This window comes from Fusarium sambucinum, chromosome II (assembly GCF_050947815.1).
Source record: "Fusarium sambucinum isolate potato_lamoka chromosome II, whole genome shotgun sequence".
Taxonomy (NCBI): domain Eukaryota; kingdom Fungi; phylum Ascomycota; class Sordariomycetes; order Hypocreales; family Nectriaceae; genus Fusarium; species Fusarium sambucinum.
In genome coordinates, this window is record NC_139293.1 from 8,422,498 (window position 1) to 8,647,155 (window position 224,658).

At 46.1% G+C, this 224,658-nt stretch overlaps 87 protein-coding genes across 87 annotated transcripts; 52 read left to right on the forward strand and 35 right to left on the reverse strand.

The window, feature by feature from the left end:
- Positions 1-2,083: 2,083 nt before the first annotated feature.
- On the forward strand, positions 2,084-4,253 carry FSST1_009680 (ferric reductase family protein; the record flags this gene model as incomplete). The annotated part of the gene is made up of 4 exons (XM_083226675.1): positions 2,084-2,268; positions 2,324-3,940; positions 3,984-4,003; positions 4,054-4,253. The coding sequence occupies 4 exons, from the start codon at positions 2,084-2,086 to the stop codon at positions 4,251-4,253; spliced, it is 2,022 nt and encodes a 673-aa protein (XP_083085641.1).
- Positions 4,254-4,633: 380 nt separating this feature from the next.
- Positions 4,634-6,049, forward strand: FSST1_009681 (uncharacterized protein; the record flags this gene model as incomplete). Its single annotated transcript, XM_083226677.1, has 1 exon — positions 4,634-6,049. The coding sequence occupies one exon, from the start codon at positions 4,634-4,636 to the stop codon at positions 6,047-6,049; it is 1,416 nt and encodes a 471-aa protein (XP_083085642.1).
- Positions 6,050-6,287: 238 nt separating this feature from the next.
- FSST1_009682 (hint-domain-containing protein) lies at positions 6,288-8,589 on the reverse strand (the record flags this gene model as incomplete). The annotated part of the gene is made up of 3 exons (XM_083226678.1): positions 6,288-7,902; positions 7,954-8,537; positions 8,584-8,589. 3 exons carry the CDS (start codon positions 8,587-8,589, stop codon positions 6,288-6,290), a joined length of 2,205 nt encoding a protein of 734 aa, XP_083085643.1.
- Positions 8,590-9,958: 1,369 nt separating this feature from the next.
- FSST1_009683 (oxidoreductase-like protein) lies at positions 9,959-10,654 on the forward strand (the record flags this gene model as incomplete). The annotated part of the gene is made up of 1 exon (XM_083226679.1): positions 9,959-10,654. The coding sequence occupies one exon, from the start codon at positions 9,959-9,961 to the stop codon at positions 10,652-10,654; it is 696 nt and encodes a 231-aa protein (XP_083085644.1).
- Positions 10,655-11,234: 580 nt separating this feature from the next.
- Positions 11,235-11,483, forward strand: FSST1_009684 (uncharacterized protein; the record flags this gene model as incomplete). Its single annotated transcript, XM_083226680.1, has 1 exon — positions 11,235-11,483. The coding sequence occupies one exon, from the start codon at positions 11,235-11,237 to the stop codon at positions 11,481-11,483; it is 249 nt and encodes an 82-aa protein (XP_083085645.1).
- A 1,843-nt stretch (positions 11,484-13,326) lies between these two features.
- On the forward strand, positions 13,327-14,280 carry FSST1_009685 (uncharacterized protein; the record flags this gene model as incomplete). The annotated part of the gene is made up of 1 exon (XM_083226681.1): positions 13,327-14,280. One exon carries the CDS (start codon positions 13,327-13,329, stop codon positions 14,278-14,280), a length of 954 nt encoding a protein of 317 aa, XP_083085646.1.
- Positions 14,281-14,542: 262 nt separating this feature from the next.
- On the reverse strand, positions 14,543-15,626 carry FSST1_009686 (phosphoribosyltransferase-like protein; the record flags this gene model as incomplete). The annotated part of the gene is made up of 4 exons (XM_083226682.1): positions 14,543-14,704; positions 14,753-15,172; positions 15,383-15,444; positions 15,581-15,626. 4 exons carry the CDS (start codon positions 15,624-15,626, stop codon positions 14,543-14,545), a joined length of 690 nt encoding a protein of 229 aa, XP_083085647.1.
- Positions 15,627-16,140: 514 nt separating this feature from the next.
- Positions 16,141-18,228, reverse strand: FSST1_009687 (uncharacterized protein; the record flags this gene model as incomplete). Its single annotated transcript, XM_083226683.1, has 2 exons — positions 16,141-17,216; positions 17,274-18,228. 2 exons carry the CDS (start codon positions 18,226-18,228, stop codon positions 16,141-16,143), a joined length of 2,031 nt encoding a protein of 676 aa, XP_083085648.1.
- A 1,949-nt stretch (positions 18,229-20,177) lies between these two features.
- On the forward strand, positions 20,178-22,570 carry FSST1_009688 (uncharacterized protein; the record flags this gene model as incomplete). The annotated part of the gene is made up of 2 exons (XM_083226684.1): positions 20,178-22,389; positions 22,440-22,570. 2 exons carry the CDS (start codon positions 20,178-20,180, stop codon positions 22,568-22,570), a joined length of 2,343 nt encoding a protein of 780 aa, XP_083085649.1.
- Positions 22,571-22,777: 207 nt separating this feature from the next.
- On the reverse strand, positions 22,778-23,182 carry FSST1_009689 (dolichol-phosphate mannosyltransferase subunit 3; the record flags this gene model as incomplete). Its single annotated transcript, XM_083226685.1, has 3 exons — positions 22,778-22,939; positions 23,016-23,084; positions 23,135-23,182. 3 exons carry the CDS (start codon positions 23,180-23,182, stop codon positions 22,778-22,780), a joined length of 279 nt encoding a protein of 92 aa, XP_083085650.1.
- A 907-nt stretch (positions 23,183-24,089) lies between these two features.
- Positions 24,090-25,437, forward strand: FSST1_009690 (glycoside hydrolase superfamily; the record flags this gene model as incomplete). Its single annotated transcript, XM_083226686.1, has 2 exons — positions 24,090-24,264; positions 24,311-25,437. The coding sequence occupies 2 exons, from the start codon at positions 24,090-24,092 to the stop codon at positions 25,435-25,437; spliced, it is 1,302 nt and encodes a 433-aa protein (XP_083085651.1).
- A 319-nt stretch (positions 25,438-25,756) lies between these two features.
- On the forward strand, positions 25,757-26,112 carry FSST1_009691 (uncharacterized protein; the record flags this gene model as incomplete). Its single annotated transcript, XM_083226688.1, has 2 exons — positions 25,757-25,927; positions 25,978-26,112. The coding sequence occupies 2 exons, from the start codon at positions 25,757-25,759 to the stop codon at positions 26,110-26,112; spliced, it is 306 nt and encodes a 101-aa protein (XP_083085652.1).
- A 217-nt stretch (positions 26,113-26,329) lies between these two features.
- Positions 26,330-29,771, reverse strand: FSST1_009692 (uncharacterized protein; the record flags this gene model as incomplete). The annotated part of the gene is made up of 6 exons (XM_083226689.1): positions 26,330-27,150; positions 27,237-27,673; positions 27,723-27,951; positions 28,039-28,167; positions 28,263-29,332; positions 29,383-29,771. The coding sequence occupies 6 exons, from the start codon at positions 29,769-29,771 to the stop codon at positions 26,330-26,332; spliced, it is 3,075 nt and encodes a 1,024-aa protein (XP_083085653.1).
- A 749-nt stretch (positions 29,772-30,520) lies between these two features.
- Positions 30,521-32,136, reverse strand: FSST1_009693 (major facilitator superfamily domain-containing protein; the record flags this gene model as incomplete). The annotated part of the gene is made up of 3 exons (XM_083226690.1): positions 30,521-31,556; positions 31,609-31,922; positions 31,972-32,136. 3 exons carry the CDS (start codon positions 32,134-32,136, stop codon positions 30,521-30,523), a joined length of 1,515 nt encoding a protein of 504 aa, XP_083085654.1.
- Positions 32,137-32,737: 601 nt separating this feature from the next.
- On the forward strand, positions 32,738-33,830 carry FSST1_009694 (TauD/TfdA dioxygenase family protein; the record flags this gene model as incomplete). The annotated part of the gene is made up of 3 exons (XM_083226691.1): positions 32,738-33,001; positions 33,049-33,191; positions 33,242-33,830. 3 exons carry the CDS (start codon positions 32,738-32,740, stop codon positions 33,828-33,830), a joined length of 996 nt encoding a protein of 331 aa, XP_083085655.1.
- A 172-nt stretch (positions 33,831-34,002) lies between these two features.
- On the reverse strand, positions 34,003-34,261 carry FSST1_009695 (uncharacterized protein; the record flags this gene model as incomplete). The annotated part of the gene is made up of 2 exons (XM_083226692.1): positions 34,003-34,201; positions 34,251-34,261. The coding sequence occupies 2 exons, from the start codon at positions 34,259-34,261 to the stop codon at positions 34,003-34,005; spliced, it is 210 nt and encodes a 69-aa protein (XP_083085656.1).
- A 733-nt stretch (positions 34,262-34,994) lies between these two features.
- FSST1_009696 (Alpha/Beta hydrolase protein) lies at positions 34,995-35,906 on the reverse strand (the record flags this gene model as incomplete). Its single annotated transcript, XM_083226693.1, has 1 exon — positions 34,995-35,906. One exon carries the CDS (start codon positions 35,904-35,906, stop codon positions 34,995-34,997), a length of 912 nt encoding a protein of 303 aa, XP_083085657.1.
- A 1,581-nt stretch (positions 35,907-37,487) lies between these two features.
- On the forward strand, positions 37,488-38,840 carry FSST1_009697 (endoglucanase I complexed with Epoxybutyl cellobiose; the record flags this gene model as incomplete). Its single annotated transcript, XM_083226694.1, has 2 exons — positions 37,488-38,096; positions 38,148-38,840. 2 exons carry the CDS (start codon positions 37,488-37,490, stop codon positions 38,838-38,840), a joined length of 1,302 nt encoding a protein of 433 aa, XP_083085658.1.
- A 249-nt stretch (positions 38,841-39,089) lies between these two features.
- Positions 39,090-40,360, forward strand: FSST1_009698 (HNH endonuclease signature motif containing protein; the record flags this gene model as incomplete). Its single annotated transcript, XM_083226695.1, has 3 exons — positions 39,090-39,127; positions 39,182-39,588; positions 39,639-40,360. 3 exons carry the CDS (start codon positions 39,090-39,092, stop codon positions 40,358-40,360), a joined length of 1,167 nt encoding a protein of 388 aa, XP_083085659.1.
- Positions 40,361-40,874: 514 nt separating this feature from the next.
- FSST1_009699 (pyridoxal phosphate-dependent transferase) lies at positions 40,875-44,185 on the reverse strand (the record flags this gene model as incomplete). Its single annotated transcript, XM_083226696.1, has 7 exons — positions 40,875-41,463; positions 41,515-42,383; positions 42,434-42,538; positions 42,588-43,135; positions 43,188-43,541; positions 43,593-43,962; positions 44,012-44,185. The coding sequence occupies 7 exons, from the start codon at positions 44,183-44,185 to the stop codon at positions 40,875-40,877; spliced, it is 3,009 nt and encodes a 1,002-aa protein (XP_083085660.1).
- Positions 44,186-45,133: 948 nt separating this feature from the next.
- Positions 45,134-48,607, reverse strand: FSST1_009700 (uncharacterized protein; the record flags this gene model as incomplete). Its single annotated transcript, XM_083223899.1, has 2 exons — positions 45,134-48,086; positions 48,180-48,607. The coding sequence occupies 2 exons, from the start codon at positions 48,605-48,607 to the stop codon at positions 45,134-45,136; spliced, it is 3,381 nt and encodes a 1,126-aa protein (XP_083085661.1).
- A 1,017-nt stretch (positions 48,608-49,624) lies between these two features.
- Positions 49,625-50,629, reverse strand: FSST1_009701 (uncharacterized protein; the record flags this gene model as incomplete). Its single annotated transcript, XM_083226698.1, has 3 exons — positions 49,625-49,928; positions 49,988-50,152; positions 50,202-50,629. 3 exons carry the CDS (start codon positions 50,627-50,629, stop codon positions 49,625-49,627), a joined length of 897 nt encoding a protein of 298 aa, XP_083085662.1.
- A 5,256-nt stretch (positions 50,630-55,885) lies between these two features.
- FSST1_009702 (uncharacterized protein) lies at positions 55,886-57,210 on the forward strand (the record flags this gene model as incomplete). Its single annotated transcript, XM_083226699.1, has 2 exons — positions 55,886-55,950; positions 56,004-57,210. The coding sequence occupies 2 exons, from the start codon at positions 55,886-55,888 to the stop codon at positions 57,208-57,210; spliced, it is 1,272 nt and encodes a 423-aa protein (XP_083085663.1).
- Positions 57,211-58,147: 937 nt separating this feature from the next.
- FSST1_009703 (uncharacterized protein) lies at positions 58,148-58,410 on the forward strand (the record flags this gene model as incomplete). Its single annotated transcript, XM_083226700.1, has 2 exons — positions 58,148-58,182; positions 58,233-58,410. The coding sequence occupies 2 exons, from the start codon at positions 58,148-58,150 to the stop codon at positions 58,408-58,410; spliced, it is 213 nt and encodes a 70-aa protein (XP_083085664.1).
- A 295-nt stretch (positions 58,411-58,705) lies between these two features.
- On the reverse strand, positions 58,706-60,001 carry FSST1_009704 (uncharacterized protein; the record flags this gene model as incomplete). The annotated part of the gene is made up of 2 exons (XM_083226701.1): positions 58,706-59,069; positions 59,127-60,001. 2 exons carry the CDS (start codon positions 59,999-60,001, stop codon positions 58,706-58,708), a joined length of 1,239 nt encoding a protein of 412 aa, XP_083085665.1.
- A 1,139-nt stretch (positions 60,002-61,140) lies between these two features.
- On the forward strand, positions 61,141-62,295 carry FSST1_009705 (uncharacterized protein; the record flags this gene model as incomplete). Its single annotated transcript, XM_083226702.1, has 2 exons — positions 61,141-61,547; positions 61,611-62,295. The coding sequence occupies 2 exons, from the start codon at positions 61,141-61,143 to the stop codon at positions 62,293-62,295; spliced, it is 1,092 nt and encodes a 363-aa protein (XP_083085666.1).
- Positions 62,296-63,089: 794 nt separating this feature from the next.
- FSST1_009706 (uncharacterized protein) lies at positions 63,090-65,676 on the reverse strand (the record flags this gene model as incomplete). The annotated part of the gene is made up of 2 exons (XM_083226703.1): positions 63,090-64,092; positions 64,151-65,676. The coding sequence occupies 2 exons, from the start codon at positions 65,674-65,676 to the stop codon at positions 63,090-63,092; spliced, it is 2,529 nt and encodes an 842-aa protein (XP_083085667.1).
- Positions 65,677-67,015: 1,339 nt separating this feature from the next.
- FSST1_009707 (uncharacterized protein) lies at positions 67,016-68,192 on the forward strand (the record flags this gene model as incomplete). The annotated part of the gene is made up of 2 exons (XM_083226704.1): positions 67,016-67,443; positions 67,493-68,192. The coding sequence occupies 2 exons, from the start codon at positions 67,016-67,018 to the stop codon at positions 68,190-68,192; spliced, it is 1,128 nt and encodes a 375-aa protein (XP_083085668.1).
- A 662-nt stretch (positions 68,193-68,854) lies between these two features.
- FSST1_009708 (uncharacterized protein) lies at positions 68,855-69,424 on the reverse strand (the record flags this gene model as incomplete). The annotated part of the gene is made up of 1 exon (XM_083226705.1): positions 68,855-69,424. The coding sequence occupies one exon, from the start codon at positions 69,422-69,424 to the stop codon at positions 68,855-68,857; it is 570 nt and encodes a 189-aa protein (XP_083085669.1).
- A 997-nt stretch (positions 69,425-70,421) lies between these two features.
- On the reverse strand, positions 70,422-72,053 carry FSST1_009709 (amidohydrolase; the record flags this gene model as incomplete). The annotated part of the gene is made up of 1 exon (XM_083226706.1): positions 70,422-72,053. One exon carries the CDS (start codon positions 72,051-72,053, stop codon positions 70,422-70,424), a length of 1,632 nt encoding a protein of 543 aa, XP_083085670.1.
- A 500-nt stretch (positions 72,054-72,553) lies between these two features.
- Positions 72,554-74,310, forward strand: FSST1_009710 (transcription factor domain-containing protein; the record flags this gene model as incomplete). The annotated part of the gene is made up of 3 exons (XM_083226707.1): positions 72,554-73,342; positions 73,403-73,858; positions 73,918-74,310. The coding sequence occupies 3 exons, from the start codon at positions 72,554-72,556 to the stop codon at positions 74,308-74,310; spliced, it is 1,638 nt and encodes a 545-aa protein (XP_083085671.1).
- Positions 74,311-74,706: 396 nt separating this feature from the next.
- FSST1_009711 (pyridoxal phosphate-dependent transferase) lies at positions 74,707-75,822 on the forward strand (the record flags this gene model as incomplete). The annotated part of the gene is made up of 1 exon (XM_083226709.1): positions 74,707-75,822. The coding sequence occupies one exon, from the start codon at positions 74,707-74,709 to the stop codon at positions 75,820-75,822; it is 1,116 nt and encodes a 371-aa protein (XP_083085672.1).
- Positions 75,823-78,935: 3,113 nt separating this feature from the next.
- Positions 78,936-80,648, forward strand: FSST1_009712 (uncharacterized protein; the record flags this gene model as incomplete). Its single annotated transcript, XM_083226710.1, has 1 exon — positions 78,936-80,648. One exon carries the CDS (start codon positions 78,936-78,938, stop codon positions 80,646-80,648), a length of 1,713 nt encoding a protein of 570 aa, XP_083085673.1.
- A 219-nt stretch (positions 80,649-80,867) lies between these two features.
- FSST1_009713 (heterokaryon incompatibility protein-domain-containing protein) lies at positions 80,868-83,051 on the forward strand (the record flags this gene model as incomplete). Its single annotated transcript, XM_083226711.1, has 2 exons — positions 80,868-81,321; positions 81,391-83,051. The coding sequence occupies 2 exons, from the start codon at positions 80,868-80,870 to the stop codon at positions 83,049-83,051; spliced, it is 2,115 nt and encodes a 704-aa protein (XP_083085674.1).
- Positions 83,052-83,141: 90 nt separating this feature from the next.
- On the reverse strand, positions 83,142-85,223 carry FSST1_009714 (Pyoverdine/dityrosine biosynthesis protein-domain-containing protein; the record flags this gene model as incomplete). Its single annotated transcript, XM_083226712.1, has 4 exons — positions 83,142-83,610; positions 83,661-84,316; positions 84,367-84,749; positions 84,797-85,223. 4 exons carry the CDS (start codon positions 85,221-85,223, stop codon positions 83,142-83,144), a joined length of 1,935 nt encoding a protein of 644 aa, XP_083085675.1.
- An 823-nt stretch (positions 85,224-86,046) lies between these two features.
- Positions 86,047-87,761, forward strand: FSST1_009715 (FAD binding domain-containing protein; the record flags this gene model as incomplete). The annotated part of the gene is made up of 5 exons (XM_083226713.1): positions 86,047-86,143; positions 86,196-86,315; positions 86,362-86,916; positions 86,964-87,299; positions 87,346-87,761. The coding sequence occupies 5 exons, from the start codon at positions 86,047-86,049 to the stop codon at positions 87,759-87,761; spliced, it is 1,524 nt and encodes a 507-aa protein (XP_083085676.1).
- Positions 87,762-88,808: 1,047 nt separating this feature from the next.
- Positions 88,809-90,141, forward strand: FSST1_009716 (uncharacterized protein; the record flags this gene model as incomplete). Its single annotated transcript, XM_083223900.1, has 2 exons — positions 88,809-88,959; positions 89,015-90,141. 2 exons carry the CDS (start codon positions 88,809-88,811, stop codon positions 90,139-90,141), a joined length of 1,278 nt encoding a protein of 425 aa, XP_083085677.1.
- Positions 90,142-90,664: 523 nt separating this feature from the next.
- FSST1_009717 (major facilitator superfamily domain-containing protein) lies at positions 90,665-92,401 on the forward strand (the record flags this gene model as incomplete). The annotated part of the gene is made up of 4 exons (XM_083226714.1): positions 90,665-90,958; positions 91,009-91,329; positions 91,385-92,001; positions 92,047-92,401. The coding sequence occupies 4 exons, from the start codon at positions 90,665-90,667 to the stop codon at positions 92,399-92,401; spliced, it is 1,587 nt and encodes a 528-aa protein (XP_083085678.1).
- A 1,666-nt stretch (positions 92,402-94,067) lies between these two features.
- Positions 94,068-95,273, forward strand: FSST1_009718 (phosphotransferase family protein; the record flags this gene model as incomplete). The annotated part of the gene is made up of 1 exon (XM_083226715.1): positions 94,068-95,273. One exon carries the CDS (start codon positions 94,068-94,070, stop codon positions 95,271-95,273), a length of 1,206 nt encoding a protein of 401 aa, XP_083085679.1.
- A 332-nt stretch (positions 95,274-95,605) lies between these two features.
- On the forward strand, positions 95,606-96,466 carry FSST1_009719 (uncharacterized protein; the record flags this gene model as incomplete). The annotated part of the gene is made up of 1 exon (XM_083226716.1): positions 95,606-96,466. One exon carries the CDS (start codon positions 95,606-95,608, stop codon positions 96,464-96,466), a length of 861 nt encoding a protein of 286 aa, XP_083085680.1.
- Positions 96,467-96,592: 126 nt separating this feature from the next.
- Positions 96,593-96,967, reverse strand: FSST1_009720 (RmlC-like cupin domain-containing protein; the record flags this gene model as incomplete). The annotated part of the gene is made up of 1 exon (XM_083226717.1): positions 96,593-96,967. One exon carries the CDS (start codon positions 96,965-96,967, stop codon positions 96,593-96,595), a length of 375 nt encoding a protein of 124 aa, XP_083085681.1.
- A 462-nt stretch (positions 96,968-97,429) lies between these two features.
- On the reverse strand, positions 97,430-98,221 carry FSST1_009721 (uncharacterized protein; the record flags this gene model as incomplete). Its single annotated transcript, XM_083226719.1, has 2 exons — positions 97,430-97,839; positions 97,897-98,221. The coding sequence occupies 2 exons, from the start codon at positions 98,219-98,221 to the stop codon at positions 97,430-97,432; spliced, it is 735 nt and encodes a 244-aa protein (XP_083085682.1).
- A 4,102-nt stretch (positions 98,222-102,323) lies between these two features.
- Positions 102,324-103,181, forward strand: FSST1_009722 (uncharacterized protein; the record flags this gene model as incomplete). The annotated part of the gene is made up of 2 exons (XM_083226720.1): positions 102,324-102,757; positions 102,815-103,181. 2 exons carry the CDS (start codon positions 102,324-102,326, stop codon positions 103,179-103,181), a joined length of 801 nt encoding a protein of 266 aa, XP_083085683.1.
- Positions 103,182-105,413: 2,232 nt separating this feature from the next.
- Positions 105,414-106,028, forward strand: FSST1_009723 (uncharacterized protein; the record flags this gene model as incomplete). The annotated part of the gene is made up of 2 exons (XM_083226721.1): positions 105,414-105,768; positions 105,820-106,028. 2 exons carry the CDS (start codon positions 105,414-105,416, stop codon positions 106,026-106,028), a joined length of 564 nt encoding a protein of 187 aa, XP_083085684.1.
- Positions 106,029-106,585: 557 nt separating this feature from the next.
- Positions 106,586-109,051, reverse strand: FSST1_009724 (heterokaryon incompatibility protein-domain-containing protein; the record flags this gene model as incomplete). Its single annotated transcript, XM_083226722.1, has 1 exon — positions 106,586-109,051. One exon carries the CDS (start codon positions 109,049-109,051, stop codon positions 106,586-106,588), a length of 2,466 nt encoding a protein of 821 aa, XP_083085685.1.
- Positions 109,052-110,592: 1,541 nt separating this feature from the next.
- Positions 110,593-112,017, forward strand: FSST1_009725 (Carboxylesterase; the record flags this gene model as incomplete). The annotated part of the gene is made up of 1 exon (XM_083226723.1): positions 110,593-112,017. One exon carries the CDS (start codon positions 110,593-110,595, stop codon positions 112,015-112,017), a length of 1,425 nt encoding a protein of 474 aa, XP_083085686.1.
- A 444-nt stretch (positions 112,018-112,461) lies between these two features.
- Positions 112,462-112,954, reverse strand: FSST1_009726 (uncharacterized protein; the record flags this gene model as incomplete). The annotated part of the gene is made up of 2 exons (XM_083226724.1): positions 112,462-112,744; positions 112,809-112,954. The coding sequence occupies 2 exons, from the start codon at positions 112,952-112,954 to the stop codon at positions 112,462-112,464; spliced, it is 429 nt and encodes a 142-aa protein (XP_083085687.1).
- Positions 112,955-113,311: 357 nt separating this feature from the next.
- On the forward strand, positions 113,312-114,697 carry FSST1_009727 (Zn(II)2Cys6 transcription factor domain-containing protein; the record flags this gene model as incomplete). The annotated part of the gene is made up of 1 exon (XM_083226725.1): positions 113,312-114,697. One exon carries the CDS (start codon positions 113,312-113,314, stop codon positions 114,695-114,697), a length of 1,386 nt encoding a protein of 461 aa, XP_083085688.1.
- Positions 114,698-117,044: 2,347 nt separating this feature from the next.
- On the forward strand, positions 117,045-117,854 carry FSST1_009728 (uncharacterized protein; the record flags this gene model as incomplete). The annotated part of the gene is made up of 2 exons (XM_083226726.1): positions 117,045-117,285; positions 117,334-117,854. 2 exons carry the CDS (start codon positions 117,045-117,047, stop codon positions 117,852-117,854), a joined length of 762 nt encoding a protein of 253 aa, XP_083085689.1.
- A 3,146-nt stretch (positions 117,855-121,000) lies between these two features.
- Positions 121,001-121,258, forward strand: FSST1_009729 (uncharacterized protein; the record flags this gene model as incomplete). The annotated part of the gene is made up of 1 exon (XM_083226727.1): positions 121,001-121,258. One exon carries the CDS (start codon positions 121,001-121,003, stop codon positions 121,256-121,258), a length of 258 nt encoding a protein of 85 aa, XP_083085690.1.
- Positions 121,259-121,655: 397 nt separating this feature from the next.
- Positions 121,656-123,863, forward strand: FSST1_009730 (uncharacterized protein; the record flags this gene model as incomplete). The annotated part of the gene is made up of 3 exons (XM_083226728.1): positions 121,656-121,719; positions 121,773-123,729; positions 123,779-123,863. The coding sequence occupies 3 exons, from the start codon at positions 121,656-121,658 to the stop codon at positions 123,861-123,863; spliced, it is 2,106 nt and encodes a 701-aa protein (XP_083085691.1).
- A 519-nt stretch (positions 123,864-124,382) lies between these two features.
- On the reverse strand, positions 124,383-125,881 carry FSST1_009731 (uncharacterized protein; the record flags this gene model as incomplete). Its single annotated transcript, XM_083226730.1, has 2 exons — positions 124,383-125,059; positions 125,110-125,881. The coding sequence occupies 2 exons, from the start codon at positions 125,879-125,881 to the stop codon at positions 124,383-124,385; spliced, it is 1,449 nt and encodes a 482-aa protein (XP_083085692.1).
- Positions 125,882-126,353: 472 nt separating this feature from the next.
- On the forward strand, positions 126,354-128,574 carry FSST1_009732 (uncharacterized protein; the record flags this gene model as incomplete). Its single annotated transcript, XM_083226731.1, has 2 exons — positions 126,354-127,153; positions 127,290-128,574. The coding sequence occupies 2 exons, from the start codon at positions 126,354-126,356 to the stop codon at positions 128,572-128,574; spliced, it is 2,085 nt and encodes a 694-aa protein (XP_083085693.1).
- A 246-nt stretch (positions 128,575-128,820) lies between these two features.
- On the reverse strand, positions 128,821-129,261 carry FSST1_009733 (uncharacterized protein; the record flags this gene model as incomplete). The annotated part of the gene is made up of 1 exon (XM_083226732.1): positions 128,821-129,261. The coding sequence occupies one exon, from the start codon at positions 129,259-129,261 to the stop codon at positions 128,821-128,823; it is 441 nt and encodes a 146-aa protein (XP_083085694.1).
- A 1,268-nt stretch (positions 129,262-130,529) lies between these two features.
- On the reverse strand, positions 130,530-131,742 carry FSST1_009734 (uncharacterized protein; the record flags this gene model as incomplete). Its single annotated transcript, XM_083226733.1, has 3 exons — positions 130,530-130,952; positions 131,004-131,362; positions 131,412-131,742. The coding sequence occupies 3 exons, from the start codon at positions 131,740-131,742 to the stop codon at positions 130,530-130,532; spliced, it is 1,113 nt and encodes a 370-aa protein (XP_083085695.1).
- Positions 131,743-132,382: 640 nt separating this feature from the next.
- Positions 132,383-133,565, reverse strand: FSST1_009735 (uncharacterized protein; the record flags this gene model as incomplete). The annotated part of the gene is made up of 3 exons (XM_083226734.1): positions 132,383-132,426; positions 132,494-132,848; positions 132,894-133,565. The coding sequence occupies 3 exons, from the start codon at positions 133,563-133,565 to the stop codon at positions 132,383-132,385; spliced, it is 1,071 nt and encodes a 356-aa protein (XP_083085696.1).
- A 337-nt stretch (positions 133,566-133,902) lies between these two features.
- On the reverse strand, positions 133,903-138,118 carry FSST1_009736 (uncharacterized protein; the record flags this gene model as incomplete). The annotated part of the gene is made up of 8 exons (XM_083226735.1): positions 133,903-136,090; positions 136,151-136,438; positions 136,482-136,593; positions 136,659-137,255; positions 137,309-137,340; positions 137,575-137,737; positions 137,785-138,001; positions 138,053-138,118. 8 exons carry the CDS (start codon positions 138,116-138,118, stop codon positions 133,903-133,905), a joined length of 3,663 nt encoding a protein of 1,220 aa, XP_083085697.1.
- A 541-nt stretch (positions 138,119-138,659) lies between these two features.
- Positions 138,660-142,015, forward strand: FSST1_009737 (SNF2 family N-terminal domain-containing protein; the record flags this gene model as incomplete). The annotated part of the gene is made up of 11 exons (XM_083226736.1): positions 138,660-139,037; positions 139,093-139,706; positions 139,761-139,856; positions 139,910-140,100; positions 140,149-140,182; positions 140,239-140,417; positions 140,468-141,335; positions 141,383-141,568; positions 141,625-141,775; positions 141,828-141,917; positions 141,968-142,015. The coding sequence occupies 11 exons, from the start codon at positions 138,660-138,662 to the stop codon at positions 142,013-142,015; spliced, it is 2,835 nt and encodes a 944-aa protein (XP_083085698.1).
- A 2,614-nt stretch (positions 142,016-144,629) lies between these two features.
- FSST1_009738 (uncharacterized protein) lies at positions 144,630-145,944 on the forward strand (the record flags this gene model as incomplete). The annotated part of the gene is made up of 4 exons (XM_083226737.1): positions 144,630-144,800; positions 144,845-144,949; positions 145,007-145,374; positions 145,428-145,944. 4 exons carry the CDS (start codon positions 144,630-144,632, stop codon positions 145,942-145,944), a joined length of 1,161 nt encoding a protein of 386 aa, XP_083085699.1.
- A 1,275-nt stretch (positions 145,945-147,219) lies between these two features.
- On the forward strand, positions 147,220-149,025 carry FSST1_009739 (amino acid/polyamine transporter I; the record flags this gene model as incomplete). Its single annotated transcript, XM_083226738.1, has 4 exons — positions 147,220-147,390; positions 147,440-147,654; positions 147,706-148,156; positions 148,207-149,025. The coding sequence occupies 4 exons, from the start codon at positions 147,220-147,222 to the stop codon at positions 149,023-149,025; spliced, it is 1,656 nt and encodes a 551-aa protein (XP_083085700.1).
- A 1,385-nt stretch (positions 149,026-150,410) lies between these two features.
- Positions 150,411-158,398, reverse strand: FSST1_009740 (ankyrin repeat-containing domain protein; the record flags this gene model as incomplete). Its single annotated transcript, XM_083226739.1, has 3 exons — positions 150,411-156,471; positions 156,521-158,300; positions 158,353-158,398. The coding sequence occupies 3 exons, from the start codon at positions 158,396-158,398 to the stop codon at positions 150,411-150,413; spliced, it is 7,887 nt and encodes a 2,628-aa protein (XP_083085701.1).
- A 766-nt stretch (positions 158,399-159,164) lies between these two features.
- FSST1_009741 (uncharacterized protein) lies at positions 159,165-160,679 on the forward strand (the record flags this gene model as incomplete). Its single annotated transcript, XM_083226741.1, has 1 exon — positions 159,165-160,679. One exon carries the CDS (start codon positions 159,165-159,167, stop codon positions 160,677-160,679), a length of 1,515 nt encoding a protein of 504 aa, XP_083085702.1.
- Positions 160,680-160,769: 90 nt separating this feature from the next.
- FSST1_009742 (Hsp70 family protein) lies at positions 160,770-163,106 on the reverse strand (the record flags this gene model as incomplete). Its single annotated transcript, XM_083226742.1, has 8 exons — positions 160,770-161,126; positions 161,176-161,470; positions 161,524-161,633; positions 161,681-161,780; positions 161,845-162,121; positions 162,177-162,243; positions 162,298-162,904; positions 162,961-163,106. The coding sequence occupies 8 exons, from the start codon at positions 163,104-163,106 to the stop codon at positions 160,770-160,772; spliced, it is 1,959 nt and encodes a 652-aa protein (XP_083085703.1).
- A 996-nt stretch (positions 163,107-164,102) lies between these two features.
- FSST1_009743 (uncharacterized protein) lies at positions 164,103-165,521 on the forward strand (the record flags this gene model as incomplete). The annotated part of the gene is made up of 3 exons (XM_083226743.1): positions 164,103-164,171; positions 164,225-164,711; positions 164,923-165,521. The coding sequence occupies 3 exons, from the start codon at positions 164,103-164,105 to the stop codon at positions 165,519-165,521; spliced, it is 1,155 nt and encodes a 384-aa protein (XP_083085704.1).
- Positions 165,522-167,518: 1,997 nt separating this feature from the next.
- On the forward strand, positions 167,519-168,361 carry FSST1_009744 (uncharacterized protein; the record flags this gene model as incomplete). Its single annotated transcript, XM_083223901.1, has 1 exon — positions 167,519-168,361. The coding sequence occupies one exon, from the start codon at positions 167,519-167,521 to the stop codon at positions 168,359-168,361; it is 843 nt and encodes a 280-aa protein (XP_083085705.1).
- Positions 168,362-168,529: 168 nt separating this feature from the next.
- Positions 168,530-169,579, reverse strand: FSST1_009745 (carbon-nitrogen hydrolase; the record flags this gene model as incomplete). Its single annotated transcript, XM_083226744.1, has 1 exon — positions 168,530-169,579. One exon carries the CDS (start codon positions 169,577-169,579, stop codon positions 168,530-168,532), a length of 1,050 nt encoding a protein of 349 aa, XP_083085706.1.
- Positions 169,580-170,414: 835 nt separating this feature from the next.
- Positions 170,415-171,659, forward strand: FSST1_009746 (uncharacterized protein; the record flags this gene model as incomplete). The annotated part of the gene is made up of 1 exon (XM_083226745.1): positions 170,415-171,659. The coding sequence occupies one exon, from the start codon at positions 170,415-170,417 to the stop codon at positions 171,657-171,659; it is 1,245 nt and encodes a 414-aa protein (XP_083085707.1).
- A 60-nt stretch (positions 171,660-171,719) lies between these two features.
- Positions 171,720-172,325, reverse strand: FSST1_009747 (EthD domain-containing protein; the record flags this gene model as incomplete). The annotated part of the gene is made up of 2 exons (XM_083226746.1): positions 171,720-171,980; positions 172,035-172,325. The coding sequence occupies 2 exons, from the start codon at positions 172,323-172,325 to the stop codon at positions 171,720-171,722; spliced, it is 552 nt and encodes a 183-aa protein (XP_083085708.1).
- Positions 172,326-173,250: 925 nt separating this feature from the next.
- FSST1_009748 (uncharacterized protein) lies at positions 173,251-175,476 on the reverse strand (the record flags this gene model as incomplete). Its single annotated transcript, XM_083226747.1, has 3 exons — positions 173,251-174,256; positions 174,307-175,303; positions 175,356-175,476. The coding sequence occupies 3 exons, from the start codon at positions 175,474-175,476 to the stop codon at positions 173,251-173,253; spliced, it is 2,124 nt and encodes a 707-aa protein (XP_083085709.1).
- Positions 175,477-176,017: 541 nt separating this feature from the next.
- FSST1_009749 (GTPase domain-containing protein) lies at positions 176,018-177,473 on the forward strand (the record flags this gene model as incomplete). The annotated part of the gene is made up of 2 exons (XM_083226748.1): positions 176,018-176,070; positions 176,123-177,473. 2 exons carry the CDS (start codon positions 176,018-176,020, stop codon positions 177,471-177,473), a joined length of 1,404 nt encoding a protein of 467 aa, XP_083085710.1.
- A 2,156-nt stretch (positions 177,474-179,629) lies between these two features.
- Positions 179,630-186,319, forward strand: FSST1_009750 (uncharacterized protein; the record flags this gene model as incomplete). Its single annotated transcript, XM_083226749.1, has 4 exons — positions 179,630-180,939; positions 180,994-183,947; positions 184,248-185,052; positions 185,110-186,319. The coding sequence occupies 4 exons, from the start codon at positions 179,630-179,632 to the stop codon at positions 186,317-186,319; spliced, it is 6,279 nt and encodes a 2,092-aa protein (XP_083085711.1).
- A 317-nt stretch (positions 186,320-186,636) lies between these two features.
- On the forward strand, positions 186,637-187,285 carry FSST1_009751 (uncharacterized protein; the record flags this gene model as incomplete). Its single annotated transcript, XM_083226751.1, has 2 exons — positions 186,637-187,086; positions 187,157-187,285. 2 exons carry the CDS (start codon positions 186,637-186,639, stop codon positions 187,283-187,285), a joined length of 579 nt encoding a protein of 192 aa, XP_083085712.1.
- A 2,089-nt stretch (positions 187,286-189,374) lies between these two features.
- Positions 189,375-190,922, forward strand: FSST1_009752 (uncharacterized protein; the record flags this gene model as incomplete). Its single annotated transcript, XM_083226752.1, has 1 exon — positions 189,375-190,922. The coding sequence occupies one exon, from the start codon at positions 189,375-189,377 to the stop codon at positions 190,920-190,922; it is 1,548 nt and encodes a 515-aa protein (XP_083085713.1).
- A 1,525-nt stretch (positions 190,923-192,447) lies between these two features.
- On the forward strand, positions 192,448-192,742 carry FSST1_009753 (uncharacterized protein; the record flags this gene model as incomplete). Its single annotated transcript, XM_083226753.1, has 2 exons — positions 192,448-192,493; positions 192,534-192,742. 2 exons carry the CDS (start codon positions 192,448-192,450, stop codon positions 192,740-192,742), a joined length of 255 nt encoding a protein of 84 aa, XP_083085714.1.
- An 882-nt stretch (positions 192,743-193,624) lies between these two features.
- FSST1_009754 (uncharacterized protein) lies at positions 193,625-196,000 on the forward strand (the record flags this gene model as incomplete). The annotated part of the gene is made up of 2 exons (XM_083226754.1): positions 193,625-195,098; positions 195,171-196,000. The coding sequence occupies 2 exons, from the start codon at positions 193,625-193,627 to the stop codon at positions 195,998-196,000; spliced, it is 2,304 nt and encodes a 767-aa protein (XP_083085715.1).
- Positions 196,001-196,360: 360 nt separating this feature from the next.
- FSST1_009755 (uncharacterized protein) lies at positions 196,361-197,002 on the forward strand (the record flags this gene model as incomplete). The annotated part of the gene is made up of 2 exons (XM_083226755.1): positions 196,361-196,736; positions 196,986-197,002. 2 exons carry the CDS (start codon positions 196,361-196,363, stop codon positions 197,000-197,002), a joined length of 393 nt encoding a protein of 130 aa, XP_083085716.1.
- A 413-nt stretch (positions 197,003-197,415) lies between these two features.
- FSST1_009756 (uncharacterized protein) lies at positions 197,416-198,635 on the forward strand (the record flags this gene model as incomplete). The annotated part of the gene is made up of 3 exons (XM_083226756.1): positions 197,416-197,713; positions 197,767-198,210; positions 198,259-198,635. 3 exons carry the CDS (start codon positions 197,416-197,418, stop codon positions 198,633-198,635), a joined length of 1,119 nt encoding a protein of 372 aa, XP_083085717.1.
- Positions 198,636-199,784: 1,149 nt separating this feature from the next.
- FSST1_009757 (uncharacterized protein) lies at positions 199,785-200,891 on the reverse strand (the record flags this gene model as incomplete). Its single annotated transcript, XM_083226757.1, has 1 exon — positions 199,785-200,891. The coding sequence occupies one exon, from the start codon at positions 200,889-200,891 to the stop codon at positions 199,785-199,787; it is 1,107 nt and encodes a 368-aa protein (XP_083085718.1).
- A 1,704-nt stretch (positions 200,892-202,595) lies between these two features.
- Positions 202,596-204,296, forward strand: FSST1_009758 (alpha-keto acid decarboxylase family protein; the record flags this gene model as incomplete). The annotated part of the gene is made up of 1 exon (XM_083226758.1): positions 202,596-204,296. One exon carries the CDS (start codon positions 202,596-202,598, stop codon positions 204,294-204,296), a length of 1,701 nt encoding a protein of 566 aa, XP_083085719.1.
- Positions 204,297-205,277: 981 nt separating this feature from the next.
- Positions 205,278-206,588, reverse strand: FSST1_009759 (uncharacterized protein; the record flags this gene model as incomplete). Its single annotated transcript, XM_083226759.1, has 5 exons — positions 205,278-205,566; positions 205,622-205,732; positions 205,787-206,004; positions 206,064-206,330; positions 206,400-206,588. The coding sequence occupies 5 exons, from the start codon at positions 206,586-206,588 to the stop codon at positions 205,278-205,280; spliced, it is 1,074 nt and encodes a 357-aa protein (XP_083085720.1).
- A 495-nt stretch (positions 206,589-207,083) lies between these two features.
- Positions 207,084-207,933, forward strand: FSST1_009760 (Alpha/beta hydrolase fold-1; the record flags this gene model as incomplete). The annotated part of the gene is made up of 2 exons (XM_083226760.1): positions 207,084-207,503; positions 207,592-207,933. The coding sequence occupies 2 exons, from the start codon at positions 207,084-207,086 to the stop codon at positions 207,931-207,933; spliced, it is 762 nt and encodes a 253-aa protein (XP_083085721.1).
- A 2,045-nt stretch (positions 207,934-209,978) lies between these two features.
- On the reverse strand, positions 209,979-211,184 carry FSST1_009761 (uncharacterized protein; the record flags this gene model as incomplete). Its single annotated transcript, XM_083226763.1, has 1 exon — positions 209,979-211,184. The coding sequence occupies one exon, from the start codon at positions 211,182-211,184 to the stop codon at positions 209,979-209,981; it is 1,206 nt and encodes a 401-aa protein (XP_083085722.1).
- Positions 211,185-213,320: 2,136 nt separating this feature from the next.
- On the reverse strand, positions 213,321-214,310 carry FSST1_009762 (Alpha/Beta hydrolase protein; the record flags this gene model as incomplete). The annotated part of the gene is made up of 1 exon (XM_083226764.1): positions 213,321-214,310. The coding sequence occupies one exon, from the start codon at positions 214,308-214,310 to the stop codon at positions 213,321-213,323; it is 990 nt and encodes a 329-aa protein (XP_083085723.1).
- A 341-nt stretch (positions 214,311-214,651) lies between these two features.
- FSST1_009763 (DUF2461 domain-containing protein) lies at positions 214,652-215,998 on the reverse strand (the record flags this gene model as incomplete). Its single annotated transcript, XM_083226765.1, has 5 exons — positions 214,652-214,720; positions 214,782-214,922; positions 214,974-215,273; positions 215,324-215,496; positions 215,539-215,998. The coding sequence occupies 5 exons, from the start codon at positions 215,996-215,998 to the stop codon at positions 214,652-214,654; spliced, it is 1,143 nt and encodes a 380-aa protein (XP_083085724.1).
- A 1,629-nt stretch (positions 215,999-217,627) lies between these two features.
- Positions 217,628-218,750, forward strand: FSST1_009764 (NmrA-like family protein; the record flags this gene model as incomplete). The annotated part of the gene is made up of 4 exons (XM_083226766.1): positions 217,628-217,839; positions 217,898-218,131; positions 218,191-218,265; positions 218,342-218,750. 4 exons carry the CDS (start codon positions 217,628-217,630, stop codon positions 218,748-218,750), a joined length of 930 nt encoding a protein of 309 aa, XP_083085725.1.
- Positions 218,751-219,832: 1,082 nt separating this feature from the next.
- FSST1_009765 (uncharacterized protein) lies at positions 219,833-220,802 on the forward strand (the record flags this gene model as incomplete). The annotated part of the gene is made up of 2 exons (XM_083226767.1): positions 219,833-220,289; positions 220,360-220,802. The coding sequence occupies 2 exons, from the start codon at positions 219,833-219,835 to the stop codon at positions 220,800-220,802; spliced, it is 900 nt and encodes a 299-aa protein (XP_083085726.1).
- A 1,658-nt stretch (positions 220,803-222,460) lies between these two features.
- Positions 222,461-223,216, forward strand: FSST1_009766 (uncharacterized protein; the record flags this gene model as incomplete). The annotated part of the gene is made up of 2 exons (XM_083226768.1): positions 222,461-222,902; positions 222,963-223,216. The coding sequence occupies 2 exons, from the start codon at positions 222,461-222,463 to the stop codon at positions 223,214-223,216; spliced, it is 696 nt and encodes a 231-aa protein (XP_083085727.1).
- Between the last annotated feature and the right edge of the window lie 1,442 nt (positions 223,217-224,658).

Below are 224,658 nucleotides of genomic sequence, written 5' to 3' on the forward strand. Positions count from 1 at the left end.
ATCTGTGTTGATGAAGGATTGAGTCTGACAATAGCCGGACATGTCTACCGGTCTACCGATGAATGTGTGTATCAACAGTCAATTCAAGGCTTGATCACAGCTTGTATCCCACGTGTCAAATGTCAAGTGGGAACACAAAATATGTACAAGTACTCCTCCATGCTGCATAGTCCCGCCCGTCAATAACAAGGCCATAATATGCAAATCATGCCCAGGTCATAGCTGACTTGTACATAACACTGACCTTTTCCAGCTCCTCAGGCGGGGTTTCTCTCATGATGTCCATTCTCGTGACTCGAGCCAAGTCAAGTTAAGCGCTTGTCCTTTAATCGCGGGGATGATCCCAGCGTCTTGAGACACTAAACCCCCTCCATTCACAAACGCTCAGTCATTATTTTAGTGGCAGACACTCAGTGGACAGACTCTGTAATAAATTTAGTAGCGCTCTGGAATGAACCGGCTCTTCCCGTCGGACCGGCTTCTTGCTCTTCATGACCGCTGATATGACGCGTTTTGCAGATATCGCCATCATCAGAGGATTTACTATATTTAAAATAAAGAAAAGATATTTTTAAAAAAAGACTCGTCATCTCTTGGCGACAAACTGGGGACGGCAGTGATAAGGTTCCCCAGATAATAATACAGGAGGGGTCTTTAATTGACGGTACCTGTCAACATCGCATTATCGTATTCCATCACAAGATTCATCGTAAAACATGTGAAATCGGTGATAGAAATACCAGCCGAGGGAGACAGCCTAATGCATGACTTGATGTGGCAGCCGTCTTGTTCACCTGATACCACCATCTAAAACTAAGCTTGTATTGGAGGTGTGCCACGCCCAGGAACGGAATTGAAGCCACCTACGGAACTGTGCCTCATTCTACTGCAAGGTTATCTATATCTGCTTTTCTTTTTCCTTCGAGACTTTGTCTGTCTGGATTGCAGTATACTCTGTAAAGCCAGTGAAGTTTTGTTCCTTGAGACATCATGATAATTACATCGCGATAGACGATAAACCCGACATCGGAGTCGATTAGCGTCGTATTGGATTGCGAAAATTCTACTGTCAATTCGATTCACATGCCGGACTATGTAACGCTACTTTATGCATCTCGACGATCATTCGGTCAGGTGCTGGGACAGTGATAGGATAGTGAGCGTTGAAGCGTAAATGGAAGAATGCCAGAGTTGCAGGTTGTGAATATCCGTGGGGGGAGACAAGGGATCTGAGACATACTGCTGTAGGGTGAGTTGTCGACGTCGCTCATTGCCTTGGCTGGACCAATATTGATGCAATATGTCGGTAGAATTGCCAAGTCTAGAATTGAGGCTCTGGATTTGACGGTCGGGAAGTGTCAATGCGTATCAATGTACATGAGATAATCCACTAAAGATACATTGTTATGACGCCTTTGTTTACGATGGCAGTGATGCGATGATACGTGATCGTAGCTTTGCACTTAAGATTATAGACATGCCTGATCATAATGGAACAATTCAAGTCTCTTGTCTTGGGCTATGTATTCTTTGCATCCAAATGTCAACTTTTGTTGGCTGCGAGCTGACATGGTGGTGAACAACTATCCCGATTGCTACTTGTGTTAATTTAACTGCTGAAGGTATCACCACAGAGATACAGACATGGGATTGCTCTCTTGTCGCCCATATCAAATAGTGCCAACAATGAATAAGTAGGTAGTTTAAAACTGAATGCGACAAGATAAAAGTCATCATCTAGATACTCGTGCGAGATGGCCACAACTCATTTTGCATCAATCCATCTTCTGGTATAGGGTAAACTCCACCCAAAAATAGCATCATTCTCTTCATCCCCAGAGCTGAACAAAACAAAGTTTAGATGAGGCTGGGGTAATCTCTATCAGGAAAGTGATCTAGCCCAGTTCATCAAGAAAGTCTCTACTTTTTGATGGATGCGTCCATTTGAGCAAGATTCAACCAATTAACAATTCGGATGACCCGGAAATGTCATATAACGTAATCACAAACTTGACCCTCTTCATTCCAACACGAACAGATCAAATCTCACTCTCTTAATCTTTTAATCTTCTTCAACGATGTTATGGACTTGTTAAAGAGACACGGAGATCATGGACACGGCCACGAAGAAAAGCATGGCCATGGTCATCAGAGCGAAGATGGATTGAGACAGCACTTCCTCGCATGCCTTTACTGGTACGTCCTTGCGACGCTGCTGATAATAGGTTCTGTCTCACATCTGGTCTCAGTCTTTGTTGCTAAACAAAGGTAGGTGTGGGAACACAATCACATGCTAAAGATAAACAAACACTGACCCCGACAGATTAAAGAGAAGGGAATTGGGGGTCAGTTCAGATACGGCAATTGAGAAATGGATCGATACACCAAAGAATCTCGCATCGAGAGTAATTGGGCCGCTGCGCAAGACCATTGTTGTTGTGGCATATGCTGCTTTTATCACCATTCTCATTACTTACAAGTCAATTAAGCATGACGGCAATTTTCACGAGCGCATCGCTTTTCGCGCAGCATGGATCACAGCGACACAGACTTCTTTTCCGTTTCTTCTCGCTGTGCGCGTCAATCCAATTGGTCTTTTACTAGGAACTTCATACGAAAGGATCAACTGGTTTCACCGATGGGCATCAAGAATCTTCTTCGCCAGCGCCACCATCCATGGAGGCTTCTTCACCTACGAATGGCTCGTAGCCGATTTCTTCTGGACCGAGATAAAAACCGTCAAGATGGTTCTCCCTGGTATCGCAGCATGGTTCATACTCTGCTGGACCATCATCTCAACACTCCCATTCTTCCGTCGCATAAAATATGAGCTCTTTGTCATGCAACACATCATTTCTGTCGTGTTGCTCTTAGTGTTCCTGGTCCTTCACGTTCCAGACCACCACCTTTTTAGCATCTGGTGCGCCGTGGGCGTTTTCGCGTATGATGTTGTGACACGCTCGGCAAACCCCATCTGGCGGAACTTGAGAGTACGAGTCTCGGGGAACCCCTCTGTACGATACGCGTACGATGCTCAAGTCGATGCCGTCGACTCGGAGTTGACTGTCATGACGATTCGAAATGTTGGGTTCAAGTGGACTCCTGGACAGCATGTTTTGATATGGTCGCCTACTTTTCGATGGGAGACGCCGCATCCGTTTACTATTGCGAATATTCCTGATCCACAGACGAGGACGCAGGATGTTCAATTGACGATCAAGACAAAGACGGGTTTGACAAGAGATTTGAACGATTGGGCGAGAAGAACGGGATTGAGGGGGGATATTGGGAATTTGCGCGTGTTGCTTACGGGGCCTTTTGGGGCAGAGGCGAATTGGAGGCAGTATGAGAATATAGTTCTCGTCGCAGCATCGACTGGAGGATCGTTTACGACGCCAATTCTTGAGGATCTACTCTCGTCTCAATCCCCTGGTTGTATCCGTACCATCAGCGCTTTGTACATCGTCCGTCGCAAAGCCCACGCTAAAGTCTACCTCGAACGAATAACCCGTCTACTCTCACGCGCCAAAGAGATGGGTATCGCAACAAAGATCCAAGTCGCAGTAACAAGAGGTCCAGGCACTGTATCCGAAGCAGTTCTCCAAGACGAAAGCCGCGAGAGATTAATTGAGCCAGAGACCACAAGGGGACCTAGTGTTGAACTGGAACGCTTCTCGATAGACTCTACGCGATCGTCAGAGAGTGCGAGGGAAGACCAGTTGTTGAAAGAGGAAGTGGACATGGACCTGGATGGGGCGTATGCCTCAGCTATTGAACATACCGAGGGACGACCTGAGATTGCGACATTCATGAGGGATGCTGTTTGGGATGCACCCGGGAGTATCGCTGTTGCTGTTTGTGGAGGGGAGGCTATTGAGAGGGTCGTTAAGATGAGCGTTGCGACGTTGAAAAGACGGGGAGGGATGAATGTTGGCGATGTGTATCTACATGTTGAAAGGTCTGATATATGATAATGTTAATAGTAAATTGAAGCATACAAACAGTCTGAGCTGGTAGTAATTGAGTTGTCCCGTCTAAAACAGCATTTCACAGCAAAACAACAATCACCGCTTCTTCTTTACTGTCAAGCGTACCAACCAGGAGATCTATCTCTCTATTTCTTCCCTCATCTTCCCATTCGATACCATAACCCCATCTCCATATTTTCCCTTCGTTGCATTGTTGAGCTTCTGGTACTCCAACGTTGGAATATCGTCATCGTGGCAACCTTTGACTTGAGGGTTTCAGAGTGAACAACGTTTTTTCTTTGGCAGATCGCCTGAAACGTCAATTCTCTCTTTGACCCAGCAGTATTCTCTCACAACTACAAGAAAGAGGAGGAGAGAATGTATCCTTTAAGGTCGTTGTTCACTATTTGCAAAACTCATGTTCAGACACCTTCAAAGGACTTACAATGAACAACGCCTTTGACACCTCAACACCCGGCTTTGTCTATATCTCCAGAACAATAATGCCTTTACCGCACCGCCTCATTTCAGAATGCGATATATATCCTCCAAGCAATCCTTTCCATCACGTTATTCACTAAAAGCTTCAATCAAAAGTCTCTGGTTAGACAATCTTTACAAAATCTCATCAAGCACACACAACTCAAACATAACGAACGCCCAACATGTGTTATGCCAATGTTTTCCATTTTACGCACTGCGACACGCAGCGTCGTGCCATCATCAATCCCGCCAATGGAGCGACAGCCTTCCACCCCTTCGAACTACCACAGCAATGCATCCACGGCATTGTCAAACTTCCTACCCCTGCAGACCCTGAAGCCGCAGCTCCATGTCCTTCACACGGAACTTGCTGCCAAGCCGGCGTAGTTTATGTCTGCGACAAAAAAGACGACCCCGAGACTGAGTGTCATGTATGGCAGTTTAACCATCGGACTATGGAGCCCAAGTTACTGGAAATATACCGATCACAGCTGCTTCCTATGACTGCCGATGATTGGAAGAAGGCGCCGCGCATGTCTGATAAATTCGCGTATGAGGAGGACATTCGGATTGAATTCTTCGACGCTGGTGTCGAAATGATCAGGCTTGCGTCAATGGGGAGGCACATTGTTGAAAACTTTTCCCAGAACGAGGTCTTGGTTGATGGCGCGGAGCTAGAAGAGAGAGACTTCCTCCTTCATGGCGAGAAGTATTGGGACTGGCTGGTTGCGCGAAAGGAATTAATTCAGCTGACAGAAGCCTGGGAGAAACTCGCCAGCGTGGGATGCATGGAAGTTTGTCCTGCGAAACTCCACGCAGTACATCCTTGGATGAAGTACGCCTTTGCCGGGTGGGATAAACGGCAACCTGTCGATTTCCCTCAATTTCCTGGTATCCCTTTTGCTTTCCTCGACAACATTGATCATCAAGACGATCTCCTTCGATGGCATCCTTACTACGCTCGTCGAGACATGCCTTCTACACCCACTGTCGTCGACTGCTTCTGGACTTCTCCCTCCATTCCCCTACGCCACAACCCTGAGCTTGCTCTTCTTCTTCAGATGACGGATAACGACACGGATTGGCCTGGTGAATGGTGTGGTATCATGAGGAAGGCGAAAAACCCAACAATGGCCATTCGATATTTCGATGAGGAAGGCCCTTGTCACACCACGCATGGAGACTGGGGTGGTGATTCACCTCTATCCGTACCCTCTTCAAGACCAAGGACTCTATCCACGCACTCTTCAGGACCAAGAACACCTCCTTGGGCGATTCCCTATGGCCAAGAGCCTCCTTTTGACTGGAAGGAGATTCATTGGGATCGACCGGCTACACTTGTTGAGTCGCCGGCTGTGGGTCCTAAGACTATTCCTGCGAGGGCTGAACAGATTTCTTCTGTGCCGTATGATGACCGAATGGAGGCGAATATGTTTTTGTTTGAACAATTTGTCGGAGTCGAGGAACCTGCCAACAGGGAGTTTCTTAGTGTCTCGGTCACAGACGATGAGGAGACGTTGAAGAGGCGAAGGAGCGGGAATGACCTGGATGATGAAGAGGCAGAGATGCAGACGGCTAAGAGACCCCGCACTGCCTAGAGTGTTTTCTATGTATGATATAGAGGAGTTTGGGAAAAGGTACGGCATTTTTAGAGGCGTTTCGTGGGAAAAGTTATGATGCATTTACAGGAGTTTGGGAAAAGTTGACCAAGGCTGGTATTTGGCGATTTGGGATAGACGGTTTTACAATTGGAATAGAGAAAATTGGACTTTAAAAAATGTTACCTCGATGCAAGTGACTTAATTATTCTGATAAAACTACTACAGTGTTATGATATCACTTACTTGGTTGGCAAAAGCCCATCACTAACCCACTCTCATCCCTCTCAACACCATTCCCAACCACAACCCCATTACCCCGTCGCTCAAGACATAAAAGACTTTTCCCAACAACATTATAATCCCCAAAAAACTCATGCGCACGAACATCATTCCCACAAGTTAATCCATGACCAAGAGTAACACCCCACATATCCCCAACACGAATAGCATGCGCAGCAACACTCGCATCGCGTTCCAGAAGAATAGAGTAAATACAACCAGTGTACATGATGACAGCAGTAGCTTCATTGGCTGGGAAATCCCAGCGCTTGCTGTCGGAGGAAATAGGATGCCATGGCGTCACGAGGACTTCTCCTACGCGACAGAGAACTTCTTGTTCGACGGGTGTTTTGAGAACCATTGCTACGCGGCGTGAACCACGTGGTGTGCGGACTTTCATGCCGCGACGAAGTTTGCGCATTTGCACGATGCGACCGGATGCGAGGGTTACTTCTGTAGATGCTGCGAAGCAGACACCTGAGCTATTACGGTAAGCGCTCATGCTCACAGGGACACTGCTAGTAGAAAATCTTCCACCGCTTGATCGTCGAACGCATGAAGGTTCAGGCGGAGGTAGATTGTCAAAGATTTGATCCAAAGAATCGCGACAAGAAATAAAGAGGGGACTTTCAGTACTGTACTGAAGTGGTCCAGGATCTTTGAACGAGTTGCAGACTTGGCGTGTGTGTGCGTTGAGTAAAGAAGGAAGGAAATGACATCCCCATTTCTCGAAGTAGTCTTTGCTTTCAATGGCCATGGCGACTTGACCTTTGGGTTCTTCCATTGAGATGTCCTGCATCAGAGACTTGTTCTTGTCGTCGTTGAAGTCTTTTGCTGGAACATTCTCGATTAGAGCTTTGAGTTCGTTGGGTTTGTGCTGCGTGTTTCGGATAACTGAACGTTCGCCATCAGGTTGGATGGGAAATGCCGTCGAGATAAAATTGCAGATGAGGGACCTGGATTCATGATATGCGACTTCTGAAGAAGGGATGTCGGTGTACTCTAGAACACTGCGTTGCGCAGTAGCCATGGGAATAAAAGCAGCATCCTTTGACATCATTGCCTCAAGGACCTTGCGACTCTTAAGACAGTTTCCAGGCTTGACGTATGTCAAGTAAGCTTCTACAACAGAACGGGTAGGATCCTGTTCACTTAGAAACTCGAGCTGCTTGATGTTATTGACGCGAAGAAAGATATCGCGCGACTGGCCGAATTGCAAGTTTCCGAGGTTCAATGTCAACTCTGCAACGCTGTCTTCAGAATCATCCGCAAACTCGACAGGTTTATGCTCCACAGACGGACCGGTGGTTTCTAGCAACTCGAGAGGCTTGGAGTAGGCGAGTTTGAGAATAGCGCGTGTCGCAAATGTACTTTGGAGGTTGGCGACAGCGTGAACAAAGACTGTTCCGATCATACCGGCATCGGGAATGAAAGCGTAGTTACCGCCGCCAACTTCAGCGATGGATTTGAGAAGACCTGATCGGAGACTGTACCCGAAACCGAATGTGTGGATTGATGCTGGGAGGGGACTCATGTTGCGAATCTTGGGGACGAAGCCAGCTGCTGGGTTCCTGGTTGATGTGAGCATGGGGATGAGGGACGGGGAGATGGAATGGACTTACATGTGGTTCGGCATACCATCTGTGAGGATCATGATGGCAGGAACATTGTGAGACGCTTCATCAGTCTTGAACTGCTTAACAGCCTCAAGCATACCCTGCCAAAGATTAGTCGCATCACGAGGCCCCATGCTCTTAACATTCTTGAGTGCTCGAGCTTTGTTATCCTTATTCATAGGCAGAAGAGGCTGCAAGACTTTAGCCTTTGATGCAAAAGTAACGATACTAAGACGATCGTTATCATTCATAGTCTCGATAATGGTGCGCGCAGCATGCTTGGTAAGATCAAGAACAGATAATCCAGCACTCTCTTGATCTTCTCCCGGCACGGGCGCTGGCTGGCCCATACTGCCCGAGATATCGATGACTAGAACGATGTCGCAAGGAACATGTGGGATGTTGACGGATGGTTCCTTGGGCGTGTCTATTTTGATGAGGAGGCCGTTTCTGTTTGGGACTGGCTCGAGACGAATAGTTGCGTCTCTGTCAGAGAAGCCGGTATTGGGTTTTTGTTCATTTTCGGGCTTGATTGGCTCGTCTTTTGTGGATTTTGAACCACTGACGAGACTACGAAAAAGAGGTACTGTCTGTGATGTGTTAGTTGGGATGGAGATGGTAGATGACGAAGCTTACCACCATGATGGACTATTAATTCCGTGTCAAACGGATGTCTGTAAAAGAGTAAGATTTAAAGATACAAGTAAGATGATTCTCACATGAAAAAACAGCGAAAAGGATGAGCTTTAAATTGTATATATAAATGCCACAAGTCCTACCAGATGGATCAATTTGTTGTTTTCTGACTGTTGTCAGACTGACTGAAGTGAAGGCTAATCATCCATGTCACGATGGATTGCTAGTCAGTCATACCGGGCTGTGGCGCCACGAATGGCAATCCCCATAGAGTAAGCACAGCTAAAGCCGCTAAAAGCTCCAGTTTGGACCAAGGCTCAATTTAAGGCTGATTCTTGGTGTGGGTGATTTCGCCGCATCTCAACGGAACCAGCCAATCTGCCTAGACTCTGCCTTGAAGCGGGGAAGAGAATTAGTTCCGATTGTTTGGTAACGACACGTGAAGGGTGATCAGATATGTAACTGATCTGTGTTTGTTTCACCTATTTCTTTGTTAGAGGTAGAATTGGGTGGGCGAGGCAGACACGGTAATAACATGGAGAAAGTAACCGAGTTTATATCCGAGATGGAATCGAAGTATAATCTCCTGATGGTAAAAGTCATTTAATTAAGGCAAATAAAATGGATACAAGTCTGCTGTTGCCTGCTTGGGATGACTGAATGAACTGAGCTCTGGATTGTAATGGTTTGGTATGAGTGAGTGATGTTGTAGGCCTGGGATCTCAGGTGACAGAAATGGCGATAGAGTCTCTTTGTTCTTTCGAGGTGTTGGGTCGCATCGCAACAACAAACAACTTCAATATGGCCACGTATGTAAAAAACTAAGTTGATACCTGTTAATTTGGTGTACATAAGACAGCTGTTTCTTCCTCCTTCCTCCTTCGTCCTTCATTCCTCATCCTCATCCTCAACCAACCCAGCAGGCAGAGTAATACAGTCGACACCATGTCCAACGCTCAGCTCTAACTACATATTATTTAATGCAGTCAGTAGTCAACCGCTGCATCGAGACGCAATATCACAAGCCAAAAAGGCCAAAGATTTATTATCCTTTATATCGAACTCAGCTTGTTATATTGCGATTTCGATTCAGCGGATGATTGCTGATTGAATTAGGTGACGAGTAGCTGTAGTTCAGCGCTGGACGTCTGGAGTCGGCTGTATTATTTTGTCTGCTGGGTGAACTGTCCCCTGTTTTTAGGCCCACTGATGACGTCGGACTTCCGAACCCTCAACACCAACTTTCTCGGCTCCGGCGCTGTGCATTACCAACACAACTTCTTCACTTTTTCAACTGTCGCTCTCTTTGTCTCTTACCTGCGCAAACCCTACATACACTACCTCTCCCATAATCGCAAGCGCATAACCTCACACCATGTCACTCCCAATACCGACAAGATTACTACCGAGGTTACGACCCTTACTCTCCTCCACATCAAGAACCATCGTCAGCGCCGCACCAAGAACAACACCAGAACAATGGCCACAACGCCATCCCTTGGGACCATACTACGAAACAATCCTGCAAAGTCCCTCCACACAACCTGCCGATAAACCAGAAGTACCACCCAAGTCCGCAGACTCGAGCGTCCAAGATAAATTCCCCACGAAACAAGCTACACAAACACCAGAAGAGAAAGCTCGCTTGGTTTTCGGATCGCGCGTGCTCGGACAAGCAGAAAAAGACGAAAGATTAGCTACGCGAAAGGCAAAAGCTACATACATCGCCGGCGTACTCGTACCGCCCAAACCAACCGAGCCGGATAATTGTTGTATGAGCGGGTGCGTCAATTGCGTGTATGATCAATACCGTGATGAATTGGAAGAGTGGCAGCTCAAGAACTCAGAAGCTCAGGCTGCGCTGCGCAAGGTGGAAGGATCCATGGATTCGGATGGTGGTGGCTCAGAGGCTAATTGGGCTGCTGCGCCTTCGGTTGGAGAAGCTAAGATTGCCAAGGACTTTTGGGATGAGGAGTTGTACGCGAATTTACCAGTGGGGATTAGAGAGTTTATGAAGACGGAGAAACAATTGAAGAAAAAACATGAGAGTGAAGGTTCTAAGGAGAGCTGAGCGAACTGGGCTGTTTGGGTACATTGTTGGGTTGCATTAGAAGTTTATATATACCCCTGCATTTTTTGGGGACGAATGAATAGATGATAGAGTTACATCCCAGATGATTCGTGACATATGTCAGTTCTCGCCAATTGTGACAAAGAATGCTGTGATGTGAATTACATGAGTATGCATTACGAGATAATAACTCCGCTGTTTTGCCATGTTGTCAGCCCATACATACCCCATGGAAATGGCCCTACTGGATGATGTTAACAGAACATGGCCTCGAACTGATACCTCTAAGCTTTCCACGTAAAGATCGGGAATATTGGAGTTTGATCTTTAAAGATAAGTCTGAGTGGCACCGTCCGTAAGAACTCACTGCAACTGGATTGATGTGCATCCGTCCTTTGATGGTGGCCATCTGTCAGCCCTGTCTACAGACTACCGACCAACTGGATCTTTGAGCATGTAACCCAAGCCTGTGCTTCAGTGACTGTTTGTGGATGGAAGTTTGGTGTTTTGTCTTGTATATGTTGGGTTTCTGCCTCAATTCGTTCATGTTGTACCTGGGTCTTGATATGATCGCAATACAATGTTTGCCGCCAGAGTCGCTTGTCAGAGCCACGACCGTGTAGCTCTTGATGAATGGCAGTTCGCGGTGATTGTCCAAGCCCGTGCGTATGATGTCGCTGATCTGATTCCAGGTGCTGCATTGGAGCTGGTATCTCTCGCCTTCTTCGCTTTCGTACCCGTAGAACAATTAGTCATGGCTTTCAGCAACAACGATCCCTACGGGACACTCCGTGCAAGTGCAACGCCTTCGCGGTTGGGCCCTCATTGAACTACATCAGAGCAAGCATGAAACACCCAGGCGTTTGTGGCACATCCTGGCGATGTAGATGAGCGGGTGCAAATGTCGTAGGACCGGGCGCGATAGAATAATAATGAAAGCTGAGTTCTGCAACCTCGGCCTTGAGGTTTTCGAGTTCTATCCGCTTGCGGCACTCCGACCACACGGGTACCTGTCGCTTTCTCCTACGCGTCGGGGGAACCTTATCTGATAGGCGATGCAGTTTGAAAGCCTTCTGTTTTTTGATGTGGTGCGGCCCTCACCGTGGGTGTATTGCCAGGTCACTGACCATAGTGGACCGACTTTGGAACATCATCATCGAGGTCGTGTTATCTCTCGACATCGGTATGGGATCCCCAAAACGCCCTGTCGGGTGTTCTCATAAAACACAATATCCCACACGCTTTCATGATTGAGGTCGGCTGTCGAGAATGCGAAGCCTTGAACATCGATTTGGCCTGTTGCTGTGGTCTCACGAAGAGACGGGTTGCAAGTTGTGCCTGTCGGTTACTTTGGGATCTGAGACGATGTGACAGGAGCTGCATCGACTGTTTCTGATGCTTCCCTGTGAAGCTTGGAGCTTTTGGAAGTGATATAGGGGTGGTGACAGGTGGATGGATGGTGACCACCCGGCTGGCCGTGCACTAGAGATGTCCTGCCAGTACCAGGATCTCCATGAAGGTGCTCGTGGCAATGCGACGGGTTTCAAGAGGCACCATGTGCTCAAAATCTTGATCGTCAAGAAAGGTCGGAAGGTCATGCTCCAAACGACTCTTCCGACGCGAAGGATAAGCAGCAAAAGCAACATTACCTCTTGCGGAAATGTCATCGCGTTCGTGCGATTGCAGACGCTGGATATAAGCCTGGTTGAGGTCATCTTACCTGCATACCTGGGGCCGTCGACCGCCACGACGGTACGTTTCAGGCGACTAAACGTCGAAATTTTAGATAATGGATATCCAAACACCTCGAACATTTTTATTATGCGTCAATGATGAGAGAATTTCCGAGTTTGACGTCTCGAAATCGCAAACATGAATGCAGGCAGCGAGCAACGCGCCCCTATGTATTTTGCCAACCTTTGTCTCGCTGGCAAACAAGGAACCGAGAGCCCGCGTGGCAAGGCGTTTGGAGATGACGGCTAATAAGTTGCTTAACCAATCGACACAAGATGGTATATTCACTTGGACTCTTGTTCTATAATGGGCCTTGCAACGGGGGCTTAGAGAATCCCATTTCAGGTTCGGGGTAGGACAGAGACAAAGACGAAGAGGCCTTTGAATCCGCCATGAACCGGGCTGTCGCTATTAATATCCATGCAACAAAAAATACAAAAAATGGAACGTTTGTTGAAGTGTACGCCGATGGACGATGATAGAACTTAAAACGGGTCAAAGATTAACACTAAAAGACGGGTGACCAGTGCCGCAACAAGGACAGCAGTTCGAGAATGGTTGATCAGTCAGTGCCAGATATTCTTTGAACCTTGAAATGCTTTGAAAGAAAGTTGAAGTTTGTTCCTTTGTTGCTATGTGCCAAAACCTTGTTCACTGTGATCAAAGGTGTTGTTCCAGTTAGAGTTCAGTCATTATACCATGTGTAAGTGTTCACCATTGAACAAGAAACTCTCAATCCTAACACAAAGTTCAGGTAATTGAACAAGAAAATCTTGATACAAAGTCTATCTTTGCTATTGAGATTACAAAAGACGCCATGACCCAACCAAGATTCGCCATTTCCAAAATCCAACGTTAACTTCTTTCCAGATATCTGATCAACACAAAGCAGCATTCACTACCACAACACTCTATCGACATCAAAAGAAACCGACGAAATGAGCAGAGCTTGGATAACCTTGGACCCCGCCCAAAAGGAGGGACAAGAGTGGTTCAAACGAATGGGTCCAGCATTTGATGCCCATGCTGCAATAAACACGAGCTTGAAACGTTCTTGGGACTTTGCAACAAGGCCTACTACCTGGGAGGATTGGAAAGGAATGGAGGATCGTTTAGCCCAGGGAAAGAGGCGAAAACGGGTGCCATGTGTGCAAACCCAACAGCCGTATCGCTTCTCACGGAATCCTGGGAGACCTCTCCTACCAGATCATATCCGCGCTCTCATAAATACCTTTTGCCACCCAAGTATCAGAGAGTCCATGCTCAACAACCCGGCCTTGTACGAAAGCTTGAGACTCTATGTACGCTTTGGCGAAGTATCACCCCCAGGCGAATCCAAGAGTACAGAGCTGAGCCGACATGTCTACTTCGACCAACTTTCCAAAGGCCTACGATCCGAAATGAGGACTAGAGCCATACAAATGGGAGTCGCACTTGCAATCATCCACTGCAATTGCAAATACGATGCAGCTGGTGTCAAGTTCCAGCTTGCCCTCCACCCCAAAAGACGAAAGGTGATGCTGTGGCCGACCAACTTTGAACACTGCAAAACCTTTAAGAGCCGCTCAGAAAACATCGAGCTCAAGTTGGCACTGGCTATTGCAAAGAACCCCACGTGGCCGAGACCGCCCGGCATGTTTGGGTTTATGAACAGGGACAGTCGACTGGCGCCAGAAGCTTGGGAAACGTGGTATGCTTTCAGGGATGCCTACGTGTCTACATGTTACAAGCTGAAGAAACCCAAGTTTTCCCCGAATGAAGTAATGGATCGTGTATTTGGGATTTACAACCCCAATAGCACATGCTACGATAACCTCCCTGAGGAAGAGAGGGTAAGTCAAATCGTCCCCCGACTTTGGACTTGGATGAACGATTTGGAGGTTTACAAATAGAAGAGGATCTCATTATGTGAACAGGTTCAGAGGGGATGCATTACGGGGCAGGTACCCGGTAGAAGAAGGTCCATATCTTGAGTGCTTGGGGATGTTTGTTTAAACGGTCAGTGTGGTATAGTATGCCCATTTCGGGGCATGCGACAAAATAAATTGGTCTTTCGAGCTCACAGCCCTGGTATTCTCATTCGTGATGTATGTTTATGATATCTCGCATTAAATCTGTGCGCCATTTTCCCAACTCCAAATTCTCATAAAACATTTAGTTGCTCTTGGTCTGCAGGCTAGCGTTCCTGTCGTGCTCGTCGATATCGAGAGCCTCCCAGGGGTAGTTGATCCAGGCATCACCGACGGTCTCAGCAGCGTAGTAACGGGTGGCGAGCATCTCATCGGGAAGCTTTCCCTTCTTGGGCTTGTCCTTGTTCTACAAATTGTTAGCGTGCATTCTGCAAACGATTGCTGTGTGACATACGTGGAGGACAAAGATGCTGAACTCAGTCTTGGGGGCAGTACCACCCATCTTCTGGCGGGCAATCTCAACATCCTTCTCAAGCTCCTTGACGGCATACTCGAGAGTTGTGCGGGTGTCGTCAACCTCGTCAACAATAAGAATCTTCTTTCCGACAAGGTTCTGCATCTCGCCGAGAGCGCTCATGTCGAGCCACTGTGTTCGGGTGACCTTGGTACCGGGGGCCTCGACTTCATCGTTGCCGAGAGACTCGTAGAGGGAGAGACCGATGGCCTGGATGGGGATGTTGGGAGCGCCACCCTTCTTGAGGAAAGATCGGAGAATTCGAGCAGGGACGTAACCACCACCGCCGATGGCGATCAAGAGTGTGGGCTGGAAGTCGAGGAGAAGCTTCTCAGCTGACTTTTGGCACATCTTGTGCACCTGGAGGCATGTTAGCGGCAGATTTGGGTGTGATTTGTGTCATGACAAAGTAGTGATTGCGCAAAAAAGACTCGAGCGACAAACGAGATCTGCTTCCTCGTATCTAAAAGTATTGTCGCATCGAGTCGGACACTTTTTTTATGATGCGCATCACGTCCCTCATCATCAAGGCGGGGTGGCGGGGTAATGTGAGTCAATCCTTAAACTTACATCGTTGTAGGTGACGTAGAGCTTCTCGACCATTTTGACGGTATTGAAGAAATTTGAAGTTTCTAGGAATATATAGAGAGTCGCGAAAGAGGAGAGAGAGAAAGAAAGAGTATATAAAAGTGCGACGGGGACAGATGGAGGAGTATTAATGCCCAAGAGGAAAAAAAAAGACGGAAGAAAAAATAAAATAGGGCCGACGCAACCGCGGGGATGGAGATGGATCTTCAGGCAATTTTTTTTCCATGGCAGGAAGGTAAGCCAGGCAGTCCCCACACTCGAGGATCCACCAAAACATCGGAAGTCGCCGATGGTAAATTAAATCCGACTTCATGAGATAAATCACGACTGTGACAGGATAAGAACACAACTCAATATTCCACAGTAGAGCCCAATAAAATGTATTCGCCAACTAACAATCACATCATTTCCTCTCGCCGAGTTTATTAACACATGCTCACATGCAGGTGCACTTCCATACAGTAATCTTCCTTATTATATATGGCGTTCAAGCTCGTCAGTAAACAACCCCATAGTCCCATGTGATTAGTATGCGCCAAAGATCGTCGACGAGACTAGACATATTAATTATCATGAATGAACGATAAAGAGCGAATGCTATGAAACTCCGGCTAGACAAGTGCTGAATTTTGAAAGCATCATCGAGGATCAACGGATTTATAAGGAACGAAAAAGGGGGCAGATATCGAAAGAGGCTGGTTTGCCCCGAGATCAGTCTACTTCCTTCTAGCCTTCTTAAGTCATGAATCGTCTTTTATAAATGACCGCCTCTTAACCCAACCTTGTGCTACCGTGTGTACAAGGCTGTGCATGTCGAACACATCGTTTTCCTTCCTACGGGTCAGAAACGAGTAGCTGCAAAGCGTGCCAATGGCCCATTCCAACTTATCCGGCTTTACTTCCGGCAATGTTGGCTGCGGAATGGCCTTCGGTTCTATGAATGCCATGAATGACAACAGATCAGCAGCAAGTTCGTTAGACTTCTGAAGCTGACGGAAAGACGCAATCAATGTTGTTCCTATAGCATTTTGAGAGCCCCTATATCGGGTGTTATCTCCGAACTCTCTCTCAAGAACTTCCAGACCGTTGTCCTCGGCGTTTCTTAAGAGGCTCAGGTATTTCCATATAGGTGCTTTGGTTTGATTGAGGTACGAGGCGGCCTGCTTGATAGCAAGCGGGAGAAAGGTCAGGTATGTGAGTAGCTCAACGACTGCTACTTCGTCCTGGAGCAGCTGCTGTTGGATCAGAGACTTCTCTAAAAGTATCTTCGCTTCTTCCATATCCATCTGCTTAATTTCGATGATGTCGGATTGCGCAAAATCCCCAGCAACATGCCCAGACCTTGTCGTCATCAAGATAATACCATTCTCGCTGTGAGGCAAGTACCTTTCCAGGCCTGACCTCTTGTCAGTTCCAATGATAAGTCCCTGGTCATCGGCGTTGTCCACGATCAAGAGCCACTTGCCAGCTTCGTCTGAGCTGAGATACTGACAAACAAGGTCCTTCACATCCTCGTTCTCGCTGCTCTTCCGCAACCGAAGCTTCTTTGCGATATCAGAATAAGCACGTTCTATAGTCTCATCACTCAGGACTGGCACCCAGAGAATCGAATATTCTGGTCGCTTTTCCTTCATTTGGTAGGCAAAACATAGGGCGACTTGAGTCTTACCAATCCCACCAAGACCTGCTAGTGCCACCTTATGACTTCGATCTGGGCCGAAGAACTTGTCTTCTAGCGCATTGAGAATGGTTGCTCGACCAATGAAGCGCGTATTTCTGACAAAAGGAATATAGTAGCATGGTTTATGAACCTCCTCTAGCACATCGTTAGCGATGATAATCATCCTCTGAGCTTCTTTTTATGCTAACTCACTAGTTATGTCTGCAGTCCTGTCATCTGGGGGTATCTCATCAAGCAACGCTCTAGCATATGAAGCCGCCATCGCTGCTGCATACGGCTGCCAATTTTTGTTCTTGTGTCGGTCACCGTAAGTGCAAACCCCTCGTATGACGCCAACTGGAATTCGGTTCATAATTCCTGCCGCTTCCATTTCCAAGCCAATGATACCATATCTATCCCTCAATTCATTTCGCTTTTCCGCGTTTCTCATCAGCTTATCTCCTGATCCAATTGAGCCATACCAAACTCGAACGCGTTTATAGTCTGATTTTGATCGTCGACGACGCTCAACGATTTCCTCTTCTCCATCGTCGTTGGCCGAGAACAAAATGTCGTTGTCTTGCCCTGGATCAGCGAACGTGCCAGTTTCATGTTCGCAATTGCGTATCTTCTCATAGTATGGCAAGAATATTTCGTTGTCGTAGGGCGCCCCTAGTTTGATGCTACCTATAGCCGATCGAACAATTGTTTCAGTCATGGCGAGGCTATAACCACGTCGGAGCAGTTGGAATCCGTCCTCCGTTTCTTTGCCTAGGTCATACGGGATCAGTCCAGGATTCTCGCCAACGGGAAGAGCGACAAGCACGTCGCCCAGTCGGATATCACGAGATGGAATGCAAGAAAGGTTTGGAAGCCCTGCTGCCACGCCGACGAGGAGGCCAAACCAGAGGTTGGGGAACGACTTTTTCACTTGACTTGCAAGTGCAGCCGCAGAGGCTATACCGTACTCCTGGCCTGCCGGCAGAGTTACAATAACGATGTTATGGCCGCCCATAGCGCCCGCTTGATATACATAGTCATTGCCATGGCTGACGGGAAACCGGCCGTTGTGCTGTTCGTCCAGTAAATACATAGCAGCCTTGGCTTCGATCTTGAGTGGAGCGATCCAGACAACCTTGTAATCTTTGGGGTCGAGTATTATCGACATTTTGCCGTAATCTGTTACCGTAATTATGAATTGATATGTAAACACCAGAGGTGGCTAAGAGTATAGTATGTAGTCAAAAATTTCACAAGTTAAATCTTTGGAGAAATATGCAAGTTCAATGAGCGAAAGATGCAGTCAGCAAAAAACCCCGCACAGGAGGACTGGACGTCCAACCAACAGTCTGTATTTTGGTGACAAGGATCTTATGGAAGAGACCTTAGCAGCCTGGTTCTCATTTGCCTGCTGGAAGCTGTCGAGGCCAATGACAATTAGAAAGTCTCCGACCAGGATATAACTCAGTTGAGAGGATCTGCAAATCATGTTGAACAAGTAAGATAAATAACTATTCTGTGTAGCTCTTTGGGATATGCAAGCACTGTTGATAGACAGGCATTGTGTTGTTGTTGGTTGATGTCATTATTTAAAGAAAATATAGAATAGTCTTTAACGGGATAGACAGATATCAAATACAGGATGAGCGACACCAGGACACTGGACCTGTGCATTGTTTGGAAGATCGATAAGGTCGAAATAAGGGTCTTTCTGCTGGATACTCATACCCATTTAATTTCCTCAAAACGGCACTATTGACCGAACTAGCACCACCCAAGTTAATAGTTTATTTACAAGCTTGGTGTATAAGCCAATGGGCAGTGGTAGCGCCGTTAGCCAAGCCTTATTACATTCAATAATAAACAAGAAGATGCAGTATAAGGGGAAGACAAAGTCGTTCGTTTGCATAGCATAATATTTTCCTATCATAATTCTCGCGCGTCCATAACCGTCGAGATGCCTCGTCCCATCAACTTTGTGATTCTCGCCGGCTTGAGCTACTTGGTCGGTCAAACCGCGGCCGGCCAGTGCAAACCTCAAACAACTACCGAGACAATACAAATCGCAACCACATCAGATCTACACCAGATAAGCATCATCCACACGTTTGTTGAAACTTTGTCTAAAAGCCGCCACGGTAATCGAACAGACAACACAGTCCGATGATGTTATAGCCACTACAAGCGGCTTAACCTTTACCTCGACAACGGTTGTACATGATCCCGAACCTACTTCACTTCTGGAAAATGGTGGTTTTGATGTTCTACCTGCCATAATGGAGCCCTGGAAGAAACTTCCTGGCCCAAAAGATCTGGCCGATGTTTCAATAACCAATGAAATCTTTCAAAACGGGAGGGCTTCACTCCATATCAAATACACCAGTGAGCGGCGTCAAGACCTCAGCGCTCAGTACATCGCCCAAAAACTCGATACTGCTAAGATTTCGTCTGGCATCACTTATCGGTTCACTGTGTGGTTTCGTTCGAACGTGGGTAATTACCCCGGCACACTGGCATGTCCCATCGCCTTCCTACAGGGTGTCTACAATACCAACAAATACGTGGCTACAAAAGCATTTAGCCTCAACAAACAAACACCCAATCAGTGGGAAAGTTTTTCTATCCAGTTTAGTTACTCTGATGAATAATTAGACAAAGGCGAGTTATATGTCTGGATCGGCATAATGTGCGGGATTGGTGGTGAAGGGTACATAGATTCGGCTTCAATTGAAGTTGTCCAATAGATGATGCGCCCAACGACATCCATTTCCTAGAATCAGTAGCTTTGTTTTCATCTTTTGAATATACTTTGTAAACTAAATACTTTCGGGAAGCATCATTAGCGTTGCATTTCCATATTTGTTCATTGAACTCTGAGTAAATGTCCCGACGGCTACTTAATTATTCTGCCACCCATTACAGCCAGTGCCAAATTAACTTCCCTATTTCGGCAAGCGGTGAGGCCCACTTTGAGACGCGACCGGGTCTGTTCAAGTAAACAAGTACCAATGCGACAAAGACAAACCTCAATTAAACGACAAATGACTGAAAACGGCATTCAAAAATACAAGAAATGAAGAAACCACAATAAACCACACTCGTTAGTAATTTAAGAATATGGAGGAATCAGCGCCAAAAAGACAGCGCACGGAGGGTAGCGCGTCACCTCGAAAAAGACGCCCATCTTATGCATCACCGACTAAAGCTAGCATGTCAAGACATCACCCAGAAGCATTTGAGAGAAGAATGTCCAGGTCGCCTCAGAAATTACCGAGCACTCGACAATCAGCGCAATTCACTTTTGATAGTCCCTCGGAAGCTCTCGCTGCGCGCTTGGCGACAAGTCGGATCGTTAGTGATGCTCCTACGCCAACGCGCCCGGGTGAGGCGACACCAGTCCAAGAAGACATTAATCCATTTCGTGGCGGAGGTTTGAGGAGATCACCACCAGCTGGAGTACAGATGGATGTTGATACGCCACCTATTGACCCTTTTCGACGTGGAGGATTGAGAAGATCGCCGCCGGTGAGAACGCAGGGGAATGATGCGCCGCCTGCTTCTATGCCTGAACCAGAATTACCACCAGCAGTGCAGGCTTCCTCACCTCCTCCTCCGCCAGCTTCTATGCCAAAACCCAATATTGGACGGCCTGCAGACGAACCTGTGCTGGAATCGGAGAGCGACGCATCTGTTCCTTTAGAGGAATCCCCTCCAGAGGAACTATCCATAGCAAGGTCTACCTCGCCCGTTGCAAGTCCATCGCCGGCTCGATCGTTCTCTTCGCTCAACATTCAGCTTCCACCCCGGTCGTCTTCCGAGGTTAGGTCACCCTCACCTGCTCTATCTTCGCCCGCTCAGGCCCCAGTCCAACAAACTGAATCAGAACCAGAGGCCCAGCAGGAGCCTCAATCAGATGCGGCGGCTGAATCAGATGTCACGGTGGAAGCAGCTCCCGAATCAGATCAAGGCTCTCCAAGCCCGCCGCCTCCCCTTCCAGAGTTTTCTCCTTCGCCCCCTCCGGCTTCCATGCCGCCGAGTAGAATCCCGCGTTTGGCCCAGGAAAGTTCTCGAAATAAACCAGCAGCAGCATCGCAGCCCATTCCGAAATTACCACCGCCAGATAATGGGCCACGGAAGAGCTTTCAGAATAGCCCGGCCAGGTTCCGCGAGGCATCGCAACAGAATGTTTCACCCCTCACGAAACCACCATCGCGACATTTCGAAAAGCCAAGAAAGGGCCAAGTCACTGATGCTTCTCAAGAGAGAAAGCCAGCACCGACAACCGTATCTGTCGAAAGACAGACACGCCCATTTGATCCAAATGCAGATAAGAAGAAGGAACGCGAGAGGATCCAGAAAGAGATTGAAGCTTTACAGAAGGATCTCGAAGTCGCTCGAAGAGAGAATGAGCGGATTCGCGCGATGCAAGAGTTTGGTCGCGTTCTTGCGCCCGTGGACCAAGATGAAGTTATTGACCTCATCCAACGTCACCTCATGGATGCGGATGCAGAGCCAAGCCAAACATCGACACAGCAATTATTACAATTAGCGTTAAAGCCTACAGCTCTCCTCCCATTCGGAAAGGCTTTCGCTCCAGCGCCCTTAGCGCCCGTGGACGATAAGTTGACCTACGTCAAGTCGCATTACCCAGTTCCAATGACGGCAGACGAGGAATTGCCTTATCTTCAACTATTTACACCATTCACAGCAGCATCTACAATATCAATTCTGCCGGCAACCGACGACCAACCTCTCAGACAACTTCACTCCATCCTTCTTCGATCGCGCGAAATCCCCGGACTCTTTACAGCCAAGGTGGATATGACTGTCAATCCGCTCGAACTTTCGGTACTCGATCTAGACGTCGTAGACCTAGAGCCTGCTGCGAAGCCCGAGCTTGGTTTGTTTATTCAGAAGATTTGCACAGGCGACTGCAATCGTTCTATGCAGCGCAATGTGGGTATCTTGTCATGGGCGATGGGCGAATGGCTCCGCATTGCTGTTGAGAGGGCAGGCTTTTGGTGCCAATTGGATCAAAGCCTGGGTACTAAGGATGGTATATCGGAGACAGCAACACAGATGCGAACAAGGAAGAGAAGGAGAAAAGACGACGATGGGGACGAGGATATGAACGAGTCAACAGGAGTAGACTCTGTCAAAAAGACCGACCTCATTCGCTACATGGGTCAGCAACATTACGACATCTCAATACCGTACAACGATGCAGAGGAATCGGGCGCCAATGTACGATTCAATTGGAAGGTGGAGTTTGACTGGACGGGAGAAGCACAAACGAAACTTTCCGTCCTGGTTGGCGCCCCAGGCAAATGTGAGTACTTCTACCCCCATTAATTGGCCCTTGCTAACGAGACATCACAGGGCACCAAACAGACGACCGAGGAATACTTGGCAAGATCCCCAAGCTTTTTGACGAACTTGTACATGGCCATCAGAACACAGAAACAGCTGTAAAAACAATTGTAGCGCTCATCGCGGGAGAGCAATCATGATAGAGTCGGTCGGGATATATGGCAAAGTTTACGAATGCATTGGTGCGTGGTGTCGAGAGAAATCTTTTTTGCGCAGGCCGCACCGGCAAGATACCAGATTATCGTAGATTAAAGTTGATTAGGCCCCAAGAGCCAAAAATGCATCCCATCCATCCAACCCCCCTTTTTGCCCTCCATCTAGATCATCGTAGTTCGTTCGGTAGTCGTTTAGTCGACGGTAACGCCGAGCTTGCGAAGCTCAACCTTGGCCTGCTCGATCTCAGTTGTGAGCTCCTTGTGCGCGTCGGGAACGTCGTTGAAGGTGAGGATGCCGAATCCGAGTCGGAAGAGGAGGTATGCGCCAAAGGACACGAGAGCCCAGAAGGGAAGCTATTGCAGGACATGTCAGAACATCAATTCAATCCATAACACCCTTATTGTAAGAGCTATCGGATGTTGAACATACCACGGGGACGATTTGCTCCTGGATCAGGGGAGGAAGAGGGATGAGCTCAAGGAAGAGAGCAAGGTAGAGCTATACACTGTCGTTAGTCGAGAAGTAGAGACAAGAGTCGAAGAGCGTACGGAGGAGACGAGGAGGGCGAGAGAGATGGTCTGCTGAGCGCGGGTCATTTTGGCGGTTTGGGTAAGGAACGTGAGCTTGAACGAGCGCGGGGGAAGTCTGCGATTGCGATTGATGATGTCGGTTCTTGAGGAGACGTGTATAAAGTTGTCAGGGGTCGCGTGGGAAATCGGATGACTAAGGTGGGTAAGCGGGTGTTAGGTAAGCATGCAAGGGTCACATGCTGTGATCGGTGGCATTTGAAGGTTGAGCATGGCAAGATTAAAAGACAGGGAAGAATATTATGTGGTTTGAGAAAGGCCACCTTTGGTGGAAGAAGACTCAATTCGATATATATTTTTCTAAAAACACAGAATATTTAGTTTTTCCCGTCACTACCTTCCTCATCTATACCACCTCAAATTTTAGAGCTGAACAGAGGTATCACGAGAGCCAGGAAGGAACCTAATTAATGATAACCTGATGATGAGATGCTCGACGTGTAATAAATCTCGAATGCTTAAGGTCTCTTGAGATCGGATAGTGAAATTGTAGCAGGACTTAGACATAGTAGACATACTAAATAAGAAAGGCGATGGTCTGGTTAGCTTAACCTAGAGTCAACAAGGTTAAATTGACCATGTTTCAGCAGATCCTTCCAATCCTTAATTCATGAGGTCGGCAATAGCGGCATTTCTTAGTAAACGAAGGATTTTCAGCTGAGTCCGTGCAGACCCTTGTGTGCATCAAATGCCGATCTTTCAGATGATTATGACGGCTCGATAAACGAAAGAGGAAGCTCGTCTGTGTCAGGTAGAGACATATGCAGCTTACTCCTATGGTGCAGCGCAAGCGCAAGGCTGTGAAATTGAGGGGTGAATGGGCATGTTTTCCCAGCTACTTAAGCAGAGTATTTGGCATTCTCCTGAGTTTGGTTCGTTTTCATCATCGTTGCCTGATTGATCAGTTTGTCTGACCATGTATTATTCACCACTTGTGTCTCTTCTACTGTTCGGCTCGGTCACAGCATGGCTTCCCCATGAACGTGACCTAGCATCGTTCAATCAGACTGCTCGATTTGAACAACTCGGAAAGCGATTCAAACCAAACTTGGCCGATGGCATTACCAAGATTCGTGGTGTCAACTTCGGCGGTTCGTAGAAGTTGTTCCCTCGACCAACATTCGCTAACATAACCAGGCTGGCTTGTCTGTGAAAAATGGCTCCAAACAAATACCTGGGAAAACGTCCTCAGATGCGGCAACTCTGAATCTGAATTCGATTGTATGAACGATCACTACAAAGGCGACAATCGTGAAACAGGAAACAAACGCTTCGAAGAACATTGGAAGACGTGGATTGACCCAGCTACAGTTCAGTCTGTTCACGATGTTGGCCTGAACACCATCCGAATCCCGATAGGATACTGGTCCTACACGGATATCGTAGACAAAGGGTCTGAGCCCTTTGCTGATGGAGATCGAATGCTGCCTTATCTCGATGCTGTCGTCAAGAAAGCTGCCGAACTTGGTATCTATGTCATTATGGACCTTCATGGCGCTCCTGGTGGTCAGCAGGAAGACGTTTTTACCGGCCAGAACAACAAACCAGCTGGATTCTTTAATGACTACAACTTTGGACGCGCGGAAAAGTGGCTTGCTTGGATGACGGATCGTATTCACACGAACCCTGATTATTCAACCGTCGGCATGATCGAGGTTCTCAACGAGCCTGTTTCTCGCCATGACGGAGGCAACCGATACCCTGCTCCTGGCCAAGATCCAGGTCTTATCGAAAAGTACTACCCCGCTGCCCTCAAGGCCGTTCGCGATAAGGAAGCCAGCCTTAAAGTATCCAATGACAAGAAACTCCACGTTCAGTTTATGTCAAGCAAATGGGACTCTGGCGATGCTCGTACACAATCATCCATAGCCAACGACGCACTCACAGCGTTCGACGACCACAACTACATCGGCTTTGCCCTCAACGACAATCAGCACAGCAACGCGGACCCGTACAAGCTTATGCACAGCGCCTGCACCGACTCGCGTGTTGTCAACGGTCAAGAATTTACGTTTACTGGAGAATGGAGCATGACGTCGGGCTATGAAGTGAAGGATAAGGAATTCTTCAACAATTTCTTTACCGCGCAGCAGCAGTTGTATGAGGAGCCTGGTATGTCTGGATGGGTGTACTGGACTTGGAAGACGGAGACGAATGACCCTAGATGGACGTATTCGCATGCCACATATTTGGGATATATTCCTACTGATGCGGCAGGATTGCAGAATAATGTTTATCGGGATGTTTGCGCTGGTTATAGATAGGGTGCTGCTGTAAGTGGTGACGAGGTGGTTGGGTTTGTGAGATATTACAGTTACTACACCACAGACATATATCCAATAAACAGAAGGAGCAGTGCATTCTACTCATATGCATTGTCACTGTAAGTATCAATGCATCATCGTTCTTAACGGGAAAACAGTCCGATGTACTTGTTCTGAATGGGCCAGTTGGGTTTTGTTTGTGACATCTGATATGCATTTATGCCAAACGACATCTCACCCCTGAGTGGGTTACACCATGATTGACCACACTACCGATTGTTTTTGCTTGGTGTATCTTTTCTTTACCAACAAAATCCACATGGATCGATTAGTCTGGATGATGAAAACAGGGATGAAGCGATATTGGGTATACCAGTGGGTTGGCTACTCAGCGGATGAGGGGACCGCTGATCCGAAGTACATTGCCGTTCACAAGCCCGGCGCCGGTGTGGCTATTGTCAACTGGCGACGAGCCATGTCGCCGATACAGGTATCTTCAATGACGTTTCTTCTGTCTGATAGATGTACTGACTTGGATAGCTGGCTGCTGTAGAGCATTTGTCTATCGGGTTCGAACAAGACAGAAGTTGGCCAGCCTGGTCCCGTGATTTGCCCGAGGTTGACTGGGATAACATTGACGAAGAAGAACTTGCAAACTACGACTTTACATACTAAACTCTTAGGCTTTAGGATTTCAGGCAACGTTCTCATATCATTTTGGGCCAACTTGGACGGCTACTTGTCTCCACAATTGGGAGCTCAGGCAGGCAGTGACAATTGTGTCACTCGGAGGAAATGGTAGTGCTAGTAGAAGAATAGAAATACATTCGATGTTGAACATGCTCGGTCTTTATCTTGCAGTTTTTAGCATCGTAGACAAATCTTTCCATCATTACAAAAGGAAAACAAGTCCAGCTAGAAAGAACATCGTCAACAGCATCCCTTCCATCGTTTTCGCTACGGCTGTTGAGACCACCACGATAGGAGCATTCGGCGCTGCCGGTGTAAATGCTGGACCCGGCCTGCGGTGGAATGTTGGTTCCTGGGGCTTGGTGTGGTCATTTTCTCCTACCGTGTTAGGCTTTGGTTCAGTCTTAGTCACACTAGCTGGCTCGCCATTAGGCTTTGGTTCTGTTTTGATCACTCCAGCTGGCTCGCCATCAGGCTTTGGTTCAGTCTCCGTCACACCAGCTGGTTTGCCATCAGGCGTTGGTTTTGGTTTGATCACTCCAGCTGGTTTACCATCAGGCCTTGGTTCTGTTTTGATCACTTCAGCCGGTCTGTTTCCATCGTAGTCCCCGGCGCCGCTTGGACGATCATGATAAGTTTGAGGTTGATCAAACTTATACCTTCCATCGCCCTCATGTGGTCTGTCTCCAGTGGCGGGCAGATCGTTTTGTGGTTGGGGCTTTTTCCAATTATGAGAGCCTCCCTCAACAGGATGAGGTCTCTGTTCATATGGTCTGGGATCGTGATATTGTACCCGATGAGTTTGATAAGCAGCGTGCTGTCTTGTCTGAGCTGCCACAGCTGCACCCGCTGGAACTTCAAGAATAATAGTGTTCTCGCCCGAGTGACCACAAGCGTTGCAGTCGACTTTGATGGTTGTCATCTCCACCGTTGGTCGTGGCTGGTATTGGCACTGACGACAGGGAGAAGGCCTCAGGGTGCTGCAAAACTCGGTCACAGTCAACTGTGATGGGTCACAGTCAACTGTGATGGGTTATTGGGGTCAACAACCGTATATGTTATGGTAGTGACTATTGTTGCCGCTGCAACTCTAGTCCTTGTAAAGTTACCCGCATTGAAGGGGGCGGTTGTTGGGAATGGGGGGATGATGGGTCTGCCGCCTTTTGATCGAGTGATAGGGACGGAAGGTTCAACGGTGATAGCTGAATCAATGAAAGATTGTGTGCTTGAGAATAGAGGTAAGGGAACGGTAGAGTCTCTAGTAGGTAAAAGAGAGTTGCTTGTCATCGCGCCAACAGTGCTGAAAGTATCTGAAGATGTCAGAGTACCAGAAATGGCTTCAATCTGAGCATACAAGGTGAGAAGAATGCCTGGAGGAGCATCTCGACGGCTCAGACGTCCACGGGACTTGAATCGTGATTCAGGATCTGAGCTCGTGTCGACTACTCCACCACAAAAGAGACCTGGATCGCCAGGGCATGGTAAATCACAACGGCCATTTAAAACTGTGTCGGCAGAGTCTAATGAATCTGCTGCATAGCAGGATCTGAGCGAGGTGAGCTTTGTATCCTTGAACTTCACGGCTAGGATGTTACCTCAGGTAGATACCGATATATGCACGTCCGGCTCCGAGTCTTACACATTCCGCGGTGGTCATCTCGGGAGCTTCACCGATCAATTCAAAGCTGGGATAGCCCTCTGGAGATCCTAGACATCCGAAGAACCTGAAGTTTCCGATCACTGCCAGGTTGGACGGCATGGCAGATGAGGTAGCAACGGTCGATGTTGCCGGTGTTAGCACTTCGTCAGCTGTTGAAGTAATGACTAGTGAGGATTAGATGTTAGCTAGTGTATGTAAAGAAGCAATGGAAAGTATCTTGTATTTGTGTCTCTACGGCTGGAGATACTTACCGTCACTGGAGCTCGTTTCCTCCTCTGGTATAACGGAGGAGGGAGTGACAATGTTGGTTGAAGGCTCGATCTGTTGGACCGTAGTTGTTTCCAGAGACTCTGTTGTCGTTGTAGTGCCAGGATCAGGAACTGAATATGACATTAGTACACAGTTTGGAAAGATGAATATCTCCGGTTGGGCACATGACAGTGGAGGGAATATTGCTTCTGGGCCTTTCACATACCGGTAGAGTCGACTGAGATTTCAATACTCGTACTCTCAAAAGGTTCATCGGTAAAGACCGAGACTGTTGAGCTTATGGAGGTTGTTTCAACATCAACGGCGGTCGTAGTAGTACCAATTACGGGGGCATCAGAAATATTGGTCGTCTCTGTACCCGTCGTACTGTCAGTAGAAGAGTCTTGGGCTGTTGTAGTGACGACATTGGACTCAGTCACAATGGTTGAAGACTCTGTCGTTGTATCACTTGTGGTAAGAGCTGTTGTGGCAGTATCTGGCAGCTCTGTTGAAGATATGATTGTACTGCTGGCCTTGGTTGATGTCTCAGTGGTTCCACTAGTAGTAGTCTCTTGAGTGGTGGTAGTTGCAGGGTCATCACTAGCTGAGTCCGTGGAGGATGCCTCGGTAGTAGTGCTGGTTGTTTCATCAGCAGTAGTGGTTGTTGTTTCATCAGTAGTAGTGGTTGTTGTTCCTTCAGCAGTTGTAGTTATGGTTTCATCGGCAGTAGTAGTTGTTGTTTCGGCAGCGGTAGTAGTAGTGATTTCATCGATCGTAGTAGTTGTTGTTTCGTCAGCGGTAGTAGTGGTGATCTCGCCGGCCGTAGTAGTAGTTGTTCCGAAGTCAGCAGTTGTTGTAGTTTCGTCGGCAGTGGTAGTTGTTGGCTCTTCACTAGTGGTGGCGAGTACTCCGATCCTGATTGTACCAGGCACAGTCCCTGAAGCGGTAGTAGTTGAGGTAAAAGGATCCTCGCCCGCCGGGATTGTAGTCGTGGTCGTCACATAGGCGAGGCGGAGATCAGTATCGCAATCAACGCAACCCTCAGCCTTGACCAAGAGGCCCGAGTCCCACTCTGTATCGCCCTGATCACAAATCGCAAAGACCAAGGTTTGAGCACCAGAGGTTAAGATATCAAACCAGAGAGGTGGTGACGAGCCAGGATATGAGGTGACACTATTGGGCGGGGTGATGACAAGGGGCGAAGCAAGGTAGCGATTGACTGCGGTTATTCTGTTACCGGAATCTAAAGCATATTGCGTGCCGCCCAGAAAGACACCAATGGGGTCAGCAGAGCCGCTAGATATGGTCATTAGCTTAGCCTTTTCTCAGTCCAGAATGCTACTTACCCTTCTTCTTCTGACGCAAGAATAATCTCAACTCTGATACCGTTATAGGTCGGGTCGAGAAAAATATCGACGGTCAACAAGGCAGCGTTGAAAGTGTTGGAACCGCAATAGGTGTCTGAACCAGGTGCTCCATTGTTGACATAGTGGTCACCGCCAGGTAAAGCTCCAATAGCAGAACCAGAAGTGAGTATCGCACCACTCCCGATACCGAAAGGTCCATCGACAAACGTTCCAGAACTAACTGATGCACCTGAGAAAGATGCTTGGAGAATAGTTATGCCCTGGCCGAGTATTGCAGCCGCCAGAGTGTTTGCATCGTTGGTCGTTGTGACACTGAATGCGTTGGAGCTTGGCAACAGTGTCGCCAAGGCGAGAAGCTGAAACCACATCATGGAAAATTTAATATTCCCGTAAAGAAAAGAGCATCATCTCGTTCTTCCTTAGTATTTCAGCGGAGGAGCTGAATAAAAGAGTTACAACATATTGTTGAACTCATCTCACGTTTACGCAAGGGAGGCACAGCATGGACTTAAATGAGTGGCTGATGAAAGATTCCCTCAAACGTTCGATCAGCAAGCCTAAATGTCTGTCCGAGATAACCAGTGACTAGTGCACGGGCATGTTATTTTTCTTATTCCTCCAGATGTTCATATTTCTCAGAGGTTTACAGAGTACTTGGCAGCGATTTTGCCCTGTTGTCTCTCAATAATTTTAAAAGTTCCAGTTCAGGAAAGCTTATCACAGTAGCTCTCCCTTAGTGTCTTGGCTTGCAATTCTACGCTGCAAATAGTAACTACCCCTGAAACAAGTGTTATTCTAGACTAGATGTCACTCAAGCCCTGATAAAACTATACGCATTTTCAAACACTGTCAGATCATATTACGCAACTAAAATGACAGCTAAACATCCAAACCTTCACCGTGTGGGTTCAAACCCGAAACCTGAGACATGTGAGACGCATAACATTGACCCAGTGTATGCCGATTGCCGGAAAGTATGTGAAAGGTTGGAAACAACATAGCTATGTATCTTGCCGAAATGCGTATACCGGCAGCGCTATGTAAGAATTGTCTCGTTCAGCTGAGGCTAGACTTGTGACAAATGCCAATGGCATAAAAGAGAAACTGCGCCTTGCAATCAAACCTGAATACTTCGTTCGTCGGGCTGCTTTCGATCATTCGTCCCAGAAGTTCCTTCTTCCTCCACCGCAGCTTCATTAGCGGGATCCAGTCCCCAACTCACAACCTGGGGATATCTTCGCACATAGAACAGAATCCCCAGAATGGCAAGGATACTTCCAGCACTAAACGCAGCCGCTAGAGGAAATCCAACTGGATACCTAGGGGAGTCACTCACACGCCAAGCCCGTAAAGGAATCGTCGCGTGCCCAACATAAACCAATGTTATAGCAATCGCTACCAAAATAGACCGCACTTCGGGCTCCTTTCTCAGAATTTCACCCACCCAAGCAAGCAATGCATATCCCCAAGCTGCAGTAGCAAATGTAAGAAAGTAAAAGCCCATGATTGTCCTCCATGAATCGGGCCAGCCTGATAGAACAGATGTCGCAATAAGTTGAACTGTGGCGGCGCCAACGCTAACCTGCCAACGCCACGATTTCCAATCGCTGAGGGCGTTGAGGCCAATATTGCAGACTATACTGATGGCATATCCGCCGAGTGGAATAAGGTTGACTGTGTATACCGAATAACGTGGTGTTCCGTCTGCATTGTTTAGCCCTTTGAGGAAGAGCAAGAAGTAGGAGTTCGCGCGCTGACTCCATGCAAATTGAAGATATGCTGCGAGAAACAAATACGACAATGGACTCATGACGAGAAGTTTGAGTTTGTGAACGAGAGTCTTGAGAGGGATAATTCCAGATGTTTTGACACCACAGTCGTTCATGCGAAGACGAGCAAGCTTCTTTTCGGCGTCAGTGAGCCAGAGAGCTCTGGTAATGGCTGGTGAGTCAGGAATGACAAGTAGACCAATGAAACCCCAGAATATCGTCATTATACCGCCAATGATGAACAGCCATTGCCAGCCAGCATGACCCGAGACTCCATCGAGGTTCCTGTAGAGTGCAGCTTGGAGGATGCCGAGAAACATGTTTCCTGCTACACCGCTGACACCGAAAATGGCCAGCCGCTTTCCAAGTTCTTCAGGACGATACCTGTTCATATATTAGTCAGAGGACGTGTAATCAACTGATTTGAGTGCCATACCAATTAAAGATCAAGTTGACAATACCAGGCCACGATGTAGACTCAAATACACCAAGAAGAAACCTCAGCGCATAGATGATTTTGGCATTTGGGGCTTTGTAAGTGAATAGAGTGAAAAGACCCCATATAATCTCACAAACTGGTAGGAAGATAGATGGTCGGACTCGAGTTTGAATGAGTTGCGATGGAACAATAAAGATCGCATAACCAATGGAGAAATATGTCGTAAACTCTACCAGTTCATTGCCGTAGAGGTTGAGATCTTCCTTCATTCCTGAGACAAATGCAGCCGTCGTAGCAGATTGATCCATGTCCTATTTCTAACGTCAATTTGTTTCTATGCTCGATTATGGTGACACTTACTTTGAACAGACCAGCTATAAATGCCCACACGAGCAACAAACAATCCAATTTGAACACCAGAACATGTGAAGGATTCTTGAAATACGGATGAACCTTGGCCAGCCATGATGTCGATTCTGTCACGTCTTCATCGCGACGCTCCGATAAACTCGACGGCGGAGACATAGTCACTCTGTCTTTTCGCCTGAGCGCCCAAAGATGAAAGACAAGAAATTGAGGAGTTTTAAAAAGTGATCGACATGAGGTGAGAAGGCGATTTAACTAGTCTAGATTTCCAGCCACACTACCGCTACTCCGTTAGCACTACGACGTAGCGGGTGCTACATCAGTCTAGCCTGTACGCCCGACGTTCTAGAGCTTCCAGGAAGAGGGGAACGGCAAGTTCCTCGGAGTTTATACTTTCTTAATCGAGATTAGACAAGCTTCCGTTGACGATTAAACTTGAAAAGACGACGGCAGAGTGAACTACCGGGACTGAAGATTCCCGAAGATAACGTCAAAATTGCTCGTCGGCGCAGTCCCCATCAGCATTGATTGGTCATTGAAAGCCATCGGGTATCGTTAGCCCAAGTTCGTTTATCAGCCCTGTAAATGACGAGCTTTTGTCTCTGATGCACTTTTATTACCGTATCTGGTTAAATCCATCGGGGAGAACCCGACCATCGACCGGATGTCTCCATCCGAAGACGGCCTACTTATGTATCACGACATTTAGACTACCGTGACCAAACCAAAAGCTTGATTCAACAACAGACATAAACCAACTATGGCTTCGGAACCGCTGTATCCCGCTTATTTGCCCACCCGCTCTGATGGGTACATGGCGCCCGTGTCCGTTCCCCTCTTTGACGGGGACGAGCCGGGTCTTCGGGCTGACGCCGCTAAGACGAATTTGTTCAAGGGTGGGCGCGTGGAGAATATCACCCCTCGTGTTGGGACCGAGATTCGAGGTGTGCAAATTAGTCAGTTAGATGGCAAAGGGTTAGATGAGTTGGCTTTGTTAGCTGCAGAAAGGGGAGTTGTGGTTTTTGTAAGTCTTTATGGGCATTTGAGAGAATCTAGACTAATTGTGAACAGAGAGACCAAGACTTCAAAGACGTTGGGTTCGACAGGCAGAAAGAGACTGTGAGGCATTATGGACCACTTCATCAACATCCAACTATGGGATATCCGAAAGGCACAGGGCCTGAATTCCATGTTGTCTATGCTGACGAGAAGTCGTGAGTGATCCATACTTCTATTTAGCTGACCTTTCACTAACAAAGTGCAGGGGAAATCTAAGAAAGTTGCTTGGTGCACGAACAACATATGACCTCTGGCACGTTGACCAAACTTTCACGCCAAACGTCCCTTCGACTAGTTTCTTCTGGGTTCTCGAGATTCCCTCATCTGGTGGTGGTGATACAGCATTCACCTCTCTCACAGCAGCTTACGAAGCCCTGTCGCCAGCATTTAGACAAACACTATCCAGCCTCAAACTTCACCACACATCCGCTTCAGAAGGCGAAGTCAAACGTGTAGGCCAAGAACGTGCGTTGGCTGAAGCAATCAACACGACGCATCCGCTTGTGATCAAACACCCTGTTACAGGCAAACCTTCGCTCTTTGTAAACCCCACTATTGCGCGACAGGTAGAAGGCTTTCTACCTGAGGAGTCGGACCATTTGCTTTCGTTCCTCAAGAACCATATTCGCAGCTTGGACTTTAGTTGTAGGGTCAAGTGGGAGACGGGGACAGTTGTGGTCTGGGATCAGAGGTCGGTGGCGCATTCGGCAGTGCCGGATTTTCAGGATAATGAGAGGAGGCATATGGTTAGGATCATTCCCTATGGATCTCAGCCACAGCCTGCTTTTCAGTAGTCCGACGTGAGGTTGCCGAGTACGATGAAAGTACTTCGAGCATGTGTCGGGAATCAAGAGGCACGTGTGTAGTACTGGCAACAGCAGATGAAAAATACATTCATAAGCAGGCTAATAACAGTTCCACTCTTGGTATAATCGCTAATAATCATATGATACAATTTTTCTTCTTTTAATTGCGATTCGCAGTGGTCCAGCGATACGCAGGATCAATGAGATAGTTCTCAACCTCGACGACTGGCATTCCACCTAGTGTCGAGCGACTAGCTGTACTATCAACAGATCGACGATTGTCTGAGCGCTCATTCATAACTTTGTTGTATCTCCTGTTCGCGGGGGAGAGGGCGCTGAGAGAAAAGCGACGCTCGCAGCTGAATACTTGTGAGTAGTTGGCCTGAAGATGATAATTTGAAGACATACTTGGGAGCCATTTTAGGTCACGAATAGTAGTTGTTCAAGTTGATAGTCTTTGTAAGATTGTTTGAGTTTGTTTCAAGTTGTTTGTCTTGATCCCTCATCATCGGTGCCACAGCATGAGTTTATATAGACCTGTCTACGATGATTGGTATCAAGCCAAGACGCCATCTTCTCAATGATCAACATCGCCAACGAGCGATGGACAGTTCCATTACTTCATAATGTCTATCGATACCTTAATTCATCGTCACGCCACTGATACTTGAAGGGATATTCACGTCAGTAACATCAGCTTAGTCCAGTAGAAGATACACGCATGAACCGCGCCGCAGAAATGACGATCGCTAGGTTGTACCTGGATTTATCCATGCATATAACCATCCAATTACAGCCATACGTCTGACCAAGCTCTAGCTTAGGGGTCCTCGGGATGCAGATCATTGCATCTTTATCGCTTTGGCCTTCTGATAAGCTCTTGTAGATTGGAACCCTGAAAATCACAAATGCCATCCGTGTCGTCATGAGTGTCACGCTGTTTTAGATCGCGGGTATCTATGGGGAAAAGAAGTGACAGATACTTCTGCTGTGCCTATTGTGGCTGTTGCAATGTTCACTTAAAGCGTTTGCATAACGTCAAGTGGCGACATGGCTTTTCTTCATCCGTGAAATCGGTCGCGCATCTCATGTTCATATTGACAGTATGAACCATTAGGATATCCCATTGCCTTCTTCCGTGGGCTGTACACGTCACCTCTCTAGCATCTCTTTCATCGAAATAACAAATTCCTCCACCTTGGTCACCAAGCTCAAATGACTATCCCCTTTCATAACCCTTAACTCCGCATTCGGCATGAACTCGACAGCTTTTTCACTCACCCTCAATGGAACATTAACATCCAGATCACCATGCCACATTATCATCTGACCTTTTTCCACTTTGACATCTTCCAGCTTGAAACCCCAGTCACTTCCATACAGATTCGCTTCCCATGCTGCTGGATAACCACCTTGTTTCAGAGATTCTCTGGTAGATCGTAAAAGAGATTGTCTCAAAACAGGACTATTCTTCCAAATTTCTCCATCACTGGCTGATCTCGCGGTCACATCTTTATCCATCATGTCTTCTAGTTTTTCCGGATGTTCCGTGTCGCGTGCTGTGCTTCCTAGTACTTTGTCTATCAACCATCCGAGGGGTGCTGTAGCATACGGCGCAACGTTGAACATGATACGCGTTATGGCAAGCATGCCTTGGGTGGAGAATGACAGGGGCATGCATCCAGCTACCGTGCCAATGCCGACGAGTCTCTCTCGAGGTATGTCCTTCAGACAAGCAATTGCGTAAGGACCACCGCCAGAGACGCCGAGGATGGTAAAGCGTTGTATCGAGAGAAGATCTGCTATCTCGAGGATATCTTTGGGGTAATCCAGAATTGATCTGTTATCTTGGAATGTTGAGTCGCTGGATCCTGGTCGTGAAAGCGCGATGATGCGTAGTCCGTGCTTCAAAGCTGCGCTGTGCGTCGAGGCGCCTTCGTGATGAGACCCTGGCCAACCGTGGAAGTAGAAGGTCGTAGGTGCATTGGCATCATCTGTGCCGTAAATCGCGTACGACACCTTCCTCCCATCTGCCAAAGTGGCGATCTTGTCTTGATGTTCCATTTTGGCCTCAATGATTCACAGTTGAAGTAAGTAGTACGATAGAATGAGGAAACATTGAATTGATTCTCACGTCAGCATGAAGTCACGTGTAGAAACCCAGTAAAGACTATTTAGTCACAGTTCATGTGTCAGGTTCCACCGTTTTACACCCCTAGTCTACGTCGCATGGTTTTGTGAGCGACAGTACAGGGTAACCAATTTTGAGATGGTGTTGTTGTTGAATTAAACACGGGATGAACTCATCAATGCGAGAAAGAGCCGCTAGTTTCTAGAGTTGATCAATAATTCAATCCTCGGCACGATATAACGAATCTGCTAAGTTTCAACATACCTCCGAACCGGAATTATGGAATCCTCTCCGCTAGCAAAACACTTTCGTTGAAACACGTTGTTATGCCTAGCATTTCGACAGCGCATACTGCAACCAAAATGGGAAACGCATTAATTAATATTTCGGCCCGTTTCATGTGTCCATTTCGTCATATTTTCTTCTTGGAGGGTCATGCGACGATGGAACTTTCACAGTCGGAAGCAAGTCGATGCATCCCGGGAGTCCCGGCGAGAGCTATCCTCAATTCCAAACCAATGATGAACGCATGATGTTCCATCCGATCTTCTGTGGCGAGCTTAAACCCATGCAAAAGAGAGGCCCAGCCGGCTATTCTACTCCACGGTAGAAGAAACTTCCCCGCAAGGAATAACCTTGTTGTTGTCAGGCACAGCTGCAAATGTAAGCCATCTATCTAAGACAGAAGATCCTGTAGGTACAAAACTTTAAAACTAGTCTAGTACCTGCACCTGCAAAATCTTGACTAGTGAAAGTCCATCTTTCTCTGTTGGAATATACTTCCTTCTTTCCGTCCACATAATTCTCCGACACCAAGACCGAAGAAAAATATTAATCGCAATGCCATTTACATAGTTTTTCTCCGGACCCCGAATCATACGTCGGTCCGGATGGCCGGGTGCCACTAGGACAGAGCCGTACATATTATCCGCTCCTCTTTGGATGGTTGATCACACTCTCGCCAAGGACCCTTAATAAATCTATGGTAGGTGGGAAAATGTGGATAAAACGATAATGACAAGGGTTTATGAAACTCGCTCTGATATTAAAGTCCAGGGTTGCCGGCCCGGACTCCGCAGTTCTTGTTCAAAAAACTCTAGAGTCTTCATCTCCACATTGATTTGTCGCTGCAGGGGTTTCTACCCGCAAATTGCTACTCCGGAACTCGGTAGATGTTCCCTTTGAGATGGGACCTGAATGTGACCTTGTCTCAAATCGGGATGTCGGAAGATACGGAGGTCTGGGGTTCTTGATTGGCTATAGGCGTATAATATTCATGTTAATGGGTGAAACAACTTCATCTTGGGCCTAATCAATCCAAAACTGTCTTTGAGCGTGGATCTTGACCTTGAAGTCTTCGGATGTAGGCCTGAAATGGATGACCCCTTGTAGACAACGTGTGATTGTAAACTGTCAGAAAAATAGATATAAATGAAGTCGACGATGCATCGAAATATCTTCTTCACCACCCAGTCACTCTCTACACATACTCTCACTCACAGCTCCTGCCCAACATGAAGTTCTCTCCTCTTCTCCTCACAACTCTGCTCGCCCAGACGGTCGTGGGCCAGACTCCTAACAAAACCAAGGAGAAGCACCCCAAGATCGAGACATACCGTTGCACAAAGGCAAAGGGCTGCAAGAAGGCGACAAACTACATCGTCGCCGACGCTGAGCTTCACGGTATCAGCCAGGCCAACGGCCAGAACTGTGGTAACTGGGGTGAAGCCGCCGACCCCAAGGCTTGCCCCGACGAGGCAACATGCGCCAAGAACTGCATCCTCTCCGGTATGGACGAGGCTGCGTACAAGGCCAATGGTATCACCACCTCTGGCAACGCTCTCCGCCTTGAGATGCTCCGCAATGGCAAGTCTGTTTCTCCTCGCGTCTACCTTCTTGGAGAGGACAAGAAGAAGTATGAGATGCTCAAGCTTACCGGTGCTGAGTTCTCTTTCGATGTTGAGACTCAGAAGCTTCCCTGTGGTATGAACGGTGCTCTGTACCTTTCTGAGATGCCTGCCGATGGTGGAAAGAGCACGAGCCGAAACAGCAAGATCGGTGCTACTCAGGGTGGTGGATATTGTGATGCTCAGTGCTATGTTACACCTTTCATCAACGGAGTGGTAAGTTCACCCTGATTAATGTTATTAGACTTTACTGATTAACTTTGGTAGGGTAACATCAAGGGCAAGGGTGTCTGCTGTAACGAGATGGATATCTGGGAGGCAAACTCTCGCGCCACCCACATTGCTCCTCACCCCTGCAGCGTCCCCGGCCTGTACGGATGCACAGGTACAGAGTGCCAGAAGGAGGGCGTCTGCGACAAGTCTGGCTGCGGCTGGAACCACAACCGCATCGGTGTTCCTGAGTTTTACGGACGCGGCAAGAACTTCAAGGTCGACACAACCCGAAAGTTCACAGTCGTTTCCCAGTTCCCTGCCGACAATAACGGCAAGCTCAAGGAGATGCACCGCCACTACATCCAAGACGGCAAGGTCATCAAGAGCGCCGTCGTTACTATTCCTGGACCCCCAGAGGTCACTGGCAACATCATCGAGGACCAGTACTGCAAGGCCTCTCACGCAGACGACTACATTCGTCTCGGTGGCACAGAAGAGATGGGCGATGCAATGACCCGCGGAATGGTTCTCGCCATGAGTGTTTGGTGGAGCGAAGGCGATTCCATGGAGTGGCTCGATGGAAAGGGAGCTGGGGCTGGACCTTGTACCAAGGAAGAGGGACTTCCTAGCAACATTGTCAAGGTCGAGCCCAACCCTGAGGTCACCTTCAGTAACATCCGCATTGGCGAGATCGGGTCGACACACGCGGTGAAGACATCTCGAGCTTATGGCGCTCACCGCCTGTAAAGTCCCACTTGTGGAGGATCCATCGATTGGAGCCAGAGGTTTTGGGGGAATATGCAAAACAGTTGTCACTAGCCACTGACACGTGTTTGTCGGGGCGAAAAAAAAAACTCTTGTTACAGGGGTAGTTGATTCATGTATATATATTATTCTTCAAGATATCAGTTACACATATCGAAACTCAAATTTATTCTTCATCGTGACTAATCCACCTCCAACTTTAAGTGGCGTACACTAGTCTCATCTTCCCCAATGTACGGATTCTGGGCTCTAGAGCCCTCCAATATCAAGTAAGTCTTTTACTCTACGTCATTCTCGCTTGTGTCTGACCCTCCATCTTGCAGCAAGAATAAAAGACAAAACGTCATGGGTCTTTTATCCTCCGAAGATCAAGAAATTCCTCGTTCTCTCCAACTCAGCGGTTTAGAGCATCGAATTCCAATGCCTCGTTCACTTTCCGCCATTTCAAATCTCGAGATTCGCGATCTTAATCGCGATCAGGTTCGCTTTTATCATCCTGGTTATCTCAAGCCTTTGAACCTGCTCTTTTGTCTGCCGCGCGTCGACTATGAACCCCTCCGAGGCGCATGGGGAGTTCATTACCGTACTGCAATTACGGCTTGCCAAATCCTTGCCAATAATGCTTTCGGTAGTGGTAGGCTGGCTAGGGATGAGCGGGGAAAGGATATAGTCGCAGATGATGACCAGATTTTGCTGAACAGGGATTATTGGTTCTTTGTCGATGGCGAAGGTATATCACTCATTTTTCTGACAAACAAAACAATACTGACCAACTCTCAGAACGATATCCTATTGTCCCCAGCTTCAGAGATTGGCAATTCCCTCATGACAGAATCCCCAACTGGTGGGCTGCACCCGAATGCGAAACCACTCTTCACAGCAAGCGATGCGCTGTCACAAATACCAGCTACGCATTCACATGGGCTCATTTGATCCCCCGCGACGAGCAGCAATGGTTCAACAAGAACGGAATGGGCCTTTACGGCGGTGGATCACACACCATCGATGACCCTCACAACATCCTCCCTCTCAAGGCCGATCTCTACGTCTGCTTTGACCAGAGTGTTTTCGCACTCATCCCCAAAGTCGCCAGGTCATCAAACGGCACCGAACACAACCAGTACGTGCTCCATGTTCTTGACGGACGTGAAGCAGAATTCGCAGCTTTGTATCAAAACCGCAACGTCGAAACACTCGCAGAAGGAAGTAAAGAGTATCTCTTTGCCCGCTTCGCATGGTCCATCTTTTCATTCCTCAAACCTTTCCTCACATCGGGTGTTGGCCGTCGCGTCATACGATATCGTGTTCACGCAGCAGATGAAGGCGAAGAGGATGAGCATTTGGTATCTGAAATGCAAAACGTCTTTCTAGATTCCAGAAAGTTGGATCAGTTGTATGGTGGTGTCAGAGGAAGACGTGCGCCTTCGCTTGAGGGTTCGTATGTGGATGTTGAGGATGAGTGGGAGGATGAGAACCCTGGACGGAATGAGATGGAAGCATGACGGAATTATGAGATGATTTATGCATGGAAATTATGGAACAGTTTGGGTTGGAATTATTGAGCGTTGCATTTGAAGAAACGGATGGGAATTTGACAACAGATATTGTTTTGCTATCTTAAATGAGTTATGGTTTAAATGAACACATATGATTTGCTTCATTTTATTCGTTTTGAATCTCGATTCTCTACGTATTGCTAGAGACTTATTGCCACCTAGCTGAGTTTGTGGATTGTGGATTCTGTGGCGACTCACTGACAATCTCATATGAGTTTAACAGTAATACCCTGGAACTGTAACGGTAGGTGAGATAATAGCAGTCAAGGTCTGAGTAGCGTAGGAAGTTGTTAGGCTGCGTTGATGGCCTCATCTCTTGTTCACCCAGTCGACAACTCTTCAGGCACCAAAGACAACGCATACAAGCTTTGACGTGTTCAAATAATGTGTTTGGCAGAAAAAGGTCCCATGAGTTGGCACAAATCGTGCAGAAATAGTGGAGTTCAATTATGCAGATCATCTAATCCTTGCAAGTATGTGTTCCATCCAGAACGCTACCAATCTCATCCAACTTTCTTTGCCAAGCGTCTGACTCAACCTTGATATCCCTCAACTTATCCTCATTCGGTCCCTCAGCATCAACAAAAACATTCTCACCAAGAGTCATCACGCCCTCATACAGCTCATCGTCGAGGTCTTTGAACAACTCCGGACCGGCTTGATTATAAGACTTTTGATCCTCCCAAACAGCAACCTTGAACTTCTTACCACTAGAAAAGAAAAAGTTCTCTTCAAGATCCTTGTTATTCTCAGCAAATGGCTGCACGGATGCTTCTGGGATCTCAACGAGACCGAGGATCAATCCATCAGAGAGAAGGTTGCTGGTAACGGAGGATGGAATGGGAGGTTCAAAGGTGACATTGCTGGCCGACAGTGAAATGTTGGGGGACTTCAACAGGGCATGGGTAATGTGAAGCTCATCATCTGAGCCGTAGAGATAGAAAGGCATGAACTTGTCAGGATACTCGATGTCGCGGTTGATCGAGTTGAGTGGGCGACTCTTGATCGCCGACTTGAGAGTGATGACACCCTGCGCCTTTTGATACTCCCTGCTAACAGTTAAAACCGGTTCAAATGGGTTGAAGGGGAGTAAAACATACTGTAATCCATTCTCAAACAAGGAAACCGGCAACTCCATTCCTTCCGAGATACGTTCGATGACCTTGGCAATGTACAATTCGTCACACGTCTCCAGCATGACGACAGTATCCTGACTATCCTTCAAGATGTCCTTGTAGAACTCCTTCAGGTCTTCGTCAAGCTCGGCAGATAAAATGACCTGCTGTCGTCGGGTCACACCGTGGAACGAAGCCTGGAACACAAAAAACACCTCAGATGCATCTGGTGAACCTTGTACAAGAAACTTGAGTTTCTTGGCTCCGGGATCGTTTCTCCCTCTGACCTTCTTCACCTCATCAATAACAACGTCCTCCAAGTCCTTCATGATGGTGGAGATGAAGTCTTTCTTTGTGGGGAAAGGACTCATGACCACGTTTCGGATGACAAAGAGACTCTGGTCAGATTTCTCGACACCCATCCTCTCCATGAACTTGTGTGCACAAGTACCGTAGTCCTCAGGCAAGAACTGAGTTGACGTGAGATAAATGGGAATGGTAGAAGGGTCAGTGTTGGGAGAAGTGATGGAAAGTCTGTCAACGACTCTCTTCATGAGATAGTTCGCTTCTTCCAGATCAGTGTTCAAATCCTTGTTCTCGTTGTCGTATTTCCAATTGAAGGTGAAACAGTTGATGTTGGTATCAGACCCCAAGTCACGAATGATCTTCATGGCTTCTTTGGACTTGAAGATCTCAGTATCGGTCTTGCCGACGATGAGGTCGCGGATCTTTTTTCGCTCGTTCATGACAGAGGTAGAAAGAAACTTCTTGTTGCCTTGGTTCTCAGATGGAAGCATGTTGAAGGGAATGCACATGAAATAGTCGTTGTCCATGGTGGCATAGTGAGCTGAGATCTACCTGGTGTCAGAGAGGATATTGCCATGAGGAATGATGGTTGACTTACTCTTGCGCTTGTGAAAGTTGCTTCACCGAGAAGTTTGCCGTAGCCTTGGTGGTTGAGGCCGATGGTCTGGTTGGAGAACCATGCTGACATGGCTGAAGCACCAGGCTTAGTGAAAGAAAGGTTAGTGAATGATCATCCAAATGTCCGGGAATACTTGCCTGCCCTCAACACCATAAACACCAATGTTCTCTGCAGAACCTTGTGAAAGGTACGGTCCAGACCAAGTAACAAGATGTCTCATCCTTCCGTCACGGTATACCAAACTTCCCGCGGGATACGGGATGTAACCTGCTTTGTGCGGATCGACAGTGATCGAGTCCGCTTCAGCCATGGCCTTGATATCCTCGACTGTCTTGGGATCCAAGTACCACTCCGGCTCAGGCTTTGTGTCAGTCTGCTCCTCGACGCTGTAACGTCTGTCGGGGTTCAACATTGTGGCGAAGTAACCACCCCAAGCGGCGTCGGCATGTACGAGGAACGACAGGCCGTGTTCCTCTTGGAACTTCTTTCGCAGACGGAGAATCTCGGTGAGTCTGTCGACGGCGCCTTCTTCGGTGGAGCCAATGATGGCGACGACTGCGAAAACGGCGGTTTTGGTCTCGACACACTTGTGAAGGTGCTCTTCCAAGAGTTTGATGTTCATTTGAGCGGCGTTGTTGACGTCTACCCCAACAACGTTGTCCGAGCCGAGGCCGGCAATTGCTTTTGACAAGTTAGCGTACATAAAGCAGTACTTGTGGTCTGTCAAACGTACCAACACCCTTGGGCCATGAGTAATGTCGAGTCTTGCTGACAAAGTACTTTATTGGCTCCTTGACCTTGAACTCTCTCTCAAGCACCTCGCGGCCGATTGACTGGATGTTAAATTCATGAAGAGCACTCTCGAGAAACTTGCTGGTGATGCCGAACTGCTTGTTGAGCTGATCTGGCAGATCGAGGATCACCTCGGAGCGAAGGTTGAGGAGATCCCATCCTTGGAGATCCTTGAAGAGGGTCTTGGTTGTGGAGTGGAAGCATGAAGTGGCATAAAATCTTTCCGCGATGAATTGGAGTTTTCCGCGTCGAAGTGCAAGACAAAGACTGAGAGGGTAGAACTTGATGTTTCGAGCTTATTGTGTTAGTATGGAATAACTTGTAGAGAGTAGGGAACACCACGTACCGACCCAGATGGACTCTAAATTGGCAATCGTCCCATCACAGGTAATGTGTCCCCACGAAAGAGGATGTTTCTGAGCATCAATGTTGTACCCAAACAATTTGCAAAGCTGCTGTCCAACCCTCAACTCCACAAGTGTCGTCATAGGACTAGCCTCGAGAGCGACATTGTTGGGGTTGTACAGCATAGTCATGAAGTACCCGAGCAGGGACGACATGGTCAAGTCGGTGCACATGTGCGCCTCATAGCGGGGGGACCAGAACGGCGCCGAGTGCTCGCCGAGAAGTTGTGCTACTTTTTCAGTTGCGAGACGAAGATCAGAGCGGGCTTTGAGGAATACTGGGGAGCGGCGGTATTCTTTGGATATGAAAGCCTGAAATATGTTAGGTTTGGGGGTTGGATGGAAGTGATGGGGGATGTACCTGATCCTGAGGATAGTAGCTCTGGCGAGCGGCGAGAAGTTCATCAAGAATGGTGTTGATGTTGGCTCGGAAGTCCGGTAGGTTGGAGCCCTTGGGTCCGATGAAGTAGGCATGAACCGCATCGAACTCTTCTTGTCGTACCTCTTTTGGGGCTTCTTTTTGGACTTCAGTCATGATGGGCAATTATCTCTTGCAAAAGTGAGTATAGTATCTTTGGTGTTGAAACCAAATCTTTGATGACGGACTGGAGATGACTGTCTGCCAAGAGGTTATATACCAGATAAATCTCCCTTTTTGTTCCGACACGATGAAGAGCTACTGACTCTCGTGACGTACGAGATATCTCCCTTCGTGCATCTCCCCACACGGAAATCGTCTGTACGCACGACATGTCATAAATCATGGCACGGAATGCTGTAAAACCAAGGACTGGTACAATTCCTGTGGGTTTGTCAAGGATCGGAATTCACGTCACGCCGCTTGTTCAAGGGACGTGAGACAAGATTTGACGGAAGTCGAAAAGATCTACCGGCGCGGTCCGGCTGATGCAAGGGCGATCCAAGACAACAAGGGATTTGTGCAACAATTGAGGTCATTTCCAAGGAGAAATTTCCTTGAAGTGATGGATCTTCCATGTAATTCAGCCACTACTTCGATAGTTCGCGGGCCGTGTCTTGGAATTGACCAATCGGAAGAAAGTATGAAGAACTTCAGCTGTCAACTAGCAATAAGATGTGAGACAGAGATTTGAGGCCCTCCACATAGCGTCATTCATTCAGAGTGGCTCAAAGGTGCTGTCATATTCCGAATGCTGGTCTCTAGAACCAGATCTGTAAACTTTTGAATTAGAGTGATTTTGCTAGTGCTATCTTGTAGCAGACGTAGAACTTCAATTGAGAAACCTTTTAGCGTATTTGATCATTGTACAGAAACGAAGATGAAGATTGCTTTGCCTAGTTTCTTTTGTTATAGCGAAGCCTCCTATCTAATGGCTATGCATAGAAGTCACAAACACGTACAGAAACATGTGGTAACTTTGAGTACTAGTAAAGGGATTCTCCGACCTCAAAGTTTTACATCAGTTTTCCAGCCATTGCAATTTATGCCTAGTTTCTCTATCTATCACCAATCAGTGTTAACTTCCCGACTGTTTATTCTGTAAAACCCAAGGCCTTCAGAAGCTATCTCATCTATCTCGTCGTCGACCGACACTCGCTCGTAGCTTCTTACCAGAAAGTCACACTCGGGGTCTTGAAAACCCTCCACCAGTTGTGGAACATTCAACTCCATATAGTCTATTGGCCCGAACGCGTTATCACAAATGCTTTTCCATGGCTCTTGATCGATGACACGATAGCAAAACGGGTTCCCTTGTTCCTGTGGCTGAATTTTCTTAAAATTCCGAATTCGCGAGTACGGTTCGGCGGTAGAGTTCGCGATCTCGTGAGCTTTATAATCCCGGATAGGTGTCTCGCAGGTTGCTACAGCAGCTAGTAGCCTCTTGAGTAGATACTGCATATTCACCTCGAACGTTGCCCAGCCATCGAATAAAGAGAGATATTCCCAGCTACGCAGCTGGGAATAGTGAATCGCGTGCTCATCAAGATCCTGGCAGATATGAACTATGATTTTTCGACGCCAGTAGTCTGGACAAGACGGTAGTATACTGTCTATAATTTCGAGATTCTCCGGTAAAACGTCACGGTCACCACGGGTGAACCGATTCAGGGTACCTCTTAAGAGCAACTCAAGCGCAGATGTTTCTTGAGTAAAACACGCCTCCTGATAAAAACAATCCATCATCGGCGGCGATGTCATGCCGACAGCATGTGGGTTCGCGCCCAGCGCAATGAGTCGTTGGATGATGCGTGTTGGAGGACCTGTCATTTCTTCAACATTCCACTCAAGACATACATCGCGAAGAGCAACAGTAGGATCCTGGGATGATCTTGATTGCAGCATCCAAGAAAGAAAGAATTCTTCCATATGCGTAAGCTCACATGCAAGGCGAGCTGGGAGTGAACGGAATGAGTGCGGGCCCGCACTGAACCTTTTCACAAAAACACCTTGATTCCAAAGATTTCGAATGACTTGAAGCAGTTGCAACATGACATTGTCATTGATGCCTTGACTTTGGAGTTTAGCGCATAGCTCAACAACATGATCTGCATTTGCCATTACCCCAAGAGTGCGATAAATCGTCGAGAGATACAGGTTAGACTTGAACATTTTAAGCCGGAAATCAATCATTGTCTTCATGCCACTATAGTAGCTGAGAATGTCTTGCCCGGGCTTCGTATCAACCAAGAAATCATGAGCTGTACGATGAATGAACCGAACCGAACGAGTAAATGGATGGATTTCAGTTGTCAAGTCGTGGCTGCTGTCACCCGTATCGCAAATCGACCTTTCGGAAACCTGGAGCATACCGGCGCAACGTATACCAAGGTCCCTTTCTGTAGCGTCGCATAACTGCTTTAGGTCATGCAAAGACTTATCGTTGATTCTGGGGGGGGACATCTGGTCATCCTCAACTTTCACCACCACCGATAGTTGGGCTAAAGTCGGAACTTGATGGGGAAGCTCTTCTCTTCTATCCAAATCCTCACCCTCGAAATACCATCCATCGGCTATAACACAATGGAAATACATTGCAGCAGTTTCGCGATAGACCTTGTTGTTGGCATTCAGTCTAGACCACATGGCCTCGTAAAGTGCTTCAAGCTCACTAGGCAGTTCGTCTAGTCTTTTCATGAGAATTTCCACATCGTCTCCATTCATAAAGCCAGTGATGAGACTTTTCGTTGCTAGAAAGAGCCAGAGAAAAACTCCCTCGGCCTTGTCAAGCAGTCGGCTGATGATGTCCTTAAGCAAGGACGCAGAGATTAGTCCTTCTGAAAACCCTGCGAGCTGTTTTTGGATGTAGACGGCCATCTCGGGTCTGGTGAGATCATGTAGACGTAATTTCGGTGCCCCCGTCTCTTCAAATCTGGTTATAAGTCCTGTCTCAAGCCTGCTTGAGACACAAACCTTTACCCCAGGGATCTCCCATATCCTCCGCAGGACACGAATCAGCAAATCAAATCCATCTTTGTCAGAGATCTCATCAAGACCATCTATGAAGACGCACGCGGAACACGATGCGCTGTGTAAAAGGAAGGAAAGGACTTCTTCAGCTTCTTCACCCGACCACTCTTGATAGAAGTCTTTCGCCTTCGAAAATGAAAATCGTTCCAACACTTGGTTTTGCCTGTCACAATCATCGACAAGAAGGTCGTGTAGTAGGCAGCACAACAAACCCTTGACACTGTTCTGCGATTGTTGTCCTATTTTCCATAGAAAGTAGGATAAGATCCTCATGTCCGGACTCCATGATCTCAAGAGACATTCTGTGTTGTCGTTTTCAATAATGAACTTCAATAACGTGCTTTTACCAGATCCTGGCTTCCCTTGAATCCAGAATAGACGATCGTCTGATTGGAGCCATGTGCTGAAGCATTCCCAGATGCAGTCGATATTGTCAACATCCACATCGTCGGACTCGTTGGAATCATAGGATTCGTAATACTCGCCTTGTTCGTAAGACTCATCGTGCTTGTCAGACTCAACGCGTTCGTCGGACTCATCGTATTCATCGGTATTGTGGGAGTCGTCAGAGTCGTCGACATAATCCTCTATTCCTCCTTGCATTCCAATCAAAAAACTCCTCTTGATCTTTTTCCAGTCTTTATAATCAGAATCCTTACGACAAACTCGCTCGTATGAGGCAAAAACCCTCTCAAAAGAAGCATCTGACGGAGACATCACGTCGTTGTATCTCGTTCGTATCTCTGCTGGTTTGAGACTCTTCAATAGACGCTCTCGTTGAGCGTCTGTAATCACCTTTGCTTCGGAAGCTTTGATTAGGGTGGCAATGTTTGTGGTAAGCACTTCTCGCGTTTTCTGGGCTTCTTCTGCAACAAGGTTCTCGATCTTCATCTGGCCATTTGCGATATTGTGGATAAGATCTTGGACATCGTGTTCGACTTGAGAAAATGCCTGGCTTTGTTGCTTCTCTATAGCAGTACTCTGGTCACTGGGTAGTTCACATGGTTAGTATAATTGACAACGTGTATCTTTAGGCCTAAGGTGATAATCAGAGTACACTACTAATCAGTAAATTACTTACCATATTTTGAATAGCAACTCTGTCTCCATGACCTTCCTGCACCTTTCTAGAGACTGTTCCAATTCCTTCATCGTTGCTTTGTGCGCGTTTGCGCGAAGTGCCATAGAGACGGCTCGGCGGAACTTGCCCTTTTGATATCGTCTAGTGATACTTTGACTCTCTTTTTGTAGTTCACTGGCTAGCTGGACGCATTTCTCAGCGATTTCAGATAGTTTTGCTTCTGCCGGCGTGGCCTGGTTTAGCTGTTGATTTCTGGATCGAACACGTTCGGACGCGTCCAGCATTCGTCCAGCATAATCCTCAAGCTCATCCTCATCTGTAGGCGTACCCTCATAGACCTTGTAGCTGATGGCTACAATTTTGCTGGCAAAGGTTATGAATGACAAGATACCACTAGCGGCGCCAACAGCCTCCAATCCCGTAGCCATAACTACACTAATTTTCTAGTTGCAATTAATGTCTCCCAATGTGGAGATGAACTCGGAAAAGACAATCCGTAGAGGGCTGAACTGGCAAGTTAGGGCTGGGTTTTGCGATTTGACGGTGCGAAGTATTATTTGCGAAAGATCAGCTGTCCGAGATTTGAGAAATCACGAAGGAAGTTGGGGGAGAAAATATTGGTCCGAGATCTCCTCACCCAACAGACAGAAATTGGGGGACAAATCTGCCTCGTCAGGCTTGTCGCTAACCCAGCTCGAGACTTGTGCACCTCGCATGACTAAAATTACAGGGTCAATGCCACATCTTGCAATTGTGACCTATCATTTACCGCCGAATCTACACCATCATACCTGAAAGACTGTTCTGGTTAATACAGCACTCAGCCACCCGAATCTGACGTGGCAAAGCCTTCTGTGCCCTGACTACGTAGGAAGAATTGCTTCACTGGTTTTAACCACCGAGGTTTGTGATGGTCTACTCACCTAGAAGTGCAGAAATCTTGTAGGTAGAGTTCTAACCAAGAAATGTCCGTATTTAAATATGAGAATGATTAGATGAACGAATGACTGAAGATACGAGTAGAAAGACTGCCGTGAAGAGAGTAAACGGGGATCACGTGTAGAAGCGCATGATATTCTCCAAGCTCAACTACGACCGGCTTATGAGTGGTTCACCATATATCGTGCCATAACTTTAGAGATTTTGGGAGTTTCTAAGACAATTGAAGTAGAGGAATAAGAACAAAAACTAATGATTCTCAACTAGCATTTCCTTGAATCTCAAAATTATAATTTGCGTCTCGACACATTTTTGTGGTCATGTTATTTTTCGCACAGTCCTGACCGATCGCCGTGTTGCTTGCAATGACAAATTCAGTAACTCAAAATGAAATCTTGCAGCGACAGATAGCCACTGATAGCTTTCCAGTCTCGATTGAAAAGTATGCAAGATTGTATATATCATCTAAGCCTGGAAGCAAGAATGGCACGAAAGCACACCGTCGTTCAGCGTGATACTGGGGTTTTGGAGAAAGCTGTGTCACCCAGAGCTTCGCAGAGGACGGTATCAGCAGGAGCTTCGTAGTATACTGGAGGTGAAGGTTTTCTTGGCTGTGGTTCCTGCTGGTCAACAGGTGCTTTGCGCTGCCTTTTTCGACGAAGTAAAATGACGCCAAAAATGAGCAAGGCAACCACAACAAGACCTCCAATCGTGCCGCCAGCGATAGCTCCCACATTGGGCGTGGTAGCAGGTTCGTTTGTAGGCATGGATGAATCTGAAGTTGCTGTAGAACGGATAACCGTGGTTGATCTGAGGGTAGCCGAATGCGTTGCGTCGGATCTAATTCAGATTGTGATTCGGTTTCAGACTCGTATTCGGCCAAGTCAAGATATCTTGTTTCGAAAGTTCGACCCCTTTGTTCATCGTAAGAGAAGCTTACGTTCTGAACCTCCATCGTCGATTCCACGCATCGATATTGTACGATGCCAGATTCGTAGGAATATGTTGCGCAATGAGGATGAGCCGTCCTGGTACTGTTGTATGTCTATTAGCCGAGAACAATTAATGGAATATGCCTCTTACCATAGAAGGTTGTATTTGTTACTCTGGCAGTATTCTCCACAGGAAGCAGTGTTGACTGCGTCGCTACTGTCAAAGCATTGTAAATGCGCAACTGTGCCGCAGAAGATAGCTTTGAGTTCACCTATTTCCCAGCTGCATTTCGTGTCCCCGTAGCACACAACACCAGTTCCTGCCGAGCCTGAGACGTATCCGCATGTTGAATCGGGACTGATAACTAATGAGAACGTGGTCGGGTCATCGGGCAGTGAGGGTCGTTGTCGTTTTCCTAACTCGAGATGCCGGAAGTGGGAGAATTCGATGTCAGGGGTCGGATCAGGCTGTGACAGGTAGCCAACGTCACGTCGTCTCGTGGCTTCAGGGAATGCAAGCACATTCATAGGGGTACAGAGCCAGGCCATAGCCAACGTAAAGATCGCAAGATGTCTCATATTGATGTTGAAAGAGACAAAAATGTAGTGAAGACGCGAAGTAAAAAGATTGCAAAGCTGACAGCAACATATCATTAATTGTTATTATTGTTACGGCGGCTCAGGGACGAACTAGCCTTGCACACGATTACATTCCGTGTTTGTGTCACATCATATTTACGAGTGATTGGTGCCAGTAAACAATTTGTTTCTGCAACGTAATCTTCAGACTGAAGTATTGAGGCTATACCCCTGCTCAGGCTTGCCAAGCTTCAACTGGATTCGTTCCATAAAGCCACGATTTTCAGCTGGCTGTAAAATCTCTTTGGCTGCGGAACACAGTGTGTAAGACGTACACATGGATTAAGGGGATAATGGGAATGAAAAAATGCAACGACGAAGGTGAGGTGAATTGTGATAGTGAAGTGTGGTTTTAGTAGCTAAATATTTTTATGTCTTTGAGTTAACACAGATCTAAAGGCAGACAAAGACAATGAAGATGAACCCTTTCGAAAGGCTGGATTGATGTTACAGGGAGATAACGCATGTACGGTAGAGATAAATAGACGCTGATGGATGAAGGAGCCTTGACCATATCTTCATGGTAGGACAAAGATCCAAGCAAGTGGTTCTTGGCACACAAAGAGGGCTGCTTCGTGTCTGCAGCGTTTCTGTTCTATATTTGTCTACTGGTGTTGCTCAATATTGTCTTGCAAGGCTTCCGTAACCGATTACGCGTTCCAGTGTCATGTGGAGTATGTCGTGGGGAGTTTGTGAAGCCGTCGTTAGAGTTCATTGAAGGGTTTTACGATTGTTATTAAAATCAGCCTTTCTATTGAGATGTGTTAAGCAGGAAACTACAAGTTCTCTTTTTGAGAAAGCTCTTTGGGCCTCCTTACCCTGTTTAATAAGCAGAGGGTCCCCGTCTGCTATGTGATCCATCTCTCCACAGCCGCATCCAAAGGTTAATTGTTGGCTGATGTATCACACCTCACGGCATTTTACGTTTGATCATAGCTAGATTCATTCAACATCTGTTACATAAACCATATGAGTAGGAGAGAGTAAGATCAAGATTCCGAAATGAAACTTCTTGCTTTTAACTAGAACAGTCATTGAACACTCAAGTCCACGACACATCAGGACGATAAATCGTAATGTATATCTCTGTGGTTGTCTTTTAAATGACTCCACATTGCTTCATCGGAGTTAAAGCTGCGATGATCCTTAAACCCAGCGGTACAATCAAAGCAGTACCAGTAATGCCCATGGGTATCCATCTGTCCGGGTCTCCCAGGACGCCGGATAAAGCTAACGTGTTTGTCCCTTAGATGTTCGATCGCCCAACCCTTGGTATAGCATTCTTCATGATGCTCATAGCACATCAATGTAGGCCGCTGCCTGTATATAATCAGTACTGATGGCTCTTTTATCATGTTCTGATACGGAGCTGATACATTCTTAACGCAAAGGAGCTTTTGCTTGTTCAGGTTGTGATGGCGAGAAACAAGAAGAAATTTGTAAACGACGTTCAACTTTCAGTATCGGGTCGAGTAGCCTGAGGGGGAATACTAAGTATGAGATATATTGAACGGGATTTGAAGACTATTGTGCGAGGGGGGACAGGATCCTACATATATACATTTGATACTGTTGCAAACTTCCCTAGCTCGAACTATAAATTTCGGGCGTTGTTCGACTTCCACAGCCACTCTACTGGGAGGCCTACCATATGTAATCAGGATTAATAAACATTGATATAACTAATCATTGACTTGCTCCAGGGTAAAAGTTGTTGATTCGTTCTGGAAGTTCTACTGATGTTGCGTCAGCATGAGCATGTGAACCATCTCTGTCACGATGATATAACTTCCAACACAGAACTCTAATGCCGATGGCAGTGGTAACTGCGACCATGCCTTCCTAGCCTTAGCGCTGATCGTTCAGCTTCGTGGTCGAAAATTGTTAAGCCAGTGTGTGGAAAATTGATCTGTATTGTGACTGTGTTGTGTCTAGATTGCCTTCTGGCTGCGCAATTTCCCCTCTTTTTGGGTGGATGCCCTGCGCTAGTTCTAATTGATCTCATTCTGAGTTATGCGAATTTGAATCTACTAAAATGCAGTTCCTTCTGCTGAAATAGGCTGCTAACTGCCTTGTACGGGGTAGCTACGGTTTAACAAAAATGTAGTGTTATGTATGACCTGTTAAACCGGCTATATAAGACCTAAAAAGGCCACTGTAAAATAACGCTTAGCGCGCAATTGAGCAACGCCGAATCAACGTCTTTTTCCAATTGGTCCAGAAGACTCCTTCACCCCAGAGCTGGATGCTCAGCCCCCAGAGCCTGCTTTAAGGGAGGTAGCAAGGCGGCAAAGACTCCTTTAGCCTAAATTTGGTTGCCGTTGAGGAATTTTGAATCATCTGGTATAAATGATCACGTCTGCGTGAGGGCCTTGAAGGGTTGGGATGCCTTTTCAACTAGTTACCCCTTCACGCGTTTGGCCTTCAATCGGTTTGTCGCAGACAAGGCAGAACAGGAGGTATAGATAACCGAACTGAACATTCCTACAAGCAATATTACCCTTCTTTCGACATGTGAGAGGCAACACCCATCCCTGCTCCAGCCACAGACTGCCAAAGGCAAGCAAAGACAAGAATAAGCGCCTGGGCCGAAACAGGCATAACCCCTCGCATGTCAGTCCCTCTGTCCTCGCCCCAGCCAAGACGGTCGTAGTCTACATTTTGAGCCTCAAAGGCAGACGTGACGCCCTTCTTGATGCCATACCGATTTCCTGCTTTCACAAGGCGACCGAGCCACATCATACGAACCCCGGCTATGTCACCTAGAAAACCGTCCTATGTGACAGCAACGACGTTAGCCAAAATTCCATGTAGGACATGATAAGCTGGCGATATTCCAATCATATTATGGCCCTTAATAGAGCCGCATCCTACTTAAAAAACCCCGTCAAAAGACGACGGCGTCTACTTAGCTAATATCGTAGAACGAGCTGCAAGATGTACTCTTCCGCCTATCATATCAGGTGGAAGCCTCCTGCGTATCTGCAGAATATGATTCCTTCCTTCCTGTTTCTGTACAGCACATTTAGATTGGCTATCGCCATCGCTATATTGAGCAGCAGTGAAGCCTGTAGCAGCAAGGATGAAAGCACCCTTCATTCTATTGTGTTGAAATAACTGGATTGGAGATGACTTCGTTGCCTACACAAAATATAGCGTCAGAGTGATGCTTAGACACAACAACTTGATGAGGTATGAGTATGCAAGAGCGTCGAACGTTACGATTGAGACTGGAAGAACATAGATATAATCGCTTAAATGAATACTCCAGGTACCCCTCGGAACTCATTGGAGATAATATCCACTGTCTCAAAAAGGCATTGCCATGATCACGATGATGGGGACAGAAGTACACCCTGTGCCTTTCCAAAACTGAACCGACGTAAAAAGTGAAAGCAAATAATAAATAATTATAAATGTAGGGCAGTTTTATTTTCATTCTCCTTAACCTTACAACAAAACCCAACAATTCTTACAATACTTGTTACTTTCAAATATGAAAAATGTTCGAATGTGTTAACCGTACACACAAAAATTTGGATTATGTATACGGCTGCTTATTGTGGAGTAAGACACCCTAGATTACTTCATGCTGCTACGGACGACATTATTCTTTATTACTTACTGCCTGGTCCCCAATGGATTGTGTGACAAACACAGATCTTATATCAATTTTTACAGCAGGCAAGCCACGATACAAGGCAGAAATGAGAATTCATAAAACCCATTCCATCTAGCCGACTCTGATGAGTCTCATAGGTGGCTGGGAAGTCATAAGCGTCATCGATTTGAACAGGCTTGGAATAATGCTCGGTTTGCCTGGTCAGAGTACGCGTAACACACTCCTTTCTCCAGATGGCTTTCACCGACTATTTCCAAATGTACGATGACACAACAACACTTGGCCTTCCCATTCAGAGAATCTCTTCACAGTCCACAGTCCTACTCAACAATCGGTCTCCGGTTCATATCAAACCTTGCAACGTCCAGATATCTATGTAATGGAAACAAGGGGGAAAGGCTACCCCCAAAGGTCATAAGCAGACTGACAAATCCGCTTTCTGTCTTTCAAAAGTCGTACTCACAGATAAGCAGGCTGCGGTGTCAAGAATGCCTTGAATACACCCCTCAAGATGCACTGTTTGTTGAGATGGCAAAATTGTTGAGAGACCCTCACCTCTGAGACAGGCGTTTTGTGACACACCTGAAAGATTTTCAGTCACCGATCGGCTGACAAGACTCTAGATTCACAGACAGTGTCGTAGAGCTCAGCTTCCGGTCCCACAGCCTAATTTCAGTGAGACATGCCTGACACAGAAAGCACTCGTGATTGCTAATGACGATTCTGGCACGAAATCGAAGATCTGTAGTCATATTATATGACCTTTCCCCACGCTGCGAGCTTTCTGAAGACTTGAAACCGATTTCCTAGCTATTTACCCCTTTATGTCAGAGCCACATAACAACGTCTGCAGTTAAGAAAACAACGGTCTTCTTCCAGAAGCAGGTACGCCGAACATTTCCACTGCGTCAGGTTAACAAAGCTAGCCACAGACATCGCTAGGCAACGCCTCCCAACCTCCCGCAACGTGCCTGTCGGTTGTTGCTTTACTTCCGCCAGAGGTTGGGCCAAATGCCCTCAGACGTCATGACCGGCTTAAAAGGCGCTCACGCGACCTGAGTACTATCTAGAATCAAATCTCGGCACTTTGGAAATAACCTCACCGATACAGCGGTACCGGCCAGCTATACATGGAGAAGTCAATACCCGATAGCGGGTTGAACTTAAAGAAGCCGTGTTTCATGTTAACGCTAGTACGCTTGTACCTTACGCAAACGTTCTATGTAAACTTCTGGTACATTGTCGATTATCCTTCACCAAGCTCTCCCGGCAAGGTACCTGAGCACAGATTATAATGGTGATTCTTTCACATGTTGTCAGGAAGTCTGACGCCTCTCGACTTGGCCCGAGCTTTCCACGGCAATCAACAACGTGCATGCGATAACACAATGTCCAGACGAACGGATGAAAACTTTGTCGCACAGTTAATTGACTTGCTACTGTGTGTATTAAGTGACGGAACCCCCGCTGTAATTAGTCTTGGTCAAATACCGAAGACGACTGGTTCTGTCCTTTGGGCTCGTTACTTTGAGGACATCTCTTTATCTTCCTTTATTCTGTGCCCTAATCCTCCAATGTCAGACACTAGTTTACCTCTCAAACCACATGGGGACATTCCCCGTCAACGAGCCCAGTGCAAGTATGTTTTCTATCAAAGTATGGAGTCAATGGACACCCTACTAACACCGTTAGTATCGGAACTATCTCTGCTCTCGTTGATAGTCTGGCCAGAGCAAGGATAATTGCTGTCATTGCACTGAAGATACTCCATGATGACCCGCTCAATGCTCATCGCGAGAGTTGGATTTGTCCCTTCTCCAGATGCAAGGAATTATTTGCGAACCACAAAGACATGTTGTTCCATGCCGCAAGGTGCACTCATGTTTCCGCCAACGACGCCTACTGTAACTGCTGCGGCTCGCATTACAACTTTTCTGGCCAAGGCCCGGCCTCTTTGACTAGAGACAACAAGAACGCGCCGGAGATCTTAAGTGATCCAGATGCGGCAAAAGGCACGCAAAATATTGTTGGTTTCTCGCCTATTTGCTCTGGAGAGGCTGCAGATGTTGGCTCTGATCACGGAATCGTCGAAAGCAATACCTCCATCATCGCGTATCCGAACTGTTCTGTCCCCACAACAATCATGGGATCCCATATTCAACAACATCTCACTCAGTCAACACTCCCTACCATGCCATTGGAAGACCGTTCGGGGCCTATTAACTCGGATCGTGGCGATATCTGGATGTCACTGATGTCACCTATCCTTTCAGGCGATTACCAGGACAACACACCGCAAGCATACAATGGTAGCGCTTCATATATCCACAGAGAGAGTCCAGGTCATCCTTTACATCACTCTGAAGTAGCCTATCAGGTATCATCTCCATTGGACGTGGACACTCGACAAACCGAGGCCGAATGGAACACACTTGGCCAGCTTGCCATGCATCAACAAGCACCAAAAGCGCCCATAGCCAATGTGCCAAACCTTTCGTTTCCACTCCGCAGTTCTCAATTCGAGTCAGGTGGTGAGGCTTGTAGCTCTGGCATCCACCATTTGCATCCGCAAAGCGATGTTCTACCCAACGTTGCACCATTTCCACGACATAATAGTGGAGAATATGCCAGCTGGTTGCACTTCTCACCGACATATACCAACCAGCCCGATGTGGAAATGACATGCAATCATATCCTGGAGTTCGGGGCAATGGGAGGCTGTTTAGCGACAGCCTCCCCATCAGCGACAGCCTCACCAGGATTTACTAGCTTCGGTGACGTTGATAAGACGGAGTTCCGCTGCCCTGTGTGTAATCATCAACCACAAGGCGCAAACGCCACCAAAGGAGCGAGGTTGAAAAGGCATATCAAGCACATACATAATAGAACAGTTCGTTAGAAAGGAAAGTCTCAGCAATCATAGATGTTTGTTGGCAGATACGGGTTAGCCAGGTCGAGACTCTCAGAAGAGATAGGAAGAGGCCGCCTGGTTGTTTTTGGACCGAAAATTGAAGGAATGAATTGGAACTTGATTGGGAATTTATAAACTATTGCAATAAAATTGAAATATCTTTTATTCCATAACATATTTGCCTAGCAAGTAGAGAATGGTGTTACGAGGATTCAAGGGCAATGCGCTAGTAGGTCAGCGGAAATGGCAACCAGAACGACGAACAGAGGAGCAATACACGATTGCGAGGTATGGGGACACAGGAAACCCTGTAACTCGTGCCAGTTACCCTTCAAACTTGCAACTCCCTTAGAAGATGGAAATGAGACAGCCGAAAACAGCGATATGTGAGACAGAAATGCTCGTTCCGGCGGCTGGAAGAGGCATCTGATACATTTCAATGCAGGATAGCAAAGGAAGTGCTCCACACCCAGAGATGTAAGTCATCATGTTTCTCGTTGGCATGTAGATCTCAATAGACCAATTTAGTTCAGCTTTCCTACATATTTGATAGCTTCCTACCTGGTCTAGAAGCCAGGGTATCCATGAATGCCTGCTTGAGATCATGTAGGTTGATGGATTAGAGTTTGCGCAACCAGTGACATCCCAAATGTGATTCATCTGTGCAGAATCCAGGCACAACCTACAGATGGGCACTCTCAAGATGGTATAGTGTTCAGGCACGGCTGGACTGGGGGGTTGAAGGCTTTCCTAGAAGTATCGTCAGTTGTTGTTTACTAGGCGACTGGGAGTCGTGGTAATGAATTGGAGAGTAACTCATGAGTATATAGACTTGGTTAGAGACTGTCTTAGATGTTAAAATTAAGACATAAACGAAACAAAGCGAATAAACCAAACTCACATCGAATCATATCTAGACGAAGCCATGGGCCATCCATTGTCGATCGACACATCCACCCTGTAAGACCTTTTCATCCCAAACATTGTGGGTTGTAGCTAACGTTTTCAAGCCCACCGCCTCTGCCAAAACTCACACTCAAAAATCTGAACAAGATTCCGGATGGACCTAGCATGATGGCGAATGCCATGCAGGAGCAAAGTCACGAGAAGGTAGCCTTGGGTATACCGACTGTGCCCAAAGAGCAAAACAAAACGGGGTACTCTGTAGAAGCAGAAAGATTCTCATGAGATCAAGTAAGATCATCATTTGTTTAAAAGGGGAATATTAGTAATCTTGTCAGGATCAGTTGTATTTTACTGGAAATAACATTTCTCTCAGAGAATCAACGGACGCGATTGGTTTATCATTTAAATATTGACGTAATATAAATCATTCACTCGTGAACGAATCGTATCCCCCTTTCCCGGCCATCATAACAATTTCAGGTCGAGACAGTCCTTCTGATAAAACTGCATTCTCATTGCCATATGCGATAGCCTCTGTCTCAAACACTTATACCACAATGTTTTGTCCTCTTATTTATCATGAGGGCCGAATGTTAGCTTGGTCGAAAGTGGTGCCCACAGGATTAGTGCCGCCATTCTGCAAGATCGTGTACGCAGCACGACCCGGCTCTACCCTCGCTCTGTTGCTCTTCAACTTTTCGACCTTGCCATTAGTCTTTTTGGCTTCCTGGTCGAGGCGCTTTTTATTGTCCTTGTACACCTGTATCCTGTCTTTTTTTTCAGCTCGTTCGAATAGCTTCGCCTTCCGTTTAGTGTTGGGGCAGATGTCTCCGATTGTGATTGAAGCCTCGAAGCTGACAAAACTACCAACCGGGAACTCCGATTCTTCGTCGACTTCGATAGTGAAACTTGCCGTACCGTTTGGAGGAGGGGCCAGTCGACTATGCTATGTGTAAGCTTATACCGAGAATTGATAATCTAGCGTAGGGGAATCTTACATTGCTCGACGTCCTTCAATTTCAATGAATGTTGCGTAGAGTCCTAGCGTGGCATCGCTGAGATCTAGGTTAAGCACAATATCTGTGGGTACAGGTACGGTACTAGTAACCGTCTTCAAAGTTGATGGGATAGGTTGCGTATGGATGATAACAGTAGGCTCAACAACTGGAGTGTGGACGGGTTCAGTTGGGATGGGAGGTTGGACTGGCTCAGAGCTTGGGATAGAAACAGGCGGGTGTGGGTTAGGTACATCATGTTTGCTGGGCTCCGGCGCTTTGGAGGTTTGAACAGTTGGTTGAATGGTAACGGGTTCTGGTTCGGAATACTGAATAGGTGCATCCACACTTGATTCAGTACAGGGGACATGAGATTCTGTAGTCCTGGTCTGAACATGTTGACTTGGTGGAGTTGTCTCAGGTGTCAAAGTTGGTGGAACATAATGGTCAGATTCTGTTACAGGTTCATATGGGACCGTTGGTACCGAAGGTTGAGTAGTATCACATGGAGTGGTTGCCTCCACTGGTGATGTTGGTATATCCTTGGACTCAATTGGTGGATGGTAATAAACAGATTCTGGTACCGGTTCATGTGGGGCTGTTGGCAATGCAGACTCAGTAGTTTCGCATGGAGTGACTGCCTCCACAGTTACTTCATGTTTTGACTCAATCACCGTAGGCAGTACAGTTGGCTCAACTATGGCTGGATCTTCTGCTGAGATAATTGAGCTTTCTGGATGAGCAAATTCCGGTGAATGGTAGTTTGCTCCGTCCTGATTGATACTCAGTGTCGAGCATGGTTTGGTCAGCACCTCGACTGTGTTGCCCCAAACACCTTCAATGACAAGACCAACAATGGGCAAACTAAAAAGACGCATTTCGGTATATCTCAAGATTGGTAGTAATGGTAAAGAGATACGAAGAGTATGTAATTGTGATTTACTTTGAGAATATAGTCAGCTTTGTCTATGTTATATAAGTTATTGATCAACCTGATTCCAACTATACCACAGCCTCGTTATTCTTGATGGCAACCTCTGTCCCTGTTACTATTTAAATATGGGGGCTGGAGGTGCATGAGGCTATGTGCATGCGTAGTATGAACTTCGCATGTAGGCATTACACTGTGTCGTGGTTCGATAGCCGTCAAAGATTGTTGACTTTGAACGTACTGCGCCAATGGATATTGACTCCAAGTCTTCCAGACCGCTCCAAACTATTGAGACATTATGCGTAGCCTACCTCGTCTAGACTGTTCAAGCATGTTGGTAAGCTTATGGCTTTGATCCGGCACGGATGAAATCACGACTGACAGCACATATTCCTTAGCGAAAAACGCCACCAAATTCATTAGATTCACATTTTATGTACCAACGAGGTCACAGCACAACAATTCTAAGGTTAATACACAGCGTGATACTCAGGTAGCTTCAGGGTCCATGTACCGAATTGGACAAGAGAAAATTGTAAAGAATTAAGATTTAAAACTGTCGAGGTAGGTCTTGTTATTTAGGTCCAAATCTTTGAATTAATTTCCATATGCACAGAACAATAAATGAGCATCTTCGTTGCAGCCTTATCCTGTACTTGTGGTCTACCAAGACACTTGCCCAATGATCTATCATTTAGACCCTAACATTATTTGCTTTTTTATTTTAGTATGAACCCTGATTCGATACATCGTATAGCATTTATGCATCATCTACAAGATGATCCCTCAGCTCTTGCTCATGGGCCTATTAGTTTATGCAGCTAACACAGCCCCAGCGTCGTAGTGAAGGCCTCATGACTGATACTATGTAGCTACGAGATGATGGTTAGTTTCCATGTTTAGAAACGTTTTGCGGGGTTGTCTATCAATGAGTCTCGTTGTGCTTTGTTTGACATTTTCCATGGACAAACATGTGATGTGAGGCGAATTTTCTGCTCATGTAAAACAAATCTCTGTAACCCATGTTAAAAGACAGAGTTAAAGCAAATATCGATTTCTTGTGACATTACCGATCTCAATTTGGCAATGAGCAATACATTAAACCTTGTCATATTCTTTTACCTGTCCGTCGCGCAGGGCTACATTCTTTCCAAACCCACACAAGTAGCACAACTCGGACGACCTGTCCGACCAACAGAGCCTCCTCATGTTCCTAATGTCAAGCGTCAAGAGGCAATCACCTCCGAAGACGCTGATATCATAACGATAGCACCAGATGCAACTTGTGGATATCTTTCAGGAAGGCCTGGGAGCCCCATCGTTTGTGAGAACCAAGAAACATGCATGTGGATGAAAGCAATAGGAATGATCTGTGGTGAAATTGACAAACCGGACGACTGGGTAGTACATCAACAATGCTATGATATGGAGATGGCTACAGATCCAAGTTTTTGCGACGAAGCATGTGCAGCAGACACGCTCGCCCTCCATTGGTAAGTAAACCACAACATGATACATGATCGCAGGAGATTATAACTAACTATCTTGCTATTCAGCACCAACACGTCGATTCCTTTTTGCGCTACCTATATCTTCTCACCTGACGGTATAACGGACTTCAGATGTTTGTCGACCCGCCCGACTCGACAGTTGACCGCATCCTTTACTTATATCGGTCAGAACAACGCGAAGTTTATTACCACGACGTTACCTCCGGACCAGAGTGGTTCTGAGACCTCTCCAACCTTGGAAACACCAACTCACTCTTCACCAACATCATCTCTGCCCCTTCCTTCCTCTACTTCGACGTCATCTTCCCCTCCGTCATCATCCGGGTCGACTAATCTTGGAGCCATAATTGGCGGAGCGATTGGGGGATTTACAGCTCTTTCCCTTGTGGCCCTCGCGATATTTTGGATTATCGGACAGTCGCGGAACAAGAAAAATCGTCAATCAATGCAGGGTGACTTTGTGGAACACGATGATGGAAAGCCAGGGACACAGGTCGATTGGCGAAGTTCAACGATGACTGCGGTCAGCTGGCCTAATTCAGCCTCACCGCATACTGGAACGGGTCAACCAACATCGCCAAGTGCACTAAGTGAGACATCCCAAGGGATACTGACACCTATGAGACCGCAAATGACTCATGAGATGAGCGGGGAATCTGTTCAGCCCCAAAGACATGAATTGGGAGATTCTGGAATACATGAGATGGGCAGTGGTTCCAATGAACGTTGAATTGCTGTTCTTTCGATGCTGATAATGGATAGCTTTGTAGTGAGACTAATGAACGCTTTTGCTTGACCGTAATGTCTCGGATACAGTATGGGATCTGTTCGAGTGTGCGTTGTGTAATTTGACACGCATCAATTTGCCCATTGAGCCTTGGACATTACTTTTCCTGGTACTCTTTGTGCAGAAGACAATAGCCTTTCTGGTCGAGAAGACTGCAACAGCGAAATCGAGATGCAGGTCAATAACAGGATTTCAAAGTGCAGCGCATTGTGCAGAAATGGCTCACATGTTTAGCAGCTGAAAATTAGGCTCTATGCTTACGCGTGTTCTGTTGCATGGTGGTTGCTCAGCTGTATGCAAGGGTTTCATAGCAACATAAAAGTGATATTCGCCTGACATCATATTCACGTCTTCTGAGTCGAAGAGCTACATACAATCTGATGAGCAGCTGAAGAATAAGCGACAATTCAGAGCAATTTGGTGTGAAGGATCCTCTTGTTGCTAAATTTAGCCCTTGATTGTTAGATTCTGTGATCCTTCAGATTGACACGATCATCATTGGCGTTTCTGATGGGCAGAGGTGAAAATAAAAGAGTGGAGCATGACATGCACAGGCCTTGCAAATCACGTGTATATGTGGCCAGTCATCCAGCGATTAGATAGCTGATAAGATAAGACAACAGGTACCTAATCTGTTGTTAGATCGCACTATTGATCGTCGTGCTTCTCATAACTGAATAAAGGATTGCATGGAGGATATATACTAAAAGCTTCCAATGTATTCGACCAAGCCTATATCAAACTAGAATTGCAGCAGCAAGAGGGATGCCATATAATACAACCATGTTCACCACAACATCATGACCAGCATCATTTGGACGAATTTCCACTGGTCCAGGGGTACTTGTTGGAGTAACTTCTATGGGGGCCGTACCAGGGACGCCAGTGGCAGCTCCAGTTCCAGTTTCCGACTTCAAATTGGACAATGTAGGCAAGCTCCCGGATTCTTCAACCCCACTTCCCCTATCAGTGTTACTGGGAACTGCTGTTTCTTGAGTCACACGAAGAGACCTTGTACTAGGGACAATTGGCGCGGTACTCGGCTGTGCTCTTGGTACTGTAGACTCCTGAGCCCCTGGAACAGATTCTTGACCAGTGGCCTCCGGTGGTATAGTTGGCTCCCCCGGTTGAACGGTTGGTTCTTCTGGTTGAACGGTTGGTTCTTCTGGTTGAACGGTTGGTTCTTCTGGTTGGACGGTTGGCTCTTCTGGTTGAACAGTCGGCTCGTCTGGCTGAAAAGTCGGCTGTTGCGGTTCAACAGTTGGTTCTTCAGGCCGAATAGTCGGCTCTTCTACCGGCACTGCAGATTCCTCTCGAGTACCAGGAAGAACTTCCGTCCTGGAGACCACCACCGGGATATTCGGTCTCTCTGGCGGCGTAGACGATCCTACAACAGATACCCCACGTACTGTGACAGCAACAGGGTTACTTCCAGCCTTTTGGAGTACTTCAATCATAGGATTCTGTGCAAATCTTGTCTTTTCGCTTTTGATTTGTCGAAACTTTCCCTCGGTCGTCCTAACCTGCTTGTCGTAGATCTTCTTCTCGTTCATGATCAACTGAAGACGGGTGCCTGCACTGGCTCTTTCAAAAAGGAACCTCTTCCAACGTTTTGTAGGGCCAAGTTCTTCAACTTTGATTGACACTCGAACGTTGACGAGAGTATCTTCTGGGATGGTGATTGGTTCCTTCACTTCAAGAAGGAATCTCGCTTCGCCATTGGCAGGGGCTTCTAGAAGACTATAATTTGTGTCAGCTTTCATAAACTTTAAAATAATGTTCCAAACAAAGAGCTCACATTGCTTGTTGTCCTGCGACTTCTGTGAATGAGGCACCAGGACCAAGTGAAGCCTTAGTCAGGTCCAACCTCACGACCTCACCCGTAGGCTCAGAAGCCGCGGTAGTAACTGTTGTGAAACCAGATGGGGATGACTCAGTTTGCTCAGGGATATCAGCAGGCTCATTGGAAGCACTTCCAGGCCCCTGAGTATTCTCTGGTACTGCAGCGGATTCGTTTCCAGTTTCGATAGCTTCACTAGGCACAGTTGAAAACTCTTCTGTGGGAACTACTGTCTCTCCAGTTGGCTCAACCGGTCCCGTGGAAGCTTCAGCTTGCACAGACGATTGAACAGCTTGATCGGAGCCAGTTACAGGCTCAGTCTGGGCTTCTGTCGCAGGTGGAGCAAGTGCAGCACTTGGAGAAATTGGTTCTTCCGGTTGGCTTGTCTCGTCCTGTTCTGTAGACGGGACATCCTCAGTGGGACTGGGAGGCTCTGTTTGGTCTGTCGGCTGAGCAGAGTCACTTGGCGGGATGGATTCAGTCGGAGATTCTGCTGATTCAGTCGGAGCTTCTGTTGATTCAGTAGGAACAGGCGCTTCGGTAGGCGCAGTTGGTTCAATAGATTCGGTCGGCTGAGTGGGCTCAGCAACGGATTCGGTCTGTTGACTAGCCTCTCCAGACTCAGTTGGTACAGTATCTGGGCCAGATTCAGTCGGCTCCGTAGGAGCTATTGGCTCAGCGGGTTCAGTTGCAGTTTCAACTGGTACAGTAGGCTGACTAAGATCTGTCTCGGCAGTCTCTTGAGCAGACCCAGTTGGTTCGATAGTATTAGTTGCCTGTTCTTCTGACTGTATAGAGTCGGTCGGAAGCTCGGTCGGTTGTTCAGACTCGGTTCCTGGTTCTTCTGTAATGGTAGGCTGTTCCAGTTGGCTTGGGGTCGTCAACTCAACGGAAGCAGATGGTTCAGCAGTGTCAGATGGGTCAGCAGTGTCAGATGGTTCAGCAGTGTCAGATGGTTCAGCAGTATCGGTTGGTGAGGTAGGTTCAATAGTGTCACTGGCAGAATCAGTCGCAGATTCTGTTGGTAGTGTAGGCTCTGCTGAAAGACTCGAGTCTGATGGCGATGTTGGCTCGGCCGTATTAGTTGCCTCGGTCTGCTCAGTCGGTACGGTGGGTTCTGTAGGCACCGTTGGTAGAGAAGGCTGAGTTGGTTCAGTTGGAGTATTCCCTTGAGCCGAAGCAGTAGGAACGGTTGGCTCTGTCGGTACAGTCGGTGCAGTCGGTGCAGTCGGTGCAGTCGGTTCAGTTGGAGCCGTCGGTTCAGTTGGAGCCGTCGGAGCTGTAGGGGCCGTTGGAGCAGTGGGAACAGTTGGAAGAGTTGGCTCTAGTGGGGCATCTGGCTGAGTAGGCTCAGTTACATTGACGGTCGGTGCTGGGTTTTGCTGGCTAATGAGGCTATCACCCTGTGTCGCTGGCTCCCCGACTGTTTGACCCCATGCTCCTCCGAATAGAAGACCAAAGACAAGACTGTGTATAATATGCATTTTACCGTGTCTTTCAGTTTTCGATGGATGGTAATATGAAATAGACCGAGATTATCTTGTCACTTTATCATAACCAATTTTAACTGACATATTTTACTGTGTCTATTTATGACATATTCACCTGTGTTGTGCGTTTCCGTTGTGAGACGGCTGTTGCTAATATTTAAACCTTGCGGCTTGCAGCTGCATGAGGCTCAATGCAAGCCTAGCACTAAACCTGATATGCAGTCATATTAGTCATTCCTGATTTGGTGAACCTCGGGCTCCGAAGTCTGAGAGGCTTTGAAAGGGCTGAAGTGTGTTGTGCCAAGACATCTCGACCCGACATCGCCCAAGCCGCTTCACAGCCATTCGGGCATTGTTTTTCGTCATACTTTATCCATTTTCTTAGACAGGCTTGATCAACTGCTGTAAATTTCCAAGATTGTAAGCTGGTGGCTGCGTGCGCCACTAAAGCTTTTGTTAGCTTTACTAAATCTGTTTGGAGACTCTGGAGCACATCTCACTATGGCAAGTCCTAGTCTTCCGTCCGGAGCTCCATGTTTCGGCGGATGCTAGATATCTGATCCCATAGGATGAAACGATGAAAACCAAGATATGAATATTAGCAGAGAATAGATAAACTATTGGTGTCACCCCATGTGATGGGAAGCTCAGCTGCTCAAGACATGACCACAAACCCTGAGTCGGTCAATACAATTCTACCTAATGTAGATTGTAGTCTTCATCACTCAGCAACAACTCTCAGATCAACAGGTTAAGCGTAATATTAAAGTATAGTATAGCCACGTCGTGCCATATCGATCATCAGTGGAGACTTTGACCTAGTGGCGTGTCACCCACACCAACATCATGCATGGAGAGTAAAGTTTCTCCGCAGCGCTCGGGAGACATAAACAAGATACGCGAAGATCCACCTTCACCATAGTAAACATGATCTACATGTAGCTTGTTTTCTGGCACCCCCAGAGAGCTTGGAGGAGTATGTACTGATTGCTACGCGATCGCCACTAACATGGACGAATGTGTCAATATCTGGTCACAGCCTCCAGCTCCTCCATTTGTCTCGGAAAGCTAGTCACGCCGTGACACAGTAGGCCTGACGACTTACAGATATGGCGAAATGATTGGGCAAGAGGACTTCATGCCTAATATTGGTGTGTATCAGAACGTCTCACGATAGCTATTGGTCGATGCCTTCTACAGATACACATATGCCGCTGCTGTTGGGCTGATTTGCTGTCATCACGTAAAAGTAAACCCAAGACCGGGATGTGCGGGACACCTTGACAACACACATGAGACTTTGACTGTACAATTTCATTTACCCAGGTTGACAATGAAGAACCAACTGCAACTTGTGATATTCGTCGGCCTTTTGGCCGTTAAAACTTCCTTCTCACAAATTATCGGTCAAGCTTCACAAACATCTCAAACGGGGGAGATGGACACAACCTCAGACGCATCTACCACTCCCGATATTACAAGCGAAATCGTCCTTGGAGAAGCCAGCTCGACTGCTAATACAATCGCCGTTACAATAGCCCCAGATGAAACATGCGGATTTCTATCAGGTCGACCAACATTACCTATAACATGCGAAAATAACCGTCCATGTATGTGGGCGAGTGGCCTAGGGATCCTCTGTGGTAACCTTGACAATGGCAACAGTTTCGATATCCATTTTCGGTGTGTCGACAGAGACACGGCATTGAATCCAAACCTTTGTAACGATACCTGCGTGGATAACCCAGTAAACCTTCTCTGGTGGGTGAAATGGATTTTATATCGATATAGTGCTGATAAGTATATCTAGTACCAACGAGTCTGCTCCTTACTGCGCGACGTATGCATTTCCGGAAGGAATTCGGGACTTTAGATGCTCTTCTACCCCCGCAACTCGAGTTTCAACCGTGTCATTTACTTATATCGGCCAGGAGGACGCACGTTTCGCAACAACAACCATTGACTTGGATGCTGATTCTGTTTCCAAATCCTCAGGAACTGAAAGTAAAGCATCAAGCACTTCCGCTATATCAACATCTTCTTCTTCTGCTCCCTCCAATCCGCCATCTCCCCGTCAAAATAATCTCGGAGCGATAATCGGTGGCGCGGTGGGAGGTTTCGCTGCGATCTCTCTTGTCATATTTGGAATCGTATGGTTTGTGCGCCAGTCACGGAAAAAGACTCGTCAATCAATACCGATGAACCAGATGGAACACGACCCATTGTCTGATCCAAATATTGGAAAGACAGGACCGACCTCGCCGGTTCCGAGCGATTGGAGAAACTCGACAATGACGGCGTTGAGCTCACCTAATTCTGCCTCACCACAAGTTTGGATGAATCATCCTGTGTCACCAAGTGCACAGAGTGACGCGTCGCAGGGAATGATGCCAACCATGGGGCAGAATTTGGCCTACGAGATGAGTGGAGAATCTGTCCAACCTCCGCATGAAATGGGAGACAATCGGGTTTATGAGATGGATGGCCACCCAGATCGTCCTTGGGTCTAGTTTGTTACAGTACACTGCTCAATCATAAAGCTATTGATAGAATGAATTAATTAATTATTTGACTACTCTTTGTCCTGACTGTACGATTGGGTCTCTTGAATGATGCTGCGGATAGAACGAGACGACAAAGCGTCACAAGGCAGCGTCTCATGCGGAGTGGCAGTAGCTGAAACATAGTTTCCAAGATCGTCGCTTACGTGTGCTCATCTGCATGTTGGTGGCTTGACTAGATTTTTGGCGTGGCAGCGATGTCACAGAACGATCTGGACCGACATCATATCGCCGTGCACAGACGGAACCCCAGATGCAGCTATTTTCAACCAGGCAGAACTGCGGACGATCTGATAAGAAACTAGCCACAAGGTCTCCGCTCTAGGATAGAGAGAGTAGATACCTCGCATCACAATTTTTTGATCAATTCTGTGTTGGTGAGCGTGAGGGGTATCACGCGTGCAGCCACGTGACCTCGACGAGCATCCACAGCTATTACCGGTGTATTTCCTTTCGAGCGAAGTTGGACTGAGAGATAGAAAAGTAATAGATATTATCTATGTATAAAGTGTTATTATTAATTACTCCTGAGAATTTAATTGCATGCTCTTTGTAGATTCATCAACTACAAACTATACAACAATATACAACCCTGAAATCCACCTCCCCCTTTAGTATACCGAAACATGACACAACTTGTCAGATCTGCACTCGCAAAAGTTTTCCATACAGCTGAGTCCGTCAACATCGAGAAGGGAATCACACTCCTCATTGCTATTGCACTGGCCAGTCACAGCCGCAGAAGTCGTAGCCTGAGGAGCAATGAGGGTGGGGGTAACGATAACGAAAGCGTCAGAGGTAGTGGCCTCAGCAGTAGTGGTAGCCTCGAGAGCAGTAGTCTCGGCAGCTGTGGTCTCGGCAGGGGTAGTCTCCTCAATAACTGCGGTGGTGGTATCCTCTGCAATGGCAGTAGTGGTATCTTCAGCGACGGCAGTGGTGGTCTCCTCAGCGGCAGAGGCGACATCAGCAGTAGTTGTTCCAGTCAGGGTAAGGAAGGTGGTAAGGTCGGTAGTAAAATCGACAGCAGAGGTGGTGAGAATGGTAGAAGTGGCCATTGAGGTCTCGGCAGCGGCGGTAGTGGCAGCAGCAGAACCAGAAGACTGGGAGCTGATACGGCAAGGACCGGCACTGACGCCGACGGAGAGGGCGACAACGCCAGCGATGAAGTTGGTGAAAATCATTGTAAAGAACGTGGTGATACCGAAGTTATCTTGGTTGGTTGAATGAGTGACTGGTAAAAAAGATGACCTGGAGGATAAACAGAGCCACTGGTGTTGCGACAAGGAGAGGTTATATAGTAGCCACTATCTTTGCCATCGTAATTACATTACGGTCCCCCTGCCAAGAGTTCGTGATTAGTTTTGAACATGAAGATTTCTTCCTCTAGTACAACAATTAGCACGCATATGAAATTATCTTGTGCGTTTGAACTGAAGAGCTAGAGAGACACTATTGATTTTTATACCAGGCTTAGTTAGTGGCTTAATTTCTTTTGTTTGGTGGCGTAGTCCAATTCTCGTACACATTGGTACGGAGTTTTCTACGGCGCCCTTCCCGGGACTCTATTTCTGCCTCAGTACTACAAATGAATAGCTAAATCGGATCAGTCTGAGATGTTTCAAGATCGTGGCGTTATTCTCACCTGAAAATCCCTGTCATTGCTGCTACAGGACTAACAACAAGCATCGGGTGCGACTCGACCCGAAATTACCGAAGTAACCACTAACTAGTTTTGCTATGACCCACTTCACTCCGTGCCGTAGGGTAAGCCTTAATGATGATTTAAATGTTTGGGCTACAAGTTGGCTGATAGAAGATAATCCTCTTGAATCGCTGCTTTGATGATCTCAGTGTCAAGAAAATGAGCAAGTTAATTCTAAGGATACAGGCAAGGTTGAGATTCATCACCTGGGCCAATCATTCATAGCTCAACAACAATGCCATCGCGTTCTTGAAATGAAGGAAGAACAATATTCTTTGGATTAGAGTAACATCAAGCCCCTTTCAAATCGGAGGGGGTGGCCACAAGACGTCATTGATAGCATGTTTTCGTACAATTTTATTCGTTATTTATTTAAACTCGGCTACGCAATGATTGGGATATAATTCATTAAATACAAAAAGATTGACAAACAAAGTTGTTACGAGCTATCACTTTACTTTCAAGAAACTAGATAACTACTTTGCCACTTCTGCCGTTTCGCTCCAAACACGTTGGCCCTCAAACCAAGTCTCTTTAACTTTTGCCTCCAGCAACTTGTTTGGGTCTAGGCTCATATCAACAACAACAAAGTCTGCCAACTTCCCAACCTTGAGACTTCCTGTCCTATGCTCAAACACACTTCGTGCGGCCCCTTTAGTCGCTGCAACGATAGACTCGCACAAGCCAAGCCGAAAATGCTCATTTACAGGATTTCCATAGCCTGGCTTTCGAGACGATTGCCGCGTGGTTGCTACATAGAGGTTGTGCATGGGTAGCCAAGGTGACGTAGGGCTGTCGCTTCCTAGTGCCATGAGAGCACCAGCGTCTGCAAACTCACGATAGGCAAAGGCTCGAGAACAACGGTCCTCGCCCAGGAGTTTCGGCCAGTCTTGTAAGATTGATGGGTCGGCATGGACGGGCTGGATAGATGCTGTGAGGCCAAGCTCGCCAAGTCGTTGAGCGTCCCTTGGTGATGCAAGCTCTAGATGTTCTATGCGATGGCGGCGTCCTGGAGTGCCGTACTTCTCTAATGAGTCGATGGCCATCTTGATTGCGGCGTCTCCAATGGCGTGGAGTGCAATTTGCAACCCAAGACCGTTGGCTTCTTTGACAACAGGCTCAAGGTACTCTGTTTCCCAGATCGGAGGCGGAAAGCAGGACGGCAGTGGAGAGTAGGGCTTCGAGAGATATGCAGTACAAGCATCAATGATACCATCACAAATAAGTTTGACACCAACAAGTCGCAAATTCGGGCTGGTCGAGCTGTTGAACTTTTTGCTCAGCTCGCCTGCACGCTGGACTTGTCTTAGGTTCTCTTCGTGGTCTGTGGTGGGCCTAATGAGCCAGTATGCCGCGATGCGAATAGCGTGATCTGACTCTCCAAACAAAGTGACTAAGGCATCCCAGGCCTCCTCATCCATAGCCATCTCTACCAGGCCGGTATAGCCAGCAGCATTGTACTTCTCGATGGCGGCGCGGATGGCTTCGATGCGTTCCTCTTTGGGGGATGATTTTGCTTGGAATGGCCAGATGATAGACATCATAGCTCCTTCATCGAGTAAACCGGAAGGCTTGCCGTCGGCATACCGATGGATCTTGCCTCCTGCGGGATTAGGCATGTCTTCGATATCTAGGACCTTTAATGCCGCTGAGTTGCACCAACATGAGTGCAGTGTACTGTTGTCGATAAAGATAGGTCGTGGATCAATATCATCGATCAGATCCGCTGTTACTCCGTTCGGAGTCATAAAGTGCATCCAGCCTCTGCACATAATCGTATCCAGCTGCGGGTTTGCGATAGAAAATGCCTTGATTGTTGACCGGATGTCTTCGAGGTTGGTGCATTTAGTAAGGTCTAACTTGCGGAGGGATTGCCCGAGAAGTAGAAGATGCATATGCCCATCAATAAAGCTCGGTAGCACGACACGCTGCTGTAGGTCATGGATTTCGAGGTCTTCGATACCATTTGCAATGTCTTGATAGGATCCCATGGCGGCAATCTTGCCGCCCTGAACCAGCATGCTATCGGCAAATTGGACTGGTGTATCGTATTTGGCATTGGATTCAGTCAGGATCCGCCCGTTGCGGAAAAGCTTGCTGGGCGTCATAGCTACTAGTTCGTTTTGGTGATTGAAGAATATAATTTTGATATGCGTTTAACTGGACAAGTGATTGAAGAAGGCATCATGTAGATATGTCCTTCTTCTACCTCGTCTATTATACTCCGAGCTTTATTCCATGGTTGCAGATTTGGCTCTGGGAAAGTTGAATTGGGAGAGTAAATCGAAGCGCCTCAGCCCAACCCCACTTGGTGATATGGCTCTTTCGATACTGCATGGAGCTACTTTATGGGAATAGTGGATGTTAATGTAGGTCTAACAGAATGCGGATTAGTCTCCCATTTCATTAGATCAATCAAGATGGGAGACTTAATTTTGAACTCGGAATGGGCTCTGATTCGGTAGAAGCTAGAGATGGCGGGTAACTTACTGTTCAAAAACCCCACCAATCCCACAGACAAATCTTAGTCTCCCAAAGCTCAGTCTCCCAAAAAACACGCAACCTAGTGGGAAAGAATTCAATCTCGTGGGAAAGGACTGCAGTCGTCATGAAACCAAGTGGTTGCTGGACCTGCAAACTCAGACATAGGAAATGCGACCTTCACGTCCCTGCATGTAGAGAGTGCAAAGACCGATGCATTCCATGTCACGGTTATGGCCCCAAGCCCGTGTGGATGGATGGGTCAGCGGCCGAAAAACAGGAGCTTACACGCATCAAGAAGGATATCAAGCTCAATGTTCGGAATGCCCGACGAGCCCGGAAGAGTGGTCGACAAAGAGAGAAGGATACAACGCCTACTGCTAGACAATCTCCGCTACAGCCATCTCCAGTCCAAGATGCCACTAGTCATTTATCTCCTTTGCAGCCAGGAGATGTTGCAGACCACGTTCACCTAGACCTTCAGACTCAACCCACGGCCCAAGGGGAAACAAGCCCACAAGTTAGCCTATGCCCTGAGACTTCAGCTCCCTCATATATCTTACAACCTAAATCGGCATCTCTAATCATGTACTATCTGGATCATGTATTTTGCTGGCAATTCCCCTACTTCCGCATCCGTTCCCGTCTAGGTGACAGGGGATGGCTCCTCTTGTTTCTCAGCAACGGCGGTTCCCTGTCTTGCGCTGCCCTAGCTCTCGCCGCCAGGCACCGAAATGCAATTCAAGTCCCCCAACAGCAAGGTTACCATTATAACCAAGAAGCCTTCGAATATTACTCGAGGGCTTTAAGAGAGCTTTGCGAGTTTTCGCGCCGCACTGAGATCGAGACTCTACTCAGCGATAAACCCAAACTTGCGGAATTTCTCGCTGCAAGCATGACGCTGATAAGCTTTCAGGTAACAACAGGAGTGGTAGATGGGTCTTGAAGGATTCTAACTTGGCTCGATTGTTTATAGGTTTTTAACGGAGCAGAATATGACTGGCTTCCTCACCTTGATGCTGTCATGACTGTTCTCGGCATGATTTCACCAAAAGCACTCAGAAAGTCCTCATCCTCCAATAACCCATCGGTTTCTCCAGTGAGTATAAACAGTGGCGAGGAATCCCATCCGGATTTCAGTTTTCTTATAACTCAAGCATTATGGTTTGATATCTTGGCATGTGTCTCGACAGGTCGAGTGCCGCGAATTGCGTATCAACAATGGCTCGAAGAGTCTGATCTTGAAATGGCCGACTTGATGGGTTGTTATAACTGGGTTATGGTTGCAATCGGCGACCTTGCACATCTCCAAGCCTGGAAAGAGGACATGCAGGACAAAAGGACGTTGAGTGTACCAGAATTGGTGATTAAATGTCAAAATATTGAGACAAGACTACAAAATGGTATTGTAGAACTAGAAGTGGCACAAAACGTGAGTACCTTTAAGACAAAACTACCTTGTGACTGACACGGGCACTAATTACTCAACAGGCTGATACTGAAACTCCTCATGCGACATGGGTCTCGCACATCTTCGCCCTGGCCGCGCTGGTCCTATCAAGCACTATAGTCTCGGGTCCTTGGGCATCTCTTCCCGAGATCAAGGAGACGGTTGCAAAGGCCGTTGATTTGCTTCGAGACTGGCCCCGGGCCATCACACTCCAGGGTCTCGTTTGGCCTCTCTACATCATCGGGTGTATGGCAGAAACTGAGCAGCAAGGCTTCTTTGAGTCACTCCTGACTAATCTCATTAGAGAATGTGGAGGTATCGGAAATAGTGGCACTGTGCTTAAGATTATGAAGAACTGTTGGGCGATGCAGCATCGTGATCAGGATGGGGCGGGGTTGTCGTTTCAGATGGGAAGTCGTGTATTGCTGATATGATTGTCTTGAGATACTGACTAGCGCCGTATTTTCCACCTGTCAGATACTGTTCTTGGTTTGTGCTGACCAAAGTGAAGCCACCTGGGAGAGTACATGGGAGTCTAACCTGTATCTGTAGTAGTGCGCGTCTGTGACCGGTGGGGTATACTCGGCTTAATACGCATTCTGGGAGGGCAAGTCGAAGCGCCAATCATGATACTCTTAGGAAAACGTCAACTGTTGCTCGAGCTGTTCTACTTAAATACCTTCTCAAGCACCTCAAGCTCACATGTTAGAAACTTCATCTCTTGAAACACCTATGCAGTCTCTGATCTATTCTTCTTAGGTGAGACACATACCCCTAGTACTGCTTTATACGTATTAACTCTTTCGCAAAAATAGTCTATCACCGCAAACATGAAGTTCGAGCGCATGCCTATTGAGATCGAGTCACCTGAAGAGTATGGCTACGACAAGATCAAGTACAACCTCTCCGAGAGCTCCATCACCGACCAAACCCTCGAGTCTCTGAACCTCAAAATTCCGAACTTGACGCTGCTATATAACGAACACCGTGGTGAGACCAAACTGCGGGAGCTCATCGCCAACGACGCCAATGTCACCGCTGACGATGTCCTCATCACGTCAGGCGCTGCTGGGGCCTTGTTTATCATTACCGCTTCACAGCTGGGGAATACACCTGCATCGGAGCCGAACCATCTTGTTGTGGTGCGCCCCAACTACGCAACAAATCTGGAAACGCCAAAGGCTGTAGGATGTGAGATATCTTACATTGATGTCACTTTCGAGAACGGCTTCCAGCCCAACGTCGAAGAGATTCAGGCTTCCATTAAGCACAACACTCGGCTCGTCTCTATGACATGCCCACATAACCCTACCGGCTCTACCCTCTCTCGGGAGGCACTTGATCGTCTTGTTGCTATTACTAAGAGAAAAGGTGTTCTGCTTCTCGTGGACGAGACTTATCGTGACATCGCTTTTGGCGACAAACTTCCCGTGGCGGCTTCTTTAGGCGATCATGTTCTGAGTGTCAGCTCATTGTCGAAGTCTTTTGGCATGCCTGGCGTCCGTGTCGGCTGGCTCATCAGCACGAATAAGAAACTTCAGGAAACCTTCCTAGCTGCTAAGGAACAGATCAGTATTAGCGGCAGTGTCATCAACGAATGGATTGCGATAGATGTCCTCTCTCGACGCGAGCAGATCCTCACCAAAACAACAGACGAGATGAAGATTCGCCTTCGCATGGTTGAATCGTGGATCGAAAGCGAAGAGCTGCTGGAGTGGGTTAAGCCGACAGGTGGTGTTGTCTGCTTCCCTAGAATCAAGAAGGAGCCGAGAGGGGGATTGCCGGCATTTTACGAGAGGCTTCTTAACAAGCATCACACCTATGTTGGTCCTGGTCATTGGTTTGAGCTTTCTGATAGCTTTTTCCGACTTGGTTATGGATGGCCATCACGTGAGGAGCTTGAGGGTGGTATGAAGGCGATCTCAGCTGCATTGCGGGACGAATAGAAACAGATAGAGTCACTTGGTAGTATGGGGTAATGTATGCCGGAGAATGATAAACTACGATCTGAGTGTTTCAAGCAGCCGTATGCTACTACGTGGACTATAAAGTTACGATTGTAGGCTAAACATTGAATAACTTAAATTTGTTAAGGCAAAGATGTCAACAAGCTCTAGGATCGTATTCTCTTTTCCTTTTTACAAAACTAATAGATTCATGTTATGAAAAATAACTTTGACAACATATTACAAGCCTTGACCACTGGAAGCATAACAGACGAATTAGTAGGTCAATTTATGCTCATTAGACTGTAGCTCTTAAAACTTATTTGTTTTTCTGCTACCTGATAGACTGATAACAGAGCTACTTCTGAACTCTATGTGACTTTAGAGAAACTTAAAAGGGCGTGGAGCAATTTTTTGAACATATAGCAAAACTATTAGTAACTTTAAATATCTTAGAGTTACATACGGTGACAGTATATATTGCGATACCTGCACTACGCATCCTCCTTCCCTTCTTCACCATCACATCAACAAACCAAGTGGACTCGTCAAACACTCATCGTGCAGCCAATTAACCAAGGAAAGTCTCTATTGCCTTCTATACAACATGACTTCGACATCTTCCGTTTCCAACCTCGAGTCATCGGGGTTTCTGTCTGAGTGTAATCGGGCCCGGGCCATTCAACGGTTGTATGAAGTTATTGCTATGTTTGGTACTGATGAAATCAAGATCACACCAGACCAATATAACAGGGTGAAGCTCGTTAAATTTACCTACGAATATTCTTGCAACCAACTATCGAAAGACATGTTCTTGTTCGATGCGTACGTTCATCTAGGATTATCATTCTATCAAGACAATATCGAACCCGGACATGACTTCAAAACGCGTCTTTATGGATTTGCTGACCATCTAATAAAAGGCTTCTACCTTCTTCGTAAGGTTTCTATATAAAGCGAAATTCGCATATCACTGACACCTCTGCAGTCAAGGCATCGACCGAAAATAAACCACAACCAAACACGGCTTCTTACTCAGCCTGTCTCAAACGAGACAGACATCGGTGTGTTGTGTCACGCAAGTTCGATGTAACTGAAGCCATGGAGCGCTACGACAGACATGGCGAAGGTGGCGCTGTTGACGACGACGGCACGCGGTTGTTTGGTACTGGATATAACCTTGATAGTCTGGTGGCCACCAATATTCTACCGCAATCTCTCACAACGCTCGATTCCTCGGGAGAGCCGGTATCAATTTCCATCCTCAACTTGCTGCGTAACATAACTGACTCTATAACAGATATTTGCAAATACCTGCACTAGACAGTTACTAAACATGCTTGACGGTGGGGTTGCCGACTTGATTGGCAAAAACGGTTCATGTAATCGCCTGACCCTAACTGCAACAAATCATTTTTGTTTCAGTAACTTTCGCATGTATTTCGAGCCAGTTGAAGAAGCAGAGCATACATATGTCATAAAGACATTCCTGCCGCCTGCGATCAATCAGCCAGTTACTCGAACCCTTTTTCTTGCCGAAGACACAAGCATTGATTTGCCGTCGGCCCGGTTACTCGCTCTACATCGGGCTGTCGCGCACATTCTACATTTGTCTGGTGCTGGCGCTTATATCTATAAAAAGCTCGATGAAAGATCGAATAAATGAACTTTAGGTTGTCAAAAGAAGCTCTAAGAATCTTGTCACAATAGCATAAAATAAGTTTTCGATTTCAACTCGCCTGCAGTCCCCATTCATGGTGCTAGCTTCCTCTCCACGTATGACTTGTCTGATGCATGAAATGAACCACTTTGAAAGACCTCATTAGGTGGCGCACCGTGGAAACCGAGCTTGGTGAGTCATCTGCTCAGCAGCAAATCGAATGTAGTAAATGACGGCGACTACTCGAAGAAATGAGCAAGGCAGCGGCCCAACTCGGGATCAACCACCAAGACAACGAAGCCATCTTTGGTGGACGAATCAACATGAGACTTGAGTATGTCGAGACCACGAGCAGGTCAGCGGTGGGGGCCAACTGGGTCGCTAAGGAGGTGCTCTGGATCCACTTGAAACGCAGGTTAGGTCTGTTTGTTGTCCTGCGCACTTTCAGCCGGACTTCGTAAGATATTCGGGGCTGACCAGTATTATCGATGAGGTACAGGTCGATGCTGGTCTCGCCAGCGTAGGCCATGTAGGATATGCAAACATCTCGAGGAGCCGAGCTGAGAGAGTCGTGATATTATCGACCGGGGCTCAGAACAGTGTAAAAGTGATGCTACTCACCAGTTGAAAGTAATTCTATAACTCTATCGAATCTCAATCACACAATTTAAGAGACTAAAAAAGTATATCTGTGTCTTAATTCTGATCTTATTCGATACAAGCGAGACACAAGTCGACCAAAGCGGCTTGATGTGCTAAGAGATAGACGTTAATCCCACAGGTAACCATGTTGACAGTAAATTAGAATATCGCGATATGGTGGACAAATAGCCGAGAGCCTGATTTATTCCATCACATGTTAGTTTTGTGACAGCCAACACGTTTTCAGCTCATAAAGCCACTGCTGGAATCGCAGGCTGGAAATCAGGCTCTGGAATATTGCCACCCAGAGCCGAGTCTGATGGTTGGCCTCAATCGCCATATCACAATATCTCAGCGAGACGAAGAGTCTCGGTTTACTACTTTGTGTACCCTTCCATACGCCAACAGCGGCATGCAACTTCTCATAAATGTCGGGCATGAAGTGTCTCACTGCATTTGAAGTCTTTCTAGAGCCTGGTCTATATAAGCAACAGATGGTGTTCACAATTGACAGTCGATTTGATGTTCAGCTGGTATCGTGTCGCGTTGTGATTGGTGAGGACACCACCCAACTGAGAAGGATCAATATTAAGGTCACATAGTATTGAGCTCAAGGTCCATCCACTTGGTATTCCAATAGTATTTGCTCCGGGCATGACAGGATGGGGACTTTCAGCCGCAATGTCGTTTTTGCTCTGTGTAGTTTATTCCTTTATTTTATTGCTACTTATTTCTACTTAGTGGCCATATCTCCTCAGTCCTACACAATTCTATTTCACAATTGTTGCCATTGACAGTAGTATCGAACCAAATGTCAAGCTTTCCATATTCCCCTCCTCGCCACAAGATCCAACCCAGCGACGATGTATCAGCTTACGAGCCATTCAATAGCGGTCACGAGCACCATGGACTAGGTAAACCTATGAAACGACATCTCTGCGACCTTTCAGAAATTGCGGCACTCCTTCTGAGCATCTGTTGCAGTATCGTGGGTCTCATCTGTTGCTTCCATCCTGCGACAGCCGCGAACCTCGGACAGAAGTACCAACTCATCATTGTCGGCTTGATGCTATCCATCACGGATCTCTGCACAAGTAAGCTTTCAACCATTGTGTTTCTTCAACTTGAGACAAGATGGGCTAGTCTCTTGCAAAACTACGATGTCATTGTGAAAAAGAGTGTTTTGGGCAGTCTACTGAATATGCGCCGAGGCTCTCAGCGCTGGACATTTCTTCTGTCTGCTTCTCTTGCCTTCCCTCTTCTTCTTAGCATTGGCTACAAAACATTAGTTGGAGGAAGGATCACAACACCAGTGTTTGCAAGCGGTGGCGAATACGGACTCACTGGTCCTGTCGGTCTCGCCAACTTTTCTTCCGGCTCTTCTCTCATGGCCAACGCGACTATCCCATTTATGTTTAACAATTTAACTAAACTGCCCTCCCACTCGGCACCTTTTGGTTTCAATATGCTGGTACTGCCAAGCAAATCCATCACAGTTGCCATGTTGGACGGGCCAAGCCCATACTATGTCAATTCGCTAAGGGCCCAGCTCGAGGTCCAACAATATTACACAGTGAGAAGTGATGTCTATGGATTAGCATGGCATCTTAACACGGAAGCTGATCAACACCGTGACGACAAGGAGTGGTGGGATAAACGTTTCAAGTCCAGCGATAACGAATCTCCTCGGCAAATGTCTCTTTACAAATGGAAGAAGTGGCTATTCACACTGTGGCCACAGGCACAAGTCGATCAATTCTTTGTCCTTCTTACCCCTCACGGAAAAGACAGAAAGATTGCACCTTCAAAAGACAGATTTCAACAAGAGGCCCTGGAGTTTTCAAGTCAGCGACTAAATTGCAACGGAAAATGGAAAATCACGCGCAGTTCCGTTGACCTAATTGATGGGAATTGCAAAGGCGGGAACTTCGATAAAGAATTTCCTGAAGGTTGTGCAACTCTTCATCTGAACGACGCTTCATTCATATTGAGCGACTTTGTCAGCGATTTGTTGACAAAGCAGCTTGATGAAGCAGCCCAAATAAGGCTGACAGCTGTAATTTCGTCGCTTTTCTGGTCCCGACTGGCGGCTTACTGCGGCATTGGATCTCCGACAAACCAGTTGTCATCGGAAGCCATGGAACAATTCAAGTATCACAGGCAAGATGAGGCTTGGAAGACAGTTGGTGTTCTGAAGCGCACCCCTCTTTTGGCACTCGTTCTTCTCGCCCAGCCCATTGTTGGCTTGGTTCTTTTAATCATTCGCATCATGCTTTGTTCATCTCCTGTTTCTGGCGGCTTCGGTCTCGTTAGCGTTCTAGCAGGCCATGGTCCGAGAGAAGGCAACATATTGAGTGGTGCAGGCTTGTCTGGGGAAGTGAGGGAGCGCATTCTGCTCGACTTTAATATCAACCACGATATTGGTGATGATGGCGGTAAAAGGCTGCAGTTTCAGCTGCGGAGAGCAAAGAGCTTCATGCAGAAAGATCGTGAACAGCTAAGGTCTGGAATTAAGTATTGCTGACCAAACAAGGGAGATTGACATCATTAAGACTCAAGGTAAATGGAACAAAGTTCTGTTTCAACCGAATGATTTGAGATGGGTTTTTAAGGTCCAGGGTAAGGGGTAGAGTCCTGGCACGTGATGAGCTGGGCTATGTTCTGTCATCACTCTGTTTGTGGCTTTTACTACTGCTGCAAATAATCACAGAACCAATTTTATTTCTCCTTCATTTTCACGACCATGCTTTGCGAACTATGTTCTGACTTGGATCTCAATGCTCTTATGCGGCTCAGACTCGAGCCATATTTTACTCCTAGCTGGTGGGGCGAAATAGGCCTTGGTGCTTTCGAAGAATCTAAAACTCTTTACCAATTCAGCGTAGACACACGCTATCGCGCGGATTACAAAATTGAAGATCTCGTTATTCCATATCATAAAGATATGGAAGACCTATATCGGGCCTCTGAAGGATGTGATCTTTGCCGCGCTCTATTGCAGAGTGCTAGGAGTATGATTAAGTTTTTGGAGGAGGCCGTGGGTAACACTAGTCTTTGGGTCCATAGTCCGTCCGGGGAAGGGCTATTCTTATGTGGCCTTCGTAAAGGTCAGGGGATTCAGTTGATGGCATCAGATAACCAAAATGGCTCTCCGCACTATTCGCTGTTAGGAGCAGTCGGCTTTTATGTCGACCAAGGTAAGTCCAGGCAAGAACCAGGATGTTTCGATATTTCTTTGCCAGTCAATAGACTAATAACCGCTAAAGATAGTCCACTTATCCAAACTATTCACGGTCGTACCATTCCAAAATCACCAATATCGAAAGATAACCTTAGTTCCATCAGTAGATGGTTATCAAACTGTTCAACTCACCATCAACATTCTGTCAACAACATAATAAAGCCAACGCGTCTCTTAAGATATGAGCATGAGAAAGGAAAGGTATCACTGTGTACTTCTATCATATCAGATATTCATTATGTCGCCCTGAGTCATTGTTGGGGTTCTGCCCAGCCCCTTACACTGAACAATGACACTAAGAACCAACTCGAAGAAGGATTACCTCTCGAGGCCTTTCCAAAAACTTTCAAAGATGCTTTTTCGTTAATTCATCAACTGGGAATCCCTTATATTTGGATTGACAGTCTTTGTATACTACAAGACGACAATGACGACTGGGTGCGCGAGTCAGCGCGAATGTGTGATGTATACGGAAACGCATACCTTACTATCGCCGCTAGCAGGGCAGAAAATTGTTCAGAAGGGTTTCTGGGACCTAGAGAAGGCCCTGAATATCGATATATACCTTTCTACAGAGATGGAATGCACGATAACATTGCCATATGTCCGATGTCTGTGCGCCGTATTTCACACTTGATCAACATCATGGATCTGGACGGAGAGCCGTTATCGAAACGTGCTTGGGCCCTTCAGGAGCGATACTTGTCACCGAGAACAGTACACTTCGCCAACGATCAGATGTATTTCGAATGTCGGTCAGGCTTCCATCCACAGGATAATCACATGGAGATCGGGGACAGCGAACCAGACTTCAAAATACACAGAAAGGCGACAGCAAAAGACAACGATAAGCTTGAAGATGCTTGGGGCCCTATAGTTTCGAGGTACACACAGCGATATATAACCGTCGAAAGCGACAAGCTCCCAGCAATCGGGGGGTTGGCTGCACACTTGCTTCTCGAACAAGCTCTCAATGGTGACCCTGCCGAAGAGTATCTTGCTGGTTTGTGGCGGAGAAATCTCCTCTGGGACCTTGTCTGGATGGTTGACTGGAAACATCCAGAAAGAAGCACTCCAAAACATTACACAGCACCATCCTGGTCTTGGGCGTCCGTTGACCACCCTATAGTTTTCTTAGGTCCACAGGACCTTCAAAGCCTTGCTGTCATGAAAGACGCAAAGGTTGATTTGAAAAATCTTGAAAATCCGTTCGGTCAGGTTACCGGTGGTTGGGTTCAACTGTCTTGTATCAAACTTCACCCGTGCGATCCCCCATGCGATGCGGTCGATAATGAAGTCTTATATTTTGGCGACGCAGACGCGCTCTTTGGCGTTAGGGTAACCCTCGATCCCTCCAGATTTAACTTGCCTTCACTTTCTCTGGAGGACTACATGGATAAAAAGTTTGATCTGGTAGCTGTTCCATTGACGCTGTATATCGACGATTTAGATCTCGAGGAAGTAGACGAAGATCAGGTTTGTGCGGCCTTCTTTCTGATACTCGTATCGTCAACCTCCTTGGCAGATCCAAGCAACGACCCCCCGCGCTATCGCAGAGTGGGTCTTGGGAGGTCATATGAGCGGGATACAGATCCTACAAATGCTGAACATGCAAGAAGACAGATGCGAGACAGATGTCTGGCAGCAATGGAACAGGGAACCTTGGAAGATATTATTATAGTATAAGATGACATTGAGTACAGCAAAGCTTTGGCTTTTTAATTCTATAACTTAAATAACATGAAATTTCGGCTTAGAGTTAACCATACTAGGTATTTATTCAAAATGAATCCTCCAAAGTTCCCGATCAACACCCGCAGTAAAGTCGCTCCTCGTATGCATCATCAAGATGTTATCACTAACCAGGATATCGCCCTTATCCCAAGCATAATACAACGCAACTCGGCGATCGTAAAGAACTGAATCAATAGCATCGGTGATAGCAGCACTCTCCGTCTTCTCGAGGCCATCGATAGTGACTTCAGAAGCATCAAACACGGTCTTGGACTGAGGCCAAGGTTCATGATATCGAAGGCAAGGCTTTCCAGTCGTGGGGTGGTCGATGGCCAGGGGTAGGCCTCTCAAGATTGTGTTGTCGAATGCTGTTGTTGCAACAGTCCATGTGAGTTTTGAAATGTCTTTCTTGAGCCATGTCGGGAGGTACTTGAAGAATAGGGTTGATGAAGAGAAGAGCGTGAATCCAGTGTCTCTTGGTGAAGATGTGGCACCCTGGAAAAGTTGGAACCTAGTCACTCAATTAGCCACTTGATCACTATTGACAAATATAGTACTTACTGTGGGGGTGTTGACACTGTCTTCTCAGTTCCATCCTCATCCGTCTCCTTTACCACCTTGAACAAGCCATCATAGTGGAATGGCATAGGCTCAGCTGAAAGGACATTGTTCAAACCTCGGGCGTCTGCACCGCGATCCTTGACTTCGAGCAAAAGACCAAACTTCCAGGGTAACGGTGTTCCGAAGCGGTGGCTGAGATCAATGAAACGATCGCGATTGGGCTTTTTGACAAATCCCTTCAGAACGACTGGAGAGTTGAGCTCTGATAAAGCGCGAACTTTCTTGGTGTCGATATCATCGAGAGTCAATGATCCAGGTCCATTGGCAGGACGAATTGTCAATCCCGCAGGATATATGGGGTCAACGACGATGCCACCTTTGTCATCGGCCCATGAGAGGAGAGGTGACTTTTCACGGTAGTGTGAAGGTCTCCCGTTGTCGTAGACCAGTTCTAAAGTGTCGTCACTGTCAAATTCCGATCGCATACCTGTCCGGATTGTACCATCCAGTCTGTACGCAACACTACAATGCCAGGGGGTAGTGTATATCGAATCTGTTGGCAACAAGCTGACGGAAAGCTTGTGAGCACCAGTTGATGGATGAATCGACAGCCTGACGTGATCAGGGTACTTTTGTCGAACAGCATTCGCGAAGGCCTGCAACGTTAGCTGAATACTCATTGAGTCTCATCAGTTTGCAAACTCACATCTCCACGAGCCATCATCTGCTTCGCAATATACTCAATTCCTCTCTTGTACTTGGACTTGGTGCGACCTTCACCAACAGGATAGACTGTCTCTAGATCTGTCTGGAGAAACTTGATGTAGCCCCGATAAGTCATACACTGGTCGTCTAATTGTCGAACTTGATCCCAGCTCCAGCCAGGCTTACTGAAGGTGTTGAGAAGCGCGCGGCGAAAGTTTGATGCATTTGCCACGTAGGTCATCTCGTCGAGTTCTTGCGGCAAGTCGATCTCGACAAGATCTCTTAGCCGTGAAAAGGTAATGTTGTGGAATTCCTTTTCGGCTGCGAGTGATCGAAGAGTCTCACCGTATGCCCAGACATCTCTATCCGGAACACCTAGCAGGTCTGTTCTTGTTAGTCTACTTCCTCGCCATCCTAAAATTTTGACATACCATTATACACAAGTCCGTCCGAAATAATGGTAAGCTTGGCACCTGGCGTGTATACGTCGCCAATAGCATTGCAGAGGCCATTCAGATGAGCAAGAGCAATCTCTTCGCCCTTGTCAGGGAGTTTTCCCAATGTTTTTGAGGATGAGTTTGGTGACTTGAATGGGAATGCTGGGAGACACAAAGGAACTGGGTTGCTAGCCTTTACATGTGTGTAAATAAGGGCGATGAATCTGAGAGCTGATTGATCAGATTGTGAACAGACATGCTCATCTTGTTTCATGCGATATCTTCCGATGATGTCGAGAATCTTCGTTGAAGTCTCGAGAGCCTCACGGTCGAGAGCCAGCATGAATGGCTCAATACTGGCTTGTGGAACCATTGTTCCAAAGGGGAACGAGGTCACGGGGCGATGACTAGATACAGCCATGGTGATTGAACAAACGGCCAGATATGCGGGTATGTAGAAGTGAATGCAACGCTTGATGAAATAAGATTGAACTGTTTCCGACAATGGATAGTGAAGGACAATGAATCTTATAAACTATACTGTTCAGTACAGACAATAGTACATCTAAACTTGTTACAACTATCCCTCCATTCCATTTTCGTTTTACTTACTAAGGCAACTCGTGAAAAATACCGTATCGTTTCATCAGTGGGCCATCGTACAATCACCAATTACTTGGAAAAACACTTAGCCTCGTCACATCGCCTTATCCGAAGGAATCGCCTCATCAGGAAGCTGGAAAATTGTGACAAACATCCCCGTCCCCACACGGACGAGATCCCAGATTAGAAGGTATCAGCCCATCCTATGTGGATGCCAAGCCACATTAGTCGCCATGGTATTTCCGTAATATGAAATGTTTTTACATCAAGCTGGATCTATTTCGTAAAAACTTGGATTTTCGCCAGGGGACGGTCCGCTCGCATGATCAGCATCCCACTCGGCTATCCCACTCGGCTTTCATCTCGTAGGAGTTGAACTTGAGGCGATGGAAAAATTGGGGCTTTGTTTGGTGTAAGTGCTAGGATATGGTTGTTCAGATGAGACATTTGTGTTACTTATCCTTGATCGCCTGGGATGGTTTAGTTAATCTCAATTGGGTAGGCCGTATGAGAGTAGTTCTTTGATGACTTATCTTGTCATAAGTCCCATAAACCATTGAACGACGAAACTGAAGTCATTCACGCTTTAATACATCTTTTTGAGATACTACAACATTCTAAAAGTGACAACATCATCAAACATGGAGCAAGTTGATGTTACAATCGTTGGTGGTGGTCCTACCGGCCTCTTTGTTGCCCTTCTTCTCCAACCATTGGGCATCTCAGTCCGCGTCCTGGGTAAGCTACATCAATCCTTGACATGAACGAAAGCCTAACAATATTTTGACAGACGAAAAGCCTTCCTGTTTGGAGCTTGGTAGAGCTGATGCTCTGAACGCCCGAACTCAGCAGTATTTTGAGGTTGCTGGCATCCTTGATGAGCTACTCACAGATGGTCTAAAGTGCAATAGTAAGGAAAAATGATATTATCAATGATTAATTCTAACAATCAACAGCCAGTTCAACCTTCAAATCTGGTGACTTCAAGTCTCGCCAGAACGAGTGGTGGGTTGGCATTGAGCATGCTCTTCACAAGAACTTCCTCATGATCGGGCAACCTGTCGTCGAACAGGTTATGCGCAACCGTCTAGGTGATTCTGTCAGCTATAACGAACACGTCATCAACGTCGCTGAGGATGAAGAGTCTGTTACAGTAATGTCAAGTTCTGGTCGAAAGGTTTCCAGCAAGTATGTCGTTGGTGCAGATGGTGCACGATCATTCATCAGAAACACTCTGAGCATTCCTTTCACTGGCACCAAACCTGAAATGACATGGGCAGTCCTGGATACATTTCTAGATACTGACTTTCCTACGTGTTCTGAAATCATCACCTTTGAGCTTAATGAAGAGTCTCGTGTGGCATGGATTCCAAGAGAGCGAGGCATGTCTCGATTCTATGTTTTGCTCAAGGGAGAGATTACTCAACAGTTGGCGGAAGAGTCTATCAAAGAGCATCTCGCTCCTTATAGAGTCGAGTTTACCAAAACTGAGTGGTTCAGCACGTTCCACGGTACGTCTGTTGCTCTGAAATATTTACTATCTACTAACACTTTGTAGTCAAGGAGCGCCTCGCCAGCTCCTTCATCTCCAACGAAGGCTATGGAAGGATCATCTTAGCTGGAGATGCTGCACACGTTCACTCGGTCAACGGTGGCCAAGGCCTCAACACAGGCGTCTCGGATGCCTTTGCTCTTGCATGGCGTTTAGCAGCAATTGCAAAACCCTCCAACCTCACCACTGAAGCAAAGAAGGCTATCCTTGGCAGCTATGATGTTGAGCGTCGATCCACAGCTGCTCAGGTTATCGGAGTGGCTGCAGCACTAGTCAGGGACACGGTGCATACAGCCAAGAAATACGTCTCCACAATCGAACGAAATGCCGGCTTCATCACAGGTATGTCTAATTCCGAAGTTCCGAGCCAGCCAATTAACTTGTACAGGCATGGGTGTCAACTATAGCGAATTCGCCACTCCGTTAGTGCAGGGTACTGAACACGGCATATGGAGACCTGGATACAGATGTCCAGATGTGGTCATGACGGCAACGTCCGGGGAGACCACGCGACTCTATCAGAATGTCGCATACGGCGAATTCATTGTCTTGGCTATTGGCAATCGTCTTCCCAACGGGTCGACGTCGGCTCCTGTTTACACCATCTTGCCTGGTGGTACAACCAATGGCCATGTCCAGCTGGATCAGGACAGGGATTGTGACAAGACTTTCTTTGCTGATTGGGCAAACAAGGCCTCGGCTATTGTGATTGTTCGGCCGGATATGTATGTCGGATATGCTGGCACGGCCGAAGATGAGGCATGGAAAAACTATTTGGATGCATACTTCGTAAAGTTTAGGTGAAATGTAGGGTAGATCATTTCAATTAGTTGTGAACATCTATTGAACAAATATCGTGTCTAACCAAATCTGTTCCTTATACCGTTTTCTTCTTCTTCTTTTTTTCTTCGCCCTCTTCTCTTGTTGCATATTTTTTACATTATGTGTAATTAAACAATTGTAAAGCATGTCAATATTAGACATCTCTATCCAAAAATATCACAATTTTAGGCGAATCAAAATGCATTCGCCGAGGCAATCTTGACACAATCCTTGCGATATTGGGAACTTTAGACATAAACGTCTACAATATTCCTCATCTGATAAGATTTTACCGTAAAGAATTACCGCTCTCGTAAAGACATGAATCGTGCCATGCCGTTAGTGGCATTATTTGAAGTCAATCGTGATTGCTTTGCCACAACAGAGCATTAAAATCTGGGATCTGCCATATTCTGCACCCTGCAAGCTCCCATCGTAAAGAATTCCCCGTCTCGGTAGGTGATGCATCATGCATGCCTGTCAATAGTACATGAACTCAATCTAGTTTGCTTTGCCGTAGAATAGCATTAATCACATCTTGGCCGCGCGGGTGTCCCCGATTTCCTGATCACGTACTAGCTTGATTCGAGAACAAGAAAAAAAAAGTCCAATGTTTACCACCTTCCCAGCTAGGCAGGCCTCGGTTGTTTCACCAATTTGGTAGAGTAAAAAAGTCCCGCTATATTTCAAAAGAACTTGGTTGATGCAGGGTCATGAGAAAGACTCTGGTGGTCAGATAAATTTTGTCAAGCGGGATAGCGAATTTTTCCATCTTTTCTTATTAATGGCCGAATATAGATGTGTCAAGAGTGGCACAGACTTTGACGGCATTGCGCCTTGATGTGCTGATTTTGAGTTAATCGAGATCCACTGTGGAGTAAATTACCGAGGACTATCTTGATCCTGGACAAAGAATCGTAAGAGAAGCAGAGATTGATAAGCATACCGGTTGTTTTTCGGCCCATTTGTCCTTCATTAGTCGGCTTAGGGTCCGTCTCAGGACGAGCATAGACAAGAACACTAGGAGCCATGGACGCCACGAAAGAGACAACCCGTGATAGCCCTATGGCCGAAAGCACCTCTTCAGTCGAGGATGCATCGCCAAGTCCTATCCCAAATGGCGGCTTGATTGCCTGGCTACAGGTCGCAGGCTCATTCTGCCTCTACTTTTGTACCTGGGGTGAGTATCCCAAGCCAACATAATGAGCGAAAGACTAACCATAGACTAATTCCAGGTCTCATAGCAAGCTTTGGAAGCTTTCAGACCATTTATGAGCGTGACCAGCTTTCCTCACATACGCCATTCCAGATATCCATCATTGGTTCCCTGCAGACCTTTTTGATGGTGTTTTCGGGCTTCATCGTCGGTCCCATATACGACTCAGGATTTTTCCGACATTTACTCGCCGTTGGATCCAGCTTTATTGTCATCGGTACCGTACTACATAGCATAAGCACCAAATACTGGCATTACCTTCTCACCCAAGGATTGATGATTGGTATTGGAGCTGGTTGCCTATCAATTCTTAGTGTCGCCGTCACTTCATTATGGTTCACTACAAGATTACCTCTTGTAAACGGACTCGCAGCTTGCGGTAGTGGACTTGGCGGCGTGCTACTGCCCATCATGATCAGGGAGCTGAACGAACAAACAAGTTTACCATGGGCGACGCGAGCTATGGCTCTACTGCTATTGGTTCTACTCGCTTTCTCCAACCTTGTCCTTCGACCCGGCCCGAACTCTAGCGGACCAGCACAACGCAGACAGCTTCTTGACAAGACAGCGTTCACAGATCGCCCATACGTACTTTTTGTACTCGGTTGTTTCTCTGTATTTCTGGGAATGTATACGCCCTTCGTTTATGTTCAAACCTACGCTCTCGACAATAATATCGCCTCCTCAGATCTCGCCGGAAATCTATTGGCTATTCTCAACAGCAGTTCAATATTTGGACGAATTTTTCCTGCTTTCCTTGCTCAGAGACTCGGTCCTATGAACACAATCATTTGTGCGGCCCTGTTACTTGCAACCACGAGTTTGTGTCTCATTTCTGCGACTACGACAGCGCGACTGCTCGTTACGGTCATAAGCCAAGGTTTCTTCACGGGTTCCTTCTTTGCGCTTCAGCCGACTATCTTTGTTAGACTCACAAGCGATCCGCGAAGAATTGGTACAAGGTTTGGAATGGCCTTTTCGGTCATGTCGGTTGCGCTTTTGTTTGGTCCTCCTGTTGGCGGAGCATTGAGGAAGAGCATGGGATATACAGCGTCGTGGGTTTGGGCAGGCTTGACTATTTTCATGGGTGCCATGTTGATATCATGCAGTCGGCTTCTGAAGGATAGAAAGTCCTTGATAGTGTAATTGTTATCGATATAATTGGTCACATTGTCAGCCTGTCTTCCAATTTCTGCGTGTCTTGTGTAGCATTTGGGGGCCATGCTGAATGACATCTTGTATTCCGGGTGACAAGTAACATTCATATCACCCCCTCCAAGTGCTATAAATACCCCTGCATTGGATTTCAGCCTCACTGGCCAAACATAATCCTTCTTTTTATATATCAGGCTGTGAACAAGTATTGTCTTGCCCAGCCCCCAGAGCCTACCTTAAGTCTAGGACTATCAGATGCTCATGCAAGCCTATCACTCTTAGCCCTACGCCACCACGAATCTCGGTGTGAAGCTGCAGAAGAATCATTCTCAGCATATTGTGACACCGGTTACGTCCTGTCCCACCTCGGACTTTTCTTCTATACTAAAGACGTTGTGCTTCGCCACGTCAGCAATATTTTCGTATTCCACCATCATTAAATAAGAAGACTTGTCCTAGGCAACTACTTCCGGGATTATTTGTCTCAGATTCCTGTCAAGTCTATTTCAACATCATGTCTCTCAACACACCCGCTGCGGGGCAATCTGCGCCAGTCAATAATCCCGAGGCGCTTTCCTCCGTCCGCGAGGATCTATTGTACAACCATTCCACCGGCAATGTGGACGTACCACGGGGTTTCAAGTATCGCCAATACCGGATCTTCGGGTATACGCTACCTTGGTATGCGTCGCCAAAGATCCAGTTAGGCATGGTCGCTTTTGTATGCTTCATGTGCCCTGGTATGTTCAATGCGCTGAATGGAATGGGCGGTGTTGGAAAGGTTGACACCAAACTGGGTACCGACATGGTAAGCCTCACTTCGTTATCAAACATTGACATTGTGTTGACAGGTAGCAGAACACAGCTTTGTATAGCACATTTGCCGTCGTCGGTTTCTTCGGAGGAACATTCGTCAACAGACTCGGTGTAAGAATTACGCTCGCCTTCGGTGGCATCGGCTACGGCATATATATGATCAGCATGCTACTGTCGAACCACTTTGAAGAGAAAGTCCGAGGATTCAATCTCTTCTCGGGCGTTCTTCTTGGCTTCTGTGCAGCGATGCTGTGGACTGCCCAAGGAACGATCATGATATCGTATCCACATGAACATCAGAAGGGACACTACTTTGCATGGTTCTGGGGAATCTTTAATCTTGGCGCCGTTCTCGGAAGTCTTGTAAGTCACCGATCCCATATCATTTAGCTACCTATCATACTCATGTCTATATCAGATCCCACTCGGCAGCAATTACAAAAGCAACAAGAACGTCGACGTAAACGATGGTACTTATATCGGTTTCATTGTCCTCATGTTTTTTGGAGCAGGTTTGGCTCTTCTCCTCTGCAATGCAAACGATGTCATCCGCAAAGACGGGTCGTATGTCATCCTGATGAAGAACCCGACATGGCAAAGCGAACTACTTGGCTTGTACGAGACGATTCGGTTTGAACCATTCATCATTTTCCTATTTCCGATGTTCTTTTCGTCCAATTGGTTCTACGTTTATCAACAAAACGTTGTCAACGGCGCTTATTTCACGACAAGGGCCAAAGCTCTTAACAGTCTACTGTATTGGCTGGCGCAGATCTTTGCAGCTGCCATATGGGGATACTTGCTCGATCTAGAATATCTTCGCCGTTCTGTCAGAGCCAAGATCGCACTCGTGGTTCTTTTTGCCCTCACTTTCATTGTGTGGGGTGGGGGCTGGGCGCATCAGAGAACATTTACTCGATCAATGACTGGCGCCGAAACGGAGAAGGATTGGAATGAAACAGGATACGCTGGGCCACTTTTTCTATACATATTCTATGGCTTCTATGATGCCGCTTGGCAAGCCACTGTGTACTGGTATGTCTTCTCGCACCGACACGGTTGTCTTACTAACTGTTTTAGGTTCATGGGTGCTCTCTCCAACTCCGGCCGGCGTTGCGCAAACTACATCGGCTTTTACAAAGGCATTCAATCAGCCGGCGCAGCAATCTCAAACAATCTCGATGCCAGAAAGGTATCCTTTGAAGCACAATTTATCAGCAACTGGGTCCTTCTGGCTTCGTCGCTTGTAATAGCCGCACCAGTCATCTTTCTCAAGATCAAGGATCATGTGGCAGTTGAAGAAGACCTAGAGGGAACAGATGAAACCCTGGCGGATGTTCATCCAACGTACATCCTTACCCATCCAGGCCGCAACGGGGATACTTATGAAAGTAAGGAATCGAACAAGAGAGGCCCTGGGTTTACTGCAGTCTAACTGTGCTTTGCAGTGGAATTTGATGAGTTCAATAGTTCTACCAAGTTACTACGCAGGTGGTGAGATGTGGCATCAGGATGGGTATCTTGTTGGTCATTGCGAATTCACTTGATACGGCGCTTCATAACTTTATTACAATGATGTTTGTTTTGAAGTACAGTCCTTCTCCAATTCTCTAGCATAAGTAGATTAACATCAAATATCCTTATTTCTGTGCATACAACCCCATAGCTTCTTCACAAATCAAGACGCCGCAAACATATCCTCCATATCTACACAACTCCAACATCATTCGCTCACACTTCACTTGTAATCATCCAATTGACATTGCCTGGGTTGTGGTTAATTCGAAAATCCCAGAATGGATGGTCATGTCGAAGCTGCAAATGCACTTGATCAGTTTGTATCCCATTGACAGTCAGGTCATAGGACTAATACTTATGTCGATGAAGACGTCTCATCTGCATAAAGTGCCTCAAGGACACATTTACTACATTCTTCAGTTTTCAAGTGAGTCCAGTTATGGTCTCTGCAAACGGTCTGATGTGTGGTGCAGAACCCCATGACCTTTTGACCACGACAGTTGCCCTTTCGCTTCTTGGGGCAGTGATGTGTTGTTGTAGCACCTCTCGGCGGCATTGTACGTGACAGGAACAGGAATTTGATAGAAACTTGATCAACGAAGAAGAGAGGAGCGAATTGGGATAACTATCTTTTGCTAAGAAACGACATCGTACAAATGGTAGACCCTAATATTTCACTTCTAACCTTACCTGCTTTGTTCAACATTATTGAAGCAGACCACCACTCTCTACCATGTGTGTCAGCTGTTGATGTTGGAGATCACATAACGGTGCAATGCTCCCTCGAGTCTTTGATCAGTCTGGATTCCAACCAACATCATAATACGTCGAATTACACCAAAGATTTCTGGTGTCTTTGGTCTACCAACATTCGTGGGAGCCCATCAACTGTAATTGGTCGCTGGCTGTCTTTCACTTGCTGCGGCTGACATGCTAATCCCTTGGCAACCAACAAGTAGTTCAAACCCTTTATCATCGTGCGGGGTACAACAAAGAAGTGTAGCAGAGCACGATTTTGGGCCCTGGAAAACCTCAACGTGTCCCAATTCATATCCTTTCAGTTGTGCACGGGCAATACAATGGTTGGTAGTTGCAAAATACTTTGTGTTAAATGCTTTGTCCAGTTAACATCGTGACCTCACCTGCACATACCCGTCAGCGGAACGGGGCATCGATGGCAGACATTTGGGATTTCTCTCTCACCGCCAGTCCCATTCCATTTGATTGGTCTCAAAAGAGTGCACAATCGGTGGAATTCAGGGTGTGATAGCTATTGACCAAGATGTATTGTGACGGTTAAAGTTGGCCGACAGAAGCATGGGAGACGATATTAGTAAGTCATCTCATGCTTATTAAACTATACTTCTTGGACTACTTCTTTTTGTAGCCTAGAGCTCAAAGGCTACGACTAACACGCTACACTAATACATGGCTTGCAGAGGTAACTTGTGGGGAGCTTGAATGATTGGTCTAAATCGCCCTCCATCGTTTTCTTTGTTCAACTTCCTTTCCTTAGAGGGCGATTTATCCACGCAGATTCCTTTTCCTTCCTTCACTTTACACAAACATTTTCGACATGCAGCATGGTCTCCTCTTCGTCTTCCTTAAGCTCAGTCGATGACGATAAGTCATACACTTCTACCGTCGAGTGGGATCATGAATCATTTGAAACCTTCCAATTTCGCGTTATGACTCTTGCATGGAAGACCATTTGGCCAGAAGCTTCTTCAATCGACGATAAAATCACGGTGGAGCGTCTCAAAGGCGGCGGCTTCAACCGTATTATCGGAATTACACGGCAATCCCCCTATGGTGAGAAAACGGAGTACATCTTGCGAATGCCTCGGCTTGATGCTACCCAGGTCGATCACGACGTCGCTGCGCTGCAATTTGTTCGTCGAAACACCAAAATCCCAGTGCCCAGAGTGGTGATGTTTGACGAGACCGAGTACAACGCTCTGGGAGTGCCATACGGGATCCAGAATCGCATCCGTGGGGTCGATTTGATCTCAACGTATCCCGATCTTAACCATCAGGATCGATGCCGATTCGCGCGAGAGTTTGGGCGTATATTAAGGCAGATGCTGAATGTGCGCAGCAATAAAGCTGGCAGATTGGTTATGCCAAGTGACGACAAAAGCATGACGGCGCCGATTCATGTCGCGGCTTTTAGATCAACGGATCCCTGCCTCACCACACCATTCAACAGCTCTTCGCCATCGGAAGAATCTGTTTACAAGATGCTTGAGAATGCATTCAATGCCCAGAAGAATGATATGCTGGAACGCCGTCCAAAAGAAAAACTTGGGCCGAGACAAATGGACGAGTTCATCCAGATGGCGTCGGAGCTAGAGGCTAGCGGTTGGTTTGCCAACCAACACTACTACTCCCTTGCTCATTTGGATCTCGCTCCACGCAACATTCTTGTCGACCCAACGTCCAACAAAGCCATCATTTCCGCAATCTTGGACTGGGACAGTGCGATCCTTGCTCCCATGTTCATGTCATGTGCTCCTCCGATGTGGATTTGGGATTGGAAGGACGATGAGGAGGAAGATGAGCGTGAAGCAAACAATCCTCCGACCCCGGAAGGCCAGGAGCTCAAAAGGATCTTCGACAAAGCCGCGGGGAAGCGATACTGCAGATTAGCCTATGAACCTGCGTATCGGGTAGCGAGACGGCTCGTTCAATTCACTATCGACCCTATGCGATCGAACGAAAGTATGAGAGAAGCTGAAGTTATGTTTCGGGAGTGGGCAGAAATGATGCGGGCTAGGGAGGCAGAATAATGGCTCCCAAGTCTTAGGTTATAAGATTAAGTAGTCTAAGAACCATATTCTAAGAAAGATAGAATGTCCAATTAATTTTATGTCCTACTGCCCAATGATGGAGGGTATTATGCAGGACATGTATTATCGTGCTTATCTTTGTGCAAGGGTGTATTATTCTGCCAAGGAGCTGGAACTCCGCTCGGAATAATCCCGGTTATACGGGAACCGGACCGAACTGTTCCGGGCGGGGACCTCCTAAGTCTTATAACCTAAGAGGCATAAAGTAACCCACTAATTTTGTCTCTTATGCTTCCAGCGGTCAATCAAGTCTACAAGGATCACGCACCGAGATGAGGCCAATATTGACCAGAGATGAATGGATCACGCGCCGAGCAGCGCCCTACCTGGAAGATCTCGACAATCAGCACAAGACATGTCATCTAGACGACGCTATTACGCTTTGCCACTATCTCAACGGAGAAATGAATGCAAAGTCCGCCGCGCGATTAATCACAACAATGGTGAGGGAAGAAGCCATCAGGCGAGAAGTCACAATGGAGCCTTTTGATACCATATTTGGTACACCTATTGCCATACGCCGAATAATGCTACTGCTAGCCGATAGCTTGTGGCGTTTTGTTCAGGAACGTGAGATGATTTTAGATCTCATCATCGCTATCCAAGACCTACCGCCTGACGGGACCATACATTGGCACGAATTGCCTAGGTTTAACAGAATCTGGTTAACCTGCTATAACGAGCAATTAAGCATGACGGACGGGAAAGATGTTGCGTTTTTCAAAAAAGCTGGGAACTTGGAAGCGACTATGTACCTCCGCGGTATCCCTGTCAGCGAAGATGATGAATACCCATATGGAGTGATTAATTTAGTATCATTGGAGTGGAAAACATTCGAATTTGAGATTCATATGGTTCACGAATGGCTGAAAGTCGCCGGGTTAAAATTGGCCAAGAACCTACAGCCAGCTCATGTTAAAGCTTTAACTAGAGCTGTACGAGGTCGGAGGGGAAAGACTTACATGATACAGATCACCATGTATGAGCACTGGGAGCACTGGAAGAAGAGATTTTTACAAGTCAGTCACGACGAGAACTTTCTATCGACTGAGTCCAGACAGGTGGCAAAACATTGTCATGAGATTATGAAGGGCCTTGTCGTTAAGCAACCCGATCCTCCTACAGAGGAGTGAACAAAAAATTGACCACTGGAAGCATAAGAGACGAAATTAGTAGGTCACTTTATGCCACTTAGGTTATATTCCTTAGGCTACTTATTTTTATACCTACCCCAAGACTTAGGAGTTAATACAGTACTCTTAGTTGTCCCCCCTCACATCTTTTGGCGTCTTTGTCCTCTCAGAGTCAGTCTGATCTCCCGTATTGACCGTTCCTTCACGCTCAACCATCATTATAACCGCATTTTCCGCCACAGGTTTATGTGTCACGCCCTTTGGCACGACATACATATCGCCTTCCTTCATGACCACTGGCTCCTCGCCTTGAATCTCCATCGTCAACTTTCCAGACAAGAGATAGAAGAGTTCTTCTGAGTCGGGATGCGCGTGCCAAATAAATCCGCCGTCGATTTTGGCGACTTTCACGTCGTGGTCGTTTATTGAGGCGACGAGACGAGGGGACCACTTTTCGGTGAAGGAGGAGAGGACACCGGGGATTGAAGTTGCTTGAGACATTTCGTTGTTTTGTTTTTATGTTTGTATGTGTCTGCTTTCGCTGAGATTGAGGAAGTTGATGATATGATTGTTATTGATATGAAGAATTATTATCCAACGTTGGAGGCTTTTATATTGTTGAGTTGACTTGAGCTTTACCTTGATGACGATCCACTCTGGCCTGTCGCTTGCAAGGCGCCAGCAAGGGCGTAGACTAAGATGGACGATGTGGGGAAACAACAAGATTGGTAATCGCGCGAATTTCATTGCTTTCTGTCTCGTGACTTTATTCCCGGTGGAGATGAATGATGTGCATTTACACAACTAGCTAAAACCTAAATCCAACCTACACAACGTCTTCATTAATGATTTCAATAAAGGAACAGGCGCATCAGTTGATGATGACTCCAACAAGTGACAAAAGGAATATCCAAGAATGACCACACACATAATTACAGTTGTTCTATCCAGACCCAAAGCCTCTCACGAAAGAATGCCTTCCTGTACAAGTTGCGCTCTCAACTCAGCCTGAGTCCTCGCAATATACTGTTCTCTCATATTTCGACCTTGCCAAAGCTCGTTCGTCGCCTTAAGAGCCGCATCTCCAGCAGCGGCAGCGCAGGCACCCAATAATGTTGTCGGGTCTCCTGGTGAAAAAAGAAGAGTCACGCCCGCTATAACGGAGCCGCCACCGATCACAGCACCGGCCAGGGCGAAGTAGGTAAGATCGCGGGCAATACCAGCTTGTTTGACCCTCTCACTAAATAATGCTGGAAAACGGATCTTGGCCTCGTTGTTCCCCACAAGATTGACGAGAAGAAGAACAAAGACTTGGCAGTTAGTCTTGTATTCGTTGTATGTGTTTCGGAGAGGGCCGTTCCAAATTAACTCGGCTGTTTCATATGTCTTGTTAGCTTTCATGACTCTAAAATATCTCTTATACTGCTTACACATGCGCTTGATGTCTTCATGAGTCCATCTCCGTGCAGTATATCCGAGAGGGTCACGCTCTGTAATACGTCTCCCCTCTTCTCGCTTTCTCCTTTTCCACTCCTCTTCGGGTAGAAAGCGTAGCCCGTACTTCTTCGTCACGTTTTGTTCATGCTCATTTGGAGCAAGTCTGGCGAGTTCATAGCAATAGCCATTGATACATATAGCCCAGTGTCCGATGTTGTCAATGTTTCTTTTCCACAACTTATTCTGTCGGGTCGTGGGGGTAGTATAAAGGCACATGGGGTAGCCAGTATTGTCGTTTTGCTGCTTCACAGCCTCCATGACGCCGATGTGTGTTGCTGACTTGTGGTTGTTTTCATTATCTTGATAACTTAGATATAATGACAAAAGTGTCGGTAACATTTACTTATATATGTATCTTATCTCGCCATGGTCTAAACGAGGCATTGGGGGCAATGCTTAATTAATGATTCCAAATACATATGTTTGAGGACAGTTCTCTCCGGAATCTCTTCTAGAACCACAGTAAACCGAAGTTCATCGAAGAGGTACTTCCTTGGCATGTTCTAAGGCAAACAAAAGTCACCGGATGACTCGGATTGACAGGAACAGATTTGGATGAGCTGAAAGAGCCAGCTGCCTTAGTCTCATGAACAACGAGGCAGTGCAAGGCATTATACCCTTTTCTAGTAAGCGCACATTTCATCATACAGTCAAGAGAAGAAAGTATATGTATCATATGATTTTCCTTACAATAGATATTCTTTGTGATGTATTTCACTTTTAATATTTACTGTGCTTTACTAGAAAATGCAAGTCCAAGCCTCTCAATTACCTCCAATTTGCAATAAAACATCTGTACGGATTAGAAATGTGTGATATCCTTAATACTCCTTGTGAGAAAACGATTCATCATTTAATCATTGCCATCTGAATAAAAGTCTTTTCTTCGTGTTTCAAAAGTCCTACGATGAGGCTGTGCTCTTGGCATTTTATCTCTTTTCTACACTATGGTATAGAGCAGAGTAAGAATTGTTTTGCCTCTTGTTCATGAAGGGGGCTGTGTAAGTATCGGATTTTGTCTTTCAACGTTGACGCAATATATGAGCATCTGGACGACTGCTGACGCCTCTGTAGGTAGTCGCTGACATGTGGTCAGACACTCGCCACATTCTCGTTCTATCACCAATCATGTGGTAAGACAGTATCAGGTGCAGTACAATATGCCCCGCGGAAAAGGTAATTGACGCGGTAGACGCGTAATGTTTGGGGCGTTTCATCGTTTTCCTTTACCGGCTTCACCGAAGAGCCTCATAAGATACCAGATTAACGTATATCCATCTACGAGTGAAAACTAAGAACGGGTCAATGGATTAGATATGCAATCAACAATTTAATATCATAACTAGGTCTCGGCCAAACCTACGGAAAAGCGTCTTCTAGATATCTCCCACTCGCCGGAATGACAGAAACAGCAACCACCAAAACCAAGCCCCTCTCCTCAAATATGACGAGATGTCGAAAATTCCTGTTGTTGATGCGTCGACTTTTGTTCAACTTTCTGACTTTCACATATTCTGGTGCATATGAACACCATACAAGATCGCCCATTCGGAAAATTGCCGACCACCAAGATTACAACCAGAACAAGATAGATATCGTTGCGTCATTAGCTCAGTTCCGTCAGCTAAAGACAGAAGAGCTAAGATTCGTGCAAGGCGCGGTAACTTGGACCACCAATAGTGACGAAGCACAAGCTAATTCATGTTCTTCAAGGCAACCTTGTCAGGCGCAGCAGCAATAGGCGTATTCTCCTGGCCCACCACAGAAAAGGCGATATGGGCGACTAAGATGTTTTGGAACTGGGGCTTGTTCTTTTCTATCTTCGCGCTTATCAGTTCCGCTCATCAACGGCTTCTTCGATATCTACCGGAAAAGATAGATCAAGAGTTTAGTGATCAAGATGTTGAAGTCGCACTTGTTCTTTTTCTACGCCCAGTAACAGAGCAACAAAACGATAAGAGGAAAATAAGTTGCAAGTTGTTATGGTTCTGGCAGTGTCCTACTATGCTAATGAGTTACTCGTGGGTGTTCTTTGTCACTGGATATGCACTACATTTACTCACTCCTGTTTTTGGTTCATCTGGCGTCAAGACTTCGGAAGAGGTAGGTATTAACTGGCTAGAACCTCACAATATCCAAAAACTGATTAGTACTAGGTATCTGGCCTGACTTTGTGTGGCTGTGGGCTGGTCGTTCTCAACTTTATATTCTGTGGGAGTCTTTGTCAGCACCGCCTGACGACGGCGAGGCGAAAGTACGCAACTGCTGCAAGTACTCACACACTGGTATGAGCGGAATATGATACGCGTTGTATGCACATGAATGGCTGTAAAGAATAGAGGAAGTGGTGCTGAAATAGAGGAAACCTTCCCCATGATCTATTAGAAATTTCCAAGCTTGTCATGCCAAACAAATATTTACTATACGCCAATGGCATATATCTAAACTAGAGGGTACCCATACTGATCAAGCGGAATAGCCGGTGTTATTGCATAATTCATTATTCATTCCGTGCATGATTTTGTGTTCAATATCGATACCGAAGAGCCAGAGAAAGGTTACGTTCAGACCTGAGAGAATCAGCACCCAGATGACGTGGCCATGCAAATGCCTACAGGGGGAATGAAATAGCCAATATAATAGGCTGTTCAGTGTCACCTGGAGGAGGCCTCATTTGTCAAGCATCCAATCGTATTTGTCGTGCTTTTGGTTGTGTCAATCAACTCTCGGAACCTGATTCGTGACAAGCGGGGTCATATCATCCATCATGAAGATCACGGTCGCCCAGGTTGTAGAACAAACGGTCTTGAATCATTTCTTTGCCATTCCTTTGTAATCTGGGGGCGAAGATATCTCGACCTTTTGTACCGAAGAGAAACAAGGATCATGCTTTTTGGTTTGAAGATGTACTAAATTATCTTTTCTGGCTCAATATACTAGTCTCTTTTGTTGTTAAAATAAATGAGTATGTTATTTCGCCGGCATGACATGTTGTTCATAGTTCCGGAGTCCGATACTACAAGGATCTTCCACAAGTCGCACCGGAGCAGGCATCTAGGAGGTTAAAACTTCACCTACTTTGGAAATGCGATAACACTAATAATATGATGTCTTATTCAAATTATTTGCTGTTTCTACTCGTACGGCCTGTGTCTTAACACAAAGTATCCTGACCTACCCCTAATTTCGAATATTAACCTTATCATGATTGATACAGGCAAATTCTCGAGCTAAAAATTCCTTCGCGATCTTGATGCGATATGGCAGAACTCTTCGTCGGAGCCGGGAGAAGATGAATCAAAAAGCTCAAGTGCTTGCGTGGAAGAAGATACTACTACGGAGAGTATCTGACACAAGGCTTCCTTAAAATCAGGAACAGGTGCTGCGAAGTCTCAATGGAACAACTCATAGACAGCGGACTGTTCGAGATGTGCCATTATAAAAGCCCGCGATGCTACTGGACATCCTGGACTGATCGTGTAGTCACCCTTCGTCTGGCATACAATGATGTCCGACCCGTAAACTCCAAAAGAATCCGGACTGGTAAACGGATGACTTTGGAGTGTATGAAAGAGCCATTCGTATTTTCATTTGCTGTTATGTTGTGGGCATTGCCCGGCCGAAATGAAATTGATGATCTTATTCAAAACTAATTCAACTCTATGTTGTCTGGTGAAGTAGACTACAATGATCAACTGATGATGTGCAATTGCTTTATGTAGAGGACCAGGTGGAAATTGGCGACCTGGCTTATGACCTAAAGAGTGGTGATATTGAAGAACTGGGAGAAGTCAAAAATCTGATGTAATCTATCATGGAGAGCAGACAGGAACTGTTAGTCGCTAGTGATCCAATTACGCATATCACAGATGGAGCCCAATGATGTTCCCTGAATGTAGGGGCTCTCTGACAGCATCTAGCATAGTGACTGGGCCGGCTTGACAGATCCGCTCATTCACCGCCGTAACTTGTACTTTTGAACCCCATCGATAGAACTTTGTTCATTAGAAAGAGTCCATGACGACACTCAGAAGCATGGCCGAAGAAGGATTCAACCACCCTGTTCGCTTTGTTGGACTAATCTGTTTCAAGAAATAGCCGGCACACGAGTCATGCGTAGGAGAAGTTTACCATGTCCATCCTATCAGCACTCGAAAAAGGCAAGAAAGGTTTGGCATTGGTCAATTCATTATTCATTTGTTCAAGTAGATCGCCATTTTAGTAACACAAAGCTGAGAGGTTACATTGATCGACCCTACCCCTGACAGAAAAAAACCCTTTATATCAGCTTTATCATCCCATTTCCCTCGATGTAGAGCATAACCAACTTTGTCTTGTCCTAAACAGGCATATATCCGCCATGTTCGATCCCATTGGAGTTGCGGGTACTGCCGTAGGCATTGTATCACTGGGAATTCAAGTTCTCCAAGGCCTCATGAAGTACGTACAAGCGGTTAAAGGAAGTAAAGAAGAAATTGAAGAGATCATACAGGAAGTTCAACGTGTTGTATCACTATTCTATAACCTCAACAACGTACTTCCGGAAGTTAACTCAAGGAAATGCACACAATCTCTTCATAACAGTCTCGGCAGTTGTTATACGAAACTTGAGAAGCTACAAGACTTTCTTAATGGACTTAAACTCCCACAACTATCTACGAGTGCCTCGACGACTATACGAAACACAACACGATCAATCATTTATCCATTCCAACAGGCGAAGCTCTACTCACTGCATCAGTCTTTACGAAAGGATTTGGGCGACCTACGACTCGCCGTTGAGATTCTATCAATGTACGGAGTGTCTGTCAGAGTTACATCTTAATGTTTATGCTCGCTAATCATCACCAGGGAGTTCACCATTACCATACGCGAAGAAGTTCAACTCATCTCGCAAGATATCAAAACGAATTCAACATACCAACGTGATCATTTGCAGGCATTGCGAACTCAAGTACAACAGAATTATAATCAGCTTGACTCCCTGAGATCCATAGTATCCGGTGCTTTTGAGACAATCAGAGACCAATTGCACCAGACACAACTGATCATTCATGACCATGACCAAAGGGTCCGCGGACGATTGAAGGTGATGGAAAGAAATCTCAGCAACGCCATCGCAAACGATAGTGGCATCACGGTTGCAAAGATCGAAGAGATAAAACAAAGATTGGCTGCCCAGTCAGAATCAATCGCAAACATGGTAAAACACTCTTAAGCATGTCTCTTATATGAACGACCAGTAGTTAATCAGTTATTACTCAAGGGAATACAAATGTCACAAAACCAGAGAGATAGCCACACAGGGGCCATCGTACCAGAGCATGCTACGAATCCTTTAACACTAGGTAGCACTGTGTCGAGGAAACAACGTCCCAATAGGACTCTGCCATTGACATGCAATTGTGCATCATCGCTACCCAAATCGAGAACGTCATTCAGTCTCTGGTTATTAGAATTCGAATATGAAGCACAGGAACAGCACCATCGAGGCTGCGAATTCTTCGGCATTCATCGAAGCAAGAAACATAAATTCGTGGCACGACTTCCATACAAGGTGGCTTGGTTCTCCGCCCGCATGGCATTTGCGTGCTTCGAATACACGGTCGGGACCTGCAAACCTGGCATGTCTCTGCGGTATAAGAATGTTGTTCATAGCCATCACTGTCCTGTTGTCCACATCTTTGATGAAATATGGGAATGGGACATGAAATCGAGGTCAGGCACACAGATAGTCCAAGATATGGCAGTAATCGAACATCGAGTATTGTCAATGTACAGGGACCGAACAGCCTCTCCATACGACCGAGATGAGGTCGATAAGAGTCATGCAGAGGCAAGAAATCACAAATTTAACTTGACTATATATACAGACACTATTTAGGCATTTTTTAGTGCATTCATAGAATCCGGCAACGGCTATGTGTTACTCGATAAAATGATAGAAGACAATCGAGTCCTCTGGGCAGTCTTACGGGTATTTCAGAAGTTACTTGAGACTAATAATGAAACTGATGGAAACATGTTTGCTGCTATACTATGGCAAAAGGATTGGTGGGAAGACTTGAATCCAACTGAGATAGAGGCTCAGAATGCCCATGAGCTTTTATGCTTTATGGCAAAGGTGGCAAGTCTTAACTCTGATCATATATATGAACTATCTAAGCCTCAGACAAACAATGTACTCAGGGGTTTTATTCGAGCTGGTCAGTTATTCCCTCTCCGGTTGATATTGTATTTCAAAAACAACTCTGTTTGTCAGACTGACGATACAATCAACACAGCTGAGGATCTTTCGCCGCTTCATCGAGCACTTACCTTACGGTCGCTCAAAGACCTCAATAACTGTGTCTCTCAGTCACCTGGATCAGTATTGGAATCAACATCATCGCTCAATGACGATTCCTCTGTTGAATGGTACACTGTTCTGCACTTAGCTGCCGATTGGCCTGAAGGGCTGGAATACCTACTCTCGACCAAGGCACAACACCTCCTAGACAAGAGCACATCACCCAAACTCTATTCACCGCCAATAGTTATGGCCTGTGAAAGAGATAATGTTGAGTGTGTGAGTCTCTTTACGGAGAAGGGTTGTTGCGTTGATCTTTCCCATTCGACAGGCGAGGCATTCTGGAATATCGAAGAAGAATGCTTTGCAGCAATAGCTTCCAATCTTGCAATACGAAGACAACAATTGCTCAAAATGGCACAGGGAAAACTTGGAAGATTTCTCGAGGCCAATACAGTAGCGTTTGCCGACCTATCAGCCGCCAATATCTGCGACTCTCTCGACAATGCAAAAATTCCTATACATCAAAGTCTCCGCGTCGAAAGGGACTATAAATCAGTGTTCTCTTGCAATGGCATCCCTTTCAAGTATTTCCACATCCTTGGGGAGAACGGATTCCGACATCAAAATGTTTACGATAACCTTGGCCTTCTGCCGGCGATGACATATCGCTATCGTATGTTTTGCCCTCGAAATGTCTTCGAAATACACAAATTTTTGTACGAACATTCCTGGTTGCGCGATAATGGATTTCTCGATGGCACGCCCACAGACCCACGTGAACTAGGACTTAACCTTTCGTCCACTGCTTATCACTATATTGGAGCTATGTTTGGTTCGTTCTATGATGTCAACGAGTCACTGAAGCCCTGGAAACAATCCCTAGATGCCTGGTACTTGGTAGAAGCACTCTCAGGCGCTGAGGTTGAGGATGAATGTGATTGTTGGTGTAACATGATAAATCACGGATGCTCTACCATCAAGCTACTTCTCAAGTCCCATCTTGACGAACATCATCCCGGTATGCAAATGGACTTCGAAATACAGCGACAAGTCATCTTTCACCATACAATATTCAAGTCATCCTCCTCATCAAAGGCCCAGTATCTCAACGGTTTCGTAATCGATCTTTTGCGTCTTCTTACATTTGAGGCCCTTGACATGAGTCATACATGCTGTATATTCAAAGCTATTAGCGAGGATATCGTTCGAGATATGACTTCTACGGCGAGCGCCAAGCCTGCTGCAATATTTCGTCGCAGAGCTGGAGAGGTTCAACGAATTCGTGCCTGCGCCAATGAAATATCGAGCGCACGTCTTCTTGAAGACCTGATGAGAGAATTCAGGTCAGAGTTGATCAAACAGCCTCGGTGCCCTGCGGGATTCGAACATTTTATTCAAGGCTATTGGCGGCAGCGTATATCTCAGGTCTATGACCCTAACCCGCGCGTTATGAGGGAGATGGAGCAGCACCAGGTTTTCAGAGGGTTCAAAGCCTCATCTGTGGTAGAGAAATGTAAGTACCTCATGAGACGTTGTCAAGATATGGAAGATAACAAGTAACCAGATGTATTGCCGAAGAGGCTATCGCGTCTCCTGGGCGAAGACTTCCAACTGACTAGGCTTATCGATTCAAATGACGACCGCACATCATCTTTTAAGGAGGAATCGTTGTCTGAGACGGAGCCATTCTGCAAGTATTGTGACAAAATCACTACTGGCCGTGATTTCAATGGTAGCGATGGTGATGATAGTATTGGTGAAGAGTCGGTTTGAGGGAATTTGTACTGGTTATGTCTGACTGGGTATGGACGAAATTATAGTATGGACTCATTAGAACATTTGGAAGCTTCATGGGTTTTTCAGCACGGTCACCACCATGCATAAGTGACTCTTCACTTACAGAGTACCATTTTGTATGGTAATCTTTATTGTAGCTCCCAGGCTTCAACTAGCGGTGCTCTCCTTTGTCAGCATTTAATTAATTCTTGGTATTACTGTCAGGGGTCTAGCAGTTGTGGCTTGTCCATAGACTATCATTTGCTGCTGTTGGTTGTTGTATCCGAGCCTGATCTCCACACTACCTTGACAAAACCTGACGACACCTTTTAACCTTTTCCACTCCCTTTCTGGTTAGAGATACTCTATGATACCACTATTACTGTACAGGACATAAAGCTTGGTCCAGCGTGTTGGGAGGATGAACTAGATAAATTCTCTACCGATCACATAACCTCTTTAGCAGATGGCTCATCTGTAAAGTAGCTAGGTATCAATCCTCTTCCAATGGGGAAATAGTAATAAATAGGAAAGCATAGTAAATAAATATCTAATTACTTGATTTGAAAAGTACAAAAGTCATGCTTCTGTTCTTCAAGGCATTCCCCAAACATCATTCCATGAACATAAGCCTCCCCTATAAACATAAACTGATTCTCACCAATTGGTCGAAGGATGTATGGCGTTCGACCACCCGCCAGAAGAACCACACAATCCTTCGGCTGAGCTACCTTTGATGAAACCCCCAAATACCCTCCTTCTGTTCTTAGTAAACACCGCTCTGTAAGATAGTTCATCATGCTAGATCTGAAGACCTGCTCGGAAGTTTCTGAGATCTTTTCGACCCCTAACTCGGTTTTATCTTGAAGACCTTCGTTGCTGGTCATGACATCCGAGGCTGATGGAAGCAAATTGGCTGTGTCTCCTTTCCGTAACTCGTCCAAGACCTTGCATAGCGATAAATGATCATCACTAGAGCTCCGACGCTTATGTTCGACAACGCATTGAAGTAAAATAGTTTTAAATCGAGCCTTGGACACTTCTGTATCCTCATTGTCTTGTTTATCTTCCACGATGGTTCGCCATAGTGCTTCGACGCGGCTTTCTCCAGTCGGGTAGACAGCAGATAGCCGTGACACAATTGCCAACCATTTTTCTATCGCATTGTCATACACTAGGCGCTCGTAAAATGTATTCAATGGCGGTTCTTCTAACTCAGCAACCGAGTCGACTACCAAGCCATCGAGCTTGAGTATTCCTTGTAAAGATGGATGGAAAATAGCCTGTCGATCCTGAGAAGCATTGTATCTCTTGTCGTAAATTCTCCAGGAGACCAACTGCAAATTAAACATCGGAACCCACGACGGCAAGTCCAAAGGACGGCTATGTTGAGGCTTGTTCAACGAAATTGTAGTCGATTGAAATTTGAAAGAGGAAGGTGGCTGAACAAAAGACAGTGACTCAAGCGGTTCCAAATCGTCTATCTCGGAGTCCCAATTCGGAACTCTATTATCTCCCTCCGCTTGGATAAGGACTCTAGCCATATCAGTGAAGACCTCCGTGGTTGACTTGGAATAATCCGCTGAGATTCCTTTCCATGGCTGCGAGATACCTAGCAATGCAAATATCCTATCCCGCGGGTCGGACACACCAAAATTCCAGGAGAGGATAATTATCGCAGGAAGGCTCAGCTTTTGTATAGGTAGCTGTTCAAGTTGAAACCGTCTCCTCCTTTTTGCCTCTTCGCAATCGGGTCTAGTTCGAATCCTGATATCAAAAAGGGAAAGGATCTCTGTGCCTGGTACCGCTCTGCCAAATTTTACAGGTGGTCCACCACAGCTCAGGATCATGCCAGTTATGAGGTCGCCGAACCGGGCAAAAATGAGTTCAAACAGTTTAATCCAGCTGAATTGAAACGGTCCGCACATCATATTGATCTGTTTGGCAAGAGACACTTCTTGAATCACCCATGTTCGTGAAAACCACGCACGAGTGAACAGACTTCTGATGGATAGAAACTCCCTAACAGACAGGACAACACCATCAGGCTTCTCATCCAAATCTGGCTTCTCTCCTCTGCGATAGGCGTTCAAGCGTCTGATAGAGTATATGTACTCTGCAGGGCCAGGCATCTCAGACAATAAGAAATTGCAAGCCGATTGAGTGTTATCATCCACCTCTCCTAGCCACGCCAGAACACCGTGTGCAGATCCGTAGATTTGTGACATCATTGTAACTTGGCTGTTACGCTCAGCAATGTCGTCTTGATTGATACAAATTGCATCGATCCAGAGAGGTTGTCCTGTAAGAGCCGTAGGTTTTTTCAGATTTGATCTGTCTATGTCCTTCTCATCCCAAGTGCGCAGCATCTGGGCGGTTTCCTGCCATTGACGCCGCTTCCGTTGCAAGCAACAGCCCAATGGATCACGCCCGGTCGAATCTCGAATATTTTGGTTAGCTCCTCTGAGAAGAAGAATCTTGACGATTTCTGAATAACCATTCTCCGCTGCATAGTGTAACGCCGTCTCGCCGAACTTATCCTGAAAGTGGTAGTTGGCACCCGAATCGAGGCATTCCGTGACCTGGTGTAAGTTGCCATCCTCGGCAGCTTGTATAAGCTTCGTCTTGTTGAACGGATAACAGCGGTCATCAATATTATTGGGTTCGGCCATGCCCTCCTGAATTCTATATAGGGCTTCGTAAAGGTTCTTTCGAACATAAAACAATCGACCATTGACAGCTATGGTGTACATATGCCGGATAGAATATTGATCTGACGTCTCGGTTTGAAGCAAACCGAACTCGGCCTCTTTCGGGTTGCCCCAAGTGTAAGATAGTGCCTGGTACGGAGGGCGACGGTCAAGTTCTGATGTCTCAAGTACAAATTCCATCAATGGGACGCCGTTGATAGAACGTTGCTCAGCATCTTGAAGTCGCTTTATTGGCCAGAGGAGGCGGATGGAGGTTGGTGATGTAAGCGCATCGTATTCGAAGCTTTTATGTTCAAAAGGAATGTCCATTATGATATCTTGTACCAATGATTACTTGTATAAACGATATTGTATGCGCGATGGCTGTATTAGTACTGCGTGATTTTTCTGTGATGCCTTATGAAGAAGTCTGCCTTGCGGCAAGCTGCTTCAGTAGCTGTTGAAGACACGGCCCAAGGCAGCCCCACCTACTTGTCTTGGCCAATAGAAGTTGCAGGTCTATCTATTTTTAAATATCTTATTACGTGGGATTCAGTGTAGGGTGGCTGAGCCTGCAGCAAAAACAAAACAAAGTACACGATAAACTAACCCTTGTCTATTGGAAATGTAGTTATTGGTGGCAGCCAAGTTACTGCTCTAGCTGAAGGAGCATATACTACGTATCCCCCTCTGAAAAAAGACGCCTGGGACATAAGTAATGCGAAGTCCATGATGTACTGAGGATAATAAAAGCCAATCACTTTGCTATATATTAGCTAGTACTTTTACACTAATTCAACCTCTGCTATTAATTCTAAATCTACTATCTACTTGATATCGCTCGGAGGTAATAGATGCCTCTGACAAAATAATATTTTATAATTAAATAAATAGTATTAAAATATGTTAAGGGATTTCTATCCTGCTTACTTGTCTGTCGGCTCGCTTATCGCATATTTTTCGGTAGCGTGCTCTAGCTGTATACAGTTAGCACAAGATCTTTCAGTATAAAACAGAAGAGAGAATGTTCTGAATCAAGCTAGCGGGCTTAAAACCCGCTACCTAATCTCATGAGGAAATACGGTAGTTATATTTTCAAAATTTATACACTCGGAGAGTGAAGTTCGATAATAACGTGTTCTAACCCAAGGTTCAGGAGGAGGACGGTGAGCTCTGTCCACCCTACGTTCTCTATTCTATGCTTGGCACGGTGCTTTCCATCAACGAAAAGGACCCGATAACAGAGACATGGATCATGGCTGTCGCCCACAATGCTTGTTCTTGTATGCCTTGTGAATCTGACCCATGATGCTAAAGACAAATAACGTAGCTCCTGATTATTAATGATGTCTCTGCCCATCTCTGCCCAAATACTTGTGTCGATGTAACCGCGCACGGCTGCTCTAGTGCGTCCTTGTGTTGGCAATTTCGCCATTGTACTCCTCAAGGCTCATAAGACAGAGGGAAGCCGTCAAATGCTCTTGGTGCCTGCACATGTGGATTTCGAGGGTACTTAAGATAGTGCTAATGATAGCGGGTAACCGTGCTGAATGAAAGTCGTTTCAAGGTTGTTATGTGAACGCGGGTGCAAATGGAGCCGCTAGTCAGTGCGCCCTTTCAGTGACCTATGACACGGGAGTGTTTTCAAGTGGCTATCCCAATGCGGTAATAATGTCATCCGTTCATCTCGGCATCTATATACAGCGGCATAACTAAGCGTTGCTGGCAAGGTATATATAGGTACCGTGAGGAGTCAACTAACCTCCAATCGCATCTCACACTTCTATTGATTACTTGTCTATATTAAGCACTATATCTTAGTTTCTCATAGATTCTTAACCTACCATCGCCCATTCAAGGACTTTGTCAATATGAACACTACAGGCATTTGCTCGATTCGCTCATGGTTAGGCATCCCCTACGCCAAGGCACAACGCTTCCGTCGGTCCGTCTTGCTCCCTTTTAACCCGGATCTGCCATATAATCAGAAGGGGCCAGCGCCAGTGCAAGCCGGCAATACCGACTGGCTCGAGGCTGACAATGGACTGAGCGAGGATTGTCTGAATCTCAACGTCTGGGCCCCCGAAGACGCACGAAACGCCAAACTTCCCGTGATCGTTTACATCTTCGGTGGCGGGTTCGAGATGGGTGCCAACACGTCAATGACCTCCAACGCCTCGGGTCTGGCTGCAACTGGCCGTGCTGTCGGTGTGTCTCTGAACTACCGTCTCGGACCGCTCGGCTGGTTATCGCTGTCTCAGTACGGCGGCGCCTTGGCCGAAGCGACCAACCTCGGCCTACAAGACATCATAAGCGCGCTGCGATGGATACAGGAGAATATCGCTCGCTTTGGCGGGGACCCGCAACAAGTCACTGTCGCCGGCCACAGCGCTGGAGCGTACTCAACCATGGGGCTCATCGCAGCCCCGGCTGCTGATGGTCTATACCGGCGTCTTGCCGCCTTCTCCGGTGGTGCATCCCGCATCGTTCCAGCATGGTGGGCTGAAGAGCTGGCGATTAGGGTCCTCACCGAACTGGGCATTGCCGACGACCCCGAACAGCTGCTGACTGTAGATTCAACACTGCTCGCCGAGACGCTCATCAAGGTCAGTCCGCGCGACATTGGCGACAGACACGGCGTCGACAACACGACCATCGGTATCGTAAACGATCACTCCCAGCCCGGGGCAGTTCTCACTGACACGCCGCTGCGTGTGCTCGCTTCAGGTCGTCATCAAGATGTCGACATTCTTCTCAGCACTACAACGAACGAGGCCGACTGGTGGGTCATCAATGCGACTGAAAAGTTCGACCCTGGCAGCATCGAAAACTTGGTCGATGAGCTTGTTACCAGGTCGCGCATACCCCGAAGCCGTGCCAGGAAAATCGTTGCAACCTACGACGTCAACGGACGCACTCCAGTCGAGGTCCGCGGGGCTCTTTTCACTGATTACTTTTTCACGCTTCCAGCTGCACGCGCAGCACTAGCGCATTCGGCCGAGGGTGGCAATGTCCATCTACTCAGCATTGGCCCCGTCCAAGATGCACCAGCTGTACACGGCACGGAGATGTACGGCATTGTAGGGCAACAACGCCCTAAACGCAGTGAGGAGCAAGCCAGGCGGGACACCTTTGTCCGCGACGCACTTCTGGACTTCGCAGAAGGCAACCATGACCGACTTTGGAAACCTGTGGCTGGAGAACCTACCACGCAAGGCATCGGTAACCCCCCGTACGACCCGACCATCCATGCGGCCGAAGTTCTCCGAACCTTTGAAGGCATTGAACGGACATAACCTCCAGGAAGGGGCAAGCTAGACGCGATGTAGAAAACTGGTGATGACCGTCGTGCGATTAGCGTCTATAACATACTGATAGTATGTGGCTACAATACTTCATTATTAGGCTCCCTGTGATTGCATGTATACTTGTGACTGTCGAGACATTGTAGCCTGGCTCTGTGTGCCACCTTCAAAAGTCTGCTGTATTCACCCAGTTGTCGAAGAAAGCGTTTACATTTCGGACGACATCGGCTGATAAGCATCCGAAGTCATCTATTATCAAAGACCCAGAAGAGCTCTGCGTCGATCGTACCATCATTGTTTAACACCGATGGTCATCTTCAGAACTTGTATAATCACTCGTACACAAACATGTATGGCTCATGCCCTTTTATTTGTATGTAGTATAGAGGCTTAAGGAGTGACCCCGCTAGAACTTGACTGTTTGTATATTACATCCTACTCAGATGCCTTCAACACCTCGGTCAAGTCAACCAGCTTTCTCTGTCCATCAATAACCTTGACACTCGCGATCAGCAACGTAGATGACTTGGTACCAACGCCAGTCTCTTTGTTGGTGTCGGTGAAATGCATGTATTGCGCGACACACCCAGCGCCAGATCCGTCAGGTGCCTCCCAGATTTGTATGTCCTTGGTGCTCTGAATGCTCGTGGTATTATCGACACGAAATTTCAGAATGGCTTCCATGAAGGATTGACGCGTGAATTGGTCATGGTTGATTCTTAGTAGCACAATTAGTCCAGCTCCGTTTTACCTCAGATGAAACGGTTCCACATGTGACTTACCTCGCAATAAAGTCCTGTGTAACTTGATCCTTGAAAGCATTTGTCGACACTTGGTCATCTGGCTGAACAAAGATGTTGTTGTAAAGTTCCTCAACCCATTTACCCAGGACAGAAGAGGCACGAGTGGGTTCGAAAGTGTTGGTCATGGTGACTAAAAATGAGATGTAAATGAATCTTGGAAAGTGATGAAGATTTCTTAAGATGATTTAGGAAAGTTGTACTTGGAGAGCTCGCGAGCACATATTTATACCCATTGCCCAAGTCTTCGGCTTCAATATTGGCGATTGAGTCGGGAATGGATCCACATCAAGGTTTAGTCTAGCGTGCGGAACTCCGCATCTTAGTTAGCTAAGGCCCCACATCAACATCAGGCCGGAGCTGCCGAGTTCAACGTCGACCGACTTCTTTTTCAAATACCACGTATCTTCGCACCATGACTCCCTCTTTCTAGCCGTAATCAGTCAATATCTCGGCAAATCGTCACAATCTCGTCTCGCGGAAACATGATATCATCAAGACGAAAGTCCTGCGCCGCTTGTGCCCGGGGTAAAAGGCGGTGCGACCTCGGGTTCCCGGAGTGTGGGCGCTGTCTTGCAAGGCGAGTCACCTGTGTGTATGCTTGGATATCACCCCAAGAAGCCCAAGAGGTGGTAGAAGCCAGCCCAAGTCTCTGGATGACGCAAGAGAGTTCACATGACTATCCTGATCAAGGCGGCAATACCGAAACCTCTCAGTCGAGTCACAACTTGCCCGGACCAGGAGAATGCTATGCCAATAATAATGCCATATTTTGCCCAGCTCCCTTGAATCTCTCTCCCGACTTAGTACCCTTAATAGACGAGATTGCTGGCCGAGGGACAACCATATCATTCCTTACCCCAGATCCCCAACTCCAAATCCTCGACAAGTCATATCCAAATGCGGGCTCACATATACATGGGTCCCAACCTCCACATAACATTGGTATTTCACCAGCACATTTCCAAGGAACAAGCAGTAGCTCCATATATACAGATAAGATCTTTCAGGCACGTGCAGAGTATGCTGCTAGCCGCCTAGACCTTCAGGTTAGGACTTTTGCAGAAACGGGACAAACATGCTTTATACATCACTCTCATGTCGACGGCTCTGCTATATTGAGAGACGCTTTCGCTGCTTGCTCCCTAACCATGACACGCAACTCGAGGAATGAGTCGCTTATTCGGTCAGAGATTGCTAGGCGGGCAAAACTGCTTATAGAGGCTACAGAGACAGCCATCTCCCTGACGCCGCCCAGTTCTCATTCAGCCATGAATCTTGACCTCTTACCAGCTGTACAGTCCATGCTTATTTACCAGTGTATGCGGCTATTCTCAACTGGCGACATTGTACAGCAGACACAGGCGGAGCTAGACGCTACGTCGCTTGCCAGATGGGTCGATATCTTGCAAGAACAGAATCACTGGCGGTGGGACAACCTTTCCAGCGGTACACAACTGGATCTTTCCGTATGGAAAGACTGGGTCCAAGCAGAAAGCATTCGACGTACTATTATCTTTGCAGAGCTGTTGGACGGCATCTACACCTTTCTCAGATTCGGATGGTACCAACCCAGTGCGAGGATGGCCAAGCTGGGCTTTACAGGGCAAATTGTTATATGGGAAGCAAGGTCGCCAGCAGAGTGGCACCAAGCGAAAGGGCAAAAGCCGTGGGTCGAGTTATCTATCTCGACTTTCCATGACGGCATCAAGGCGGCATTTCCTGACGACCTTGATGAATTGGGAATCATCATCTTGGCAAGTTATGATGGCGTTGACGTGTTAAAAGAGTGGGCGGGTGATGATAAAAGACTGCTTGAGAAATGGGGGTTACGCTCCTGGAATAATACAGCTATATATAGAGATTATTAATTTCTATACAATTAAAAAAAAGATACAAGCTTAATAAGATTTATTATATTATTGACTAGGGCTATTGGTAATTACTACTGTTTTTACCCTCTCTATTATAAATCTTTTTTTTATTAAGACTATTATCTTCCCTTTCTTTAACCTCGTCCTCGTCACTCTCTAACCCTAACTTCTTCATATCGGTAATCATACTAAATAAAGCCTATTGGAAAATTTGGGTTGATCCTGCTCGATTTCGACCTTATCGATATTCCCTCCGTGGGGAGGATAATTCAATATGGCAAGTGGGAATCCGGGATCTCAGTATAAGAGCGTCTCTGTTTCATCGTGCAATGGATGGTAGTGCCGATAAGTGCTAGTGCGCCTACAACCCCAACGACTATTATACCCGAAAGCTCACCGGTCGAAAGACTCGAAAGACCATGCTTCGAGTTACTTGAACTTGAAGCCGTTGAGGTCTGGGCGCCTGTAGTCGCGTGCGTTTCGGACGCGGTAGTGGACGAAGCGGTCGAGGTTGTTGTGAAAGTAGTTGTTGTGAAGGAAGAAGTCGCTGTTGAGAAAGAGGTCGTACTTATTATAGATGTAGTTGAAGTAACAGTAGTGGAAGTAGTCAATGAGGAGTCCCCATTTGCCGCAACGCGAAACTCTTTTTTGCTGACGGTTATCGGAGTTCCCGAATTGCGGCATGCAGTAGCCATAGTATTGTAAGTTTTATCAACATCATCTGGTGATTTAACTCCGATACAGTTGGCAGAGCCAATTATAAAGGCTTGATCATCTTCATCATGACCACAAAGGCAGTTGTTCAACTCTGTAACGTCATCTCCACTGCAATCAGCCGATCTTGCTGCTTGGCGGAGGCAAGGTTGGGCGCCTTTGGGATAGAAGTCAAAGTTGATTTCCAGAGCTATAACATGGCTAACAAGAAGGAATAAAAGAGTCTTCTGAAGAATCATTATGCTGTGACGTGCGTGTATAGTGGGATTGTGGGCGGAAATGATCGAGGCCTTGATTTGGCTTTGTGAATAATGGGGAATGTAATATGTGTGATGACGAAGATGTAAACAACGATGTGTCCCAAACCCAGCTTTATCAACTCACCTGAACGCTTCGTCCAGCAAGCCCCAAGGACTCCATTGAGGCGAAATAAAGGTGTATAAAAAAAGACTACAACACACGTGAGACATACCAATCAAGTTCAATGTATAGAATTTGATGTATTGTAGCCCTACGTTAAAGTGATTTTCTTTCTCTATGCACGACAGACTCGGGGCTCAGCCCAGGACACTAGAGTAACTCTTAGCCGTATGAAGGTATAGAATGAATGCTTCGCCTTATCGCAAGGCTAAAAACCGGAAAGCGTGATTAACTGGTAAGCCTTTTGAAAGTCAGGTGGGTAATTGCTTGATGAAATTCTGGAGCACCTATCCTAACTATGGAGACTTAGTTAAGCTAGATTTTCGTCTAGTCTTGATATCACACGTGCCGAATTGCCGGTAGTGCTTATGCTTATACTTAGACTAGTCCGTGCAGGTAATCTCTGATAAGTCTCCGACTCCATCACTGTTTTGCACGAATTACTCCTATTGGCATTGGCATCACTAGAATGATGGCTGAGCTAGATTACTCGACTCCGAACTTCTCAGGCAAGGATTTTCTCATCATAGAGCCATTGGTCTTCTCGATACCCTGCTCTTATGTCCAAGTTGCGGCCGTGGCTTTCTGAGTCTTCAGTACTTGTGCTGTGATATATTGTCACGGTATCTTGAATCTCCTACACTATGGTGTCGTAAACCTTTAACACTTTGCGTGCCTGACACCTGCAGTCTTAGCTTCTTAGTACGGTAGCCAGATACTTGGTGTTGGGGGCCACCGCAGTCTTAAGTCTCTTTTCGCCCTCGGATCCATCTTCATCTAACTAGAAAACATCAGCAAGGAGTAATACAAGGCAGTAACGTTAAAATTCTGCCTCGATAATTCGAATTATCGTAACTGGACCTATCAAACAACAAAATAGCATCCGAAACTAAAGTCGTGGCCTCCACTTAGATCAACTCCGGACTCAGAGTAGAATTACTCAGCACTAGAAATTGAAAAGGGGTAGAGCAAATCTCGTATCCAGATCTTGATTAGCCTCGAGCATTGCCACAGATGGCAAGGCTTATAGAGCGGTAATGGCAAGGGCATTAACACTCAGACCCTCTCGATGTTAGGTCACAACACGATGATCTACGCGTATCCACTTGACATTGAAAGCCGAGTGAGGATAATATCCTCTCCATCGTCGCTCTAGTTTCTCTCTCTTTCTTTCTTTGCACTCTAAACAATAATCCTTCAATTCACAAAAATGTATGCGCTTTTAGCAGTCATGGCGATCGCCATGACACCAGCGTTTGTCCTTGGTGATAACAAGTTTACCGAACCAGGTCCCGCGGGGAAATCTGGCGACTACCAGAAGAATCCCGTCTACGATATAGGAGATCAAGTAAACTTGGAATGGGAGGCAGACTTCAAGAATATGGATGTATACATCCTGCAGAACTACCCATTGGGCTCAGATGGTTCACAGCAACTACTCAAGATCGAAGGTAGGCTACCTTTATTAACATACGCAGCATCCGCTAATACAAAAATAGATGCCACGAACTATACGAGCACGATATGGACTGTTGACACCAATGGGTTCAACACCGATGTGGCTAAAGGCGAAGACCTCGTCTTCTACCTGGCGCTTTACCAGAATCAAGTTGACAACGTTAGAGCTTACTCGCATTACTTCAATGTGAGTCTGGATAGCTCAGAAACCACGACAGCTACCGCGACCGCATCCGAAACTTTATCTACCATGACTTCTGCGACAGAGTCGAGCGCATCAGCCGAAACGTCCACAACTTCGAGTTCAGCTGGCCTCTCAACCGGGGCCATTGCTGGTATCGCAGTGGGTGCTACAATCGGTGGTCTCGCGCTTCTTGCAGGTCTTGGATTCTTGATCTTCAGGAAGAGGCAGAAGAAGCAGTCTCCTCTAGGTACACCCGAGGCTTCGCAAACAGCACCTCCATACTCGCCGCCGCAAGGGCATGACGTGAAGTACGAACCAGTCGGTCCTGCTGAGGTCTCTGCGGAAGAGACACGTCACGAGCTCCACGGGCAAGATTAGAGTAGTAACGTTCCAGGGCTATATGAGGCTCCGTAAGCCGGCACTCAGACATGGCGTGGTAATGGAAGTTCCGAATTTGGGATAATCTAAAGGGACCAGACTCTGAGTGTAGAGATAGATTTCGATTCAGAAATGGATACATGGATGGATTATAGCATACGGCGCCTTGAAGATTAGTTCTATGATATGTCTAATGAGCGGGTAAAAAGGATGCAGACTTTCTGAGTTTGATGTTTGGTCCTTGTTACCACGTGATAAAGCTTTATGACCTATTTGAGACTATACCATGCATCTGAGAAAAGAAAGACAGAGAACCCACAATGCCCTTCATTTGACAGCTGTTATGTATACGTTATGGGAGCTATTTGAGTTATGTGAGCAGGACGTTGCTTCGTCTCCATAGAAAGCGACGTCGCATAACAAGCTCGAAAGGAGCCACACAATGTTTCCAGTATCTAGATCATCGTTTGTTTTCATGCATGACGGGTAAGCACTGCAAGTAGTGTCTGAATTATTTAACACAAATGACGGATGGCTGGGTTTTCCTAACTTCTATGCAATCTGCAGTACTGCTCAGTAGGCAGTAGGCAATATTCAACTAATGAGATAAGAGGAGGTACTTTGGAAAAGACGAACATTAGCGCTAACTCTACGGATACTAGGTAGATAGTTAGTGTGCTAGGATCGACTTGGATTGGACATGTTATACGACGCGCTTGTAGTTGGCTCGTTTAAAAAGCCCGATACTGTGGCGGATGATCTACAAAGCCTAAGACTAAATGAGTAATACTCTCTTATATACCTAGATTGGGTAACTTTTCCGAGACCCCATAAGAAAGGCCAAGCTTACTATCAAATATTCCGAAGAGGTGAGAAAATAGGGCTAGACGGCATAACTTTTCTATGGTTACTAGCTTAAAGTAGTGGCCAGTGGAATGTGAGTTTTTCGGATATGCATGCCGAGAAAGTCGTACCGTTAGGGAAGAAATGTAAGCTGAATTTTATAAAAAGAGCCCGTAGGGATTTCAACTTCCACCTAGAAACCAATACGTAGAGCCTGATCTAAGTTCCCTTGGCAGCCCTCGCCTCCGAGAACCCCACAATGGACCAGCCAAAAATCGTATTGCGCCTGTAATATTTGTCATTCCTGGTTTCTACGAAGGCCCTACAGTTTTTAAGCCTTTGGTAGAAGCTCTACTCGACCGAGGTTTTGATACATTGCACGTCACATCGATCACCAGTACAGGCACAACACCACCCGATGACCCTAATATAACCGATGATATAAACATTATCTCCAAGGATCTTGCTGAGATAGTAGAACAAGCCGGCGAAGGATGTGTTTTAGTTATTTCCCACTCGGCAGGCGGTTTTCTGGGAGGTGCTGCCCTAAAAGGGTTAACCTGCCAAGCTAGACAAGCTGATGGCAAGATTGGGGGAGTCAACAAGATGATTTCATCGCCGCTGGGGCGCAGCCAGAAGTTTCTGAGCAAGCAATTTCACCGTTCTTCGATATTCATGTGCGAATCCATCGCCTGCCTAAGAGATCCATAATTAATCACATGCGCAGGAATCAAACGGCACCCAATCCTGCAAGGACCCTATGAACTTACTGTTTCACAACATGCCTGAAGACGAGGCCCTCAAATGGCTGGAAGGTATTCAACACCAGCCCTTGGTTGGATGGGGAACGACACTCACATTCTGTGGCTGGAGGGAGGTACCCAGCGTTTATCTGATCTGTGAGGGGGACCGACTGATACCCGTCTCCTTCCAAGAGCAAATGACAGATATTACGGACAGCGAGTTTGTGAGACTCCCAGGTGCTGGGCATATGGCGCAATTGATTCAAACTAGAGAGTTGGCGGACATCATCGCTGCCCACGGACGGTAACTGAGTAGCGTTCCCAATCACTGAATATACATGGCTTTTGCTGCTTGAGGTCTATGGGGTTAACTGGGAAGTGACATTTCAACACTATTCTCTTGCAAAATAAAAGCTGCGCTGGTTATTTAAATGGCCAGTGGCTCTCTTTGTAAAATAAATAGGTTATAGGGCCTGAAAAGGGTCAAGAAAAAGTCCGACGCTGTTTTCGTAGATGCATCGAAGCATACAGGCCTCTTGACATGTGACCATTTCTTTTCAGGTCACAAGACGAGACATGGAAGTAAAGGCTCGGTAATTAAAGGCTATTGATGTGGGTGTTCCTCAAAGTCTAACAGCTTGATTCACGCGGCCTCGCCACCAAGGTTAGGGCTCTTAAAGCAACCTTATTCTCACACGATATAAAAGCAACACCTGCCAAGCTGCCCCTCCTTCTTCCTTCAACACACAGAACACACAGAAATACCAAAATACCAGTGTTTGCATAACAACATCATACCACCACACCGTCCGTCAAGATAAGCCCAGAATGTCGTTCAGTTTTCTACCGCCCGATGTTCGTATAGAAATATACAGCCACATCTTGTATTCCCTCGCAATACCAACACCTTACCCCGAGATCGATCAGCAAAAGCGGCGTAGATTGACAACCGACAGCTTCGAAGGAAAGGGTGTCTGGACTACGGCGCCCCGCAACCCGATCCTTTCATTACTCCTAGTCAACAGGACGATCTATTTTGAACTTCAGAAAGCTCTAGTGCTTTTTCGACAAAACCCTTCTTACCATGTGGATATTATGTTTCTAAAGACCCATGGTCTATGGCCAACTTGGTCGGTACCAACCCTACCCCTGACACAGCATATCGACAATGTCTATGCCCGCTTCCGAGTCTTTCATCCTGTGAACTTGGATGAGAGGTTCAGCGATAGTTTGGATTTTAGGCATGGGTGCGGAGGACCACCACTTGCGGTGTGGTCTTTCTACAGACTGTTAACAGGGCTACTCGTGAAAGGCCCAGGTTATCGACACGGCAATACCTCGGATCCATCTAACATGTGCCGGTATAGCGTCAGAAATATCATCATCAACATCGACACCTCTGACTCGCATATCACCGAGGCACACAACTCATGGCCGCCCGAAGACAGAGATGAGATTTGCGGGAGAACAGAGAAACCCGACTCTCGAACCATTGAGAGGCGTCTTGCGGACTATTTGGAGGAATACATTACTGTGATGCTCGAACCGGATTGCCATAATATGAATTATGGTCTGATTGTGTATGAGAGTGTTCTGGAGGACATTGTTTTACTCGTGGACGACAAAGAGTCGAAGCGATGGAACATAGACAAACTATTCCATGAGCTCGAGGTAGCGGATTGGGGAAGAACTCCGGAGGACATTAAAGATCGGAAAGAACGCTACAAGAAGTGGAAGAACTGGACGAAGGAGAGGAGATCGCGTATTAGACAAGGTCTGGAGATTGTTGGAAAAAGACCAGATAGAACGATATTTTGAAATCATTCGTCAGGTGTTAGGTAAATCAAAAAATGACAACTTCCTTACCTAAGAAGTCTACACTTTATTATTTTTAATAGAAAAGTGCCCACTTACCGACTAAGGATTTCTCGGGAAGAAGATAATCCCAGGTTGACCTTTTCATGTTATTATCGACATGTAAATCATGAAGACAGAGAGATGAAAACAATTACTTGGATTAATTTAGCGACTGCAGGGTAGGAAAGTCAACGGGGGGGACGAATGATTATCCGTGATCGTGTGAATTCCCCACCTTGGAGATCACCAGGTAGCCGCCCAGCTGCCTACCAAAGTCATCACGATAGAGTTTTCTCTAATCTTGCCGAAACCTTGTATAAAGACTCGCTTGGACAGCGAGACAGGCGTCGCTGACAGCATGAAGCTCAAAGGAATACTCCACGTTCTTTTGGTGCTAGTAGCTTCTGGGGTAGCCTTGACAGGTGCGCTACTCTTCTCCACTGATTCTCGATACCCGACACTAACCTCGTCACAGACACGACCCACGATCGCCGCGGACCTGACGATCGCGAACTTCACGATGGAAATAACCCGAAGATTCTGAAAAATTACGAAGGATGGGTGAACCCCGAGGACCTCGCTCCTATGCCACAGTGCATCGCTCAGCAAGACCAAACCGGCTGGTTGAGTGCCATGACAAAATGCACCAGACATCGATGCATCCACTACTTCATCGTCTGCACATACTTTCAATGGCTCACTGAACTGAGCTGTCTCAGCGCCGAATTCTCCCCGACCGCCGTCGAACCATATATGGAATACTGTAGTCGATCAGTGCTCGCCAAAGCCCAACTCGCCAATTGGATAAAGCAAATCACCGGTCGGAACTGGTTAGTTCACGCCGGCGACACCAGTGGGCTACAGAATTTATCCCCAAGAAGCTTGACACAGGGATACGAAACTGTCAGTGTCGAACAAAAGGCACCAGCATGTCTCAGAAAAGCGACATCCCTCAACGAGGTGTTTGTCCATGTATTGGGATCTTGTAGCTTCACGGACAGGACACTTCACAACGGGAACGCAGCTCGACCCTGGGAATACAGCACGGCACGCGAATCTATAACTGCTCTCAGCTTCGACACCGCTGGCTACTACCTTACCAACGCACACATACCGCCAGGAAACTATTTCGACAAAGAATGCTTTTGCAGTACTTTCTCGATCGATCCACAGCACGAACCATGTTCAAACCAACTCGACTTGACGAAGCAAAGACTATGGTTGCACGCCATATGCGGGTCTTCCAAGCTCCCTCAGAATTGGAAGAAGTCGTTAAAAATCGTTGGAGTAGACTACATTCCGCCATCCAAGTGGACCAGATCTTCAGACATTCCAAACATGCCGTACAGTGTCACAAGCATTTCCTTTCAATGTCGGACTGAGGCCTGCAATACCGACTCTAAAGGCTTCTGCAAGTTGAGCCCTGTCATAGACAGGGCCTGTGTTTGTGGCAAGCTCAACTATAGCCTTTGCGAAGGTCCTTGTCAAAATTTTGAGTCAAGAACGAAGTACATTCAGTGGCTGCATACACTCTGCGACGATGTTGAAGGCTGGCATGGCCTGCCTGATAACTGGCATGATCTGTTGACGCTGCAGCGCGGTGATATGATGATCCCATGGGATTGGAATCTTCGTCCCGAAACTCCGAAAGAGGGAAGATGTCCCTCGTACTGGACCAAGATTTCCAGCTTTGCATTCGTCAATATGGCGACCTTTGTCGCTGTGTACCTCGGCGAAAAGAGCTCCCGCAATTTCAACAGCCCCGAACCGCATCCGAAAAACCCAGTGTGGGTTTTGAGAGGACTTGTACTCGCTGCTATCCAACTGGCGGGTAACTGGGCGAATGTCAAGTTTATTCAAAGCACGCAAGGCTATGAGAATATTCCCATATTCTATCTGATGCTTCTTTGGTGTTCACTGCCTCGTGTTGGCTGGATCCCTATAGCACCTGCAAGAATTACTGATTCTATTTCGAAGGACCTGGTAGCAGCGTGCTCAGCGCTTTATGCGGAGGTGTTCCTACAGATCCCGAACATGTATTATATGACCAGAACTGTCATTCGCGGACTTCAGCATTTCTTCTATTTTGGATTCTTGCCGGATCGCGAAATCGGATACTGTGCTTGGTTGATGTATGGTGGAGCCTTTCTGTGGCTAGTTTCTGTCTCATTATTGTCTGTAGCGATTATTCGAAAAGTTAGTCCTCTATTCGCCACTCATACTCTCGTCTTCAGAGCAGTAGAAGAACCTTTGAGGGGCGATGAGAGGCCTATCTATGGCACTATACCGGCGGTAGCTGGGCCCAGTCAGCCTCCCAAGAACACAAGGGAGCCTCACTTGAGTCTGTACAATGTTTTGTCAGTTGGCTTTATTATAATATTCCTCGCGCAATGGCTCTTCTGGATTGGGTTCATTCGTGTGAGTGGGGTAAAGTAAGTCAACCTTTGGTGTTGAATACTGTTCCTGGCTAATGATTTACAGTTACTGTCCTCCTTCACTTGGGATACTGACATGTGTATGGATGGCTTCGTCTCTGACTACGGTGGTTCTCAAGTTCATCATTTAGTTAGGATGCTCGCTTCTGCATATGAGAGCAGCCATGTGATTTGTCCCATGGATGTTGGACTAGACCACGCCTCATTGACTAATGTAAAGAATACATGTACCGAATAGGTCAAGGATGCATGTCTTGCGTTTTAAGCTTGCTTATTATAGACGTGCTCACTAGTGTCAATTTATTAGCCGCATAGTTCAGCCATTGCAGCGCTTGTAACTATGTATGTGGCCATCACTTGGAGGGGTTGAACTTTCAAGGTCAATTAGCCATTACTGCCCATCAATTTTAGTCGCTTTGCAAGAAACGTGACATTGTTACTAGTTTTTGATACTGTTCAGGTATAGAAGAATTATCAAGTGTCGTAATAAAAGTGACAAGAAGGTAACAAGTAGGTATGTAAGGTTCGCCAACTTCCAAGTTATCAATTCGAAATTGTAAAAAGACCATGTCCCTGAAATGCTGGTATACCCTTTCGCATCAATCCTGCTCACCCAATGGAATTGATAATTCGCCCCCTGCGCTTGACGTTCAGTCAATGCCCTCTTGAAAAAGAATCCGGGGCCTGGGCCGGATAGTGTTATGAAGAATCCTGTCCTCTAACGCCAGATGTTCACGGATGTCGCCGACACGAAACATCCGACTCGAGTCTAGTTTCAGGTGGTTCACCGAAAAATTGGTGTCGTTGAAACCGACAACACGTTTCCACTGCACCTGTGTTTCCTGTGACATCTCAAAAGACGAAGTAGACTTCCAGCTTATGGAACTGTTGAATTGATCAAGTCTCCGAAATGTAAAGATAGCAGCCTGAGATGGCTCGTGTCGCGAATAGCGGCAACCTACCCTGAGGTACCAAAGCTCAAGTGTTTCAAGCTTAGGCATTTCCTTTGCAGCATTAGCTACGTGACACAATAAGTCATTGATCGAGCGGTCGTCGGGGAGAATCAAGACCTGCGAGGTCAATGCAAGAGTCTTCAAGTTCTTCAACCTCGACACGTAAGGAGCAGTAACGAGATCCTCGGCTTCGCAAGCGAATGAGATGGCGATGTTTTCCGGATCCTCTGTTCTTTCTATTAGGGATCTGGTTAGGTTGGTGTGCAACGCCGTGTAAATCGTCGCTGTCGGACGATGGTGGTAGGGGATGCTATGTTCTTCATAGAAGGAAATGTCTTTGACCGATTGTGGTAGTTTGAAGGTAGACAGGAACCCTACACCGTATTAGTATATTGTTAGTCAGATTTGGCTAATAAATACATACAACTATGATATGCTCCATCGACTTCGTCTCTGCCATACGCCGAAGTCTCAATATGGACAAACTCCAAACAAGTCAAGGCGGTCATGATCACTGTCAGGGTGATTGGATCAACTTTTGGAAGATATCTCCGGCGAACAAGAAGCTTGGAAATACATTTGACCGGAGGTAGAAAAGGCGGCATCGATGTTGAATGTTGGAATGCAACGGGTTTGTTGCCGAGTAATGATGTTGCTTTGGCGCGCCACGAAGATTCCGAAAACTCCCAAGGGCCGCCGAAAATTGTCTGGCTCGGGAGCTCCAATAACTGCATGCGTTTCGAGGGGAGGAAACGTGGTCGTTTCCGCGACCGGAGGTTAACCAATTCGGTAGGAGAGGCCAGACCAATCTCGAGGGTGATGCCATGATAATCCCACGACGAAATAACTTTAAAAACACTATGAGTTATATTGGTGAAGCGCCACTCGTTCTTGAACAACGAACCCTCGTTAGGAATCAAGATTTCAAGTAGGATATGCTTGACAAGATGTGTGCGGCCTTTTGTGTAGGAAGTGAATTCCGTTATGTCTCCCAAATTTACGGTCAGACTTCGAAACAGTTGTCGTTCGATAGCATATTGCCAGAACTTGCAGACGGTTGCAAAGATAGAAACGCTGACACTGGCATCAACTCTCCCCAGTGCAAGAAGATAATCCAGAACTTCGAGTTGGATGTCGATTGGTAATACAGGACGAGTTGTAGCTGACGGCATGGTGATTGTGGCGGGAGAAGACATCTTGACGGGAATATTGGGGACATGGATTGTTATTGCTGATGATCAGTGGCGGACACAGGCAATTTATATACCTGGTGAGAGGATGAAAAGTAAAAAATGGTGGTTGGAACCTAGGAACACAGTTTCTCTGCCAGTCACGTATTTGTCTTTATTGGGAAAGTTCGTTATTGAGGTAAACATTGATATATGAATTTAATGATGCATACTAACCCATAATATCACAATTTGAAGTAAACTGAAAAGTATTTGCTTTCTGGAAACTTCAAACTTTAAACACACCATGCATCACGTGACTCACGCAGGATTCACTTGGCAACCTGTCATATTCTCTACCTATTTTCGGTGAGGAAAGGTCAGAAATTTGCCAAAGTGTCGCAGATTGTTACTTTGGCTATTGAAACTGATATTATCTAACACTACAGCAAAGTTAGCGTGAACCAAAAGAGGCAAAGTTCCACTACTGTCAAGCAAAATGCCTCAGATACCAAGTCATCCTGTCGGGTATCTGGACAGAAAGGAAGAAGCTAATGAGGTACACGAAACAGCTCTGCAGAGAACTCTGGATAAGGGCCAGGATACTAATGACAACGAACACACGAAGGAATCGGTCATATCGTGGCTGGCGCAATGTTTCGAGAATTCTAATGGAAAACATGATATCTGTAATCAAGGCACAGATGGTTACATCCCTACTCGTCTTCTCAATGTCCGACATGCTCTAGAGAAGAATTTGGTGCGCATCTTCTGCCCCGATAAAGAGGATGAGACATTTACGGGCATCGACTACGCAACGTTAAGTTACTGCAGGGGTCCTCATGCTGCTGAACAGAACCCAATGCTGGTCACGGACAATCTTGAGACTTGGCAGGCAGAGGGGTTCAACTGGAACCACCTAACAAAGACATTCCAAGACGCTTTCAAGATCGCATCTTGGCTGGATCTGAACTGGATGTGGATTGACTATATGTGCATTATCCAAGATTCCAAACTAGACTGGAAAACCGAGACCAGAATGATGGATCGAATCTATATGGGAGCGAAAACCAACATCTCAGTGGATATAGGAGAGGACAGTCAGGCAGGCTGCTTTGCACAACACACAAACACTGATATCACTCCGCTCCAATTTCTAGACCAGAAGGAGTGGAAAGCCACGACAGACGACACATTTGAATGGATGAACTCTGCTCCTTCACTTAAAAGAGCTTGGATTCACCGTGAGAGACAAATTTCCAGACTCAGATCGCAAATACCTCGACAAAACCTTGAGAGGTAGCAAAAGACGGGAAAGGTTACACATGCTGCGGAACTCTACTTGCCAAGACTTCGCAAACAAATCTGTATCACAGGCTTCAAACTTGTATTATATACTTTGGGGTATGGCTTTTCAGTTCCACAGACGTTTTAGAGGCGAGGAACACAATTCCGGGCATTGGCGATCTAACTTGCCTGAGTCACTCAACTGGTGGATCCCGGGCGTCAAACCAGAGTACAAGGGCTACCTGGCACCTTCATGGTCCTGGATGAGCGCCGGATGTCCTGTCCAACTGGTTCATCTGGATCCCCGACGTCAAAAACGGGCTGTCGTCAACATACTATTTTTTTTATTCAACGTTGAGCCATACCTAGATGACGGCTTCGGTATAACAGGCCAAGCATATATGGGTGTCAAATGCTACTTACGCAAGGTCCGTTTTGACTATGAGGGGCATCAAGAAGATGTTATCACTTTGAGTGTCGTTGAGGAGGATGAACATGACAATCCTCGCATCCGCAGCATCGGTCAAAACATAAATCCCAATCGTGATGTGTTATTTCGTTTGACGATGGACCGATATGAGAAGCTGCCTTCTCGGGGATTAGAATGCTACGCCCTGTTTACAACGTTGCATGAATCCGCAACGGACGAAACTGAGTGTCAACGACAACTTACTTGTATCTTACTGGAGCATGACCCGGCTATTCATAAGGGATTTAATCCGAACCATACGTACAAGAGGATCGGTATCACGGATGAGATTAGCGATTTGTACAGTTTCAAACTTCGTTATCGGGTCGCACCATCGGCCAAGTTCCCGGAGGTTGGCGTCTTACATGACGATATATGGGCTTTGCTCTCACAGTACCTACGCTGCATCCGACGGACCGTCATCCGTGAGTTTGCAGAGAGTGGAATACCAGATACAAGTGGATACTCGACCTTGGATTGCTCAGAGACAGAAGACAGCGAATGGGACGAAGACTCCTTGCCGTCACGATCAGAGAGTACAGCCGGGGTCAATAACAACGAAGATGAGGAAGATGTACGATCCGTGCTCTCCGAGATGTTTGACGAGAATCAAAACTTACCAGAGGATATGAACACCACGAGCGAACAAGAGCAAGTTGATGATAGGGCAGAGAGACACCGTCTTGAGCTACTTGACTTGCGTAAAATAATCATGCAAATTCATGACCACCTATCCTCGGGTCCCAGGCCCGTCTCTCACAGCGAGAACATGGACGAAGCATTGGACCGCTTGAAGCAAGTGGTATCTTTTGAATCACAGACAGTGGCATATGGAACCAACATGAAAGAAGAAACCAATACCTTGGAAGATCCATGGGCTACCATGTATCAGTTTGATGACGTGCTGAATATGTGGCACACCAAATGTGGTATAGCCCTGGTTGGAACGGTTGGAAACTTTTGAATTTGAAATAATTTGAGTATTGGGCTCAATTTGTTCTCAAGCTTTATTGTTAGAAAGATGCTTTGTAAAATGCAAGACGCGATGTCAATTATTTATCACGATTGTCAATATGCTGCTGCACTGAAGCATTAATAGAAAGTCTCTTCGTGTATGTATTCTAAAACATTATGCATTACCACGCCTTCAAATGTAGACGCTCTATGTACAGGTGTCGATCCTGACCCTCAATAATCGATGTCCCCCAGCTTACTTGGGAAGGTTGGCAGGGGTGTAAGACTGATCAGGCTTAACAACCTTTCCTCCCTGAACCTGCTTATCGGTATAAGCAGGCCAGACAATCTGTCGCTTGGAAGAAACAACAGAGAAAGTAGTGAATCCGTTTCCGGGACCGAACTGGCCGCTCCAGCCAGAGGTGACGGTATAGTCACCGCACTTGACGGGGCCGCCGTTGCGCTGAGACGCCTTGCTGCCCTTGACGACAAACTTGCAGGCGGTGGCAGCGCCCTTGTGGGTGTTGACCTTAAAGTTCCATGTGCAGGAGCTGTCGTCCTTGGCACAGCTGCGCTGCATGCCCTCGATGGTCCACTGGGGAGTGGCGGCCATCATGTTGACGGCGGGCGCAGTAGGGGCAGCGGTGACGTTGGTGGCTGAGAGGACAGCGGCGAGGAAGGCAAGAGAGAACTGCATGTTTGCGGTTGAGTGATTGTTCTAGAAGGAATTAGTATGTTGGTAGTAGTCTTGTAATGATGTACTGACTTGAAGGTGGAGTGAAAGGTTGTTGTAGTTGTTGAAGCGAGTGACTGAATTGTGAGTGATGATGAGAATAAATTGATAAGAGCAGCTGTCTCTTATATAGATTTTTAAACGGAATGCCCGATTCAAATATCTGACCATACGATGCTATACGGACTTCAATTGACAACCTGTTTGTCATGGAACGAACTCAATCTCGACCAGTCCATTGTAGCCATTTCGGGTCTAAGCCCAAATAACTGCACTAAATGAACAGCTTGAGCATCCACGTGGTAAGCTTAATGCGGTGAAGTTGCATGATTTGTCCGTATTCAGTCTAGTCACATCTCGTATCACCATTAGCTGTGTTGGTTATTTTTGGAACGAAAACCCTTGTCTCAGTATCAATTCAGCCCAAAAGTGAGCGGCTGACAGTTTCTACCAACGGGAAACAGTCTCGTATAAGTACTGGATCATTCCATCGTCTGTGAGTTATCGAAAGGCGATACCCAATGCGTCTGTGTTGACTTGAAGCTATGGCCATATTTGGATAAAGTTAAAGTCCGGGCCTTTGTCTAGTGACGCCACGGGTCGTTTAGTTCGGAACATCGGCATCATTATTTCCAGGGGTCAAGGGTCTCGGCTGTGCCCGCTCCCCACGTTTATCCTTGTCTGTTACGTTACGAGGAAAAGCTTAGCTTTACAGATCATGTTACGTCGTACCGGGTAGGCCGGTGATGACGGAAAAGTCGATTTCAAAGGTTCAGAGTACAGGAATAAACAATTAAAAGGTGGAGGCTGATCAACATAAGCTGAATGGTTATATTTATCTTTTTTAGTCAGTACGGCCAACTGTCTTGATACCACAGGATTGGGGCATCCAGGCCCAGTTACTCCATGGTCTTGACTTCAAGGTGAAATTGATGATGTCACTGGTTCAGAAGACCATCTCAACACTTCAAGACTAACCTTTCACACCAATCTCTTGATGTCTCCTCACACGCATATTGTCGTTTGCAGATAAATAAAGTGACGGGATTGGCCATTAAAATATAAGAGAGAATAATAATGTTTTACAACACTAAAGGCGAGGAACTTGAATCCATTTGTTCAGACTGCAGAAGAGAAAAGCTAAACAAAAACTCAATCTAGTCCCTCTCTTCCTATATCCGAGAAATTATGTCTCTTCATTTTCATCTTTCATCCCAACCGTTGCCTTTCTATCAATCCGCTTGTACCTCGCCACCTGCTGGAGAGCGTGTTGCAGAGAAGTGTAGGATGTGCCCAATAGCACGATGAGCAGCCAATAACCGGGGATCCGGCTGATCATCGCCCCATACATTGGCAGCAGAAATCGTTCGCTTAATAGAGTGATCATCCAGATCATCAACGAATACATAGGAATCAGAGAGCTTTCTCTTAACCGGAAGACCGTTGATACCTGGAGGGAATGCCTTGATCACGTAGGTATCTTCCTCATCCTCAACAGGATCAAAGAAGATACGGAACTGGCTGAATGCATCACGCAAACTGGGACTTAGCGTGAGTGCATTCTTAATGCTCTCTATATCGTTGTCCATGATCCTTTGTTTTAAAATACCGTGATGAATCATATTTAGAAGGCCACGGTTCACACTTCCAGAGCCCTGTTACAGTGTTAGTAGGAATGACATGTTTGTAGCACAAAGAGTTCTTACAGGTTTCTCGGACCAACCATCAGTAAAGATAGAGGGTGGGAGAATGTGAGCAATCTCCAGCTTGTCGAACCTGTCTGGTACAGGACCATACAAGTGTTTGCCATTCTCAGTAACACGCCCCTTTCCGGATACTCCGTACAGCAGAGAGCCTTGGTGCTCATCAAATACTCGTGAAATAACACATCGATATCGGTCTCTCAGGAGGCAGCCAAGCCGGAGTCTATCGCCCTGGGAGCTTTCGCGCTGGAAACAATCCCGTAGAAATTGCATCTCCCAAGACATACGATCCTCACCCAAAGAAAGATCGTCGAAGAAACGTGGTGATGATGGCCGTGCCTTCTCGCCAGCCCATGCTTTCACTATTGAGGTGTCAGTGTTGAACCAGTATAAAGTAGAGGTTAGACATACCTGGAATAAAGAAGTTTTGCAACAGATTGTTGGCAAATCGATGTAGACCAGCTTTCAGAGCATTTCGGAGGTCGGCGTCGTCGAGATTGACATGGTAATCATAGGAATCTATTATTCCCATGCGGTTGAGTGCAACAAGCACAATCAGATCTTTCGATGACTGATTGCAAGCATATTCATAAGTGAACTTGACAAGCTTCACTTTATCATAAAAGCCTATGTTGATGTCATCGTTATGGTTCTCAAAATAGGTGAGAACCTGTTCAAAACGACTGATGGCCGAGGCCCGCTTGGACAAGTCCAGGAAAGGGGTGGGGTGTTCTGGATTCATGTTGTCTAGTAGGTAGTTGCTTGAAAGTTGGTGCTTGGTTTATCGATTGAATGTTGTTGAGTATCCCAATGTAGTGCCTGGTTTGTTGTGTCGAAGTTTGGGAAGAAAGAAACATGTGTGGTGAGGACACCGCATTAAATATTTTTTCATCATAAAAGTTAATCTTGAAACTTAGCTTTTATATACATAAATTTGCCCTTATCGTGAAAGTTATCTATCACGATATAACTTTATTCGCTGAGATGGTCACATTTTCAGTTTGACTTATCGTGATTAAAGTCCGTTGAACATTGTGAAAATCCAGTTACGTTTTGAGACCTGCCAGTCACCGCTACAGAGAGAGAGAAAAGTCAGCATTGAACTGGAGGAAACTCGTAGAACCACCATACAAAGTTATCAAAAGTTAAAAGGAGTCTTATCTGAGGGGGCAACTAAGGCTTATCTACTTCAATAAAAGTCTGTGACCTTGAGAGGCCCAATATTTTGTTGAAGATTTGATCTGCGTGGACAGATTAACCTTTGTTGAGAACCTAGAGGAAATTGAGAAGGCTGGGCCCAAGCTTCAGAGATCATAATAAAAGTCTGTCACAGACATGGTTGCCACGAAGATTACATGTGATAAGACAAATTAGACTCTCGGTTATTTGTCCGCAATGTCCAGGAATCCCAACATCGCTGCAAGCACTGTTTTCTGTTAGTTTAACTCTATGGGGTCTGATGCTTGCATCACGAGGCATTTAAGTCAACTTACACGCCCCGGCTGTCACGATATATGAAGCAGTACCCCAAGCCGTCTGTATCGTCGCAAGATCTGTCCAATCTTTTGCGTTGAGCCATATCCCGATAGCCAAGCTGAGAAGAACAGGTACCAAGACCACGACTGTGATGCGTGTAATCGACCAGTCTAGAACTAGCTCAATGGCGTATTCACCCTTCAGAACGTCAAGTCGTTCATTGTTGAGGGTGCGATGAGTCCAATCTGCCCAAGCTCGAGATATATGCTGAGGGACATGCCAGCTTTTGTAGGTACTCAACAGAAGATACAAATCAGCAGTCCCATTAGCATCCAGATTGACGTGGTCATGTGTCCCAGTGTTGGCATCGCACTGGATTCGTCAGCATAATCTTAAACCGATTGCAGATAAACTTACCTTGTATAACTTAAATGCCGCAAGATGCTTTAGAGATAAGAATATCCCTCTCATCCCACGAAGGCGAAAAGTCGCCCATCTAAGCTTTGAGAAAAATTGGTCTGGCCTATCGATGAACACAATTTGTTCCTTAGGGTTGAGAGCGCCGCGCGGAAATAAGCCCAGGACAACATATGTCGGCTGGATCCACTCCTCAAACTCAATAGCTGTAGTATGTGACACACCGAAAACCGGTGTTGAGAAACCCCTCTCCTCAATCCTCTCTGATCTCTGATCGATCAACACTGCTTGGGGTGGTCTTAGGCTCTGATGCTGAGCTGAATTACTGTCGGTATCTCCGTGCTCTTCGTCACGTCGCGGGATGGAATTTGCTGGAGACATGACTTGCTTGAAAGCTTCAGGATATGGAAATCTTGGACTTTGCGTGGATTCTACATTGGCTCCCAATTGCGGCATGCCTTGAGCGGCGGGAGGTTTTAAAAACCACTTGCTCTTGATGCTTCTTTCCTGTCGAAGTGTTCGGATACATGGGTTCCGCTGCGATATGATGGTATCGTACTCTGTTTGGCCTACGCCATAGGCAAAGTAAGTGTGCCATGTCGTTGTCGGAATGGGTGTGGCGGGTGCTGGATGTAGTAGGGAAACGGGCTTATCCGGATCGTTAGAAATCATGGTTGTTTGGCGTCAAGTCGAACGAGGCTGTGTGGTTAAAAGGGAGTTTAGAGGCTGAGTATGGCCTCACGTCTGATGGTTAATGACGATGGATGAAGACTTGCGGTGTCTTCATTCAGCCGCAACCTCAGCCGCAAGCCACTTAACCTGTATCCAATAAGATGGGCGAGAAGAGTCAACAGCGAGACTAGTCAGCATACGTGGACAAATTTATGCTTACCCTGCGGCTAGAATATTATCCCAAACAACAGACATCAAAATTTACTTTTGTACTCTTTCAAAGTTCTTAAGACATTTGCAACTTAAGGGAATATATCATTCTGTCAATCAAAACAAGTTACAAAAATCCGATCCTGTCCATCGTTTCTAAAGCATTGTCTAACTCCTGCTCCCCCGCGAAGTTTCTGACTTTCTCGCAGTCTTTGGTCGGGCTGGATAAAAAGGCCTGGAGGATGCGTTCAACTTCTGGTCGCTCGAGTAGAAAAGTGGCGGCATTCGAGGGTCCTTTGCCATTTGGTATGTGTAGTCCCATTGCATAGTGTAAAGGCGTGAGTCTTTGTGCAGACTCGTCAGCTGTCCACGCAAGGCTTTTGTCCGCATCTAGAAGACGTCGTAAAATACTTTCGTTGAAGTCCATGTCGACGTGACAACATGCTACAAATGAAGTTTGACCTTCCTTGTTCCTGCTGAAGAGGTCGATGTCCTTGTGCTGTAAGAGGATGTTCATACTCTCCACGAGTTTCACATAATGCAACGGACTTTTCCCCTCTTTGTCCTTGTGATTTACGTCCTGTGAGTACTTCAAAAGATTCTGCAACACTGCTGGTGAAAGCTCCCTCGATAATGCGACGTGTATTGGTAACTGCCCAAGGTGATTGGGGCTGTTCGCAAATTCACCTCCATAGAACTTGAGAAGGCGACGAGCCATAATGATACAGCCGTCACAAGCGACTTGGCATGATTCAATCATGAAACTATGCAGTGCATTGTTCCCGTTTTCATCTTGGGCCTGAAGCTCGTTCTCCTTGTCGATATCCATCAAAAACGTTGCAAGAGGATAACTATCCCAGCGTAATGCATCGTGAAGTAACCCATTTTGTTTCTTCAGGGCTTGTTGATATATCCCGTACTCGTGGCGAGTTGCATCAGGAGAAAATTTGTCATTTTGGTCGTATAGGTTTGGAAATATGTGACGAAAGCTTGTGTGCACGGCTGCTGCGTTGGTAGAGTGATCCATCGCAACTCGCTTAGTTGGACCAACATATCGCCCCCAGATTCCAAACATATTTATCAATTGCTCAGCAACAACTGATCCTAGTATTTCTGAAAGCACTGTTGGCTTCTCCAGGGTCAATAGTCGTAGCACAGTCCGCATACCAACTGGGTAGTGCACAAGAATTTCCAAAACACATTCAGCGATATGCGAAGGGTTGGGGGGGTCTGTGAGTTCTGATTGACCAACCAGGAACAACTGTAACAAGTGAAGATTGTCTCTACAGATCGCAAGGTAGATTGGTGACTGTTTCGATGATGTCTGTGCGTAAATACCCCCCAGAGAACTAGCGCCTTTTCCAATGAGGTATTTGCAGATAAGAGCCTGCCCAGCCTCAAGGGCAGTGGTTAAAGCATTCAAGTCCAATGAGCGATTTCGAGAATTCTTTTTCAAAATTAGATGAAGAAGCTTGACTTTATCAAGGTCCCCAGCTCTGCAAGCGGCTAAAAGGCTAGCTTCGCTGATATGATTGTCAACTGGGAACACAACCTTGGCTGTAGATTCATCATTGTGAAACTTCTGATTGTGGCTTTGTAGTTGCTTTTCAGACTCATATCCAATGGCATGGACATGACAGTATTCGTCATTGCATCTGAACGGACGATCGTGAACATTGACGTGTTTTCGAAGTTGAGTCCTATTGGGAAATCCGTCAGAGAGCTTGACGCAGTGGATTTTAGGGCACTTGTATCGTCTCGGGCCCTGGAGGCCTGTAAAACCTGGGTATCGTGAAACGTTGTCCCTGTGAATGTCTATGCTGGTGCGTATCTCAAGCACTTTTTCTTCAATGACTTGATGCAAGATTTTGTTACCTTCTTCAGATTCCGCCGCAGGTTGCTGAACTGCCACATCTGACTCAACTATCATGTCTGAGGCATCGCGATAGGCGTTTTTTACCTTCGCCAACGCTTCTTTAGCCTCCCGTATCGTCCAGAGCGAGTACGTTTGGTCATCCAACGACTCAGCCTTCTGATTGTGTAATCGAAAGTTCACCTCCACCAACGCTTCTTTAGCCTTGTATACCGTCCAGGTCAAGTCCGTTCCGTTGTGCAACGACTCAGCCTTCTGAATGTGTGATCGAAAGGAGACAGCAGCGTAGTCCATGAAACCAAAATATCCAGATCGGATCGCTTCCTCGGTCTTGTTATCTTCCATGGTTAAGAATGGCGTCGAAATGAGATACCGACAGGAAAATATCGACATATCGATATGTTCTTGAATAAGATCAATTGTATTTGTATGAACAAGATATCTAAATTTAGACATAAGTGTCAGTCACTATCAATGAAACCATTTTAGATCCTAAACATACTTGCTTGCTGTCTCGTGAATCATGGTAATGATTTGTTCGGACTTGATGTCTGGAAACATTTCACAATTTACGGCATCGACTAGTGAGCTGCAAAGTTCCTTGCAACTATCGGCCCGCAGATGATCTGGGTCGCAAACGTTTTTGACTGGGTCAATACAAAACCTCGACTGTATCTCGCGCCATCGGAGTGGCCGTTCAGAGCAGACAACCCAGCCAAGAATCCTTTTAGCGCATAATGAAGCGGAGCGATTAGCCGCATGCATAACGCGATAGAGAATTCTTTCATATCTGACTGGATTAGCCAAGTACTTAAAAGTCAGAGGGTACTTACGCTTTATCTAGATTTTGTGGAAACTTATCATCTTTAAGTTCGGACTGGTACTCCTTCATAGTGCCCATTGAGAGTAAATTTGCTAGAACTACTTTGGCATACAAAAACATCCCTGGGTTAGACACTGTTAGTGACCTCAATTCGATGTTGTACGCTTTTTTATGTTACACATCATACCTTCTGCTGCCCCTGTAACTTTTTTGATAAGATTTTTTTCATCATTAGAGGTGAGTTCAACAAACTTGTTACGGATCTTAGATGCCTCGGTCCGTGAAAACTCCTCGATGTCCTTCTGATGTGGATTTGCTGTGTGAAGTCGTATCTGTGGATGTGACGACAGAAGGGGCTCGATCCTTCCATCTTCCTGTCCACAGATCAAGAGACTGATATGACAACCTTGAGATGTGACTTCTTGGAGTAGATCTTGTAAACACCACCTGAGCGCATTTTCAGACTCCTTGTCTACACCTTCATCTAGACCATCAAGGACGATGATATTATTGCGTTGCGACAGCAAGCAATCAAGAGCAAGTGACTTGAGAAAAGGAAGTTCAAGGTAATCGACAGAAGAACATTTGTCGTATGCAAACCTCATCGTTGCTTCATCGCCGTTGATTGCTTGATTGATGATGTTGCAAAGCATCGATCGAGCTGACCGGCGATCAACATCGTTGTGTTTGAAAAAGAAATAAGCCAGCGAGAATTGACTGGGGGACTGTTGATCTCGTTTGTCTTTCAAGTAGCGAATTATTATTTTTGCCAGGGTCGATTTCCCTATATATTAGTCATGAGCTAAAATACTATCAATACCAGCTGTAGACACTAACCTGCACCGGGACACCCTGTTAAGAACAACACACTGCCTTTTGGTGACATATTGGCTTCTCAGGACTGGAAAAGAGGATCAGAGAGGATCCAACGACCAGAAGAGCCGATCACTGTGTCTGGAAGCTCCAGCTGACTAGCCAACCGCGATAAAGACACGTTCAACTTTCTTTCCAAGTAGAGTTTCATATCCTGTTCTTGTTGTTTCCGAATTCTGTCTTGCTCGGATGAGTATATGTTGCCTAAGCAAGAATGTATTTGTTCAAACTGGTCTTTTGCATAAGAATCGGAATCTTGAATTTCTTTGAGGATCGCATGATGTTGAAGTTTATCATCGGATAACATCGCTTGCTTCTTTTTCAGGCTCCCAATGATGGGCTTCACTTTTCGTTGGAAGTTTCTCCAGGCCCATGGAAACTTTCTGATCCAGTCTATTATCGTTAAGAGAAGCCTGTTTAACATGGTGGGATTAACAAACCGGGTTTCGAGAAGACATCTAGAATGGAATGATGAAAACGAAGTATATCGGAGAAGTAATCCTCCAAGATACGCTTCAACTGGTCGTTCTGCCTGATGAGGGTGTGGAAGAAAACTAAATTCCCAAGTGCATCGGCAATTTCCTCGTAGACGTCGAGTATATCCTTAACTGAATTTGTCCACGTCATAGCCATCATAAGTACGAGCTTAATGGGACCCTTATTATTGTATTAATGTTGAAACTACTAGGGTGGCATAAAAGAACTTACCCAAATGAATGCCACTGCCTCACTTACATTGAGGAATATGTTGACGAGCTTCTCGATCTCGTGCATTGCATCAAGAAACCTTTCGATTCTGTTGAGGCTACAAAGGCTTTTCTCGCGCCCGAGTTTAGCTTGTATGTTCTGAATTTCATGGTCGATAGCTTTCCGGTTCGCTCCGCTAATAACTTTCTTCTGATCATCAGTGAGCTCGCGTCGGAACTGGTCCAAAGACCTTTCCAAGTTAAGTCGCTGCAGAGAGGCCATGTTGAGCTGGTCGTATGGGCACAATGATGGATAAGAGTGATTGAATGGGAGGATTTTATGTCAATGTGACATTTACAAGTTAGGCACCAATGTATCTTTGACTGGGTGTCAGCCCAAGGCAGACTTGCATACTGAATTGAGCTGCGTGGCTTGAAACAACGGCGATCAAAACCAATAGCGGGGGTAAGTTGCATGCATAGCCCGCAGGTAAATGACAATTCCAGACTCGTCACCAAAGACCTGCTCAACTTAACTTCAAATTCATTTTTTACCTTCATTTTGTTCAAAAATTGTAAATTCGTTTATACTCCAGGCCACAAAGCCCATCCATTGCAAGTTTATGATAATGGCACGGTCCAAGAGACAACGGTGTCACGGAAGTGGCGACAAGGACGGCAACTCACCAAAACGGCTTTCTACTGCCTCTGTATCGGCAGCACCTGCCGGATGCCCTACATTTGTGGACCTGACTTACTCCGAAGGCGATTCAGATGAATTTTCAGTAATCGCGTCGCGACAGATTCGACAGGAAGCCATCTACTGCATAAGTGACGAGGATGACGATTTACCCGGACGACACTCAACTATCTCTGGGTCTAAGTCTCATGTCAGAACTGGTGCATATATGGACTTAACTGATCCTGAAGGCGATGCAAATCCAACAAACGATATGTCAATTAGTAGGGTGAGAAAGGAGCAACATGAAACGATCTGCTACGGAGCAGTAAGTCACAACTAATTTCAACAGTTGGGATATAGCGGGGTCTGACGGTTCGCAGATATTTGATGTTTTTATCTCACTATGCTACAACACCAAGATCCCTGAAGTACAACAGCCGTGGGATAGGTACTGCCTAGTTGATGTACATGTTGACGATATGACATGTTTCCTATCACCTAAACTGCGGTCAAAAAAGAAACAGCCATCCTTTCTAGACGAACGCGCAGGTTTGACTCTGGCGTTCATTTCTAAACAAGCCAAACATGTGTCGTTTGCCGCTGCGATTGGTGCGAATGTCATCCATGGACAATTGAACAAATCAACCAAACAAACAATTAAAGCCACGGTCAATATCTACGGCCCAAAACACCTGATGGGTAAGATCTATCAAGCTCTCGCTGAATTAAAATCATACTTGCAGCACCCGGTCTTTCTACAACCTGATATTCCTTATATCAACCCTCAATTTCTCTACTCCACCGGTGAGAAGACTGATTTAAGACACCTGGTTGGTCCAAAATGTGAGGATATCACATCTGACGCATCTCGATCAATCGATGGGGTCATGGACGGTCTAGACGATTGGGACGATGACTTGCCTGCAGAACGGTGGTCTATGGTCCATTTCCGGCCAGAATTGGATCAGTATCTGGTTACAACCGATCTTAAAGAGTACTTAGCAAGAGCGAATCGTCTTTGAGAAAAAGCTAACATGAAATTTTGTAGTCATCAGCTTCAAGGCGTGGAGTTCATACTTCGGCGAGAGGATCCAGATGTCGCTGTGCAGATCAATAAGAAGATGCTAATGTCAATCGACCACTGGTAATTGGGCCATCCACGCATGGACATTGAAGTTCTGCTGACCACACTGATAGTCTTACGTTACACCCAAAAACCTCAGGTCTTGGTGGAATACTTGCAGATGTAATGGGCCTGGGCAAAACGTTGACAATGCTAAGTGCCATTCTCTGCTCAAGGCAACTGAGACAGAAGTCTGGAATAGGTGGAAGTCACATTGGCGAGACACGAAGATGCAACTTGACTCTAATTGTTCTACCTTCTCGGCGTATGTCGGCCAATCGATCATTCAGAGTTTTCGCTAATGATATACAAGTGCTACTTGACGTTTGGAAGTACGAGATAGACAAGTAAGTAAACGGTGATGGGACGACTTAATTCAACATCGTTAACCAATCCCATAAAGACATTTTCGACCACAGACTTTCAAGACCCAAATTTTCCACGGACAGACACGTGCTAAAAACAGTGATCAACTTCTTAACAGCGATATTGTTTTAACAACCTATCACACACTTGAGAAAGATTACAATGACAAGAAGATCTTGAATGATATCAGATGGTCAAGAGTGGTACTCGATGAGGGCAAGTTCAACTTTTATTTCGACTTCCATTATTGCTAACATTTTTTGAAGCTCACTACATACGTAACTCTTCTATCAAAATCCACAAAGCCGCACTTGTCCTTCAAAGTGACGCACGGTGGTGTTTGACGGGGACACCTATCCAGAACAGTCTTGATGATCTTCGCTCACTTATGCAATTTCTCCAATTTGAGCCACTTTGCCAGAGCAAGACATTCGAGAAGCATATTTTGAAACCGTTCAGAAACGAGTCAAACGATTGTTGTACTGCTTTTGAAACATCTCAGAACCTCAAATTCTTGCTGAAGGCATGCTGCCGGAGAACAGTGATGAAGCCCAATCTACCAACGACGAGCGTATGTAAGGTTCCGGTGACTGCAATCGAAGTTGAAAAGGCCATGTTCAAGACTATTCTCGATGAGTGTCGCGAAGAGTTTGATTTAATGGCGGGTAAAGGCAAAGAATCGAAGAAATCCAACATACTATTCTCGTCAATCATGAAGCTTCGAAGGGTGTGCAACCACGGAACTATCAAGATCAATGACATCTCACAGAATCGGTCAAACGAACTGCCTTTGCCAAAGATGCAAATAAATCCTTCATACAAATCGACTTCAGAGACAGCTTGCGATTTTTGTAGCAATGCATTTCAGGAGAATGATTTCCTTGTTGCGATTGACAGCTGCCCTCTCTGCAATCGGCATTTTCCAGAAGGAAATTCCAACATTCGGCCCGCAGCTGTATCACCCCAGTCTATGGGTTCGCGTACTGATGATGCGATGGATATAGACTCGCCAGAGCCTCCGAACAACAACTCTGGTTTGATTCTGTCTACTGACAGGGTAAGAGAACAATCTTCGAAGATGTCAGCAGTGGTCGACAACATCAGAGAATCATGTTTGGGAAGCAACTCAAAGAGGTAAGTTTGAACACATATGTACCTTGATCCTACTGACATAAAGCTAGTGTCGTGTTCTCGAGTTGGAGAGACACACTAGATATACTTGCAGCAATGTTGATATATGAGGGGATCCCCTTTATTCAAGTTGATGGCCGGAACCCACTCCTAGGTCGAACGGAATTACTGTTAAAGTTCCGTCAGGATCCTGATCTCAAGGTGCTCCTTATATCAATTAACACTGGCGCTGTAGGGTGAGTTCGTTGTCAAGATTCATATCATTGGCGAAACCATACTCATGTTGGACTAGCCTTACTCTTACAGAGGCGAATATTGTTCACATTGTCGAACCGCAGTGGAACCCTACGATTGAGGAGCAAGCCATCGCACGAGTCGTGAGGATGGGACAAATGAAGCCCGTCACTGTCTACAAATACATCGTGAATGAATCTGTAGAGCAGGTAATGTCCCCCGGTCTTTTAAGCTCTATGGGTAACGGCTGACCGATCGAAGTCTGTGCTGAAGCTCCAGGAACGGAAAACGCAGATCATCAAATTATCTGTGCAGGACAAATATGATGATGAGACTGGAACAAATCTGGATGTAAGATCGACCTTTACGTTGTATATTTCGGCATTGTTAATACTATGCAGCGCTTCAAATTTGCTATTGATCCAAACGAGTGGAAATCGGATTACTAACAGTCAGAATCATAAATTGAGTGACGATTATGAAGGTCTTTTGCGGATGTGCTTGGGTTGTAGGAATAGAGATTGAAAGAGTAGTATCCTACTGCGTATATCTTATCAGGCGCTTCCTTCATCATCTATGTATCTCAGAGCTTGCTCATTTCTATATCTACGACCAGGTAACCACTGAACTATCTACATAGTATAGATTTGTTTGCCAATTTAAAACGGAGGCTGAATGCCAATCGGAGCGCATTCATTATCGATAAGATAGAGTACCGTCAAAGATCAGATAACGTGCGCCACAACTAAATCGCTACGCCACAAATCACAGCTCTATAGCCGGATTATGTCCAATCAAGCGAATAGCAGATAAGGAGTCTTGTGGCGCATGTCATCCAATTCATCACACAGCTCGGTATTGCGATAGACGGAGGCGGTGATGGATGGAAAGACAACATCACATTCACATGAGAAATTCTTGGATAATTTGGAAGTCTTTACTCTGTGGTTGAATACTGTAATGTGAAAGGAACTTCTAGCACGTAATAGGCCTCTTTCATGAGGTTTCTTGGATGTATTAATCTGTTGTACAACAACTACCCTAGACTAGCGACACGTCACTAGAGATTCCACTATCATGAACCACGTTCAACGATCGCGGTGTAGGCTCACCAACTCATGCATGTCTCTTATGCATACCATTTTCCATCTCGTCGGGTTATTTCAGCTGGTTCATGTCCGATCAGTAGTTCATCTGCATCTTATCGCTGAACTGCTGTCACTGGCGGGGAACTCAATATTGCCCGTCACGAAGCTGAAAATGTGACAGGGGATGTAAAATGTGACAATTCTATTGAAGAACCGCAACAGCATCCCCGGAGTGTTCACCAGGGGTTGATTGGTATGTTCCAGGTTCCTGCATCCGGGTTCAGAATCCATCCGATCCACAAACAGTTTGAGGATCGTATGTACTCTAGCTGTCTAGCTACTAAATAGGTGTCGGGTTCTGGAATCATTGCTCCAGTATATCATCATGCGATATGGCCAAACATCCGAATTAAGTCGCATGTTAATTCTTGGCCGGCACCGATCCTCTATATTACAGCAAACATACGTACATGTTGAGTCGTTTCATCAAACATGGCTTGCCAATATGAATCAGCAGGGCAATGATCAGCTCTTATCACCAACCTATCTCAATGCGGCGTTGGTTCTCCTAGCTGAAAATGAAGAGTCTATTCAGAAACGCCACCAGATCCAAGTAGTCGGAAAGCCGTTGCTGTTTCGGGTGCACAATAACAGCCACCTTTCCCACCGGAAAGATTTTAGACTGCCGAGGCACACACACCAAGAACACCTCCCTCTCATCAATCCTTGTTCCCGTTAAAAAAATTCGATTCACCTGAACAGGGCCTGCAATTCCTTCAACAAGGATCGACTTGAAGGAACGACGCCACACCTGCATGAGAAGGAGGATTGAGACCCCGTAGAAATGGAAGAATTCCGTAATGAAATGATCTTCCTCTAACCGAAGCGAACCGAACATGGAAGGTCATTCAAAAAAGGGTGTTGCCTCGGATCGATCTCCGTCGGGTCAATTGACCCATAAGGCTTAACGTAAAAAAATCTGTTGAAGAAAAGAATAAAAGTGGAAGGAGAACAAGACGAAACCTTGCATGTGAATATCTGCAGGGATTACAAGATGAGGAGATGGTGGAGATAGCTTGGATTACTTAGTGGTGTGAGCTTAAAGTCGGGCCGTGTTACTAAAGATTTTGTACCAAGCGATTTAGTGACGGCTAAAGACTTGTGATCTGCAAAACTAACTGTTTGAGACTCAAACCTAATCAAAAAGACAAACAATTCAACCATGACAGACTAACTGTTGTTTTTCTGATTGCTCATAGATGGTTTCAACTGAGCCCCCCAAAGTGCATGAAATTACCAGAATAACTGTCAAATCTTATTGGTTCTCAAACAGGGGACTAGAAACATCCCTGTACACCGAATCATGGTTTAGTAACATGTCAGTTCAGTGAGAGACTACTTGCTTTTTAATGGCCTCACTGGCTACCCTACGAATCACGCTTACCAGCCTTTTTTTCTCAGCTCTACTGACTTCAATCACTTGATCCTTCGTACGCAATGGCTCATTCAAGAATTTTGTCTTTACTGCTTTTGGGTTTCAATACCGTGTCGCCACGACCGTTTTCGGGCCGCCCAGACCAATCTGGTGGCTTGGTTCATGCCCTTTACCATGTGTTTGTGATATTGGTGCCTGTGCCTTGCAGCGGGACTGAGTCTGTCTCTCACACACCATGTAGGATCAAACTCCCTTAATCTTTGCAGGTCTGGCCTCGATGCACTATCAGCTCCCCGACCTTCCGAGTTAGCTCGCAATACCATACTGTACCTTGACTTAGAGTAAGCACCTTGTCTTAGCTATAGCTGCATTGACTTTAGTAAAACTGCCGGTCACACCTCTTTAATATCGTCACCGTCCATCGTGAAATCCCGTTTCTTCCCCTCCTCTTCCTCAAATTTCCGCTCCTTTTTTTCTGTTGTTTTGTTTCTTAATTCTGTCGTCAATCGTACTTACTCGCCGCGGCGACAGCTGCTCAAGATGAGTTCTTCACAACGAGTCATCACGGATAGTAACAAGTCGCCCCTCATTCAAGTTTTGTCATTAATGTTCCTTGTTATTGCCATTCTTGCTTGCTTTGTTAGAACTGGCACCAAACTGTACATGATCAAGACTGTGAGGGCCGACGATGTTCTTATCATTGTCGCAACTGTAAGACATTAACCCCTCTCAATCGCTCATACTTACCCGCATAGCTTCTTGCGGCTTGTCAAACAGCCATCGTCTTTAATGCGTGCGAGCACGGACTCGGACAACATTTCGAGACTCTCAGCTCTGACGACAAGAATGTCTTCTTCAAGGTATTTTGACGGGTGATGGTTACACAATGACATCCAGCAATTAACCAATACAAACAGAGCCAATATGCGACAAATACCATGTTCATCGCCTCACTCCTCTTTTGCAAATTGTCTGGTACAATGAGTCTTCGAATCATGGCGCAAAAGAGTCAAAAATGGATCATCATCATTTGTGAAGCCATCGTCGGCGTATGGGGATTCACAGCACTTTTCGTCAACTTCTTCCAATGCAAACCACCACAACCATGGATATACGGCGACAACGACAAATGCATCAATTTCAAGGCTTTCTGGACATATTACTCAATTGCGAATATTATTACGGATCTTGCGATTGTCGTTATCATGGTGGAAAACGTGATCAAGATCCAAACCTCGTGGTCGAAAAAGATCTTGGTCATGAGTGTTTTCGGCAGCAGAATCTTGTACGTGTCTCCCCTCAATTGATCGACAGTTTTATTGACCAGGAAAAATAAAGTGTAACACCCGCCATCGCAGCGCAGATCCACTACTCAAACAAGGCCTTCGCTTCCGTCGATCACTCCTTCGCCATCTGGCCCGCATCAATCACGATCCAATTAGTCCAATGCCTTGCGATTTTGACTGTTTGTCTACCCAACTTCAAACCCTTCCTCGACAGTCTTGAGTCTGGCCAAATTCGCGTCGACGACCTTAGGCGACAAGGCAAATCGAGCAGCAACGGATACCCGACCAACAAACCAGACTACGGAGGGGGATACAAGAGCAATAACAAGACCGTACTCAGCAATCGATCTCGGGCGCTTACAGGTGGTGGATCAAGAGTGCAGCGAAGCGAGATACACGAGATGGAGGACTTTGCGACCCGATCGAAGCCAAGACATGAACACGACAAGAGCTGGGATGGACAAAGTCGATCGAGCCACTCAAGTCAAAAGATTCTGATTCAGCAAACGTGGCAAGTAGATGTAGAGAGCACGCATGAAGCAAGCCTGGCAAGCCCCAGACAAACATGAATCGCTTTTCTTTTTGTAGTATTCTATTTATGACAAGACACATTGATTGGGGGTTTGGCTGTTTCGGAATGACATGCACCCGTACCAATACGGAGTTGTAAAACATGTTTGCTCAATAAGACGTAGGATTAAGTCAGCTATAAGAGTGACAATTCATAAAAAAAAGAAAAGAAGAATGATTGCATGAATTGTCTCTGACCAACATGCATAATGAAACGTTGAGAACAGAGAAAATTGCAACAGTTACTTTCTGACATGCAGGGGTCTAGACCATGCCTTGATGATGTTTGCTTGCTCGGTAGCATATGAAAGTGATACATGACGAGAATGAATGAATAGAGCAAAAATACGTAATGCGTATTCCACAAGATCTTACCGGATAGCTGGAAAGGGGCAAGTAAACCGAAATAATTAGTTATTGGCCTGATATTTGCTGCAGATCTGGTGGCTCGAGAGTTCCAGCGCTCCCGGAGCTTGGTCCCATTTTACTTCGTTCACTCCCTGTAAGTAAGGAACTTTTTTATCTCCCCTGAGAGGTAGGTATGTGGCGTCAGCGCCGCTTCTATGCGTGTCTAATGCCGAGCCATCTCTGAATACAACTCTAAGAAAAGAAAGATACGATGACCTGCATCGATTGAGTTTACGGGGACTTTTTGCATTGAGACATTTATTTATGGAAGATCCCTTTCGCGGGGTGTTTCGTGGCAAGAAAAAAGAAAGATTAAATGTCTGATTCTGGTGTCAGAATTCCAACCGTTGATTGTGTGCGTAGCCCTGTAATCACGCTAGACTTGCTGCAGAGAACAGGGTCCAGGGTCCATAAACGTAGTAACCAGGCGGGGGTATCGGAGTAGTCGCCGGATCAGCAAATGATACTCTACCTAACTAACCGAAACCCGCAGGCGAACGAAGCGATGTTACATTTAAAGAAAAGGGATCTAAATCAGTGAGTTATTACCGGTAGTGTTGCAGCATAAGAGACTGTGTACGGAGTATGAGCCTCTTGGTTAGAGCCAAGACAGTGTTGGTGGCGCGCAGACACACCATTCACTCTCTCTTGACAAACCCCGAGCTTTCCATCCAAGGGGTCTTCTTTTACTGTGCCATTTCTGTACAGATGCTTCCTCTTTAATGTGCTTCTTTCCTCTTTTCTAAGCTGTTTCCGTTTTCTCCCATTTCTCAGTACTACCGTTGCTCTTCCTTCCTTTCTTTTTCCCTCCACATTATTCCCGACTGTCAATCCTTTTACTCTGCGCACTCACACAGCCATCCATCATGGGAGACAGATCAAGTCCCAGCTTCGAGATGGGCAATAATGCCACCGTCAAAGCCGACAAGGACATCAAAGTCACTACCGCCGCAGAACCCGACTCTGGGAGAAGCTCCACCATCAATTACCATGATAAAGATCAATTGGAGCGTATGGGAAAGAAGCAGGTCCTTCGCGTATGTCACAATCACTGCCCCCATTACTACTTCAACTAACACTTGACAGCGCAACTTTGGCTTTCTGTCGATTCTAGGTTTTAGTTGCACCATCCTCATCACATGGGAAGCCATCCTCGTCCTCTTCGCCCAAGGTCTCAACAATGGCGGCACAGCCGGTCTCGTGTACAGCTTCATCGTCGTGTGGATTGGAAACTTCAGTGTCTTTGCCTGCATGTGCGAGCTGGTCTCGATGGCACCTACTTCTGGAGGACAATACCACTGGTACGACCCTCTCATACCTCGATTAACTACAGTCCGCTAACGTTGTGCTAGGGTCGCCATGATGGCACCGCGCTCCTGTTCCAAATTCCTCAGCCATCTCACAGGCATGCTCACGGTCGGCGGCTGGCAAGGATCTGTATCCTCGAGTGCCCTTCTTACAGGAAACATGATTTTGGGAATGGCGACTTTGAACAATGACTCTTTTGAGCCTCAGCTTTGGCAGGGAACTCTTCTGTTCTGGGCCATCTTTTTGTTTGCCGTCTTCATCAACACCCTCGTCAGTTCGGTGCTGCCCAAGTTCGAGGGTCTCATCTTGATCCTCCACATCCTCGGCTTCTTTGCCATTCTTATCCCGCTTGTTACTCTTGGACCTCATGCTACTGCCTCGGATGTCTTTGGCACTTTTGTCAACAATGGGGGTTGGTCTACCAACGGTGTGTCCTTCATGGTTGGTATGATGGGTAACGCCTTTTCCTTCGTCGGCACTGATGCTGCCTTCCACGTATGTAACCTCCCAACGTGCTAACGCATCACGACACTAACCTTTCCTAGATGTCTGAAGAAACCGTCAACCCTTCTGTCGTCGTCCCCACCTCTATCCTCCTCAGTCTCTGCATCAACGGAAGCTGCGGTTTCGCCATGCTCATCGCTATGGTCTTTTGCATGGGCAATGTCGACGAGGCCTTCGCTTCGGGGCCAGGCATGCTCGGCTTCCCTCACATGTACATCTTCGAGCAGGCGACCAACTCCCGAGCCGGTGCTACCGTCATGTCCGCCATCATCGTCATCCTGGCAAGTTGTGCGACCGTCGGAATGCTCGCCTCAACTTCCCGTGTCTTCTGGTCCTTTGCCCGTGACCGAGGTCTTCCTGGGTGGCGAAAACTGTCACAGGTCAGCGAGCGCACTACCGTTCCTGTCTACTCTGTTCTTTGCACAGCCGCCATTTCGGTCCTGCTGTCTCTTATCAACGTCGGATCACCTGTGGCATTTCAGAACGTCACCTCACTTTCCATCTCCTGCCTCTACTCATCATACCTCATCGCCGCCGGCCTTCTCCTCTACCGCCGCCTCACCAATGGCTTTTCCCTTCCTGGTCCCACCGATCTTCCCGCTTTGGCCAACACCACTGGTGCCGAGCTTGTTTGGGGGCCATTCCATCTCAAGGGCGCTCTTGGCATTGCCAATAACGTCTTTGCCATGTGCTACCTCATCATTGTCGGCTTCTTCAGCTTCTTTCCTCCCATGGTAGATCCCACTGTTGACATGATGAACTACAGTGTTGTCGTCACTGGTGGTCTTGTCATTTTCAGTGTTGTGTACTACTTTGCTTGGGCGAGAAAAGAGTACAATGGGCCCATCGTTGAGAACTAAACGGGTGTTCAAAAGTTTGGACTTTCATGTGCTTTGCGACAAAGATGCTATTTACAAATATGTTGCATATAATTTATCAGAATAATATTTAGTATAGATAAAAATAAGTCTTTGGAATTAAGGATATTTTAATCTGTGAAAGGGCAGGGGTTTGTGATATTTTTAAATCCATTTTATATCTTTATATTGATTAGACGTTTCAATGTTATTGAATATTCTATTAATTTAAAGATATGAGATGGGTGAGGAAGTATCGCAGATCTCAGCCTTTCCACTGATTAGGATGTTCTTAATTATTGTAGACTTTTTCCAATTTCAGTTCAACCATACTGCCCTGGTAAACAGTCGAAAGACTGGTCTATCCCTAGTTGATAACATCACGAATCTCTCACGATAGAAGCAGCGTTATTTGGTCAATTGACTAGATAATCCGCACCGAGACAGCCTTTGGCTTCGGGCTTCTTCGTCTAGACTTCTTCCAGCAGTCGCGTACTTGTGGTCTCAGGCCACGACCAGCATGCTATGACTCAAAGGCTTCAGCCGCCGTCATCACCTGCCTCTCTAACCGGTCGAACCACTCGTCGTACGAGACGGTCTCGTCAAGTGCCTCAAGGAACTTGTTTTGCCGTCTAGACGGTTCAACCTTTTCCTCTAAGATAACCTTTTTAAGCTGCCGCATTTCCTCCAGCCTCTTTCTTATCTTAACTCTCTCTTTCTCCTCCTCCTCTTGCCTATCCTTTTTATATAAGATCAGGAGATCTAACTTGCAGGTAAAGGCTATTAGCCTGACCTTTGCGAGGGCATCCCTCTTCTTTATCGTACAGAGGTTTATTGCCTCTGTACGCAGCTTGGCATCTCTATTGCAACTGACCGCAGTCTTGATCGCATTAGAATGCAAGCTATCGGGGTAGTGACCGGGACCGATAGCCTTTGGCTTGATGATAGTCGGCATCGTGTACAAGAACTACGACAGGTTAGCTATGTGCAACAAGGTATACCGGGATCGACTGACTTAGTTAGTCTTGCTTGGTTAGGCGATATTGGCTTGCCAGTTGACTGAGGTTGCAAGAGGAAGAAGTTACTGCTGTCTTTAGCGTGATAGAAGCTTCCTTTATAAGTTACCTCTATTATAAGGTTTATGCCGAAAGAGTCATGCCGTGGAAGAAACCTTGTCTTGAGAGAACCTTAGATTTGATTATTGTTAAAAATTTGATCGGCGCGGATAGATTAACCTTTGTTAAAAACCTAGAGGAAATTGAGAAGGCCTGGGCAAAAGCTTAAGGATCATAAAAATAAGAAAGACTGGTCTATATTGCAAAATCCAATATTAAACTAGACGCTCGGGCTAAAATAGCTTTGCCTTGAGAAATTCCTCAATCTCTTCTTTACAAACCTTGCTCATTTCCGTCAGATTCTGACTCAGTATCCCAAGACCCATCTGACTCATCTTGGCGTTCTCTTACCATCTCCGGATGATCTGAAACTAGCAATGGAACAAAGGAACTCTGCCTACAAGACCCGTCGCAGTCCTCGATATAGCCATGCAGGAAATCCCAAGTCCTGTTGTGCGGTATGTAACGAATAACATTGCCAGTCAAGCCACCGTCGCTTTTGTCAACCAAAGCCTGCCACAAGTCGTGCAAGTCACTACCACACGATGCTGAGAATGGTACTTCCGTCTCCAATAGCTTAATGAGAACAGTGTCAGTTACCTGGAGCTCTGGGCGGTGCGCAAAGATCATTTCGATATTCGTTTCACCAGGACCTCTCTTCCAACTCTCCTGTTCGATCGAGAGCAAAAGATGTTGCTTTGTCATTGGAAATTCGATAGCGTAATAAAGAAATGTCTCAAGTACTATGGGACTGATATGGCCAAGACACAGTTGAAAAGCAGCATCAAACTTCGGATCGTTTGGAGGGAGCTGTGATAGAAGTACTTTCAACACGCTTGGATGGGTATTGTAGATTGCTGCATGTAAAGGCGTCAAGCTATACCCATAAGATTCCTGCCATAGATATGCTTGAGCATTGATGTCTGCACCTAGTTCGAGTAGCATCTCAGTAAGAAGACTGCTTCCCGCATGGCAAGTAAGGCAGAGAGCTCGATCCAAGTCTCGTTGATCTCCTGTCTGGGATATCTCTAACAACTTCTCCACTGTCTTCTCACAAGCCGTAATGCTCTTATGCTTAGACAGTGGCGAGCAGTACGCCTCCAAAATAGAAGAAATTATGGTGTACATGTTGAGCGACTGTGGGTTGTCTTGCTGTGCCTCGGCACGCAATCGATCAGCCACCAAGAACTCCACCACGTCCAAATTTTGATAGTCAACAGCCACTTGTAGCGGTGTTTGGCCATCTTGGTTAATAGTCGTGGGACTGACGCCATAGTCGGTTATCCACTTGACGGCATTCAATGAGCCGCATCGACATGCCAGATCAAGAAGAAATGCATCCGGAACAACATGCTGTGAAAGCTCCTCAAAAAGTATGACATTTTGTTTCTTGGATGTATGCCTCAGAGCGTCCAGGAAAACGCGCTGTGGATCATCAGAAGCTTTGGATAGTATAGTGACCATTGCCAAACTCTTTCGGAAACCCTGCTGTACATCGCATGAGCTCTCAATGGCGTTTAAGAACTCGACCCCCATCGCAACATGGTTTGTTGCTCCAACTAAACCAGAGTCTCGGGAACTTGCACCTTGATTTCTATCGCATAGAAGTGTCTTTAGTTTCTTCTGATCCTTAGGAGAAAGTGCCGATGGGCCCTTACTGCGACGAAAAGGATCGCACCTGTTGCCCAGAAGAACTTGAACTATGTCAGATTGACCTTGGCGAGCCGCAATGACAAGCGGCAGACCGTCGATATCTCCCGAGTCAACCTCGACATCAGCACCCCGTTCAAGGAGAAGATTAACCACTTCTATATGACCAGTTTTGCATGCTGCATAGAGAGGACTGCAGAGAAGCCGATCAACTACAAACTCTCCATGGATAGCCAAGGCATTGGGATCCGCGCCAGCGTCAAGTAGTGATCTTGTCATTTCCAGGTCCCCATCATTTACAGCAGTGACTAAAGCAAGAGGATGGTTCTTGGGATCAACTCCAGCATGTAGCAATAGACGAACCATGGCGGTAGATTTGTTTTCAGCGGCCGTAACAATCAGCGGAACATCTCCAGGATATTCTCCAACTTTCAGACCGTGGTCCACTAGTGCCTTTAGCGTAGAGGTATGGCCTCCCAGGATAGCTTTGATGGCTGGTTCTTGTCTACCAAAGCTTTGATGTACAAAACCCGATGGATGAATGTCGGCGCCGGCTTGTAAAAGTTCCTTGATTATTTGCGCGTGTCCAAACTCCGCTGCAGAACCAAGTGGTGAGTGAAAATTGAACTTGACGTGATTCACATTGACCTTGTGCTTGATGAGTAGCTTCACTGTCGCAAGATCGCCGGCTGCGGCCGCTGCATGGAGTACGTCTCCGAATGCATCTGGCTCAGCTGTCTGAGCAGGTAGCTTGCGGAAAATAGCTTTGACAAGTTTCTGAAGGCCGCCTTTGAGCAAGTCTCGTGCTTCCTTCTCTGAAGAGATGATGCCCTTCAGAGATAGTATATCTCGATATCGCTTTGGATCGGTCAAAGAACTAATCGCTGTTTCCAGTGCGTAAAGAATGGCGGGATCGAGGCATTGTTTCTTGTCCGTTTTGAAGGATACCCGGCGATCGTAATCGAGAAGTTTGAGGATGATGTGAATACCTATGGAAGTATCACGATTGGCTGCTACCAGGATCAAGGATTCGAGTTGTCGGGGGCTGAACTGATCGGCGGCGCCCGCATCAAATAATAGTTGGACTAGGTGTTCTGTTCCATGGGCAACGGCTGTTCGGAGAGGATGAGTGGAAAGTCTACTGTCGTAACCGCTAAAATCAGGATTGTTATCCAAGATGAGGGACACAATTTTCAGTTGTTGCTTTGCTCTGGACTTCCCAGATACAGACGGCTTTTCGCCTCCGGTCACCCTCTCAATAGTGCAGATTCGTTGAAAAGCACAAACACTGGCCTTCAGAGCGTCGGTCATATCCGTCTGGTCTTCTTGCATGGTGTTTTCTGAATCATTAGACTCTGCGCTGGCATCAGAATCGTAGGCGTCGTCCTCCATATTGTAATGTGGCGTGCCAAACATTTGTCCCTGAGGTCGGGGGAACCGATGCGCGACACGAGGTCTTGGTCGAAAGCGCGAAGTATTGAATCCACGAAAAGAAGGCTCCATTTCAGGTACCACGCTTGACGGCGCCTTTTCAACAGCGTCTTCCGGATCTGCACCGTGATCAAGACAAAGCTGTGCGATGTCTAGATATCCAAACTCACAAGCTGTGACGAGAACTCGGGTCATAGTTGTCGAAAATGTATCCGAGTCCTTAATTCCCGTATCCTGGAGAAGCGTAGTGATGACGTCCGTCTTTCCAGCACCGGCTGCACCGAGAAGCGCGGTTACGACAGCTTTTTCCTTTTCATCCACGCCCACGAAGTCCAATAGCTCGAGTACAAGATTGCCGTGTCCTGTTGCTGAGGCCTCCACTACCCCTTGTGTTATCATGTCTATGTCAAGAAAAGCATTGGCGCCAAATTCCAGCAACTCTCTCGTTGTATCAGTGTAGCCTATTCGGCATGCTTCCAAGAACGCCGGCGTAATCATGCCGCGTGCCTCTGACTTCCCAATGATCTTTTTGAGTATATAACCCAGACTGCCACTCTTTACACCATGAACAGCGCCGATGAGAAGATCCTCCAGATGTATTTCTGGCCCTTCTGACACGTCTTCGCACTCGTCCCTGAGTGCCATTAGTCGGTTGAGAACTGCTACATCAGCATGCTCTGAAGCCACAAAAATTAAATCATCCCATTGTTCGCAATTCGCCAGCAACTTCCTAGGTCCTGAAGACGAGATCCAAGTCCAAATCTCATTTGCCACCTGATTGTTGCCCGCACCGTAAGACATTTTGAGAGCGTCATTGCAAGCAGAAACAGGGTCTGAGTAAAATTCGTCACGGAATGAGTAGCCCAAGGACGATGCTAATCCTCTCATGTCAGTGCCTTGCCAAGGAACAAAGTCTAACTCAAACAGTTGTTTTGTGATGGCCTCTCCTGCGCTTGCAGCCCACTGAAGTGCAAAACCCCAAGATATGACGGTGGCGGTACCGTGAAGCGAATTAGCTAGTGCTTCGAAACATCTTGGCTGTTTCTTCTCTACACTAGCAATTAGGGCCTTCTCTTTTGGCTTCCTGAGATAAGAGACGTTTCTCAGACCCTCTTCAAGGAGCACCTCAAGGGCTCGGTATTCTCCTTGTCCAGCTGCCACGGTAAGCGCCATTGTGATAATATTCTCGTCGATTTCTTCCTGTAGTTCTTGTCGAAGAACTGGTATGTTTCCGATCCCTGCTGCCAGAACAAGCTGATGCGTATCTCCAATACTTTGTTCTTGCTCGTCGCTCACATCTTGGGGTGACACGTGTTGTGGCTCTTCATCTCCCTCACTAGATTCAGGATACGGACTATCATCTCGCTTGACACCTGACGGGCGGCGATCGAAGTATGATGATTGCTTGTGCTCGTCGCCACGAGCAATTGCAGGCAAGACTCGGCCACGAGGTGGTGGAAAGTTCTGCTGCAAAAAGGCCCCAATGTGATTGTGCCCTCCTTTCATAGCGGCCCAAAGAGCATCCGTGAATTTGTAAGTCTCCGAGTAAATCTCCGCATCTTCCTCAATGAGAAACCTGACCATATCTTCGTGACCGTGGTAAGCAGCGGATTGGATTGGAGAACCACGAGGGGGTCCTTGTTGATTGACCTCTGCTCCGTGAGAGATGAGGAGTTTCGCAATTGGAATGTTTCCTTTGCTTGCGGCTGCTTGGAGGGCATCACCTTTCGAGCCCTTGGCATTGGCGTCAACTTTTAGAACAAGTAGCTTCTTCACAACGCGAAGTTCTCCTTGTAGACTTGCACTCCTCAATGGTGACCCAAATTTGCCTTCTTCCTCAAGGCTCGTGCCTAGACCATGAAGGTACTCTACCATGTTGACGTGACCGTGTAAAGCAGCAATTGCTACTGCGTCTGCAGGGATAATGTTTCTTGTTCCGGGGTCAGACTCGAGCTGGCGTTGTAGTATGTCCACACGGCCTTTCTTGATAATGCTAAGAATGCGTATTTCATGGCGAGTCTTGTCAATAGTGCCCTGCCTGAACTGCCGTACCATGTCCGGCTTCATTAATCGTTCATAGACATTGCAAAACCCAGCTTCTCCAACCATCTGCAGTACGTCTTCATAGTCCGTCTCGCTTTTGATAACTTCCGTGGTGTTAATGAGACGCTCTGCGGTGCTTGATTGGCCGCCTTCACAGGCAGCATGTAACGCATTCTTAAATGCTGGAGTAGAGACGTCTACTGAAACGCCGCTATTGATAAGGATTTCAATGACATCGACATGTCCCTTGAAGCATGCGACTTGCAATGGATTTCCATAATCTCCACAAAACACGTTTGGGTCCGCTCCTTTCTGGATCAAAGTCGATGCAACGGCCTTGTGTCCAAAGGAGCAGGCTAGATAGAGTGGTGTATAGCCACCATTGATGCGTTGTTCCAAGTCTATGTTTTGTCCACGATCGAACACTAGCTCAGTCAAACTGCTCAACCCGAAGACAGCAGCAGTAGGCAGAGCAGAGGCCCCTTCAGTCAGTGAAAGACACGCATGAGTCAACCTCAAGCTGTCATAAGGAGGCAGCGTCTCCAAAAGCTGATTAGTCCAATTCAACCACCATTCGAAAGTCGGATCAACATCACATTCTTCGTCGCCCAACACGAATTCGTTGAGATCATTCATTATCCAAGGGGGTACAGTGTTACTGACTTCTGCTGCCTTGAGATGTTGTGGCCAGTATATAGCGCTATAAAGTGATAAGTCGTCAATCACTCCAAGGGCTGAAATTGCACTGAGATCGGGCAACAGGGTCTGAGAACATGTTCGAAGAGACGCTGAAGTCACCAAACGATGGCCTTGAACCTCTGAGAACATGCCACGATGTTTCATGAAGTCTCGAGCTGAGGGATGACACAGTCGCATTATTTTGGTGACTGAGTCAAGAACCACCAGGTTTGAGCACACATCAGTTAGATCCGGGAGACGTATGTCTGAAGGGTGATTAGCTAGCGCAGGATGCATTCGTAGTGCAGAATTGAGAGCTTCAGTAGTTAAAGGCCGTTTGGCATAGAGAATCCAACAGAAGACTCCTTCAACGATAGCTTTAGCTGTATCGTCCAAAGTAAGAAAACCGTCGTAGGTCGCCTCGTAGATCTTATCCAGATTTTCAGCCAGGCCTTTCTCAAGCGCTTTCAGAACATCCATTACAGACTTTTTTCTGATGAGCATCTGTGTTTGTAGTTCTACCCATAAGAACCTAGAGCTTAGTTAGTAGCGGTCACAGAAATGATTCGGCGATATCTCACATTTCTTGTGCTCCGGTAATCAATGTATCGCGAATTCTCTCGAGCAGACCCTGTGGCGCATCCTCGTCTACAAATGCCCGACTACTCACAATGGAGGCGACCTGCGTCTCCACAAAACGGATGATATCAGTGCGATTGTGCTCCTTGGATATCTCAATGGGGGTCGCCATTTGTAGGAGTTTCTTGACCTGTGTGTCGTTTCGACTTGTAAATAGCAGTTTGATAGCTCCGTCTGACTCTGTGACAACATCTTCAAAAGCCTCAATGAGTCTGGAACGATCGAGAGTTTCTAGCTCATCAATGGAATCGATTAGTATCATTGTTGTCGTGTTCGATGTCAATTGCTGGAGAAGCGCCAAACACTCGCTGATGCCGAGTCTTCTAACGTTGTTCTGATGCTTAGTTGACTTTTCGTACTCTGAGACAATACTCTGATCAACTGCGTGCGATATCTCGTCCACTGCCAGCTGCCTGATGACACTTCGAAGAATAGCCTCAGGATTGGCCCGTTCTGACTCTGACTGCGCACCCGAGCAGTAATAATACGCAATCTGCGTCTGAGTTTTGTCATGTCGAAATTGACTCTGAAGCTGATCGACAATGACCGAAAACATTGAAGACTTTCCACACCCTCGAACGCCGTGTATGAAAAGGGCTGAAGACGAAGTTGAAGACATCCAATCTTGGTAGTAATGGTGATTGATGATCCACTCACCAGACCCTGGCAATACCTTCTTGAAGACTGACTCGTGATGGAGCTGATATGAGCAAGCAGATAACCACTCTACAATACTTTTGAAGGTTTTCTCATCCAACTCTCTGTCAGCTGCACCAGTGAGAAAATCGAGTTTGTCATAAACTCCGCGCACTGTCTGCTGATGGCTCCTGGTCAAATTCAAGTGTCGCTGACTACGAAAAGCTGCACTCTCAATGTCCGAAACGGCTCTTTGCGTTTTTAAAATCGCCCTGTCAATGATCTGCTGATTCATGCCCCCGGTAGCTGTGGATTGGCTTTGTAGTTTACGACAAGTCAGATCGTAGCAGTCCTTGTACTGATTGATCAATTTGTGCTCTTGTGGGTAAATCTGTGCGAGGAGCTTGAAAAATAGTTGGTGCTGATGGCTTGTTGCCATGGACTTGAGCTTCAGGACAACATCACAACTGTCCCAGAATGGAAGCCATTCCATCAGACTTCCATCGAGTGTGACGGGGACGACACTTTTGTGGTGTTCTTTATGGGGAGAGCGTAGCATCAAAAGTGCAATCTCGGTGAGGACATGGTGAAACCTGTTGGATTGACAGTGAGCTTCGACAACGCCCCGAATAGCGTCTTCTGGTGTCTCTGATTTGTTGGAATCGTTTGACGATTTCAAGTACGCTGCTTTGATAGCGTTAAGAAATGGTAAAGTGAAAGGATCATCATAGTACTTCTTCAAAAGCTCAGACCCACAAACAACGACTTTGTCCACACGGTGGATGGTACCATCATCCGAGACATTGTCTTGTGGTAGAAGACAATACTGGCTTGATAGAATGTTTCTGACAGAGCCAGAATAATCTGTCCGGGAGAAGAACAGAGGGAGAGGTGCTCGGTCGGAAATTGTACGGGTTCTGATTTCTTGAAGCCATTGAATGAAATGGATGACACACGTAGCATTCGCGGTGCCGAGTTGTTCGTTATCGTGCCCGTAGACAATAAAAATACTAGCTGTATCGGATTTACTAAACGCGTCTGTAGCTGCCAGTTCTTTGAGTATGCCGTTGAAGAGGATTTCCACCGCTGTATTATTTATTAGAGATGACAGATGACTAGGTTTACGGAAGATAAATACCTTTGTCAATACCAGCTGTTTGATTGGAGACGATATCCCGGTCCATGGTTTGTACAATTGAGCAAATGTTGCTACAAGCAGTACTTAGTTTCAATACTTGAGGTACAAGAGGGATTTCTTGTAGTTAGCAAGCCAAAGTGAATGTAAAATGTATTAAGAACTCTCAACCGCGACTTCAGAATACATAAGATCAAGACTAAACATGGTATATGCTAGGGAGCTGGCCAACAGCCTTGTTCCAGCCCTCAGGCTTAAAATTGACAAAAATGCCGCACCTCCAAAAGACAAAGCTGAAAAGCCAGCGACACATACTTGATCCCAAAGGATTCAGGATACCACACCAAGTGCATATCATTACCCAGTTGGGCCTCCGCAGCCTCGTTGCCTAAATACGCAATGTGACGAGTAGCGTTCTATGCAGCTTGCCCCGTACTTGACAGCAAGTCTATTCGCTGGGAGTAAAATCAGGCTGTACACATGCCACCAAGTTGGGTATACATGCAGTTTCAACCATATGTCATTGGACGAAATAGTTCCGATATATTAATCCGTACAGCGAGCTGAAAATAGCACTGAAACGTACAAGAACACTTCATTATGCAGGCGCGCGGGCTGTGCACTTATAGATACGCGGCATTGGAGCGACCAAATGATTGATGCACAATTGTTTTACTACGTGATTTACAAAACAGTGCTCAGCACACCAACCACTGCTATATCATAAATGTAGAGCTATTGAATCAACAACGTAGCACGCGGTTCTCCTCACTTCTTCATAGTTTCAACAACCAATATCCTTTCCGCTTCAAATAATGACTTCCTCTACACAGGACATTGGAAACCAATGGGCTAATCCGGGTGACATCCTCAGCATCCTTCTTTTGATAGGAAGCGACATTGTGCAAGCCGCCATAACCCAACTTGTTGGCTATAGAGTACGCATACCCGGGACAAAGACTCATATCCCCATCACACCTGTGGCCTTTTCATTCGGCTGGGCTACATACAGTTTCACCAATCTTCTTGCTGCTGTAGGAAACATGAAGCTCGTACTTGAGTCTGACTGTCCCTCCATGGTTGTGAACTGCTCTAATGGATTTGTTCGACATAATCGATCTTGGGTACTAGGAAGAATACTTCGTGACCATGAGATTCACAATTCTGTCGATCCACGACCAATAAGTGAAGGCGGCCGGGCTGAGTCTCTTAGGATCGACATCTTCCATTTGAACCCGGCATCGGGTCCCAAGTGTGATCTCATCTGGTGGCTTGGGTGTATTACCCTATTACTGCAGCTCATTATTGTCCTTTTGCCTGGCATTGTCTATAATGACTGGGCGATTCTCGTCATCTCACTTACGGGCATCACTCTAGTAGCGATTACATGCTCGCTCCCCCAATGGATAGAAGAAAAATACGGTACTCCATGTTTCTCGACTCATGATAAAGTGACTTGCCTTACTAGGGGCAACGGTCACCATCATGTAATGGTGTTTATCAGTTCGTCTGGCTGTTGGGACTTGGAACGACTCGCCACTTATACACCCAACCCTCGGACCGAGACACGCTGGATTTCGGTGATTCTCTCCATGTTGTGGGTGTGTCTTTTGATATCCATTTCAGGTCTCCAGAAAAACACATGGTTCTTGATCGCCGCTGGAGGACTTGGAATGTTACAAAATGTTATGGCTGCTGGGATCTCTAGACACCCTGCATCGTCGAACTTTCACATAACCAAGTTCTCACATGCGCCTACCATCATCGGCAGGCGAGAATGTTATAAAGATGATCCTAGTTCTGAAGTCAACTTGGATGAAGATATTCAAAAATTCTCCACTGTCAAGTCATGGATATCAGAAGAAGTTAACATGCCAAGTCAACATACTCAGTCTGGTTTGCGTGAAAAGGCTCCTATGCCATCTTGGGTGTCTTCAATGGCGGAGGAAGATGGAGCTCCAGAATGGTTAGTGACATTGAAACCAACCCTCACTGAGAAGATCAAAGACACGGGATCGAGATCCTTGTCCTTTAGTCGCAACATCTTGAACCCTTTCACGTCACCCGAGCCAGCCCCATACAAGGTCATTTATGCTTCTGGGGTCCAGGGAGCATTAGTGGAGTTGGAAAAATGGGTACCGAAAGCTGGCCTCTCAATGCTGCCGATCTTTTTCCCCGGTGGAGGTTTGCAGTTCCACGACGATGATATACAGGGCAACAAGTTTAAGAAATTTTGGAAGAGGGCTTATCATACAAGAACGATCCGAACAAAAGCTGAAGAGAAACGGCGCACTGAAGACAAACAAGCGAGTGTACTACTTGAAGTTTAGAAAATTGTTTATAAAGCACACGATGATATTTAGTATTATAGAAATAAGGGCTAGAAGAATTTGGCAATTCTAGACTAGTGCAGAGCATGTTTATCCACCGCCCATTATGCTACCCATGCCGCTTGACCCGATTTTTCGACCATTCTCGTAAACAGAAAACTCAACTGAAGCTCCTGATGGAATCATTTCTATATCAAAGTCAATTTTCTTGACTATCATTCCACTTGGACTATCATAGTCGTTCAGATCTTCAAAGTCTTTCCTCAGGGCTATCTCAATTCCACAAAACTTGGTGACCAAGTGGTTTTTCATATCTGGAGGACATTCGAGATCGCACTGCACTATATGTTCTGTAGAATCATAGAGATATTCGTCGTACTCACTTTCGTCCTGGAAAGTTCGCCAAAAGGACTTTCGCAGTGGCTCGTTCTTTTGCACGTTCTGGCCCTGAGTGAAGAGTTAGTCAGAGTGAAGAACAGGACTCTGGTAAACATACTTTTTTGATGTACCACGTCATAACTCCATTGACGTAGTAGCAGTCTTCTTCATCGTTCCAATACCTATTTGCTACATCGTCGATGTCTTCATCGTAGGGCCTTGTAGTAACGACGCCCAGGCTGAGTCTCGAAAGAGTTGAAGTGATAGTCACGGGGCTCTTGTGCTCAAGTAGGTTTAGTGCTCTGCCATTTTTACCCGAGGATCCTGCGCTGGGACCTCCCGTAGTTGCGACTGCGGCTTCAGCACCCCCGATTAGTCCTTTGTAGACTGCTCCTCGACAAATGGCTGTTCGACTAATGACTTGTAAGTTGAAAACACATGAATAGTATAACGTAATGATACGTACGGTTTGATTCCATCCGTTTGTAGAACATCAATACTCTTCCTCTTGTATTTTGCCTTGAGGTATTCCTGAAGGTAGGGACTACACCCAAGGCCTCCAACAAGAAGAATTCCCTGGAAATGATTAAAAACAAGACTTGGTATGAAGCATAAGTACTGACCTTGACTTTGAGCTTTGATTTCTTCGCCTGATCGATCTGTGCGTCCAGTAAAGCTGCAATGCTTTCAAAGCTCTTGATAAAGGTCTGTTCGATATCTTGACTATTGAGTGTTATATGTCAGTCAACTAGTAAGTCAAAGGATGCATGATATAGAAGCCACTGACCTCGTGAAATGAATTCGCCCATTCTTTATCATTGGCTTCTGGGAACTGTCGTCCATCCCACTGGCCCCCTCGCCCTTGAAGGCTTCAGCAGGAATCTTGACGATAAATTCTTTGGAAGAGCTGTCAGGCTTGAAGTGTCGCTTGATCCCAGTCTCCCATTCGTCCTTCATGATCTCCAAGATACCTGTCTGACTAAGCCTACTCCAAGAGCGACCAAGTCGTGTTTTACAGATACGTTGGAATTGTTGATCCACGAAGATACCGCCGCATAAACCACCTAAATCGATTTTTAGTCTCGGTTCATCTTCAAACCTTAGGTAAGGATGTCTCACCTGAACCAACAACGGCCTCTTGAAGTGCAACAGGATCAACACTTTCAACCTTGTAGCTGATGAGATCCTATATCAAATAAGCGATTAGTTCGTGATGCACCCGATAGTTAGGTTACCCTACCACTGTTCCGCCTCCGGCGTCACAAATCACAAAAACATCACCTTCACCAAGGTCTTCTGCTCTCTCACAGATGGAAGCGAGAGCTGCAGCCTCAGGCTCAGGCGCAAATGAGATAGTTGTCGGCCCTGCACGACGAGAAGCTGTGATGCCGGCGTTTTGAGCAGCCTCAAGCATAGAATCGCGGGCGTAGTTTTTCCAGATGGCGGGGACTGTGATGACAACATGGAAACAGAGAGCCTCCACGACATTCTTACCACGTGCTTTGATTATTGCCTCGAGCACATGTCCCCATAGAAGTCGTAGATAGTCAGCGATAGCGTCAACTGTGGATTTGCCCTCATCGGCCAACATATTTCGAGCCTTGATAAGGTACTCATGTCCTTTGATCTCTGGTGGTTGGTCTTCATCCTTCAGAAGGAGTAATTTGAACCATCGCACAGGATCAACGTCACGAGGAACGCCGTAGCCCCACATAGTCTTACCGTGTTCGTAGAAGAGTTCAGTCGGAGCTTTGCCTTCTTGAACTCCTGTGCCTGGCCAACTGGTGACAATATTGACACCATCAGCTTCAATGTCTGCAACAGTAGCCCAAGCAGCACCAGAATATCTTGAGTATTAGTTAGCTTATTGTCTCTAGCCGTGAGTAAGTTAGCAGGAGCCTACGTGGTTCCAAAGTCAATACCAATAATCATGAGATCGTCAAGATTGGAATTCTTCTTCTTTCGCACGCGGTCAACGACATTTCTCAGGGACCAAGCGCTATTACCCTTGTTCAGGTTACGCTGAGAATTGGACCGAAAAAGAGGCATATTGAGATCGGGCGAATGATTCTCGACGAGATTATGGACGATCAATCCAATAAGATAGGAATAAGTAAGAAGAGGTGATACCTTTGTTCAAAGGTTGAAGACATGTGTATTCATCGGTCTCGCTCTTTGTTAGTTTGCAGACAATATATCATTTCCAAGCACACGAGGCTCTGCAACCAAGATTTCTAAAGAATCTACAAGCTTGGAATCAGGCTGCCTATTCTTGTCATGAATCCACGAAATTGTTCATTGGCCGACAGACCAGGCTGGCGCTTATCTGCGTTGGATCAACCTTTAGGTTCCAATGCATGCTCAGCTGCGGCTGAAATTCCTGACTGATGACTCGCCTACCAGGTTGTCCCATTTGAATGCATCGAGATCCTCATACTATCCGATGAACGAAGAAGTAAAATAAGGGCGAACCATTTCGAGCAGCGCTGTGATTGGTAATTGAGCCGTCCACCATCAGTGACTTGAAAATAGAAAAACGAAATTTTGAGGCCTCCTTGGGGGCTTTATGCATGTGTAATATTGATTTAAACACGACAGCCTTGTTTTCATTTTTTTCACTCATAGTAGCCGGGCGAATAAGCTGCGGATGGTGGTCAGAAACGCCGAGGTCCAGGTCGATGTAACCCCTCAGTTAGACCTCCCACGCGGGTCGAAAGGCCTACAGAGAGATGACCAGATTTTTCCGTGGGATGAGAATGTTGCCGGGTTATGTTGCAATATTGGCTGATACTTGTCAATCAATCACACTTGATCCCCCCCTCCTTTTGATCAGCTGTACTGCAGCCATCCAGCCTCATTGGTTTCTTGACTTCACAGCCTGATTTATCACGATCAGGGCGGCTAGAGCCTCAACAGCATGCGTTCGTCTTGCATCTTTTCCTAGCTTCTTCATCTCTACTTAGAACACCCCAGAATCTTGGAACCCTCAGTAGTATCAACTTGCAACCTTGTATTCTGGTTCAGTCAATTGAACTGACTTTGATCATGGCATCTCACTTCTCTCAATACCAAGTAAGCCATGAGGAATTGAATAGAAAGCCCATGCCAGACAACGTCAGTTTCATTTCTCCTTCCCATCATCAATTGATATTGACGAATCTTTGTAGCCTCCAGTACAGAAATACTCTGGTGCCCCGGGTACAAACACTCAGAATGCCACAGACAACATGACGCCAAATGAGAGTGTCGGTGCCATGAGTAGCCCAGCACTTCCTCCCAGACCTAACCAGCATTCTGATGATCATCTCAAGAAACAACTCCATGATCTTCACCAGAATCTGGCCGCTGAAGTCTCAAAGAATGAGCAATATCGGGATCTTCTAAATGAGAACAAAATGATCGCGGACGAATTGAATCAATCACTCAGCGATACAAGGCACGAGGTGGAAGAATACAAAGCCCTTTGGAAACAAAGCGCGAGCGACCTTAACTCACATCTGGTCAACGATCGCGGCTTCAAGTCTCTAGATGACAAGTTCTTTGTTGACGAGGTAACCTTGCTACGTCGCAATATCAGAGACTTTTCCTACCAGTACTACGACAACTGGCCAGCGGACATCAAAACTTCTTCCAATTCAGTCAGAGAAATAGCAAGTATGCTAGACTTGGATGCGAATCATATGTGCAGGGACTTCAGCCCGTCATTCGTTGTCAGGGCGTATGTATGGAGATTTTTAGATCAGAATGTGTTTAATCAGTTTGTTTGGGCACGAAATCCTCCAGCAATGCGCGATTTATTTGATTCACTAAGTACCGGCAACCCTTCCCTTTCTTTGTCCATCAGAAGGGCTGACAGCGTGATTAGAGCCCTCTCTTGATTTATCCCAAGAAGAACATGAAGAAAGGAACCGCCAGATCGATTTGTGGAGGGCTAGAACAAGTACACTTCTACAGGACCCGCTAAGTCTACGTCAGAGCAACAAACACAGGGAATCCCAAGAGAAGAGCTTCAAGGAATTGACAAACCATCTGGTCGTCCTGCTTCCCCCTAATGTCAAAACCAGGGATCTAAGCGAGCAGGTAAGTGCCATCTGGGATGGCGCTGTCAGGCTTGACATGGTTATGAACACACAGGCGTCTGGATTGCACTTGTACTATAGGCATCGCAAAGATAGGCCGTTGAAATTTGACAGTGCCAAGATGGAAGAGGAATCGGAGGGAGACGACTCTCAAACCAGCGAGATTGTGACGTGTGTTTTGGCACCTGCTTTGGGAAGAAGGGGTGAGGCTGATGGCACACGCTTGGCTGAGCGCGCATATTTGCTCAAGATGCTAGTTTCGTGCCAGAGTGGAGATAAGAGAACGCGAGGGCAGCAGAAGCCAGAGGAGAAAGATCACGCCCGTCCAGGTATGATGAGAGCTGCTGCTGCGAACATCAGGAATAGGTTCAACATTAACTCCTAGCTAGTCCAATACTGTCCGAGGGCTTCCTTTTTTGGATGTCAATATGCTGTTTATACGATATGTTTGTTCTTCACCATAACTGTTGTTATTGTGTGGTTTTGGGGTACGGAAACACGCAACTTCTATTACATATTCAAAACTACAGTTCACAATGTTTCAACATACGTAGACAATCGGATTACATAGACTTTAGGTGCCGGAAACTGTTGTAAATATCAGCTGTTAAATCACTACAATGTAAAAACTAAATTAAGAGCTAATATCAAGACTGAATAACCCTTTACCGTCAAAGCGGTTGCTGAGCTTTTCAAGTTTAACCCTGTAGCTTTCGTACTATCCGCTAATTTGGTTGCATCAGCATTCGTATCAGACTGAGTTACTTCGGACTTCCCACTACCAGAACCAGCTTTAACTCCTGCAGCGGTAATAGTATATACAACACCATCACCGCCATTATTTTATGAAAACATATCTACTTGCAGGGGTCGTCGCAGATCCCGGGCCATTACTCAATGTAGCCGACCCAGTCTTGAGCGCATCATCTGGCTTCAAGAATATGCTGACACTATCTAGTGAGAACGAGAGGTTGGATTTGCAAAAGTATCCATATATTTTCCGCACTCGTTGTATTCGACATTAACTTACGATTCGAGCGTGGGAAGCGTCGATAGGCCGACGAGTTTGGAATCGCTATACGGCATCGGAATGCTGAGAGACACCAAATAGATCTGGATACGCTTTACAAGAGCTTTGTCTGGGACCTGTTCAGATATGTTTGGCTAGTAGAAGTGATAAGCAATTATAAGCCGAAAGAACAATTCAGATGTATCTTAAACGATGATAGTACTACCGTAGTCGTCTTTCGGTCGACGTTCCGTAATAGTCGGCTTGTGTCTTTCTACCATCTCCTGCGCTTGCACGAGAAGCCATCTGTCGACTTCGGCGAAGGATCTATCGAGGTTGGCTTTTGCCTTCTTGAGACGTATCAACCAGTCGATATATTCTTGTAGGTTCGTCGTCTTCGACACCCAAAGTCTCAGCACCCTTCAACCATCGATCGTATGCATTGGTAGGCATTGCAAATTGATGTTTGGGGAAGTATTGAGGTGTCTGCGAGATATCGATCTATAGAATGAGTTGTCTGAAGATGAGATTGTTATAGTGAAAATGAGAACATATAGAGGATTTAAGTATTTCATTGAGATCCTTGTTTCGGCGTCCTCGCCGCACTCCCTTTGTGGAGCTGAAAATGCTGTTACATAATATTAGTACAGTCCTACTCACAAGTAAGACAGAATAAGACACGCATTTCAGCTTTTGAATAGTGAGCATCTAGTCCTGACGGGTCCTCAACCCGGTGGCTGGATTTTGTTTCACATCACGGATCTTAATTCGTGGATGTTTTGCTTGCATATGCAGGTCAAGCGACACGTCATTTAGATACGCGAGTGATTGCGATCTTGGCATGACATTAATCTGACATGACTGGCCACGCAAAAAAAAACTTTCAGAGCGGTGAGGTTGAAGCTGTGGAGGAAATGAGACACGGGATGTTTTCTCCGGGGAATGGAGGGCGGTGAGAGTGAGGCTCTCGAGAAATAAGGAACTGTAACATAAGACACGGGATCTTTAGCTTCCGTCGCATTATGAATGGCGCGGTTTTCAGAGGAGATGTTTTACATTTCGATCCAAGAAGGGCCTGCTGCATTTCGGCCCGCTTGCGTCTGTCACTTCTATACTGGTTAATTACATCGCAGCCTTGTTTTAACACCCCGATAGAGCCGTTACTCATGAGGGGGCGGATTATAAGTCAAGTGAGACTTGCTAGCATCTGTCATGGAACTCTAACTACCACTTAGCCAAACATTGTGTGTGTCTACTCTACTTTTACCGCGTTGTCTTTCAAAACACATACTAGATCACATCACTTGTGTTTATCTCAATCTAATCTCTCAGACTTTTATTACACATTTACCAACTCGCTCCATTTCTTCATCATGTCAAGCCGCTACAATAATGGAGCCTTTGATACCCTCAATGGAAAGACTGCCATTGAATTGTCACAGTCCCGTGTTGGCACCAAGATCGACTCCATCCGCAAACCTGGATTCAAAATCGACGTCATGAGCGACGAAGAATGGAACCAGCTTGCCAAGGTATCCGACGCACGCAGGCGTCAAAAAGATGCCCAAATCCAACAGGATTTAAAACAACAGCATACAACAGTCGAAGAGGTTGCTACCAAGACTGTTACTTCATACTTTGCTATGGTCAACTCCCAGAGGGAGTATGTGTCCAAGCTTGCAAAAATGCTCAAGGCTTACTACAAGACGCCAGATGGTGACGAAACGTCTCGGCAAGAGTGGGAGGCAGCATATGCTGAGGTTGGTCGCTTTCTGGCAGCTGTTCTCGTGGCGTTTCACTTCCAGATGGACAGAACCTGTGGAGTCGACGTCCAAGGTCCTGGTATCCAAGACTTCCGCGATGCGCACATGAAAGGGGATGTACCAAATGGTCATTGGGTTCACGACTACATTGCACACCGGCAAGTGTCTGTCAGCGTTGACGAAGAGAAGTATCTTAAAAGTCTGGTTGATAGAAGGGTCAGTCAAAACATCTTCCGAACATCACAATACCCAAGCAATCTTACTGACTATTTTATCGAACAGTTTGACCTTCCCATCTTCATCCTTGTTGCTTGTGAGGACAACGTGAACAGAATTGCGCAGACTGAGGGGTCCTCACTGTCTGCCCCCAAGGCACTTCTTGAATTTGTAATTGAAAACAACTTGATAAGAGAGGAAATGATTGAGTTGGTCCTGGAAAACAACTTGTGGTAATTCTTGTGTAGAAGATTGCGTCTTGGCATTGACAGTAATCTCAAGCTGGAGGTCACTGTTAGCCATGCTACTGGTAGTCGTAATAGGCGTACTACTACACCTTCGTGTAGGCTCAATACAACTTCATTGTTTATCCTACTTCATTGATTCTAACTTTTATGATTAAGCTTAGCTATTATCTTCCTTAAATGTTATCGGCTCTCGTCGAGTACGATCAACTTTCACATCAAACACATCCAAGCGCTGGTATCCGCCAACGACATCATGGTACTGTTTTCCTTCGATACACTGGTCAATGTCAAGATCCGCATATAAAATGCCTTCCTCTTGTTGCAAAAGCTCGGTGATAGCCTCTTCCCCGGTTTCACTATCAATAGTGAAACCCTTCATAGGCGCACCAGTGGGGTCCAGAAACTGAGTCGCACCACGCTGTGACTGCTTCAGCGTCTGGGTCAGATAAGAAGACCCTTCCGAGACGATAGCTATAGCATCATCGCCCAAAACACCAGAACATAAGACTCCAAAACACTTGGCTTCGAAACAATGGGCAGCTGCTCTAGTTCTATTGGCTGTCACATTGTCGTAGTTTGGCTTATCTGGCATCGTATTGAGTTCATCTATAGACTGCTGGGATGATGGAACTCGAGTTGGCCAGATCGGCGGCCAAGTAGACAGATGAATATTCTCACCCTGGGCCATGAGTGCATATCTTGCTAGAGGATTCGTGTTCTCTCCACAGATCAAGTTCCCAATTTTTCCATACGCGGTATCAGCAACGCGTAAACCGTGACCATCTCCAGGTGACCAAGTAAGCTTTTCGAAAAAGGTGGGCATCAACTTTCGATGGTGTATCAAAACATCACCCGAGTCTCCGATAAATAGGTTCGAGTTGTACAGAGTTGCAATACTGAAACGAGCTTTCTCAGAGAAACCCATGCTCACCATGATCTTGGCTTGCTTTGCGGTGTTACGGATGGCGCGAAGCTCTTCACCATCGGCGTAGATGGACTCCTTTGCCATTCGTTCAAAAAGATGATGATTGTCTGTTGGAGGACGGATTGAACTCCATATTGGGAACGCTGAGATGTATGTCTCGGGAAAGACGACAAGGTTTGCTTTATTCCTTGCAGCTTGTTTGATCAAAGTGATGGCTTTTGCCGTCGTTTCTCTGGCGGAGAGGAATATTGGGGAGACATGACATGCAGCTACTCGAATCATTTTCTATAACAGGCTGTATTCGGGGAATGAAGAAGACTTGTAAAGTAATTGAGGGATAATTATTCTTAAACTTGGAATTGCATCACTCTTGACCTTGAAGAACATACATCTTGGACGTTGAATGAAAGTGGAGAAACGACAATGCCGGGTAAAACGGGATCAACCGCCGGACGGTATGTGCTAGGACTAACAATATCTATATTTAGTTGTAGTGGATCGACATTTTCTTTGGGCTTAGCGCATTCGGAAGAACATCATTTCCGAAGAACATACCCTGGAGCTTCGGCGTGCAGCCATTGTCTTGTCAAGCATCATTGTTATAGCCAGGATTGGTATCAACAACAGAGATCAAAGCGTATCAGAACGAAGGCGAGTTAGCTGACACGGAGACTTGATGGTTTTCCATTTAATGATCCATTTAGTAGCGAATATTTTCTCTCATGGTGCTGTCAAGAGCAGATTTAGGCCACATAGTGTGTGGTTTGTGAGCTGTAAAAGTGAGCCTACTTTGTAAACCCTATTACCTCTTCCAATAAAGCTGTTTGGGGAAGAACTCATGTAATTTGGAAGCCATAACAATCTAATAAATAGAAACAAGAAGCAAATAAAAAGCCATACCTCTTATAATAAACAGCCGCGAAAGTTATTATACTTTAAACTTAACACATCAAATACCCTGGATCTGTAAACACTCCACTTTTATGACGATGAGTCCAAACGGGGTGGCTTAGCACTGAGGCTTAGCTTGACGTTAATTATGCAAAATCATAAACTCGTCCCCATTTTATGCTGACTTCCACCTTTCATCGATTGTTCAACTGCGCCGACTCCAGTCATGAATGCCGACAAATTCAGTGAGGAGCTGACTGCTCTCCTGTCGCAACATTTCCATATCGTCGCTACAGACTCCCAGCGTCAGGATCAATGGTACAAGCGGTCATACCAATCATTCATTTCGGAGCACGGCGACCAGAAACCATTGATCTTGGTTCCTAAAGATTCTAGGGAAGAATGGGTTCCTCACATGCGCCAATTCGCGGCTTCACTTGGTAAACAGCTTAAAAAAACCGGAAATAAACCAAAGCCTGTCGATAACATTCCCGAGTCTAAGCTATTTTTAGACAACGTTCTCGATGAAGCACATACAAGACCACTTTGTCTGGCTATAACTGATTCGAAACCATTATCACCAGACATGATGCAAATGTCGTGGTGGACAACTAAGATCCACAGTCCTGAGGATAAATATCGTCGCAGAAAAGGCATCAAGGCACTCATTGCCTGTGGACAAGCGGACTCTTTAGTCCGTTTAGCTAAATGGCCCAAAACTCACCCGGAACAGGTCTCTCATATGAGGAACTATCAATGGGACATGCTCAACAACGGATGGCAAGCTACTCCTGACAAGATCATTGTTCTCATGCTGTTAATCGGTATCACGGGCACTTTTGCCGAAGACTTGGTTGCGAACGACGGCTATAAATGCTGGGCGCCAGTGTTATTTCTCAATTCCAACTCAACGTTGAAAGGATACATCGAAGCTCTGGGTGGTAAAATACCCGCAACCGATGCTCAAAGGCGACAGCAAATGACGCATTGCATCGAGGCTTTGCGTGCAGCCCAGGCCTGGGCTGTGAGCAATGGATCTCCTATCAACTGGGAGGAAACAATCATGGACATGTTCTTATATATGTTGGGATTTGAGGCTTGGAATCAGGGTCGAGAGGGTGAGGGGTATTTGGCCTGTGATTTGAACCAGGCGAAGACTTCCAAGTCGCTTAACGGAGTGGGTCAAGGCGATGAGGACGAGGAGGTATCGACCGAGGATGACGAAGGAAACCCCAAGAAGCCGATCGACCCACTCAAGCTGAGGGATCCCAAGAAGGAAACTGTACCGGAGCCTAGTGAGGAGGAACAACAACAGATGGACCAGCTCGCCGTGTTGGAATCGGCGGAGGCGGAGTACGGGCGAAAACGAAGTGACAAGTACAAAGGCAAGAAAAAAATAATGCCTAGTTCAATCGGCTATATTCTAGGCTCTATAGGCAAAGTTATCAAGAATGCGATACTATTAGGATAATCTGCTGAAGATGTCGGTTTGGGCAACCAAAAGTGTAGTTCTATACTGCCAGTAGTCCTACTAAAACGATCGCCCATGCTCCGTAACAGCGTTCTGGTTCTCGACAATGATATAGTCAACACCAACGATCAGTCTCATAGACTCCATGTCAATAAAGTTAGCCTCATCAGCCTGAATCACAGTGGAGTAGAACGGATCAGCTCCCATAGCCGCAAAGGTCTCCATATTCTGGACCCAAAACTCCGCAGCACCATCGAACTCAAGTACAGGAGCAGCGCCCGGGACGCGGACAAGGTCACGATACTGGGGCGTAGAGTGGTACTAGATTGGAGAATCAGTAAATGGTGGTTGCGTTAGTTGGAGTGGAGTATTGACCTGAGAGTACTTGTAGATACCATGGCGAAGATGGAAGTCTCCAGCAGTCTTGGTGTGGTTATTGGCCCAGTATGCGCTGAATTGCTCAGATGTAATCTCTTTCTTGTGGTTGTAGAAGAGTTGGATATGATACATTCGTTCGAGGTTCTTGGTACATGTTGCTTTGTAGGTGAAAGGGCAACATTCTTCTGAAGTGGCAGGTTGAGGGACGTAGTCTGTTCGAGGCTTGTTGATGCTTTTGGCAGTAGAGGTCAAAGGGAGGATAGAGAGGAGGAAATTGGTAAACTTCATGTTGATAGGATTATGTAAGTGTAAGTATTGTAAGTATGGCAGGATGTGTGTAGTCAAGAGTGCAAGGTATGGCTTAGGGGGCCATTTTATATCTGAAATCTTGCTATCTTGCGGGAGACATTCTCGTTTGCCACAATTCTGATCTATTTCAAATACTATCTAGACGCGCGAATATTCGGACGGTATCAATGGTGACACGTTCGATTGTCTCTACTTTTCGTCCATTTCTGCAGGGGTCATCGGCATCATTTATCGCCAAGGATCAACATTTTGCTGTCGTCGGGTCGCGAAAAGCGAGACATTCGTGGCCCCGCATAAGCAGGAAGTCTAAATAGAGTTAAACGTAGACGGACTGATCACGTAACACGACGTGTCAGCAAGAGTGAATGGAATTATACAATACTCTAATAGACAAGATCATCGTCTTGTGTTTTGTTACTCGGATCATTGCAGTGGGATGACTAATATGTCGTTGTTATCGTCAAGCAACCTATGACTTGGCACTGCAACTAGCAGGAAATTCCGGGTTCCGTCTGATCAGCGGCACAACAACCAAACTTTTGGGAATTTCAGATTCTTCCATTATCTTGTTCGCTAATCAGTGCGGATTGACAGAAAAAAAGCATTTTGGTGCAGCTATTGGCTCTAATGTCGCGATTCTTTAAAGAGCCGCTGCCGGCTGCGCTCAAGGCATAAATAGCCTCATATAGGCGAAATTAATGGCTGAGGATTGTAAAAGCTACGATTTCTGTAACCGGAAAACGATCGCCCACATATATAATAGGAGGAAAGTAATCTAGATCGAGACGATCGATCCAACGCTCTTATAATACGATACTTCTATTCAGAAAATAAAGTAAAATGTATCAGCATTGTTCAAGGATTTAGTGTTAATAGATATGTGGTGTAATAACTAATGGATGAACTAGTTAAGTGGTACCATTGTAGTCCAAGGCCTTGTAACTATAGAAACACCAATATAACTGCCAATCGCTAAACGAGCTATCTCTCTTCTGCTTGTCGTGAAAGCGTCTTTAGGAAAGTGAGCGACGACAGGATCAGATGTGGTCATCGGGATCAATCGATCCTTTTCGACTCTATAGTGACGAGCCCGGCCCGTTGTTGTCCCGTAAACTCCCATCGTGTCATGTATGAAATGCGACCAGCATTCTCGATCGCTTTCAAGTCTCTTCTTGTCAATGCGGTCAACAGTGCCGTCAGCGTCACCGATGTAAAGCCCCTTCTCCGTGCCGGCCAAAAGGCGCATGTCAGATAGCCAGGCAAGTGAGAGGACCTTGCCTGGTGTTTCAAAGCCACCACGACGCTTAATCGATCCCTGGGAATCTACTATCTCGAAAAGACTGACGTATCCCCCGTCGAGTCCTATAGCGAAAAAACCACCAGTGCCGAATTCTATGCAACTGAAAACATCTGTCGCAATCATGTCGTCGAATGTAGATGTCGAATAATCGTTCAAAAAGGATATTGCATTGAAAGAGTAGCCAAAATTGGGTTTCAAGATTGCGAATCGATGGCCGAGCCCACGAGCAGATACGAGATATCTGTTGTCCGATGATAGAGCCAAGACGTCTTCATATCCAGACCATCCCTCTTGGCAGACGAATTTAAACTCACTGTCAGAGGGGTCAAATTCAAAGCGAAACATCTTATCTCCGCAAACAGCAAGAAGATATGAATCGTCATTACTGCGGATAAGATTGCGAACTGTATCACCCCGACCGAACATGTAGCTGGAAAGTCTACCGCCGCAGTAGAGAACCTGATGACGGCGCCAAATGTCGCGAAGCCCAAAGCTGTATACAAATATCTTTCTTTTCCCTGTTCCAATGAAAAGAGTATTTCCATCAGAGGTAAAGAGTAAAGACGTTACCGTTTCCGAAAAGTCTGTGATGTCATAAGTTTGGTGATTTCTAATTACTGCGTCAGTTCTGTGTGCGTGAGAGAATAGAAGGGCTCTTACTTGGAGTCGGGTTCCGTTTCGGAAGTGTTGGGTGTGCTTGATGACAAGTTCGATTCGCTCAGGCGATTCTGTAACTCAGAGATAGCAGTCTCTTGCTCCTGGAGCTTCCGCTTTTGTTGTATCGTATTCGCCTGGCGCTTCTCACGCTCTTCTTCGCTAAGTTTGGTCTTTTCATCAAGATCCTTGCCCAGCGTTCTCGATACTTCCATCTTTTCGTCCAACGTCTTCTGGTATTTGGATAGTCGCTCCTGGTGAAGCTCCTCCATAGTAACTCGTAGCTTCTCCTGCTCCATTCTTATTTTCTCCACATTTATATCCATCTCTTTTTGTTGATCTTGCATCAGTTTCGCCATCATGTGATCTCTTTCTTCGTTTGCAATCTTTACTTCTTCACGGACTTCTTCGAGCTCGCGCTTTAGGGCTTCTTTCTCCTTTGCCCAGGTGCCATCCAGTAACAGGCCAGCACTCGTCTGGTCAAGTGTCTTGTGTTCATCAGCGAGTTCCTTCTGTATCGCCAAAGCCACAATCTCAGGTTGAATCTCGGGAGTTTCGGGTACAAACATGCTTAGAATCTCGCGAGCTGATTCTTCAGTGTTCTGGTGACGGCGAATCTGCGATCCATGACGTTTCATGAAACCCCAAAACTCTTCCGTCTCTTCCAGCTCTTTCTCTCGGCGATTACCGATCTCTGGTTCTACCAGCTCCCACATGGTCGTTACGAGAACAACATTCTTGAAAGCATCTTTACCACACAGCTTGCGGAGAAGATGGATACTCATCTTCCCAGATCCCTGCATTCTAGGATCGCTTATCCGATGCAAATACAGGATTCCATTAAGGAGTATCTTTTCGGTGTAGGACTTGCTGAGCCATGCGGAGATATCTCTCAAGACAGCACTGTCCTGACGATTAGTATCATCGAAACCGGGGGTGTCAACCAGATGAATAGTGACTCCAGGACTATATTCGAAACTGAAAACCTCCACAGTCTCGGTGCCTATCAAGATATCAGCTCGCGCCAAACAGGGTCCTGGTTGTTCTGAACATACACGCCTGGAGCCCATCTCCAACGACAACTTGCTGCTTTATGCAGTGATCGATGAAACTACTTTTTCCGGCGCCCGTAAGACCCATCAGGGCAACATATATGTTCTTAGGCTTACGATCCATGGTTATCAATTTATCTGGCAAAAAAGAATAGTTGGTCGGTTTTGTGCCAGTTTGAGGCGTTACGGTTGTGTGAGGCTGCACACGTGAGGAGCCAACAGGAAGGATGAACGGAATCAAATTGATGACAGAGTGTTGTAATTACATTTCCGGCTGAAATAGCCACTTTGTAGTTTACCTGATGCGAAAATCCAGATCCTAGCTGCCGAGATCATGCAGGTGAGACATTCCTACTGTACTGGTCGGCTGTCAGCCTGTGGCAAAAGCAGACTTGGCTGGGCAACGATTGGGGGCTATGATTATGCCTTGGGTTGAATGATGGGTGCCTAATGTTACACAAGTGTGTGGCTCAGTGTATTGGTTGGCCTTTTTCTGTTGTGATTGGCATGAGCTGCGCCCAGGGCTGAGAGTGGAAAACAGATATTATGACATGTCCGGCGGGGTAAATACAAAGGTTCCCGCCATGTACAAAGAGAGGCCAAAGTTTCTTGAATTCTGCTTTAAAACACTTTGTGTTGGTGACAATCAATCAACATAACCCACAATGGAAAACTCGATTCATATTGAGCCTGTCCAGGATGAACCAGTCGAGCTGAGGTATGTTTGAATCCCAGCCATCACCGCTCCAATTTCACTTACACTGTTTAAGTCCCGACGACATAGTCATTGCGGTCATGGGAGTTACTGGTGCCGGAAAGAGTACATTTATCCATCACGTTACGGGGCAAACGGTTGGGATCGGTCATGGTCTTGCATCTCATACGATAGGTGTTAGTATATACACACACCGTATCGCACAAGACCGATGTGTATACCTTATTGATACACCAGGATTCGACGACACCTCGCGCAGCGACACAGAAGTCTTAAAGGAAATAGCCTTCTTTTTCTCTCAAATATACAAGAAGAACGTCCAACTAGCAGGCATCATTTATCTACATCGCATCACCGACAACAGGGTCTCTGGGTCAGCCTTGAAGAATCTTAGCATGTTCAAACAACTATGCGGTGAGAGTGCGTTTCGCCATGTTGTTCTGTGCACATCGATGTGGGACAATTTGGGAACAGTGTTCCCGGATATAGGAACCACGAGAGAAAAGGAACTTATCGACACATCTTCGTTTTGGGCAACTATGCACGCAGGGGGAAGCCAAGTGGCAAGATGGCTTGGCACTAAAGAGTCTGCTGAGGCTGTGGTTGGTCAAATCATTGAAATACACCAAGAAAACGGCAAGGCCAGGCTCAAGATTCAAGAGGAGCTTGTGGATGGAGGCATGTCACTTGACGAGACAGGGGCTGGACGGGAAGTTCAAAGAGAGATTTTGGAGGTAAAGGCAGAATTGAAAGAAAAGATACAGCAGCTTCAATCAGCACAGGAGGAAATGATACGAGAGTCGAACGAAACTCTAGCCAATGAGCTTGCTTCACAACGGAACGCTTTTGAGGAGCGTCTCGCGGAAGCAAGTGAAGCACAAGAGACACTCAAGATTTCGTTGGAAAGTCTTGTAAAGCAAAAGGAGGCAGAATACGAGAAGCTACTAGCGGCTGCTATCTCCGAGCAACAGCAACTGACAGCAGCACTTGAAGAGAAAGCAGCTGAGTTTGAACGAGCACGCCTTGAGCAGCTAGAAGACGAACAGAGTTTTCAAGAGGCACAAGCGGAATTTGATTCCGAAGTGGAGAGCCTTAAGCAAAAGTTGAAAGAGCAGGAGGATATGATAGAGCAGCAAAAGTTGAAGGCAGAATTGAAAGCGGCCGAGGAGCTCAAGGTAGAACTTGAGAAGCAACGGAAAGAGGAAGAAACTATAGCCATATTAAAAAAGCAGAAGATTGAAGACGATCTCCGGAAGAAAGAGAGAAGAAAGCAAAAGATGAGAGACGGTTTGGCAATACTGGGAGTCGTCGCTGGAGTTGTTTCCGCAGCCGCTGGTGTAGCGACTATGAATCCAGGTTTAATAGCTATGGGAGCAGTGATGGTTGGTGGATCCATGTCGGCCTGAGGAACAATATCACGAGGAGCTTTCCCAACTGATTTCTCCTTGTGTTGATCGAGGATTGTGACCATATACGTTGGGGAATTCTTTCCATCTATGTCAAATCTGAGTTGTATGTATCTTGACGGTTGCTCTAGCTCTCGTTTTACGGAGGAGGTTCTATTTAGGTCGCTTGATGACGATTATTGGGTCGTGCAGGGTACCAGAGCTTGGGACGATATTTGTGTTTTTGTAGCTACTCGATTTAACTTCTCTTTGTGATAATGATGCTGCTAGAACTTAAGTTGCCCCCAGAGTTGATGCTCAATATCGTTCATATATTCCAATGTCCCCATATAACCGTATACCTAGTTGTACAGTATGTAAAGCCTTGAGGCAACCTTGGTGGGGCTTAATACAGGCTACCAAATGACCACCTGATATCAGAGTCGTTGACTCCAGAAGCAGCAATAAAGTAGTTCTGGTCGTCCATAGTAAAGGTGGCGCTATGAGCATTACATCCAGTAAAATCGGCGGCGAGGACATTTACGAGAGTCATCAATTTAACGATGGATCCAGGCTCATGGTTACCGTAAGCGATGTGGTGCTTGACCTTGGGGAAGACCTGTGCAATAGTTTGGGCATTGTCTTGTATGTCTGTACAGGAATGATCTCGCCAGTGCTAGGAACCTTGGCACCAACACCAAAGTACATTTTCCACCTGCTGTAAGAGCAATCAGTGAGCCGTCTCTTAGTATTTCTCGTATTCCGTACTTACAATTGCTTGGGCAAGGGAATGTTTTGTCGCAGATGACAGTGAAAGCGCCTTTGGCTCTAGTCAAGCAGTCTTCCTTATCGAACCTTATCGAACTGCAATTCGAGTCTTGGGTGGTGAGGCAGATCCTCGAGCCTCCTGGGCCCAGCTTGAATTCCCTAACTAAAGCCAGAGGTTTCTATCTTGATCTTCCCGTCTTCAGTGTTGTTTGATGTGCCATGGATCGCAAAACATTGGCTCGAGATGTGGAAAGAGGCCATTGCTTGATCGTTGCCTGCGATATCAACGGCTCGCTGATAGACATTACTGTAGACCTTATGGCCCGGGATCTGATTTGGTGGAGCTATACTCTGAAAAAGCAAGACAATCAGTGGCTCCTGGGACCTATTCTTGAGGATGATGCTGTCGGTGTCAGACATAGTGACTGTCGAATAAGATGCGTAACCTGTTGGTGATAGAGTTGCACAGTGATGAGTTAATGAAGACGACAAATTGGGAGAGAAGTTGTTGGAAAGATATCCCGATGTATCTGGGAGACGATGACATAATACCCGATCTACGAGGACCCGATAGAGTCTTCGTCCGGTTCTTCGGATGCACTCTCTATCCCTCAGCTAGCCACAATTATGGCCCACCAACCCCAATAACGGGCTAGTCCAGTCTGGACCCTTGGCAGACATCGAAGGATTCCAAAATTTGCGATGGTCTATCCCCACCCGAGCTTCTTGATTTGACAGTGGCTCAGTTGCTTCAGCCTAGTTTTAATGTTATCGATAATATGTTTTCACCCTTGTTCTAGAAAGGAATCTGTAAAAGAGCCTTTATTTTCTCACGAAGCTGCGAACCCTGGTCAGCTGAAAAGCAGACTCGCTTATCATTTTCCAAACGAGGCAGAATCTCTAACTCCGACAGCCAGTGGCGGCCAGTTATCGTATCATTTCCTTTTGTGCAATATGCATATCATCATTTTTGGCATTTTCGTTCCAATCAACCATCTAAAACTGCGCTTTTGTTTAGGCAGCAATACATACCATGACAATGCCTAGCTTCTGGGCGTAGTTTTACCAAATCCCAAAGGCAACCCCAAGGCTCCCCAGATTTGACGAAACGACAAAATGATCGATGACAGTCAGACAAAGGGGTGTGACCGCTCGAACATTAATTGGTACATAATCGCTGTTCTTGTTATCCTCTGATGACATCTATTATATTAGTCATCGATTCATGATACCGACTTCTAAGCTCTCAATCTGGGGCCTGCATCTACCCCTCAATTGCTTACATCGTTTTCTCGGTAATATCATCCGTTCTATTGCCTACGGCACATAGACCTCAAAACACATTCGTCTTGTCGCTAAACAACTGGGTCCTTCATTATCATTTGAGGTCTTTTGGCGATAATATAGCCATGGAGGTGGCAGCTAGCGTTGCTGGCCTTATCAGCCTTGCGGACCTGACGTTTCGAGTTTTGTACAAGTATGTCCGAGGGGTGAAAGAAGCGGAGAATGACATCAAGAATCTAAAGAGGGAGATCGAGGGCCTGTGCAGTGTTCTTCGTATTCTTCATGCCTTGACAGACGCCCTTGTCACGGAGGAAGAGAAGAGCCAGGCTGCTTTGAGCGTCGGCATACTTGACCAGTGCAGGGAAACTCTCGAAGAAATCAGAACCAAGGTGCAGGGAGCTTTTGCCTCATTTGAAGAGAAGAAGATCCTCAAGGCAACACTTCAGAAACTGAAATGGCCATTCAGTGACAAGGAGACCAAGGAACTTCTGAGCACGCTCTCCCGATATAAGCTTACTATTTCTATGGCCACGTCCGCGGATTCTCTATCCAAACTTCATGTTCTCCTTAATCAACAAGCTGAGCACAACATCAAAATTGAGGAAGCCGTGAAAAATATCGACGAAAAGACAAAGCTTATTGCCAACATCCAACTTGACAAAGAGAAACGACGCATTCTCGATATATTCATTAATCCATCTTTGAATCCACGGCATAACCTGGATCAAAATATTGCACTACGACAGCCGACAACAGGTACATGGCTTATGTCAAGCGTTGAACTGCAGAGTTGGTTCAATAATTCCGGATCCTTAATATGGTTAAATGGCATCGCGGGAGGCGGAAAGACTATCCTGGCTGGTCTTGTCATTCAGGAAGCTATGTCGAAAAGCTCAGATGAGATTGGCGTAGCCTTTTTCTTCTGTGATTACAAGAACGCAGAAACGTTGCGGCCAGTCAAAATCCTGGGAGCCATTGCCGCACAGCTCGCCCTTCAGAACGATACGTCATTCGAAATTCTGGAGAAGTATCACGAAGGTCTGAACCCGCCAGATGCACTCGCCGCGATGCCAGACGTGGATGGCTTGGAGTCCACCATTTCATCCATGATCAAGATCTTCCGACACGTGTTGATCATAGTTGACGGGATTGACGAGTGTGGTGACGATATGGGCAATGTGACGACGAATCTCGCGGCGTTCGCCAGTATGGATACACCTGCATCAGTCGCACTGTTTAGCCGCCACGAGACGGATATCCGCGCGCGATTGGGAGATAAATTCGCACACGTTTCAATCGAAGCTCATAACGAGGATATTAAAATATATGTCTGGTCAGAATTGGAAAAAAGGATTGAATCTCGACGCCTTCGTTTGAGTGACCCTGAAACAAGAGTTGAGATTGCCGAACAGCTTATTGTCAAGGCCCACGGAATGTATGCCACTTCTTTACCAAATTTATGACCCAAATACTAAAATTCATCATTTAGGTTTCGTTGGGTTGCTTGTCAGTTGGATTCCCTCTGTGACTTGTTCACTGATCGAGACCGATTAGATGCTCTCAAACAGCTTCCACAAACCTTGCACGATAGTTACCGGAGACTTTTAGAAAGAGTCAATACTAAGCCCCTACGAACACAGAAGAGAGTACAACTGTGCCTCCAGTTCATTGCTTTCTTCCCAAGGAAACTAACGATCCCGGAGCTCTGTCAGGCTGTCTCAACCCCGGACGACATCGGAGACAGCCTAAATAGAGATGATGTTGTTAACGAGAATGACATCGCCCACTACTGCAGCAGTCTGATAAGGAAGTCTGCTGAAGGCCATGCGTTCGAATTTGCTCATTTTTCCGTTCAAGAGTTTCTAGAGTCAGATATGACAGGCCTTGAAAAATACCGAATTTCACGACAAGAAAGTTCATCACTCCTCGCTCTTCAATGTCTGAGATTTGTTCAACTCGGAAACATCGACTTATGGCCTGAGAATCGAGCGAGCTTCCTGCAAGGACAAATAGAATTGGTAGACGAACTTCCCTTCTACCGACAAGCCGCTGCTTATTGGCCGATGCTGGTGAGATCCAGCGTCGAGAAGTCTAAGCAGCCATTATTGCAAGACGCCATAGAATCATTGTTCTGCGACTCCGATGCAACTAAGCTTAAGTCTTGGATCTTTTGGTTCATGGTCGCTCTGTGCGACACCAAACGCACGTTTTGTCCAACCTTTAACTACCGACATGCTACCGACGTTGCCCTCGATGGGGAAATTGGACCTCTCCATCTCGCCGCCACACTGAACATGCCTGACCTATGCCTTCGCTTGATCGAAGATGGGGCTGACCCTACTCGTAGCTGTGCGTTGGGCCCTCCGCTCTTTCTGGCGGAGACCTCATTACTAGATGCATTGGGAATGGATGCTGAGATGTTTCCTGTTGATTCAGATCTCTTCTTACTTCTTTTGCCGACAGTTAAGCAACGAAAGTCGACATTGAAGTGCCCCATGAAAAAGGCAAACTTGTCAGATATATCCGGCTATCCATCTTTGTTATCGAATGCTATGATAGTTTCTTGTCATGTTCAAGACTTCAGTCCACTCATCGAACTTTTCGCCAATGGAATTACTCCCACGACTGCTGATATAGAATTGTTTGAATCATATCTCAATAGATGGTGGTCACAACGTGGGAGCCGCCTGAGGCTTGAAAGACCCGGCCAAAAGAAACTATTATCGAACTTCGAGGCATCTTTGCGAGCGCTCAATAAGCATCTTCGAGATACATCCGCTTTCGAACATGAATGGGGCTTCGAGTTTGGAAAGGTTCTCTGGACAAAGGCGACCGCGATGGAAATGTCTTTCACGAAAGATCCCAATCTCACTCATCAGGAAATCTCTATATCTACAGAAACACTGCGAGAGAGAATTATGCTAGCCATTTCAAATGACTCGCCGAGTGCACTCTCAAGCTATCTTGATGATAGGCGAGTGTCAGTTTCTGACTCTTGGTCATGGAATAACTCTTCGTCCCAAACTCTCTTGCACCATGCCACTGGTCTTAACGCCATCCAATGCGTCAAGCACCTACTGAGCAAGGGGTGCGATCCATATGCTAGCGATGATGACGGCGTTCCTGTTCTCAACAGAATCGACATCACGAAGAACGGTAGCATGATAGATGTATTCTTGGCACATAATATATCTTTACTAGGCACTGACAAGTATCGGTGTACCTTGTGGCACATTTGCGCGGGGCGAGCTGATTCTAGCGCCGACTTTATGCTCAAGCTGTTTAGTGCAAAGCCTGAAGAAACGCGACAAGCAGTCCTGATGGAAACAGATAATGGCCATACACCTTTGACTTTGGCACTATCGAACAAGTTCGACCCTAAACTTGAGTACCAGGACCCCGAAGACAATGCTCTCTCCTTTATCAAGCACTGCAATGATGTTTCTGGATTTTGGGTGAAACATGGCCCTATACTGCCTCTGGCTTTCAATTTTGGCTCTGAAAAGGTCATCCGTCGACTTTTTGACCTCGGTATCAGGTCAGAGACATCTAACAGTAGCACTTCGACTCCACTACATGAAATCGGTGCCACTGTAGAGCCAGGTTGGGTGGATCTGATGATGACAGCCTATCCCGGAGCTGTAGAGTCTAGATACTCCGACAGGCTCCCCATTGAGAACTATGTCGATACATGTGTCAAGGAAAGGGTCTCACCAGATCAAAGAGTTTTGGAGGTACTTGCATCAAATACTGTTCTCCAGTCCCGAGATCAAAACGGGTCAACACCCTGGGAATATTTTTGTTCCTTTACTTTCAGGAACTGTCAGTGGGAGTGGGACTCCGACACCTCTAGCAACGAGGCAGCCACGATTCCAGTGTGGGAGAATTACATTAATCTAGGGGCCGTAAAGGCGGATGATGATGTATCAGGGGAATGTGGGACAGGCAAGTTGTTGTCAGCTTTCCTTGTCTGTGTTGAAAAAGAGAGCGATTCCTCCCTTCTTAACCTGCTAGAGTCCGATGTTCTTGACAAAGCGATAGTATCATCTGGGTCATGGAATCCTTTGGCTAGTGATGTTGTCCGGTTTATCCAGACTTCGGTAGAAAACGAAAACAGCAGCATTGTTGAGATTCTTCTCAAACACGGTGTAGATGTCCATCAACGCGTCGATGAATTGTCTACAATCGAGGCAGCCTGTCATGGTCGTCTGGCGACGGATTTGTGTTCTACACAGAAAGGCAGAAATATCCTTGAGTTACTTTTGAACCATTCCGACCATCGAAAGCTGGCAGAGTTCTCAATCAACAAAAGAGGAGATGGGTTATTGCACAGAATGGCCGTCCCGGGCCAAGAACCGCATATCCGTTGGTTGATGAAAATGCTCGTTGATAGAGGAGTCGACATTAACGGCATTAATTATGAAGCGGATCCTCGATATCGCTGTACGCCCCTCATCAAGCACATCAGGTGTGATTCAATATATTACGCGGGGTTCTTACTGGAACTCGGAGCAGACCCTAGTGTATATCCTCGCGGTTACGAAGATGAAGCTTTCTACCACCTTGATGCCATATCATGTGCTGCACAGTTTGGCCATCTCTCCTTCTTCCAAAAACTGCTGGCTCTGTCACAAAACACAGGGGCTGAGTTTCCTTGCTTACCCCTGCTAGATTGAAGTTTTGATTGTGGGAAGAAAGATTTGCACCTCGAATGCAACAGTTTGCATATCGCTTGTTACGAAGGGGAATTCGAGATTGTTGTGTTTCTCATTGAAAACAAGATCTTTGCATATGACATAAAAGCATCCAAAGGCGTCACTCCTCTTCACCTGGCAGCCCTGGGTGGTCATCCCCGCATCATTGACTACTTGATATCGAAAGGACAAGACGTGGACGTTGTGAACGAAACGGGAGTTACGCCACTACATTACGCCGCTGCTAATGGACACCTTAAGGCAACTGAAGCACTATTAGATAAAGATTCAATAGGGTCATTTTCTGAGCTTTTCTGGACACCGAGAGTCGCTGCTTCAGACGCGGGGCACCACAAGATTGTCAAGCTTCTCGATAACACGATTGGATTCCACGATGATGCAAATTCTGAATCCATTCATGCTCACCGGCACAAACAGAAGCTTCTTAGCCAGATGAGTGAAGCAATTTTCTATGACGATTTGGACAAATGTCGCGCGCTAGCTTCAGATACATTCCCTCTGAATGACCCTGTGCTGCGTTCAAATGGTCAAACGCCTTTACTTGGCGCTGTGGTGGAGCTAAACCTTCCTATCGTCGAGTTACTCCTTAACCTAGGGGCTTCAGTTTTGACGACCTGCTATTCTGATACTCACCAGAGACTTAGTCTAATTGAATATGCAGCTTTTTACGACAAAGAGGGCAAAATATTACAAACACTGCTGGATCAGTACATTACACAAGGAGGAGACTTGGTTGACGGGCCTGACTCGCCAATATTCTTCGCCGCCAAAGGAAACTTAGCAGGGATTCGGATTCTGTTGAATCACTTGCACGAACACAAAAAGAAATGGGGGTAAGTCCAATTAACCATGGCGTATATCCTTTATAGCCACTAATTAAACAATTGTAGATGTTGTTACGGAAAGAAGAGGGTTCTCGAAAGACGTCACTCAATGTCTGCTTTCAAGAAATTTTACTTTGATAAAGTGCCAGCTCTCCACGTTGCTATTCTATACGACCAGGTTGAGATCGCTCGGCTACTATTGGAAAGCGGGGCTGATGTTAATTCGACAAGCACCTACGGTATTTCTGTAATTGATCGCTCCATGTCGTCAGAGATGACTTCTTTACTTCTGAGGTTCGGTGCATCAACATATCCACTACTTACAATGTCTCTTACGGACGCAATGTGGGACTGGAGGTCTACTGCACCTAAGAAAGCTAAATCGCTCGAAAGTATAAACATAACAGAAAACGGAATGCAGTCAACACAAGGAAAGGAGCTATGGCTTGGACTAGATATGTCTCATGAACGATTTTCACATTTTCCTATGTTGGACTGGAGGCAACTTTTGGCAATACGACACCTCCAAGGTCCTTTAAAGGAGTATCTTCGGTCAGATTCAAGGCTAGCGAACTACCTTCTCGGCTTTAGCAAAGGTCACTGCTTCTTCTTGAACGATGATTACCAACTGCAGAAGTGGGAGCCATTCCCCTGGTATCAAATAAGTCGATACGTTTTCGGCAAAACACTTCTTCTACGAAGTAGTTTTCGCCTGTTTCAACGACGATTCTCTCAGCCAGTCTTCAAGCAGTGGCTTAATTTGGAGCCAGACCGGGGTTGGAGCCCTTTATGTCGAGCCGCATCTATGGAATACCTCGATGTCATTGAAAACTGCTTATCAATGGGTGCGCACATCGATTTTGAAGGATGTTCTTGGGGTTCAGCATTGATCATTGCCAGCGCTTGTGGGAAACTAGCTTCAGTGAAGCGTTTGGTGCGAGCAGGTGCCAAGATTGACTACATCGGGAGCAACGGGCATACTAGTGCTTTGTCAATCACCAAGTCCGAAGCTGTTAAGCAATGGCTGTTGGTCGGGCGATTCGTTGAACAGAAGAAGATCGTGGAAGCAACAGAGTCTGACACAGACTGTTTGCAGCTACAGACTGGACGACGGAGTGGCACTTCGAAGATCAAGGTCAGGTTGGCTGAATTGTATCGCAGACGGTACGAAGAGTCAAGTCTTGACTATTTGAGGAGACTTGAACGGCTAAAGTTGGAGTTGCGAGGGAAAGTTCCTTATTATATTGATGGGGTTATATACGAGGATTCTAGTTAGTCTAGAGTGAGATACAGTAGGTCTTTGCTTGTGGTTTGGCATCTTGAACATGTGAGGTAAATTCTACTCGCTGGTTGGTGGGAGATACAATCTATGTCTTCAGACCCGCTTGTATTAGGCATCAATGGATACAACCAACAACGAGATAGCAGTATCATTAGGATATAACACCATCTCACCCTCCAAACTTGGTCACAGTTTATTCTGTTCACAAACAACATTGCCCCACAGACAACACGTATTAATAAACACAAAACCTTCACCCACAAGCATTGTGTCGTTTCATACATATCACAACAACATCAGCCTCCTTCAAGATGCCGCCTGTACCTCCTCCTCTACCTCCTACGCCCTCCTCTATCAATAACTCTACGCCCCCTCTAGAAGTACCCCGCCCTATAGTCCCCAACAGTGGGTCTCCTGGTGCGCTTCTGCTACACCTTGTCATACACAGTGGTGGCAGCTTCAAGAATCATTGGGGATATTTTATCCGATCAGTCAGCAATCTAAACTTGGGTACCATTGTTCACGTTATTGGTGATGTGAAGAACGGCTTTGAGTTCGAGGTGAAAAGAAATCACGACTTCGAAACAGCCTCGCCCGCACCCCTGCATGTCATTCCACTGCAGTGGGTTGATGGAAAATACTTCAACGACGCAATGCTCAACAATGGCATCCAAGAGCTTGACAACAAGCCTGTCTGTGACTTTGAGCGAAGCGTTTACAAGGTCAAACCACCTGCGGGGTCTCTCAACTCTGCACAATGCGTAAGTGAACTTCTGGATGCCATCAATATGCAAACGTCGATAAATAGAAAGCTGATATAAGACGTTATAGGACGCACCTAAAACAAGACTCATTCAAAGAGATTGCCAGACTTGGATCTTGGAGTCGGCCAACCAGCTAGTTACAGAGGGAATTCTAAATCAGGATGTTATTATTTATCTGGAAGCTATTAAGCAGTAGAGTAGCTTCAGTCTTATTATTCTAGAGTCTAGATTACATTCTCAAACGAAACTACATATATAACGCTAATTGCATTTTAGCCTGATGGTACTGTATACTTTAGACATTATCGTGTAAGATCGGTACCCAATCAAGCTGGACCACGTTTGTTCTTTCCGATCTGCCATACACCACTAAAGAAGATATCGCGGCCTAGATCATCTGTAGGTCTACATCTGCTATGCGGGCAATTTTATTAATTGCGCATTGCTGGGCATCTTATCATCAGATGTGTCACTAGCAGACCCCAAACAGTGTTGAATCGGAATAGAACTTGCCTGTTTATTACGACGGTAGAGACCTGGAGATCTGCAAGCAAACCTCTTAGGTGCTTTTGAAGCTATCTACCGTATATTTTTGCGAAATTCGGTAGCGTGCGCCACGAAAATACTTATCTGTGATTTGCTTGCTTGCATATAATTCAGCCATAGAGCTAAGTCAGTCAGATCTGACCTCTGACAGACTATCTTTCCCTTGGATAAGTAATAAATTTCGTAGCGCCTGCTACCGAATTTCGCAAAAATATACGGTATTCCTTATGTCCTGATCTGCTTGAGATAAGCGGCACGATCGGTATAGCGCAAAGTACCCTAGTTGATAACATCACGAATCTCTCACGATAGAAGCAGCGTTATTTGGTCAATTGACTAGATAATCCGCACCGAGCCTTTGGCTTCGGGCTTCTTTATCTAGACTTCTTTCAGTAGTTATATACTTATAGTATTAGGCTATAACTAGTATACTATAACTTAAAGGCTTTAGCTGCTATTATTACTTACCTCTTTAACTAATTAAACTATTTATTATATAAAATAATCTTATTAAGTGCTTTAAGGAATTTATTTAATTATCTAGATAGTTTAACCTTTTCCTTTAAAATAACCTTTTTAAGCCGCTATATTTCCTTTAGCCTTTCCTTTTTATTATTTTTATATAAAATTAGGAAATTTAACTTATAAGTAAAAGCTATTAGCTTAATCTTTATAAGGATATTCCTTTTTTTTATTATATAGAGGTTTATTACCTTTATATATAGCTTAATATTTTTATTATATTTAACTATAGTCTTAATTATATTAAAATATAAGCTATTAGGATAATAACTAAGACTAATAGCCTTTAGCTTAATAATAATAATTAATACTATATATAAGAATTATAATAGGTTAATTATATATAATAAAAGCTTCCTTTATAAGTTATAGCCTTTATTATAAGGTTTATATTAAAAAAATTATATTATAGAAAAAACCTTATTTTAAGAGAACCTTAGATTTAATTATTATTAAAAATTTAATTTATATAGATAAATTAACCTTTATTAAAAACCTAGAGGAAATTAAGAAGGCCTAGGCAAAAGCTTAAGGATTATAAAAAAATAATAGCGCAAAGTAACTAAGATTAGGTAGTGTGAAGTTAAAGTGAGTACCCTCCCTAGGGGCCGGGATCAATCAAGGTTGTACCGGAAACTACATGGCTTATTTAGCGCATTGATTAGGCGGGCGAGGGAAGAGATAACTATAAATAATAGGCACGTCTAATTTAGATGACATCCCTGTCTGTGATGAAAATAAAATACGTACTCTTATTCCGAGGGTGAGACCAGCGTTGGTGATTTTTCAACAACGGGCGGACAAGTAAGCAATACAGTTTTCTCATTCAAGCTACAACACGCCATTGGGAACAATTTTCAATTGTTATTACCTGCTGATTCTTGGCGGATGGATGGGAAACACAATCGAGATCATGTGAGAAACAAATCAGGCTGTGAGATCTGGTGAGGGAGATCATTGGCTGTTGGTTTTGCTGTACAACCAACAGGACATACCACATACCCTAGTTCAAAAGGTCTTGCTTGATTGGACAAAACGCAGATTCATGCTTAATATCTTATGGCGTGTTTTTGTTTCTCCTTCACGCGTTGTTTCTTCCCGCCCTCTTTTCCTCCACATCAAAAACGCTTGCCAGCATCGACGCAGTGGAGTCGCGTTCTTTTAGTTCGTGGATCCAGAATACACTTTCTTTTCACTGGCTAGCCGATACGCCCGATATGGAGGACCAAGCCGCCCTTCACCGAATCATTCAGGAATTGGGACCGTTACTCAATCCCGTGCAGCCATCGGAAGAGCGTTCGCGAGCTCAGGCCGTTTATAACGCTGCAGAAAGGCGACACAGCAATGAACTTAATCCAGTGAGAAAAAGAGCCCTGGTGAGGGAACTGGCTCGATGTGAAGGTCATTTGGAAGATATCGAAAAGCAGGAGAAGGTAAAGGCAGAGCTGCTCCAGGAACAACTACATCGCCTTCTCTCAAAGCGTCACGGCGAATTCACTCCGTCAGTCCAGCAACGATCTGAGCAGCCGGATGAAGATGCTACTCTGGCCACCCCCGATACTACCACAACAGGTATTGAGACAGGCCTCGATCACGACAGAGGAATAAGCCCAGCCAGTAAATCCCCGATTAACTTCACAAATCCATTTGAAGACTCTGTTCGAGCAGGACATCATAGTACGGCACCGCCGGGAGACGATATCCAAGCCCCAGATATTCGAGAGACGATCGAGCCTACTACCGAGCGAACATATACCCCGGCCAACGTCGATGAACAAGATGGGGTCGAACAGACAGGCGGGTCATCTGGATCAAATAAGAGACGGTGCAACACATCCGCATCTCGCCGTGCCAAGCACCAGCGACAGGCTATCGCAACGGGTCCTCTTACCAAAAACACAATTATGTTTAACGAGGTGTATAAAGATGGCCAAGTCGATCGTAGATGCAGAATTATGGAGCGTGATGGATGTTACTACATCTTCAAATGCAAGAAGCATGATAGGCTCTTCGACGGCAATGATCCCCTTCAATCTGCCACAATGCATCTGAAATCGCACGGCAAATTGAGGTCGACGCATGATAACGCCTTCGAATACCTTGGATCACAGGTATTGAATTGCACTGAGATAAACTGCGCGGAGAATAACAGGGCTGTAGACCGTTATTTGGAAGAGCAGGAGCACAAGAGGGAGCGCCGCAAGGCTTCTGCCTATAACCTTGAACGATATCCTCGGACTGGTGAAACGTATATGGCTTGGTGGGATGTTGATGGAGTCGTCATGCTCCACGCGCTTTTAGTCATCCCGTTTTCGGAGCCAGGTTATGGCGTGGATATATGTGTTGAGAACTCAGAGCTCGGTGACGATATTCCCGCTTGCTATAAAAGCAACGGAGACTGGGCTGTGGGCTACAAATACGGGGGAAAACATGTCGAGAACAGGATGTACCCTATCATGTGCTTTGATGGGAATAACCCTCACTTGGTCGATTGGCTTCCCATGATCCACTTTCGACTACTCGATGTTGATGATCAGCACTTGGATTATGCGCAAGATGTCAAGAACTACATCGCCTCAAGAAGGAATGTAAGTTCTGTGGAAGGAAAACGAACCGGGACGACAACCGAGATCCGAGAAAGTCGGCCACAGCGAGATGTCAAGGTCGAAACCTCAACCCAGCCTTCAGGAAGGGACCAGTTGTGGCCAATGGCACGCAGAGGCCCTCCCGCCATGGAGAGTCTTGTCAACAGCGACAGCGAGTAACACTAAAAAGGGGCTAAGGTGGGAAGGCATAGAGAGTAGTATATGTTGTCTTTGTTCCGTGATGCATCAGCATCTAAGATGTGTTGCACATCCTTAACACCCCAGGGGAGGAAATCTCAAATTTTGGGATGGTGTATGTGGAGATGAAAGGTACTCGCCCACAATTAGATTGTCATTCTGTTCCAATTAACCCATGTTTTTAATCTGAGCTGTGTGATTGATGACGCTTTGGTGTGTCAAAAGGGTCGACCTAGTGATTGTCACTGGGGGGCTGATCAGCTAAGACGAAGTTAGACAGCACCGCGATCCAATCGGAAGTTCACGGTTGTTGTCCCTGAGAAAAAGCATTGGAGCGAAGAGGCAACTGTAACAACGACGAATGAAGACTAGACTGCCATACCATGTACATATGCCACTGTCACAGAGGTAATTGCAAGGGTCATTCTTGGCTGCTTGACCTGTTGTAGGAGCAACAAGACAGACCCTGGTCTAATATGGACAAGACATGAATCAGGCTGTGAAACCTCAATGTTTCCCCCCCGGGTTCATTTTGTCATGTCCATATCTCAGCCAGCCAATTGATCCCTAAGCATATGCTAAAGCATACCAACATGACCAGAGCTTCATAGCCCAATCGTCCCACCGAGTTATTGCTATACAGCAGTGGGTTCAAAGATGGTCAACATGTACCCCAACAGAGAAGTCGCCAAATGAGATCTTTCAATACGAACACCAACAACCCAAAGCCTACCTCGATTCTGCATACGAGACATGCATACCGCAAGGCACTCCGGAAAGTTTCAGTGGACTCGAGAGGCGCACGCAACTCCGGAAAGCGCTTACACGACCAGATGAGACGACTAAGGAAGCCGAGCAGCGCGAGTACTAACAGAGTAAATTCAATCGACCAGTGTTGCTTGTTATTAGTATGCTGGACATATTTGACAATGTGACTGATGTTGATGCAATCATTAACAACTGCTCTAAAAGTTCAGGCACCCAACGCTTATCGTATTCCAACGCCGCGGAAAACCTGAATCAGACGACCGCTTTCTCATCAACAATCCCCCTGAAACTCAAAACTCACTCGGATCGCAATCACAAGACATCACAATGGAGCCCACCCGACTAACAACCCAGGCACACACGATCATTTGGCAGAAGCTGAACCGAATTGTTTTAGAAATCAATCAAAGAAGCACAGAAGTCCATCAGCATCACTTACTACTCATCCTGTGAAGCGTTCCTGGCAGGTCCTTCCTGAAGCTGGTCCTATAGAAAAGATCGAGTTTTGCGACGTACACCAAGACGGCCAAGCCGAGGGAAAATACACTATTGTCGAGCACGATCGATTTTATTCCATCCTGAGGTGCAAGAAGCATGGGCTGGTTTTCTCTGGAGGGCACCCGCTTCAGGGTCCGGGACATCCAGTTGAGATTGCGAACTATCCTCTAGTTATGACCAGGCTCGGGGTTTCGGTACTTAATTATGATAACGGTAGGAAATAGAACAACATCATAACTGCATGTCGTCGCAGAAACGGAGTGCCCACCAACCAGGCAAGTTACCAAGTTTGAGGACATTTTTGTATACTAACACCGTTGCTTACAGATTTTGAAATTGAATCTGATGGCGATCAGAACGACTCACGCTCTGATGACAGCATCTCCGACTCCGACACCTCTAGCGATGACCATCTCCCGATTGCCTTCAGATATACACAGACTATGGATGGCACAAAATACGAAATCATCCATTTAGATGTTGATGGTACATGTAGGACGGTGATGGAGAACCCCGAAAACTATCCGCTTCAGTAGAGTACCTACCCCGGAAGCCAAGATGGCCTGCAGCAGGTAGACCAAGGTGCGCTATAGCAGAGTCTTCCGCATTTATACAGGCTACGATACATCGTCCTATTTGCAGCGTACCTAGGAACCAGACAGACGATGGATTTAATCACGATAGTAGATGAATTGGATAGAGTTATTGTGTTTTTTGTCTTTTTTGTCTTTTTTTCTTTTTTGCGTGCTCCACCACACCTCTCTTGCGTAACCGTAGTAGTTATATAGGCTGGTTTATTCCATTCTGAACCGACCTAACAGGGCACTAACTACCTAGAGGTTACAGCGGCTAACAGGTCTCTATGAGCGCCATGTATATTGCCCTGTCGGGTGGGCCCTTGCACCACTGCCCTAATTTACATCTTTATAGTTATCTACGAAGGTCGGCAGATAGGGGAAATTCAGGCCAGCAATTTTGTCGCCAAGATGCGGCTGAAAGGACATGACTCGCTAAATTTCACGCAGGAAGCAAAGAGGCAGCCGATCTAACCCGTTCTTGTCCAACCGACACTGGATAGAACTGTTGGTACCAGGATGTTAAGATGACGGATTACTGGTCAGTTTGTCAGATCCTTGCCTGTTGATATTTTGATAGGATGTGAACGGGATCAGGCTGTCACAAAGGAGAGAAAAACAAAGAAAATGACAGAAAAACGTGAACTTCTCCTTTTCCCTATTCCCTTTCCCGCCATTCACTGCTATATGTAGTGGGGAATAGTTTCTGCAATAACCGGTCCAGTTCCATATCGAGTACATATTGTCTCGTTGACTTAGACAAGCGGAAGATCTATTGTCTCCACTGACTAACGGCTAACCCAGCGACAAATAGCGTGAATCACTCTGTAACATACACCCAAAATGGACGGCCATGCAGTAGGGCCCTCCCAGCGAATTCCTGCCCTCCAGGAGCATTTGGCACGATGGTCACCCCGAATCCACCCCGTTAAATCGGCCGAGGAAGAGTTTCAAGAGAATCTTAAGGAAGCCCAAGATCTATTCAAGGCCTTGACAGATTCATCACAAAATCCATTCGACAAACTCAACGAGATTGGTGCCTGTGTAACTCGCATGCAACAGCTTACCGCGCTGCACGAAGATACGAAAGAACAAAAGGAGCGCGAGTACCAGCAGAATCTCTTAGAACAAGAGAAATCCTATGTCATTGAACTCTTTGACATTTTTGGTCTAGAACTTGTTAAAGCATATTGCAAGATTTGGTGCGATCGTCGTGGTCATCCTTCGTGGACTGATTCCACTCAGCCAGACCCTGTCTCATCAAACATCGACACTGAACCCAAAGACACAACTACCTCACGCTTTACCCCGATTCCAGACCAACCGACAAGCACAAGTGAATCGCAAACGAAAAGTACGACAAAATCTCCGGGCCCTCTCGACACAGAAAATACACAAGAGCCGAGTATTCGTCCGAGTGAACCAGACACAACCGAACATAACACCTCAGTAGGTCCCCAGAAGCGACCCTCTGAGCCCCCCGCAGCCCGTCCAACGAAACGCTCACGATCAGATGTAACTCAAGATCCCCTCGTAGGAGACAGAACAATAGAGTTCGAACAGGTCTACCAGAACGGCCAAGCCGAACCGAAATATGTCATCGCCAAGTATAAGGGGTGCTGGTATATCCTTGAGTGCAAGGAACACAGACTACACTTCAACAATGATCCAATCCGCGGTGCAGCAAAGCATCTACGGGGTAAAAGGCATAACCAAACGTCTGTCACTTACGAAGACGCCATTCGCGCGCTCGGAACCCGCGTTCTTGGCTGCGAAGAGAAAGATGTCGAGGATAATAATGCTGTTGCCCGGAGACCTTGTTATTCTCAGATGGGTCGGCCAGTGACTAGCCTTTCGCCCTCGGGTGGCCGCAGTATCCCCACGCGGAGTAATCAGAGTCCTACGGTGATTGACCCAAAGCCTGGCGAAGTATACACCACTTTTTGGGGTGAGACGAAGGAGTTCTTTGCCATCTTAGTTCTACCATGGCACAATGCCGGACAGCTTGGTACAGATTTGACACTCACTGTCAAGGATACTGACCTTATCGAGAAAGTCCCATCTTGTTACCAGTATAACGACGTCAATAAATCATTCGATTGGGCACCTGAATACCGCCCTGAAGGGCAGCATTACTCTAGGAGAAAATATCCCATCATGTATTTTGATGCTGCTGTGTTTCCAGAGGAATGTCGGGTTAACTGGATTGCCGCGCGCGAGTTTGCACTCTACGACCCCAGGGTTTCTACTACGCCGTACAAAGAGCTTGTGGATGGCTTTATTGCCTGGAGAAACAACGGCCGTGGTGAAGAAGCAGGTAAGCGGTAGCGATTATGATGAATGAATGACATGTATGCAGCTTGTTAATCATGTGTGTTTTTAATTACAGGACCGTATACCTCGGTCGAACTAGACGGTAGAGAAGAAAACCTCGGTAACGACATACCGACCGCCGAGATCTTCCCCCGTGAGCAGCCCTCAGGCTCCCGGGAAATCATCGTCATAGATGATGATAGCGACGATGATACAGGAAGCCGCTATCAGGTGCCAGATATCTCGATCGGGTCTGACGATCCTGTTCCCAAGACCGAACCCTTGGATGAGTATATTAGGGATGTCCATGACCAGCAGGACACAAGCACCACCTATGCCAATGCGCCTTCACAGCCCATCGTTCCAACCTCAGATCATACTCAGCTGTGCCATGATCTGCCTGAGCCTCAGCTATTAACTGGAGACGCACCTCTACAATGTCCAACCTCATGCGACATGCATACCCAGACTCCAAATCATGGTCCGACGTCACAATGGCCTCCAACATTTTTGCACGACCCGTCTCTAACCGATAACACGCATATTCCTCCAGCCCAGCTATTCCAACAAGCACCTTCTGATACCCGTGTACCGGAAGCCATCATAGCGCCGCTGCCTCCCGATCAAAACTCGCCTCCAGTCCCAAACCCTTGCGACAGCTCTGTAATGCAAACAACGACCATACCTTGTCAGGATGCCCAGACAACCGAACTGTACGCCTACTTCAACCAAGCGCGAAGCGCGTCATCGCAATTCCAACTCGACAGCGACGGTCATCTGAGATGGATTACTCCACTGACACCGTCCGGAGTCACTACGAAACAGAAGCCATTGAGTACCCGTCAACACAAAGAACTTAAAGCCCGAATACTGCCTGTTTGCAAAGAGCCCCAATTTCGGGGGTAGGACGGTATTTCGAAGAATTCGGGGGTTAGCGCGGGGTATTCTCAGGATAGGGCTGAACAGCCATTTATGTAGATAACGGAATGGAACGGCGGAAATATGCCGGCCAATGACACATTCGAGAGCTTTCAGTGGTTTTTTTGGAGTCTGTGCAACGTCAAAAGCCGACTTCATTAAATGTGCGTTTATCTCGAACGAGTCATGACTGGTTGAGCCGGGAACGCGGAGTGATATTGATCTGTATGTAACCTTCCTAGACACCACATACGAGATTTGGAGACGGCGGCACCGACGTATGCTACTGTTTTACGTCACAAGATCCGACTCCCTACGTTCTTACTAAATCGACAATAAACCTTCATCATGACTCAAATCAAAGTCGGCGACCATCTCTTCCGTCGTCTCCACGAACTCGGTATTCGCTCCATCTTCGACATTCCTGGGGACTACGAACTCGCCTTGCTAGACCTCATCGCCGCCAACTCCCTCTCGTGGAAAGGCAATCCCAATGAACTCATCGCTTCCTACGCGGCAGACGGCTACGCCCGTGTCAACGGCGCAGGCGCTTTCATGACTACCTTTGGACTAGGCGAGCTGTCGGCTTACTGCGGTATAGTAGGACAGTATGCTGAGTATGTCCCTGTTGTTCATATCGTGGGCTATCCAGCTGTTGATGCTGTGAGAGTGAAGAAGATTATGCATCACAGTCTTAGTGATGGTAGGTTGGGAATGTATCAGAGTATGGTAAAGAATATAATATCGCTGTCGATACGGCTGTCATCGATCATGCTCCTACTGCAGCAGTGGAGATTAATTAACTTGGATCTTAGAGTTAGCCAATTAGCTTAGTGTAGATAGAATTCTAAATTAGGGTATTATTATTTATTTAGATACTATTAAGTAACAAAGTCACTCTAGTCCTTTTATTCCAGAGCCTAGCTTATACTCTTAAACTATACTATATATATAATGCTAATTGCATTTTCAGGCGTACAGTCTTCATAATACTTGTGATAACAATTAAACGCCCTGTTAAAAGAGACGCATCCTTGCTCGGAAAACCCATAACAACTTCACTCAATGCAACCTTCCATTCGGCCTTATAGGCCCAGAACCGGATATTTGCGGAATAACTCCACTCGACAACAAGGGTCCCCGGGATTCAGCTCACTTCGAAGTCTGGATTAACAAGTAACAATTGGTGGAATTACGGGCCTGACTTCTTTTCTGGATATCAGAACGTTGGCTAGAACTTCCTAGATTTAATAGTTTAGCATTGAAGATTGGTATTTGCTTTGCTGGCGTAAGCTGTCAGACCACATGGCAATCGTTTAAATAGACAACCCACTGGCGGTTTTCCCTCTTTCCTCTCTCCATGCACACACTTACAGGCTTCTTTTCCTAAATTTATGTTCAAGATGGTGACTGTTAGGTCTCTTTTCATCCTTCTCGCGCTTGGCGTAGAGACCTTTGCTGCATCGAATCCAACGGCGACTTGCACCAGCAAGTATGGAACAGTCAGCATTCCATCCAACAAGATTCCACGAGCAACTACGTCAATCCAGACTAAGGTGACAGTCGTTAGGAAGGTCACTCGCAAAATCACTGTTATTGTCATCCCCAAAGCAAAGACCACAACTCAAAAGGTCACGGTCAATACCACTGTGACAGCAACAGCTAATCCCAATGTCAAAGTGGCGACTAGCATAGTCACGGGTAAGATTGTTTCCCAAATGCTTTTGCGACACACACTTACACGAAACCTATAGATGAGCAAACTAGTGTCATAACACGAAAGTTCACTACGACCCTTGTCGCCACGTCGTTTACCACAACTACCAAGTACACTACGAGTACCATCCCTGCGGCACCCAGCTTCAAACCTATCAAGGAGTTTGGAGGCTACCAGGCGAAGCGAGCCAAGCCAGATGTTATAGCTGCTCTTCCCATCTCTCTCACCAAGTCTCAATACGTCCAGCGAGTCGACTGTAAAAAGCGCATCCCCTACACCTCGATCAAGACCACAACAACTACCGTCCAGGGACCCCGAAAGACTCTCGCTCCAAAGACCAGTACCAAGCTCGTCACAACTACTGAAACAGAGACTTCAACAGAGTACCCGGATGAGGTCACCAGAACAGTCGTTCAAACTGTGTCTCCTACTGTTACTAGTTTTGTTTCAGTCACCGATACTTCCTCATCTACTGAGACTGGTTAGTTCAGCACCTGACTACTATTTAAACTTTGCTAACGCCTCACAGTGACCGTCGAGACTATTATCCCTGTCGCTGAGCAATTCTACGCCGCCTGCGGTGCTAGCAACATGCTGGTTACAGCCAATGGCGGACACCCTGTACCTTATGTCGACATGATGATCAATTTCGGTGTTGCGGTAGCGGATGCTGCACAAGGAGATTCCTACAAGTGCTGTACGACGTGCATACAGAACCCTCTTTGCTTCCTTTCTTTCCTCTCGGATGAGGATGGAAGCTGCACACTTTTGACTTCCCCCACAAATGTTTGTCCTAATGGACAAGTTCGCATTGGTCAGTATAAGTCACAGGCAGGCTCTACGTCGACTTATCACTGGATGAATGGTCCTTGCGGGTATCTTGAGAATGGTGGAGAAGTGAATTAACATGGTTTTGCAAGATATGCTACGATAGACAAGGACTCTTAGAAAACTCCGAGACTGAGATTCGTATCAATATAGTATCTCTCGTATGTTCGAACGTGACAATTTGGACGCTGGTTACATTGTCGCTGAAATTGAATCTTCATTGCAATTCTTTCCACTGGCAAGAGTGACAGAAAACGAGGGACAATGGCAGGAAATTTATGTGATACATGCTTGTTGAACGTGGAGGGTATCACGTGTATAACTACGTGACTCGATGATACGCAGATGTACATCCTTTTCTCCAGCCGCACCAGGGTACCCGGTATCTGATTCGGAGGGTCTTCTGCGATGAAATATTTTAAGCAGCGTTCGCATCACGGTTGAAAAACAACTCTCTGAATCGCATAATAATTGCCACACAGACAACGCCTCCACTGTCCCCTTGTTTAATACAATACACACTATCATATTCAGTCAAGCTTCCTTTTATATAATGGCAATATGTTTACAATGTTTAATTGGACCAAGGTACTACATTTATCAAGTGTCTTAAGAGCTTCGCATAACTCACTAAGTTCTGGACCTCGGACCTCACATGAATCTAATCTGCGAAGCTAGGGTGCGAATACGAAGATAAAAGAGCATGGCGGGGATACAAATTAAGGCTACATACATAGCTGTTATATCGAAGCTACCCTGTATAAGGCGGTCAGCAGCCGGTTCTAGCCATAGGAACCTTAAAAAAATTTGATGGGGGCTTCTTAAAGTCTAATTAATGCAATGAGGCGGTATATCACGAAACATAGGGCTCTAAGAGCAACCTTATTCTTATATAATATAAAAGCAATACCTGCTAAGCAGCCTACTTATTCTTCCTTTAATATAAAGACAAGACAACTCTTCGATCCATTAAACATAAAAAGACCAAGCATCCATGTTAGTCAACTGACCTCAAAATGGTATAAGCTAAGTAAAATAACTAAGAAGAAGCTCAATTACGAAAAGCGTTATGCATTCACCCAAAAGAAGAGGAATTGCAAGGCCACAGGGCAATTTTAAATACAACACAGTGACAACACAAATAAATTTCTTAAACGGGTTCAGCACGTTCAGTCTAAAAACGGCGAGATAGAATTTAGATATTTAGGCACAGAATTTAGGGTATTATTATTCTATCCCCTGCTTCAAGCTTCCTCGGTAATTCAGCATCCATCTCGTTGACTGCGCCACAACAGCATCGTGATCCGAAACTGGATTGAACAACAGTCTCTTCCTTGCCTTTTCGATACTATGAGTATGCGTATAAATGCAGTATTCCATTGAAACCCTTCGGGTTTGAGGCGGCGGCTTGACTGTGTTGAAAGTAAAGATCCAGAACGCCCATTCCGCTAAGACGACAGCTGCGATCATTGTCCAAGCGGGCAAAACCGTAACATCTTTATAAAAGTCCTCTCCCCTTGCTGTCTTCCAAATAACTCCAATGTGATGCCAAAACGGTACCGGAGCACCGTCCGAGACATTGAATGCTTCGCCGTCAACTTTGCCAGTAGCTCGACTCGGGTCAAGAAGTGCCTTGGCAGCGAGGATGTGAGCTATTGCAGAGTTTTCGCCGGAACATACCTCCATCAGGTTCTTGCCAGAACCTAATTGGAATAGTTTCTTGTCACCTTCGCACACATCGAGAACTTCGACTAATCCTTGGACATGTCTCTCACCGTAGCCATGGCCTGGACGTAGCACAACGGTACGGAGCTGAGGACTGTTTGCTTCGCGTACAATACGATCTCCAATTGCTTTTGTCCGGTTGTACTCATTGGACTTGTCGTGAGGCGACCACAAAGGACATGTCTCGTCTGCATCAGTATGCGGTGGGTTTGCATAGGCGTCGATACTTGAAGTCAAGACAAAGGCTCGGACATCGTCACTCTCGGCGGCAACGGTGAGTAAAGCCTCCGTGCCCTTGACGTTCGTCGCGTAGTATTCGCCTTCTCTCTTGGCCGGCAGTGTGGCAATTGGCGAAGCACAGTGGAAGATGACGGTTGGTCGAATCTCAGACACTATCCTCCTAAGCAGTTCACTATCGGTGATCTCTCCTTGATAAAATGTGGCCCCATCCTGTCTGTTCCTAGTAACGACGCGATCCAGCACATACACATCTCCTATTTCGTCGTCCTCCAGGAGATGTCGCACAAGGTGGTAGCCTAGGAAACCGCAGCCGCCTACGACTAGGCTTGCACCAATTGAAGTCTTCGGACTGGTCTGCTTAGAAGCCATAGTTGATATGAATGTTATGTTATATTGCGTTTAGTTGATGTTTTGAGTTTTAAAGGTGGAAACGAGTCCGAAGTCCAGCCGACATCTTATTTTATAGGCTAGGACTTACAGAGTGCGATCAAGGAAGTCACACGGTCTGAACTTCCGATTACAGCTAGTTTGAAATCGAATCTACGTAACCCTGTACCAGAGGATCAAAGAGCGTTGTGGCTCAGGAGGGCCTACCAAAAGGCTCGGGCGTCGAGTATCGAATCAGCATCAACAACCATCTCGGCTGAAATGACACCCTTGTCATGCGAATCGGTACCATAATAAAGGGTTGCTGTAAGGTAAAGTCTTTGCTCAGTGATGCGTTACCTTCGCCGAATAACCAATCAAGACAACGGCTCCATCAGTTGCAGGTCTATCATCTTGGACTGTGGGCCACGTCGCTGACCTTCCACGAGCTGGCAGCTCTATATTATTGTCTACTTCGCTGTAAGCTCTAAGCAAGGACTTATATCTTGGTTAGAGGATAGTATCTGATAGGCGCTCTTGCTCCTAACTCTAAGACTTTATGCATATCTATATTTCCTCTGGGGTTAAGATTGTAATGTAGAATTGGCATATGCCTTTATTCTTTATTGCATTAGCTGGAGAGGAAAAGCAGGGTGACTATATGCATTTATTTATAATGACATTAGTAGATTGGAAAAGCCATATGCAAGGTTATAACATTGTTAGATAAGCAGAGATCGATAGTGAAATATAGTAGAGAAACAAAGATATTAAGAGCAAGGTATATTAAAACTATACATTTTATATACTGATTGATAAATCAGGATAAGAGCTACTGTTCCCTTTACTTTTTGCACTTTTACCTATTGGGGCTAGATTTCAATGGAATTTTATCGCTGCTTTCTATCTAGCTAATAATCGCATCTAACCAAGACATTCACGATCATCCTAACCCTCTCCCTATTGCCATTACTGATTACTGACTTTCCCGGGTTTTTGCTATAGTATTGTTTTCTTTTGAGGTTATAAAGCCCTACAGTTGGGTGATGTTATGTTAAAATTTGTTCTATTGTTCTCTTGGAGCCTAACCATAGACCCTGACCACGCTAACCATCATAGACTTACTGACGGATGACGTACTGGATTTGTTAAGTCGTTTTTTTAACTGTACGCAGAAAAGATAACGAGCCGGCCTTCCGGGAGAAGGCCGAGAAACAGGCCGTTTATAGCGTATAATTACTGAGCTAATCGAAATTTATTTCCCAAGTCAGAATTTCCTCTAAATCTGATTTGCTTCCTGATTTCTCTGCCTAGTCTCTTAAGCAACCCGCTTTAAAGACATTCATATTTCTATACCATTGTGGCGGTTTATATCCAAAAACAGGGTTTGTGAGCTATTCTTATGGGTATTATTGCTTTAGTCTGTGAACTCTTATCATTAGATACTCTTAATTCTACTGCCGAACAAAAGCGTTCCAAGCCGAGGAACAAGTCGCGGCTCTATAGTGTTCGAATCGCAGCCGTTACAATGATGGCATCCTTTTTCTTTTCTTCAAAATCTCTCGGTAAGTTCGGAGGAAACGTATCTATAAGTACTGGGCAGTTTGACCACTTCAATGTCTTATTCCCATAGAGACTTCTACTCAACCTAAAGAGAACTTTTCAAATCAACTTCCACTTACAAGACATCTTCTCGCAATATCAGCCATGTCTGTCAATCACGCCGTCGCAGAACAGGGTGCTTCCACTGTGGACAAGAACAAGTCCGCACCCAAAACAGTCATTGAGCATATCATCTCCAGACTAGTCGAGATTGGTATTACAGATGTTTTTGGAGTAGCCGGTGACTTTGCGTTTCCGATAAATGACGCTGTGTGCGACAACGAACACATGCGATGGATCGGTAGCTGCAACGAGCTCAATGCTGCATACTCAGCTGATGGCTATGCACGAATTCGTAGCATGTCAGCCCTGTGCACTACATACGGTGTTGGAGAGCTAGGGGCCATTGCTGGCGTAGCTGGTGCCTACGCCGAGAATCTACCCATTTTCCATCTCGTCGGCATGCTAGCTAGTCGCACACAGAGTGCAAGGCGTTTAGTCCATCACACGCTTGGAAATGGGGAATTCGAGCTATTCCACCACATGACAGGTCCTGTTGTGTGCGCGAGCGCCATAATCACTCCACAAAACTGTGCGACCGAAATGGAGCGTCTGATAGCCGCTGCCATGTACCATCGTCGTCCAGTCTACATCGCGATTCCAACCGATCATGCCACTTCACCACTTCTAGGCACGGCTGAACCATACAATCTATCCATATCTGACCACGACTCTCTCACTGCGGCTACCAAGGCACTGCTTGACGCTATACACGGAGCACAATCAGTTTGCGTCGTGCCGGGCATTATTTTAGCACGCGCGGGACTGAAGGAAATCACTACAAGATTTTTGAAGGCTTCAAACTTGCCCTTCGTAACGATGTTTATGGATAAAGCCGTTGTTGACGAGACGCTCGACAATTATGTGGGCATGTATGATGGCCAGCTCATGAACGAAGAGGTTCGCCAGTTCGTGGAGAGGAGTGACCTCGCGATAGGCATCGGCGCCGCACTGACTGACTTCAACTCTGGCTCTTTTATGGCGAAGATCGAAACTGCGAAGAGTGCCAATATCATGCTTCACAGTGTCCGTGTCGGTGAGAAGGTGTTCAACAACGTTGAGATGAAGGATGTCATCGCTGCCTTGGCATCACAAATAGAGGCCAAAGATACTGTTGTCCACAAGAAAATAGGGCTGGATATACAGATAAGCCGAGTGGGTGATAAGATCAGTGCGGAATATCTTTATCCAAGATGGCAACAAATGTTAAAGGAAGGTGATATCCTCGTTGCTGAGACCGGCACCTCCTCGATGGGTATGGGATTCGCATCTATGCCGAGGGGCTCGACTTTCCATAACCAGGCTCTATGGGGAGCAATTGGATGGGCCACCCCAGCATCCTTTGGTGCGTCGTTGGCTGCTCCTGAGCGACGCACCATCCTCATCACGGGAGATGGCTCGCACCAACTCACGGCCCAGGAAATTGGACAATTTCATCGCTTCAACCTCAAGCCTATCGTTTTTGTCTTGAACAACGACGGGTATCTGATCGAGCGGTTGCTGTGCAAGAACCCCGAGAGCGCATATAACGATGTCGCTCAATGGAAGTATCACGAATTACCTCAAGCTTTTGGATGTAAAGATTGGTTCACTACGAAAGTAACGACATGCGATGAACTTGACGCTGCCATACAGAAGGCTGAGGCGTCAGGAACGGGTGCTTATATTGAAGTGGTAACAGACCGGTATGCTGCATCGCCACTAGCTCTTAAGCTACAAAGTGCAACTCAAACCCTATACTCCTAGTGTTACGAGTCGCCTGAGTGGAGACTGGGTTGGGATGAGTATGAATGTCTCGATGAGATTCCAACTATATGGCAACAAGATAGCTAGTATTTAATTAAATTATCTATATCTTGCAATCTTGTACCGGGTGTATACTGATAGGGCATAGATAGCCTGAATCAGAGGAATACCTCTGTAACACTTAGGCATTCCCTCTACCCCGACAATTATCTCAACGCAAAAATCTCCCAAACTGTTCTCATCCTGCTAGTTCACGCCTTAACAAGAAAACTCCATTAGAGTTAGTTACTCAGACAGAGAAGGCTTGATCAATAGGGTTTCAGCCGAGGTGTGTACACCTGTCCTTGTACCAACACGGGTTTACTATAGCCACTCAATAATCGAGCGTTCATGTCCAGTGAGGGGCCGTCCAGTTTGATTCCTTCCGGTTCTAGAGACCAGACGGTAAGTGCAAGGTAATTCTCACCTTGGTAGTTAAGGATCCCTTCTGGGACTGGGTACGAGAGTTGAGGCCCAATGTTGTTGACTGTTGGCTGCTAGATAGATACCTTTTGTTTCGATACAGAATTATGAGCATTCGGGATACTTACTATATTAGCTGAACTGCCAACGGTTGACGTATGATTGAGCCCTGTAGGCAGGTGACACTGCAGCGGACTTCATTGTCGAGTGAACAAATGCAAAGGTCATCGGGGCATTATAACCCGAGGGGACGTTCAAAGAAAAGTTGGCAGAGAAGAACCCGACGCCAACACCAATTATACCATCGGGAATTGGTGAACTGTCCTCCATATCACTCGATTGATATTACTTAAAGGTTAATAATAATTTATATATAACTAGAAGATAAAAAATATATAATTTAACTTTTTAATTATAACTCTAGGTTTATATAGTTATACTTGATATTAATAGTATTATATAAGTTTACCAGGAGTAAGTATAATCTATTATACTAGCTCTAATTATTCTCTATACTACTTAATACTCTCTGATCGAGGGCTGTGAGCTAGCGTGTCCATTATTAGAGCCTAGTTCATAATACTTGAACTTTTTTAACTGCATATCGTCGGCGTCACTGGTACCGAGAATCCCGTCCTCTGAATGCAGTGTGGTCTTTCGTGGCTTGTTGCTCCACATTCCGCCAGTACCCGACGCTTGTCTTGCGTTATCTGTGGCAGCGGATGAACTCAGCTGGCCCAATCCTAACTTCTTGAAAGCCACCTTGATCAGGGGCCTTAAAGTGGGCAAGCAACAACAAATGACAGCACTAGGGTTGTTAGGCCTCCTGTTCAGGCAGTGATATAAGGCTCAAAGAAACTTACCTATACACCTCTAGACCAGTCCAAATCATTAGGTCAACAGTCCCCCATGTAGGATCTGTCAAGTCGACAGTGATAACTTTGGTGAGGCGAATGATAGTAACAAAGCATGCGCTATACAAATGAGCTCAGGTTTGCACATTTACGTTGTATAAGGCAATAACTTACAAGCTTCCAAAAACAAGCATAGCCGCGATTAAAATCTTGTGGTAAAGAGCAACTTTCAAAGACCAGATATACGGTATAGGAATGATCATTAGACCGATGTCGGTAATAATTCCGCCAATTGCCACACCTACATAGAACTTGGAAAGATCTATGCAGTTTTGGTTGGTACCATCCCAAAAGCTGGATATCGGCCAGCATGTTCGAATAGAAGGAACGTACTATCCTTGTTAGTACTGCTGCGCCACTCAGAAGACTAATGAACCAGCATGAAGCTTACCGTAGAGATCGCCCAGGCGATTATAAAAACAACAAAGCCGTGGAGGAAGTAACGCATACTTGATACACCAAAGATATGGTAAAAGAAAGCTACTAATGATAGCCTAGCAGAGGCCAAAGCTGTCGTGTATAATATCTCGTTGGCTAAGATCGTTTTAAAGAATCGCTCGATGTTTTTCGGGTCTTCTTCTATCACCGCCGCCATATGCCTTCCCAAGCCGAACTTGAGCCATAGCATACTACCGATAAAAACGCCTATTGTGTTGAACTAGTAGAGACGAGATTCTGTTAGACAATTGGAATTTACGGCAAGACAGGGCGGGAAGGTAGAACTCACGGCGGCGAAGTATGCAAGCCAATCATCCCACGACAAGGCCTTTTTAGATACACGCGATGCTGCCCAACGACATGGCACAATGATCATCATAAGAACGAAAAATGTAATATGAGTAGCATAGACCTCATTTTGCCTACTCTCGCTCAGGAAAGCCTCATCTGGCACCGATGTGGCCTCTGTAGCTGCCATGGTGCAGAATCTGGGAATAACGAATCGTTGCGGTAAACTTTCTCAGGGTATAGTAGAGGTTTTGTAACTTTGAGCTTTGCCTCTATAGGGAAAAGATACGAAGCTTGATGAGGGTTGCATTGGAACTGGGGCCGGGCCGTCATCCCCGGCCGGTCGTGTCGGCCTGGTTGACTCGAACATTTACCCGTTTGTGGTTAAGCACTCCACTCTCACATCTTTATATGACCACAAAAATGTACGAGGATAATGAGAGTAGCTCGAAACAACGATGGGTTTTCAGGAGAGGGACCCCTGATCGAGATATTCTAATTAGGTCAATTTTGCCGAAGAACTAAATGAGATCTAGTAGTAGAGATGTCGCCAAGAGTCGCAGTCACACAAAAGGGGACGTTTCCTCATGTCTCACCCTTACCTACCATCCAATCCTCGAAATCCTACCTATCAATCTGCAGCCTCAATTTCGTGCAAATCCATCTCTTTTGCTTTCTATAAACCATGTCACCAACAATTGTCGCTGTGCCTGGCGCCTGGCATGTCGCCGAATCATTCGCACCCGTAGAAAAGATTTTTACGGCTCGCAGCTACGATTTCGTCAGCCAGACCGCCCCCGGTGTACTGGTCAAGAATGCCTTTGAATCCACCGCCGAAAAAGATGCCGAGTCTCTTCGCACAAACGTATTGTTGCCATTGATCGAGGATGGCAAAGATGTTGCGGTTATGATGCATTCGTACGGTGGTGTTTATGGCTCGCAAGCCGTGAAATGTCTCAGCAAACGTGAGAGGCAAAAGGCGGGCAAGAAGGGTGGCGTAACGGCACTCATTTACGTGTCCGCTGTCACGCCAATGGCTGGAAAAACAACATTGGACATGATGGGTACTGACAGGGACAACCTTCCGCCCTGGGTTGACTTCAATGTGAGTCAAGGCTTGCTGTGCCGCAACTAGCTTGCGGCCGCCTTTCCCCACAATCAGCCTATCCTGAGCTAACTTTGCACATGAACAGAAATCCACTGGTTTTGTCAATTTGAGTGGTGCCAAAGAAGTGATGTATCATAACATTTCAGAGGACGACGCCACGCACTATATCTCCCTGCTGAAAGACCAGGCGCTGAACAGCATGGATACTCCGATATCATATTCGCCCCTGGACGATCCAAACTTCCAGGGTACAGCATCTTATGTGCTATGTGGCGCCGATCGTGTTGTGCCGCTTGCGGGTCAGGAGACATATGCAGCAATTGGGAAAATCAGTCGCACTAAACTTGTGGAAGATGCGACCCATGCATTTTTCGCTTCAGCTCCAGAGGCGATTGTCGACGCCGTGATTGAATTGCTGCAAAGCTGAATTTATTAGTGGATTCATGTAACGTTAGATCAGTTGAGTAGCTAGGGGGGTTGCTAGGGTTGGGTATCAATGGAATTGGGGACCGTTGTCGCACCAGAAATCACAGTCAAACTTTAATGAAGGGGGCTAATAGGCATCCTATTGTAGTGCTATGGCTGAAAAGAGCACTCTGTAGAATGGCAATTTCACAATTAGCATCCGTTCCCACTAGAGCAAAGTCGTGGTATAGAAATTCCAAAATGGTAAAGTCAGCCTCTCACCAAAGTTGGACAAGTAGCTGTCAAATTAGTAAAACTTGGCACCGCCGTTACTGTCGCGACCTGTCATCGACAAACCTTATTACGTGGTCAATTCTAGTCCGGCGCTACCAAAGGATTCTCTAATGACAATCTTGGCGCACACTGACTCAAGCTTGTGGATTATACTCCACTTTGTTGACACCCAATGCAATTCTCAAAAACTTAAATTGCCTTGTATTCGATGATCTTCCTCGTTATGCGCTTGCAAGTGTGAAATCATGAGATATCGAATCGTGATTAGTTTCAGCATAGCACATGTTACATTTAATTATAGTGAATGAGCTTAACCAATTGATAGTGGCTGTCGTAGGGAGATGTACACTGTATTCTGTCTGTTCCGCTCTTGCACTCTATAATCTATTGCGATCACTAAACTTATGATGTTAACGGGTATTTTAGTAGCTTTGATTGCAAAGTTCTCTTTCGAACCCTCAACCCAGCCGTCAGTGGCTCTGTTTTGCGAGTTCGTAAAGAATCTCTCACCCTGAAATCTTTTCTAAAGAAGAATTTGAGCTTTTCATTACTCATAAAGGGCTTGCCTCGGTACTCCGGATCTTCCGCGACTGCGGGTCAAAAGCGGTTTATGCAGCATCCTAGTTCAGTGCATGGGTATGGGTTTCGTTCGTCCCCAGTATCTAGCTTCCAGCATGCCTCGCATCGTGGGCACATGTGCTGGTTCGGCTGACATATGATTTAATGGTATTTCATAACCACAACCAAAATAAAGAGACTTCCCACGACGGGTATACAGGAAATCCTCTAATTGAGATACCAGTTTAATTATTAACTGGCTTCCAATAGAGGAAAATATTATGTCAATAAATGCGCATTTAATTAATCAATTGAATAGTACTAAAAATATTACTCAAGTTCTAATTTGAATGGGCAAAAAACATTTTAGAATTGAAATCTATTGAAAGTCTGTCTATTTTTATCCTCCCTTGTAACTTCCACGTAACCTTCCCTCTACCTAGCCTCGTGACTATAGCCTTGTCACCAACATGACTATCACCCCCGTCATAATGATTGTTAATACTGTTTCCTGTCGATTCAACTAGAGTAGTCGCTTACTCCAGTAGTTTCATTTTCAAACACTAAATACCGCATAAATATACCTCAAGGTAAGGCTGAGAGGTTGTCTAGCAAACTGGCTGCAAGCTTCTCTTTTCACATATCTACCTACAAGTTATATTATCCATCTTGGTTTATTCCTTATCCCATATCGGTTAGTAGATAAATTATGCATATGCATTCTACTGATACTATTGTCTATAATTAACATAATACTAATTCACTATTAGCTTAAATACATAGCCTTTTAATGCCTTAATAAACCTTAGCTGTTTATAGTTATACTATACTTACTGTAGAATTTATAATTATGACGAGTGATTAACACAAAGAGATTATACGACAAGTCTATGTGGCAGACTGGTTGCTGACCCTTAGTATGTAGCTTTTATTAACTGGCTGTAAATACATATTACATGCGAAGTATCCAGAATCGGGTTTGCCTTATTTGACCAGATCTAGTCTAATATTAATGATCATCTGAATCAACGATAACTCCAGCCACAAGTCTGCATTTATTCTAACCCCCTCAAAACATATGTTCAATTTTCACATCAGGTGATTATTATTGTAAGAAACATATACGCCTTATTAAGCATTGGATTGTAATCAGTTGTGCCCTAACGTACGAGGCCTCATAGAGCTATATGACTACCGGAGCTATGCACGTCTTCGCTAATAATCATTACCCGTGGATCCATACAAATGTAAACCTCTCTCAAGAACTTCTATCTCATCACCAACACGGATGTACAGTCCCTTGGGCGAATCCGTAGCCTCAGGGAGACTGGCATCTTCAGGCACACAATGCATACCGATGTATCCGAGGGCTTTTGGGTTCCCGTCTTCGACTGTGCGGTGTTGTACCAGAGTTGTACTAGGCTGCGCCCTGCCTCTCTTCTTGTCTGATCCTGGGGCGTCCGTATCAAACTTGCCTGAGGTAGGGTTCACGTTCGGCATTGTGCAGCGGGAGGTTCGGCAAACCACAGAAAGCGTGGGAGGCACACGTTTTGCATCTTTTTCCATTGGCGAGATACGGCAGCGTTTCCAGGTCTCCTCATCAAACGCGGCAGCGCCGGTGATCCAGATGTTTGCGCGGAAACGAAGTGCATTGAGTGGCCGATTTTCTTTGGGTAAAAGTGCTGATACTGCATGGACGGACGCCAGGTTATTGATGTTGACGGGCTGCTGATCCGTATAGCCATGAACGGCTGGCTTACCGATATGCTCCAGTGGTGCCAGGTTCTTATCGGTGCGTACGAGTGTTTCCGGTGTACAACGAAGAAGAGTGAGATCTTGATGCTCTGGAATATTCAGAAAACGCTTCAGCTTCGGTAATACAGCAGCCACTGCTGGGATTGTGCCCATATCTAGACCCTTAGCTTCTCTAGAATGAATGGCGAACGGTTTCATCCCTAATCCATACTCCTCCTGAAATTCGGGTGAAGGAAAGAGTGGGACAATTGCAGACACTTCTTTCCCTCGAGATGATAGTAGCAATCTGATCCGGTCGAGTAAGCTGAGTGGGCTCGGACTCGGGAATCTGAAGACGAGACATCCTGTGGATCGGACTAATGGATCCTCCGGATCACTACCCTCGTGAGGTAACCATATTTCGGTCTGAATTTGGGACATGAGTGGTTTGGTGCGTTGGCTGATAAAGCGCCATATTGGGCCCCCTTCTGCTTCCGGTCTATCGACTTTCATTGCTAGAGCGAAACAACGGTCCCAGGACAGGCCGCTCTTCAGAAGCAGGGCTCGGCTCAGCTCAACTGGCGCACAGGACTTGATAGGGTGGATAAAGATAGCCTTGATGCGTATTGGACTATCAGTCGTGGTATCAGCCGGGATGTCGTACTTGGTGTCCGATTGATCTCCCATGTTGCTGCATGATACACCTTCCCTTCGTAACTCTCGAAGTGCCCTGGATCTGAAAGAGGTATTCTGAAGCCATAGGGTGATTGCAAGGGGGGCACAGAATAAAAACACTACTACGAATGCGGGTATAAATGCTAAAAAGGGGGTTTCCAAGCTGAACTTGGAATAATCAGGGTCCGAAGTGGACATGTTGCTCGATTACTTGAAGATGCGGTTTGGAAAATGTATAAGCCTAAATATAAGGGCATCAGTGTTTGGAAATAGTTTCGGGAAGTTACTTTTTAAATAATAGTAGAATCATAACCGGCGAGCTTGCCGAAAACTTTATTCATTTCTGAAGAAGCTAGGCTAGCCCTGATGCCTTTAGTGGAGAAATATGAGTCATCATATCATGGAAACTATTCTGCACTGTCGGTAACAACTAAAGTAAATTATTTACCTATAAATTCAGCCGCTGACATGACCGGTGATGGTATATAATTGAGATTAACCCACGAGAAACGCTGAAAGCACTTAACTTAATATTGGCTCCATAATCGCATAGGTAGATGAATATAGGGTAGTGATTACATCGAAGCATCTATAGAACGGATATCTATGAGGTCATGCTTTATAATATCTTAGATTTATAATAGAAATTAGTAAAATACACTAAATCAATTCGAATGTCTTGCTTTAGTTAAAGCAGAAGCGGGCTACAGGTCGCTGCGATGGGAGTAATATCCATGACTGTTTTCAGGAAGATATACTTCTGTGCACATATGGGTTTAGCTGAGTCCTAACGATTATTGCTTTGTCCATGTGACGTCATCTGAGATTACCTCATAGTTAGTAGAGAGTTTAATAACTAAAGAGCCTTTCTGCAGTATCTTAATAGTATTTAAATCTGCGTTATATCTGGGCAGTAGAAAAGTAGCCATTAACTCTGTATTAGATATTACAGTAACTACGGCGACACTATAGGAGAGACAATGCTGTAAATTCTCCATCACGGAACTTGCGGACAATCAGTCCCAAAGATTGGCATCCGCACTGGTCAAATCAACACAGTAACGTTTTCAAGGTCAAATAGGCACGTTTGATATGACGTTGACTTGGGGCAACGGTGTCGGGCATGTAATGGGACCGATGGATGCCTACCTGTCGGGATGAGCAAGATCAGCTGCCGAATATCCTAATACACCATCGTTCAAAGCACACGGGAAATGCGATGTATCTTCCCATCTGACCTGGTACCTGAGGCGGATTTCCCTGTTTTCTTGATCCTGCAATCTAAAGATGCGTCGCTCAGCCTCCATTCTTGCAGACTCCCAAGGCAGAATTTTAATAAGAACTATCTAAGATATAGGCGCTCAGAACAAAGCCCCAGCTATTAATTAGCAAAGTTACTTTTATTTCAGCACGATATATCTCATGATTATCATGTTATTTCAAATATCACTGGGTGTATCCGTACCTGCTTCATATCAAGCCACTACCTATTTGGCCTAGATTCAAAGTTACTTTGCTGAGTCAGCGGTGGCCGGCTACATCGGAAACTCTGAAATGCGCTGCGTGTTACATTTATGTTCTATGTCAAGCTACACCGCTCCCAAGTCCATTTGGAGGGGGGGATCGTCTTCTCGGCATTGCAACACACGTAACTCCGTTGTCCTCGGCAGCGGCTGCTCAATGGACTTGCTCTACCCGCCAATTACTGTGGTTTGATGGGTAGTAAATCACTTTATTTCACGCCTGAGCCTAGAGACAGAACGATGATTTTATAGACTCCGTTAGTGAGGACCTCGATCACAAGATAAATACACATATTTACATTAATGGACCACATACACGCAATGTCTGTGAATAACTTGCGGCCGAAGTCACTGTGCGGCCTCTGATGGTTACGTTCAGAGGCTCACCGGTTAAGCCCTTAGCTTCAAAATTCTGCTGTCAACTCGCCGACTTCACTGCTTATCTCAACGACTAGCTTGCCCCTTCATGTCGCGTTTACAGACAGCAGGGTAAGTATAGATTATGTATCGCACATTTTTCCAATATATATTTTCAGCTCAAATGGGTGATCTTTATATATAGTATCTCATCATAGGGATCGGTAGACCGTGATAATGTCGATTAAGGAAAACTCTATGTCGAACCCTATGCCAGCCAAGCAGAGACCAAAGGCTTCAGCCCTTCAGAAAACCATGTCTCATCAATTGACGAGTTTGCGTCGAAACCGTGATCACCGTCACGCACAGCAAGGGTAAAGGTAAGATCTGGGTCCAGCTCCGTGATCATGTCAGCTAGCTTGATGCTGCCTTCCACCGGCACAACACTATCTTCCTTGCCGTGCCAGACAAACACGCCGCCTCGGGGAAATCTGGCACCATCTTCGATTTTGTCTAGAATGTAAAGATCTCTTCGGTTAAGGGGAATGATCTCTTCAAACCTGCCGTTCTGGATATAGCTAAGCATCAACGCAACACGTTGGACCTGGGGGTCTGCCGAGATGATGGATTCAATTTCCCCATTCTTCAACTTGACCATGTGCTCTTCAATGAGGCTAGCTGGAATTTGAGGGGACCCAAGTATAGACTTTTCATAAGCCTCAGTGAAGTGGCGGCTTTTGGCGTCAACCACGGGGTAGGATGCTGTCACAGCTCGAACCTCAGGTGCATGATTCAGGCCGGTAATGAGGCTGAGGTAACCACCTGCGCTGTCTCCAGACACCAGGATGCGGGTGGTATCGACTTGAATCTTCGCTTTGCCGCTGATGAATTCCGGGAGCTTAGTGCGGGTCCAGGTCAGGAAGTCATCGATGTCGGCAATGATTTCATCCATTGTGGCCTCAGGTGCCAGTCTGTAGTCGCAGCTCACGATCACGGCTTCGTGACGCGACGCAAGCTGAAGATTCCATGGCGCGAAGAATCCTGGGAACAGACTCGAGCCACAAATGAAGCCGCCGCCATGAATTCGGAATATGATAGGCCTTGGGCTGGTCGGTGTATCTCGAGCTTGTTCTACTAACGCCTTTGGGACAAGGACGTGGCAGGCAATCTCGTGGCCTTTGACAACTTTGTAGACAGTCTCAAAAATGTCAAAATTGACAAAGCGGGAGAAATCATTGGAGTTGAGTTGGTGCGCCATATTGTTCAGTGAATCAGTGGTGGGTTGGGCTGTACTGGCTTTAGGAATCTGGGAAGCTCGCTGGATCTATACATGTGGCGGGCTGCTTACAAAGTCAACTAGTCCCATGCTCCGTGCATACGAAGTGGGATGGCTACTTTTCTAATCAACACCACTTGGAGTACGGAGCACGTATTATAAATCAAGCCCGAGGGTAAAATAAACTTTCCACCCCGCCTTCACTTTACAATATCTAGTCTACAAAAGGGAAGGTCATTATTTCTACATCAGGAACGATCAACCTGTTTGAAAACATTTAGAGATTTATTATGGAATATAACGGTAGGCTAAGCTACTTTAAATTAGGCATCATCCTCCGAGCTACTACTGGCACCATGGTCTGGCATTACCACGCTGTTGAGGAAGCTAATCTGTATAAGTCAGGAAATCATAGAGTTCTTCTCGCCTTTGCTAGAAGCTGAATGGACTTACGAATGCGACCAAAGGCTGCAAAATCTCTACGATCCTTTCCTGGGCGTCTTCTGCGCATAGAATATCGTCCGGAATCTTTCTGGAGAGAGTGAACTTCCTGAGCTTTAGAAGCTCAATGTCTCGATGATCCATCATGAACCCCTAGCACGACGGTTAGCCTCGGCCAAACCTCCTGTGATGTGCCTTGCTCACCTTGGGTCTCGTCTTCAGGGCCGTTTCCTTGTTTTCAAAAGCAAAGGCCTTCAAAGCTGCTTCTTCCGTGGCCTTATTTCTGGCTTGCGGCAAGAAGGCCAGCTTCAAGTTGTCATCGTTCAGCACTCTGCGCCATCGCATCGGCCGCTCGTCTATGCTCGCTCGAAGTCTCTGGAGTTGTTCTGCATTGGGAGCGAATATCCCGCCAGCGATTAAGGACGCGTCTGGTTCGCAATGGATGTAGTAGTGGGCATACGAACCCTTACGCCCTGTTCGAGACCAAGCCGCCGAGAAGTGCGCCTAGTAACCATCAATTATATACTCGGGAACCAGGATACCGTGCTTCTTACCTTGTATGGCTTTCCATCAGGACTGAAGCGCAAGTCTCTGTAGATACGAAACATGACGTCCTTGGCCGGTAATTCGGGGATGGTGTCGTCGATGGACATAATTGACGGAGTAGTGCGCTCGACAAATGTTTCCCAGTCCTTGTATGCGCGTCGAAACTCCTCATCATGAGCTTCTGTGCATTAGCGATTATCAATATGGTCGACGTCGCAATTACCTTTTAGCCAAGCTCGATTGTTGTTAACTTTCAGATCCTTCAGAAATAGAAGGCTGTTTGGGTGGATTTTCAAGGCGACATATGCAATGCCGCGGTCGTCCCGCATCTTCTTCAGAGGGATAATTGTCACTACCGGAGGTGAGTCATCGTCAGCATCGTTAGAAAACTCGTCGGGTTGAGCTTCATTCAGCTCTTCCGTGTCCTCAAGGTGCTCCGATTGATCATCACTGTCGTCATCTTCTTCGGGGTCATCTAGAAATGAGTCTTCTGAGTCTTCTGACCTATTACGATTCGGACGAGTTTTCAACGCATCGCGTGCTGTCGATGACAGCTTGTGGGTGCTATCGGCATCACCATCTGTGTTCTCGGTGTAGACTATCTTACGCGATTTGTTTCGCAATCGTGAGCGGCGCAGTTCGGGCTCGGGGGGTGTGGAATGTCTGCGTTTCTTCATGGGCATACTGTCAGATTGGTCAACCGCACAGCAGAGAGATACAATTGAGTAGTGAAATCTGTTGTCGCCAGATAAGTTACAGACGCCGCCATCCAGTGTTAAATTCCAACCCCTTAGTTAATTACCGTGCACCTACGGAAGAACAATCATCCTTGTCCATCTCAGGCGGGTACATAAAATGAAATTGGGCATGCACTACACTATGTACATCCCCTAAATGGCTAACCCGTAGTTAAACGGGGTTAAGAGCTTATAATTGTGGTTCAATACTGTACAATTCCTGATTTGGTTCCTTGCTCTTGTATCAGTTACGTAGATATCTCAGTTATCCTGGTTTGATATAGGGGATCTAATAATCGGTACATTCTAAGAAATGTGCTTACTCCAGACGGAAGGTTACTAGTTAACCCACCAGCAGAGCACTTAGCGTTTTATTACATGCACTCTACTTGAGCGCCCTCGGATACGGACTCGATTAGGAAAGAGGTTTAATCACAATCCAATTACATCATAACAAACCACGTTAGTCGGTGAAATTCGGATGTTTCGAGTTCATAATATTACAATACATTACAGAACCTTAATCAAATGCTGTCTAGATTTGTTAATCGTACGACGGGGCGCCTGAGGGCTTTGCCGTATGGTGTAATATGCATAAATAGACAGTTTCTGATCCCTGTTTCAAATAACCAGGGTGTGTTCACGGTGGATCTCCATTTTAGAACCGACTTGCGACTTGTTTTGCTGTGGGAACGTCATGTATATTAGTAATATCGTGAATGCAAATATATTTGAAAGTAGCACGGTCACGAAAGTGGATTGATAGTCCGTCTAACATGCATCTGCCGAATATAAACTTCTACCAACATGTAGCAAGTATTATTGTGCTATCGCAGTAGCGTAGCTGATTGGTTTTGCCAGGCTCCTTCTGCGCGATTTCTGCTCAAGGGAAGGTTCCTAGAGTCTTTAATTACGTTCACTAGGGTATCATATGGCTTATCATGGCCGACTCATAGCGAATTGTATGTTCCAAGTCGTCAGAGCCAGCCTCGGCTGCAACGAGCTACTACCACTATATGATCCATTTGATGCTTCTGAACTGAAATGGAGCGCTATACGCTCAACTGGACTACGTAGATATCTTCCCGTGCCACTGTGAAGCAACGATTACTATTACGTAAGGTGACTCTACCAAATTAGAATTACAAGCTGTTTTCGTACTTGGACCAGATTGCAAACCTACTTGTTGGTCTGCTTCAGAGTCAAAGGTTCTCTGAGTTGGGCTTTTTAGTCTGGCTATAACAAGTATGGTCCGCGAATAATAGAGTACTTTTTAAGCTCGAACTAGTCTATGTAACCTCTAGCTATGTCTTCTCTAATAACGCAGTAAGTTAGTGTTGTCAGCAAGAGTAAGAGGCACTACAGAGAACCTGTCGGTCTTGTCGGATCTGCGACCTGCGGCCAGGGTTTGCGTTTCAGTGTAAGCGGGCCTTTGTGAAGCCGGCGAGGAGGTGACTTACTCCCATTTCCTTAAAACCCACAGGGTTTTAGTATAAATTGTTGAGCTGTCCCTATCCCATTAGCTTTTTACACAGATTCAACAATCTTTTCCAATCATCTCTCATATTTCCAATCATGACTTTCAACCGTATCGCTGTCTATGGCCACCGTGGATTTGTTGGCTCTCGAGTTGTTCCTGCTCTAATTGCCTCGGGAGCGCCAATCACTGTTTTACATCGCCCTAGTTCGGACACTTCCAATCTCCCTGATCGCGTCAGAAAGATTGAAGTCGACGTTCTTGATCAAGACGCTTTGGTTTGTGCTTTGCAAGATATAGACATTGTGATGTCAGTCAGACCTATTGCGCATCTGCCTTTTCGAATCTATGCTAATGGATTTTCTCAGTTCTCTTGTTGGAGACGAGGGTACCGACAGACAGTATGGCTTTGTGAAAGCCATTCCTAAGACCAATGTCCAGCTTTTCTCCCCTTCGGACTTCTGTCTGCGATATTGTGAGCAGGGAATGCGAATACCCTGTATGGAGGCAAAAGCGAAAATCGAAAAAGCTTCCAAGGATGCTGGAATTCCAACCTCCGTCATCCACGTGGGAAATTTTGCCGAATTCACCTTGAGTACAACGTTAGTCTTCGAAAGATAACTCGCGATGTTTATCCGTAACTGACTTTCACAAATCTTAGGGCGGTGGGCATTGATTTGCAGAACAACATCTTGGCCCACACTGGCAACTCCGCTAAGGAAAGAGTCACTATGTGGTACGTATTATCTTACTCAAAGACTTTTTCTCATCTAGATAGTGCTTTTTTGTATGATTAAACTAATTCTTTGTAGCACCAAAGATTATGTAGCAGCTGCATACGTCGACATATTTACCGCCAGACCTATTCACACCATACAGAACCGGACCTTCACCCTGTCAGAGCTTGCACCAACAGGCATGGAAATTGCTGCTATTATGAAAGAGAAGAACGGCAAAGAGCCTTCTATCAGGACGCGAAGTTTGGAGGAAATCAACCAAACGATCGAGGATTGTCTTAGCAAGGAGAGTAATCTCGCTGTCCCATCCTATTGCCGCAAGATGTGGGGATCAGGAGAAATGATGAAGATGCTTCCCGATGATTTATGGGAAGTTAAGGACTACAAGAAAGCAACTTTGGAGGATCTTGTCATAGGAGGAGGATTGGGAAGCTACAGAGCCCTGCCTGATTTTGTGTTGGAGTACCTAAGAAAGATGCTCTAAGACATTTGTTATTACGGGCAACTTGACTCTAAATATTGATCAACTTAGGTGGTTTTCTCGGCATCGTCTCAAAGACTCGCCAGACGGATTCATTCATAGGTACCATTGAAAAGATAACGGTGTGATTTAAAGTGGATTAATGCCCGGTTTTTATTGATCTGGTGAATGAAAACTCGGTGACTAGTAGTCCTTAACATCAACTGTCACACTTAGAAACAACAGTTATGCCTATCAGAGGCCTGATCTTAAAGGATACTGAATACCGCCATTACATAAACGTTCTCCGAATTCCAAGACTATATCTACACCACTAAGTCTAGCCTATGCCTACCAGTAAGCCATTTGTCAATAGAGCCGTTACTAGCTACATGCACTAATCGGGGACTTATCAAGCCATCCGCGTCTCCATTTCTATCGAACCGTTCTTTCCCGTGTCCCGAATCGTTTTAGAGTTTTAATAGTTTCTACAATTAGCCTCGTCTAACGGAGCTACTGCAGAGACTGCATTGTAAAAGCATCACGTTCTCAATGACCACCTCAGCCAGATTAATTTACCTCATCCCTTCTTTTCTCCCAGTAACTGTCCATTTTAACTCATTCTACCCTACACGTCTTCTAGTGCTCCTTTGCGGTTTAGATGATTCTCGAGAATTCGCTACAACAGTTGACTTGAGGAGATAGCAAATCTCCTACATCGAAGGAACTGCTCTAATAATGACCATACTGCGCATTTCATTACTCATAAAATCGAAAGGTGCTGGTGTAGCATGAACGTCTACGGTACTTCTAGCTCCAATGATGTGTCGAGGCATGGTATCCTTGCTAGCAGAGGGGGTCTCTGGTTAGCGGATTGGCTCTGTTCCTCAGCCACCATACCGCGCCTAGTCGTTAACAGCGTGGAGCCGTGGTAACGATCGAATTTCTTCTTAGGCCACGCCATTTGGGTCGTTTCTAATCTCCCATTTCATTTCCCCGCGCTCACTGCTTCCCCATTACATCCTCGTCACACCAAACACAACGAGTCGGTTCCTCCTCAACATTGATTCAAGTGCTGTCGTATTCTTGTACCGCCACTAGTAGCTATGGCGCCGTTTACAATCACCATCAACAACAAGTCTCAGTCTAGTTCTTCGTATGGGATATATGCAGAACCACCCGGAGTTACGCCATCAGTCACATCCACAACCCGGATCATCAGTCGGGTTGTAGGAGTGGCTAGCGGTCAAGGTCAGGCTACGTTTGTTCTTTCGAAGCAGCTTATCGCCACATGCGGTATCTACGACATTAGCTCCGATGTCAGCGACCCTCCCGACCCGAAGAAAAAGCCAGTTGGTACAGGGACCGAAGTAGTTGATCAGAGATACGTGGATCTGGGGTCCAAGGAGCTAGATGGTACACCCGTTCCAGGATCTTACCTGGAGGTCGACTGCTCCAGTGGGACTCCATCTTTCTCACGGGCATCTACTAATACATTGGCTGGTATCGGAGCCTTTGTCGTCAAAACGAAGCCTGACTTTACTCTTCAACAGGCCGCTTCCAGTACGTATTCCCTCAACCTCTCCATCTACACTACTGCAATTCCAGAAGACTAACGTTAATCTTGAAACAGATAAGTTTTTTATTGGCTTCAGTTGTTCCGTCCGTCAGGACATAGGTTCATACGTCACCTTCATTCCAAGCCCGGGCCAAACATACGTGATAATGCCGTCCAACAAGTTTTACGTCACCATTGGGGACTTCAATGTCCGGGACATCGTTAAAAAACCTTTGAAGACATCTTCCGACACTGTTCTCATTGACTTCGATCAGCTTGCGACCGACCGCGTATCCCTCGTTCACGATGCCTATAATAACCTCTCAATTCAGGCTACACCTCCTCTGTCCAGCTATCCAGTCGCGATGATGATGAGCGCTCCCTCTTGGGAGATTGAAGATTCGATCGACCCAGCACCAATAGCTAATTATTTGATCAATGTGAAAGGCGAGGACGATATGACAAGCGAGTCCAGCACGGCGGCCGGCTCTCCAACACCACAAAGTTCAATCGTTTAAAATGCCATATTATCTACACGGTGCTCTTAATCACTCTCTTGAATTGTCACTTCACATGGGCAATTGTGTCTTCTGGAACGTTCACGAACAAATACAATTTGCTACCATTAGTTGTCAATAATCCCTCATCTTGCAAGTGATGAGCCTTCAACTGAAGGCCATAGGTAAACCCCCTAGTAGGTACCAGAAACGTTGGCCTCCTAGGTCTTAGGGTACAGAAATAAGTAGTTCAAGGACCATAGCCTAAGGAGCATAAAGTGACCTACTCACTTCGTCTCTTATGCTTCCAGTGGCCAACCTTTCTGGTACCCTGATGACCCCTACTGGCATGCGGCAGATTAGCTCAAATGTGTTTCTCTTGGGGCGATCTAGACCTCTGACACTAAAGACACGTCAGGTCACCAGAACGGGTAGCTTTTATCAAGAATGAGAAAATCCGCATTAGCGCTTCCTTTTCCATCTCCATGAAGACGTGGAAGAGGGGTCTGATAGGATCGCGGGGTTCTGTTCACAAGCTAGTGATATTGACCGATTACCGGCTCGCGCCAGTAGCGTTTGGACCACGCAAGCCACCAACCAATAGTTCCTGGAATTATCAAATTGTAAGTTTCCATGAACAACATGGCATTCGTTGGTGACTCGGACCTGGAAGCTGGGGTTCATGTCTCGCTAAGAGTGACCGAACATTTCTATGAGACTGATGGAGACAAGAACACTGAACTTCACGTTCGTGAAGCATCAAGTAAACTTCAGCGCGACCATGAGATACTTTTCTTTTCTTGGACATCACAAAATTTGCATATGGCTAAGGTCAAAATAAGGCGCACTCTTCAGAGTCTTGTGTGTCTTCCCCTCGTGGTTTTGTTACCCTCAATAGAGCCGACACGCGGCCTGTTCGTGGACCCCGCACATAGCTGACGAGAAGGTACTCATCAGACGTGAGCCAGAGCTTAAGCATTTCCCATAAACAATTCATACCGTTTTTATCTCAGTCTAGTAGATGTTAGGCTTCCAAATGTGGTCTATTTACCATTGTTGGGGTCCCTGGAAAGCTTAAGTTAAGTTGAAGTTGTGAACTTCGATTGCATCGTAGTCTTTTCACTAGCTTCCCTTTATTTAAGACTATTTCCCCATGAATTACCACTATTGGATTGGGTTTTCTCTCATCCTCCATACAACAATATGCGTGTTTCGATTTATAGTCTCGCATTGGTGATCTGGACTTGACGCTTGTGAGACAAGATGCATGAGTTCATCGAATTCACGCGAATCACATATCGTTTTCCACGCACATATGCGGACGCTAAATGGTGATATCCCTGCATTCCCATGCCTGATGATCTACTGGGATGTCAATTATACGTCAAGTGGCTGGCTGAGTTCTTCAGCTGGTATTGAAGTAAAGAAACACCAGTAGCAAAGAATCTAGAACGATCGTACGGCTAGAAGATGCATAGCCTGGGTATTCAGCTGAGGTCGCCTCTTGGAACAGTCCATCCGTTGAGAAGTCTGAATAGTTTTAGGTACAAAAGAATGGACTTCCCGCTTCAGTGGCCATAAGAATCCAGACTCATCACACTCAAGTCAACATAGCTTACCGCACTTCCTCCTACTCAAACAACTCCATTACTCTTCTCTCTGTCATATCATTCTACAAGATGCCCAACACATATACCATCACGATCCAGAACAACTCTGGCACCAACCAGAACTATGCTCTCTTCAGCGAGCCTCCTAAGCTTGAATCTTCCGTCAGCTCCAAAGTTTGGACCAATGCTGTGAAGACAGCTCATGCGGGGCCCAACTCCGCCACTACCTTTACCATCTCCTCGCAGTTCTTCGCTTACGTCGGTTCCTCGAGCGGAGTTCCCGGCCAGGATGATGTAACTGTATCTGTCTCCAGCTCCAATGAGGTTGAGCTTGGTTCCAGTGACCTTGCTGGGAACGCAAAGAAGGGCACAACTCTCAAGATGGATGTCATTGACATGGCTCCCCAGTTCACCGGCGCGGCTGCTCCCGGTGGTAAACAGGGTGCTTTTGGTATCCAGACAGCTGCTGGAAACGAGCAAAACCAGTTCACCTATAACAATGCTAAAGACAGTAAGTTCCAAACCCATAAACCATCACACTGAAGACTCCAACTTGCTAATTATCTAATAGACGGCTGGGTCATTGGCCTCGGAAAGATTGTCAACGGCCAGACTGTTCCCGCTGCCACCATCATTCCCCAGCCCAACTGCAGCTACCAAATCCAGCCAATCAACACCTGGTACATTTCCTATGGATCCTATAGAGCTGGTCAGGTCTGTAACTTCGAGATGTCTAGCCTTCAGAAGGCCACTGTCAACTTTTCAAACTCTTCAAATGCCAGGGTTGTTCACAGTCCCGGTGGAGAGATCACTACCCAGGTCTAGTGAGCTCTGATTACTTCTATGCTATGTAGATCGGGCTGATTCTCATTGAAGACAGTGTGATACAGTAGATTGAAAGTCAAAAATTTAAAATCATTTTACGACTCATCATGTTTGACGGTACTTTATGACTTGCGATGATTGGTCCTTTCTCGTCCTATTTTTGGAAATCGGCATTTCTGCTTCTGGTTAGCAGGATCCTGCGCTTAATGACTGGCGCGCGTGTATCGACGAGCGCGATACCCGGCGGAAAGCGGAAACGGATAAGTTTATCGGCTTATCGGCTAAACGTAGGCTTATCTGATAAGATAAGTAAACTACCCGGTAGTTTTGGAAACGGCTTGGAATTGTTTGTTTTTGTTTCTGCTGGTAACCTTTATTCAACGAAGCATTTATTATTTAAATATCTCAGAAACCTAGACAAAGATTCTATATTGGGACTCTGATACATTGATTGAAACTCATAAACATAATGTCCGCTTCAGTATAATCGTATTGTCAAATACTTGTTCAGCTCTGTGGCGTAAATGATAAAATGGTATAGCTGCCAATATAGGTTAAACTTGACCTGACCACTCAGTAAATGTTTTGAGGAATTGTTATGGAATCTCTATCTATTTTTGACAACCTGTACTTCTCACATGTATACCTCACGCCGGTATTAAATCTGTTGTAGGGAAATACCCTCACCGTCAAACCCTTTTCAGAGTTCTCAAGCCACACCGCTGTCATCGCACTAACACTGCAACATGCATTCAAACAAGAAACATTACTTTCCATGTTCTCAATGAATTTTGACAAGATAATGGGCAGATGTCCAGAGCTGCACAACTGAGGCATACTTCCATCGGCAGTTAACAAACACGAAGTTCCTACTGGTGCGGGGACATAAGCTTAACGTTACATAGTGTTAGTGCGTTGTTTATTCCAAGGCATTCAATAGTCTTCGATCTCGATGATGCTGCGGCTCGTCGGCAATCCTCATGCCGTTTGACCTCGTGGAATCGAGCAGTGCCTGTTGATCTACAGGAGAATTCTTGATTGGGCCAAGGGCTTATTTCTGACTATCCCAAAGCGGCTAGCCAAATAAGACTACAATGTCTCGCTGGCTGTGTCCCGGCCGTTGTTACCCAACTCAACGATTAAAACGGTGAGCAGGTAGACGGGAAACCGTCTGTTCTCATCTTAGTTCTCGGAAGGATGAGAAATGCTTTGATACGGACTAATCAAACAGTTTGAAAGCCAAGTGGTTGATGTAAGTGGCTGTATAAGGGATGTTGTAAGTGGAGTTGCGTGGGCGAGCGTGGCTAGCAAGCCCTGGCATGATCCCAACCCCTGCTAACATGTTCACGAATCAGGTCATTTCATTGCCAGGCTTCTGCAAGAAGGTCGGGGAAATTGGGCATTACGGGAGGGCCCGAAAAGCCAAGTCCGAGTAAGTCAAG